The sequence below is a fragment of the Pleurodeles waltl genome, chromosome 11, assembly GCF_031143425.1.
Source record: "Pleurodeles waltl isolate 20211129_DDA chromosome 11, aPleWal1.hap1.20221129, whole genome shotgun sequence".
NCBI classification, from domain to species: domain Eukaryota; kingdom Metazoa; phylum Chordata; class Amphibia; order Caudata; family Salamandridae; genus Pleurodeles; species Pleurodeles waltl.
Window position 1 is genome coordinate 443,945,358 of NC_090450.1, and position 288,358 is coordinate 444,233,715.

Genomic DNA, 288,358 nt, shown 5'->3' on the forward strand with positions numbered 1-288,358 from the left:
GTGCTTGAGACAGTGGTGCACTGTGCAGCGGTGCTTGAGACAGCGGTGCCCTGTTCAGCGGTGCTTGAGTTGGCGGTGCCCTGTTAAGCGGTGCTTGAGACGGCGGTGCCCTGTTCAGCTGTGCTTGAGTTGGCGGTGCCCTCCTGTTAGGCGGTGCTTGAGACGGCAGTGCCCTGTGCAGCGGTGCTTGAGATGGCGGTGCCCTGTTCAGCGGGGCTTGAGATGGCGGTCTCCATTGCAGGGTCTCAGCTGCTGGCGGTCCTTCATGGCCCAGCGGGGCTTTTGCTAGCGGTCCTTCATGGCTCAGCGGGGCTTTTGCTGGCGGTCCTTCATGGCCCAGCGGGGTTTTTGTTGGCGGTCCTTCATGGCCCAGCTGGGCTTTTGCTGGCGGTCCTTCATGGCCCAGCGGGGCTTTTGCTGGCAGTCCTTCATGGTCTAGCGGGGCTAGTGCTGGCGGTCCTTCATGGCCCAGTGGGGCTTTTGCTGGCGGTCCTTCATGGCCCAGCGGGGCTAGTGCTGGCGGTGGCCTCCTGGGCAGGTGGGCTGGTGCTGGCCTCCTGGGCAGGTGGGCTGGTGCTGGCCTCCTGGGCAGGTGGGCTGGTGCTGGCGGTGGCCTCCTGGGCAGCTTGGCTGGTGCTGGCGGTGGCCTCCTGGGCAGGTGGGCTGGTGCTGGCGGGCCCCTCCTGGGCAGGTGGGCTAGTGCTGGCGGTCCTGTCCTGGGCAGCTGGGCTTGTGCTGGAAGTGGGCTCCTGGACATCGGGGATGATGGCGGTCTTCTCCGCCGTGCTGTTCTTCCCAGACTTGCTGGGTTTCTTGTGGCCCTTCCCCACCTTCGAAGGTGTCACAGCTGACTCCACACTCCCACTGGGACCCCTGGGAGCGGCTTTGGTGGCCGGAGTCTTCCCCCTCTCCCGCCGGGCACTTGCCAACTTCTGATGCTTCACAGGTGGGGGACTGCCTGTGCTGTGGCTCCATGCCACACTGGCTTCAAGGTGGCGGGTGCACCCCAGATTCCGGGGACTACAGGCACCACTGGTCCTGGAGATGTTGTGGCTGAGGTGCTAGTTCGGGACCTAGGAGACGGACGGGGTGGGGGAGGTGTGGGAAAGAGGTCAAGGGTGGACAGGAAACGTTTTTTGGACACACTGGGACGGGTAGCTGGAGGGGGTTTGGGAGTGGAGGAAGAGGTGGTGGTTGTAGGAGGTGTACGTTTGGTGACTTTGGGTAAAGGTGCATGCGCTGGAGGCTGTCGTGAGGTGGATGGCTGTTGGGTGGTGTGTGCCTGCATTTGTGTATCTTGGGAGGGGGCGTCACAGACACACTGGGAGAGGACACAGGGGACGTGTGAATGGTAGTGGGGGTGGTGACTGCACGTGAGCGGGGTGTGGTGGTGGGTGTGCTGGAGAGGGACGTAGTGGCTATAGAGGTAGTGCATGCAGGTGTCAGTGTAGACGAGACTGGGAGGGAGGAGGGAGACGAGGAGGAGGGGGACACAGTGGAGGCAGTGGATGTTGGTGTGTCTGCATGTGTGTGATGCTTGCGTGAGTGCCTGTGGGATGTGTGGTGCTTATGTTTGCCAGAGCTTCCCTTGTGTGTTGACGTGTGTGCATGCTGGTCTGTAGGTGTGCTTGGGATAGGCTGAGGTACAGGGGATTGGGTCTTGGTGGAGGAAGTTGGAGGGGGGAGGCTAGAGACAGGGACAATGGCTGCCATCAGTGCTGAGGCCAGAGTCTGAAAAGCTCGCTGAAGGGCCGCCTGACCAGAATGAATGCCCTCCAGGAATGCATTTGTTTGTTGCAACTGCCTCTCTACACCCTGGATGGCATTCAAAATGGTAGACTGCCCAACAGTGAGGGACCTGAGGAGGTCAATGGCCTCCTCACTGAGGGCAGCAGGGGTGACTGGGGCAGGGCCTGAGGTGCCTGGGGCGAAGGTGATGCCCACCCTCCTGGGTGAGCGGGCACGGAGCAAAGGCTGAGGGGCTGCTGGGAGGGCGGTGCTGGTAGGGGGGGTGGCGGCTGTACCTGTAGATGTGGGGGGCACAGATGTTGCCACCACCACAAGGGAGCTCCCATCAGAGGACGAGTCCGTGTCGCTGGTGTCAGCTCCTGTCTCCGCCGTGGAGCTCCCCTCGCTCTCCGTCACACTGGTGAACTCTGAGTCCGTAGTCTTGCCCTCCAGGGCCATGTTGGATGCAGCTCCCTCGTGCTCTGGTGCCACTGCTCCTCCGCCTGATGATGCTAATGTACACAAGAACAGGGAGACCACAAAAAGGGGGGGGATGACAGAAGAAAGACATGTTGAGTGCATGCATTACCGCTACCGCTGGCGGACACGACAGACACACAAGCCCCCTGCACTACGCCGCGCTCTTGGGCTCCACTGTTCAATTCCTGGGAAATGGCCTACAAGGCTATGGATGACATCTGCACACATAGATGACACAGGGGCATGACTAGTTGTACTTGGCACTCTACAGAGGTGGGGTGGGGTGCCACATGGCCTGCCTTACAGAGGGGCCTTGCCTACGGAACTCGCCCTGGCCTAGGGAAACCCACAGCCCACCTCCCCCACCCAGACACCTCCACTGCACGCAAAGTCAGCAGAATGAGAGTGTACTCACCCCCTTGTGTCTGCTGTGATGCCCTCAAGCTCCCATCCAACTCCGGGTAGGCCACCGCCAGGATCCTGAACATCAGGGGGTCATGGTGCAACGGGCACCCCTCCCACATTGGGAGGCCATCCCCAGCTGAGCCTCCGCCGTCTTCTTGCTCCAGCGGCAAATGTCCTCCCATCTTTTCCGGCAGTGGGTGCTCCGTCTGTGGTAGACCCCCAGGGTCCGGACGTCCTTGGCGATGGCACGACAAATTTCTTTTTTCGGGTGGGCGCTGACCTACATGAAATGTACAGGGGAAAAAGAGAAGTTATTACCAACTGCACCATCAAGCTGATTGGCCCCCATCCCTACCCTTGCCATGTGGCACATGCATTCACCGTCTTTAATGCACGCAGCACTCTCCCCCCTTCCTTCTTACATCCAGCCTTCTCCATACAGGCATAGCCCATACAACATTCTCCCTGTGTACTTACCTGTTTGTCTGGAGGACCGTAGAGTAGCATGTACTGGGGGAGGACCCCATCCACGAGCTTCTCCAATGTGAAGGCAGGGACCCTTTCCCCAGACGCTCGAGCCATTGTCTCTTCCAGACCTAGGTCACAGCAGCACTTGCAGTGTAGGTCCTCTCCTGTCGAAGATCAGGTATCGAGTGATTGAACAGATAGAAAATGGCAGTCACGTCCGAGGCGGTGCGTACCGTCACCGTCGGCGTACATCGTCATTGGCTCCTGGGACCCATAGGGTCCAATGTTAACCAATGCAGCATTGCGCCGCGGTCTTCGCCCGCCTACTGTGACGGTGTACAACGCCAGCGCATTTACCTCACATCCCATTGTCCCACTTTACAGGTCAGGCAGCCGCCATTTCAGAGGCCCACATGGCTTCATTTTCAACTGCGTCACACATACCTAGGCCTACACTCTACACACATATAGGCCATCTTTGGTGTATGAATGGTGTTCTGTGTAAACTGGTGGTACGTACCTCTGAGTTGTTTGACTCTGTGCACGCTGTTGTCCTTCATAGGCACAGTTCGCTGGGACATGTGAGGAGATGGCGGCATCCTCCGGTGTACCGACCGTTAGTGGACCTGTCGACAATGGAGGAGCGACTCTCACATACAGGCTTGACCGTGCCACAATCCAGGAACTGTGTACCCAGTTGGAGCCAGAACTGATGTCAGCAATCCGCCATCCCACAGGAATCCCCCCTCAAGTGCAGGTGCTGTCAGTGCTCCATTTCCTTGCAAGTGGGTTTTTTCAAACAACAGTGGCCATAGCATCAGGGATGTCCCAGCCTATGTTTTCCAACCTATTGTCCATAGTGTTGTTTGCCCTTCTGAAACACATGCGGAGCTACATCGTTTTTCCTCAGGTGGAGGATTTGCCTACAGTGTAAGGTGATTTCTATGCCCTGGGACACATCCCCAACATCATAGGTGCCATTGATGGGACCCATGTGGCTTTGGTCCCCCCCCCCAGGAGTGAAGAGGTGTACAGAAACCAGAAGAGTTATCATTTGATGAATGTACAGATGGTATGTTTGGCAGACCAGTACATCTCCCATGTGAATGCCATGTTCCCTGGCTCAGTGCATGATGCCTACATCCTGCAGAATAGCAGCATCCCTTATGTGATGGGTCAACTCCAGAGGCACTTTGTGTGGCTATTAGGTGAGCACCTGGAAGCAAGTCAGTGGGAATGGTTGTCTGGGTCTGGGGATATCCCTCCAGGTTAGTGCGTGTCTAACAGTTGTCCCTCACCATTTGCAGGTGACTCTGGTTACCCCAACCTGTCATGGCTACTGACCCCAGTGAGGAATCCCAGGAAAAGGGCAGAGGAACGCTACAATGAGGCCCATGGGCGAACTAGGAGGGTGATCGAGCAGACCTTCGGCTTCCTGAAGGCCAGGTTCAGGTGCCTCCATATGACAGGTGGACCCCTATTCTACTCACCAAAGAAGGTGTGCCAGATCATCGTAGCCTGCTGTATGCTTCACAACTTGGCTTTGTGACGACAGGTGCCTTTTCTGCAGGAGGATGGTCCAGATGGCGGTGCTGTGGCAGCTGTGGAGCCTGTGAACAGTGAAGACGAGGAAGCAGAGGAAGAAGACATGAACAACAGGGACTCAGTGATCCAGCAATATTTCCAGTGAGACACAGGTAAGAGTTCAGACTTGCCTACTACATGTACTTTAACACTACTACCTCTCTACTGTCTGTCGTTTTCACCCAGTGTATGGTCACTGAGTTGTCACTTTCCCTTACGATTTCACAGATGTGGGTCCCACTGTGCGACATCTGCTGAGATTCCTCATGGACTAGAGCTGTGTGACATAGGTATGTTGACATTACAATTGAAAGAGCATTTTGTCACTGTAATTGGTAATACACTATATTGAAATCACAGACAGACTCCAGATTGTTTTGTGCTTTAAGTGTGTTTATTTAAGTGCTCAATATTGGAGGGGGTAGTGGAATGGTGAGGGGTGATGGCGGTGGAATGTCCATGGCAGAGTCCAGTCTTTTAGTCTCACAGGTGCATTGCCCATATGGGCATAGGAAGTGGAGCTGGGGAAGTTTAAGTATGGACAAGTGGGATAGTAGGATTACAATCAGGGTGGTCTAATTTCTTGGCGGGGGTCTTGGCATCATGCTCTGTCTTTGTCCTGGATTTCAGGGACCATTTGCGGGATGGTTCTCCCTCTGAAGGGGGTGGGGTGCTGGTGTGGTGGTCCTGTGGCGGGGCGTCCTGTCCACTAGCGCCGGCGGAGGTGGTGGGCAGTTCATCGTACATGCTAGTGTCACGGGCCCCTTGTAGTGCCACAGTGTCCCTCCTGGTGTTGAGTACTTCCTTCAGCACCCCTACGATGGTGCCCAGGGTGGAGCTGATGGTTCTGATTTCCTCCCTGAAGCCCATATACTGTTCCTCCTGCAGGCGCTGGGTCTCCTGAAACTTGGCCAGTACCTTTGCCATCGTCTCCTGGGAGTGGCGGTAGGCTCCCATGATGGAGGAGAGGGCCTCGTGGAGAGTGGGTTCCCTTGGCCTGTCCGCCCCCTGTCGCACAGCAGCCCTCCCAGTTCCCCTGTGTTCCTGGGCCTCCGTCCCCTGGACCGTGTGCCCACTGCCACTGCCCCCAGGTCCCTGTTGGGGTGCTGGGTTATCCTGGGTTCCCTGTAGTGGTGGACACACAGCTGATTGACGTGTCCTGGGGACGGAGGTATGGGCCCGCTGGGTGGGTGCTGTGCTGGTGTTTTCAGAGGGGGGATGGTCTGTGGTGGCCTGTGACTGGTGAGGGGAACCGACTGTCCTGAGGTCCCCGATGGGCCGGGCTGGTCATCTAGATCCAGTTGGATAGAGCTGCTGTCATCACTGTGGGCCTCTTCTGTTGGTGGTGTGGACATGTGTGGACCCTCCTGTCCGGTGACGTTGGGAGGGGGTCCTGCAGGGGTATAAAAGGATGGTTATTACATGTGTGTGTGTCATGGTGTGCAATGGGTTGGTGGCCGTGCACCCCAGTGCTTGCATTCCTGTGTGGGACCTTGTGTGATGATGGTTTAGGGGGTTGTATGGGTATGTGCAGTGGGCATGCATTAGTGATGGGTGTCCATGCTTTGTTGTTGCATGCAGGGCTTGGTGTTGGGATGGGTGGTTTGTGATGTTGGGACATATGTGAGGAGTTGGGGTGCTGGGGGTGAGGGTGAGGGTGGGGGTATGTGCTGGCATGCAGGTAGGGTGGGGGATGTAATAATTAAGATTTGTCTTACCAGAGTCCATTCCTCCACCTACTCCTGCGAGGCCCTCAGGATGCAGAATCGCCAAGACCTGCTCCTCCCATGTTGTTAGTTGTGGGGGAGGAGGTGGGGGTCCACCGCCAGTCCGCTGAACCGCCTGGTGGTGTCTTGAGACCACGGAACGCACCTTCCCCCGTAGGCCGTTCCACCTCTTCCTGATGTCCTCCTGATTTCTTGGGTGCTGTCCCACTGCGTTGACCCTGTCCACTATTCTCCGCCATAGCTCCATTTTCCTTGCTATTGAGGTGTGCTGCACCTGTGCTCCGAATAGCTGTGGCTCTACCCGGATGATTTCCTCCACCATGACCCTGAGCTCCTCCTCCGAGAACCTGGGGTGTCTTTGCCTTGCTATGGGGTGGTGTAGGTGATGTGTGGGGTGGAGTGTGTGGTGATAAGTGTGCTGATATGTAGTGGTGTGTTGTGTGAGGTGCATGGAAGTTCTGTGGGTGATGATGTTCTGTGCCTGTGGATGCTGTTGTTCTTGCTGGTGCTGTCTCTCTCTGGCCTTCTTTCGGAATTTTTTTCGTAGGGGTTTGTGGGTGATGTGGGTATGTGTTTTATATTGTAATGGGTGTGTGGGAGTGGTGTGTGTATGTGTATCAGGTGTGTGTATTTCGAATTGTCCAATGTGGCTGTGTTTTGTAAGAGTGTGTGTATTTTGAACGCGGCAGTGTGTACCGCCAATGGAATACCGCGGTTGAAAGACCGCCGCGTGGATTCGTGTGTCGTGATAGTGTGGCCATTTTTCTGTTGGCGTGACGGTGGAGGTTTTGTTTTCACCAGTTTATCACTGACTTTTGGTGTGGCGGACTTGTGTGGGTGCCTGAATTTTGGCGGATTCCGAAATTGTGGGTCATAATAGCTGTATTGGAATTCCGCTGCCGCGGCGGTGTGTCGGTGGTCTTCTGCACGGCAGTAAGTGGCTTTTACTTCCAATGTTGTAATGAGGGCCTATGTTCCCTTAGGTTGCTCAATTCCTAGTTGTTGTACTGGATTTATCGGCAACATACTGCATCATTCAGTAACTTACAACCAAATATTAAGTTGAACAGCATCAAAATCAGAGCTGAAGTCAATGAAGCACGGTGCCTGGCTTGTTCCATTAGCAAAGCAAACATGGACTTTTTTTTATAGTATTACCTCTTTTCTTAATAAATCTGGTCTGGTTGATGGGCACTAGAGAATCAGCTTCTGCCTAGTCTATCAGGTCAGCAATAGGCTTTTTGCAAAGTATTTTGCCTCCTCTTCGATTAGGGCAATCAGCCGATTATTATCAGGGGACGTCACCTTCCCTGCTTTATGAATTGGAGCCAATATTGAGCAGCGCGAGCTATCCAGAATTACATTATTTTGTAGGACAGTGTTGTATGAACTGGCCAGGTTTATGCTTCAAAACTAAGGGTTCTGCCTGTAAATTGTTTGCGGAATTCCACTGGGGCCAGGAGCGCTATCCCTGCAACCACTGACAATAATTGTTTCCACATTCCTTTGGATAGAGATCTTAAAAGGTTAGATTTCTTCACACTTGTAGGATTTTTCTGAAGCCCATTGACTGGCCTTCATAGATGCTTTTGAAGATATGTGGCTGAGGAGGCTTCAGAAATATTCTAAGTGATGGCAGGCATCTGCAGACCTGTGGAATGGTTAACCAAGCGCCCAAATCCTCTGGCGTCATTTGGCCTAGAAGTCGCCAGAAGTTTACCCCGAACAAGTCCTTCTCAGTCTTTACAGACTCCCATGTAGCTTTTTTGTAGAGCAGTCTCAGCTTATTAAGGGTCTTAGCCTGTCGGGGCTCATTAGGACCCTTCCTCAGTAATTGAATAGCTCAATTCAGTTTGTTTTTTTTGCAGTAATTAATAGGGCAGAGACTTTTCCAGGCCAACTCCTACTGCACCCGATGCTCTAGAGACTCATGTACCTGCCATGCACAGTTATCTGATCAATAATTTTACGTCAGATTTTACAGTGAAATTATCAATGATATTATCAAACATGTCATGAGAGCAGTAATTTGTGGGTAATTAGTAGTGCATGGCGAGCGCACGAGTTATAGTTACCTTAGGATGTGGGTTATAGTTACTTGAAATAACTCTATAACAAGTTAATTTCTATGGCTTTGAACCTCTCAAATGTGAGCATAATTATAACATCCCATGAACCTTTGTTTTTTTAATTGAATTTCGATGTTTTTTAAAATTCTGTTTCCTAACTATAATGTCACTGTAACCTTTGTTTTTTTTAGTGAATTTCTACCTTTTTGTTAACTTAAAGTAATTTTTATTCGTATACGTTAATCCAACCACCACCGCACACGACCTTTGTCCGTGCATTGTGGCAGTTGGCTGCAGGGCCTGGCCTGCAAGCAGGCCCTGTGGCCAACCCCTATAACCACCCAACCCCAAGCAGTGCACGGCAGGGGGTTGGCTGCAATCACCCAACTCCACGCTGCACATGACCTTCGGCCCTGCACCCAACCCCTATAACCACCCAGCCCTGTGCTGCACATGGCCTTCATCTGTGGCCAAACCTTATAATTACCCAAGCCTGCGATGCCCATGGCCATGTATAGTGGGGGTTGGCTGCAAGGCCTGTGGCCAACCCCTATAACATCCAACCCTGTGCTGCACACACCTGGGGTTTCACCGCAAGGCCTGGCCTGTGACGAGGCCCTGAGGCCAACCCCTACAACCACCCAACCCAATGCTGCACTCGGCCTTCGGCCATTCGCAGTGGGAGTTGCTCTCAATACCTGATCTGCGGCCAGGCCCTGCAGCCAACCCCTATAATCACCTAACACCACGCTGCGCATGGCCTTCATCCATGCACAGCAGAGGGTTGGCCACATTAATTTACAGTGAATTTCTATGTTTTTTTTAACGTAAAGTAATTACTTAAACATAATTTTCATTACTATACTTTAATCCAACCACCACCCCACATGGCCTTTGGCCATGCATGGGTGTTGTTGGCCATAGGACCAGGCCTATGGCCAGGTCCTGCAGCCAACCCCTATAACCACCCCACTCCACGCTCGACACTGTTGGGGGTTGGCTGCGGCTGTGGCAAGGCCCTGCTGCCAAACCCTCTAACCACCAACCCCCGCACTGCGCACGGCCTTCAGCATTCACACCAGTGGTTGGCCACCCAACCCTGTGCTGCGCACCACCTTCGTCCATGTGGGGCAGAGGTTGGCCACTGGGCCTGGCTGCAGATCAGGCCCTGCAGCCAACCCTATAACCTCTCAAACCTGTGCTGTGCATGCTCCGGGATTGACTGCAGAGCCTGGACTGTGGCCAGGCCCTGCGGCCAACCCCTATAACCACCCAATCCCATGCTGCACATGGCTTTTGGCCATGTGCAGCAGAGGTTGCCCTCAAGTCCTGGCTACAGCCAACCCCTATACCTACCCAATCTCATGCTGCGCATGGCCTTCAGTTGTCAAAGCTCCTGCCAAGTCACAGGAAACAGCTATGACCCGGCAGTGGGCACCTCTGGACAGAGCAGGAGCTGGCCCTGGGGGGTAATGATCCCCAGGGCCATCAGTGCCTCCTCGAGGGGGGTGGTTCTGCCCCCTCCAATTAAAATAGCCCTGGGATGGTGGTCCCCATGGCCCGGGGGTCTGCAACAGACCTCTTATCTGTTTCAAACAATGTGCCCAAGGGAGGTGGCAGTCCTCGATGCTACAGAGGGGCAGGGCGGCACCCCGCAGTAGATTGAGAGATGTGCCACAGGGAGATGGTGGTACCTGGGGCTGCTGGGGTACTGCACTGCCCCCTGCAATAGATTGAGAGATGTGCCCCAGGAGGGTGGTGGTCCCTGGGGCTGCAGGAGGGCTATGTGGGCATTACATTTTAATTTCTGCCCTGGGAGGTAGCTGTCCCGGGGCTCCTGGGGGGGTGCATGGCCACCCCACTTTTAATTTTGCTTTGTACCCTGGGGAGGTGGCAGTCCCCTGGCCTGTGGGGGGCCACAGGGCCCCTGCATTCAGTTTCAGTTTCTGCCTCAGGGAGGTGGCTGTCCCCGAGGCTGCAGTGGCTGGGCGTTCCCCTACATTAAATTTTAGTTTGTGCCCCCGGGACACAACCTTTTGACACACCCTTTTCCTCAGCCCCCGCTTGACCGATCACCCCAAAGAATTTTGGGGGTTATTCTAACTTTGGAGGAGGTGTTAATCCGTCCCAAAAGTGACGGAAAAGTGACGGATTTACCACCAGCCGTATTACGAGTCCATTATATCCTATGGAACTCGTAATACGGCTGGTGGTATATCCGTCACTTTACCGTCACTTTTGGGACGGATTAACACTCCTCCAAAGTTAGAATAACCCCCTTTGTGTGCAACAAGAATCACTGGCACACTTTTATTTAGAAAATATCGTGAAGATTCATCAAACGGCACCAAAGATATAGGCAAGCCTCAAATTGTCTTTTTCTGTAGAAACATGGTATTAAAGCCGACTGCCAGTAGATATATATATAATAATATATATTCACTTAAAAAACTAGTTATCTCAAGTAACTATAACTCGTGCCCTAAGGTAACTATAACTCTCGCCCTGCCATGCAATTACCTGATCAATAATTTTACAGCAGATGAACAGTGACGTTATCAATGATATTATCAAAGATGTCATGAGTACTGTAATATGTGGGGTAATTAGCAGTAGAAGGCGAAGGTGCGAGCTATAGTTATATTAGGGCAGAAGATATAGTTACTTGAGATAACTCTAACTACAACAGGTGAATTACTATGGTTTGGTATGATTAAAATGTGAGCCTAACTATAATGTCCCCGTAACCTTTGGTTTTGTAAGTGCATTTCTGTTTTTTTAATTCCATTTCTTAACTACAACATCCCTGTAGCCTTTGTTTTTTTCAGTGAATTTCCATGTTTTAGTTAAACAAATAGTAATTTTCATTGATATACATAAATCTTAACCACCGCTGAGCTTTGCCTTTAGTTGTGCGTGGTGGCAGTTGGCTGCAGGGCCTGGTCTGCGGCCAGACCCTGCGCCAACCCCCTAACCACTCAACTCCATGCTGCACACAGCCCTTTGGCCATGCGCGGTGGGAGTTGGCCATGGCCTATCCCTCTCGGTGTGAGAATATGTGTGAGGGGGTATATCTGGGGGTGAGAGTGGCTGTGAGAGTGTCTGTCTGGGAATGAGAGTGGGTGCATCAGTGTCATAGTGGGAGCGTCAGTTACTGTGTGGTTCTGTGAGTGGGTGTGTGAAAGTTTCAGTGGGTCTGTGAGTGGGTGAGTGAGAGTCCGAGTGACCCTGTGAGTGGGTATGTGAGTGTCTGAGTGTGTCTGTGAGTGGGTGCATCAGGGTCTGAGTGGGGCTGTGAGTGAGTGCACAAGGGTCTGAGTAGGTCTGTGAGTGGGTGAAAGAGATTGAAAAAAATATGAGAGAGAAAGAGTGAGAGGGATAGAGAAAGAGTTTTTGTGGCTTTGGTGAATGATTTATTTAGAATTAGATATTTCTGGAAAACGTAAAAAAAAAATGTTGTCCATTAAAGAGTGAAATCACCATTCATTATGAACCTTCTTCTTTTGAAGTTTAAAACAAATGAAAGTAGGGAAACGACCACAGACACACGAGGACTAGAACCCTCAACTTTCAGTGTGAGGGTCTGTGACCTTAACTATTATGCCACAGATGACTTATTCTGTGAAAACATTGCACGGACAGATCACTATCTCTCTCTCTCGCTCTCTCTCGCTCTTCCATCTCAATATAGTGCCAGGGCTGTGCGGGTGCCTCCGCTTTCCTAGCGTGCTCCTCACCTCCTGTAGGAGCCGACTTTGCTCCCCTAAGCAGGGTGCTGCATTTCATAGCAGCTCCCTGCTTGTGGTAACAATGTGTTCATCTGTCTCCCCTGCGCACTTTTGTGTGCAGGGAAGGCAGATGGAAACTCCTCTTTCTGTTAGCTGTTTGACAAATCTCTCTTGCAGAAAGTGGACTTTATTTGCTTTTGCTTGGATGGGAGCTGTCGGCTCCCACCAAACAAAAGCAAACAGCTATGCCCTGAGGGTGGGCATCCCGAGACATTGCAGGAGCCGGGCTTGGGGGTGGCGGTCTCCAGGACAATCTGTGGCTCCTCGGGAGGGGGGTTGAACGGCCCCCCTTCAATTCTGCATTTAGCTGAAAGGAGGTGGTGGTCCCCAGGGCTGCAGAGATTCAAAATGGACCCGATTTCTTTTATTTCATATTTGCCCCAGGGATGTAGCAGTCCCAGGCCTACAGTAGGGCCGCGCCCCCCAACTGAAATAGAATGTGTGCCCATGTGTGGTGCAAGTACCTGGGGCTGCGGGGGTGGAGCGCCCTCCCCCCCACTTGACTGGAATGCATGCCCTGGGGAGGAGATTATGGAACGAAAAGTGAGAAAATTCATGAGGGACAGATTGGATTATCATTATGGTTGAATATCTACCTTTATAAAAAAAAATATGATGGATTGAGATCAAAAAATACATTGGAAACATTGAAAAGTCCCTTGTTGAGTGAAAGTGACATCAGCTCGGATCCTGGTTCCAGTGCTGATGAAAATGGACTTGTGCTCCCATATTGCTAAGTTGAACCAAAATGAGAACAATCTACTGTTCACAAGTACTTATAGTAGAACACATTGTGAATTTTTGGATGTTGAAATACTGGTCCTCAATAACCAATTAGTGACTATAATACATAGGAAACCAACTGCCACCAATGCTCTGTTACATGCCATTAGTGGTCATCCTGATACCCTTAAGTGGAGTATTCCATATGGTCAATTGTTGAGAGCCAAGAAAATCTGTTCCACCTATGATGAGTACAACAGGGAGTCATTAGATATGATGAACAGATTCTTTCACCGAGAATACCCTACAAGTGTGCTTAAGGATGCGAAGGGTGGATATGAAATCGAGGGAACAGTTGTTATATCCCTGAGAGGGAGGTCCAAATGGACATAGAGGCAATGCTAAAAGATTGTTTCTCAACTATGACTCAAACAGTCCAGTGCTAAAAAGATGTTACATACGAATTGTCATGTACTAAACAGAGATGAACAGTTGAGAACAATAGTGCTAGCAGGACCACAGCTAACTTTTAAGAAGTCTAGATTTTTAGGGGACATTTTAACATCTACCTTCCTGGACAGAAGTACAAGGGAGGAGAATTGGTTGACAAAAAGACCTTGGGTTTTCATGGATGTTGCTCTTGTAAAGCGTGTTAATATGGATTAGACTGCAAGAGTTATGAAACATTTGAGGTGCGGACTATATCTATTCAGGAGAGTGTTATTTGTAGTACCGATCATGTAGTCTATGCTCTGAGATGTGGAGGTAACAAATTGTACATAGGCAGCACTGCCAAGAAGTTAAAGGACAGGATCCTCCAACATATGAGAGCAATTGTGAACGGTGATAGAAGTTATCCTCTGGCAATTCACTTTGAAAGGAATCATGCTCGATCCCTGAATACCTTTGGATATTTTGGTATGAAACATATTAGGTTACATCCAAGGGAGGTGACAGGGAAAAACATTATGGAAGGAGGAATCCAGACTAATATTAATGCTGGGAACTGAAGCACCATATGGACACAACTTGGATGCTGAATTAAATGTACCTTTGCGATGATACATATTACTGCACTTTATGGTTCTCATGTTTGATTTGGATCTCTCAAACTGAGAGGATTAAAATATAAGAATAACAATGACATGAATGTAACTGAAATGTTAAATATTTTCTATCCTATATGTTATTATCAGGAGTAAAAATGGCGGACATGCAAGTACGGGATTTCAATGGAAGATTACAGCTCTAGTGTTTGAGCTAGGGAAATAGAACAAGGACTGTATAAATGAAGCCTATTGTAAGTTCTTGTGAGGCCCAGTTGAAGGCGTAGCCGAAATGCGTAGGCTGTTTACTTTTGTTTAATCCACTTCACACTTTATTTAGTTCAACATTATGATGCCAAAGGAGAAATAGCAATAGCTATCTTCCATACTCTTCTCCCAATGACACATATTCTAATGGGGGCATAGCCTCGAATAAATTACAAATGTACACCAATAAGCTCCCTTCCATCATTTCTTCCCTTGGAGAAGACCGAAATTTGGCTGGTAGCCATGGGCACCTAATTCCACTTCTTAATTCAGAGATACCTTTGGCAGAGCCTGGGCCTTCAAGGTCTACCAACTCTGCATTTATTTCGTGGCAAGTAGCTGGTATACGCAACAAGATCATTGACGAGGAGTGGGGGCAGTTTATAGAGAATTTTAACATCTGTCTATTTCAGGAAACTTGGGTCACTTCAAATGTCCATAGACAGGGATTTATATCATTTTGTAAGAAGGCTATTTCATCCCGGTCGGGGCGAGCAGGTGGGGTTCTCCTCTCCTGGATAAAAATTTCACTAGAGGGTGAAGTAAATAAAATATTTGTTGATTCACCTGACATTTTGGCAATTGCGGTTAAGCTCAAGCAAGGACCTAGGCTTTTATGTGTTAATATTTATAATAGAGCTGGCGTCCCGTGTCAATAGTCCAATACTGTTAGTGTGCTGAATGCCCTGGTTTCGGAATTTTCCCCCTCATATTTTATTATCATAGCAGATTTAAATATGTCTTTGGAACCCAATTCTCTTTTCTTTGAGTTAACCCAGATAGAAGATCTTGCGTGGGGAATTCCAAATTTTCTATCGCTAAGTAATCGACCCAAAGCAGGTACCAGGACCTTCTAAGTCATTGACCTTATGATATTGCATGGTCTTCGGTCAGGTAATGGCCGTTTCCCCTCAGATTCTCTGGCAAAACCTACGTTTTTTAGAGGGTCTTACAGTAGCTTTATTGATGACGTGCTTAATGATGTGAGAATCTGGTGCGAATTTAAAGATCTTAGAGTAGGTGAACAGCGTAATAGCGATCACTCCCCTATTTTGGTGGAGTGCTTTAGGTGATTTTCTACAGGAAATCATATCCAACGAGACCATGAGGATATGCCTTCCATTATGGTATCGAACAACAAACGTGATAGAAAATGGGAGTCTTTTATACATTCTAAAACCTTAGTGCATAAACTGGATAATCTTGTCTATTTTAATAATTTACTTGTTCCATCCTCTATGTGTAACCCTAACCAAATTATGGCTTCTTATGCAGATTTTTTTTCTTCTCTTATAGATCTATTTTTCAGAGCAATCAAGTAATGGGTACACCCAAGAGAAGGCAAATGTAAGTGGTATCACAAAGCATGTAGATTGGCAAATGGCAGGTTAATGGACACATTATGTTAAAAAAATAAAGAGAGGATAGTTCCTGCTAGGCATGAGTACACTCACATTATAAAGACCAGTAAAAACAACTGGGTAGAGTCAACCTGGCAGGAACTGCAATCTGCGGCAAACCAAAATAATTCAAAACAGTTTTGGTCTTTAATTGCCCATAAAGCCTGGAATTTAAATCCCAAAACAGACTGTCATATCCCTCCTGATGTATTGTTGCATTATTATTCCAACCTTTTTAAACAGGAGATTGTGCCTTCTCATAGTTTAACGGGTATAGCGAAAGTAGCCAATCAGGGCTTTGGAACATTTGTCCCGTTTACTTTAGAAGAGACTGTGGCAGCTATTAGAGCACAAAAGTCAGGTAAGGGCCTAGATGGAATTACTATAGACTTGTACAAGTCTTATAGAAGTTTTTGGGACCGTATATTAATAATGCGTCAAATGCAGTTGTGGCGGGTTGAACACCCCCTTGTTCCTGGAAGGGTGCGACATTTGTGCCAGTTTATAAAAAAGGAGATAGATCAGTCCCGGGAAACCACAAACCAAAAAGTCTTTTAGATAATCTGCAAAATATCCCATTACAGGTGGGGGTAAGACAGGGTTGTGTGCTGGCTCCCACACTATTTTTACGTTTTATAAATGCTTGCATTCCTTATCTCTATGACTGCAAAAACGATGCCCCTAAATTGAATGGTGATAAGTGCCCATGTCTCCTGTTTGCAGATGACACCCTCCTCCTTTCCCAAACTGACTCAGGTCTCAATATACTCCTTGTGAGGTTCTCAGGTTTTTGTGGGGATTTTGATATACAAATTAATGCCACTAAAACCAAATATATGGTTTTTGGTGACCCTAAATGAGAGAGAAGAAAAATATTTTACTGGATGGAAATATTTTAGAAAGAGTACCAGACTTTGATTATTTGGGAATAAGGATGGGGGACTCTCATAAGTGGGGGGCTCAATCTTTAAAAAGTACTATGTCCTTAAAGCATAAAGCAGGAGGCATTTTGAGATTTGCCGGCAGATCTCCCAGCTTTTCCATTACACCAGCAACAGAGATATATAAAAGCCAAGCCAGAGAGAGAGTACTTTATGGTGCAGAGTTGTGGGGCCATTGCAATTTACTAGCCTTAGAGAGAGCGGAAAATGATTTCCTCAAATCCTTGTTAAAAGTACCTTTGAGTTCTCCTACACTCCCATTTCGAATGGACTTGAACCTATATTCGATTGCAGATGTAGCAGCATTGAGACCATTACAGTAGTGGATAAGATTATGGTCAACAGTTCCCTTGGCCCCACATAGAGTATGGCTTTTAGTGGTGCTAGCTGTTCTGCAAAATGAAAATATTCCTTGGTGCAGATATGTGAAAAAAGCCTTGTATGGAATGCGGCTAGGATCCTTGTGGACAGACCGCCTGCACCCTCCTAAGAGCGCTACTTAAACTTTGAAGGACACCTATTGGATGAAACGGACAGGTGCTCAGTTGGCCGCAACCTCCTCCTTAAGCTTAATTTATAGCTTTTTATCAACCAAAAGCCACTATGAATTTGAGCCCTATCTTGATAGGATTTTGGTACCTCATGCATGTGCACTTTAAATTAGGTTTAGAATTGGCTCCGTACACCCCAGGGCTCTCACTTCTAGATGGAAGCAGTCTGAGTGTCGAGTAGAATCATGTCCGAAGGGATGTATGACCATAGAGAATATATCCCATGTCCTATTTTATTGTCCGGTGTACAGTAGGCAGAGGATATGCTGGATTAGACCTCTCTGTAAATCTTTGGGTTTTTGAGATCAGCACACAGCACTTAGAATTTGCAGAACAAACCTGCATTGGATTGTGGCATGAGCGGTGGCAAAATTTTTAGAGTCAATATGGTGTATTAGATCTACATTTTCAAATACAAAGGCATAGAAAATTGTCTATTAAGATGTCCATATTGGTGTTTTTTATATTTATTTTGTATATCATACACCTATTCTTTATGTCGGAAATTTTAAGCTTAACTTTTAGATTATATTTGTTTTATGTGTAGATTGTATTTATCGGCTGTTTGCCCCACTTATTGGCAAATAATCTTAAGTTTGCATATACCGCTTCTGGTAGTATAGGACCCAGTGTGATGGATTAATTTCAAGCCACTCTTCTTTGTGAATAACTGTATATGCAAATTCTATTTCATTTGTTTTAATTTGAGCTTTTCTGATTCATTTACTTTTGCTTTGAGTACAATTATTATAACCCAATCTACATTTTATATTTTTAGTTATTTTTAATGTTTGTAGACTAAAATGTATATGTATATATATATATAAATTATATATATATGTAAACATATATATGTGTGTGTGTGTATTTATATATATATATATATATATATATATATATATATATATATATATGTCAAAGAATCCTTCCTGCTGTTCACAGATGAGAAAAATGGCACCACAGGCTCCAAAAGTTCACTGTATTCTTTTTGTTGCAACACCATCAGTGCAAAATTAAAAAGGACGGTCAAAGCTTTTCAATAATATGTCTTCAACTGGACCACAGAGCCCACCATAAGGATAGTCCTATATCAAGTGCTCACATAGTGCAGTCTCTAATTCCTGTTTACTACAAAGAACAACTACAACTTACATATCTCTGTAATATTTGATACAAACCATGCACCATTGTGTTGTCATCGTCATTGTCAGGTACATCCATCATAAAAATGGAGTTCAAGAGGATGCATGCGTATGTGCCAAAACACAATTGTGTATGGGAAAGTTCATAACATATAATGACATTCCCAGATGAGAGACCAAATAAAAACATGTCATAATTGTGGACATTAAAAAATATGGAAGGGAAACAGATTATTATGCTTTTTATTGTTTGTTTCATGTTATTCCTAGGATGCTGCATAAAACTACTGATCTAGAATTCAAGTGTATCACAATTGCACATGTAACTCAGCATCTAGGTTATGTCAATAGGGGGTTTCAGTTTCTAACAATATTATCAAGCGAGATTCAATTTTTCTCAAAATTAGTTCTCTGTCACCACTCTGTTCTTCTGTTTTGATGTGTTTGATTCCAAAGTATCGGAGCTTCTTGCTGTTCCCATCATGTTTATCTCAAAAATGTTTGCCTATAGGGTAGGAGAAATCATGGTTCTTTATTGCTTGTAAATGCTGTAAAAATCCTACATTTCAGTTTACTGATGGTACTCCCCACATATTGCTTCCCACAGGGAAACGGAAGAACATAAACCACAAACTTTGACTCACATCTGATATGTTCTTTGATTTTTTCTGATTTTCCATCATAGAGCATGTAAGTGGTGGTATTCATGCCATGCTTATATGCTTCTAATTTTGCACATTGCTAAAAGCCTTGTTGATTGAGCCAATTTGCACTGGCCAGTTTCTTCCTGAGGAAATGGCTTTGTGTTAATAGATCTCCTATGGAAGCTACTTTCCTATATGTTATACTGGGGTGATCTGTGAGCACTTCTCTCAGTGTCTCATTCAATCAAAGTGCTTTTTGTGAAAGATTTCTTTAAGCAACTAGTGCCCACAATCGGAATCTGTGATTATACAGATTTTATCTTCTTTCACTGGAGTTTTTCTATGGGTGACAAGTAGTTCCTCTTTCAACTGGATCCTCACTCTTTCCATAGCATTATGGAGCACTTCCACTGGGTAGCCTCTAGAGAGGAATCTTGTTCAAATTTCCTATGTCTGCTCTTCCATATTCTCAGGTTCAGAGCAATTCTGTTTGGCTCTTAACATTTCCTCATGTGGGATGCTCCATTTGAGGTATTTCAGGTGGCCACTATTAGCATGAAGGATACTATTACACAAGGTGACTTTCCAATGGATCTTTGTACATAATTTCATGTCCTTTACAAATACGTCAATGATCAGTTCCGAACTAGTGACAAATGTCAAGCTTAGATTATGAGTGTTGATGTTTAAAGATAGGATGAACTCTTCAAGGCTTCTCATGTCACCTTCCCATATCAGGAAGAGATCATCAATGAATCTCATCCACAGTATGATGTCTTCCAGTATATTTTGGTACTTTTCTCTCCACACTCTTTCAGCTTTCCAGAACCTCATCAGAAGATTGGCATAAGTGGGAACCAATGAAGTCCCCATAGCCGTGCCTTGTTTTTGTAAATAGTAAGCTCCGTTAAGCATAAACACATTATGGGTCAGGCAAAAAGATAACAACTCTATGAGCATGTTGGAGTGTTCCATGTAGCCAATGGATCTTGCTCCTAAAAAATACCTAACAGCTGTTATGCCATCCACAAGTTGAATCGATTAAACAATGATGCTACGTCAATGATCGCCATTACGTAGCTTTCTTTCCAGGGGATGTCATGTACATTAGCTAGAAAGTCCATTGAATCACGCAAATAAGAGGGTATCAATTTGACATAGTTGACTAAGATGGTGTCTATAAATCTTAATGTATTCTCTAACAGTGACCCAATAGAACTAACAATGGGTCGGCCTAGTGGTTTCTGTAGACACTTACGTACCTTTGGAAAGCAGTAAATGGTGGTAACAACGGGATGCTACACTTTCAGATAATTGTGTTCTTCCAGATCAAGCCAAACCAAATTCCTCCATTCCTGTAGTTTCTGATGATATTTTAGAGGTATGGCTTTTGTTAGATTTTCCTTGGGTTTCTCATAGTGTTGATCATTCATCAGTTTCGTCAACTGACGCCAAAGATAAATATATATATAAATATATATATATATTTATACATATATATTTTTTTTATATAGATACATATATTATATACAAGTATTTTTTATTTATTTATTATTATTTTTTTGAAACAGGACCTTTACGGGCTATCTGGGACTGCAGGGGAATCCTCAATGCCTCCCCCGCGTACCCATTGCTTCAGCAACCGAGGAACTGCTTTAAGCACCAGCTCCATGGTTGCTGAAGCAAACCTGCTTGACAGGTCCCGCTGTCAAAAACTGAACTGTTTGCTATGGCTTGGCTGCTGCTGCAAAGAGGTAACATTTTTTTTTAATATGCTTTTTAGCCCTGGGGGTTCCCTTTGGGACTCCAGCACCTGGGCTAGGGGTCACGATGTCTGTACCCTGGCCCCTTTTGTGGTTTTGGACTCAACACAAGCAGAGTCCCAAGAGGGCTGCCAACACTTCCTGGTTTGAAGTGTTTGCAATCAATCAAATTTCAGCATGAGATCGGAAAGGGTCACAAATCCTTTTCTCCCCTATACATACAAATTTGGATTAACTTAAATTTCTAAAAAAACTACTGAAAAGATTTACACCAAATAATAAAAATGACGCTTTCTGGACCAAGAGCTACCTTTTTGCCAAATTTGGTGTAATTCCATCCAGTGTTTTTTTTCTGCTATTGCTTTTCAGTTTTTCCCACCGGAATTAACATTGGAAATGCTCTAAATGTCATCCCCCCTTTATCTCAGCATGACGTGATAAGCAATTAAAAAAAAAAAGTTTTGTGAAGATTCGTCAAGTGACGCCAAAGATATAGGCAAGCAAAGAACAGCTTTCTCTATGGAAACTAGGTTGTAACTATAACTACCCACTGGCGACCGCCAGTAAGTAATATATATGCTTTGACAAAGACTGAAAGGCCAAAATGCATCAGCCTTAATAAAAATTTGTTGAGGTGTTTCATCTTGGAGTGCCTCCGGATTATATTTAAGCAGGTCCAGCACCCACTGTTGTTCACCATCCTCTTGAGGTAGGAGTGGTCGGTTATGCAGGACTATAACTAGTGTGTATGTATATCTATATCTATATCTACATCTATATATTACCTAGTGGCAGTCGTAGTTATAGTTAGGGCCAAGTTTCTCTATAAAAGTGTTTGCTAATCACATCAGCTGCTGTCTGGAAAGTTTCGGGGTGATCCGTTCGGGGGGGCTGAGGAAACAGGTCCCACTTTCAAAAAGCGGAGTCTTCATCTCTATTCACTGCATGCAGATATGCATGCAGGGAACAGAGATAACCGCTTTACTTCATCAACCAGGGAGCTGCTACTTAAAGCAGATCCTTTGTTGCTGGAGCAATGGGACCTTGGGAGAGGCCTTGAGGCTTCCCCCACGGACCCAGATAGCCCAGAAAGGGCAAGAAAAACTCAATTAAAAAAAAGACGTAGAATGGTGGGGAAGGACACAGACCTTCACACTGAGAGCTGAGGGTTCGCCTCCATGTGTAACCAGAGTTGTTTCCCTCCTTTCATTTGTTTTCATTTGCAAATGCTTAAGGCCCATACTGAAAGGTGTTCTTACTATTTTTAAATGGCAAATACATTTTTCTTTTCAAATTGTACAGAAATATCTAATTCGAAGCATATCATACATCAAAACCTAAAACACTTCTAAAAAAACGACTAATCTATCTCCCTCTGACCCTCTTTCTCTCTCTCTCTTTCAATTTCTTTCTCCCACTCACTCACCTACTCAGACCTTACGCATCCACTCACAGACCCACTCAGACACTCATGCACACACTCACCAAGGAGCAAGTATAACCAAATTGTAATCCGAGAGACACGTCGGGTTTCTGGCAACTGGTCAGCAAACAGTTCCAAATTGTCATCCTGAGAACAGGTCAGAGTTCTGTGAAGAAGATCAGGAACTAAGTGAACCAAAAAGGGAAACAAGAAAGGTGAGGGACACAAAAAGTGGTGAACAAACCGAGGGAGAGCAAAGTAGCTGATAAACTAGCCAGGCACCATCCCAGACTGCACATGAAGCCCAGCTAACACTTATAACTGGTTGTCCCTCCCTGTGACCTCCACCAGTGATGACCCTGTAACCGCAGCCTCTAGAGACTGATTCTCCCCAACCTGGTCTATGGCAATCAGACCCAGAAGCCAAACCACATGTCTCTATGACTTCCTTATACTTGCAAATGTTGTCAGGGCATTGTGTAATTTTTAATGTGTGTACATTTTTAAATGCTACTATGAATATTCGGAATACTTTGGAATACGTTTTTCACTTCTAATTGTTTTTAGAAAAGTGTCATTTTTTTATATTCATATTTATACATATTTATTGTATTTGCTTCTCCTACTGTCTTTTTATGGTTTCAAAATGCAACCGAATAAAGAATTTGAAAAACTCCTTAATTCATGAAGATCCATTGCTCTGTCAGTTGGTCATTCACATTTTTGTTCCATCCACCACAGATTCCAGCATGGGGCACAGAGTCATCTCACTTTAGCCATTGACTTGCATCTCTTTGAGCGATAGTATTCTGTTCTTGCACAATGTGCACTTACACAGAAAAAGTATTCCTCTTGTACTGTTTTACAATAAACATTCACAGACATTGACAGAGCTAAAATTTGGCAGCCAACACCAGACCTAATGTTTTTGGTCCTTTGCTCAATTTAATTTTTGCTTGCTTTAGGACTCTAGGCACTTTACCACTGCTTACCAGTGCTAAAGTGCAAGTGTCCTCTGTCTATATTGGATTGGTAATTGGTTCATCCATAATAGGCATATGTGATTTACTAGTACGTTCCTAGTAAAGTGCACTAGAGGTGCCAGGGCCTGTAAATCAAATGCTACTAGTGGGCCTGCAGCACTGATTGTGTCACCAAAAAGAGTAGCCCTGTAAACATGTCTCAGATCTGCCATTGCAGTGTGCGGGCAGTTTGGAGCTGCTAGTTCAACCAAGTTTGGGTCTGGCAAGTATACCCACTTGCCAGACCCAAACTTTCCCTTCTACTACATGTAAGCTACCCTTAAGGTAGGCCCTAGACAGCTCCATGGGCAGGGTGCAGTGTATTTAAAAGGTAGGGCATTGACATAAAATGATGTGCTTTACCTGTCCTGGTAGTGAAATACTGCTAAATTCATGTTTCACTATTGCAAGACCAATCTCTCCCATAGATCAACATGGGAATTGCCTTGAAATATCTTTTAAGTGTAATTTCCCATTGGGAGCAGGTAGAGATATGGAGTTTGGGGTCTCTCAACTCACAAATTTAAAAATACATCTTTTGGTGAAGTTGGTTTTTCCATTTCAAGTTTGAAAATGCCACTTTTAGAGAGTGGTCATTTTCTTGCCTAACCATTCTGTGGCTCTGACTTATTGTGGAATAAACGTCTGGATCAGGATGACAGTTGGGCTGTTTATGAATTCACTCTAGACAGTCGCACAAAGGGAGCTGAGGTGTGCCCTGCATATCCTGATGGGTCTTCCTGGAGGCAGGAGCTGATACTTTCTCCTGAATAGGGCTGTGCCTGTCCTTGCACAAAGCAGTCTCCAACCCACTGGAGTGTGTCTAGGGCCAGGGCAGGAAAGGCAGGGTCTTGTGCACTACAAAAATGTTCCTTTGAGGTGTGCCTACTTCAAAGACAGAAATGAGTATAAGTATTGGGCTTCTGGGACCACAACTTCAGAACACTCCTGGACTGAGAACATTCTGACAGGAAGAAGAGCTGGATGCTGTAGGATGAACTCCCACTCTGCCTGCTGCTTTGTTGTGCTGGCTTGCTGCTTCTGTCCTGGGAGTGAAAGGACTGGACTTTACTTTCTACGTCCTGCTTCCAAGTTTTTGAACTGTGTTTGCCACCTGCTAGGAAGTCGCAGTGCCTGGACTCTTCTGCTGAGAGTCCTGACTTGCCAAGTGGTTTTCAAATGCACTCCCTGGTCCCTTGGAAGTGGAAACTGGTGTCCTCAGGGAAAAAAGAAAACAAATCCACACATCAGATCACTGCAGCTGAAAATTGATGCATAGCTGGGCCTGTGGCAGAAGAATCAATGCAGCGCCTGCCTTCCCCCTATACAATTAACATAGCACCTGCCTTGTGGTGGAAGGATCGACACAGCGCCTGTAGGACCGACGCTGTGCCTGTTCTACTCCGGGTCCCTCATCACTGTGCATCTGAATTTTCCCATGCATCATCCCTGGGTGTCATTGTTGCATCAACCCCGCACCACAGCTATGAATCAAGGTTGCATGACCGGAAATCGATGCTTCATCTCTCCTTCGGGAGAGAAAAATGCATAACTTTATGTGCCAGTAAGGAACTGACGCATCTCCTCCTCTGTCAGTAAGGAACTGACATATCACATCCCCTGTGCAGTAAGGAACCAATGCATAGCTTTAATTTCCAGTGCCTCACCTCATCTGCGCTCGCATCGTCAATGTATTTGACGCATCCCAGGTACCTTGTGTTAAAAGGAGACAACCATTGATTCTTCTGGATTAAGACTCTTTACAACTTTTAACATATGTTATCTTTGCTTGTGTATGTTGGATTTCTGTCATCTTAGTCTTGTTTTATTCAGATGAATATTGAAAAAATTTCTGAACTGGTGTGTAATAATTTTGTAGTGTTTTCACTGTGTTACTGTGTGTGTACAAATACTTTACACATTGCCTCTGAGATAAGCCAGACTGCTCGTGCTAGGCTACCAAGGGGGTGAGCAGGGGTTATCGTAGCTGTGTGGCTCCCTTACCCTGACTAAAGTGGGGGTCCCTACTTAGACAGGGTATAAACCACTGCCAACTAGAGACCCTTTTCTAACATTGGTGATCAGCGATGAAGATAGGACATGTATTTGCACTGAACTTACATTGCTTGGTGTACACTACTTCCATATCACAAACCATTACATGACCACATACTGGCTTTTCTTGTTTGGCCTTCTTTTCTTTTTTTTGGCTTCTTGGAACTTTTGAAGCTTTTGTTATCCACGATCATGTCTCAGACTGGGGAGCCATCAGCAATTGTTACAGAAGTAGAGGTTGAGGAGGAGAGGTTGGAGACCCACGCGGTGCCTCAGCTCAAGAAATTCTGTAGAGAGTTTAGGTGTCCTTTGAAAGGCCTCACTAAAAAGAAGGAGCTAGTAAAGGCGCTGAGGGTCTAGTTGGCAGCCTGGGAGCCTGGGGAACAGGAAGAGGTGAACAGTGTGGACCTTGAGAGAACTCCCTACAGAGCAGGCAGCAGTGTTCCTTGAAAGGGTCTGACCCCAGAGGAGCATGAGGACAGGCGGGAGAACGGGAGGCATCAAAAGTAAATGGAGAGGCTCAAACTGCAGCACAAGAGGGAACTTCAGCTGGAGCTGGAGCTGGCAGGGTTCAAAAAGGAGACAGAGAAAGAGAACATTGCAATGGAAAAGGAGAAAATCACCATAGAGGAAAAGAAAATGTTTTTAGCTCAAGAGCTGAACTTAAAGAAGCTAGAATTAAAGATCAGGCCCAGCACAGATGGTGGCAGGAGTTATTCAGTGCATTCAGAGGGAAAAGTGCATATACCTAAAGTTGTGACAAAAGATTTTGCTGTGGATGATGACACTGAGCAGTGGTTCAGGGGGTATGAGGTGATACTGAGGATGAACACAGTCCCTGAGAGAGATTTGGGGGGGGCGGCAGGCCTGTGGAAGTATTTCTCAGTGGAGGCGAAGGACACCTTGTTGACCTTAGAAGTAAAGGATTAGCTGAGGTACCCTGCCATGAAAGATGTCCTGACCAGGAGGTATGCTCTCACTCTAGAGCATTACAGGGTCATGTTAAGGGTCACAAACTTGGGAGGAGTATGCTCATTCTTTCTGCAGAGCACTGGATGGTTGGATGAAGGGCAGCGAGGCAACAGACTAGTAGGGGCTGGGCAATTTGATTGCATTGGAACACTTGTCTAGTCATTGTTTTCCAGAGCTGTGCCTGTAGGCACTTAATTGACAGCAAGGTTACTGACTCCAGGAAGCTTGCCAAGGAGATGGACCGCTGGCTCAGTATCCGGGTCCAAAAGAAGTTGTATGTGGGAGACTCGGCCGAGGGTGGGCAGAGTCCCCCACAGAAGAAGGAGGGGAAGGCCAAAGGAGACACAGACAGGGCCTAGGATAAGAGGGGGGAAAAGGTTCCCATGTCCCTTCTGACAGGAAAGTGGGAGGTTCTGGTGGGCTGTGGCCCAGGGCACTCCATTTTCAAGCCTGTTGCTTTGAGTGTTCCCAGCTAGGACACACTAAAGGAGACTCTATGTGTCCTAAGAAAACTCCCGCTGGTGGCCCCTGTACAGGGGTGGTTAATATGGCCATAGAGGGAGATAACCCCCAGGGGCAGGTCATAGACCATGCCATAATCCCCCTTAGTTGGGCGGTGAACTCAGAGGGCGAGTTGGTGATCCCAGAGGGTGGGATTCGTCAATTCCACCAGGTGATAGTAGAGGGGGTCCCATGCACTGCTCTGAGGGACACCGGGGCTAGCCAGACCATGGTTGTGGAAAGCTAGTTTCCCTAGAGCAGTACACCGGCTATGTGTGTAGAGTGACTCCAGACCATGGGCAGGATTTTTTCCACCCTATGGCTCTGTTTCCCTAGAGTAAGGTGGGAAGGAGACCAAGAGTAGGGTCATAGTTAGTTCCCAGATGCCCACAGACTGCATTCTGGGAATGAGTTGCCTCTGGTGTCAGGGGAACTAGGAAGGGTGACCACCAAAGGTGCTCTAACTGTTCAGTTTTCTGGGAGTACAACTACAAAGCGCAAGGTACGGAACCCCAGCAAGAGGTATAGGAGGAGGAAGAGCCCATCCCTGTCCTCTGCTCAGCTTGAGGGTACAGAATCTAATTTGAGTGAACAGTCTCAGGATACCACCCCTGAACTGGTGGGAGGTGAAGTGGGAAAAGGGTGCAAGGCACCTGGGGCTACTGCCCCACACTTTTTGAAACCACAGAGGATAGAGACCTTCGGATGACCTGGGGCCTGGCTCTTGACACTGACAGATGTCAGTGGCCTCTGTTGGTTGTTGTCCTTGTGGTCAGAGTTTTCCCTGGGTTGGGGAAAAAAGTCAGACCCAAGAGGTGGAATGGGCCACATCACCCTGTTGGCAATGGTGGTGCTGTCTGCCCTCTGGGATGCACCTGTGGGCAAAGTAAGATTAAGTGCTGCACAGATGTAGTCCACAGATGAGAAGAAGGGTTCCCCCTATGCTAGTTTAGTGGGCCCTGGGAGTGTAGCCTTAGGGATTCACCTCTGTTCAGAGAGGCATACAATTGGCAAGAGCCCCTGCAGTAAAGGGCCATTGTCCAGATTCTATTGCACTAAGCAGGAAAGTCCAGCAAGGTATTGATTTGCCTACCTTGGCTTTAGGCTGGGAGAGGGTTGTGTCAGAAATGACCCTTTCTGCAGGGTTTTCCCCTGTCTTTTTGCTTCTGACTTTCTGTTTTTGATCCTGTGCTGAAGTTAGTTTTTGCTGGCTTTAGAACTCTGTGGACTATGCCACTGCTGACCAGTGCTAAAGTGCCAGTGCTCTCTGTCTAAATTGGATTGGTAATTGGTTCATCCATAATTGGCATATTTGGTTTACTAGGAAGTCCCTTGTAAAGTGCACTAGAGGTATCCGGGGCCCATAAATCAAATGCTACTAGTGGGTCTGCAGCACTGATTGCACCACCCACATGACTAACCCTGTAAACATGTTGCAGACCTGCCACAGTGTCTGTGTGGGCAGTTTGTAACTGCTAATTCGACCTGGCAAGTGTACCCACTTGCCAGGCTCAAACCTTCCCTTTTACTACATGTACGTCACGCCTACTGTAGGCCCTAGGCAGCCCCATTGGCAGGGTGCAGTGTATTTAAAAGGTAGGAGATGTACTGGTGTGCTTTATATGCCCTGATAGTGAAATACTGCTAAATTCATTTTTCACTATTTGAAGGCCTATCTCTCCCATAGGTTAACATGGCTATTGCTTTGAAATATCTTTTAAGTGTAATTTCCCAATGGGAGCAGATGGAGATGTGGACCTTGGGGACACTGAACTCACAATTTAAAAAACATCTTTTGATGAAGTTGGTTTTTAAATTGTAAGTTTGAAAATACCACTTTTAGAAAGTGGTCATTTTTTTGCTTAACCATTTTGTGCCTTTGCCTGGTTGTGGAATTCACATCTGGGTCAGGACGACACTTGGGCTGTTTGTTAATTCACTTTATACAGTCACACAAAGGGAGCCCAGATGTGCCCTGCATATCCTGATGGGTATTCCTGGGCTAGAGAAGAGGGAAGAGCTGACACTTGCATCTTCATAGGGCTGTGCCTGTCATTGCACAAAGCAGATTCCAACCTCCTGGAGTGTGTCTGAGGCCTGGGCAGGAAAAGCAGGGTCTTGTGCACTACAAATACTTTCCTCTGATGTTTGCCTACTTCAAAGCAGAAATGAGTATAAGTATTGGGCTTCTGGGATCACAACTTCAGAACACTTCTGGACTGAGAACATTCTGCCAGGAAGAAGAGCTGGATGCTGTAGGAGAAACTGCCACTTTGCCTGTTGCTTTATTGTGCTGGTCTTCTGCTTGCTACTTTTGTCCTTGTAGTGAAAGGACTGGACTTTGATTTCTTTACCCTGCTTTCCAAGGTTCTCTAGGGGCTTGAAGTGAGCTTGCCTCCTGTTAAGAAGTCTCAGGGACATCAAAGACTTCACCTGCAAGTGCCTGGACCCTTCTGCTGAGAGTCCTAACTTACCAAGTGGTGTCAAATGCATGCTCTGGGCCCTTTGAAGTGGAAATGGGTGTCCTGATGAAGAAAATTCATGCATTGGATCATCACGGCTGAAAATTGATGCATCACTGGGCTTGTGGCAGAAGAACCAATGCAGCACCTGCCTTGCAGCTGAAGAATCACTGCCTACCTTGCAGTGGAAGGATCGACGCAGCGCCTATATGAACGATGCAGCCCTGTTCTACCGCAGATCAATCATCACCATGCATCTGGATTTTCCCATGGAATGGTCCTGGGTGTCATTTTCGCATCAACCCCGCACCACAGCAAGGAGCCAAGGCTGTGTGACCGGAAACCGAAGCTTCATTTCTCCTGTGGGAGAAAACCAACGCATCATCTCCCCTATCAGTAAGGATCCGACACATCACCTACCGTGTGCAGAAAGGAACTGATGCATCACTTTGTTTTCCAGTGCCGCACCTTCTCTGCACCCAGCATCGTCCTCGTATTTGATGCATTCCAGGCACTGTGTGTTAAAAAGAGGCAGCTAGTGATTCCTCTGGATTAAGACTCTCTACAACTTTTTGTTTTGGTCTTCTTTTATTCAGATAAACATTGGCTTTTTTTGTAAAATGTTGTGGAGTCCTTTTGGAGTTTAGTGTTGTGACAGATACAAAACATTTACCTACTATTTCTGCACTTTTGAAATAAGAATTTTTATTGAAATGTTTAATCAAAGGAACGTCTGAAAGAACGGAAGCATAATTCAAGAAATAATATTGAAAATATACTCAATAAAAAAATACAAGGAACTCCATATGTCAAAGGAATGTGATATTTGGCAATGCCTTGTGAACTGAAGAAGGTAATTGTGTACAAACGTAGCTATTCCTTCCATCCATAGTGATAATATATACTCATAAAACAACTTATAATAAACAGTTGATGAAAGATCAAGAAATATGTGTTTACGAGCACATCTTTCTCATTTAGTGAGAGCATTCCATGAGTATGAAATGGGATCTTAGGAACACTTGTAGAACTAATGTCCTATATACTAGACTGTAAAGGTAAGCTCAACCGTATAAGCGAAGAGATTATTATTTTAAATGTTACAAATAACACTCCTGTAAGTATGTATCTACGTCTCATAGTGTTATTGTTTCCAGGTTCCATGATTTGTCTAAATTCAAGCCTGTTTTAATAAAATGCAGTAGTAGCAGCAATGGTTCATTTAAGGTTCACTTTTGCAAAGCGGCAAAAGTCCATGTGCGAAATAGCAAAAGATTTATTTGCAAAGGTGTTTGTGAGTCTTCCTTAAAACTACTCAGTGTTCTTCTAAAGGACAACCCTCTCTTCTTCTGCAGACTTGGGTCTCAGAACCCTTCTTAATTTCCTAACAAGGTTAATGCAAAGTCTCTACATAAGATACGGTTCAAATTTGCTAGTAATCACATCCAGTGTGAAATGTCTCAGTATATCAAACAGCATGGAAAACTGAAAGTATAATTAAAGTACAATGTCCTGTTCAAGGAGGTTCAATTGGATCTGCTCTATTATCCCAAACCCCCCAAAACTTTCTTTCTTTATAATGTGCAGAACTCTTCTCCTTTTTTGTGTCCATTCAGGTGAAGAGTACATTCGACAGGACACTCTTCTCTTTTTAGACCTCCTCAGCACCAATCCTTCTTTTTCACTTTCACTAAGATCAGAGTTCTCAGTGTCCTCTGGAATTGCTTGAGGCACACGATCCTTAGGCCAATTCAGTTTCCCTTTTTCTTGCCTTCTTGGCCAGCGGTCTCCAGCTTCCATTCGATTTCCCATAGCACTAGGTTCTTTGTCAGGGTCTGAATCTGCAGTCGCCTCATTCATCACTGCAGGATGAGGCTCTTCCATCTCAGCTTCAACTTTGGATCTCTCCAGACCCTCTCTTTCTGATGCCAACATCTTGAGTAACCTGCTATCATTGTCTCTCGGTCACCACCGGTACTTCTGGGACAGGTGTAGTCACATCAAGGGGACACTCAAATCTGCAAGTATGTTAAGCATGAATCCAGTTAGGGAGACCTCCACATTTAACAGCTGTTGTTTTCACCAAGATGTCAAGATATGACCCAAGCCAACGAGGCTCCAAACACGTCTTCTTCCTTACGTGTTTCTTCACCAGGACCCAGTTACCAGGACAAGGGTCATGGCACTGTTCCTAATGCAGAGTGGCTATTGCTGCTCTGACCTGATGAGACACAGAATGCACCACATCAGGAGCCCTTTGCAGTAATCCAGGGTCATATAATCTGTGATGTTCACAAGTGCATTCACAGGTATAGCTGGCAATCTTATAGCTTTTCCCATGATTATCTTCTGGAGAAACAGTCCCATCTTCTGATCAGGTACACTGCGAAGACTAATCAGGGCAAAGCATCAGGTCTTTCATAGCTGTTGAATAACACACTTTTGCCCATCTGGACTTCACTATTCCCAAAAACATCTTGACTTCTCTCTGGTGTTAAACAAAGCCCAAAACCTCAGATCTACAGCTGCAATTAAGCCTCTGTTCCACTTGCAGCACTGTGCACAACAATCTCGGGACCTCATTGTTATAATGAGTCCCCTGGCCTGACTTTAGAGAAATTGGAAACCCAAACCTGGGAATCAGTTCTCTTAACAGTAATTTTGCTATAATTAGACTGCTGTTACATCTGGTTGGGTACGCTTCAATCCAATGTGAGAAGATGCACATGACCACCAGGACATATCTCAGCCTGTTACACACAGGCATCTTGATAAGGTCCAATTTAGTCCTGTTAAAAGGACCCCCTGATCTTCCTATGTGGCTTATTGTTACTGCAGTTCTCTTTCCAATATTGTTCTGCTACTAAACAACACATATGTCACTTAACCAACACACTGTTTGGCAACACAGATCTTCCATCTACTGAAACCCTAATGTCATCATTCTCTCTCATTACACAACCTGCTCGAACCCAACTCTGCTGTGACACCCCTTCCTGAAGCCTCTTTTCCTCTTCCACATGTCTGCAGTTGTTAACAAAAGTTGTAATTTGTCTCATCCATTCCCTCATTTGTATATTCTCTATTAAAGATGCAGACATTGTGAGCACAGTACTTTGCGACCTAAGCAACATATCTATTGCACAAAGTTACATGATCATCTCCACTATGGTGTGCAGGGCACTTGGCCACTGTAACCTGTTCAGACAACTGTAACACCTCAAGAAGATTCCTTACTTGTTCATCGTTCTGGATTGGGGATCCGGAAGAGATCATAACCCCCCTCTGGGATAATAACTTTCCGAAGTCATGAACAACACCAAAGCCATATTGACTATTAGTGAAAATCATCACTTCCAGCTGGTCTGAAACACATAGGCTCTATTTTAAGCAATCAATCCAGCCACTTGTGCAAAAAATATTCCTTAAAGCCAGGAAGCTTCAACAACTCCATAAATTGTGCAGACTGCATCGGCAGCTCTCAAACTTCCTCCATTGTCTCGTAAACATAAGCCATCCACATACAGCCCAAAATCAGACTCAGGTAGAGACTCATCTTGTTTATCTGGTCTCAACTTGCTCCATAGCTCAGTGACCGAGAAAGTCTTGCTATACTTCACAATCATCATTCTCATTGTTTAGTACAAGCAACAGTGTAACAGGATTTCGAACAGCGCTTGACAATCAAGTTTTTGGCCCCAAGTATGGTTTGTTCATATTTAGTAAGGCAGATACTGGTCAAATGCTAGGTTCTAGTCCTTGTCAACAATAACTCCACAGAATGAGGAATATTAATGGTTAGTGGGTGACCCATGACTATGTTTTCACACTTCTTTATGCTGACACTGACAGCTGCCACCACCTTAAGGCAACCTGGCAGCGCAGAATCTACAGGATCAAGAATAGCAAAGAAAAAGGCCACAGGCCTTTTGGCATTTCTGCGTAACTATGTAAGGACTGAGAGAGTGGAGCCTCCCGCTCACTGCAGAAAAGTACAAATGACTTATTGTAATCAGGCGTTCCCAGTGCCAGGGCAAGACAGAGACTTTCTCTAAGCTCTAGGTAGGCAATCAAGCAATTGCTGTTCCAGGGTGCTGGATGAGACATATCTTGTGTGTCAGCCTCTGCAAAGGCTTGGCCACTAGGGAATAGTTAGGTATCCACTGGCAACAGTAGCCCACTATTCCCAAAAACATCTTGACTTCTCTCTGGGTAGTTGGTGGGTTCATTTTCAGAATGGCCAAAATCTTCCCTTGTGACACTTCCCTTGCTCCTTTCTCAAACTGATGACCAACATACTGGACCTCTTTCTGACCATAACTTCTTTCGGGGCACTTTATGTCCCAGCCAGGTTGTTCACCAATGCAGTAGTATCTTGCTTACAGGCTTCTTTAGTATTCAACGCCACCAGTAGGTCATTGATACACTAGACCAGGACTGAATTGTAAGGCATGACCAAGGACTCCAGATTCTTTTTGAGAATGTTGTTGAAGCGCCAAATCAAACCATGACTGCCGAACCAAAATGTGAAGAGGAAGTGACTGTCCTCCTGCAAGGGCATAGAAAAGAAAGCCTGGCACAAATCAGTAATCGTGAACCACTTAGCCTCACATGGAATCTGAAACAAAATCACAGCTGGATTTGGTACCATGGGACAACAGGGAACAACAATGTTGTTCACTTTCCTCAAATCTTGAACAATGCAATGTTTCCCACTTGACTTCTGTAAGCCCACAATGGCTAAATTGCTTGTAATCCCCACAATCTCTTTCAGCTTGCCTTATTAAATCATAGATTCAATTACCGGAGTAATCCTAGCAGTCTTTTCAGGTGTCATATTATATTGTGGTGTTCTCGGATATTCAGCATTTGTCTTCACTGTGATCTGAACAGGTTCAACAACTTTGATCAACCTGATGTCTTTTCCTGTAAAATCCCAAACCTCAGACCTGACTGTCTTGATAGTCTGGCAGCAAGTCATCCATGGTCATTAAGGTAATCATTGCAGTGAAAGAACCATCATTGACCAGTTTGAAGGCAACATCCTCATCATGAGCTTGCATTTCTACACCTTTCAGGATGGAATAAATGACACAGTTGAGCTTGCAAAGGAGATCTTTCCCCAAGAGACTCAATGGACTATAATCACAGACCACAAATCGGTGATTCTCCTCAAATTACCCTATTTTCACAGGCACTTCCGTTGTTTCTGGAGTTGTCATTTGTTCACTCACAACTCCTATAACTTGGATGATTTTTCACAAGAGGGGTAGGTTTGGAACTTCTACTGTTCTCGGAGTACAAGGGGTAGCACTGTTGTCAACAGAAATGACACAGGGTGGCCATTCAGCTCACCATCTATGAATTAGAAACTTTGGTCTATTTCCAAGACCGTGCCAAGTATACAATCTTCCTCCCCCTCAAGCACTGTCAGGCTGACTCATCAGAGCCATAGCTTTCGGATGTTGCAAACAAGAGGTACCCTTCGAAGGGATTATTTTCTTGAAATTCATTAAAATTCACGTTTGGAACTTGATGGAATTCATTCTAGAACCATTTGCATTTCACTATGGCATTGGGGAATGTGCAACCTGCATCACTGATGCTTGTGGTACCTCAAAATTCTGCAATCTCTGTCTTTGCACATTTTGTATCTATACAGGTTTGTTGCCCTTGGGTTGTACAAACCCTGAATTCTAGAGATGATTAGCTGGATTAAGATGACATTCTCTCTTCCAATGCTTGACTTGTTGCAAAAAAGACAAAGGTTTGTCTTCTTTAGACTACCCACATCCATCCAGTGGGGCTTCTTTACCTAGACCTTGCATCGCAGTAGTTCCCTGCTGATACTCTCCTTGCATAGCCCCAACTTTCCCTTTAAAAGGCTGGATCTGACTACGTCTCTGAGTAGTCTTCTTCTGAGCAACCATTAACTTCTCCTTCAGTTTCTTCTGTTTTATCTCTATTTTGTCACTCCAGTACTTCGCAGGTCTCAAAATGTAATCAACTGATTTATTCTGCCAACAAAAATAATGCTGCTAGATAAGCATGCTAATTTGAGGTCTCAATCATGTTGCAAACCTCAACACAAAATGTACCATATCCTTTGGTTTGAGTGTCTACATTCCACTATACTGCTTGAACATCTGCAACAATCTCTCACAATAAGCATGAATTGACTCTTTAGGTTCTTGAGTCATTCTGTCAATTTTGATCCAATCAATATCTTTGGGTGACTCCTTAAAAATGTCACTACCTGCTGATACTTTTTCGTCACCAACAGTAAAGGGCCTTTCATCACTAGGCTCGTTGGTGGTTATAACTCAGGCCATTCAACAGCTATCTTACATTCTGCCGACTAATTACTCAGAACCACAATGTCAAACAGAGTATTCTAATTAACACACAACACTTGTTAAATTTTCATAAATCACTCAACTTGCTTGTACCACTCTATTGTCTTTTCCCTAAACTTTGGAAAGTCATAAGTGAATGATGCAAAAGCAAATCTACTCCAAGGCATATGAACGTAACCTCCATCTGGCAGTTCTCTCAGCAGGGAATTTGATGTGCTCGTCTCTCCTGCTACAGGAGGAGGTGGTTCCCCTGTCTGCTTCTTCGGATCTTTCTTTCTCGCCCATCCCATTTGTCCAACTCATTCAATTTCTGAATCTTCTGAATTAGCTCTATAATTTGTATTTTCATCCCTGAAGTTCTCATACAGGCTATGTCTTCTTCATTAAAGCAGACAAACTTTAGTCTTAGTTCAAGACTACCTCAATCTTTTGAGCCAAATCAGCTAGTTTGTCATACACTTGTCCTGCATGTCTGGTAACATCCTTACAGATGAACACAAGGTCCTTTTCTTGGTAAGAGTCTACACACGTCATTTTAAGATTCTCACTAATCATCATGTCCAATTCTAACTTTGGCTTCGCCACATCCACCAAGTTCTCTCTCACAGGTGACTGAATCATTCCTTGACACAACTCGGAACTCCTGCTATCCCTCGAAGTACTATTGATATTAAAAGCTTTCACCCACTCATCTATTTCCTTAGCACTGAGACTGGGTGACACTACAGGGACCTTAGACTTATTTCCATCTCTATGAAGTTGACATGCTCTGATACAAACCTATGGAACACCATCCTGTAAAATTCAACATCAAATCAGCACTCGCCACACACAGAGAACTTGTGTCTGTCAGGACTACAGGAACAAATCCTCTTGTATCAGGACTTGCTGCAGGATTTCCTGAAACACCTGCTGTGACAGGGCAGCCAAATTATAAGTTGTCTTTCTAGGGAAATCAAGCTTATACCTGGAGACCACATGCCCAAGAGTAACTGGAACAGAAAGAGGATCTGCAGTTTTTGAGACAGTAGGGTTAATAGGAACACAAATTCCTGAACCTTCTCCCACGGATTCAAGAAGCACATTCACCAGAGTAATCCCCACTGAACCAGAATTCACATTTATTGGGGCAGTAGATAATCTAAGATTCCCACTACCATTAGTGCCATCGCCACCCTTCATTTGGGTCTCATTTTACGCAGAGGGACGTTCTGACAATAATACATCAGAAAAGGCTATCATCAGAATCACTGTCACTCTTACCGTTTGCTTCCTTTCACTTTCATCCTTCACTTTATTGTACTTTTTCTTTTCCTTCCCTCTCTCGAATGCTTCACTCGATAATGCGAGGTAAAATCTACCTCCCTCGATCATGTCAGTTCTCCATCTCTTTTGTTGAGCATCCCATCTAACATTGACAAAAGCATGCACTACTTTTCGAGTTCTTCCATGATACTTCTCTTTTCCTCCTGCAGAAGCAGCACATTATTATGCATTTAGTACCTCATACTGTGCAGGTCTTGAAGGTGATTTCCCCTTGTACAATACCCTCAAGTTTTAAATAATTCTCAGATGAAATGTGCAATAACGTGGAAACCTTAATGCACCTTCCTTTTCTCTGATCCTGTGCCACTGACCAAGCTAAATACATGTTTGGAGGACTACATCTATTGCCCTACAATGACCTGGAGTATCTTCGGGAGGCGCCTCTTCTCCCTCTCCAAGAGACACAGGCACATCTCCTCTAAGCAAGTGACCTTAAAACAATTTATTTTCAATCAAATATCAATAATAGCAGATAAAATGTTGTTCCGGACCAGGAAGTAACTTTTTGTCTACAGTTCTATTCCAACAGCAACAACCAATTGCACCTGGACCCCTTGTGACGTAGACAAATAATATCAGTGTGGCACTACACCAACCGAACAATACCAGCACAGCACACTATGATCTCAATCTTGCACCTTGCAGTGGTTCTACCTCCATTACAAACTGCACACACGCTCTCTTCTCAGCATCAAATACATATAACAAAATACAATATAAATAACTTTTGTGTGCTCCACTAAAGAATTGATAGTATCCAATCACACAAGAGACAAAGTAATCAAGCACTTCAAATGAAACTTCAACCTACATGGTATCATTTAGATTGATACAGATTCATCCTGTGCATTAGGAGCCACTATACCACTCACATCTAACATTCACACAAATATAAATGTCCCTGCCTTAATTGTGCCATCAACGACGTCTCACAACAAGCACAACCAAACTTAGCAGACTATCACAATATAGTGTCTTCTACAGGTTTTAATACTATTCCCCGATCTTAGATCACGTTGGACCCAATATCAACTTCTGTCACTAAACACCACACTCACACATCATTCAAAACATCTCAGCAAAACACCATTGAAACTCCACAAAGCACCGCAAGCTAAGCATGAACCACTGCAACTCAAGACCTTATTGATACTCACTCTTCCGTTGACAAGACTCTCTCTCGAACCTCCAGAACTCTGACAGTCTTCCAAATGCTGGACATGGGCACTAGGGCCTGGGATCTAGGGACTAACTAATCTAGAATGAAGAGTTCTTCTAGACCCAAACCATCCTCATTCTGTTACGGTCTGATTACACTCGGCCCATCATTTTATTTTTCGTCTTCCAACTGACCATTTTAGGATGTTAGTGAAATAAAGGAGAGTTCAAATCAATCTTTTGATTTAATTGACAGTGTTACCTATTTGGTCACACAATAAATCCATGAGGTGGAGGATACAATTAAAAGATTTATTACAAATCAAGAGCCAAGCTAATACATATGAATCTCAAGAACATGCTATAGAAGTACAAAATCACGAAGGTGAAGTAAAGCGTCCAAAGAAGTTAAATTGTATACCTATAAGGCTTACCAGAATTTCAGTTGAAGCAATACAAGAGCTGAGAAACAGAATGTGGTGATCTATACATATGTTAAAGTCCTCTTGCCTAATCATTGAAGAATCTAAATTAATTTCCCTAAACTAAGCTAGAGGGAAAACCTAATTAAATCTCAGGAATTATAGCAAAGTGACAGCACAGCAGAAACCTCACTAGACGTTCTGATAGAGAGCTGTTGCCTAACATAAAGCCACACGAAGGAATAAAAAGAAGAGAGAGATCTTCAAGTCTCAAGGTAATATTCCCTCCTTTAACTAGATGAATACCAATTAAACGTACAGAACCTTTGAGAAGACTAAATCATCCATGCCAGTAGTTTTCCACCTTCCTTGCACAGTTGACATTGGGTGCTCCACTCAAATTCTCATCCCATGAATCGAACATCAGGATGACCTTGAATATATCTTGGTGTCTGGTACACAAACAGAAGTCTTTTCTTCTCAGTTTGTTAGCAGTCCTTTGTCCTTGCCAATGTATCCTCCCATACCCCACTATTTTCAATAGGCACATGGCTTTCATTCACTGTAGACTCACACAAACGTACCTGCAAAGAAAGAATATTGCAATGCAAGCAAAACTCCACGTTGAAGGTTAAACAAAAGAAATCAAATGTTTCAGGCCTTGGTTATGCTAACTTAATAAAGCATTCGATGCACATTCGAAATACATGATTATAAGTGCACCTCACAATTATAAATAGAATCAAGAATTCTAAATGAAAAGTGATTATATGCTGTTTCACCATAATACCATAATCAGAGTACACACATTTAAATGTGCATGAGTACTACATTTCAACATGTTAAAATCAAGCATTGGAACACACAGAGATAGACATTTTTAATTCTCTACTGTGAAATTACCTTTAGTACTATAAGTTAGATACTTCACTTTATATTAGCAACGTTAAAGCACACGATGTATGCATTGTGGATTACATTATTATGTCATCTCTGTATCGCATGTCACATGATGGTGCAACCAGAATTAGGAGGTACCATGGCCAAGATTCTAAGGTGGGGCAACATCACAATATATTAAATTAAATACAATTTTACATACAGCGCACATACTAAACTTGCATATTTCATTGTGTTCTCTTATTCGACAATTATAAAAAAGAAAGCTCAGAAAAATAAAATATTTGTCAGAGATCACACCATTTTTTGAGGCTGGGAAGCCAGGATTGACCCCAGGTTTTCTAGTGCCACTTTGTCCAGTTTTCAAGTTCCACACTGTTCAGTTCAGCCACTAAAATAGTATCTCTTTCTCTTGTCCGTTTTACATCACCAGTTGTTGCGTTGCTTGTAATTATTGACACATGAGGGTAGAGGTAGGTGGCAGACAGAAGACACATGAAAGCTTGGCCCTCTTTGGGCTCCAGGTTTCAAGAGGGCCTTTTGGAGCCATAGTGTGGCATCAGCCTCGAGCCTGGCTTAAGGTTTCAATGGCTTGCCCACCACTGCCATGTACTCATCTAAAACTTTAAACCATAGTTCAACTGAATTAAAATTATTCTTAATGTTTACATTTTGTGCAGCTTAGTTTGAGCAAGCATGTTGCTTCCACCAATGAAACACCTGCAATACAACCTAAGCATGTTAATTTCCACTCTTGTCACCTTGAGTTCAGTGACTCTCTTTCCTCAACAGGAGAACTAGACCTTAACCAAGTCGTCCTATTAGCAATCAGGTTCTCTTTTAGGTACGGGCCCTCGGGGGAAGTGTTAGCGCTCCCCCTGAGGGCCTTGCACCCCACTCCCCTGGGCAGGGATGGAAGGGCAATCACTTCCCCTTCCACCCTCGTCCCCCCCGACACCCGTGGTGTCTGATGATGTCAGTGTGCAATCGCGTGCTGGCCTCATCAGAGGCTTCCCCCCCCCAGGATCGAAGGAGAAATGCAAAAGCATTTCTCCTCCGATCATGTGGAGGGGTGAGAGAGAGGCATCAAAGGCCTTTCCTTTCCTTTGATGTCTTTCAAAAGCATTTCTGCTGCCCGATCGTAATGCTATCGGACAGCAGAAATGCCCACTAGACACCAGGGAGTTTTTTTTATTTTTTATTATTGAATAAGGGGAGCGGCCCCTTGAGCAAGGTCCGCTCCCCAGGGGGGCAATTTATTTTTAGGCCATCTCTGCCCCCCCGGGGGCAGATCGGCCTATTATAGTTAGGCCAATCTGCCCCTTGGGGGGCAGAAACCGCTAGACACCAGGGATTTTTTTTTTTTAGGTCAGTTTCACGTGAGAGGAGCGACCCCTTAGGCAAGGGTCCCTCCACTGGGGGAGCAAATTTGTTTTAGGCCATTTCTGCCCCCCTTGGGGGCAGATTGGCCTATTTTAATTAAGGTGATCTGCCCCCAAGGGGGGCAGAAACCACTAGGCACTAGGGATTTTTTTTGTTGCACCAATTTCACGCAAGGGGAGCGACCCCTTAAGCAAGGGTCGCTCCCCTGTGGGGGCAAATTTATTTTAGGCCATTTCAGCCTATTTCTATTAGGCTGATCTGCCCCCGGGAGGGAGGAAACCACTTAGGCACCAGGGATTGATGTATGTTTGTATGTGTGTGTTTTGTTTGGGGCGGCAGCCCCTTGGGCAAGAGTCACTCCCCATGGGGGCATATTACTGTTGGCAATACCCGCCCCCCCCATGGGGGCAGATATGGCCCATTTCTGGAAGGCCCATCTGCCCCCAAGGGGGACAGAAAGCCCACCAGAGATCAGGGAAGAGGTTTTTTTTCAAAAAAACAGGGTGGGGATATGGTCATACCCCCACCGCATATAAATGGGGACAAAGTTGTTCTGCCCACCAGTGGGCAGATGGGACAATTACCCCCGATCCACACCCAGAAAGGGGGAGAAAGTCTACTAGATGCAAGGGAATTGAAAACAAAACAATTGTGTGGTGGTGGCTACCAACCAGTATGGGCATGGTTATGCCCCCACCCCAACTGAAGGGGGTAACAGTCTTTCAGCTCTCCCCCCGTACACTAAAACATTTTATCCCATCGCAAGCAAGAGGACATTTGATTATTTTGGGTTTTGGTTTTACATTTGGAAAATGTGATTTTTTACCTAAATTTTAGGTTTGCCCAGGATTCTGGGTAAGAAAACAAAGGGGGATCCATGCAAGTCACACCTCACTGGACTCCCTCAGGAGCCTAGCTTTCAGAAATGTTTGGATTTGGTAGGTTTCCCTATATGGCTGCTGAGCCCAAGACCAAAAACGCAGGTGCCCCTATCTCCCCTCCCCCCACACAAAAACAGATAGTTTTGTATTTGATATTTTTGATGTGGCCACATAGTTTTTTGGGGCATTTCCTTTTGTAAGCAGTAGGCCTACCCACACAAGTGAGGTCCACTTCGCAAGATCTTCCGCTGGATCCCCAGCGACACCAGAAAAACCGTGACCCACGCACTTGTCACTAGCCGCCTGGACTACGGCAACACCCTTTATGCTGGGACCACCGCAAAACTCCAAAAACGTCTGCAACGTATCCAAAACGCCTCCGCCCGCCTCATCCTCGACGTACCCCGCAACAGCCACATCTCCGCCCACCTGAGACACCTACATTGGCTCCCAGTCAGCAAAAGGATCACCTTCCGATTTCTCACCCACGCACACAAAGCCCTCCACGACAAGGGACCTGAATACCTCAACCGACGCCTCAGCTTCCATGCCCCCACCCGTCTCCTCCGTTCCACCGGCCTCGCGCTCGCTGCCGTTCCTTGCATCCGCCGTTCCACAGCGGGTGGGAGGTCTTTCTCCTACCTGCCAGCCAAGACCTGGAACACCCTCCCCACCAGTCTCAGGACCACCCAGGACCACTCCGCATTCCGGAGACTCCTCAAGACCTGGCTCTTCGAGCAGCAGTAACCCCCTTCCCCCTAGTGCCTTGAGACCCGCACGGGTGAGTAGCGCGCTTTATAAATGTTAATGATTTGATTTGATTTGATTTGACTTGGGGGAATGCTGGATGGAAGGAAATTTGTGGCTCCTCCTTTGAGTCCAGAACTTTCTGTCACCGAAATGTGAGGAAAAAGTGTTTTTTGGCCACATTTTGAGGTTTGCAAAGGATTCTGTGTAACAGAACCTGGTGAGAGCCCCACAAGTCACCCCATCCTGGATTTCACTAGGTGTCTAGTTTTCAAAAATGCACAGGTTAGGAAGGTTTCCCTATGTGCCGGCTGAGCTAGAGGCCAAAATCCACAGATCGGCACTTTGCAAAAAACAACTCTGTTTTCTTTGGGAAAATGTGATGTGTCCACGATGTGTTTTGGAGCATTTCCTTTTGCAGGCACTAGGCCTGCCCACACAAGTGAGGTACTGTTTTTATCAGGAGACTTGGGGGAACACTGGGTGGAATGAAATGTGTTGCTCCTCTCAGATTCCAGAATTTTCTGTCACTGAAAGGTGTGGAAAAAGTTTTTTTGGGCCAAATTTTGAGGATTCCCCTAGGTGTCTAGTTTGAAAAAATGCACAGGTTTGGTTTTCCTAGGTGCCAGCTGAGCTAGAGGTCAAAATCAACAGCTAGGTACTTTCCAAAAAACACATACGTTTTCAATGTAAAAATGTGATGTGTCCATGTTGCGTTTCCTGTCACAGGCATTAGGCCTACCCACGCAAGTGAGGTACCATTTTTCTGGGAGACTTGGGGGAACACAGAATAGCAGAACAAGTGTTATTGTCCCTTGTCTTTCTCTACATTTTTTCCTTCCAAATGTAAGTGTGTAGAAAAGATGTCTATTTGAGAAATGCCCTGTAATTCACATGCTAGTAGGTGCACCCCGGAATTCAGAGATGTGCTAAAAACCACTGCTTCTCAACACCTTATCTTGTGCCCATTTTGGAAATACAAAGGTTTTCTTGATACCTATTTTTCACTCTTTATATTTCAGCAAATGAAGTGCTGTATACCCGGTATAGAATGAAAACCCATTGCAAGGTGCAGCTCATTTATTGGCTCTGCGTACCCAGGGTTCTTGATGAACCTAAAAGCCCTATATATCACTACAACCAGAAGGGTCCAGCAGACCTAACGATATATTGCTTTAAAAAATCGGACATCGCAGGAAAAAGTTACAGGGTAAAATGTGGAGAAAAATTTAGTTTTTTTCACCTCAATTTTCAATATTTCTTTTATTTCAGCTGATATTTTCCATAGGAAAACCTCGTAGGATCTACACAAATGACCCTTTGGTGAATTCAGAATTTTGTCTACTTTTCAGAAATGTTTGGCTTTCAGGATCCAGCATTGGTTTCATACCCATTTCTGTCACTAACTGGAAGGAGGCTAAAAGCACAAAAAATAGTAAAAATGGGGTATGTTCCAGTTAAATGCCAAAATTGAAAAATTGGGCTTTCTGATTCAAGTCTGCCTGTTCCTGAAAGCTAGGAATAAGGTGATTTTAGCACCGCAAAGCATTTGTTGATGCCTTTTTTTCCCATTTTTTTTTTAAAAAACCCTAAATGTTCGCTGTATTTTGGCTAATTTCTTGGTCTCCTTCAGGGGAACCCACAAACTCTGGGTATCTCTAGAATCCCTAGGCTGTTGGAAAAAAGGGTTGCAAATTTGGTGTAAGTAGTTTACGTGGACAAAATGTTAAGAGGGCCTAAGCGCGAACTGCCCCAAATAGCCCAAAAAAGGCCTGGCACCTGAGGGGAAAAGGCCTGGCAGCGAAGGGGTTAATAGATCACAAAGTTTCTAATTGGACAACGGTTCGCAGAAATGTGTGACTTTTACATTGAATGAAATGCTTTTAATTTAGCTACCTCAGAATGTCACACAATTCTGTTTTGCTGAAGACTGGTTCGACCAGAAAATGTCTCCAACGATCAGAAAATGTGTCACAGGAGGAGAAAATGTCTTGCGGGAGACGTTTTCTACTGAAAGCAGTCCTCTTGCCGGTATTTCCGATGATTTTTGCACATGAGGTGTGCCCTTCCATCCGATTTTCAAGTAAAATATCGAAATGGTTGCATAATCATAACCGTCTGAGCATAGTGATTTTTCGAACAAGTCAAATCAGGAAACAAGGGGGTGTTTTTATTAAGAGGGGAGGCAAAAGTGTGAACATTTTGCATTTACTGCCTCTCAAGACAAACAGCTTTAACCTGCCTTTGAGCATACTGCGTCGGTACCTGTGTGTGCCAGAGCTCTGCTGTGAACAGTGCGCACCAACTGGGTGTCAAACACGTTACAGTAAATGCGCTGTCATAATGGAATAAAGCCAGGCTGAAAGGCTTCAGTAATATGCAAACCAAGCTGTTTGTTTGCACAGTGCCTTTTGCTTTGAAGGATCTATCAGAGTGGAAGAAACACACTAAAAAGTCCGACATGGCTGATGGAACAGTCATTTATTAGCCTTTTGTTTGGGCGCAGGCCAGCATGCTGAGTGCACCTGCATGCCCTCTACTCACCGCCAGAGCACTCCTAGCACAAGAGTGTCATTACACATTAATTGTTACACTGCATGATGGAGCTGGGAGGAGGATGACGTCCCCGGAATAACATATCATGGCTGCCGTCAGCCAGAGCTCTGTCTCATCCTCTGCCCTCGCCAGGAAAGCCTTTTATAGTAGGAAGTGACAGCCTTTGCGGATCTAGGGCATGTTTGAGCTGCCTGAAACTGTTATGAAGTTGTGAGAAGCGAGATGAGTAGATCTGGTGCCTAGGAATGGGACATTTGGATGGATGTTAAATAATATGTTGACACTTCATGAAATTATCAGACAGTGACCTGTTATCTGATCTCTGTAAAGACTATCGGCCATACATATATAGGAAAGATTTCCCAACACTTTGCTATAGGGAGATCACCTAGGTGGCAGAGATCTCCCTGTGGTAAAGTATCAAAAAAAGTTCTTATCATAGGAGGATCTCCACCCCGGTGGCAGAGACATCCCCTTCCCCCATGGTAAAGTATAATGAAAATGTAAAAAGTAAGGTTTATTACATTTGAAAAAAGCTAGAAAGTTTTTTTTGTTAAATACTTTGTGAATTAATTTTATATATTTTATATATATATTTAACATTAAATTAATCTTATATATACATTTAAATAGTGAAACTAAGTTAATTTAATTGAAAATTATTTCCTATGGGGTTCTATTTTCCCACATTATTTTCTATGGGAAGATGTTGCAATAGCAGTGGTTTCGGATATGTGCTGTTGGACAACTGCTCTTTTTTTGGCAGTAGTAACTTTACAATCATACATTTGACTCCTTGCTGTGTTTCAGGGGGTGGAGGCATGTAAGTCTACGCATTTAATTAAACTAATACTTGTATATGGTTAATAGCCCAAAGTAGTCAAGTTACTCAAAAGAGTAAGAGTACATTTTTTACGTGGGTAGATTTACTCACATATAAGTTTACTTATGTGAACAGGCCTCTCAGATTCCACCTAACCTTCCACAGACACTGTAAGACAAAGGCTATGGCTTGGCCACTCTGGGAGGAATATACACAAGTCCTGCCAGAAATTGGTCCCAGGTCTGAACTTGTGTAATAAAGAAAATCTGTCTGCAATATATTCATAAGTATGGGGCTGAATCATCCAGATGAGGTTTCAAAATTTCTCTACTAAAGTCCAGGGCCCCACAGCAGTAAAGACCATAAAATTATTTTTTGTTCCTAGTTGGGGGTTGCAGGAGCCTAGAATGTCTGCAAACAACCAGGAAAGAGCTGCCTACATTGAAGGAAGGAGCAATGGCATAACAAAACTTAAGGGGGTACCCCTGCAAAGTACCTGTAAGGGCCCCCCTCATTCCTGGACCAATTCAGCGGCCTGCCACCCATGCACTGTGTACTGTGCTGAGGGGCACCCTGAGGCTCGGGGGACCCCTGCCCCAAAGGGGTTGGGGGGGCTTTGTTATGCCACTGGGAAGGAGCTGACTGGCTGTTGAGAAAGGGTGCTAAAAGTGCTGTTGCATGAGTAAAACTCTGCCTAGAAAATCATGACTGTGAGGATCTAAGGAAGGAGGAAATGGCAGCTAACTGCAGCAACCCAAGGAAAGGGTTACCCCTAGCTGCAGTGGGGCCTTCAGACCCTGGTGCCCCTGCAGCCTGCACAGAAATACAAGCGCCCATGACTGTGGGTGCTCAAGCAAAATGCAAAATCATCTGGCAGGTTTACCGCTAAAAGGACGACTGCTTTGACTACTCAGTGCTGAAAAAATCACAGCTGCATTCAACAACCTGAACAACCAAAGTGCCTTGAGAAACCTGGTGATAGGAATGATCACTAACTACAATCAGTGTTGGCTTCAACCTCTGTCTTCTGATTATCACTGTCAACTGGGGTGGATTCTTCACAATAAGTGGTGGCTTTTTGTTTTGGTCTCATGAAGATCCACCCAGTGAAGATCCGTTGGTCCATAATCAGTGCGATTGGAGTGCATCAGGTCTATTTCCCCTTCTGCTGCTGCCCTCATTCATCACAGAAGTACATGTAATCTGTTTGTGTGATTTAAATTGTGCTTAAAAACTGTCTGCCCCCATGTATTTTTGCCTTAAAAAAAGCCCGATTTTAGAGTGTGCGCCCAGCACTATTGCAGTGTTTGTCTCTTAAACAATCTCCCCCTTACCTGGAAAAGTAGACTCTGCTAGCTTGGAAGTGTGGATTCAGCCTGTCTGTATCCAAGGAGATACTGAATAGAGCAGCAGTTGCCTTTCCCCCTGCCCACAGGGACTGGACTTAGCTGATTGGCTCCCTAAGTCTCTGCTGCACCTGAGACCCGCTCCCCCCCCCCCCCACCTGCTCTGGCTCCTTAAGTTTGTGGAGGGAAGGCCAAAGACAGGCACCTCCATTTTGTGTTCCTCTGTGCATCTTCCCTGTGTCCTGATACAGCCCAGTGTTCAAGGATTGCAAAAAGACCTAGGTAAGGAGCCCAAAGATATTTCTGGCTAAATAGTATTATTTGTTCAAAAAGTGTTTGTTTTACTGTGGACTCTCTGTGTTTTCAGGCAGCCTGGCCTCTTTCAAGTGGTGTTTTTTTTTTTAATTGTTTTTGCCGTGACGGTGTGAATTCCCTTGCTAGTTTGTGGCACCCCCCCTCCCCCTCTGCCCCCCCTTTTTTTCCCCCCACTATTCTTAGTAAAAAGGCTACATACATCTTTCAGAGTGTGGTTTTAGGAGACTGTTTTAATCTGTTTGTGTGATTTAAATTGTGCTCAAAAACTGTCTGCCCCCCTGTATTTTTGCCTTAAAAAAAGCCCGATCTTAGAGTGTGCGCCCAGCACTATTGCAGTGTTTGTCTCTTAAACAATCTCCCCCTTACCTGGAAAAGTAGACTCTGCTAGCTTGGAAGTGTGGATTCAGCCTGTCTGTATCCAAGGAGATAGTGAATAGAGCAGCAGTTGCCTTTCCCCCTGCCCACAGGGACTGGACTTAGCTGATTGGCTCCCTGAGTCTCTGCTGCACCTGAGACCCGCCCCCCCCCACCTGCTCTGGCTCCTTAAGTTTGTGGAGGGAAGGCCAAAGACAGGCACCTCCATTTTGTGTTCCTCTGTGCATCTTCCCTGTGTCCTGATACAGCCCAGTGTTCAAGGATTGCAAAAAGACCTACGTAAGGAGCCCAAAGATATTTCTGGCTAAATAGTATTATTTGTTCAAAAAGTGTTTGTTTTACTGTGGACTCTCTGTGTTTTCAGGCAGCCTGGCCTCTTTTAAAGTGGTGTTTTTTTTTTATTGTTTTTGCCGTGACTGTGTGAATTCCCTTGCTAGTTTGTGGCATTCCCTCCCCCACTCCCCCCCCTCTCGGCCCCCCCTTTTTTGCCCCCCCTATTCTTAATAAAAAGGCTACATACATCTTTCAGAGTGTGGTTTTAGGAGACTGTTGTAATCTGTTTGTGTGATTTAAATTGTGCTTAAAAACTGTCTGCCCCCCTGTATTTTTGCCTTAAAAAAAGCCAGATTTTAGAGTGTGCGCCCAGCACTATTGCAGTGTTTGTCTCTTAAACAATCTCCCCCTTACCTGGAAAAGTAGACTCTGCTAGCTTGGAAGTGTGGATTCAGCCTGTCTGTATCCAAGGAGATACTGAATAGAGCAGCAGTTGCCTTTCCCCCTGCCCACAGGGACTGGACTTAGCGGATTGGCTCCCTGAGTCTCTGCTGCACCTGAGACACCCCCCCCACCTGCTCTGGCTCCTTAAGTTTGTGGAGGGAAGGCCAAAGACAGGCACCTCCATTTTGTGTTCCTCTGTGCATCTTCCCTGTGTCCTGATACAGCCCAGTGTTCAAGGATTGCAAAAAAGACCTAGGTAAGGAGCCCAAATATATTTCTGGTTAAATAGTATTATTTGTTCAAAAAGTGTTTGTTTTACTGTGGACTCTCTGTGTTTTCAGGCAGCCTGGCCTCTTTTAAAGTGGTGTTTTTTTTTTTTATTGTTTTTGCCGTAACTGTGTGAATTCCCTTGCTAGTTTGTGGCACCCCCCCCCCCCTCTCTGCCCCCCCTTCCCCCCCCCTATTCTTAGTAAAAAGGCTACATACATCTTTCAGAGTGTGGTTTTAGGAGACTGTTTTAATCTGTTTGTGTGATTTAAATTGTGCTTAAAAACTGTCTGCCCCCTGTATTTTTGCCTTAAAAAAAGCCCGATTTTAGCGTGTGCACCCAGCACTATTGCAGTGTTTGTCTCTTAAACAATCTCCCCCTTACCTGGAAAAGTAGACTCTGCTAGCTTGGAAGTGTGGATTCAGGCTGTCTGTATCCAAGGAGATACTGAATAGAGCAGCAGTTGCCTTTCCCCCTGCCCACAGGGTCTGGACTTAGCTGATTGGCTCCCTGAGTCTCTGCTGCACCTGAGACCCGCCCCCCCCCCCCCCCCCCCCACCTGCTCTGGCTCCTTAAGTTTGTGGAGGGAAGGCCAAAGACAGGCACCTCTATTTTGTGTTCCTCTGTGCATCTTCCCTGTGTCCTGATACAGCCCAGTGTTCAAGGATTGCAAAAAGACCTAGGTAAGGGGCCCAAAGATATTTCTGGCTAAATAGTATTATTTGTTCAAAAAGTGTTTGTTTTACTGTGGACTCTCTGTGTTTTCAGGCAGCCTGGCCTCTTTTAAAGTGGTGTTTTTTTTTATTGTTTTTGCCGTGACTGTGTGAAATCCCTTGCTAGTTTGTGGCCCCCCCCTCCCCCCTCTGCCCCCCTATCCCCCCCCCTATTCTTAGTAAAAAGGCTACATACGTCTTTCAGAGTGTGGTTTTAGGAGACTGTTTTAATCTGTTTGTGTGATTTAAATTGTGCTTAAAAACTGTCTGCCCCCCTGTATTGTTGCCTTAAAAAAAGCCCGATTTTAGAGTGTGCGCCCAGCACTATTGCAGTGTTTGTCTCTTAAACAATCTCCCCCTTACCTGGAAAAGTAGACTCTGCTAGCTTGGAAGTGTGGATTCAGCCTGTCTGTATCCAAGGAGATAGTGAATAGAGCAGCAGTTGCCTTTCCCCCTGCCCACAGGGACTGGACTTAGCTGATTGGCTCCCTGAGTCTCTGCTGCACCTGAGACCCGCCCCCCCCCACCTGCTCTGGCTCCTTAAGTTTGTGGAGGGAAGGCCAAAGACAGGCACCTCCATTTTGTGTTCCTCTGTGCATCTTCCCTGTGTCCTGATACAGCCCAGTGTTCAAGGATTGCAAAAAGACCTACGTAAGGAGCCCAAAGATATTTCTGGCTAAATAGTATTATTTGTTCAAAAAGTGTTTGTTTTACTGTGGACTCTCTGTGTTTTCAGGCAGCCTGGCCTCTTTTAAAGTGGTGTTTTTTTTTTTATTGTTTTTGCCGTGACTGTGTGAATTCCCTTGCTAGTTTGTGGCATTCCCTCCCCCACTCCCCCCCCTCTCGGCCCCCCCTTTTTTGCCCCCCCTATTCTTAATAAAAAGGCTACATACATCTTTCAGAGTGTGGTTTTAGGAGACTGTTGTAATCTGTTTGTGTGATTTAAATTGTGCTTAAAAACTGTCTGCCCCCCTGTATTTTTGCCTTAAAAAAAGCCAGATTTTAGAGTGTGCGCCCAGCACTATTGCAGTGTTTGTCTCTTAAACAATCTCCCCCTTACCTGGAAAAGTAGACTCTGCTAGCTTGGAAGTGTGGATTCAGCCTGTCTGTATCCAAGGAGATACTGAATAGAGCAGCAGTTGCCTTTCCCCCTGCCCACAGGGACTGGACTTAGCGGATTGGCTCCCTGAGTCTCTGCTGCACCTGAGACACCCCCCCCCACCTGCTCTGGCTCCTTAAGTTTGTGGAGGGAAGGCCAAAGACAGGCACCTCCATTTTGTGTTCCTCTGTGCATCTTCCCTGTGTCCTGATACAGCCCAGTGTTCAAGGATTGCAAAAAAGACCTAGGTAAGGAGCCCAAATATATTTCTGGTTAAATAGTATTATTTGTTCAAAAAGTGTTTGTTTTACTGTGGACTCTCTGTGTTTTCAGGCAGCCTGGCCTCTTTTAAAGTGGTGTTTTTTTTTTTTATTGTTTTTGCCGTAACTGTGTGAATTCCCTTGCTAGTTTGTGGCACCCCCCCCCCCCTCTCTGCCCCCCCTTCCCCCCCCCTATTCTTAGTAAAAAGGCTACATACATCTTTCAGAGTGTGGTTTTAGGAGACTGTTTTAATCTGTTTGTGTGATTTAAATTGTGCTTAAAAACTGTCTGCCCCCTGTATTTTTGCCTTAAAAAAAGCCCGATTTTAGCGTGTGCACCCAGCACTATTGCAGTGTTTGTCTCTTAAACAATCTCCCCCTTACCTGGAAAAGTAGACTCTGCTAGCTTGGAAGTGTGGATTCAGGCTGTCTGTATCCAAGGAGATACTGAATAGAGCAGCAGTTGCCTTTCCCCCTGCCCACAGGGTCTGGACTTAGCTGATTGGCTCCCTGAGTCTCTGCTGCACCTGAGACCCGCCCCCCCCCCCCCCCCCCCCCCACCTGCTCTGGCTCCTTAAGTTTGTGGAGGGAAGGCCAAAGACAGGCACCTCTATTTTGTGTTCCTCTGTGCATCTTCCCTGTGTCCTGATACAGCCCAGTGTTCAAGGATTGCAAAAAGACCTAGGTAAGGGGCCCAAAGATATTTCTGGCTAAATAGTATTATTTGTTCAAAAAGTGTTTGTTTTACTGTGGACTCTCTGTGTTTTCAGGCAGCCTGGCCTCTTTTAAAGTGGTGTTTTTTTTTATTGTTTTTGCCGTGACTGTGTGAAATCCCTTGCTAGTTTGTGGCCCCCCCTCCCCCCTCTGCCCCCCTATCCCCCCCCCTATTCTTAGTAAAAAGGCTACATACGTCTTTCAGAGTGTGGTTTTAGGAGACTGTTTTAATCTGTTTGTGTGATTTAAATTGTGCTTAAAAACTGTCTGCCCCCCTGTATTGTTGCCTTAAAAAAAGCCCGATTTTAGAGTGTGCGCCCAGCACTATTGCAGTGTTTGTCTCTTAAACAATCTCCCCCCTTACCTGGAAAAGTAGACTCTGCTAGCTTGGAAGTGTGGATTCAGCCTGTCTGTATCCAAGGAGATACTGAATAGAGCAGCAGTTGCCTTTCCCCCTGCCCACAGGGACTGGACTTAGCTGATTGGCTCCCTGAGTCTCTGCTGCACCTGAGACCCCCCCCCCCCCCCCAACCTGCTCTGGCTCCTTAAGTTTGTGGAGGGAAGGCCAAAGACAGGCACCTCCATTTTGTGTTCCTCTGTGCATCTTCCCTGTGTCCTGATACAGCCCAGTGTTCAAGGATTGCAAAAAGACCTAGGTAAGGAGCCCAAAGATATTTCTGGCTAAATAGTATTATTTGTTCAAAAAGTGTTTGTTTTACTGTGGACTCTCTGTGTTTTCAGGCAGCCTGGCCTCTTTTAAAGAGGTGTTTTTTTTTAAATTGTTTTTGCTGTGACTGTGTGAATTCCCTTGCTAGTTTGTGGCCCCCCCCTCCCCCCCTCTGCCCCCCCTTCCCTGCCCCTATTCTTAGTAAAAAGGCTACATACTTCTTTCAGAGTGTGGTTTTAGGAGACTGTTTTAATCTGTTTGTGTGATTTAAATTGTGCTTAAAAACTGTCTGCCCCCCTGTATTTTTGCCTTAAAAAAAGCCTGATTATAGAGTGTGCGCCCAGCACTATTGCAGTGTTTGTCTCTTAAACAATCTCCCCCTTACCTGGAAAAGTAGACTCTGCTAGCTTGGAAGTGTGGATTCAGCCTGTCTGTATCCAAGGAGATACTGAATAGATCAGCAGTTGCCTTTCCCCCTGCCCACAGGGACTGGACTTAGCTGATTGGCTCCCTGAGTCTCTGCTGCACCTGAGACCCGCCCCCCCCACCTGCTCTGGCTCCTTAAGTTTGTGGAGGGAAGGCCAAAGACAGGCACCTCAATTTTGTGTTCCTCTGTGCATCTTCCCTGTGTCCTGATACAGCCCAGTGTTCAAGGATTGCAAAAAGACCTAGGTAAGGAGCCCAAAGATATTTCTGGTTAAATAGTATTATTTGTTCAAAAAGTGTTTGTTTTACTGTGGACTCTCTGTGTTTTCAGGAAGCCTGGCCTCTTTTAAAGTGGTGTTCTTTTTTAAATTGTTTTTGCCGTGACTGTGTGAATTCCCTTGCTAGTTTGTGGCACCCCCCCCTCTGCCCCCCCTTCCCCCCCCCCTATTCTTAGTAAAAAGGCTACATACATCTTTCAGAGTGTGGTTTTAGGAGACTGTTTTAATCTGTTTGGGTGATTTAAATTGTGCTTAAAAACTGTCTGCCCCCCCTGTATTTTTGCCTTAAAAAAAGCCCGATTTTAGAGTGTGCGCCCAGCACTATTGCAGTGTTTGTCTCTTAAACAATCTCCCCATTACCTGGAAAAGTAGACTCTGCTAGCTTGGAAGTGTGGATTCAGCCTGTCTGTATCCAAGGAGATACTGAATAGAGCAGTAGTTCCCTTTCCCCTTGCCCACAGGGACTGGACTTAGCTGATTGGCTCCCTGAGTCTCTGCTGCACCTGAGACCCACCCCCCCACCTGCTCTGGCTCCTTAAGTTTCTGGAGGGAAGGCCAAAGACAGGCACCTCCATTTTGTGTTCCTCTGTGCATCTTCCCTGTGTCCTGATACAGCCCAGTGTTCAAGGATTGCAAAAAAGACCTAGGTAAGGAGCCCAAAGATATTTCTGGTTAAATAGTATTATTTGTTCAAAAAGTGTTTGTTTTACTGTGGACTCTCTGTGTTTTCAGGCAGCCTGGCCTCTTTTAAAGTGGTGTTTTTTTTTAAATTGTTTTTGCCGTGACTGTGTGAATTCCCTTGCTAGTTTGTGGCACCCCCCTTCCCTCCCCCCCCTCTGTCCCCCGTTTTTTTCCCTCCCTATTCTTAGTAAAAAGGCTACATACATCTTTCAGAGTGTGTTTTAATCTGTTTGTGTGATTTAAATTGTGCTTAAAAACTGTCTGCCCCCCTGTATTTTTGCCTTAAAAAAAGCCCGATTTTAGAGTGTGCGCCCAGCACTACTGCAGTGTTTGTCTCTTAAACAATCTCCCCCTTACCTGGAAAAGTAGACTCTGCTAGCTTGGAAGTGTGGATTCAGCCTGTCTGTATCCAAGGAGATACTGAATAGAGCAGCAGTTGCCTTTCCCCTGCCCACAGGGACTGGAGTTTAGTTAACTTGCTCCTTATATAAGTTCCTTGTGGTTGTTGCATATGCTGTTGTGATAGGTTGTTGGGAGATGGTGTTTCATTGGTTGGTAGCTCCAGGGATGCAGTTATGGTTGGTGGATAGGGCTGAGATTCTGATTGGCTGTTGGTTCTAGGGCTGTGATTGGTGGATAGGACAGGGATTCTGATTGGCTGTTGGTTCTAGGGCTGTGATTGGTGGATAGGGCTAGGATTCTGATTGGCTGTTGGTTCTAGGGCTGTGATTGGTGGATAGGACAGGGATTCTGATTGGCTGTTGGTTCTAGGGCTGTGATTGGTGGATAGGGCTAGGATTCTGATTGGCTGTTGGTTCTAGGGCTGGGGCTGTGATTGGTCATCAGGAATAGGGCTGTGACTGGTGATTAGGGCTGGGTCTCCTATTAGTTGGCTAAATCAGGGTTTAAAATCGGATTGGCTAGGGTTAGGCCAGCTTCCTATGGCCAGTAGGGCTATAAAAGGCCAGGATTCAGGGCGTCTGAGCCCGGGCGTCGAGTCAAAGGGCGAAGAGGACAAGGGCAGTTGTCTGTTTGGGCCTGTTCAGGACAGGTAGGGACTAGGGACTAGGGCCAGAAATGCTGCCCAATTCTCAATTGACCAGGAATGGTTCCAGCCCCTACACATCCCTCAACATGCAAACACATCATCTGCACAGATATCCAACTCATGCATCACAAACTGACCACAGACAGATTGCATTGCCCCACCAACCAACACAATACCCTACATACAACACATATACAAATACCCCCCACAACTACTACAGTCAAACACCTTCATTCTCACAGCAAACACTACTCTGTCCCCTCCCACTAACACTACCTGCCACCACCCACACAATACAAAACTACAACATACATTTCTCCCAGTTTCAGTTTCCCAGATACACACTCTCTGCTGATACTAACCAACAACACTATCCGCTGTTCGCTCCCCACAGACCACCTGACATCATAACAATGCCCAAACCATGCATTCAAACACATCATCTACAAACACTCTTCCCCTCTCATCACCAATTACACACAACCATACAATCCCCACATTTCACTCCACCACACATATTACCTCTTCCGGTCATCTCAACTAATACTTACTTCCCTGACACACACCCATCACCTCTTACACAGCTCATACATTCATCTCCAAAACACAGCAACACCCCATCTAACACTCAAATTCCACTTAGCAGCACTAACTCACATACAAATCCCTCACCAAAAACAACTACACCAATATCCCCTCTCATTATTCCACAAAAACAATACCGACCACAAACATCAACACATCAAAGCAACACATACTTACATTACACTCATCGTCATACCCACTCCCACCCCCAGGACTACACAAAGGATACAAATTCCATCCTATCCCCACCCCTACCCCCCCACTCTTCACAAACACCTACCACAAGCACCCTATCCCAGCAACATTCATTCACTCGCCTCTCCTCCATTGCACAATTTAGAGCCTTACATCATGATCCACATGCTCCTCCACCACCCCTAACCCATACTCCATCCACACTAAACAAACGCAAACAAAATAAAAAACATGCCACTCATAGCAACCTCGCATCCCCTTGTCTGTTACATAATAAAACTACACTACACTCCTCATGGCTCTCTCAGCCACCAAGTCCACCACCCACATACACAGACCCAACAAAATGCCTCCTTAACCTGCTGGAAGAGGAACACTATATTGAAAAGCAAGAGTATTGTGAGCCTCAAAAAGTTATCACAATTAGCAACACTCCTGCTTCAAGCTCACATTACACTACTTACCCTTCTACTAAACAAAACAACACTACCACTAACACACCTTATCTAAACTGCCAGCTCATAAATGCTCGATCACTCTAAAAAAACAAGCACCACATCTACGACCTGCTCACAGACACACAACCTGACTTACTATTCATTACGGAATCCTGATTGGGAGATGACATGGCACCAGTGTTGCACGAAGCCCTTCCTCCGGGCTATCTAACCATCACACAAAACCGTTTAGGCAAGAGAGGAGGTGGACTAGCTATTATATTCAAACAGGCAATAAACCTCAGTAAAACAGACAACATCTCCATACAAGGTTGTGAAGCCCTCCTTACCAGATACCACCCTACTCCAACTTCCTCCTGTAACTTTCTCCTCCTTTACAGGCCTCCACCTAACAACTCCACTTTCCCAGATGCTTTTCTTGACACAGTCTCAAACCTTATTACACTATACTCCAATCTATGCATTCTTGGGGATCTAAATCAATTTCAAATTGATAGAAAGAGCAGCATTCGCCCAGATGTCACAATTCATTGAAGACAATTCTATACTTTCAGACTTCCAAACTGGATTCCGCCCAGGAAGAAGCACTGAATCGGCACTCATGGCAATCTGGGACGATCTTAAAAACACAGTCGACCGAAATGGAGTTGCTGCACTACTTCTCTTGGACCTCTCAGCTGCCTTTGATACGGTTGACCATGACACCCTAACTCAAAGACTCCACGAAGCCGGCATACAAGGGATTGCTCTCGACTGGATTACTTCTTATCTCCAAAAAAGAGCGAATATCATCCGCTCGCCCCCCTTCTCGTCCGAACCTTACCTCACAAAAGCAGGGGTCACCCAAGGGTCAATCATCTCACCTTTGCTTTTCAACATCTACATGATATCTTTACCAGAACTGATCAATGATTTCCATCTCACATGCTACAACTATGCAGATGACACACAAATACTACTTAAATTAGAAGACCCCAAAAACATTGAAAACTCAGAAATCTTCAGTTGCCTCAGAGCCATTGATCAGTGGATGACCTGGAGCCATATCAAACTAAATACCTCCAAAACAGAAATACTCATATGTGGTGACTGGAAAAATTATGACCCTCTGACGATCTCGGACCACCTCCTCAATTATCCAAGGAAGTTAAAAACCTAGGAATCACCATGGATTCCAAGCTAACTATGAATGCCCAAGTAGACAAATTAGCACGCACAAGCTTCATCACCTTAAAGACTTTACGACGCATCTTCCCCCACCTCGGATTTCCACACAAGGTGCAAGCTACTATCTCACTTGTACTATCCAAACTGGATTATGCCAATAGCCTCTACCATGGATCATCTCTATCTGTTATGAAAAAACTACAACGTATCCAGAATTCCACAGCCAGGCTACTACTACATATAAAGCCGCAAGCCCACATCTCCCCTGCCTTGAGAGCACTACACTGGTTACCCGTTGCCAGAAGATGCACTTTCAAGCTGCTTTGTATCACCCACAAAGCTATACATGGAACAGGACCGCTTTTTATCAGAAAGACAATTACCAAATACATCCAACAAAGAACCCTCCGCTCAAGACTGGCACCCCGCCTTAGAACACAACCATACAAGAAAAAGACTGTAGGTGGTACATACTTCTCCGTCCAGGCAGCCAAACTATGGAATTCATTACCCCCAACTATAAGAGCCACAGATAACTTTCTTGTCTTCAGAAACTACTCAAGAGTTGGCTCTTTCCTTCATAACCACCTTTTTCAAACAACTATGAACTGCATATGCCTATGTGGATAAATATTTTTTTCAGATTATATGTATATTTCTATTTATTTATAGTTTCTTTGGAAAATATGTATTGCTACTGTCATAACAATAAAATACACACACACTCTTTAAACCTGTCTGACTATGTATTTTTTTACCCATGATTCTAATTATGTATTGTATGTGCATATGTGTGTGTATTCATGTCTGTGTGTGTGTATATATATATATATATATATATGTGTATGTATGGGTATATGTTGTTTCTGTGCTTGGCATGTTCGTGGATCATTGCATGGCTCCTGGTTTTTGGGTTGTTATACTAGATATCTATGAACTCCTGCTCTCATCTTATCACACTTATCTACTCATCACTCTTATGTCATGTCTCTATCAAACTATCCTCCATTCTCACTCTGACTCATCCCAAATCCCTTCTACCACTTTCATCTCCTAAATATCTCTGCCTAAGCTCTTCCCTCCACCTCCACATCTAACTCACCAAACCTCACTCTACCTCTGTGACCTCCCACACAACCCTACTAAATTCTCCTGCATTCATCTCACCCTGCTACTATGCTCTCCCTAACCCTTCCACATACTCTTCCCCCCCCACCCCCCTTTATTCATCCCAAGCCTTTGGGTTGAGTAAATGAAGGCTATACTCCCAATTAACACTTCTGGATTTCTTTCCTCCTCCACCCCTCCATTACTCCAGTCAATCTAACTAACAAACTCTCATATCCGCGGCTCAAATTAACTCATAATTATTACTAAAACTGTACTCATTATTAAACAATACTAATCCATCACTAATTCTTGTTGGGTTCCGGAGTAGCGTGCTACTCATCGAAAAGCGCTTTGACGCCTCGTCAGGGGTAGTAAGCGCTATATTAATACGATTACAATACAATACAATATATGCGCATAACAGACATTTAGGAGAAAAACTGCAACAACGTTGGCTTGGTCAGGATAGAGTGAGCACAAATCCCCTATTTGGGCAGCTCAACCCTTTTGCCTTCCACTGACATTAAGTAGGAGTAGGTAGGTCTCAGAAGAATAATCCAAGAAAATTACCCATTAGTTACCCCAGTAGGACTAATGCTCTAACTTGCATTGTATAACCAAACAATACCTTTCCCAGAGGAGCAGCCTAGTCTGTCAATCAGCTCTCAGTAATTACTGCATTCATAACTATAGCCCTCATTTTGACTTTGGCGGTCTTTTTTCAAAACTGCCAAAGCCGCAGGTGCCAGAAGACCGCCAGTGCTGGCAGTCTTCGACCACCATATTATGAGTACTGCAGGATTTCTGCCACATTTTGGGGGCAAATCCTGCAGTAGTCGTGCTGGCGGTCGGAGGAGCATGGGTGGCTCCACCACCGGCCCCACCCTACCAAAAGGACACCACCATCCGTATTATGAGCAGTAATATGGCCTGGTGGTGTCCTGATGGCAGGGCGCTGCCGGCGGTAGAAGGTGGGATGGGGGTGCTGTTCTCGTAGAAGGGGTGGGGGGTTCTGGTATGGAGGAGGGTGTCATCTGCCATTTACTGGAAAGACATTTCCTGTCACCGGTAGCCTTTCTGACAGGGTTTTCTTGGCTGTACTACTGCAGTGGAAACCCTGGTGGAAAGCCGTCTCCAAATGCCACCTGCGGTCTTCATTGGACTGCCAGATCGAAGATGCTGATCTTTGACCTGGCAGGTCCAACTTCCCTGGCAGTACAGGCGGGGATGTGGTGGGTTGGCAGAGGCCAGGCGGTGTCCTGATGGCGGGGCGCTGCCGGCGGTGGAAGCGCCCGTTCCCTGCAGGACGACCTCCTCGCCATACAAGGTAAGTTGATCGTCCGACAGGGGAGGAGGTGCAAGAGTGGGGGGTGTTGTGTGTGCCTGTGTGAGTGGGGGTTGTCTGCGTGTGTGAATGTAAGTGTGTATGAGTATGTGTATGCGTGTAGGAACGTTGAGGTGAGTGCGTGTATGAAAGTTGAGGTGAGTGCGTGTATGAATGTTGAGGTGGGTGCATCTATGCATGCTTGTGAGTGTATGCATGTATGGATGCTTGTGAGTTAATGCATGTATGTCAGTGTAGGTGTATGAGAGTATGCCAGGTGCATGTATGAGTGTATGCGGAGTGCGTGTGGGAGTCTGTGTGCGTACATGCGGGGGTGCTGCACTAGAAGGGGTGGGGGTGCTGCACTAGAAAGGGGGTAATGGGGTGGGGGTGCTGCACTAGAAGGTGGGGTGGGGGGTGCTGTTCTCGTAGAAGGGGTGGGGGTTTCTGGTATGGAGGAGGGTGTCATCTGCCATTTACACGAAAGACATTTCCTGTCACCGGTAGCCTTTCTGCCAGAGTTTTCTTGGCTGTGCTACTGCAGTGGAAACCCTGGTAGAAAGCCGACTCCAAATGCCACCTGCGGTCTTCATTAGACCACCGGATCGGAGATGCTGATCTTTGGCCTGGCAGGTCCAACTGCCCTGGCAGTACAGGCGGGGATGTGGTGGGTTGGAAGAGGCCAATCCACCACACTCATACTGTGGAAGTCTTCACCGCCATCCTATCGGCGGTGAAAGCGCCACCATGGCCCTGGTGGTCAGTAGACCAAAGGGCAGGCTGGCCCAGGTGTGAACTGCACTTGTCAGTGACAGGACAAATAGTATCAGAAGTCAGAAAGGGGGTAGGCACAGTCCTAGGGCTACCGTCTGAAGCTCAGTAAGGGCTGAGAACAATCCCCAGACCATCGTCCTCAGGAAATGACAACCTTTCCTACATCTGAGGCCCTTGTGTCTCCTGTCTGGAAGGAATACACATCACACCAAAGGAGTGATATTAACAGTCATGTGACCCTGTACAATGGAGGAAAGGCACATTTGGTTTAGGCTACAAAAGTGGCAACTTTCTAAAAGTTGCATTTTCAGAATAGCATTTAAAAATCTAACTTTATAATTAAAGAGAATTTTGAATTACAATTCAGACGAGTAAAGAAGTATTTCTCTGCTCACAAACTGAAGTTATAGCTTAGGTTGTCAATTATGTGTAATACAGTAACCCCATGGCTGCCTTTGGGAGAGCTAGCCTTGTTACAGTGTAAAACTACTTTGGGGGTTTCAGTGCTAGGACATGTAAAACCTAATTGCACATGTCCTACTTTTGAAAAACCATGCATTCTGCCCTAGTAGCCTTTAGGGCCCACCTTAATGGTGAATTATAAGTAATATAAAGGAAGTCTCAGGCCTGGTAAAAGGTTTATTTTGCCAGGTACGAATGACAGTCTAAAACTGCACTACAGGTTGCAATGGCAGGCCTTGAACATGGTACAATGAGTTTTGCAGCACACTTGTAGCATTTAAAATACAGCCCCTTGGTTCATGTAGGGCAGTATGCTAGGGACTTATAAGTAAATTAAGGCCCGTATTTATACTTTTTTTGCGCCGCATTTGCGTCATTTTTTGACGCAAAAGCGGCGCAAACTTGCAGAATACAATTGTATTTTGTAAATTTGCGCCGTTTTTGCTGCAAAAAACGGCGTAAATGCGGCGCTAAAAAGGTATAAATATGGGCCTAAATGTACCAATCATATGCATGCTAATTTTACCATGTTTGGAATTATAGCATGTGCACTAAAAACCACAAAAACAAGTTTAGCAAAGGAAAGCAAAAACTTAGGGTGACCCTGCAGAAAGGACCAGGTCCAAAACAGGCCAATTTCCAGGCCTTTTTACTGTGTTTGTACTACTGATTGACACAGTTGGTTGCACCTGCTCCCACGTTTAGGACTGGCTCTGTTGTGTAGCCATTTTAGTAATAGCTTCATGCACGTTATTTTAACATACTAAGCCTGCTGATGTGCACTCTAACCTAGATATATTGTATTTGGCTTTGCTTTATTATTTTTACAGTAGCCACTTTTACGGTCTTGTTTTATTTTCTCTCTATCTCACTGTTTTGCCTCTGTTTTCAAACAAGACATTCTTTCACACTCTGCTTTTTTTCCAAGACTGCAGCAAGATAGGTTGTCAGAGAACGTGGTATACATTTGGGCCCATATTTATACTTTTTGACGCACAACTGCGCCAACGCAGTTGTGCGTCAAAAATGTTAACGCCAGCTAACGCCATTTCAAAGCGCGATGCGGGCGCCTTATTTATTGGATGACGTTAGCCGGCGCTGCGGACTGGTGTGCGTCAAAAAAAATGACTCACACCAGGCAGCGCCGGCGTAGGGGAAAATGGAGCTTGGGCGTCAAGAAATGGGGCAAGTCAGGTATGAGGCAAAATTTTGGCCTCAACCCGATTTGCGCCATTTTTTTTTACGCCCAACCCCCATTGAAATGACTCCTGTCTTAGCAAAGACAGGAGTCATGCCCCCTTGCCCAATGGCCATGCCCAGGGGACATATGTCCCCTGGGCATGGTCATTGGGCATAGTGGCATGTAGGGGGGCACAAATCAGGCCCCCCTATGCCACAAAAAAAAATCGAAAAAATATACTTACCTGAACTTACCTTAACTTCCCTGGGATGGGTCCCTCCATCCTTTGGTGTCCTCCTGGGGTGGGCAATGGTGGCAAGGGGTGTTCCTGGGGGCATGGGAGGGCACCTCTGGGCTCCTTCTGAGCCCACAGGTCCCTTAACGCCTGCCCTGACCCAGGCGTTAAAAAACGGTGCCGTTTTTTAAGGCCTGCCCCCTCCTGTGCGTCAAAATGACGTCACAGTATAAATATGGGGCACAGGCCTTAAAGTCATTTTTTAGAAGGGAACGCCTACCTTGCATATAATTAACGCAAGGCTGGTTCACCCTTCTAAAAAATGACGCACATGGTGGAACTTTGATGCCCGCAGGGTCGGATGTCAAAGTATAAATATGGGGCAGTGTTTACGCCGAATGTGCGTCAAAAATTTTGACGCACATTCGGCGCAAACAGAGTATAAATATGCCCCTTAGTCTCTGACATTCATAAAAAAAACATATCCTCATGTAGGTTACATTTTCTTAGAACAGCAGCTGTTTTGTTATAAAAACACTTCCCTGTCCCTTACACTTTAGAGGGAGATTCCAGCCAGAGAACCACAAATGTATGCTGATTGACGAATGCTTTGCTACAGCTGTATTGCAGACTTCAGGCCTTTGCTCAATTATGGGGGATGATGTCTTCCCATGGGAACCTGAAGGGCAAAATTAGATCTTAACACGCTGTGCTCTATCATAGCCTAGGTAGGAATTAGTCTATGGACTCTAGTGACAATATGGTAGCATTATTTTTATGTTTTACTCTCCTTGTCACAATTTTAATCTTGTCATGCTGAATCGTCCTGGTTATTGCAGTCCACGCTTTGCTATCTATGATGCAGTCGCTTTATGAAAGCATTTTTAAAATATGTACTGCCTTTGCTTGTCATTGTGTATGTGAGACTAATGTAACCAAGAGAAACGGATGAAACCTGAGTGGCCACGGCTTAACTGAGAAAACCAGTTATGTCATGCGCTCGGCTACCCAATCATCCCTGCCCTTGGGTAGAGATGAGGCACTGCTAGATAGCTGGACAGAACCGGGATTGGAGCGACAGGTGTCACCTGTAGTGGGTCAGACTCAGTCTCCCACACCGCAGGCAATTCTGCCACTTGAAATCCAGCAGTCTCATTAGAATAATGAGAGCCACAGCTATATGAGTAACTTGTTTAATATTCCTTATTGATATTCACAGTATCAGAACACTGCATCATGACTCCCCTGTATCAACACATATAGAGCATTATAATTATATTAGTACATGGGAAATGAACATCTTCCCTAATCCCCCACCCCCCTTGTGCTGCTCATACTCTACTACAAGTATATCACTACTGCATGCATTTGTTCTACATAGAAGCAATTGGTCTAGTCACTAGTCTCAGTACCAGGCCTATACAGAGACCCTTTCCAATCTTAAACCTATTCTGGTGGTTAGCCTGGATTCCAGAATAATCACTCTTCTTCTTTGTCATCTCTCCTGTCCCACATCACTCTCTTGCATATTTCTCCTTCCCCTACTCTCCCGATTCCACATGCTTGCTGTATCACACCATTCAGTCAACATCTATGCCCATGCAGCCAAGTCCTCTACCAATCACTCGTCTCCCCTGACATGTGTCACCCTGGCTCCTTCATTAACTGCCCTTTCAGACATATCTCGGGGTCAGTCAGCGTAGTGGGGGGAGTGGCTGTGCACGCATCAATCTAATATCAATGTGCTGCTTTGCAAGCAGTAAGCCCAGCAACATGAACTTGCGGCTAAGTTTCTTCTTCACTAAAGTCGGTATCAGCCCAGCAACACAATCTGTAGAGTGTGCGGTACCTCCCAACCAGCCACCCTGCTTAGGTTCTCCAACACTTTTCTCCAAAAGGGCATTATCGAGGACCACCGCCATACCACAAGCAAAAAGAAAATTGTGCTGTGGAAGGTCCTAGGTGAGACATATGCCTGGTGCGTGTAATTATACTGTATTAATTTGAAGCACTCATTATAGCTCATGGTGCACACTCCCATAAGAACATTCTCCCAATCCTAGGTGGACAGGGCCTTACCCAGGGCTCCCTCCCATTTCTCACATGGTTTGGGCACTCTCTGTGGCACATCTTGCTTCAGCACACAGTATATGTGCAATATCATCCTGTAAATACCTTTCATCACGAGCAGTGTTGATAGTGTCTGGGAGGGTACTGGTTCTTCCGAACAACAAGTTCATATCTCTTGCGCCGTTGCAGATATCTTAGCGTACTGCAAATGCTGCCCTGTACCCAGTGCAACGGATTATATTGCATCTTCCTGCATAATAAATTAGCCTCCCAGATACAGTTCTCCTAGGAGCTCACAGCCTCCCTCCTTCCATTTCTGTTCTGACATCACCTTCACCACTTGCAAATGGTTTCAGTGGCCATAGCAGTATATCCCTTGTGTATGGCATGTGATGTAGTACTCTTGTGACCGCTCATTCCTACACCTGGCATAAATGACATAACAGGAATGGCATCGCTGGCATTATCCATGCAACATACATAAGCAGCTCAGGGAGCGCAAGGTTTCCATGGGAGCCTCTCCAATTGTTCCCCGCATCCAGCCAGTGGACTGCATGTTGCAAGTGAGCTGCAAGATAGTAGAGTTCTGTATTGGGGAGCTCAGTTCCTCCCTGCTTCCATGTCTGCTTAACCATGAGTAACCTTATACTTTTTATTGGCCCATAGCAGATCTATGATCAAACTATCTAACTCTGCAAAGTATCTTCTGGGGATCTCGTATAGCCTACCCTGCATGGTGTACAAACACCTGCAGAGCCCCACCATGTTTATGGTTGACACTCTGCCAATCAGGGATGGAGGAAGATCCTTCCAGAATCGAATCAAAGCTCTCAAGCGCTCTGGCACTCTGCCTATGTTGAGGTGTAGGAATCATTGTTTCATATGGGTGATCTTGACACCCAAATAGTGTATCCCCTCCGATCCCCATGGGAGCCCCACCACTAGGAGTGTCTCGGGCTGTACTTCAGCCATGTCTCCGATCGGAAACAGCTGGAATTTGTCAATGTTAACAAAGAGTCCTGACATGTCTCCAAAAACCCGCGAAATGCGCAGGAGCACAGGGACTGAGTCCTCTAGGTGTCACATGTATATTAAGGTGTCGTCTGCACACAAGGACAACACATGCATGGTTTCCTCCACTGGGATCCCCCAGGGCCTTAGTGTTCGATGCAGCAGTACCACCATGGACTCAATGGACAAGGCAAGCAGTAAGGGTGATAGGGGACAGCCTTGATGAGTACTCCAATGTAATTGGAACTGTTCTGACACCATACCGACTGTCCGTACCCTGACACCTGGTTCAGAGTATAACAGTTTAACCCATGCTATGTATCAGGGGCCAAGTCCCACTTTCGCCAACACCTGCCAGAGGTATTCCCAGTTGATGGAATCAAACACCTGTTCAATATCCAGGAATGCCAGTGTATATTGGTCCCTCATTCATATGCGGCACACGGAAGACATCTCCTAAGGTTTTACTCTGTACTTCTTTCTCTGTGGAATAAAGCTGCACTGATCAGTATGTATCAATGATCGCAGATGCGGGTGCAGTCGTGCCGCCAGTGTGCCACTCAGTATTTTAACATCCATGTTTAGAAGCGAAAGTGGCCTAAAGGACGATGCCTCCACCAGGTTCTTGCCAAGTTTTAGCACCAAGACTATGAGGGCCTCATGCATATCGGGCAATCGCCCCCGGTGAAGTGTCTCTTGATCAACCTCCAGCAATTTCTCAGCACCCACATCTGCATAGTTTTGGTAGAATTCAGCTGGGAGACTATCGCATCCTGGTGTTTTTGCAGTTTTCTGTTGCTGTAGTGCTGCTAGGAGTTACTCCTTCCTAATTGGCCCATCCATGGCTGCCCTATCCTCCACCCCCAGCTTAGGGAGTTCTATCTCTGCAAGGAAGGCTGCCCCGTAATCATCCGGTCTGTCACCATGATCCAAAAATGTCCGGCAAGGTGAGCTCAGAAGACCACATTAATCGCATGATGACTGTTAACTAGTGTCCCATTCACGTCCTGCAGTACCATCACCAGATTCCGGGACTCTTGCTGCTTCACCAAATGCGCCAGCAACACCCCCGTTGTATCCCCCTCAGCATGCAACCCCTGCCGATATGCCATGTAAGTATATTTCTCCATGCTGCACCAGCCATCTAATAAGTCCTTAAGAGTTTATTGCCATTCTCCAAGCTTCTGTGGCTGAGCAGGAAGTGCCCTTTCCAGTTCATGCAATCGGGACTCTCATCGGGCAGCTGTCTGAGTAACTTGTTATCAATTCTTTACACACATATAGAGAGGACTTTGGCTCCACCAATAGTAGTTACGCTCTCTCCCCTCGCCTCATTTTGTTGGCAGATTGGTGCATCATTTTACCTTCTATTATATGCTTACAGTACGATGCATGACTGAATATTCTACATCTAAAAAATACCTTGAATCATGAAGCGCGGTTTCGTGGCGGCAGGAGGCGGCACCCTTTACAGTCAGGGCAGGAGCCCTTTAAACTTTCTGCAGCGCTCCCGCCTCGCGGGAAGCGCGGTTTTGTGGTGGCAGGAGGCGGCACCCTTTACAGTCAGGGCAGGAGCCCTTTAAACTTTCTGCAGCGCTCCCGCCTCGCGGGAAGCGCGGTTTCGTTGCGGCAGGAGGCGGCACCCTTTACAGTCAGGGCAGGAGCCCTTTAAACTTTCTGCAGCGCTCCCGCCTCGCGGGACGCGCGCGGGCGAAGCCCAGGCCAAGGGCGGGCCCGTCCTGCGCCCGTCATCGTCCGAAAGAGGCTGGGCTGGGCCACCCCTCTTTCGTTTACAGTAAGGAGTGACTGCCCAAATCCATTTTATTTACCTGATACATATTTTGGAGTCTCTTTTTGCTTCTAGTGGACTTTTAAAAGCCTATTTAGTACCATCTTGTTTGTTGCCACGCTGCTGCATTGTTCTCAGTATTGTGAATATGGGCTGGAAAAAAGGAGCCCTATCTGGGCCTCAGGGGGGGGGGGAGCGGCAGTAGCAGACAGGGCTATGGCGCCACCACATTAGACTCCTTTCTTGCAAGAGCCGTTGGGGTTGTCACAAAAGAAATTGATTTGGCAGAGAGGAGGTTATCCATGGAAGATTGGCACCAGGCCCCAACAGAAAATGGCCCTTGTGAGGCTGCAGCTGTGGAGGTGGACTACCTGGGGATAGGGCAAGGTGCTGGTATGGCTGATGCTGAGCCTGTTCAGGCTGAGCCAACAGAGTCAACAGAGGATCTGGGGTCCCATGGCCCCTCTAGAAGAAGTAAAAGACTTCTATTGTCTCCCCCCCCCCGGCCTGTCCTGTGGAAAATTGTAGCCCTCCCCCGAGGAAAAGAAAAACCCTTAAAAAAACTGATACCAAAGACTAAAACATCTCTCCTGGAGCTCCCTAAGGGTGGGAGCAGTGATTTTTCACCTTGTCAGCACTTGGGGCACGACACAACTAATATACTGACTAAATTTCGGAGATTATTCAGGAGCTTTTGTCTCCCGTGGTGGCGAAACTGTCTGCCATAGAAAAAACAGTATCCCTGATTTGTGCGCAAGGAGGTCAAGGAAGCCAGGGTGTTGGTAGAAGTGGGGCTTTGACGAGGCATCCCTGTGCCAATAAGGAGTTGTCCTTCCCAGAGGTAGCCGCAGGACTATTGGGGCCCATGGAAAATGCATCTCACCTTTTGGTGAATCCTGTCAATAATGAGGGTCAGGGTGCCTGTGCTGCTACTGCTCCGACTGCACCAACCCCTTCATTGAGGTCAGAGAGGCCAGTCTATATGTCTAGCTGCAGTAGGCAGCCTGATACGGACTCTGTGGCAGCTGGGGTGGGGTGGCCAACTGCTGTCTGGAAATGACAATCTGAACCACCCAACGGCCAGGCCTTCCCTGGCTTGTTTGGATCTCCCCCCTGCATGTGCCCCCTATGTGGTAGTGTTGACGAATGTGCCTGCTCTTGTCTATGGGGCAACTGAGTCTACAAACCAACTCATAAATAAGGTTGGACATTGGCTGAGCAAAAATTTTGATTTTTCATGTAAGGACCTCAAGGATATCCTGTTTGCCAGAAGAATTGGGTGGGTCGGTCCTAAAAATAAGATGGGGAAGGGCAACTGTATTATTATAAATGTCAGATATCCCGCCCTGACTAAAAGGCTTCTCTCTAGCCATCGCTCTCCTGTCCCTAGTGCAGGTTCTATGGGTATGGTTCCCTTGGGCTATTTCTATGACCACATGCGAGCGTGTACTGGGGTCTCTTCTGGATCTGGTAGGAACCCCCCCATGGGTCAATTCAGCCTGCAGGCACATAGTAGAAGAACCAACAGCAACCTATCCCTGGAAGGGGTGGATTGACAATGCGCCAAGGCACTGGCTATACAAGAAGAGGTACCCCCACAGTGTAATCTTATCTCATGGAATATTGCGGGCTATGACGCTAAGCTATCTGATCAAGCATGGGTTGGGTGTGTGGCTAACTATGATGTTATCATGCTTCAGGAAACTTGGTCGGCGGGACTGGCTGTGTGTGATTGGTATGACAGATATGCAATTCCAGCTGTACAGTCTCTTGGTGGTCGCTCGAAAGGTGGCCTGATTACTCTAATTCGCCTCTCTAAGATAGTGGGTGCTTTCCAAATTAACTGTAACCATCAAGGTATATTGCTGGTATGGGTACTCTTCTCCAATCATTTTAATGTATTATTGGTCAACTTTTATAATGCTGTGTTGGATATGGGGTGCCAAATTGGGGCCCTGTTCGCCATTCTTAAGATTATGCAATATAGAATGGAGAAGGTGGGATTGGAATTTCGTGCCATCATCTCTGGGGACTTTAATGCCAAGCTGGGCCAGTCCAGTACTGTGGTTAATCCCTTCATCCGTGACTGCGAGGTCTATTCAGCGCTGGGTCCGCAGGGCTCCAGAGGCAGAGATCTACTAAAGGAACTCGGGGAGATGGGCCTCTTGAATTTCTATGATATTGAAGCAGTAGGCACTCATCAACTTCCAACCTATGTTGGAAGAGGGTCTGGATCCACCATCGACTATATTTTTGTGTCCCCTCCTATGAGAGACTTGGTGATTGGGGGTAAAGTGTTAGGCGAATGCTTTAGCGATCATAATCCCCTTATATTGTCCTTTAAACTCCCTGGGGCGTTTTGCTTACTAGGACGAGGCAGGCCTGTAACGGTGGTGACAAAGGACCAGAGTAGGCGGCTTGGGTGGAAGCAAGTAGACCACCAAAAAGTTGTGGGAAGGGTTGTGGGGGATAACCTACATCTATTTATGGAAATACTACTGACAGAAGCGCCAAATCTCATGACTGTTATAGATGCGATAACAGTAGTATATGCAGCAGTCAGAGACTGTCTCTTTGTAGTAGGCAACCACCCTAATAAACGTAAATGTGGTTGGTACGACAAAGCCTGCTATGATGCAAGGGCAAATCTAAAGATGGCTACCAAGACCCACCCTGGAGATTGGGCTCTCGTAAAAGAAGCGAGAATAAGGTATAAAAGGACCCTGAGGGATAGTAAGCTAAAATATAAAGATAAAGCCTGGGAAGAGTTAGAGTGTGCTACAGCTTTGAAAGACCCCGGCCTGTTTTGGAAGGTGGTGAATAGAGGTTCCTTTGAAACAGAAACCACGGAGGGCCTTGGATGTAATATAGCCCCGGAGGCCTGGGTAACTCATTTCTGTAATATATTTGAGGGAACCCCCCTAAGTAATACACGGGAGAGTGTGTATGATGTGGCTCCTAACCTAGCAATCAGATTCTCACTACAGGAGGTTATTGATGCGATACAGAGTTGTGCGCATAATAAAGCTCCGGGCCCGGACTCGATCCCGATGGATCTCTATAAAGCTAACCCTCAGTTATGGGCACCCATTCTCCTAAATGTTCTCAATGCAGCCGTAACTATGGGCATCCCTGCCTCTTGGAGATTGGCATGCATAGTCCCAGTGTTTAAAAAGGGTGATCGTAATGATCCTAAGTCTTATCGCCCTATCTCACTGTTGGATTCCTCTGTGAAGATTCTGGGACGGATTATCCTAAGGCGTCTGGAGGCCTGGATCATAGGAAATGATATTTTAAGTCGAGAACAGTATGGCTTCAGGGAAGGCCTCGGTACGCAAGAACAGTGTCTCAATTTACTGATGATAATCAACAAATACACGCTGGCCAGGAAAGGTACCCTTTATCTGGCTTTTATGGACCTCAGCTGTGCTTTTGATAAAGGGAACCGGTCTTTATTATGGGAGAGGCTAACTCAGTTAGGGTTGGGCCCTATTATTGTAGAGCTTCTCCGATATCTCCATTCAGGGACAGTAGCAAATGTGAAGGTGGGCCCAAATGGGGAATGCTCGGAGGCTTTCAAGCTTTCAAGGGGTGTGTGCCAGGGGTGTGTCTTGGCCCCTACCTTGTTCCTTCTATATACTAATGGACTGACAAATTTTCTGATGGAACACTGCAGGGATGTCCCGAAGGTGAAGGGTATTGATATCCCTGTGCTGACGTACGCGGATGACGCGGTCCTTATGGCCCGCACAATGAATGGTCTCCGAGAATTAGTTAGAGCTTATGTCGTCTTTATGTCAGCTTTAGGACTGTAGGTCAATTTTACGAAGTCGCACTTTATGGTTTGTGGAAAACCTATGAGTAGGGTAGGTGAGCTAAGGGTGGAGGGTCAAGTTATTAGCAGAGTCCACGAGTTCCCATACTTAGGGGTCATTTTTGATGAGAAAGGATCTTGGAAACCCTGTATTGCTAGAAGGATTGTGCTTTTTCATGCAACAGTTGGTGCAACCTTTGACTTTGCGGCTAGGGTAGGTAGCAAACCGATCAAACCCCTGCTTGAAATCTTTAGGCAGAAATGCCTACCTGTCCTTCTGTATGGTTCAGCACTTTGGGGGTTTAGGGATACCCGAGCCCTTATGGTGGAAGAAAATCGTTTCTGTAGAAGGCTTCTTGGTGTTTGTCAAAATATTCCTGGATTTTGCCTCCACCTGGAACTGGACCTTGAGTATGTACAGGACACTACCCAGCTGGCTCCCCTTTTGTTATGGATTTCAGTTTGGAGTAACGAACATGCCTCTCTTAATAAGGATATCCTAAGGGATTGTTTGGCTTGCAACAATGTAAAACATATTCCCTGGCTGTCGCACATAAGGAAGATGGCACATGACCTGGGGCGGCCTGAATTGTTTGATTATCCCGAGGACCTGACTAGCTACGATAAGAAATGGGTTAAGGATAACTTTCAGAGAATTCAGGAGACCAAGAGGGAGGGGGAGGCTCTAAGGAAAAAATCGATCAGGGAATTTACTATGCTAAAGATGTGGGTGGGTCCTGAGCGATATCTTTTAGAAATCAAGGATGTGAAGGAAAGATCTCTCATAACTCGATTTCGCTAGGGGATCATTAGAAGTAATTTGTGCTTCCCCCTAGGTCAGTATGGGGAGAAATGTATTAGACCCTGCCCCTGTGATGGGGTGTCCCATCAGACTTTGATCCATTTTACACTGTTCTGTGTCTTTTATGCACCATTTAGAACCCGATTCCTACTACCGCTTCTTAGGCCCAAGGGTTTTGTGCAACACCATCCTGCTTTCATGTGGCTGCAAATGGCCTCAGATGTACTGGTATGGAAGGGCCTGGGATCATTTCTGAAGGGAGCTACTACTTGGCGCAAAAAGGTAGAATGTTTAGAATGATCTCATTTATTTTTCTTCAGTTTTTATGAATGAGGTTTTTATCTTCTGTTTTTCAAAAAAAAAGTTTTTTTTTATATATATATATATATATATATATATATATATATATATATATATATATATATATATATATATATATTTATATGTACATGTTTTTATGATGGGTGCTTTTTATATATGGTTTTTATTGGTATTCTTATAATGTTTTGTTGATTATGTGTTGTAATGGCTGAATTTTTTTATACCGAATAAAGCTTCTTCTTCTACCTTGAATCATGACACATTAAAATCTTTATCTCATACAAGAATTGTATATGAAAAGCAAACATTTTTCTTTTACTTTTTTCACTGCAACATGCTTCTTTCTGTATTAGTCGGGACATACGTGGATGTTTTTCCTTTCTGTCTTAAACATTGTTTTTTCATCTCTGTGTTTTTTGTATTGACTTAGCAAACATTCATTTTGGGATGTTTTCCCTGAGTTGTTTGTTCTATTGTTTTCTCTAGCTTGTTCAATCGTCCTTCCTGTGTTTTCATATCAAAATATAATAAGTCTGGCTTTAAAGAGTTAACATGCGCAAAAACATACATACACAACTGTTGTTTCCATGCATTACCACAATGAAGCCAGGACAGTTGGGTTTACCAATATTTGGTTTGTTTCAGTTTCCTTTAGCCGGTAACTTCTCCTTTGAGATGTGAGACTGCTCCGTCATGATAAGTATACCAAAACATGCGCTTGGTGTGTTCTCTTCCTTCATCTGGAAAAATTCTTAGCGTGTCTGTATTCTGACATATTCAAAGAAGTCATTGCCTTAAAGTTCTGTGTAAGTGACATTTCTACAGATTGGCTTGGCAATCTGAATTGGAGTCATGGCTTTTAAAAGCATAGAACATTTGCCAAGTGCAGGCATAAATGAAGTTTCACGTCTGCCGTGCTCAGACAAGTCTTCTGTGGGTATCATTATTTCTCAGCACAACCATATGCAGTTGAAAAGATCACACTCAAAGCTATTCCATAAATCCCATTGAGCGTAGCACAGCCTTTCCCAGAGTAGTCACTGACTGCTTGGAGAGTAGGATGAAAACCTCAATCCAGGTCATTTCAAATACTGCCTCCAGTTCTGAACTTTTAGTTTACAAATCATTAATTATAGTTGTGTTGGTCCAATTAGTTTATCGTCAGCAAAATAACACAGCAACACCCAAACTATAATGGGTTATCACACAAAAGCCCAGAACTTAATAGTGTCCGTAACGACATGGAGGGAGGTGGTTACCGTACTGTTGATGTTAGACTACTTGCCTAAGCCCAGAAAACTGGATCTTAAGGCATGTCGATTGTATGTGCATAAGAATAATAAGCATCCTGCAAATAGGATTAGTGATTCAGTACTCCAAGGTAGTGTAGAGGAATTATTTATTTTTATTTATTGTATTATGGATTCAAAGTGTATTCTTTCTAGTAGTGTTTGTGAGCGTTCAAAGAAAAATGAGCATTAGCATAGCCAATGGGTCTCGCCTTATTGACCTATTGTCTTTGTCAGTGTTTTTTGCTGATGCTGTGCAGCATCGGCAAAAAGCAAATTCTTTTTGCCGATGATGTGAAGCATTACCAAAAAAGGAAACAAAAAGCAGACTGACACAGCTGCGGCTAGTACCACATCCATCCCTATGTGTGTGTATGCATTAAAGCACATGGCATGCATGCAAAATAACATTACTATGCATAGGCACACCTAGCAAATGACGCAGCGGGTGCCATTTATTCAATTACCATTCAAGGATGAAAGACACCAACTTTGATCAATACATTTTAGAAACAAATTTTAGTGTCCCAACAGAAAATAGTAAGAATAAAAATACAATTGAAAAAAAATATTGACCTTGATGGGTTTCGAAGAGCAACAAAGTAGCGGCTAGGAGAAGCAGGTAGGAGCAAGCAACTGAGAGCAGGTTGGGAGGCAATGGAGCAAAAGAGGTGCTTGATGCTGGACCTGGGATGTCATTTGAAAACAAACTTTGGCAAAGCCTATAGGTCCTGGCTGTTGGACCTATTGGCCATGCCAATGCTGTTAGCTGATATCAAGTAGCATCAACGAAAAGCATTTTGTTGGCCAATCCAGCACAGCACAAGACAAACTTTAAAAAATGACAGGACAATATGATTGCTTAGTGTGCCATTATATAGGCAGGCCCATGCGAGGTGACATATGTACGCACACAGGTCATTACACAAGAACTCGCAGGAGTCACCATACTTGTGCTCACCCACAAAATGAAGCGCACAGCATTTTGTATTAACGATCTGAGATCAGTCAATAAAGGGAAAAATACTAAATTTAACTAGCAGTAAAATACTTTTTAAGGCACAGGAGCCAATAGCAATGTGCTCCCTGCCCTTGCAAAAATATGTAAAAATAATTTTAAAAAAGGTGTGTGAGTTTGGAGGGGTGGTAGCAGAGGGGTGGGCCGGGGAGCTGGTTGAGGGGAAGGAACGGGAGTGGGCAGGGTATAAAGAAAAATAAAGCTGGGTGGGGAGAGGAGAAAAGCAGTGCATAAGAGAGAGAGCATGGGACTGGGGGCTTCAGTGGAGGAGAAGCACACAAGACAATGAGCAGCACACAAGGGAGAGAGCAAAACAAAGTGCAGGGAAAATATTTGGCAGGGGATGAGGACATGAGGGAGATGGTAAACACATGCACAATCTCACATTGTGTGCTTAAGAAAAAGTAAAAGGTAGTTCCCTTAAAGTAAAAAGAGAAAGGTTAGGACTTGCACTGCCTTGTACAAGAAACTTAAAGGAGGGGTGGTGAAGCAATGGACAAGCTTGAAGGGAGGATGAGGGAGAATCATGGAGTTGGGTAAGGAAGTAGCACATTAGGGAAATAACTAGAAAACACATGCACTCTTATGCAGTGCTCAAAGAAAAAGAATCAAGCATTGGTATAGTCAATTGATGTGGCATTGGCTAGATGCCTTTTGGCTTTGTCTATGCTTGAGTTGTTTTGTCACGGTTTTCATAAAACATAACCTCCTGTTTTTGTGGTTTACTGGACTTTGTTTTTGCTGGTTTAGTGTCTCTGCGCACTTTACCACTGCTGATCAGTCCTAAAGTGCAAGTGCTCCCTATGTAAATTGTACTGTTGATTGGTTATCCATGATTGACATATTTGATTTACTGGTAAGTCCTAAGTAAAGTGCACTAGAGGTGCCCTGGGCCTGTATATCAAACGCTACTAGTGGGGCTGCAGCACTGATTGTCCCACCCACATAAGTAGCCCTGTACACATGGTGCAGGCCTGCCACTGCAGTGTCTGTGTGTGCAGTTTTAAACTACCAATTCGACCTGAAAAGTGTACCCAATTGCCATGCCCAAACCTTCCCTTTTAGTACATGTAAGGCACTCCTGAGGTAGGCCCTAGGTAGCCCCATGGGCAGGGCGCAGTGTATTTAAAAGGTAGGACATGTACTGGTGTGTTTTACATGTCCTAACAGTGAAATACTACTAAATTCGTTTTTCACTGTTGCAACGCCTATCTCCCTCATAGCTTAACATGGGGGCTGCCTTTATATAACTTTAAAGCGCAGATTCCCTTTGAGGGCAGATAGAAATATGGAGTTTGGGGGTCTCTGAACTCACAATTTAAAAATACATCTTTTAGTGAAGTTTGTTTTCAGATTGTGAGTTTGAAAATGCCACTTTTAGAAAGTAGCCATTTTCTTGCTTAAACCATTCAGTGACTCTGCCTATTTGTGGATTCCCCGTTTGGGTCAGTTTGACAGTTGGGCTGTTTACACCACTCCTCTAGACAGTGACACAAAGGGAGCTGGGGTGTAGCCTGCATTTCCTGATGAACCATCTAAGCTAGAGTGGAGGGAGGAGTGGTCGCTCACACCTGAAAGGACTGTGCCTGCCCTCACACAATGCAGTCTCCAACCCCATGGTGTGTGTCTGGGGCCTGGCCTGGACAAGGAAGGATCTTGCAAACACTTGAGACTTTTCTTTGAAGTTTGACAACTTCAAAGGCAGAAAGGGGTAAAAGTATTGGACCCAAAACCCCAGACTTTTAGAACCTTTCTGGAATCAAGAGGAATCTCTGCCCAGGAAAAGAGCTGAACAGCTGAAGGAGGAGTACTGTCCCTTTGCTGTGTTGCTTTCCTAGACTGGCTTGCAATTGCTGCTTCTGCCTGAAAAGAGTGCAAAGGGTGAACTTTTATGTGTGTCCTGCTTAAGAAAGTTCTCCAGGGGCTTGGAGTAGAGCTTGCCTCCTATTCGAAGTCTCAGGGACACCCCCAAAGACTTCAGTTTCCTGGACCTGCAGCCCTGGAAACTGTGCGTTCTGTGCTGAAACCACTGTGACACAGGCAACGACACTGCTGAGCTGCACCATGACCTGCCAACGCTTCAAGGAGCCGCACTTTCCCGCTTTGCACCGCAACGCTGGTCTCACCGATGCCATCATCGGACGACTTCACTGAGCCGCTGCTCGCACTGCAACCTGTGGGCCCCACACTCCGGCATCTCCTGCTCACACTGCAGCATGAGCATCCCCGACGATGACGCTCCTGCTGACACCGGCGCTGCTGCTTGCACCATGGCCTGTGAACACCTCTAGTGAGGTACATGAAGCACTGTCCCGCAACGCTGCACCGGTCCACCGATGCTAGCACCATCAACTCCAGTGTCGTCACCAAGCATCCTTGCCTGCACCATGGCCAGTGGACACTGCTCGTGAGGTTCACGAAGCACCGTCCCATCCCACACCTCTGGCTTGTGCCTATCGACGACAGCGCTTCAGCAGCGATGACAATGCTGCCTGCACCATGACCTGGTGACACCACACGTCGCACCGCCCGCTTCACACCGCAGTCCTGGTCTCACCGCTGCCGCTGTACACCTTCACCAAGCCGCTGCCTGCACTGTGACCTGGGGGCACCGTACGTCGCATTGTCCCACTTCCCACCACAGCCCCGATGCCATCCATGCCAGTGCTCCTGACTTCATCAGCCTGGAGTTCGATTTGCAATGCATGTGACTTCAAGGGCCCGACAACTCCTGCACCGACTCCAGAACCGACACCGCGATGCCAGCGACACCACTCCCAGGAGCTCACTGTGAGGATCACGTTGCCCTGCAATTCTAAAGGTACTGTTTGCGGGTCTTCCCGACACCATAACTGCCCCGCGACACAGCGGCTGGCCTGAACTGTTGGTTTTGGTGATCACGATGCTGTGATAGCCCCAGGTGGAGCTATCAACTTCAAGGAAATGTATTTTTGAGTAAATCTTGCAGAATTCATCTATTTATTACTCTATGTTGGATTTTTATTTTATTTAGTCTTGTTTTATATAGATAAATATTGGCTATTTTTCTAAAACTGGTGTGGTGTCCTTCTGTAGTGTTTACACTGTGTTACTTTGTGTTATGTGCAAATGGCTTACACATTGCTTCTGAGATAAGCCTGACTGCTCGTGCCAAGCTACCAAGGGGGTGAGCAGGGGTTATCTGAGCAGGTATCTCTCTTATCCCGACTAGAGTGAGGGTCCCTACTTGGACAGGGTGCAAACCGACTGCCAACTAGAGACACCATTTCTAACAGGAGGTCATGGTAAGATTGCTATCTAGTGTTGGACACCCAGGCTTTTTACTTCTGGTTTGGGTGTGGGGGATCACCCAGGGATGAGGTTTAGTTGACTTGGTCCCAGAGTGATGGGTTGTTGCCAACCACCAAAACCTCTGTTTTGTGCCTGTTTAACTTTAGGCAGCTAGCCACCATCCAGTTGGTGACCTCCTCTAAACAAAAGTTTAGTTTTTGTGATATAGAGCATGAATTGGGAGTGAGAGAGACAATGATCCGTGTGTCATCTGCATATAACACCATAGTAAGGCCTAAGGACCAGATGATGTCTGACAAGGGACAGACAAACCGATTAAAAAGCAGAGGGCTAAAGGAGTTGCCCTGAGGCACCCCACATTTTAGGTGGTGAGTCGTAGAGAAAAGGCCACTCGCTGACTGGAAACTCCTGTTGTTTAGGAGCAATGATAACCATTTTGATGCACTACATGTAATTACGGCCTCTTCCAGTCTGCAGCTGATCTGCCTTGATCAAGGGCTTATTTAAGTTCCTCTATGGTCAACAAGAGTGCTGTTTCACTGCAGCCTGGTCGAAAACCCATTTGCGTGGGGTGTAGAATGTTGTTAGACCCCAAAAACTTTGAGAGGGGGATATGTATCACCTTTGTCACGATTTTACTGACATCATGGAGTAGAGAAAGTCAAACAAAGGGATGGTAAAGAGGCTACACTGCAAGGGAGGCACAAACACAAGAAGTGGAAGGAAAGCCATTCAATCAGAAGCAATCATATGAGAGTTATAAGAAACCCAACCAATGGTAAGCTTTAAGCCCACTGTAATTGTTTTTATGGTCCACAAAAGGCTTTTGCCTAAAGACAGTTAAAAGGTGTTTGGTAGGCGAGATTTAAAAACGCAAGTGTTTTCCTTTGATTACCACCAATTGCGAGTTGTGTCCTAAAAAATGTGGTATAACATACATATTTTTTGGGGTGGCCTACATTTGCATTTCCTGATATTTACCAGGTTTTTCTCCCTGGTATATTTCAGCAGGGTTTACCTGCTCAAAAGTTCCTGGGGAAAATTCCAAGGGTGCAGACGTTGCCTTGAAAGGTACAATTTCAGCTGCTGCACAAACAGGGCTTTGGCACTGGATCCAACATTATACAGCGTTCTTGTGTACATGGCCAAAGATTAATATAAATTTAATTTTAAAGATACAGGCTTCTAATGACTTCTGATCGAATAGTTACCACTGTGAGAGGTGTGCACATTTACAGGCCGATGCGGAAGCGTCATAAACCTGAAATCGAGAACCTTCCTTTTCAAAGTTGATGAGCTCAGAGCGATGACTGAGAGAAAGAACACCGTGCCTGGGAGTGTGGCAGCGTGGCTATAATCCGAGGAGCAGTAATGGAGCAGGTTAAGTTGATGGCATTTCCCCATATTCTCCTCGGAGCTTTTTTTATGTCTACAGCTCTGATTCATTTCTCCGCCGTTCGACGCTCTGGTTACAATCTCTGTCACCGGGCCCGAGCCTCCGGAGTTTTTAGTGCCTCATATATTCACCGCCTCGTCGGGGTGAGATGTCCGCATTTTGACATTTTCATATCCTGCATTTGATTGGTTGGCCATTCTGCTCCTGTCTCTTGTTTATGGCTTCGTCTTGGGGGAGACGGTTAAATCCAAGGTAAACTGCATTCTCTGCAGTGCCTTTACAGTTTAGGGCTCGATGGCAAAGTCTATGCATGCCTCCGGATCACACGTTTTATTCTTTTTTTGGCTGCATTAACACCCATTTCACCCTCGTTAGGCACTTCTGAACAAATAGGCCCATCGCATTAATCAACAGTGTTTATTTCACGCTTTTGCACTTTAGAATCTGAATGTTGTCACTAATTAGTCATAGGGTGTGCTCTAAGTGAAGTCCTTCCAGGGCAAGCTAGGCAAGGGCGACAAAACGCCAATACATCAAAACGAGTAGAAAATATGTTTTGTTTTATGCACCATGTATGTTTTTTAGGGGCGAGCGTAAAGTGCTCCGTCCCCTGCAGTAATTTCGCTTTGGGCTTCTAACCACGCCCATGTCATGTCAGTCACTTTCATTAGTTCGTGGGCTTGCCTTTTAAAATCCGCTTGCTTTCATTTGTGAAAGGCATGCATACGTCATGCCTTTTTTTTAGTGTGTTTAGCCCACCTACACAGTACAGCTTTAAACTACTGAAAACATACGAGGCTCCATGTTTTCAGCATGGTTTTCGGAATACTTTACCCTTTTATTTTCCACACAGCACGATCGCGCTAGGGTTTACATAGCGCAATCGCGCTCTGTCTTTCTGTTTTCAGTTTCAGCGCGATCGCGCTGCATTTTACATAGCAAGATCATGCTTAGTTTTTTTCTTTTAATTTGTGTGGCAAGAAATGTATGGTTAGCAGTTTGCAACGCTAATAGCTCTAACTCAAGCAAATGCGAGACCTGTTGCATTGCAAATGCTTGTTTGGTTTGTATTAAGTGCTCACACACCCAATAGGCTTCTTCAGAGAGCGTGTGCACAGGAAATTTGGGTCAGGATCAAGCCTTATTTAATCTACAAGCAATGGCAAAGCCAATAGGTTTCGCTTATGCGTGAGCTACTGCCTTTGGCAATTGGGTGGGATTAGTAAAGGGGAGGGCAGGTGATGGTGGTGAACGTGAGAGCAGGTTGATGTTGAATGGGAGGGCTGTAATGTCATAAGAGACACTAAAACAAAATACAAGTTTGCAAGAAGCAACTCTGAGGCAAAGGTTTAAAAATGGTGATTATTTTGGCATACTATCTCCTCACTTACATGAATAAGTGGCAGCTGTAAAGGGTGCCCACTGAAACATTCCCCAATACTTATGACTGTTCCGAAGCACTCTGCTTTTTATTTTAAAAAAAATCATCTGTAATAATATTTTGAAAGTACTTATTGTTTCAGTACACCACACCTGCATCCAGCGTGCTTTGTGGGTGCATTTACACACATATCTAAAAACAACTGAAATGTTGTCATATCTTGTCAAGCTCCTCCCACGTATCCATGGACGTCAATTCACCAAAATGCCAGGGGTAGCGATTGACATCACACGTCCCTTGACCTTCACTTTCAGCCACACACACAGACACATATTCACTCTTACTTACACTCTGTCTCACACAAACACGCTCTTACCTGCAAGCATGCACCCAACATACATTTAAAAGCATTTTCTATGTACCTCAGCTACCATGGACGGGCATATTCCAGCTAACTGTACTACATTTTTATTACACTAATAACGAAAAATATATAATTATTCACTATTAGTGTATTAACAAATTGACAGAAAACAAAGACAGTGGAGCCCCGACGGACATCCATAAGGAAGAGCTCCCTCTGTGTTCCTGGCACTAAATTTGCCAAGTCTGATGTGAGGGGTTGCAAAGACAGTGGCAGAGGTCACAAAGGGCAAGCAGGGTGTCACAGCTGCAACACCTGGCAACCCTTTAATGACGCCCAGGCACGTGTCCCTAAACAGAAACACTCATTAGACAGCAGGGGCCAGATCCTGGTCACGGTTTGGACTTCCCCTCCCTCTGCATGGTGTAGAGCTCGAGGTCATGCATGAAACATAGGAGCACAAGATGCAAGGGTGAAAGTGGGACAGTGCTACACCGAAAGCAGGACTGCATGTGAAGCATTGAGACTCAGGAAGCACAGCACATGTGGAAGAGGGTTACAGCTGGGGCAACATTCCATATGAAGCATGTGACACAGAATGCAGAGTAATTGTGGAGCAGGGGTATGCACAGTTACAATTACAAGTGAAGCACAGCATATTTGGAGGAGGATAACACCTGAGGTAGAACTCCATGTAAAGCATCAGCAAGAAGAAGCGAGGGTACTTGTGAAGAAGGGGTACATGCTCAGTAGAATTACAAGAGAAGTACAAAGACAAGGAAAGCAGGGTGGAGGTCAGTGAAGGTGGTGATGTTGACGTGCAGAGGTTTGATTGGTGCTATTCAAGAGGACAGGTGGGAAGAGATGTTTAGATGGTTTGTGCCCAGAAGTTGGAGCATTGTTTGATGAGGACCATCCTTGATTTGCAGTGCTAGTATTTGGTTAAAAAAAGTGTATGTTGCACTTGTTGGCAGAGGTTGCGCTTGTGGTGATGCGGAGAGGGTTGAGGTGGCTCTGTGGGGAGGGGCTGGGAGGGCCAGCCAGCTGCCCTATTGTGTGAATTCGTCCCATCCTGCTGGGCCGAGGTGTGAAGCGGCAGTCTGTGGGTTACTGCACTTACGATCATCACACACTTAACTCTGCTACCTTGGTGTGGCGAGGCGTTGCTGCTGTTATTTGGAATGGAATTTTTTATTGTATGTATTGACTTTCCTTGATGGAGGTTGTTTGTTCCTCAATCCACACAATGAGTCCAAAGCAAGCAGAGCAGTATCATATGGAGGGTGCTATCAAACAACTGTGAAAAAGATTGAAGAGAAAGTAGCCTCTTTCTAGCACGGTTACCCCCATTTTTGCCTGTTTGTCAGTGTTTGTCAGTGTGTTTTTACTGTGTTACTGGAATCCTGCTAGTCAGGACCCCAATACTCATATTCTATGGCCTACATGTCGATATGTTTTACTGTTTTGTCAGTATGCTTAACTATGTCACTGGAGTCCTGCTAACTAGAACTCCAATGTTTATGCTATCTCTGATTCCAAATTTGTACTTACATACTGGTAACCCAGTATTCCACTCCAAATTGGTATACTGTACCCCGCTTATGAGTCCCTAGTATATGGTACCTAGGTACCCAGGGTATTCGGGTTCCAGGAGATCCTTATGGGCTGCAGCATTTCTTTTGCCACCCATAAGGAGCTCATACAAACACTTCGTCAGGACTGCCATTGCAGCCTGAGTGAAATTGTGTAAGCACTATTTCACAGCCATTTCCACTGCACCAGGTCACTTATAAGTCACCTATATGTTGAACCTTCAGACCCAGAAGGTTAGGTGCATAGTACCTGTGTGTGAGGGCACCCCTGCACTAGCAGAGGTGCCCCCATGTCGTCCAGGCCCATTTTCCCAGACTTCGCGAGTGTGGGGACGCCATTATAAGTGTGCACTACATATAGGTCAATACATATATGTAGCTTCACAATGGTAACTCTGAATATGGCCATGTAAGGTGTCTAACAACTGGGATTTGTACCCCCATATTGATTCTAGTATTGGTGGGCCAATTCCATGCACCCTGGGGGCTCCACCGTGGACCCCCAGTACTGCCACACCAGCCTTCTGAGGTTTTCACTGCAGCCCCAGCTGCTGCCATCTCACAAAATTGAGCAGCTCAATCCCAGGAAGGCAGAACAATGCATTTCATTTAGGAGAGGGGTGTTACACCCTTTCCCTTTGGAAATAGGTGTTACAGGCATGGGAGGGGTATCCTCCGAGAGCTTCTTGAAATGCTTTGAAGGGCACAGATGGTGCCCTCCTTGCAAAATCTAGTCTACACCGGTTCAGGGACCCCATTACCCTGCTCTGGCACACAACTGGACAAAGGAAAGAGAGTGACCACTCCCTTGTCCATCACCACCCCAGGGGTGGTGCCCAGCGCTCCTCCAAAGTGTCCCTGGGTTTTTCCATCTTGGATTCCAAGGTGTTGGGATACTCTGGGGGCATCGGAGTGGCCAGTTCCAGCAGATGACATCAGATACCCCTCCTGATAGGTCCATACCTCTTTAGGTGACCAATCCCCCCTCTGAGGGCTAGTTAGGGTCTCTCCTGTGGGTGTTTCCTCAGATTCTGATTGCAAGACTCCAGCAGGAATCCTCTGCATCCTTTACTTCATCTTCTACCGATGGATCAATTGCTGACTGCTCCAGGAACTCTACAACCCTGCAACAAAGAAGCAAAGATGACTTCTGCAACCTTGTAACTTTAGCTCCTGCCAGCAACTGCAACAGTTTCCAGATTGTGCACGCTCTGAGGACAGCCTGTCTTCATCCTGCACCAGAAGAACTGAAGGAATCTCCTGTGGAGTGATGGAGTCACTTCCCTGCTTCAGCAGGTACCTCTCTGCAGCGACGACCGGTAATCTGGGTCCCCTCTCCTGGTGGTGAGCATGGATCCTGGAACACAGGTGGTGGACTGATGTGACCCTGACTGTCCAAAGGTCCAGCTGTCCAAATTTGGTGGAGGTAAGAGCTTGCCTCCCTGTGCCAGACAGTACCCCTGTACACTGTGTTTTTTGCAGCTCTGAGAGCTTTTCCAAGACTTCTGTCATGCATAGCCTAGCCCAGTTCCCCAGCACTCTATCCTGTGATGCTCAGCTCCCTGGGTTTTTCTCCGTCGGCGTGGGGTCCCTTTGTGTAGTGCTGCAACAACTGCCATTTGCAACTCCTTTGTCCCTGTGCTGTGGGACTCCTGTGCACACATCTTGGTCTTCTGAGGGGTCTCTGAGCTGCTGAGAGCCCCCTTTGTCTCCCCCTTCTGGGTAGAGTCAATCTGGTCCTTCCTGGGCCCAGCACCATTTTTTGCAAAATGTGAGTTTTGCATTCACCAAGGCTTGTTGGCAGAATCCATTGACGCAAACCAGACTCCATTCATCTATCCAGCATGGAACATCTTCTGCACCAACCAGGAATCTGCACCTATCTTCTTTGGTGCAATAGTGACTTTGTCTTCTCACCAGTGGTTCTCCTTTTGTACCTTCTTCCCGGTTAGCAGGGGCTCCTGTTCTCCCTGGACTCTTCAGTGCTTCTTGGAAGTGCTCCCCTTCTTCCACAGGTCTTCAGGTCCAGGAATCCATTGTTGTTGTATTGCAGTTTCTTCTGGTTCTTGCACTGTCTTCTACCACAACTTCTAGTGTGTTTTAGGAAACTTGCTGCGTTTTACTCCTGCTTTCCTGGGCTCTGGGTTGGGGTATTTTACTTATCTTTGGTATTTTTTTACACTCCCCACTCCCCTCTACACACTACACTTTCCTATGTGGGAAACTATTTTAGTATATGGTTTGTGTTTCCCCTAGGCCCATTGCACCCTATGGTGATTTTCACTATTTGCCCTATTTTCTGACTGTTTACTTACCTGTTTTTGGGTTACTAGTGTATATATTGTGTAATTTACTTACCTGCTAAGGGAGTATAGTCTCCAAAGTATTTTTGACCTTGTGTCACTAAAATAAAGTACCTTTATTTTTGGTAACACTGAGTATTGTCTTTCATGTTTGTAAATACTGTGTGACTACAGTGGTATTGCAAGAGCTTTGCATGTCTCTTAGTTCAGCCTTGGCTACTCTGCCTACAGCTACCTCTACACAGCCTGGCTTTTAGACACTGACTAAATTTCACTAATAAGGGATAACTGGACCTGGTATGAGGTGTAAGTACCTGTGGTACCCACTACAAACCAGGTCAGCCTCCTACATTGGTGGTGCAGCGGTGGGATAAGTACCTGCAATTGCCTTAGCACTCTGTCACTGGTTCTTTCCACAGGAAAGTGTACTCTATACTTAGAGCTATACATAAGTATGGCTAGCAGTCTCATTGCATTTTAAAAATTCTAAAACTTCTAGAAGTTAGATAAAGTACTTATTTTTCTTCTATCAACTTTACTCTAACTTTTCTATCACTAGGTCTTCCTCTGAGGCCACCCCTAGGGTTATCAAAGGTACTTATGAAAACCTAAACTTTAAAAGTTTGAGGGGGCTTTGCTTAGAGAGAAGCCTAGGGATTGGGAAGAACCCCAACAAATAATTCCTTTTAAATCTTCTCCTGCAGGATGACCAAGATCAATCTGGTTACCAAGTAGAGGAGGTAGAGGGGGATTCTGACCAGGTAGATTCAGGAGAGGCTCCTGAAGATGCAGGTGATGATCCTTCCCACAATCCTTCCACTAATAGACCATTTAGTGTAGCTGGTAGTGGGAAGGGGTCACACACAAGTAGAGCTCCCTTCAAACCTAGAGGCCAGGTCACTAGGGTTACACAAGTTAGGGAAAAATCTATTTCTGCTCATTCCCATATCACTTCAGTCCATGAAGGGTCTCACACATCCAATCCTGAGGATGTCGTAGTTTGGACTCTTGCTCTGAGCAAGACTGCTGGTTTAAGGATGACAGTACTTTTGTTTGTAGGTGACTGCGTCTTTCCTACAACAAGTCGCAACTGTTATCCCAACCCTACCGGTTCACTAGCAGCACCTCACCAGAAACACAATAGTAAAAGGTGATTTATGGCAGCCGTTTACGCATGAACTCAAAAATAAGATATCTCAGGGAGTGTCGTGGTTAAACGGAGATTACCCTTTTCTCACAGATATATTATGTCTCATACAAACACAGGCAATGACACAGATGCAGTAAAGTTATAATAGTTTTTATTTAACATAACTGCAATTTGCGATAAGTTGCATGGACTGCAATGATTAGGATAATGAATAAAGCAAGTAACAGTATTGTGAAGACGAGAGTCATTGTTTTACGAAGACTCCCACCATTTTGCAATACATGAAAAAGATATATGAGATGGAATATGCCCTAATACCCCAATGTGAATAGGCCTAACCTCCTACCTAAAGTAGAGCTGGGTTTGTTAATCCTAATCTGCCAAGGCCGTGTCCATGAGAGGAGCCCCCAACCCTTGTTACCTTGGAATGAGGTATCTATCTCAGACTCCGCAGGGACACGAAGACTGGGTCAGTGTCAAGATGACTGCAGCATCGGTATCAGCGATGGTGGCGATGCCCTCTGGTCGGAATCCCTCTGATTATCTGTCTATAGTATGATGTATTTATACAGATCTACAAGGTCCCCTGATGTAGGTGTATTCCTAAACAATAGATAACAGACATGCTTGGGACGGCAATTAATATCAACAATCCCTCGAAAGTATAGAGAGGGAAAATCCCTAAGTGTGAACACCTACTGTTTGTTTGTCTTTGGTGCTTGATCTTGACGCCTTGGCGCAGTGACACTGATAATGTAACTCATGACAAGTGGCCTAACTATAAACAAGGCAGCCATCTTAGAAGAAATAAATAATTAAATGGGCTAAGACAGAGCAAGCTAAGTAGGTTAAAAGTCACTAGGTGACGGGGGCACGAGTCTACAAGCCTAAGCTAACTCCTGCTATCCCATTAAAACGAACTAGCATTCACTACACCCTCCCCATTGCCATAACAGGTATGACGAAGGTACAGGAACCCAAATGCTAAAAATTGCTTCTGAACTAAAAGCTAAAAGCAAAACCAAGCTAAAAAAGCATTCGCATGTGTTAAAAAAATATGTGAAAACAAATCTGTTAAAATACATACAGAGATGTTAATGTCAACTATGACAAGTACAGCGTGCAACAGCAAATGTCAATTTAAATTAATAATTTGGAATCGGGAATGGCAAGTCAATTCATCAAATTATTTGTTATACGCATGATCTTGAAGATTGTAATCGAAGTCACCAATCAAGGATCTCAAAAATGAGTCAACATCGTCCGAAGTTAAGTCGAGTGCTGGGCGGACAAACGGATCCACAGAGCAGAAGTGGGCCGTATTTCCTGGTGTATCGTCATCCGTTGCAGTGTCCTCATCCATGGTAGATCTCACAACGGAAGGCTCATAGGTGGCGTCGCGGAGCAACCTCAGTCTCAAGGGGCATGACCGTGTATGAACCCTCATCGGGGACATCAGCAGTTAGTGGTCCACAGAAAATGTTGGTGCAACAGCAAGACAGACCATAGGCAGATGTTCAAAGAGACACCATATGCAACAGAAGACTGGTTGTACACACCACAGAAGTGGCCGAAATGACAACGACTAGTCAAGCTCCAGTTCCACCAGCAAAGGTGCACCGAAGATCCGAACCATGCACTCACGGCACAGTGGAGTTGGCGGGAGCGGCTCCATTGCTCTGCGTTGCTGGAAAGAAACAACCACTGCGAATCAAAAGAAATAGCAGTAGTAGTCCGCCAATCAAAGCCAAAATAATTGGAAAGCCACCAAACACACTTGAAAAGAGAGAATGGATGGCTGATGGGATGACTCCGAAGACAGTCTGGAAGATGGACACGAAACCAGACCCGACAGCCTTAAAGAAATGAACAATCCCAGTGGTGCTCGAAGCATTGAATATTCTGGATATCAGCTCTCCAAAGTGTTTGGGGAAATTGGTATTTAAAAGGGATTGTATCTCGGCTGATGATCTCGCAATCTGGAGAGCATACGTCTCCTTTGTGGATGTCAAGGCGACCTGTTTTTGAAACAATAGCGGCTTTAGCCTACTCAGCTTGTCATAGTTCACATTAATAGTATCTATGTGGGGCCACATGTCAGATACTTTTATCTCTCGTGTGGGGGGAAACAAAACATGTCCACAACACGTAACGACCTTTGTGACCGAGATTGCGTAGGCAATTCCAGGTCGCATGCCGCAACAGCTTTGATCGTTCAGTACCACATAACTTCCATTGGAAAGTACATGAAACACCGGACGAATCAAGGGGACAGGAGTACCCTTCAGAAAACAGGCCAAATTTGCGACCCCCGCATTGCAAAGACCATGAAGAGATACCTGTTTGCATATCATAGAATGACGAATAGCAGTCTCACATTCGCTTCCGCTAAGAAAGACCTCCCTTTCGCCATTCAGACATCTATAGTCAAAGGGCAACTCCCACTCTTCCTTAATAAAGCTATCTCCTAGTCGCTCATAACGTCCCACTGCAAGATGTTTCAGGCAGCCCGAGAAACGAAAGGTCGAAATCTGTAAATGAATAATGCCGTGTAAGAGCCAGATAGTTGAAGGACTCTCTGCTACCGTGAAGGGCAACGTATCTAATTTCTCTACTTGAAGCAGGGTGAAACTAGCCTCCCTTTTAGCCATTGTCGCCTGTTCCCTGGAAGAATTAAAAGCAGTGAAGAATTCACTCCCATTAATATACTTCCATGCAATGTGGTCACTTTTCAGTGTCTGCAACGTCCAACCTAGCTGCATGATGGAACGTAGCTGTGTTTGCCCATGATGTAACCGGGACAAGTCTGTCTGAGTGATATCAATAGCAGACAACACTATATTTGATAGTGAATAAATCCTGTTGGACAGTGTATTCATGCCATTGTCGACAACAGCTAATGTTTTTTCCAAGTTTTCCTTATCTAGTTGCCTTAAACGCGCAGCAGGCTCAATTTGGGAAAGTTTCCAAATTTCATTGCACATAGCATATAAAAACCTCTTCGAGCGTTGTTTTCTAGGACCCAGCAGAAAATCCTGCAAGTCTATACTGTCAGAAAGAGTGTTCAGGTGTTTCTTAACTGCAGCTAACGTGTTTGTTTGCACCCATTGCTGGCACAGTTTACCCACACTGTATGTTGTAACTATACCTGTTTGTTGACCCGATATAAAGCTAGGGTCTGGCCTGTTAATTGAAAAAACCCCTGAAGAGTTCAAGAAACGCCTTTGACACTCATTAGTGTCAGTGGGCCATACCAACTACCCGCTGGGAATGGAAAGTGAAGAATTATAGGTACCAGCCTTAACCATTGCATCTAGCCTGTCCTCAGTGACATTAAGGAAGTGGTACCAATCTTTAAACTTTGCCGGAGTAGGGATACTGGGTGTGTTCAGATCTTTAATTTTTGCTAACCCCAGACAGGATGTCTGCTCAATAGTGTCATTTAAGAAAATTATTTGCACAGGAATCAGGCATGCTCGAAACAAAGCCTCCCTAACCTGTATCTGCCAATCCTGTGTTCCCCATACACTTTTCAAGTCAATAGTGCTCTTCCAGTATTCGTAACCCTCAATCGAGAGCCGGGAAACAAAGGGATCTTAATAAATCAGTTTTGTATATGTTAGCAAAATTTTCCTAATTTGTGCCGGAGGTATTTTAAAATAATACGACTCTGCTTTTCTTGTATCATGCCCAGAAAAGTATGTAAATTATTTGCTATAATACTTTGGACTCCCCACCTGTGGTGTAGAACAGTGTTCCCAGTGTGTGTAGTTCAACACTGGCCTGTATCTAGTGGCACGATGTAGGTAGTGATGTCCCCAATTGTTATAGCAGAACATTTCCCCATAATTCATTGTATAATCATATACATCATCACTTTCAAAAGCGGAATAGTCCTTCATTTCAGTTAGCATGGAATCAACTGTTCGGACATCCCAATCATCAGAGACAACATCAGGTGTAATTACATCAGTCATTGAAATTTTGAACACCTATGTTATTTGAATAATTTCTGTAGGCCTGTATATATTGAATGGAACTTTGTCCCACACAATCCCATCAGTAATTGGTATTGCTGTAATATTTACAGGGGACAAACCTCTTCGGACCTTATGTGAAGAATGATGTGGTGTTAAAACTTCACCAACAGGCTCCACTGAGGAGCGAGCAGCAATATAGTGACCATTTATGAGGAAAAAGAAAACAGTCACAAAACCAATCCATAAAAATAATGCAATAAATGTCAAACAGAACCACAAGTAGTTCCATGGGTAGATCAAATAGTTCTTTTTAAGCCATTGATACAGCTTACTACTTTTTGAAATATTACTGTAGAGGATGAATCCGAAGAAAAATCATCAATGTCAATGAAATAGCCAGAGATAGTCTCTGCAAACACAGGAGCCGGTGTACTCTGATCCATTGTACGTGGAGGCTCTTGGTAGACAACGTCATTAGTCGTGGAAGTGTTAGTGTAAAATGCAGCCAAAATCTTTAAGCGGGGTAGTCACTGAAGATGTGACTGGAACTAACAAAAGTTCATTTTCCGCCCTCCCCATGGTCGAGGAAGTGTCTGGAACAGCAGTTGACATAGTTGCATAGTCTGTAGTAGTGATGTTCATCCTACTTTGTAGATGGATGTCCTGTTGGGTAGTGAGAGGGGATCAGGAACCACCCAAGAAACCTCCTGGTCTACTGTGAAGGATCAGCCACATGGTGTAATTTGATGTCATCAATGGAGATGAATCTGTTCGTCTTAGAACCAGACAGTGGTGGTAAGATGACAGTCCTGGTGCCTTGTATTCCCAAGACTGGTACAGGTGCTCTGTATGATGGACCGAACTCCTTTTTCACAGCGATCTTCTCATGAACCAGATCCCCAATTTTAGGAATCCAGCCAGTCGAAGTTTTCGCCAATTCCCTTATTCCTAAGGTGGCAGCACTTGCAGATGATTTATCATCACGAAATTGTTGAAGCTCCTGTAAAACAGTGAGACGTTCTTTTATGTCAAACGGTGTTTCTGCTGCCACCATACCAGGGGCATCAAGATCTGGGATATACATAGGTATCCCAAGGAGAACCTCATATGGAGAGCGCCCCCCCCAAGGACCGTCTTGGCAGATTATTCAGTGCCCTCTGGACCCCATATAGGTGATGCAACCAACTGCGGCCTGAACCTAATACTCAAGCTGTTAAGGACTGCTTTAGATCACGATTCCACCTCTCCATGACCGAATTTCCCTTGGGATGGTAGGGTGAGGAGTAATGGAGTTCAACACCCATCGTCCCCATGGTGTCCCTGAATGCCTTAGAGGCAAATGCAGGGCCCTGGTCCGAATGGAATGCTGCAACCGCATATGTACCGATAAAGATCAGCAAATCTTTTATAACAGTCCGGGCGTCAGCCGACCGCTGTGGCCATACCCACAGGAATATAGAACAGGAATCTACAGCCACTAAAATGTATTTGTATGCACCATCAGGCTGTAAGGGACCACAATGGTCTAGGTACACACACTGAAGTGGCTTGTCAGACACTAAGAGGGATGTCTGTGGAGGGCGTTTGATATTAGAGCCCTTAATCTGCTGGAAAATGTCACAGCAAAGGACATACTGCTTAGTTCGTCTGCATAGACCAGGCCACCAGTAGCGTTGCTGTAGAATTGTTATTGTGGCCTGTATACCAGCATGTGCAGACGCAACACCCTCATGTGCTGCTGTAATCCGCTGTAATCTCTGGTCTTCATTGGGGATCACTCGATCTCCAACCCCAGGAATCGTTGTATAAGCAACATTCTGTGCACTGATATGGTAAGTATAGTTTGTAGGGTATCCTTTTGGAAGGGGCTTTCCAGCAGCCGAAGCTTTAACGGCAATCTGTATTTCATTATCCAATCTCGTCCGAGAACGACTCACTGCAGCCACAGAAGCCGTAGCTACTGATGCTTTGGCCGCTTCATCAGCCAATGTCTTACCGGCAACGTGTACTCCTACACGTTGGTGTCTTAATGTATGAACTACATGGACACACGGTAGCTTATCCTTAAGATCAGCCACCCTCCCCCACAATGTTTTGTGTTTAATGGTGTTCCCCTTTGAATCTCTAAACCCGTTCAGTTTCCAATGATTGAGATATTCATTGTATGACTGGACGCAGTAATATGAGTCACAGACTATCAAAGTCTGGCTTCCTGTCTCAGTATGTTCGAGCGCTTTAATAAGAGCTTTAAGCTCAGCCAACTGTGCTGTGCAGTCCCCTAAGGTCTGCGTGTAGGTATTGTGAGGGTGGAAAACGCCATCTTCCATCACTCCGCTCACGGCTGCGCAAGCTGCCGAGTATTGATGTTTAGTACCTACAGCCAGTTGTGCTGATCCGTCAGTATATATGATAGTATTGTAACTGTCTAGTGGCAAGATATTTAGAGGAGCGGGGTACTCTTGTTCATACTGGAGAAATTCTTGTGTTTGAAGTCTTGGATCGAATATATAATTGACATCAATGGCGGTCAGAGACGTTGCCCATTGAATCCAATGTGGATGTAATGCCTTAGCATTCGGAACGCTCGCTTTAGTGACAGCTTCTAAGGCCGGCACCGGGGAGACAACAATAATGCGTTTCCCCTGGGCAAGTGGCCTCTCTTTTATGACACCCATATGAACTGCCATCAGAATCTTTTCTGTAGGTGCAAAACGTTGTTCAGCATTTGAGTATAAATGTGATTTATATGCTATCGATATCGTGTCATCCTCATTAAAGGTGACATAAGTAAATCCAAGGAAACCAGCAATTATTCTGATGACCAAATTTGTTTTATTGTCACGTGTGTGTAAGTGTTTAGCTTCTAGCATGTCCTGTTGCATGTCCCTAAGGATGTGTGTGTGTTCAATCGTCCAGCGTCTGCTAGAAAAATTGGGCTGAACTAGGTCATAAAGTGGCTTGATGTGTTCTGCATAATCTGGAATGTATGTTCTGCCAAAATTGAAGAAACCCAGTAATGACTGCAATTTCTTAAGTGTGTTTGGAGGCTGTAGTTGAGCACACTTCTCTAGAAAGTGTGGGGCCAGGCTCTTCCCCTCGTTTGATAGCTCATATCCCAGGAATAATACACTAAGAAAGGCTATCTTGCTTTTCTTAAAATTGAATTTATAACCGAGGTCTGCAAACTCCAAAATGATCCGATCGACCCTCGCAAGATGAATGTCGAGGACGTCGTCTGTGAGATATATGCCATCCACATAGGACAATGCCTCGGAATCAATATCATGTAATATTGATGTTACACGGGCTGAAAACAGGCCTGGGCTATTTTATAGCCTTGAGGTAAACAACAAAAGCGTTTCTGAGAGCCAAATGAAAATGCACTTAGGTCCCGACTTTCATGTGCTAAATTCTGGCAGAAGAATCCATTAGATATGTCTAATGTAGTTTTATATTTTTTACGCACTATATTGTTTATCAGTGCTGTGCTGTGTGAATGTTGTATAGCATACGTGCGTTTATGACTATTTAAGTGTCTATAATCAACGACTATTCTATATGAATGGTCTGGCTTTGCTGCGGGAAATAACGGATTATTCATTGCAGATGTACAGGGCTCAATTACTCCCTTGTACTCAAGTTGTGATAGGATCTCCTTCACCAGAGCTTTTGCTTCATGTTTAACAGGATATTGTGGCTGCGGTTGGGGTGTAGACCTAACAGGAATAACATGACAAGGAGACTCCTTGTCCCAACCTACATGATTGCGGTATAGTGCAGATGACTGCGCTAAAGCCCATTAAGCAGCATAGGTTTCTTTTGCTGCTTCCGGAACAAGATAGGAGAAAGAAGGCAAAATGACATCTTCCCCATTCGGGAGCTTGCGGACGTGTTCAGGTGGCCAGTCTCTCTTGGCCAATAGGATATCCCTAGTAAGTTCATCCCAAAATATTACACTAATAGTGTGCTTCACGTCTCCCTCTATCTGAATTTTTGAATCATAAACCCTATCGGTGGAAGAACGCGGCCATCCGCTGTTTCAACCGCAATGTAATCGCTAGTTGCTGTCGCACCCAGAGGATCTTTCAGACTCAGGCGACATATTGTGACTTCTGCCGCACTGTCTAACAGAGTCACTGCCCACATCTTGTTCCTCAACAGCGTTCTCAATTTTACTGGCATTTTTAACTGTCAAAGCTGCCACCTTTTTCTTTTTAAACTGTGGCTTTTGCTGAGGAATCTTTTCTTCTTTTTTAATGGTAGATTGTTGTGAGTCTTTCTTCTCTTTCACGTATTCCGGACGTCGATCTTGACGGCCCCCTCTCTCGCTACGTCTATCCGGTGTGTCCTGAAAGGAACGAGAGGGACGTGAATCAGTATATCTGTCTGGAGTTTTAATGTTCTCCCTGTTTGTGAGATTATATCTCCTTTCGGAGTTCTCTGGGTGTGGAGAATCTGCTCTCTTATTTCTTCTGATTTCCTTGAAATCTTTTTGTTTGTCCAAGCGCTTCTTAGAGCCCTCTTGTGCCTGCTTTGTACCCTCCTTATGGGCGGTACTTTGTAACTCCAATTGTTTAGGTTTGGCTCCCAAACTATCCCGTCCTATACTAGTATAGGTATCGGAAATTATTTTCGGTAGCTGTCTCTCTTGTTCCTGATTTGGAGTTTCCCGGAGATGCTGGCGTATTGCCAGTGCTACCGCTTCCCCTTTAATATTACTGAGTATTATTGAGGATACAGCGTCAAAGTTACGCATTAATTTCATCCCCAAATCCAGGGCTGGTGCAGCCCCATGCTCATGTTGTATTTGTTTTAACACTTCCGGTAAATTGGCAAGTGCGTGGTAGTATATATGGCAGCGAAGACAGTACCCCATGTGGCACAGTCATCCACCGAGGGAACCATCCCAAAAGGCAAGCACATAGTGAGCAATCTATGTTTTTCCTGTGGTCCCGTATGGGGAAACACAGCTTCCAGCTGATTCGTTTTCTGGGCAATCCAGAACGGTATTTTTTCCCGTTCCGTGGGCACTTTACCCATAATAGTATACACTGTTTGTGGATTAATCCCAGTAGCCAATTGATAACCACCAGCTACTGGCGGTGCTGGACGCGCTGGTGTTGTGTTCAATGTCCGCATTACGAACTGAACTAAGCGTCTATATAATGCCACTAATTCATTATATAAAACTCGTAAATCTGCTATCGGCATATTCTGTATGCCTGGGTGAGGTGTGTATGTGGCAAACATAGGCCAGGTAGGCCCATCATTACTTAAGGGACCTAACCTCACTCTTCGTAGTACATGTGGTAGGGCGCCTTCGAACCAGTTTTGATGCTCCTGGTAGGTGAGGGATATTTCATGATACTTGTATGCTTGGTACCGTAAAGGTACGTTTGCAACTTCATATGTGTGGAATGTTTCTATCTCAGACTCCGCAGGGACACGAAGACTGGGTCAGCGTCAAGACGACTGTAGCATCAGTATCAGCGATGGTGGCGATGCCCTCTGGTCGGAATCCCTCTGATTATCTGTCTAAAGTGTGATGTATTTATACAGATCTACAAGGTCCCCTGACGTAGGTGTATTCCTAAACAATAGATAACAGACATGCTTGGGACGGCAATTAATATCAACAATCCCTCGAAAGTATAGAGAGGGAAAATCCCTAAGTGTGAACACCTACTGTTTGTTTGTCTTTGGTGCTTGATCTTGACGCCTTGGCACGGTGACACTGATAATGTAACTCATAACAAGTGGCCTAACTATAAACAAGGCAGCCATCTTAGAAGAAATAAATAATTAAATGGGCTAAGACAGAGCAAGCTAAGTAGGTTAAAAGTCACTAGGTGACGGGGGCACGAGTCTACAAGCCAGAGGCTAAGCTAACTTCTGTTATCCCATTAAACGAACTAGGATTCACTACAAGGATAACTCCCTAGATAGGGAACTCAAAAAACTGAGATTGGAAGAGGCTAGACTGAGGGGGTCATTCTGACCCCCGCGGGCGGCGGAAGCCGCCTGCCTGGCGGGAACCGCCAGAAGACCGTACCGCGGTCAAAAGACCGCGGCGGTCATTCTGACTTTCCCGCTGGGCTGGCGGGCAACCGCCAAAAGGCCGCCCGCCCGCCCAGCGGGAAAGCACCAGCAACGAGGAAGCCGGCTCCGAATGGAGCCGGCGGAGTTGCTGGTGTGCGACGGGTGCAGTTGCACTCGTCGCGATTTTCAGTGTCTGCCAAGCAGACACTGAAAATCTTAATGGGGCCCTGTTAGGGGGCCCATGCCAGTGGCATGGGCACTGCAGGGGCCCCCAGGGGCCCCACGACACCCGTTCCCGCCATCCTATTTCTGGCGGTGAAAACCGCCAGAAACAGGATGGCGGGAAGGGGGTCGGAATCCCCATGGCGGCGCTGCTTGCAGCGCCGCCGTGGAGGATTCCCTGGGGCCGCGGGAAACCGGCGGCAAACCGCTGGTTCCCCTTTTCTGACCGCGGCTGTACTGCAGCGGTCAGAATGGCCCCAGAAGCACCGCCAGCCTGTTGGCGGTGCTTCCGCGGTCGTTGGCCTTGGCGGTCCATTACCGCCAGGGTCAGAATGACCCCCTGAGTCTGAAACAGCAACAGCTGGCCCTAGACAGGGAAGCCTTAGCTGTAGAAAGGGAAATACATGGATTGGGGCTAGTTCCCCATAGTGGCAGCAGAATTGAAAGTTGCAAAAGTTATGAGTTCAGGGAGGACAACATTAAATCCAGAAACTTACACAAGAATGTTCCCCCATACAAGGTGGGGGATGATATCCAAAAGTGGTTTGCTCCACTTCATAGGGCCTGTAAGGTTCAAAGGCTCCCTCAAAAGCAGTGGGCTGCTACACTTTGGTTGTCCTTCTCTGACAAAGAGAGGGACAGACTACTCACTGTTAGGAAGGAGGACTCAGGCAATTACAACATTCTCAAAAATGCACCCATTGATGGTTTTGGGCTTACCACAGAGCAATACAGAATTAAGTTCAGGGAAACCAAGAAAGAATGTTCACCAGATTGGGTTGACTTTATGGGCTGTTCTGTCAAAGCTTTAGAAGCTTGGTTACATGGCAGTGAAGTGAGAGAGTCTGGGTAAACAGAAACAATTCACTGCCAAAGCTGTGATAGCAGAGTTGAGACACACCACCTAGTACAGACCGGCTTCAACCTGATCTCACTGCTGTGTTGCTTGTGAAAGTTAGGAAACAGAACTTAGGTTGATCCTTAATGTTAATTTAGTGGACGACAAAATGCTCCTTCAAAAGAATTCATCTATTTTTCAGCTGATACATCCCTAAATTACATTTCTCCTACAACCCTCCAGAAGAGACATACCCTCTACTCTCCCTGTTGTGGGCTGATGCCCTGTGTTGCACTGCCAGGGTGCACCCATTCATACCTGATTGCTGGCCTTATGCACAAGTCTTGGCTCCAGTGGCTGGCTTGCTTCGGGTACCCCACTTTGCTGGGTGGGGAGCCTGGTATTTGAAAGTACAGAGCCTGGGCTACAGCTGCTGCAGGATTGAACAAAGCTGCACTTTCTATCCGTGGCTTTTCAGGCAATATACATAAATGTAGGACTACAAGCAAGTACACACAAAAGGGAGGGGGTGGTGGGTCGGCGGAAATAGCTAAGTGTGAGGGGGTTGTGGTACTGGGGAAATCATTTACTTTTATTGTGAAAAAAATTGAAATAAAGTGGACCCTCTTCTGATTCTATGTAAGGAGATAAGAACAAGGATTACAGCCCTGTTTAGACAACTGGAGCCACTGAAAACATCGGTAGCTTAGAGTCACTGAAAACATCAAGCGATTGTGTCTCGGAGTCACAGAATATATATCGAGGTTTGTGTGAAATGCTCTTAGAGAAACAGAAAAGTAGTCCCTAAACAGATGGTAATATTGGGCCAAGTGAAAGGCATCAAAAAATGCAGCGCTTCTCCAGGGAAGCAGGACAAGTTACAACAATCATTTGCAATGCAAAATGTCTTGCATTTTCTTGGGTTAGAGCTATTGGCATTGTGAATTCATAACTTGCCACATAAATTGGTCAACCCTGCCTCATAATTTCGTCTTTTCCTGCCATATAATTCCAGTGGCCTATCATTTAACTAAAGCAGAGCAGAGTTGAATGAGGTCCTTAGGGCTCTAGGCCCCAGTGCCACTGCACCAGTTGCACCATTGATAAATAGGCCTCAGGAAAGAAAGTGGATGGCTCAGAAAAAGAGAAGCAAAAACAACAGATAAAAGGAAGACAGAGAAGGGGTCGTAAAGAAATAATAGAAAGAAGGGAAAGAAAGCACAAGAAAATGAAAACACAACTAAGAAGAAATAGAGAAAACCTGTGAGACAAAAGAAAAAAGGGAAGGAAGCTAGCAAACGAAAGATAAAGAGGAAAAAATAATGAAAGAAGGGTGAAAAATAAGAGAAAAATGAATATTAGAGGAAAAAAAGAGGTGGTGAAGGAAACACGCAGCAAAACAACCAGAACATGTATGTACTGACACATTTCCCACAGAAACAGAATGGGAAAACCACTTTGACACTTCAGGTCAGTAACTTGTGGCTTCCACATAAAGACGGGAAAAAGAGAGATTTATAGTAAAACGTACATTGACAGATAAAGATTAAAAAAACACTACAGAAAGGAAGGAAGAAAGATCTTTAAAAAAATGAAAGGACGCATGCTGAGTCAAAGGAAAGAGCAAATTAAAAAGACAAAGAAAGAATGAAAGGAAGAGAAAAAATAGTGAAAGAATGAACGCCTGATGAAGAAAAAAGAGAGGAATAAACCAGAAAATAACCAAGTTTTTGTGAGTTTGAAAGAGGAGGTAGGTAGAGGAAGAGGGAAATTTAAAAAAAAGGGAGCGGGGTAGAAATAAACATTTGAAAGAGAGCAAAACTGTTAACAGGTGGATTTTAAGAGCTGGAAAGAGAAAAGTGGGGGAGGAAGAAAACATTGAGAGTAAAAATAGCAAAGGAAAAAACGGAGTGAGATAGGTGAAATAGACCGAAATAAATATGGCAGCTAAGTATAGATTTAATTGCCTCCCCAACGTCCTCAAACAGAAGTCAAAGTGTGGAACAGGAGGGGGCACTGCAGAATAGCAGGAGGTGGACTCAAAGAGGTGTATGTGAACCCCAATACAGCATTATTGGTGTCCTTCCGATCTGTATTGGGGGTATAGACAAAGCTGTTTCCCAGCCCACTGCTGGAATAACAGAAAGGCAGGGGGTGAGGAAGGAGAAACGGAGTGCAGTGTAATTCCTGGTATTGGAATAATGGGGCCCTGCAGGCTAGGGTTGAGGTGCACTGACGTAGTTGTGTGTGGGCTGCAGTACTGGAACAGTAATGGGCACACAAGGTCAACAGTGAAGTATGTTAATGGAGCTATGTGTGGAACCTAGCATTGGCGTGTCAGTGTTGCCGAGTGTTAGCCTGGAGGTGCCCTGGTGAAGCAGCGAGTGGGGCAGAGCGTGGGGGTGGCTTTGCCTCTGAACCACAGAAGTGACAAGAGGCAGGTGTGTGAGCCTTTACTGAGAAACAACATGCACTGAATGTTAGAATTGATGGATTCTGGCAGAACTGTGGTGGTTCCCATCAACAGTGGTGTTGGATGTTAGGCTTGAGGTGCACTGGCAGAGCTGTGTTTTGCTCTTTTGGTCTAGTATTGTGTAGGCAGTGGGACTGAATATTAGAATTGAGGTGCTGTAATAAAACTGTATGGGAGCGGGGTCCCAGTATAGGGAAGGAGGTGATCTCACCAGGCTACAACTGAGGTGCACTGATGGAGCTGCACCCGAGGTCCCAGTACTGCAACAGCAGAGTGTACTGACTGTGAGAACTGAGGTGCTCTGGCAGACAGCGTGTGTGGGGTTCTGGAATAGCTGAGGGGCTTGGAGAGTGTGAACTGAAGTGCACTGATGGAGCTGTACCCGAGGTCCCAGTACTGAAACAGCAGTATGTACTGACTGTAAGAACTGAGGTGCTCTGGCAGATTGCATGTGTGGGGTTCTGGCGTGGGCACAGCTAAGGGGCTTGGAGGGTGTGAACTGAGGTGCACTGATGGAGCTGCGCCTGAGGTCCCAGTACTGGAGCAGCAGAGTGTACTGACTGCAAGAGCCGAGGTGCTCTGGCAGACAGTGTATGTAGGGTTCTGGCACTGGCACAGTTGAGGGTTTGGAGTGTGTGAACTGAGGTACAATGATGGAGCAGCGTGTGGGATCCCAATATGGAGTAGACGTAGGCACTGTCTCTAAGGATTGCAGAGCTCTGGTAGAGCTGGGTGCCTTGTATATAAGCAATTAGAAGCGATCCTCCACCCTGGGGACCACAGGTAGGTGCAGTTGGTAAAGAAAATTCAAGCCAAGGGAGGGCAGGAGTCAGGCAGCTGAGAGAGGGTGCAGAGAGCCCACAAAGACCAAGGGCCATATTTATACTTTTTGACGCAAAACTGCGCTAACGCAGTTTTGCGTCAAAATAATTAGCGCCAGCTAACGCCATTTCGATGCCCCGTGCGGGAGTCAAATTTATACTTTGACGCACGGCGGCGCAACCAACAGGTGGGAGTCATTATTTCGTGACGCACACAGCGGCGTCAAGTCGTAAAGGAAACCAACGTTAACGCGACGCAAATGACTGTGGGTCGATTTACGACAGCGCAACCCGGAAAGCGCTGTTTATTTTGACGCAATTGCGTCAAATGTACCCGCGAAAACTGCCCTTTCAGCAGAGGAGAGCCAAAATGGATCCCAGATGCCACAACAGACCCCAGGAAGATGACAGTAGACCAGGAACCAGCCAGGATGATCCATACAGGAACCAGGACATTTTCAGAAAAAAAAGAAAGTGTCGCTTCAGTGCAGAGGAGCAGGAAATCCTGGTTAAAGAGGTGACGGAACACCAGCACCAATTGTTCATCACCTCTAAATTGCCTATCAGTAGGAGAGAGGCCATATGGAAACAAATTGTGGACAAGATCAACAGTGTGGCTGAAGAACGCAGAACAGTCACCGAGTGTAAGAAACGCTGGCATGACTGCAAACGTAGGACAAAAGAAAAAATGGCCAGGAACAGGAAGGCAGCACTGCAGACTGGAGGGGGGAGTCCAGCACACCAGGAGGCCCCGGACCACATGGAGGAGATGGTCGCAGCCGTCATCCCTGAGGAGATCGTCACAGGGATTCAAGGACAGGACAGCGCAGACTACCACGACACAACGCACATGCAGGGTAAGTCGCATGGGGAATCATAATACAATAATGATAACTGCAACCGGGGGGGGAATACCTACTACACAATGCATGTAACTCAGCATATATATGAAGTGGCATGGGTAAAGGGGCACGGCAGGGGGGCATGGCCAGCACAGACTGAAGCTGGGGCACGACAAAATACAGCATCAACAACAGTCCCATGGGGCCATCCTGTAATTACAACAATGGAGCCAAGGGAAGGCAGCTACAGGTGGGAAGGCCACTACGTCAAACTTAGATCCAGGCACTCGTCAGTCAAAATGTATCCTACATAAACTAGGTCCCCATCTGTAATCCAGTAGCCAAAAAAACAACTGCAATGTAACTGCGACAACAGTTGACAATAACACCTCTGATCTCTGTGCAGCTATAGTAGCAAATGGCAGGAACCTCGCCATGGAACATACATACCTAAATTAGGGGGTGAGGATGACATCTGCAACTATTTATAGAAATAAGCAAAGGCACCAGTACACTCAAATGCCAATGTCCATACTTGACACATACATCAGCCAAATTAAATAGCAATAGGAGCCACACAGCACTAAGGACACACACATGCTGCATACGTCAGGGTCCCTCACGTGCCTGGCTAACAAGGCAACATCACTAATGTCATACTGCTCAGACAACAACATTGAGGAGGGGACACATGCAACTGGTCACTGAAACACACCTGCACAGTCTGAGAACCAAATAGGACCTTGATACGATAAACAGGGCAATCCAATTAAACACACATTACCCAACATCATCTCGAAACATCAACAATGTTTACAGCCATACCACATCCTAACATTGCCATGCATAGGATATGCCACATAACATGTACATTTAGGTCAATGTGAATAAAAAGTGTTTGGGGCAGGTCCTGAGAGGCAAGTGTGCTGCCAGGGCATTCACAACACCCACAGCCAGTCAAAGTGTAGTGTGGTAAGTTTTACATATACTTTGCGCATTAGCTTCAGGCTTTATGCCTTTGTGCACCTTGCCCTGAATGTACTTTTACTCATTTGCTAACAGCTTAGAGCCTCTGTGCACTTTGCACTAAATGCTATTTATTAGGGTTCGTATCAGTAATTTTGTAAATAGCCAGTTCTACGGTGTTGTTTTTTAGTCATATCAGACTGTTTTGCCTACTTCAGCACTGCAGTTCTCCAGAACATATTCACTCTGTGCTCCAGTCAAGGATACAGTCTGGTACATTGCCGATAGACCTGGTAGGAGTTCAGATTTGGCGTTCCTGCATAGGGACACTTTGTCATCACGATGACATGTTAGTTATAAAATCACTTCCTTGTCCCAATACACTCAAGAGGGAGTTTCCGAACAGAGAACCACAACTAGACGCTGCCTGCCTTGCTGCAGATGCTGAACCAGATCACTGGCCATTGCTCAGATATGAGGGCTGATGTCTCCCCAGTGATTCAGACAGGCAAGCTCCAAGCTTAACATGCTGTGCTCTAAATAGAACAAGCAGAGGGAGAGTAGAAACAGTTAGGCACCATGATAGCTTTGTTCAAATGTTTTACACTCCTGGTGACTATTTCAATTCTACCATGTTGTATTGTTTGGGTTATTGTGGCTCACACCTAATTATCTAAAAGTCAGTTGTTTTATGAAATCATCATATAAAACCAATATGGTCTTTGTCATTTGTATATGAGATCATACTGGAAAAGAGAGAATTGGTTTGGATCTGAGTGACCACGACTTCCCGGAGAAGTTCCAAAGATGTCATGCGCTCGGCTGTCTAATCATTTCTTTGCCGTGGGAGACATGAGGCACTGCTAGTTAGCCAGAGCAAAAAGAAAGAATTAGGGTGACAGAGTTATTTACAAGTGGGTCAGACTCAGTCCCCCACACCATTAGCTATCCTGCTGCCTAGAAATCCAGTAATCTCATGTAGGATAATGAGAGCCCACGCAACAAAATGTCTCTCCATAAGAATAGATATACACGGAGGGACGAGTAGGACAAAAAGATGGCTATTCCCAAATTTGGACAAAGCAACACCTAGAGGCAATTAGGCAGACAAGTCTGATAACTCAATGTCATACATGTGACACACAGGTGGGCCATAGGCCTATAACAATGCCCATATGAAGGACAGCAGATACCAATACCAAACCAGAGCACAAAGTTAAGTCATCCAAAGGCTTGCATCTTATGGCAAAATTGTCACAACACAGAAACACTAATTGTACCCTCTTTCATTGCAGAGGAACATGGATCTCCTGCCGATATGCCTGTCCCTGATTTCCCTGACGACATGGATGAAGAGCCCATAAATTTTTCCCAGGAGACCATCCAAAAGGTCCTTGAAAGCCTCCAGAACCCACCTTCAGTCACAAGGAGGAGCACAGAAGAAGCAGCCATCACAGAAGAACCACCCACCACCCCAATTGTGAGACCTGCCAGCTCCAACACAGCTGAGGACTCTGACGACACTGGCACCAGCTTTGAAAGAACTGTAGTTGGGGTACAGCGGGAGCTGGCCAAGGAGGTGCGGGTGGGGATGCAAAACATGGCAGCCAGCCTTGAGGGGGTGCGTTCGTGCATGACGTCATTTGCAGATCAGGCAGCTGCTACGGAAGCCCGAACATCTCTCTTGCAGGAACTTGCCAAAACACTGAAGGAAATCAGCACAGCTGTCATCCAGTTGACACAACACCTACAACTGCAATCCAGTCAACGTGTGCAAGAATGCAACATTGAACCCTTCAGGGCCGACCTGGCTGCCTACCATCGTGATGTGGCTGCCATTCTCAAAAACCAACAGGCCCTCCTTGATGCAGTACTGCCCTTAATAACTCCACAGGGAGCAGCCCCCGGGATGTCTGCCTCCACGTCTTCTAACACTGAGGTGTGTGTTGCCCCTTCACAACCAATAACAACAAGGACAAACCAGGCAACACACACATCAGAAGAAGAAGACATGGAACAGATCACATTCTCACGGAAGAGTACCCGGAAGCACTAGTCCCTGCACCAGGCCTACTTTGATCAAGGTCCTACGTTTTGACAAATGCCAGTCTCACTACAACTACACTCAATGACTGTTCTGCAATCCACTGTATGACGTGTCAGCATTGCCAGTGAATGTCTTTCTCCTACTATTTGCCAATTCCTGTCCCTCTGCACTGTCTGTGACATCACCCCAGCATGTCAGGAGCATCATCCACACCCCTTCTGTAGGATCACTATGTAAGAATGCACCAGAACGGACCCAGCAATCATGGACAATGGACATTTTGCACTACAGCACCTATAAATAAATATCACTTGCACACCTAATATGTCTCTGTGTTATTTCACACTTCAACTGTACAGTACATAACTCCAAAGTGCCTGTGTGGCAACCATGTAGCTTGTCAATACAACTGTCCTGACATCATGTAGTCTGATACATCTGTGCAGTGTCCAGGATTGCATCATAGCCTTACCATACTGAGGAGAATAACTGATGAAGGGACTAACCACACACAATCATGCTGTGTTGGACAGAATGATGCACCATCTATAGCAATACTAGTCAACTAATGGTGGCTGAGATATGTAGGCACCATGCAATACTAAAACATGAAATTATGCTGCAAAATGTAAGCAAACATAAACAAATAACACTGCATCAATCACCCTTTCTGAGTATACTTCCATGAAGGAAAGTCATGCAGAATTAGCACACACATGATGTAGGTCAGCAATGAAGGCAACAAGACAAGAGTGTTAAGAACACCTCATCCACAATGATCTCCCTGAACATCACACTGCAGTCCGACCTATGAAATTACCCACAATAACAAGTCTGGAAGCACACTTTGTGAAGTAGAATACATACTCACCAACACAAAACCATGGTGATCAATGCAAACTAATAATGGTGGGTCTCCCAAATGGTGGATACTTACCAAGTTATCACAGGGGTAGCTGGCATGTTAAACCTCCATTTTCTGGGGATGGCTAGCATAGGACACTAATGTCATACAAAAACATTCACCTACACTGATGTCAAGGCCATGATAAAGTAGCACCTAACGCATCATGTAAAGTGTTAACTATATATTTATTACTATTTATTCACACAAGAGGCAACTAAGGGAAAAGTAATACCTACACTAATCTAACCTGACTACTACTAACCCACTACTGTCCCTAACTAACCTAAGCTAAACTTACTCTACACATATAACGAAACGATCTAAACATCAACCCCCCACCCACCATTATGAAACAGGACACATGCAGGACAACACTTACTAACCTACACACATACTATACTATCCTAAACAATCATATATTTTTTAGTATTTTTTTTTTTAAACAAACAGGAATCCCAACATTGACCCCCACCCACCCACCCAAAAAATAAAGATAGAAAGAATAAGGACCCCCCACCCTCTTCCCTAACACTAACTAAGCTAATTACCTATACTAACCTAATACTAATCCCCAAAACCCAACTATCAGTACAAAATAGGAAAGAGGAGAGAGGGGAGGGGTAAAAGTAAAACAAGGCAAATGTCCTAGAGGTTGGACCCCCGTAGGGTCCGCCTGATGGAGCTAACCCTTTTTTTGTATATACGCCACATCCTGGCTCAGCTTGTCCACCTTATTAAACACCTTGTCCAATTTACGGCTCAATGCCAGGAATGCGGCTGGGTCCACAGGAGGGGCTGATGCTGTCTGTGTGCCGGCCGAGGTGGACCTTGTGCCAGCAGTTGAATGCCCACTGGACTGTCCTGGTTGTTGAACATGGCTGGGTCCAGGTCTGGATGAGGAGCCAGGGTCACCTGTGCCCGACGTTGCTGGGGCCACTTGGGGAGACCTGGTGGATGTGGTGTTGGTGGCTGTTGTGGGCAATGTAGGCCCACCCTGTGGTGAGGCCCACCATGCCCCGGAGGCCCGATCTGATTGATATTTTCGGGCCATCCTCCGGTACCCCGACTGCACCTGCAGGATGTGCCTGTATCGCACGGCACGCCTCTCAAATTGGTGTCTATCTGCGACACTCATGTTTGCAGCTGTGAAGAGAAATGGCAAATATTTACCTTTGGAATTGCATTGGGTGGAGTAGCACAATGGGTTATTTGTACATTACTTGTAATGTATTTGTTGCAGCAATTGTCACAACATAGTTCAACTAAAGTCTCAGAGGAAGTACATGTGAAGCCTGCATACATAAGGGCATCTCACACCTAGCATATCCATGTCTCTACATGATGGATGACATCAGCCTAAACTACTCATCCAAATAATGCCTAATGCATCTGACATTATGGCTGAACCTCTTCCGCATACTGACTTCACTACATATGTCACTCTATGTGATAACTATCACAACCCTCACTCAATGCCATTTGTAATTTGTTGTTTGCTAATATTGAACCCATGGGCCATAACCAAATGTGTACACTAGGGGCCAGATGTAGGAAGACGGAAAATTGCGACTTTCAATTTGCTATGCAGAACGGTGTCTCCGACACCGTCTGCGAGTCGCTATGGGGTCGCAAAGACCCACCTCATTAATATCAATGAGGTGGGTCCCAATTTGCACCCCCTTAACGACTATGGGCACTCACGGGGATGGAGGCCTGCTGGGAACAGCAGACCTCCATGTCCGTGACTGCTTTTAAATAAAGCAGGTGTTTTTTTCCCCAAGTGTAGCCCGTTTTCCTTAAAGGAAAACGAGCTGCACTTAGAAAAATAAACCAAAACCTTTATTTTCAGATTTTTTCAGGGCAGGTAGTGGTCCCTTGGACCACTGCCTGCTCTGCAAAAATATTTTTGGGTCCACTCACAAAGGGGAAGGGGTCCTATGGGGACCCCTTCCAGTTTGCGAGTGGGTTACCATCCACTTCAAGTGGATGGTAACTGCCACTCCCTTCGCGACCACGTACTCGGTCGCAAATGGAATTGCATACCACTGCGAGTCGCAATTAGGAAGGGAGCACCCCTTCCTATTTGCGAGTCGGAAATGCATTTTGGGAGTCGGGTCCGACTCACAAAATGCATTTCTGCATAGCAAACAGACGTTTGCCACTCGCAAAGGGCGATATTTGCCGTTTGCAACTTGAAAACTGTTTGCTACATCTGGCCCTAGGTTCCAAACAAAGTTGCAAAAGGTCACAAGTACGTGTAACATACTGGTTGCTACAGTCCTAGGTACCCTATCCCCAATCACATGGCAGTCTTTGAGGGTGGGGTGGGAAGAACAACCAACAATCCCAGGTTCAATGCACACCCAGGAGTGTATAGAAAGGTCAACAAGTATGTGCCTTCACACACAACACCAATGAAGGGCTAGCAACACGTTGGAGTCAGCCAAACATTGTCATATCCAAAGTCCACACATGTCAAAATGCTCTGACTCAGGCCAACATCACATACTATCATTGAGGCATGTTTTACAACACACACAGAGGAGCAAGAACACCCATGATCATGAGTCGACTGAACACCTAGGCCATTGCACTCTAGTCACACACACTTCTAGTTCAACTAGTGGAAGTACATGCCCCCGGAAGATCCAACCGACAGTGTACACAGTGCATCCTCAACTAGGAAGCTGCACATTTCATACAAGCCATTTGCCAAAGCTATCTGGGAGAATGTCAGTCTGATATGCAGACTCAGTTCAAGCCAAGTCCCAGAGCAACTCTTACATTAACCAGTGTATTCCACATGACTCATCCCATTCCCCATAGCGGCCCAACTGGAATGACCTACAGCCCCTAAAACTGAGAGATGGCTAAGTATTGGTCTACAGAAACAGAAGTGATATTTGAAATCCCACTAAAGCAACAATGCCAATGAACGGCCAGCGCATCAAATCATGAATTCTGTTGAACACACAGTAGTCCATCATGCATCACTAGCAAACAATAAATATAGCACTCAGGCCACACTCACTGTAGGTATCGTGGTCCTCAAAATGTGCCACCTCTCCCACGGTGTACGGTTCTGGTCCACCTGTAAAGCATGAAAGGAAGAATATACTCAGACTCGGTGCACTGACAAATAATTGCAGTTACTATGACACTGTGTGAATATGACATGGTAATGATACACTTTCCCACATGCTCATACTGCATGGATGAATTTTTATTCAACATTAACATTGGATGAGTCTCCTGCTACAGTTACACACCCTACTACACACATGCAGTGGCCAGGACAGTCAGGTGTTGTCAAAGATACCCCTCCATTAGTATGCCCCAACAAAAATGGCTTGCATACATCTCATCATGCGCATCCCAGAGAGACACCCAAAAGCTGGTTACTTGAGGACTGCATGACCCCTCACAATCAAACAGGCTAGGTGGACATTTTCAAAACACAGCAACCAGACACACATGTGACATATGTGTGGACAACATAGCTAACTTCATGTGACGTGAAGGCACCACACATTTATAGCATCATCATGGGTTTACAATTTTCTGTCTAGCTATGGCGTCAACATATGTAGGTATGTTGTTTCTACATGACTTTCTCACTGGCCAATATGACCTGTAGAGTTCAAATAGAGGCATTAACGTGTCGCTTGTCTGACACAAAGGCAACACTACATTACATACAGCTACAGGCATCCGGTATGTGTTGAAAACATGAGCCATCTGACTGCTAGCATTGGTCTTCCTACACATTGTGCAACAAATACACATTAGGGCCCATATTTATACTTTTTTAGCGCCGCATTTGCGTCATTTTTTGATGCAGAAACGGCGCAAACTTGCAAAATACAATTGTATTTCGTAAGTTTGCGCCGTTTTTGCGTCAAAAAGCGGCGCAAACTCGGTGCTAAAAAAGTATAAATATGGGCCTAGGTTTCCCTAGCATTACACACAGTCAGCTACTTATCTAGCAGATTGGGTAACAATCATCACATGTCCCCACACAGATTTCTTTTATTCACATGTAATTGATTTGTACTCACCAACATGGCCACCAATCCTGATTCCCAGGTGGTCCAGCAGGTCCTGCTCCCTGGATATGAGATCAGCCCAGCGGTGCTTTAGTTGATGCTCATTCCTCATGCTCCCGTACACCCGGACCAGGTGATGGCGCACCTTCCCCCACCGGACTTTACGTGCCTCCGTGTGATACCCCTGTATCACACGGCCCCCAGCCTCCAGCATGAGTGGGAGGAAATGGCAAACGAGCCAAATGAACCCCCCAATTCCTCCTCACCCATCCTGGCAAGCCGAGGCCTACCTGACATATTAACTAATTTAAAGGAGAAAAATTAAATAAACAAGTAAAAGTGGGAAATGGGGAAAGGTAGAGTAGTGAAGGAAAAAGAAAACTTAAGAAAAATAGCCCAACTAACCCCAAAGTTAAACTACCCAGAACAGACTCCCACAGACAATACAAACAAAAACAGGATTGGACAAAAGTACACTAAACAGACTGAGACAATATTAGACAACAAGACTAGGATCACAAAAAGACAAAATACAAGGTACACAGGACACAAAAGCAGTTAAACACAGGACTACACTTTTCACACAACCACACAGTCTAGATAAATCTGAGACTGCAAAGTGAAAGTGAAAGTTAACTCCCAGTACAGATTTTGTAAACAGGATATCCTATTACATCACTTCCTGCATAAAATGGCCACCGTTTTTATTTTCCCGTTATGCGTCATATTTTCACGCATACACATTGTGCGTCATATTTTTTGACGCATAACATTGCACATAATGCAGAGTAAAAATTAATTTCTTCATTGTTCCCTTAGATTATTGTGTGGCTGAGTTTACAGTTCTAGTGTAGAATTAATAAATTAATAAGGTACATGACATGTCCACCATATTGTCCATATTGCGTCAAATTTCCACGCATACAGCATGGGCGTCATAATTTTTTCATGTACAGGAGTGCACAGAATGCAGAGTCAAAAAATATGATATGAAAATTAATAAATTAATAAGGTACATGACATGTCCACCATATTGTCCATGTTGCGTCAAATTTCCACGCATACAGCATGGGCGTCATAATTTTTTCACGTACAGGAGTGCACAGAATGCAGAGTCAAAAAATATGATATGAAAATTCATAAATTAATAAGGTACATGACATGTCCACCATATTGTCCATGTTGCGTCAAATTTCCACGCATACAGCATGGGCGTCATAATGTTTTCACGTACAGGAGTGCACAGAATGCAGAGTAAAAAAATATGATATGAAAATTTATAAATTGATAAGGTACATGACATGTCCACCATATTGTCCATGTTGCTTCACATTTCCACGCATACAGCATGGGCGTCATAATGTTTCCACGTACAGGAGTGCACAGGATGCAGAGTCAAAAATTATGATATGAAAATTATAATTTCATGGCAAAATATGAGAAACATTTATGAAAATTTATATTTGACTCTGCATTCTGTGCACTCCTGTATGTGAAGAAATTATGACGCCCATGCTGTATGCGTGGAAATGTGAAGCAACATGGACAATATGGTGGACATGTCATGTACCTTATTAATTTATTAATTTTCATAATATATTTTTTGACTCTGCATTCTGTGCACTCCTGTACGTGAAAAAATTATGACGCCCATGCTGTATGCGTGGAAATTTGACGCAACATGGACAATATGGTGGACATGTAGCTTATTAATTTATTAATTTTCATATCATATTTTTTGACTCTGCATTCTGTGCACTCCTGCACGTGAAAAAATGATGACGCCCATGCTGTATGCGTGGAAATTTGACGCAACATGGACAATATGGTGGACATGTACCTTATTCATTTATTAATTTTCATATCATATTTTTTGACTCTGCATTCTGTGCACTCCTGTACGTGAAAAAATTATGACGCCCATGCTGTATGCGTGGAATTTTGACGCATTTTTAAATTATGTCTTCATTTTTTTAAGTTGGGGAAGGAAATTTGTCATGGCCAAACAGTGCTATGTGATACACATTTGCGGTTAGCTATGACACATGTCCCTTATTGGATGTATAGAAGGCATTCACACTGTAATATTTATGATACCTTAAAAAAATGTATTAACCATATTTGTACACATATTTTGGGTAATTGCTGATGGCTATTTTGAAATGATGGATGGGATACCATGATGTATTCCTTCTCAAAAATGTGTCCACAATTATCATGGTAATGCATTTATCTATAGTCCAAACAGGGAGTGCAATAGTCACTTACAGTTTTTATGGGGCTAACCATGTCCTATTATGATTTTGTGTATCTGATTTGTGTTTGACTTTTGACATGTAGGCCACACATGCGCCTTATGCATGTGTTTAGTTCACAAGTACATGATTCTTGTATATTTGGGGGGCGGTAGAGGTGGACTTAGGCCCCCAGCACCCTAGGTTTTGCCCATCCAGATTTGCTAATGTATCCATGGCTTTTATTTATTCTGTTATGCAAAACCTGCAGCAGCAGGCTAATGTAAGGCCATAGGGTATGAATCACTGTTAGCCATTCATTCATCTCATTTGCCCATTTGACGTTTGCACTATTGATGATTTGGAGCAATCTGACATACCATTTTGCAATGACTATGTTTGCAAAATCTCAGCGTTCCTCATGTGCTGATGACAAATAGATTGTTGATGTATGTGGCCCTTTCTGCATTACCTTGTTTAGTGGCATGTTACATTCTTCCTGCTAGGTTCAAACTGGGACACTATTGTGATGGGCAGCTTGCAAATATTTGGTTGATTGGATGACATATGTTTATATGTGTGTGCGAATGTGGATCCACTATCACCTGTCTGGGTGTATGTTGTCACTGTAACTTCAAGGTCTCCTCATGAGTTAGTGGCAGCTAATGTTGTTCCAATTGGGTATTGTTCATATCAAAAACTTGAGAGAAGCCATTGAGGACATGGTCACGTACACATGGATGGTCCCACCCTGTCACTGAACACGTGTGATGAGACTTTCAAATGATCTACATTTTTGGGCTGAGTGAGAGACTGTCTCAGGTGTCTGGATCAGGCATGTGTAATTGCCACATTTGTACTCCTGTTGGCCTCTGTGGATGGTAATGTATCATGTAACATCCTACCCTCTGTGCATACATTTGTGATGTTTTTTTTTTGTGTCATGATTGTTATATCATTATTGCTCAATGAGACGACATTCTTCTTCAGCAATTTCGAACTAAAGGTGGGCAGAAATGAATAGGCCAAAGCATGATGTGGTGTTTGTTATCTGTGTTTATTTACAATTGTGCAATAAGTGTTGATATAAGAAATTATGAAAAAAAAATATTTACAAGCTGTTGGCGCCTACGCACTCCTGCTGCCGTGTTTGGTTGTTCCCCCTCCTGTTGCAGGCCAGCATCCTCCTCTTCGTCATCTTCAGGCATGTCTGGGTTTGGTTCAAGGAGGGGAATGTTCCTTTTTACACAAATGTTGTGCAATATGGCACAAGTGAGTATGATCTTACAGACCATCTCTGGGGAATAGAGTAGGCTACCGCCAGTGATGTCAAGGCAGCGGAACCTTGACTTTAGGATCCCAAAGGTCCGCTCAACAATGCTGCGTGTCCTCTTATTGGCGTCGTTGTATGCCCGCTCTGCAGCAGTAGTGGGGTTCCCAAATGGTGTCATTAACCAAGGCTGGATGCCATACCCCTGATCAGCTGAAATAGAAACACAGAATGGGATCAATTAGATGTAGAAAGCTCTCTTGTACAGACCTTTGATTGTAGTAGTTGTCTTGTGTTGTCTGTGACTCTTTTGTGTACTAATGTGACAACCTATACTTGTAGGGTAAAAGTTTTGCATTGAGTTTTTTCCTTGGCTGAGCAAGTGTTTGTTAGCTAGCCGTTTGTCAGCAGTCTGTATTTTGATTTTCAGAACAGTGTGCCCTCCCTTGACTTGTGACTTGTGATACAGGTGTCCGTGTGTCTTCACTGGGGGTGAGATGATAGTTCCATGCAGAGTTAACACATGAAAGTGTAGTTAAGACGTTCATATGAAAGTACCCTGGACATCCCATGCCTTAAGACTTATGCAATGTATTAATGTACAGGTTATTGTGACACTTCTAATTTGCAAGGTGACATTTAGGCAACCACACTCATTAATGTTTTCACATTAAGCTGTGGAGTACATTCCAATGTGCGACAGGTTCAATGGTGACTTCAGAAACATGGCTAGTGATGTCAGGACCTCAATGTGTTCCTGGCTAGGTGTTACTATTGTGGTGTATGTGTTGTGTGTCCTAGAGGGTTGCTGTGCAGTGTGTATATAAGTTGGATTTTTGTACTTACCAACAAGTAGTCCATTGTCATAAGATCCATCCTGGAAGTGTTGGTTGATGGTAGAGTGACGGAAGATGAATGCGTCATGTACACTCACAGGATATTTTGCCACAATGTTGCTGGTCAATCCTTGGTGATCGACTATGGCCTGCACATTGATTGAATGTGTGTGCTTCCTGTTGCGGTAGAGGTGTTCTGTTGCAGCAGGTGGCACAAGGCATACGTGTGTGCAGTCGATTGCACCAAGGACGTGTGGGAAGCCACTGATGGCGTAGAACCCCTGTTTTGTTTCCTGCTGCTTCTGCAGTGTGTTAAGGAAGCAGATGTGGAGGGGTGTCAGGCAAATTATGGCATCCAGTACTCTTGGCAGGAATGCGGAGAATGATGGTTGTGACCAACCAGGGCACCAGTTGTCTGAAACGAGCCACTTGCCAGCAGGTGAAGTACGGCAAGCAGCTTTGTTTCTGTTGGAATGGTGTGGGGTGTCACCAAAGTGGGGGCCAACTGCTGTTCAATATTTCTCAGCAGCTGCTGAATGGCCTGCCAGTTCAACCGGTACCTCTGGATGATGTCGTGTTCCCTGAGGCCATGCAGGGTTGTTCTTGGGCGGAATATCCTCTCCTGCCTTCTGCGCTGCCTTTGGGGTCCCTGCTGTTGTTGTTGTAGCTGCTGTTGTTGCTGCAGGGCTCTGCGTCGACGTGAACGCTGAATGAAAATCACCTCCATGTCTCCCTGTTGCTGCTCTGCTGCTCTGCTGCTCTGTTGTTTGTTCTGTGTGTTCTGATTAAATACAGGTGTGTTTGCCCCATTTTAACGCCTGCCCTGACCCAGGCGTTAAATTTTGACGCAAATCGGGCTTTGCGTCATTTTTTTGCGCCGCCTCCCGGCTGAGAGTCAGTTTTGCCCGGAAGCATAAATACGGCGCACAGCTGTGTGCGTCGTTTTTTGGAAGGGGAACGCCTACCCTGCATATCATTAACGCAGGGCGGGTTGCCGCATCCAGAAAATGGCGCACATTGCGGATTTTTCCCTTGCGCGGGCTCGGGCGTCAGGGTTTAAATATGGGGCAATGTTTGCGCTGATTGTGCGTCAAAATGTTTGACGCACATTCGGCGCAAACGGAGTATATAAATATGCCCCCAAATGAGACCAAGATAACAGCCTGATTTATAGCCTTGTTTAAAGCTAAGCGCAGAGCAAGAATGCTCTGCAAATGATAAGGGAATGATATGAGCTTCCCTCGACAGGAGCAGGAAACAAAGTTAAAAAAAGTCCCCTACAGACCAGATAAACAGGACAAAGCATAATTATACAGTAGCTGATCCCTGCTCCCATACAGAAGAAGGAGGGACAAAGAGGCATGACTGACCACTAGCAAGCAATGATTTTTTAAATGTCACTGAAACTGACATATGTACTAGCTGAAAGCCCACAGAAGTATACTTAAAAGTATACGAGATGTTGTACACTTACGCTCGACTTAAAAAGGAGGGACAAATAATACAGATCAACTACTAGCAAACAAGGATTTTCAAAGGAAACTGAAACAAACAACTGAACAGCAGGGGGACAGCCTTAAGCCCACAAGAGAAGTATCCTAAAGTATACACAATGTTGTGCGCTTACTCTCGACCTAATAAAAGACTACTGCTTTATTGTGCCACTAGAATAGGGCACTATATTGCATTAAAAGGCCTAAAAAGTACCTATGGGCCTCTTCACAAGCTGCATTTTGTAGTACATTTACAGGTAATAAGATAGTACTACTAAAGTACTACAAAATATCTTGTATTTTCTAAGGGGAGGTCCTCACACATATATGTTTACTACTAAGTATTAAATGTGGGATTGACCATGAGGAGTGGCTGGAAAGAGGGGTATACTTACTACTAAATGGAAGGGGTTTATAAAGGAGCAATAGGAGGGTGTTGGGAGGTCTACGGAGAACTTTTGCAAGGAATTAGCACCCAACCACAAAAGAGTAAGCCCATTGCTATTCACAGACTGCACTTCTAAGGTAAATGTTTTTGCAGTCAAAAGGGGCACTAAACTGTAGCAAATTATTCCAGCTCAGATCTGAAGTAAGCGTAGCACCACACATAACCATCCACTACTGCTGAATCATCCTTCCACATAAAATAAGGGAGCTAGGGATTTTAAGTAAAACCCTACAGGAAATTAATGTTAAATTGAATTAAATTCATTCAAATAGTTAAAAATGTAAGAAAATCTAATTTAATGTTTAAAAATATATAAGACATGAGCGCGCTATCCTAATTGATTCAGTCTTTGTTTATAGTGATGGGCTGAGGAACAAATGGGGTAAACAGTGGTCTCAAGTTCAGATAGAGCCATTTCACAGAAATGGTTGGTGTGCATGCCTGAGTACCCCCACTAGCCTGTTTGATTAATAATTGTCCTGAGATGTTGATGATGGCAGGGACGTAGCTATCAGTAATTCTGCAGGTGCAGTGGCCCATCTGTCTTGCACAAAAATTATGGTTGCATTTTACTGTCCAGGTAGTGCACATGGGATTGGGGGAGAGGGTGGTGGGATTTATCTTGCTTGCACCATGACCTATTGCACCTTTGCTACACTACTACATGGTGGTTGGTCTCTGGTTCAAATGTTGGAAATTCCAGAACCCTCTGTGCTTTACAACAACGGGGATGTTTGAGGAGTCTCAGTTAGACCTTTGGGTTGAAGCTTTTTGTTATTCATCACTACCATGCTGACCTGGGTTGTGCCTGCTTTTCAATGTTTTTGTCCAGAGATGTACTGGTCAGTGCTGGGTGGGCTAATCTGACACTGTATGATGCGTACAATTGTTAGTTGAATGTCATCAAAAATCTCAAAAATTGTATAGGTTTTGTAATTAACAATACACGTGCTCATTACTCCATCAAACTTACCTCTTTTGTCCTGACTTATCCTTGTGTAAAGTCTACTTACGTATGCTTAACGAAACCGTTTCTCTCCACTGAAAGAATGATGTGACCATTGCTTTCTTCTTTTCAAGTATGGACCTCAAGGATGTGAATGTGACTGATGCATACATTTGATGCACAGTCAGCATCGTCCAAGAAATTAAAGCAAAGATAACAGCAAAAGTAGGACATGCCAGTTACAGATAATACTCTTAGACCTGTCTAAAGATGCAAAAAGTTGTAAGTCAGAATATCATTTACAAAAATATCTTCTCATGTGGTGTAGTCTTTATAATATTAACTCCAATGCTGTGATTTGTAATATGTACCGCCTAGTATTTTTCGAAGACTATATATACTCCACAATATTCTTGAATCATGCTGATGCTAACTCTCCAGATTTGAAGATCTATTCTCAGAGTAATGAGATACCAGCCACTCTAGTAAAGGAAGTGAAACCTAGAGTGTTTTCATTTTCATTCTTGATTAACATGGACCTCAGACTACTTCAAAAAGTCCTGCAGGAATTAGACGTATTTGTATGTTACTGATTTAAAAGTGTCACAACAGCCAGACCGATGGCCACATCTGATACCCTAACAGATTACACATCTGCCTGAAAAAACGTATGCACTTTAGGTTAGAACTGCAAACATACAGATCTACTTCCTACGGAAGTGCCCCCATCATGTCTTCTAAAATCTGGCCTTGTGAAATTCCAGAAGAGCGTCACATCTCAACGGTTCCAACACACTGATCAACTGCATACTTGCTTACTGACTTGCAGACTGACTGAAGCTAAATAGATTTAATGTGAGCGTTAATTTTCATTCTAAATAGACGTGCTTAGAGGGTGGATACTGATGTTAGCATTTTTGGTTGTGTTTAAGTTGTCTTAACTGCATAGCCTGTGTCACAGAATTCAAAGCATTTTGGTGCTGAAGCATAAAGGAATCTATATAAAAGTGATGCAGATGTGTCCAATAGGATGAGGTTGATCCAGAGGCATATCAAGGTGCATTGGTTACTTTGAGTTGTAGTGGGAAGGATGACATTGGTTGCACCTGCACACATGACAATTTGACACTGATTGATAAGAGAATTATAAAGATAAAACAATGGAGCCGTCTTTATTTTGTTGGAGTCGCAAATTTGTGCATTTAGCAAGCAGAATTGCGAGGTATGTGTGTCCTGGATTCAGACTTTGGGCATCATTTACAGTTTGAAGGGAAGCTCTAAATACAGAGTAGAATTTAGAGGCTGAATTTCCTCCACAACCCTATTTCTACTGTGGGGGAAATACAGTTGGTAGATTGTGCTCCGTATTTGGATACTGAGCTCTCTACAACTCTAAATTAGCCTCTTAGTGATTCTATGCTGGTATACATTTGAAAGTGGAGGGCTTGTTCAGACTGTTTTTGGTTTAGTACCAAATTTGCACGGGACATTGAAGATGCACAAATGCAGGCGCGGGAAAACAGTTGAGGAGAGACATCTATCTTATCTGCTTTTGCACTGGCCAGAGGTCATAATATTTGACCTTCTCAAACATTCATTTGTTTTTGGTGTTGATTTGTTTTCGCAGAAACAATTTTAGATTGCTTCTAAACTAGGACAGTTATATGTAAAATACTTTAATATGTAAAGCAGGACGACTATCACAATGACCTAGTGGCAAAGTGGTAAATATGCTGGGTTTCCACCATCTAGATCAGCTAAGGCTGCACCAGTGGAAATCCTGCACTTTGCTCACCACTAAACGACGCAGGCAAACTACAGGATTTTCTGACCGGAAGCCCTGCTTACATACAATATATCTCTGGCTTTCTCTAACTGCAAGTGAGGACCTACGTCTTCTTTTCCATAGATATAAAGAAAAATGTACAGCAGAAGATAATCTAGTCATATTTATGTGAGTACATTACAACAAAACCAAGATGATAGATTGTGTTTTGCTATAATACTGGCACTTTAAGAATATAAGAATAGGACTTGCAAGTGTAGGAGGCTGGGCTGGCTTATAGTGGGTACCTTGTGGTACTTACACCTTGTGCCAGGTCCAGTTATCCCTTATTAGTAGAATAGAGGTGTTTCTAGCAGCTTAGGCTGTTAGAGGTAGCTATAGCTGAGCAGCTTAGGCTGAACTAGGAGACATGCAAAGCTCCTACTATACCACTTATATCATATAGCACAATATCATAAGAAAACACAATACTCAGAGTTACTAAAAATAAAGGTACTTTTTTTTAGTGACAATATGCCAAAAGTATCTCAGAGGATACCCTCGCTTAGCAGGTAAGTAATATACACAAATTATATTTACACAAACCCAAAACGGGTAAGTAACAGTAAGAAAAGCAGTGCAAACAATGTAGAATCACAATAGGATGCAATTGGTAGACATAGGCCTAGGGGCAACACAAACCATATACTCCAAAAGAGGAATGTGAATCACAAATGGACCCCAGGCCTATGGGAAGTTGTAGAGGGTCGCTGGGACTGTGAGAAAACAGTAAGGGTGTCCAAAATACCCCACCCCAAGACCCTGAAAAGTAGGAGTAAAGTTACCCTACTACCCCAGAAAGACAGAATAGTCGTGATAGGGGATTCTGCAAGAATCACAAGCATCAGCAAAACACTGAAGATGGATTCCTGGACCTGAGGACCTGTAAAGGAAGGGGACCATGTCCAAGAGTCACAAAAGTGTCTGGGAGGGGCAGGTGCCCACTAAACCCCCAATGAAGGTGCAAAAGGGCTGCCTCCGGGTGGAAGAAGCCAAAGATTCTGCAACAACTAAAAGGTCTAGGAACTTCTCCTTTGGATGGAAGATGTCACATGGCGTGCTGGATGTTGCAGAAGTGTTTCCAGGCGGAAATACCGCAAACAAGCCTTGCTAGCTGCAAGAGTTGCGATTGAGGATTTTGGGTGCTGTGGGTGACCAGGAAGGACCAGGATGTTCCCCCTTGGAGGAGGAGACAGGAGGGATGTTCAGCAAGTCAGAGAGCCCCCGCAGAAGCAGGCAGCACCCACAGAAATACTGCAACAGGCACTTAGAAGATCTGTGAACTCAGAGTCACAAAAGGAGGGTCCCACAACGTCGAAGTCCAACTCAGCGAGTTGGGCAATGCAGAACGGAGTGCTGGGGACCCAGGCTAGGCTGTGCACAAAGGAATCCTTGGAGAAGTGCACAGAAGCCGGAGCAGCTGCAAATCACGCAGTACACAGGTTTGCTGTCTGGCGTGAGGAGGCAAGGACTTACCTCCACCAAATTTGGACAGAAGGGCCTCTGGACTGTGGGAGACACTTGGACCCAGCTCCTGTGTTCCAGGGACCACGCTCGTCAGGATGAGCGGGGACCCAGAAGACCGGTGATGCAGAAGTTTGGTGCCTGCGTTAGCAGGGGGAAGATTCATTTGACCCACAGGATATTTCTTCTTGGCTTCCAGTGCAGGGTGAAGGCAGACAGCCCTCAGAGCATGCACCACCAGGAAACAGTCGAGAAAGCCGGCAGGATGAGGCGCTACAATGTTGCTGGTAGTCGTCTTGCTACTTTGTTGCAGTTTTGCAGGCGTCCTGGAGCAGTCAGCGGTCGATCCTTGGCAGAAGTCGAAGAGGGAATTTTGCAGAGGAACTCTGGTGAGCTCTTGCATTCGTTATCTGAGGACTAGCCCCGAGGAGAGACCCTAAATAGCCCAAAAAGGAGGATTGGCTACTGAGAAAGGTAAGCACCTATAAGGGGGGTCTCTGACGTCACCTGCTGGCACTGGCCACTCAGAGCTGTCCATTGTGCCCCAACACCTCTGTATCCAAGATGGCAGAGGTCTGGGACACACTGGAGGAGCTCTGGGCATCTCCCCTGGGAGGTGCTGGTCAGGGGAGTGGTCACTCCCCTTTCCTTTGCCCAGTTTCGTGCCAGAGCAGGGCTGGGGGATTCCTGAACCGGTGTAGACTGGCTTATGCAGAGAGGGCACCATCTGTGCCCATCAAAGCATTTCCAGAGGCTGGGGGAGGCTATTCCTCCCCAGCCCTTCACACCTATTTCCAAAGGGAGAGGGTGTAACACCCTCTCTAAGAGAAAATCCTTTGTTCTGCCTTCCTGGGACCAGGCTGCCCAGGCCCCAGGGGGGCAGAAACCTGTCTGAGGGGTTTGCAGCAGCAGTAACTGCAGTGGAGACCCCAGAAAGGCAGTTTGGCAGTACTCGGGTTCTGTGCATGGAATTGTCACCCCAATACCAGAATGGTATTGGGGTGACAATTCCATGATCCTAGACATGTTACATGGCCATGTTCGGAGTTACCATTGTGACGCTACATATAGGTAGTGACCTATATGTAGTGCACATGTGTAATGGTGTCCCCACACTCACAAAGTTCGGGGAATTTGCCCTGAACAATGTGGGGGCACCTTGGCTAGTGCCAGGGTGCCCACACACTAAGTAACTTTACACCTAACCTTCACCAAGTGAGGGTTTGACATATAGGTGACTTCCAAGTTACTTATGTGCAGTGAATAATGGCTGTGAAATAACGTGGACGTTATTTCACTCAGGCTGCAGTGGCAGTCCTGTGTAAGAATTGTCTGAGCTCCCTAAGGGTTGCAAAAGAAATGCTGCAGCCCATAGGGATCTCCTTGAACCCCAATACCCTGGGTACCTAGGTACCACATACAAGGGAATTATAAGGGTGTTCCAGTGTGCCAATGAGAATTGGTAAAATGAGTCACTAGCCTGCAGTGACAATTTTAAAAGCAGAGAGAGCATAAACACTGAGGTTCTGGTTAGCAGAGCCTCAGTGATACAGTTAGGCACCACAGAGGGAACACATACAGGCCACAAACTTATGAGCACTGGGGTCCTGGCTAGCAGGATCCCAGTGACACATATCAAACACACTGACAACATAGGGTTTTCACTATGAGCACTGGGCCCTGGCTAACAGGATCCCAGTGAGACAGTAAAAACACCCTGACATATACTCACAAGCAGGCCAAAAGTGGGGGTAACAAGGTTAGAAAGAGGCTACCTTCCTACAGCAAGCATCTCTCTTCTTAGAGCTGACTTTAACCCCTCGTGGCATCACCCCCCCAGTCAACTTCCTATCATGTTTTTTTCCCCAATATTATTATTTGGGTCAATTTTTATGCTTGTCATATGAATGCATGCATAGGTGTTTTTGAGCCATAAACATCATGAAATTATTGTGCCTCTGTTGATTTATCAAACTTATCAATCCTTCTGAACTGTTTGAGTATATGATTTTACTGCACACGATGCTTGGAGTGGGAGACAGACCTTGCCAGACCTGGTTTCAGCCACAATAATTTCAGATAAGTTGTTGTCCGAAAACAGCTTCTTTTTAAGTAGATGCATCAAGCAAATAATGCTCACTGAACGGATGAGACGTGGCCCATGTAATGCCTTGCGATTCCCTAATGTCAGTACGTGTCTTAGAAAAGATGTTGATGCTTTTGCGCTGGTGGAAGGAGTATAAAGTTTCAAACGAAGCTGCACTTCTCTAATGTCTCTAATGTGGGATCCGAACTGTCCATATACCTAGCTATTAAAGTTTTAGCCTTCTAGTCCTTTGGGTGCGTCTACCATAAGCAAGGAGTGGATGGTCTCAATTTCTGAATGAACCCATTCCCTCGATATTAAATTTTAGTTGCCTGGAATCAATCAGGGTTGTGCAGAGTCTCCTCGACCAAGGAGGCGCACTAGGTTTGGGTGGAAAACTAGAATTATAGGCCCTCATTTACAACCCTGGCGGTCGGTGATAAAGCGGCGGCAATACCACCAACAGGCTGGCGGTAACAAAAATGGAATTATGACCACTGCAGAAACCTCTCAGACAGACAGCCACTTTAACACACCGACCACCAGGGCGGAAGCACCAAGCACCACGGCAGTAACCACCAACAGCCAGGCGGAAGACAATGTTCTGCCCACTGTATTATGACATGCCTATCCGCCACCTTTTCCGGGGCGGTTCCAACGACATCAAAAGCCTGCCGGAAACAGACCTCAGAAGGGAAACGATTCACCTCTGGAGACTCAGGGAACAACCACGACGCTATGGAGCCCGAGCTGCATGTCTTTCCCATGCTCGTCTACCTTCTGGTTCATAATGAACACCAACGCTAGCAATGACAACCACAGTGATTACTACTGCCTAGCACACAGGGGAGGAGGGGGAGAAAAAAGAGAGTGACACACACATGCAACACACACACCCCCAACACCATACACACAAGCAGATGCAGTAACATTACATGTTCATCCCATACAATTATTTGAAAAAAGTGAGTGTAATACGTAAAATACTATGAATAAGTGCATCAAAATCCAATATACATATTTACAAATGTAGGGACACTGCCCAGTCCTCAATGTCTGTGGGCGACAGGGCCACAAGACATAGGCCAAGGCCCCACCTCACTCCTGCAACAACACAGAGAGAACACTGCAGGAGCATCAGGGCGAAAAAAAACAGGCACCTCAGGGGGAACGGGGAATGGGGGTGCACCTCAGCCGGAAGATGCTACAACGCCACTGGTCCTGGATGGGGCTACATGCCCTGTGCACTGTCCTGGGGAGTGCAAAGCCACAGTCTCTCAGGTGGGTGGTTTGCCCACTGCTTGGTCCTGGGGAGTGCAAGGCCACAGTCTCTCAAGTGGGTGGTTTGCCCACTGCTTGGTCCTGGGGAGTGCAAAGCCACAGTCTCTCAAGTGGGTGGTTTGCCCACTGCTTGGTCCTGGGAGTGCAAAGCTGCAGTCTCTCAAATGGGTGACTACTTCCACTGGTTCTGGAGGGGGCATTGTGCCCAGTGAGCTTCGTTCTGTGGAGGATGGGGTGAGTAGATGGCTTCTTCCACTGGTTCTGGAGGGGGTATTGTGCCCAGTGTTCTTCATCCTGTGGAGGATGAGGTGAGAGGATAGCTTCTCCACTGGTTCTGGAGGGGTGCATTGGGCCCAGTGAACTTCATCCTGTGGAGGATGGGGTGAGTGGATGGCAACTTCCACTGGTTCTGGAGGGGGCATTGTGCCCAGTGTTCTTAATCCTGTGGAGGATGGGGTGAGTGGATGGCTTCTCCACTGGTTCTGGAGGGGGCATTTTGCCCAGTGAGCTTCATCTTGTGGAGGATGGGGTGAGTGGATGGCTTCTTCCACTGGTTCTGGAGGGGGCATTGTGCCTAGTGAGCTTCATCCTGTGGAGGATGGGGTGAGTGGATGGCTTCTTCCACTGGTTCTGGAGGGGGCATTGTCCCCAGTGATGCAGATCTTGGGGAGTGTAAGGTCACAGTCTCTCACCTAAGTGTCACACCCAGAGGATTTGCTGGTGAAAGGCCGCCCAATACACATTGTCCGCCAGCAGTGATGGCTGCTCAGTGGTGGCAGCGGTGGTGCTGCTGGTTGAGCTGGCAGTGGTAGGGGGAGGCTCCAGCCCATCCCTTGCAGATTCGGATGGCTGCCCACTGGGGCTGCTGCTGCTGCTGGCAGTGGTGCTGGTTGCGGTGCTGGTGGCATTGGGGGGACCTCCAGCCCATCCCCTGCAGTCTCGGACGGATGCCCACTGGGGCTGCTGCTGCTATCAGTGGTGCTGGTGGCAGTGCTGGTGGCCGCGGGGGGTAGGCTCTAGCCCATCCCCTGCAGCCTCAAATGGCTGCCCACTGGGGCTGCTGCTGCTGGCAGTGCTGCTGGTGGCGGTGCTGGCAGTGGTGGGGGGAGGCTCCAGCCCATCCCCTGAAGCCTTGGACAGCTGCCCACTGGGGCTGCTGCTGCTGGCAGTGGTGCTGGTGGCGGTGCTGGCGGCAGTGCTGGTGGCAATGCTGGCAGTGGTGGGAGGGAGGCTCCAGCCCTTCCCATGCAGCCTTGGATGGCTGAACCACCATGGTTGGTGGTGGGGGCTCCGAATGAGTCCCAGCACCAGGCCTCCTGTCCTTCCTGCTTCCAGGTGCAGGCCCCTTGCTCTTCCTGTCAGCAGCCAGGGATTGCTCTTTACCCTTCCCTGCAGTAGCTGGGGGTGCCTCCTTGCCCTTCTTTAAGCAGCCGGGGGTTCCTCCTTGCCCTTCCTTGAGGTAGCTGGGGGTTCGTCCTTGCCCTTCCCTGTAGCAGCTTGGAGTGCCTCCTTGCCCTTCCTCATGGCAGCTGGTGGTGCCTCCTTGGCCTTCCTTGCAGCACCTGGTGCAGGCACCCTTTCAGTGCTGCTGGCTGGTGCCCAGTATCCTCTCCCACCTGGAGTAGCTGTCGACACTACAGTGGCCATGGACTGGGTGGCTGAGATGCTCGCCTTGGTTCTGACCACCCTGACCCGACGTGAAGGACGGGAGGGGGAGTGGTAGGGAAGAGGTCAACGGTGGAGAGGAAAAACTTCTTAGGGACATTGGGGCAGGAAGAGGGTGAACATTTGGGAGTGGAGGAAGAGGAAGTGGTTGTAGGAGGTGTTTGTCTGCTCTGTTTGGGTTCAGGTGCATGGGCTGGATGCTGTTGTGAGGTGGATGGCTGTTGGGTGTCTGATTGCTTGCGTTTGTGTACTTTGGGAGGAGGGGGCACAGACACAGTGGGAGAGGACACAGGGGACGTGTGCATGGATGTGGGCGTGGTGACTGCCAGTGAGGGGTGTGTAGTGATATGCGTGCTGGTAATGGTGTTAGAGGATGAGGATGTAGTGCATGCAGGTATGAGTGGAGATGCAACTGGGAGAGAGGTGGACAAGGAGGAGGAGGGGGGCACAGTGGAGTCAGTGGATGTTGGTATGTCTGATTCTAGATGGTGTTTGTGTGAGTGCCTTTGGGGTGATGTGTGGTGCTTGTGTTTGCCTGAGCCACTCCTGTGTGTTGGCTTGTGTGCATGCTGGTCTGCTTGTGTGCTTGGGATAGTTTTGGGTTAAGTGGAATGGTGTGGAGTAGAGGAAGTTGGATGGGGAAAGCTAGAGACAGGGATAATGGTTGGCATCAGGGAGGAGGCCAGAGCCTGGATTGATCTATGTTGGGCCACCATGCCAGTGTGAATGCCCTCCAGGAATGCATTTATCTGTTGCATTTGGGCTGCCAGCCCCTGGATGGCATTCACAATGGTTGACTGCCCAACAGAGATTGAACGCAGGAGGTCAATAGCCTCCTCACTCAGGGCAGCAGGGATAACTGGGCCAGGGCCTGAGCTGCCTGGGGGGAAGGAGATGCCCACCGTCCTGGGTGAGCAGGCACGGGAAACTCGCTGAGGGCCTGCTGGGAGGGAGGTGCTGGTACGGGGGTGGCGGCTGTACCTGTAGTTGGGGTGGGCACAGAGTTGTCCGCCACAACCAGCGAGATTCCATTGGAAGAGGTATTACTGTCAGAACTGTCTCCTCCAGTCTCCGCCGTGGTGCTCCCCTCGCCCTCTATCCCACTGGTGCCCTCACTGTCAGTGGATTCAGCATCAGGTCCTCCCACCGTTTCTGACAGTGGGTGCTCCGTATGCTGTAGACCCCCAGGGTCCACACGTCCTTGGTGATAGCATGCCATGTACCCTTTTTCTGATGGGCGCTGACCTGCAGAGAAATGCACATAGGAAAAGGTATCAGTCAGACCGTCCTGCATGTTACACTCATGGCCCACCAGGCCCCTTCACATCCCCTTACGCACAGACATGGCCCAACATACATGCTACACGCTGCCCATGGCCCATCCACCAACACCCCCTACACGAGACCTTCACACACACTACTCCATGCATTCATGCTCCATGCATCGTGCTCACAGTTTACTCACATGTTGGTCTGGAGGCCCATACAGCATTCAGTACTGGGGTAGGACCCCATCCACCAGTCTCTCCAACTCTGCTGAGGTGAAGGCAGGGGCCCTTTCCCCAGTCACACGAGCCATGGTCGGTTCCAGACACAGGTCACAGCAGCACACATGCAGTGTAGGGGCTCTCCTGTTGAAGGTCAGGTAGCAAGTGAGTGAACAGATAGAAAATGGCGGTCATGTCCGCGGCGGTGAATACCGACACCGCCGGCGTACATCACCATTGGCCACTGTACCCCATAGGGGCCAATAATAACCAATGAGGAGTTGCACAGCGGTTCTCGACCGCCTCTCGCAACGGCGCACAACGTCAGTGGAATTACCTAATTTCCAAATGTCCCTCCATACAGGACAGGCGGACGCCATTTCAAGGGGAGTGCAGGCCATGGATCCTAACTGCGTCACAGTACACATAAGCACCATTTGGACCTCTCCAACAATATACTGTTACAGTCACAGCATGCAATGAAGTGTAGTAGTTGGAAATATGAGATACTGACCAGCTGCTCACTGGTTAACCCCATAGATTGCAACCGCTGCGGATGAATAGGAGATGGAGACATCACCTGTGTACAGACCCCTGGTGGACTTGGCAACAATGGAGGACAGGCACATCATCCTCACCTATAGACTTGACAGGGCCACAATCACAGAGCTGTGTGACCAATTGGAGCTTGGCCTGATATCTGCTATCCGTCACCCCACTGGGATCCCCCCTCTTGTGCAAATCCTATATGTGCTCCATTTCCTGACAACTGGCTCCTTCCAAGTGACAGTGGGTTTGCCAGCAAGAATGTCTCAGCCAATGTTCTCAATAGTGCTGACTAGAGTGTTGGCTGCCCTGATTAAACACATGCACAGCTACATCGTTTTCCCTCAGGTGGAGGATTTGGCTACAGTGAAAGCTGATTTTTATGCAATGGGTCATATCCCCAACATCATTGGTGCAATTGATGGTACACATATTGCATTTGTCCTCCCCCAGAGAAATGAACAGGTGTTCAGAAATCGAAAGAGCTTTCACTCAATTAATGTGCAGATAGTGTGCCTAGCGGACCAATACCTCTGTCATGTCAATGCAATGTATTCTGGGTCTGTACATGATGCCTTTATCCTGAGGAATATCAGCATCCCATATGTGATGGCTCAACTCCAGAGGCACAGGGTGTGGCTAATAGGTGAGCCCTGGTTCCTATCCAGTGGATGTTGGTGTATGGGTATGGTGTGGGCCCTAAGGGTTAGTGTGTGTCTAACAGTTGTCCATCGATATTTGCAGGTGACTCTGGTTACACCAACCTCTCATGGCTACTGACCCCTGTGAGGAATCCCAGGAATAGTGCAGAGGAACGTTACAATGAGGCACATGGGCGAACAAGAAAAATTATAGAGAGGACATTCGGCCTCCTGATGGCTAGGTTTTGTTGCCTCCATCTAACAGGTGGATCCCTGTGCTACTCACCCAAGAAGGTCTGCCAGATCATCGTGGCATGCTGTATGTTGCACAACCTTGCCTTACGTCGCCAGGTGCCTTTTCTGCAGAAGGATGAGGCTGGAGATGGCCGTGTGGCAGCAGTTGACCCTGTGGACAATGAAGAAGAGGGGGCAGAGAGTGAGGACAAAAGAAGTGTAATCATACGTCAATATTTCCAATGACACACAGGTAAGACAGTGTAACTTAATATTTAATTGACAGATTTGTGTTTGACATTGTCACTGGCAGGCTGATTTTCCCACTTCTATGGCCACTCACTGTACCCTCTGGCATCTCTTTTTGCAGATATCTGTGCCCCACTCTCACTCCTGGTGTGTTGACTGCAACCAACTACAAGTCTTTCCTATGTATACATAAATGTACAGTTGAATTGCAATGTTTAAACCTTGTTAAACAAATACATAGTTAAATTATTTGACATGCTGCATACTTATATGTTTACAAGGGTGTTTATTTAAGTGCTATGAAGTAGAGGGTGATGTGCAATGGGCTGGGTTGATGGTGGAGGAAAGTCCAGGATAGAGTCCAGTCTATTTGTATCACAGGTGCATTGTCCAAGAGGGCATAGGAAGGGGAGCAATGGCAGTTCAAGGTGGACAGGGTGACAGAGTGGGACACAAGGGTGACAATCAGGAGAGTCTTATTTCCTAGCGGGGGTCTTGGTAATAGTCTCTAGCTTCCGCCTGAATCACAGGGAACGTTTGCAGGGTGGTTCTCCTTCTGCAGGGGGAGGGGTGCTGGTGGCCTGTTGGTCCTGTGGCAGGGCCTCCTGTGTACTAGTGGCAGCGTCGGTGGAGGGCTGTTCATCGGTTTGGCTAGTGGTAGGGACCCGGTGGTGTGCCACTGCCTCCCTCATCGTATTGGTCATGTCTACCGGCACCCCTGCAATGGTGACCAGGGTGGTGTTGATGTCCTTAAAGTCCTCTCTGATCCCCAGGTACTGTCCCTCCTGCAGCCGCTGGTTCTCCTGCATCTTGTCCAGTATCTGACCCAGGGTATCCTAGGAATGTTGATATGCGGTGAGTGCCTCCTGGAGATTCGGTTCCCTGGGATTGTCCTCCCCCTGTCGCAAAGCAGTCCTCTCAGCTTCCCTGTTGCCCTGTGCCTCTGTCCCCTGGACTGTGTGCCCACTGCCACTGACCCCAGGTCCCTGATCGTCCTGTGTTTGTGGTGTTGCCTAGCTTTCCTATAGTGGTGGACACACTGCTGATTGACGTGTCCTGGGGACAGAGGTATGGGCCCGCTTGGTGGTGCTGGTGTTTCCTGACGGGGTAGGCTCTATGGTGGTATGAGACTGTGCCTGGGTAACCGACTGTCCAGAGATCCCTGATGGGCGAGGTTGGTCATCCAAATCTAGGTGACCAGAGCTGCTGTCATCACTGTGGGCCTCTTCTGGGGGGACTGGATGTTGCTGGCACCTCTTCTCTGGAGACGTGGGCTGGGGGACCTGTGGGGATGTAAAATCAGTGTTATTGTTTCTGCGTTTGACATCTTGTGCATGGGTGTGTTGCCCTCTATGGTTGTTATTGCCCTGGCAGCTTTGCCTTGTGTGATTTGTTATTTGGTGGGCTAGGTGATTCTCTCTAGTGTGCATGCAGTGGTGATAGTTGTCCATGCAGGTCTGTGATGGGTGTCCATGCATTGGTGTTGCATGCAGGGCTTGGTATTGGGATGAGTGGGTTGTGATGGTGGGGTGTGTGGGAGGTGGTGAAGTGATGGGAGTGAGTGTGGGGGTATGTGATGGCATGCAGGTAGGGGGGAAAGTAGTAAAGAGTTGACTTACCAGAGTCCAGTCCTCCTCCTACTTCTGCCAGGCCCTCAGGATGTATGATTGCCAAGACTTGCTCCTCCCATGTTGTTAGTTGTGGGGGAGGAGGTGGGAGACCACCACCAGTCCTCTGTACAGCTATTTGGTGTCTTGCTGCCACAAAACCCACCTTCCACTGTAGGTCGTTCCACCTCTTCCTGATGTCATCCCTTGTTCCGGAGTGCTGTCCCACGGCATTGCCCCTGTCCACGATTCTCCACCATAGCTCCATCTTCCTAGTGTTGGATGTCTGCTGCACCTGTGATCCGAATAGCTGTGGCTCTACCTGGATGATTTTCTCCACCATGATCCTTAGCTCCTCCTCTGAGAACCCTGGGTGTTGTTGTTTTGCCATGGGTGTAGTGTGAGGGAAGTTACCACCAATGTCATAATGAGGGCCATAGTCTCTTGGTTTAAATAAGATTCATCCAAGACCTCTGGAAAGGAATGTTCTAAGCAGCACAATTTTGTCTTAATGGAAGACAATAAACTTGTCTTTACAGAGGTCCTAAATCTAATAAGGTAAAGTCGATAGGATTCTTGTTTGACTCCCAGCTGCCCTGGGACAGCAAATATCTGCCGTCATTAAAACTGTAGTTATTACATTAATGTAATCAGCAAGTCGTATCCGTTTCTGGATGAACAAACAATAGCTCAGTTGCTAGTGATAGTTTGGTTTATATCTGCTGTTGGTCTAAAGCAGCTACTTTCTAGTCTGAGGATTACTTGGATCTGTGTATTTGCACTGTATAACTGAACCCTCCTGTGTGAACGCTGAATTTTTACTAATAAATACTCATGTATTCCAAATGTTGAATCTACATAGAAAATGAATTAATATAGAAAATAATGCACAATTTGGAAAATGTGCCTACTTGGGTGGCCTTCAGAAATCATGAAGTCCTTCTTAACTGCTTATTAAAATGAAATGACATGCTCATGGTTAGATTAATGTAGTAGTATGTTATATTAATGATTACTTATTATGTATTTGCTTTATTAAATTGTAGGCCTTAAGTTAGTGAGGTCTTGGGCCTAGTTCCACAGCCTCATGTTAAGTTACACTATTTAAATAATTCATATAAAATGGCTGTTTAGAAAAATCACTACTTGCATAGTTTTACTGAGTTGGCAAAACACAAGCAAATGTTTTTCTTTTCCCATGAGAACTGCTGGTTAGAAAATCGTGTAATAGTTATTGATCCAGAGTAAAGTTTAGTGTGTGAGAAAGCAATGTTCCCAGGAGCTAACAAAGGATGCACTGACTGAAGGACAGAGAGATACAAAATTTTTACCTGATGAGTCTGACGATGGGAACAAGAGAAGAGGAACCAATCATCGACATGTGAAAGACAGTTTAGTTATATCTTAGATTTGAAATTCTACTTTCATTGGATTAAATGTAAACATACGATTCTTTGACCAATAGCAACATGGGAAGAGTTTTAGATGAGTTTTAACTTAGCCTGACTGCACAGAGAGAAGAGAGGCTTATTCCCATTTTGCTTCTCCACCACTGAGGTGTACTCGCCTTGATTTCCTTTACTTAGAGAATTCTATCTTTAACTTTATTGCTTAGACTTTTGATGCTGAATGCTGATTGTTAGACTTTGCTTTACAAATGTTTCGGGTAGTTAGAGTCCCCTGTTCTGAACCATTCCTTTTGTGGTCCATTGCTGATGCTATCCAAAGAGATGTCCAACTGACCAAGGCAGTCGCAGTTTGCTCATCCATACTGAGGAGAGGTATTAATCAAATGTTATTGTTCAATGTAATTTGTCTGTTGTTTCTAGGTACCAACCGCTAATTTTGATAGAACCATAGCTAGATGTTTTTCCCAAATTTGTGACTAATTTGTTTTGCATGAAGCCCAAACATTCTGTTCTAATCAGAAGATTAGCTAGGGGACCCACAGAAGGTGTTTGCTAATTATTAACAACAGTTGATATTTTTTCTTTGCTGAATCTAAATGTATGCTATTTCTATTGCACAGTTATTCTTGCTATTGATTTGTACTGTAACTCTAGAATGCATAGTGATCCATGCTTTGATTAAATTGAGATTCTTTAGAAGATTTGGTCAACCACTGTTGTTTTTGTATGTATACCATTTGACTTTGAGTTTCGTGATATTAGCATTGTTAATATAGGGAAATAAACATTTTAACTTTTACAAGAAAGGTGTGGTAATTCATGGTCAAAGGGGTCATGTTGTATGGAATTACTGACTTTAAAGATTATTGATACTATTGGTTGATATTGTTTATGATTTGTAATTGAAATGGAATCCTATGGTGGGATTTACTCTAAATACAGTCAGAAGGTCCATCGAACCTTTACCGCGTCCCCTTATTAATTAAAGATAAGAAACCAAATAAGGTCAGATGCGGTCACAGAGATGGTAGCAGAGTTCGGTGCTTTGCCTCCTTAAGAGCCCATCATAAAGGCCTGGTACTCGGTTTGTCTCCTTAAGAGCCCATCATCATAAAGCCAAATTGCATTTGCCCTCTAGAGAAGGTAAGAGAGTAGCATGGTTATGTCTCCTTAGGAGGCCACCACAAAAGTTTCCCCTTGAGAAATAGCTGGTACCCAGAGATGGTAGTGTGGTAATGGTTAGAGAAAAGAGTTTGCGGATTGGGTAAGAGAAACTGGTGACAGTTCAGATTTTCAGATTTGATGATACAGAGTGGAGAGAAAATGTTTCCCTAAGAACTTAGAATGACTTTCCCAGAATCGTAGAGCTTGACAATGATTGTTTGAGGATATCCTCAGCGTTCTAGTACAAGGGAGAATGAAATAGGTTTTACGCTTGCACAGCTTATGCAAATCGTTGGTGAATTGTGATGATTGTGAGGGTTTAGGGGATTTGCGCATTTCAAATAAAGGTGTAGAAGAAGTTTGCGCACTCCAAATAAAGGTGTTGAAGGAGTTTGCGTACTCCGAAGTGTGAGAGTAGGGAAATTGTCGAACTTCACATGTGTGTGGTGCTTTATGCTCAAAAATTGTCCACATGGTTGTTGTTTTACAGACCCTGTGAGGTCTAAGACTCTGGAGTATATTGAAAAGAGTGTGAAACACTTGGTTTTCGTTGTAATTTTTCTGGTTCAATAGGTCAATCGGGCATAGTTGACAAACTCAAGAGTGCTTGTTAAAGTGAGTGAAAGGTTTTTTAACTGAGATCTGGCGAGCCCTAAGTGCACCAGGACAGACCCACTGATCAGTTGAGATTGAATTTGCGGGTCTGAATCAGGGAAACTGAGAAAGAAAGAGTAGCTGCTAGAGCAAAAGGCCATCAGTGAAAAATCTGTAAGGTTTCTGAAGTGATTGTGTTACCCTACCTGTAGTAAACAGACAAATTGTGTTTTGATTTTGTTTAGTGCTCGCAATAATTTTGCATTAGTTTGTGTGAGACTGAGTTTGGGAGGACAAGCTGAAAGACTTTGTCAGCCGTTGTTCATGTGCGTGTGACGTCATTAGAGCCGCCCTGGGCCTAGGTCGGTTCGTGAGAAGGGTCGCGCACGGATTGGCGGACAACCGTGAAGCGTCATTGGTTGAGAAGTTCTGCGAAAAGGACTTTGGGATTGAAAGTCACTTCCTGGAGAAATTACACTGCCAGAAGGTACACCGGCCTATATTGTATTCGAAGAGCAGGGTGCTGCGCCATGTCTTTGGCTGAAACAATGGTGCAAAGTGACAGAGAAAGATAGGAGTTTAGCGTTTCCTGCCCATGGAACATTTAATTTGAGGAGCCTAGAGAATTTGAGGAGGGTGCTATATGATTTCAAACCTCCTCTGAGACCAGCACAGTTCGAAGCATCAGCTGTTTGGGAACTAGTAGACACACAGCAACAGCAACTGAAATTCGAGAGAAGAATGAGAAAGGCTAAGAAGCCACTAATGGGATAGTGATCAGAAATTTTGAAGAACAGAGACTTTACAAGGAATTAAGTTGTTTTCTACAATTACACAGGAGAATGATATCAAAGTCAGAAAGAGCACTAGAAAGAGGTATTTGTATCATTCTAATGACACAGAGCAATAATCTATAGGATCTAGTCAGTCTTTGACACATGATGAAGAGTCAGTTGATGATGAATTAATTTTACAGTTATTGAGAAATCGTCCCCCGCCATATGCACCGCATGAAAGAAGTTCAAGCACCAGTGTAGATCCTACAGCCCCTATATGAGTTGAATAAACTAAGAGCCAGATACAGGTTATCCATTATTCTCCTGTTACTTCGGCAGTTAAGAGGCCCATGCAGCAAATGGATATTCCAGGAATTTACCCAGATGTACCCTTCTTAGATACCGCAACAAACTTGATAGTGCCGACAGGAAAAGTTTACCAGAAACCAACATTGGTCCAGAGAGAGTCCACCCCAAATTTGATGTCCCCGATACAGTCACAGACAGTTCCAAGATATACCCCCATTACAGTATCATAGTTAGAGATGTTCAATTTGACAAATCAGAATACAGTAATAATGTACATCCGAAGGCCAAATGTCAGACCAAGCCCAGATGCAGTGTCAGTACCAGTTACCATAGGTTCAGTCATACCATTGTTTGCCCAGGGAAATAACGAGAACAGTGAGCAGAAATCTCTGAACCCAAGTGTAGAAAGGGAGAGATACAACGTGAATGCGAGAATGACAACTATCATGAGGCTAACATTTGATGGAACAGATCCGTTAATTGACTTAAGTCCTTTCAGGACTCCTTCAAATGATGAGGTGAGATCATTCATAGGTCCAAATCCAAGCATGGTGACTCCAGAAACCCTGAAACTGACATTACAGCAAGTGCCAGGTGTGAGCCACAATAATGTTACGATACAGGGTTTGACAGATCAGCAGTTAACCGAATGGTTAGAGAGGATGAGTAGCACTCAAGGAGATCCTAACAGAGGAAGTGCTCTGAATTTGACCAGACTTAGACTAGAGGCAGAAGACCTTATCGAGGGAACCGTGGGGTTACACAGGATTGATACATTCAATGAAGCCAAGTTGTGTTACCTTTGCATGCTGATTACTAACAAAGCAGGAATAGTGGATCAGAAATTAGCAGAAATATGACAAAGAGGTTGAGAAAACAAAGCATTTTAAGAGGAGTTACACATTAGAGTTTGATTCAAAAGATTTTGAGAACATGAGAATACCAGGAATGAAAATTCACCTTAAAGAATTAATACAGAACATTCAAACATGGGGAGCATTAGACAAATGGGAAGGCAGATGAGTGAAGAAAAGAGACAAGAAGAAAAGGGAGTCTACAAACCTTACTGCAAATGTGCAGCAGGTTGAGGACCCAGTAAAAATTCTACCAATGAGAGAGATTCCTGGAGGGAACTTTGTCCATGTCCCTTGGAGCAGAAGCGACATTCTGTCATGACCTACGACTGACCCAGGACCTTCTGACCTTCAGGAAACCACTCAAGAGCTGGCTATTCGAGCAGTAGCAACCCTCATCCCCTCACTTGAGGCCTTGAGACCCTAACGGGTGAGTGGTGCGCTTAACAAGTGTTTTGGTTGATTTGATTGATTGATTTACAAATGAATATCCAAGGTTGAGAGAAAATGGTACCAGCAGACAGACAGGTTTGTGAAACTCACAAAATACCTGTGGGAGGATTTGAACACCCTGTTAGAGATAGTAGTTCCAGCAGACTTATGGGTTGCATGCAAGAGGAGCATAGATTGGCTGACAAGAGAACCTCATAGAGATCCAACAACAGGTGCACTGCCCCCTGACGTAATGAAATATTACTATAAGGTGATTGAATTTTTGAAAACAAGAATTTCGCCCAAGAACATTGACTGGTAGAGAACAGACAGGACAGCCCAGGAAGCAAAAGAGTCAATACATGCACACTACAAAAGATTGTTGCAGGCATTCAAACATTATAGCGGTACAGAAACAGTTGAGCCGAAAGACGTGATTCATTTTGTGTTCAGATTTGTTGAAGGATTGAGACCTGAGATTAGTCAGATGATTAAGAGTCATTTGATTTGCTGGCAAGCAAAGCCAACTGATGAGGCATTGCAGTATGCAAAGTACTGTAGTGACGAGACTGAGTTTAAGCAGAAAAAGTTGAAAGAAAAGGCAATGGTGATTTTTATTAAAGCGGCACAAACAGGAATGCAGGGAAATTTTTCGCAACAGCAGCAGTACGGAAACTTGGTGTTCCAGAATCAAACCAGAGGTAGAGGTTGTGGTGGAATAGGAAATGTGAATCGTAGTCCTGATTTGAATACTGTGGTAGTTCAGAATGATGTGCAGGGAATGAAGAGATTGTTGCCATGTCACGCTTGCAGAGGGCTCCGACATTGGAAGCTGGAGTGTCCGATGTTGGTACAGGAAGGTGTTGTTCAGCAAACAAGTGACATCAATGCTTTTCAAAATATGAGAGGACCAAGAATGAAAGGTCATAATCCAAATTTTCAAAGCAATGTGAATCAGACACAAGGCTTTCAGCCCATGCAACAGGTGCAAGTAACATGTTTGCAGACGCCTCAGTCGCAGAAAATGCAACAGCAAGTTCAAATGGTACCTAGACAGCAAATTCAGATTCCTCAAGCCCCAATGGAGCAGCAACATGTGATGTTTCCTCAGCAGGTCACAGGTCGAAGGTTTAATCAGAGTAATAACAGAGTGCACCAATTCCTGTTACACAGTGAAAATGAACAAGCGATGATTGGGTGAGGGAGAGTTCAGATGAAGATGGATGCGTGCTTGCAGCTTACCTAGAAGTAGATCTGTAAGGTTCATATGTAAAGGGAAAGGTTATGGGTCACAAAGTTTCATTCTTGTTTGACACAGGAGCTACATGCTCTACAGTAAGAACTGCAGAAGTTCCAAATTTGCCCCTTTCAGGGAAAAGAGTCCAGATTGTAGGAGTCACAAATCAATATTCGACCAATACAATTACAGAACCTGTTCAGGTTAAAACTGGTAACTTTAAATGTAAAGGATTACACAAATTCGTAGTTTGTGACTCGTGTCCAGTATCCTTACTAGGAAGGGACTTGTTGTGTAAAACGAGATGCTGAAATGCTTGCTCAAATGATGAAATTTAAATTCAGACTATCACTGATGATGAAGATGACCCGGATCCAGAGACAGATTGTGAGACAGTGAATGAGGAATACTCTTTGATTAGCTTCTTTCTGGTTTTCACAGTGGGGGATCATCCTTCGGACTTACAGGGAACAGTTAAAATGAAAGTGTGGGATTTTACAGGAAAAGACATTGGTCTAATAAAAGGAGTTGAGCCAGTTAAGGTTCCAGTCAAGCCAAATGCTATTTTTTCCCCAGATTCCTCAATATCACATGACGCAGGACACAATTGAAAGGATTACACCCATAATTGCAGGATTTGTAAACCAAGGAGTTTTGAAAGAAGTGTTGAGCAGTCCATGTAATTCAGCAAAAATGGGATTGCAAAAGCTCTTTGGGAAATTTAGGATTTTCCAGGATTTGAGAAAAGTGAATTACCTTGTGATTAAATGTTGCCCCGTAGTGCCAAATCCAGCAGTGATTTTGTTTCAGATCCCATGCAACGCTAAATGGTTCACCCTTAATAGACCTGTCACAAGCATTCTTTTCTGTATCTCTTCATGAGGATAGTCCATTTCTTTTCTGTTTCAAATTTTTGGATCGTGTCTTCTGTCGGTGTAGAATTCCTGAAGGATTTTCAGAGTCACCTTCCATTTTCAACCAGATCCTGAAAAAGAACTTGGAGTCATTTGAAATGCCTTTCCAATCGACATTGGTACAGTACATTGATGATTTGTTAGTCGCATCAAAGACAAGAGAAGCATGCAAGTATGATATGATTGCCTTACTGAGTCATTTAGGGAAGAATGGTCATAAAGTGTCCCCAGCAAATTTACAGTACTGTCAGAAAGAAGTGAAATATTTGAGTCACCTAATTGAGAAAAGAATTAGGAAAATATCCAGAGAAAGGGTCACAGCCATATTGCAGATGAATCCCCCAGCCTCACAGAAAGATGCCAGGATCTTCTTGGGAATGGTAAGGTATTGTCGCCAGTGGAGTCACAACTTTTCAGTGATTTCAAAGCCATTGCAGAAGCTGACTCACAAAGAAATTACTGATCCCTTAGTGTTAGATCAAGCCTGTATGAAAGCATTTTCGGAGTTGAGCAAAAGTCTGTGCAAAGCCCCGGCTTTGGGTATGCATGATTACACAAAACCCTTTATAGTTTTTTGCCATAACAATGATGCATGTTCATTGTCTGTCTTGACTCAAGTCCATGGTGGTGTAAACCCCCCAGTAGCATATTTTTCAGTGACTTTGGACCCACTTGCTGCAGCTTTACCAGGCTGTCTGCGTTCAGTAGCTGCAGTTGGCTTAAGCCTTATTCAGAGTGAGAGCATTGTGATGGGACACCCTATAACGGTAATGGTCCTTCACTCAATTGAAGTTTTACTTACACAAACCAAAACACAGTACCTTACAGGTGCCAGGCTTACTCACAATGAAGTGAGGTCCCCAAATGTGTCATTGAAAAGGTGTACAGCAACTTTACTCCCGAAAGAGAACGTCAAAATTGACAAAATGGAAGAAGTTGAACATGATTGTCTCGAAGTAACTGATCTGTGCACAAACCGAGACCTGATATTAGAAATACCCGATTGAAGGAAAATGACCAAATTATTTTTGTTGATGGTTCCTGTTTAGGAGACAACACAGGAACACTAAGAGCAGGATATGCTGTGTGCACAATTTTTGGTATACTTAAAGTGTCCTGGCTTCGAGGAGTGTATTCTGCACAAGTGGTGGAACTAGAGCATGCCATGTTTCTGCACAACTTAAATTACCATGTATACGGACAGCCAGTATGGATTTGGAATAGTCCATGATTTTGGCCAGCTGTGCTCACAGACAGGTTTCCTGACCTCTTCTAGTTCACCAGTCAGAAATGGTGAGAGAATTCACAAATTGTTACAAGCTATCGAATTGCCTGAGAAGATTGCCATGGGAAAATGCAGTGCACACCTGAAGTCACAAGATTTTGTGTCAATGGGAAATGGATATGCGGATCAAGTCGTGAGATTTTGCAAATTGAACTGCACATCATTTAAAGATAAATGGAAACTGTTATCGGATGAATACGAGATGTGCTCAAGTTATGCATTGCATGTCATAGATACTTTAGAAGAATTGAAAACAATGCAGGATAATGTTGAAAGGGATGAAAAAAAACATGGATTAAATTGAAATGTGTCCAGCGTGAAGATGGACAGTGGGTTTCAGAAGAAGGACAGTTAGGGTTGCCAAAAAGTTTTTTGACTCAAATGTCGAGGTTTTACCGTAGTCGAGCACATATTGGGAGGGATGCTATGATTCAAGTGTTAAAAAAAACTGGGTTCAATCCAAAGTTTAGACAGGTTGCCGAAGTAGTTTGCCATTGTTGCGTCCTTTGGCAGCAAATGAACGTGGGCAAGGGCACAGTGGTCAATTTCATTGAGATGCCTGCATGTGGAGGATTGAGAGATGTGTTGGTGATTGTCTGCACCTTTAGCCATTGGATTGAAGCTTGCCCTACATGAAGAAATTACAGCCTTACAGTAGCAAAGTTACTGCTTATGGAACTGATACCACGTTTTGGGTTTCCGGTCTCTTTAGAATCAGATAGAGGAAGTCACTTCACCAATGAAGCAATTAAACTACTATGTTTAGCTTTAAACATTGAGCAGAAGTTGCATTCTAGCTACCGCCCTGAAGCATCAGGACTTGTGGAACAGATGAATGGTACTTTGAACTCAAGAATGGCAAAAATGTGTGCGTCCACGAATCTCAAATGTCCGATGCACTACCGTTAGTTACTAAGGAGGAACACACCTGACAGGAAGAAAGGACTATCACTGCATGAGATCCTTATGAGCAGAGCAATGAGGTTGCCAGCAGTTCCTGCAAATGCTCTTGTGCATATAACAGATGATATGGCGTTTGACTACTGCAAAGGTCTGGTTGATGAAGTTCGCTCTTTCTCTCATCAGGTGGAAGCTACCACATTACAACCGTCTCAAGATCAAGGACACAACCTGAGAGCAGGTGATTGGGTTGTGATGAGAAAGCACGTGAGGAAGACATGTTTGGAGCCTCAGTGGAAGGTTCCCTACCAGGTAGTGTTGATCACTACTACAGCTGTGAAATGCACTGGAGCTCCGAACCAGATCCATGCATGCCATATGAGAAAAGTACCATGTCTGTTGGACAATGAAGAGGAGTTGTTGAGAGTAGCAACAACGTCTAGACAAACTACAGAATTGGAGAGAGGAAGAGAGGAGAAGGAGAATCAGAGACTGAATCTGAGCAGACTGCATCCAGTACAAACACTCCTGTGAGAGACGAAAGTGAAGACCTACAGGAGAGTGAAAGTGAACCAACCTCAAGTGAGGTAGCAGGAGAGTCTAGTCAGAGGAGGGCTCTCCCAGAAGCAGACGATCTTGAGAGACAAACAGAGAAAACTACAGGCCCCAAGGCAAAAGGATTTGAGGCAGATCAAAGCCAATATGGTCTGACTCCTCCTGAACCAGTTGCAGGTCCGTCAAGAGAAAGTCCTGCAGAACAAAGAGAAACTACAAGTCAGACACTGAAAAGAGTATTAACGAAAAGTCCACTTAAAGGAGATAAGGGGCCAAAGTCACAAGCAAAGAGAAAAGAAGCAATTACAGTGACAACAACTGAGGAAGAAGTAGACACCCAAGAAAATACGTTTTGAGTGATGGAGAATTAAATGGAGATCGTAGATTGAAAAGAAAGAGAATTGCAAGCCGAAGGTACGCTGGACCTGAATGGGCGTATGCAACAACAAGTGAATGGCAGAGTGAGTTTTTGTCTTTTTGTTTGAGCGAGACGTTCTAGGTCAATATTTTGGCACTTGAAGGAAATCAATTAACTGAACTGTTGAGAACTGTACAGCTGAGAAATGTGCAAAGAAAGAGACTATTGAAAGCAACCGGAAAATAGTTTTTTTGATAATCTGATTTTGACAAGTTGCTAAACTGATTTTGACAAACTTACCGATTTTTTCCAAAAAGGGTCCTGGAAGAAAGACTTAAAACTGTAAATAATTGCGAAAGAAGATTGAGGATTTGTTTCAGATTTTTGCTGTATAGTTATAATTTTTTTTCTACTTTCTGATCCTTTACCGATCATGAGTAACCTTAGCCAGCAGGGTAGGAAGTGTGGGTGCTGTAAATATACGAGCATTTGTTTGGCGATTGTGTGCATAATATTATGCCTGGTATTGATTGTGAGTATGACTGTTCTTGACAAGAGTAAAGCCAACCATACCTTATCTTTAGAGACAACTAATACACTCACAGAAATAGAAAAGTTTAGGTTAGATGAGAAATATCTGCACGTAAGCAGCACACAAGGAGAACTTTCTTTTGTTTCCTACCGCCTACTGAATATGTTGAGATGATGGATGCAAGAGATTGTTATGTTTGCACCCAGATTCCTTTATCAGTTGAGGGAGGAGTTTCTTATCTTAGTTTGCCCCTTACTTACGGGATATGTTGTAGTCTGTTACTAACAAGATTCAATAACCAGGAGTACATTCAGTATTTCTATTCCAATTACGACGTTGTATTTTTGTTTGTCCCTATAATAAAGTACCTGAGTAGGGTTGCCAAGGAGAACACTATGGAATTAGTGAGAGCACACCGCAACAATTTAACATGCTTGCTTACACCCATAGCAAAGAGCTTCTTAGATCAGACAGATGATAAGAGAAAGAGATTAAAGGATACATTAGAAAAGGGCTTAGAGAAAAGGACATTTAGAAATGATAATGCAGTTAGTGAGATAAAGACACAAGGAAGATTAGCTTTAGAAGCCAACACGTAGGAAAGCTTTATGTATATAGACCTAAATCTAGAACTGATACATTGTTTGTGGGAATGAGTGAATGCAGACGTGTTTTTGTTTCAGAGTAAGTGGATGTTCATGTTGAATGGACAGGACCTGGCAATTCCAGGAGTTTATTACATCTGTGGACCAAATGCATATTACCTTCTTCCAAGATGATGGTATGGCACATGTTTCTTGGCGATAGTTTTCCCAAAGATATTTCAGATAGAGAACTTAAGTAAATTACCTAAAATTACTGAATTACATCATGTCAGACAAAAGTGATAATCATATCCTGGCATAGTTGGAGACATACTTGGAGCAATCATTCCTTCATTAGGAGTTGTTCTGAATTCATTGAAAATTTGAAAGTTGTCTACTATAGTAGATAAAATGGTGACAAATTTTTCAGGAGCCATGATCCTAATGGATACAGAAATGGCTGCAGTAAAATCTATGACTCTTCAGAACCACCTTGCATTAGACATTCTTTTAGCAAAGGATGGCGGAGTTTGCAAAATGTTGAACTCGAGGCATTGTTGCTCATATATTCCTGATAATAGTAAAGAAATTAGAAGCTTGATTAATATCTGACTAATGATAGTGCTGATTTGAAAGAGCTGAGAGAACCAAGAGAGATTTGCTTGTATGGGAAGTTGACTTGGCAACCTGAAAAAAATGGATAATGTTGAAAATAATACAAGGGGTATTGATTATTGTGATTTTCATAATTGGAGCATGGGGAGTATGTACATTGTATCATGTGATTAGATTAAGGATATTTAGGCCCTCATTACGATCCTGGCGGTGGGTGATAAGGTGGCGGTAATACGCCAACAGGCTGGCGGTAAGTACCGCCAAATTATGACCATGGTGGTGATAGCTCCCATAGACAGCCAATGTACCACTCCAACCGCCAGGGTGGAAACAACAGCCACCACGGCGGTAGCCGTCAACAGCCAGGCGGGAGACAAAGTACCACCCACCATATTAAGACGCAGGAAACCTCCACCTTTTCTGGGGCAGTACCAATGCCAACAAAAGCCTTGCGGAAACAGAGCTCTGAAGTGAAAGGACTCACTATTGGAGGTAGAGGGAAGCACCACGCTGCCATGGAACCCGACCTGCATGTTTTCCCGATGATCTTCTACATTATGCTCCACCTGAAACACCAACACCGATGAAGACAACAACGGTGAGTACAGCTGCCTAGCACACAAGGGAGGGTGGGAGGAAAACAAGAGTGACACACACACACACACAACACACACCTGACACACACATACCATACACACAACCAGCTGCACACGAAAAACAATTTGTCCCTGAGAAATGGCAGAATAATGCAAGGACAACAGGAATTGATGAAAGTGAATGTAATCAGATAAACATCAAAATTAATAATTTGATTTGTCAATGAAACAGATAAGTACATATGTGCACAAAGGGACACTGCCCAGTCCAATGTTCAAAGGGCCCACATGACCACAGGGCACAGTCTAAGGCCCAACTCGAGTCCTGACCACATCCGGATAGTACTCTGCAGGGGCATCAGTTTGCAAATAGGAATGCACCTCGGGGGGGGGCACCTCAGCTGGATGCGGAAACAAGCCCAATGGTTCTGGAGGGGGCAACATGCCCATTGCTTTTCCCTGGGGAGTGCAAGGCCACAGTCTCTCGAGTGAGTGTCTTTCCCACTGGTTCAGGAGGGGGCAACATGTCCATTGCTTTGTCCTGGGGAGTACAAGGCCACAGTCTCTCGAGTGGGTGACTTGCCCACTGGTTCTGGAGGGGCAACATGCCCATTGCTTTGTCCTTGGGAGTGCAAGGCCACAGTCTCACGAGTGGGTGTCTTTCCCACTGGTTATGGAGGGGGCAATATGCCCATTGCTTTGTCCTGGGGAGTGCAAGGCCACAGTGTCTGGAGTGGGTGTCTTTCCCAGTGGTTCCAGAGGGGGCAACATGCCCATTGCTTTGTCCTGGGGAGTGCAAGGCCACAGTCCCTTGAGTGGGTGACTTGCCCACTGGTTCTGGAGGGGGCAGCACATACAACAGCCCCTGGAGTGTGGTCTACATGGCGTCCGCCGGTGTTGATGGCTGCACTGTGGTGGTGGTTGGAGCAGCTCCTGGGCAGTCCCTGCACTCACTGATGGATGCATGGTGGTGGTTGTTGGAGGAGGCTCCTGGGCAGCCCCTGCACTCACTGATGGCTGCACATCCACAGCTGGTGGTTGGGGCCCTGTGACAGCTGGTGGTGGCGGTGTTTGCCTGACTGTTTTCACTGGCGTAGAGTGCCCTGTTTCCTCCTGTTCATGGGTCAGGGATCCCTTACCCTTCCTGGCAGGGGTGGATGGGCTCTTCCCCTCTCTGCCTGTTGGTGCAGGCTCCTTCCCTTCCTCACAGCTGGTGCAGACTCCTTCCACTTCCTCACAGCTGATGCTGGCTCCTTCCCCTTCCTCACAGCTGGTGCAGGCCCCTTCCCCTTTCTCACAGCTGGTGCAGGACTCTTCCCTTTCATCCCTGGTGGTGCTGGCTCCTTCCCCTACAGTTTGTTTCGTAGGTCTGGTATCCTTACCAGCACAAGTAGGTGGTGCTACCACTGTCCTTGTGGACTGTTTGGCTGAGGTGCTGGGCTGTGTCCTAGGAACCCTACCCATACGTGCAGGACGGGGGTAGGGGTAGGGAAGAGGTCAAGTTGGACAAGGAAAAGATTTTTAGGGACATTGGGGTGAGAGGAGGAAGTGTATGTCTGCTGGATTTGGGTGCAGGTACATGGGCTGTATGCTGATGTGAGGTGCATGGCTGTTGTGTGTCTGAGTGCTTGCGTTTGTGTCCTTTAGGAGGGGAACAGACACAGTGGGAGAGGACACAGGGGATGCATGCATGGGTGTTGTGGAGGTGTCTGCCAATGTAGTGTATGTTCTGTTTGGTGTGGTGGTGCTGATAGTGGATGTAGAAGTAGTGCATGCAGGTGTGAGTGCGGACATAACTGGGCGGGAGGTGGATGAAGAGGAGGAGGGGGAGACAGTGGAGGCTGTGGATGTTGTGTCTCCAATGGTTTGTTATTTGTGTGAGTGCCTGTGGGATGAAGTGTTATGCTTGTGTTTGCCTGTGCCACTCTTGGGTGTTGCCTTGTGTGCATGCTCATCTATCTGTGTGCTTGGGATGGGTTGGGCTTGAGGATAAAGAGACTGGCAAGTGGAAGTTGGAGGGGAGATGGTAGAAACAGGGACAATTGCTGCCATCAGAGAGGAGGCCAGAGCCTGAATCGATCTCTGTTGGGCTGCAAAGCCACCATGAATGCTCTCCAGGAATGCATTGCATTGCTGCATCTGGGATGCCAGCCCCTGCATGGAATTCACAATGGCTGACTGCCCTACAGAGATGGATCTCAGGAGGTCAATAGCATCCTCACTCAGGGCAGCAGGGCTGACTGGGGCAGGGCCAGTGGTGCCTGGGGCAAAGGAGATGCCCACCCTCCTGGGTGAGTGGGCATGGGCAACTTGCTGAGGGGCTACTGGGAGGGCGGTGCTGGTATGGGGGTGGCAGCTGTACCTGCAACTGGGATAGTCTCTGAGGTGTCAACCACCACCAGGGAGCTCCCATCGGAGGAGGTATCAGAGTCTGTGTTGTCCCCTCCAGTCTCCGCCGTGGTGCTCCCCTCGCCCTCCATCCCACATGTTCCCTTGGTGTCAGTGGACTCTGCCTCCAGGGTCCTGTGGGATGCAGCTTCCTCTGTCGCTGGTGCCTCTGCTCCTCTGTCAGATGATGCTAATGCACACAAGGACAGGATGACAAAACAGGAAAGGGGGGAGAGAGACAAAGGATACACTGAGTCAATGACTGCACCAACACCACCGTTGGCGTACACAGCACCCTCACACACAGGGAACAGGCCTACGCACTATGCATTGCACTACCAGTGAAATGGCTAGTCACCAAGGAATGAGGAGGAGCACACACTGCCAACTGCAGCATATCTGGAACCCACGCAGACCTGCCTAGAAGTGAATACTAACAAGCTAGGTTACCTGCATTTGCCGTGCAACCATTACCCTGCTGAGGTCCTACGCTGCTATGTCCAGCCTGGCCTTAGAGACAACCACTAACACACAACCACCACCCGGATACCACCCCACCAGCAATAAGTTGTAATGATACCCACTGTACTCACCCCCTTGTGGCTGCTGAGATTTTCTCAAGCGCCCATCAAGCTCAGGGTATGGCACCGCCAGTATGCGGGCCATCTCCGACAATGGATGCACCGCCTTCCATGGACCCCCGAGGTCTGCACGTCCTTGGTGATGGCACACCATAATCCCTTCTTTTGATGAGCGCTGACCTGCAGAGGTAATATACACAGGAGAACTCTATTAAACATACAGTCCAGCGTGTCAAACACATGGCCCACCATACCCGATCCCATCACCATTGCAACACACATAGGCCAGCTCACAATATGTACACCGCCAACAGACATTCCCCCACCCCTCACTCACCCTTACACAATGCCTTCCATCACATCTCCATGCATCCATGCCACGTGCATCATGCCCACAGTGTACTCACCTGTTGGTCTGGATGCGCATATAGCAGTCCATACTGGGGTAGTACCCCATCCACCAGTCGTTCAGACTCTTCCGAAGTGAAGTCTGGGGCACTTTCCCCGGTCACACAGGCCATGGTAGGTTCCAGACACAGGTCACAGCAGCACATGCAGTGTAGGTCTTCTCCTGTGGAAGGTCAGGAAACAAGTGAGGATTGAGAGAGAAAATGGCGGTAACGTCCACGGTGGTGTACACCGTCAACGCCGGCGTCGATCCCCATTGGCTACTGTACTCCATAGGGCTCAATGTAATCCAATGAGGAATTGCAGAATTACCTCACTTCCACCTGTCCCTCCACACAGGACAGGTGGTTGCCATTTCATGGGGGGTGAACAGGCCTATCGATAATTTCTGCATCACAGGATAAATAGGCACATACTTTTAAATTACACTGTCCCAAAACATTATTGCACGATGTGGACTGCTGTTGTGACATAGTTGTTCAAATTGTGACAGCCTACTCACTCTTATGCCCCTTAGATTCCTACCGCTGCGGATGAATAGGAGATGGAGACATAAGCCTGTGTATACACTTCTGGTGTACTTAGCTACACTGGAGGACATGCACATTATACTCACCTATAGACTGGACAGGGCCACAGTCACAGAGCTGTGTGCCTAGTTGGAGCCTGACCTGATCTCAGGAATCCTTCATCCCACTGGGATCCCCCCCTTGTGCACGTTCTATCAGTGCTCCATTTCCTGGCAACAGGTTCTTTCCAAGTGACAGTGGGCTTGGCAGCAGGAATGTCACTGCCAGTGTTTTCAATCGTGTTTTTGCCCTGGTAAATCACATGTGCAGCTACATTTCTTTCCCCCAAGTGGAAGATTTGGCCACAGTGAAGGCCGGATTTTTTGCAATGGGACATATCCCCAATATTATTGGGGCAATTGACAGTACACATATTGCGCTTGTTCCCCCACCCCCCGGCAGAATGAACAGATGTACAGGAATAATAAGAGTTTCCACTCCATGAATGTGAAGATGGTGTGCCTGGCGGACCAGTACATCTCCCACGTCAATGCTAAATATCCAGGGTGGGGGCATGATGCTTTTGTCCTGAGGAATAGCAGCATCCCAAACTTGATGTCCCAACTACAAAGGCACAGGGTGTGGCTTATAGGTGAGCCTTGGTCCCCACCCAGTATATGTTGGTGTATGCCTCTTCTGTTAGCAAAATAGGATAGTGTGTGGCTAAATGTTGTCCCTCAATACTTGCAGGTGACTCTGGCTACCCAAACCTATTGTGGCTGTTGACCCCTGTGAGGAATGCTAGGACAAGGGCTGAAGAACGTTATAATGAGGCACATGGGCAAACCAGTCAGATAATTGAGAGGACCTTCGGCCTCCTGAAGGCCAGGTTCAGGTGCCTCTATCTGACAGGTGGATCCCTGTGCTACTCACCTGAGAAGGTCTGCCAGTACCGGCATGCTGCATGTTGCACAACCTGGCCCTCTTTCCCCCCTCAGGTCCCTGGCCTTTTTTGGGCTATTTGGGGCAGTTCACGCTTAAGCCCTCATAACGTTTTGTCCACATAAGCTACCCATGCCAAATTTGCGTCCTTTTTTACCAACATCCTAGGGACTTTAGAGGTACCCAAAGTTTGTGTGCGTTCCCCTGAAGGAGACCAAGACATTAGCCAAAACACAGCGAAAATTCAGTTTTTAAAAAACAAATGGGAAAAAAGGGCTGCAGATGAATGCTTGTGATTTTTACCCTGAAAATGGCATGAACAAAGGGCTTGCAGTGCTAAAATCATCATCTTCCCAGTTTTCAGGAACAGACAGACTTGAGTCAGAAAACCACATTTTTCAACACAATTTTGCCATTTTACTGGGACATACCTCATTTTTACTATGTTGTATGCATGTTTTAGCCTCCTTCCAGTTAGTGACAGAAATGGGTGTGAAACAAATGCTGGATCCCGGAAAGCTAAACATTTCCGAACAGTAGAAAAAATATTGAATTCAGCAAGGGGTCATTTGTGTAGATCCTTCAAGTTTTTCCTACAGAAAATAACAGCTGAAATAAAATAAAAAAATGAAATTGAGGAAAAAAATATAGAGAGAGACAAGGGGCAATAACACTAGTCTGTGTTCCCCCAACTCTCCTAATAAAACTGGTACCTCACTTGCCTGGGTAGGCTTAATGCCTGCAACATGAAAGGTAACATGGACACATCACATTTTTACATTTAAATCTGATGTGTTTTTTGGAAAGTGACTAGCTGTGGATTTTGGTCTTTAGTTCGACCGGCACCTAGCGAAACATAGAAACCTATACATTTTTTAAAACTAGACACCTAAAGGAATTCGGAATGAGGTGACTTGTGGGGCACTCACCAGGTTCTGTTACCCAGACTCCTTTGCAAACCTTAAAATTTGGCAAAAAAAACGAATTTTCCTCACATTTCGGTGACAGAAAGTTCAGGAATCTGAGAGGAGCAACAAATTTCCTTCCACCCAGCGCTCCTCCAAGTCTCCCGATAAAAATTGTACTTCACTTGTGTGGGTAGACCTAGTGCCCGCGACAGGAAATGCCCCAAAACACAATGGGGACATATCACATTTTCCCAAAGGAAACAGAGCTGTTTTTTGCAAAGTGCCTAGCTGTGGATTTTAGCCTCTAGCTCATCTGGCACCTAGGGAAACCTACCAAACCTGTGCATTTTTGAAAACTAGACACCTAGGGGAATCCAGGATGGGGTGACTTGCGGGGCTCTTACCAGGTTCTGTTACTTTGAAAACCTAAAAATTTGGCCAAACAAAACACATTTTCCTCACATTTCGGTGACAGAAATGTTCTGGACTCTGAGAAGAGTCACAAATTTTCTTCCACCCAGCATTCCCCCAAGTCTCCTGATAAAAATGGTACCTCACTTGTGTGAGTGGGCCTATTGCCCATTAAAGGAAATGCCCCAAAACACCATTTGGACACATCAAAATTATCAAACACAAAACTACCTGTATTTGGTGGGGGGTGCACCTGCGTTTTTGGTCCTGGGCTCAGCCATATAGGGAAACCTACCAATCCCAAACATCCAGGGAGGTGTGACTTGCATGGATCCCCCAGTGTATTTTTGCCCAGAATCCTCAGCAAACCTCAATTTTTGCTCAAAAATCACATTTTTCCCACATTTCTGTGTGGGATCATTGCACTGAGACAAATTTCCTACCACCCAATGTTCCCGTCAGTCTCCCGGTAAAATGATACCTCAATTGTGTAGGTGGGCCAAGTGCCTGTGACAGGGAAGAGTGAAAAACATGTCGAAATTTAGGGGGAACCAAAGTGGGTCCAAAAGGGCAGTTTGAAAAAAAACATTTCTAGGCTGACAAGTGGGGCAGAATTTTTATTGGTATAGATGCAACAATGCTGGGTGGTAGATATTTTGTGGATTCCTGCAGATTCCGGAATGTTCTATCACAAAAATGAGGGAAAATGGGTGATTTCCAGAAAAGTTGGAGGTTTGCAGGGCATTTTGGGGTGCATGTGAAGCACACCATCCTGAACTCACCCAGATGTTTAGTTTTCAGATGTGTCTAGGTCTTGTGGATTTTTCTACATGGCAGCGTCCCAAATTCCAAAAAGTGGAGCCCTCACCATTCCAAGTGGGATGATTTTGAGAGTTAGACAAGCTCTCATGGCCCAAATGTAAAACCAAAACCCAGAATAATCAAATGTCCTCTTGCTTGCTGTGGGATAAGGTGTTTTAGTGTGTGGAGGAGAACTGAAAGACTGTTACCCCCTTCAGTTAGGGTGGGGGCATAACCATGCCCCTACTGGTTGGTAGCCACCACCCCACTATTTTTTTTTAATTCTCTGGCATTAAAAATAGGCCGATCTGCCCCCAAGGGGGGCAGAAATGGCCTAAAAACAATTTGCCCCTAGGGAAGCGCCTCTTGCCTAAGGGTTCGCTCCCCACATATAAAAAAATACAATAAAAAATATCCCTGGTGTCTAGGGATTAGTGCCCCACCTGGGGGCAGATCAGCCCAATTACAATAGGTTGATCTGCCCAAAGAGGGTCAGAAATGGCCTTAAACAAACTTTCCCCCCACCCCCCCCCAGGGGAGCAACCCTTGCCTAAGGGGTCGCTTACCACATATAAAAAAATAAAATAAACAAAAGAAAATATTCCTGGTGTCTAAGGGTTTCAGCCTCCCATGGGGGCAGATTGACCTAATTACAATGGGCTGATATTGCCTAAAACAAATTTGCCCACCCAGGAGAGAGACCCTTGCCTAAGGGGTCACTCCCCTCACATGAAACTGACCTAAAACAAATCCCTGGTGTTTAGTGGTTTCTGCCCCTTGTCCTAATACAAAATAAGCTGATCTGCCCCCAAGGGGAGCAAAATGGCCTAAAGACAATTTGCCCCCTATGGTAGTGACCCTTGCCTAATGGGTCGCTCACAACAAATAAAAAAAAATAAACAAACAAAAAAATATCCCTGGTGTCTAATTACAATAGGCCGATCTGCCCCCAAGAGGGTCAGAAATGGCCTAAAACAAATTTGATTGCATGCTGACGTCATCAGATGCCAGGGGGGATCCAGGAGGGTGAGGGTGGAAGTGGAACCGATTCCCCTTACATCCCTGCCCATGAGAGGAGGGGTGCGAGGCCCCCAGAGGCCCCATACCAGCATGTAATGGTTACGTCCTTGGCACCCAAGTGGTGCAAACGAGGACGCAACCGGTACGTCCCGGGCACCCGAGGGGTTAAAATGAAATGACATGCTCATGGTTAGATTAATGTAGTAGTATGTTATATTAATGATTACTTATTATGTATTTGCTTTATTAAATAGTAGGCTTTAAGTTAGCGAGGTCTTGGGCCTAGTTCCATAGCCTCATATTAAGTTACACTCTACAAGTAATTCATATAAAATGGCTGTTTAGAGAAATCACTACTTTCATTGTTTCACTGAGTTGACCAAATGCAAGTAAATGTCTTTCTTTTCCCATGAGAACCGCTTGTTAGGAAATCATGTAATAGTTATTGATACAATGTAAAGCTTAGTGTGTGAGAAAGCGATGTTCCCAGGAGCTAATAATGGATGCACTGACTGAAGGACAGAGAGATAAAACAATTGTTACCTGATGAGTCCGATGAAGGGAACAGGAGAAGAGGAACCAATCATCGACATGTGAAAGACAGTTTAGTTATATCTTAGATTTGAAATTCTACTTTAATTGGATTAAATGTAAATGTACAATTCTTTGACCAATAGCAACGTAGGAAGAGTTTTACATGATTTTAACTTAGCCTGACCGCACCGAGAGAAGAGAGGCTTATTCCCGTTTTCCTTCTCCACCGATGAGGTGTACTCGCCTTGATTTCCTTTACTTAGAGAATTCTGCAATGTACCAATGGACAGGAGATGATGAAGACAATTTGATATGATTATGTGTAGTGTAGGCTAAATGTCCTTTCCTGGGACTTGAACAATAGACGCACTGACTAGAGACTCGTATGCAACAATTTAATTACCCGAAGAGCCGGATGATGTTTTCATCGCAAGAAGAACCAATCAGTTTTATGGGACATAAAGCATATGCAAAATTAGAGATTTGGTAAACAAAAACTATGGTTTAGAGTCATAACTTCCGACTGATTGACCAATTAGCAATTAGTGTGATAGACTGGGAGACCCTAATAAAAAGTCATGGCAAGGTGTGCAAAATCAGAAAGTTGATGACGTCAGGAGATGCTGTCCGAGGTGCTGACAATTGGGCTTATACTCTGTGAGCCTGATCCATAGCTGACCATTGATGGCCTGGGGACGAAGACTGACTTGTTGCTGATCCATCCTGGATAGGTAGCTATGAAAATGTGACTGACAAATGTTGTGCCTTTTGCTCTAGATACCAACTGCACTGTTTTTATAGAAATTCTCTTTTCTGTAGATTTTTCCAAATTAATGTTTTCACTAATTTTTTTTTGCATGAAGACCCACATGCTAATGCTAATCTTGGTTAGGTAGGCTGAAAGGGGAGACGTTGACAGGGAAAATTGACTGACAAATTAATTTGCTGAATTACATCATTAATGCTGATATTCACTGACTTATGATTTGCATTGTTGCTCATGTTTTCTTTGGAGAAAAATGTTTTCTTTGATTCACTAATAAAGTTTGATTAATAAAGGCATAATTAACATTTGATTAGAATTGTAACCAATAGGGAATACAAATTGTTAACCTTTCCATGAGTGATGGTTATCTTTGATTAGTATGGTTTTTCTTTGTGGTTTCTTAAGAGTTCTGATCTTGATAAATTGATGTTGATTCTGATTAGTCATCACTGCATGACTAGGAGACTCCATGCAATTCAAAAGGTTCAACGACCTATACGTGCCCCCTTGTAAGTTTACTTATTAAGGACCGGGCGCGCTGGCAGTTTTTTGGTAGCAGCTTGATGGTTAGTTTCCTTGGGGAACTAATTATGTGGTGATCACTGGTTATGGTAGTAGTTTAAGTTAGGGTTAGTTGTTTGCATTTTATGAAGTTTGAATTTTGTTTTTCTGAAATGGCAATGGTAGCAAAGATGATGTCCCCTTAAGCCAAGAAATGACTTTCCCAGATCCTGGATCCTGCTAGTAAAGTTGGGTATGTTCTCGGCTTGTTTTTGAGATAGTACGAAAGTGGTAGGTTGCGCTTACACAGGCTTAAGCAAATGCAGGTGATTTGTGAGGTATGTGAGGTATAGTAGGGAGTCTGCGTACTCCAGTTGAGGTTAGAAGGAGTGTGCGTACTCCGTAGTATGGGAGTAGGGAAGTCGTTGAACTTCACATGTGTGTGGTGCTTTGTGCTAAAACATTATCCACGTGGTTGTTGGTAATGTGCGGACCCTGCGTGGTATAAGACTCTGGAGTAAATTGACAAGTGTAGGAGACACTTGGTTATATGTTGTAATCTGTCTAGTTTAGTAGGTTGATTGGGCGTGGTCAACAAGTCGGTGTGTGTGATAATTGGGTAAAAGAGATTTCGACTGAGATTTGGCGAGTTCTATGTGCACCAGAACAGACCCATTGATCAGTTGAGAGTAAAATTTGTGGGTCGAATTTTGCTTGCGAATGTGGGAGGCTGAGAAAGAGGAATAGCTATATGAGCCAAGAGAGCCATTAGTGAAAATCCGTAAGATCTCTGAATGGATTGTGTCCCTTCCTATAGTAAACCATCAGGTTTGTTTTAATTACTGTCTTTTGGTAAGTGCTCGCAATAATTTGCAGCGATGGGATAGGTTGGTTAGTGAGAAGAGCCGGGCCCGGATTGGCAGCCGTCCGTAAGAGGCAATTGGTTGAGTAAGCGGGTGAAGGGAATCTTGGGAGTAAAAGTAATTTCATATTTTGAATCAAAGGTAAACAAAGCAGGTAAAATGAAGTTTTTCAAGGCATTCAAGAGTGCGATGAACGGTGATACTTACATTAAGGCATCAGTGGGGGAGCTGACCCCACTAGAGGATTCTCCGGCCTATATTGTGATGGCTGAGCGAGGTGTAGCACCGTGTTTATGGTTAAAGCAATGGTGCAAGTTAACCAAAAACAAGGGTCTTTAGCGTTTCCGGAACATGGAACATTTAATTTGAGAATTGTGGATCAATTGCGAATGTCATTGTACGATATGAAGCCATTATCGAGACCAGCACAGTTTGAAGCTTTAGCGGTTTGGGAGGTAGTGGCCAGACAGCAACAGAAGAGGAAGTTCAAGAGCAGGATGAAATGAGTAGAAAAGTGTTTGGATGAAGCTAGATGGGAATGGGAGCAAAAGAGATGGAGGATGGCGACGTTACAGTAGATTAAATTGTTTCCTGCTATTGCAGAGGGAGATGAGGCAGAGAAAGAAGATAGTGCTAAAGAGGATGAGAGTGGAGGGAGAAAGAAAAGGAGAAAGTCTTATGTGGATGAAGACGATTCTGATGTTGAGGATCTCATTACACAGTTATTAAGAGATCGACCTCCACCTTCAACAACTTATGCAGGGGGTCCAGGCGTTAGTGCTACTGCCCCTACAGCTGCTCCGGCACAAGCCCAGGGAGCCGAGGGGGCTGTACAGACAGAGGGGGGACAATTACCGTGGGTAGTACAGAGTACACCCAATGCAGGAACTACTAATGTAGTTCATGTGCAGATACATTCACCTTCAGTGCAGAGAATTTATCCAGAAGTGCCAATTTTTGAGACAGTCTCGAACATAATGGTGCCAAGGGAGTAGGTGCTTCCGAAGCCAATGCTGATTCAGACAGATCTGACACCAATGTTGTTGCTTTCAGCTCAAGCAAAGGGTCTACCGAAGTTTACAGCACTGACAGGAACACAGTCAGATATCACACCAGTTATGAATCAGGTAATGGGGGTAACATTCCCGCAAGGTGCAGGTGCTAGGGCAGCTCCAGATGCAATATCGCTACCAATTACTGTTGGCCAGCGGTACCCTTATTTGCACAGAAGAAGTCAGATGCAGGGGAACAGAATGAAGTGTCACAGAGCCTCGTAAGGAGGGGAATGAGTGAGCCTGCACAGCTAATACCATCTGTAGGACAAACGTTCAATGGATCTAGACCTTTAATGGATCTTAGTCCACTTGTAGCACTTCCAGATGCAGTAAATGGTCGAATGAGAGTCAGAGTTTGAGACTTCTGACACTGCAAGCTTCAGGTGAAGTGGTACAACAGCTACCAGTGCTGAATACAAGTAACATTTAATTACAGGGATTATCAGCACAGCAATTAAGTGAATGGTTAGACAGTCTAAATACACCTCAGAATGCATCCAAGGGCGAGGATCAGATGAATCGAGTAAGGTTGAGTATAGAGGCTACCGAATTAGTCAAAGGAACAATAGGTGTGAATAGATTAGAATCCTACACAGAAGGAGAGCTGAGGTACTTATGCCCAAAGATTACAAGAGAAGTGAGTAAAATACATCAGAAATTAGTTAGCAGAAAAACATGACATTGACATTGAGAAAACAAAGCATTTGAAACGCAGCTATAGATTAGATTTTGAGGCAAAGGATTTTGAACACATGAGATCAGCAGGAATGAAGGCACACTTGAGAGAATTATTGCAGAGTGCACAGATTTGGGGAGCATTAGAGAAGTGGGAAGGTAAATGGACAAAGAAAAAAGATAAACGAAAAAGGGATTCACAAGATGGGGCTGAATGTGGCGACAAGGGGGAATCAGTCAAGATGCTTCCAATGAGAGAAATCCCAGGAGGGCAGTTCATTCATGTTCCACGGCACAAAAGTGACATATTGTAATTTACAAATGATTATCCAATATTAAGAGAGAAGCCGGTTGAGTGGTATCAACAGACAGAGAGATTTGTGAAGCTTTCCAAATGTTTGTGGGAAGACTTGAACACACTATTGGAGATAGTGGTGCTGGCAGATTTGTGGGTCGAGTGTAAGAGGGCTGTGGATTGGCCAACAAGTGAGCCGGAAAGGGATAAAGTAACAGGTGTACCTTCACCTGAGGTGATGACAAATTATTATAAAGTGATTGAGTTCTTGAAGACAGGGATTTCTCCCAAAAACATTGATTGGCAGCGGATTGATAGAACGGTCCAAGAGTCTAAAGAATCAATACATACCTTCTATGAAAGATTGTTGAAAGCATTCAAGGAGTACAGTGGTAAGGAAGCAATTGAGCCAAAAGATATGTTGCATTTTGTGTTCAGGTTTGTCGAAGGCCCAGATGTAGGGCAGATGATTAAGAGTAATTTGATTTGCTGGCAAGCACAGCCGATTGATGAGGTGTTGCAATATGCGAAGTACTTTAGTGACGACATTGAAAAATTGAAAGAGAAAGCGATGGTGATGCAAATAAAGGCAGCTCAAACAGGAGTGCAGGGAGCTATAGTACCGCCTATGCCACCAAAGCAGAGAGCTATTATGTTCCAGCCTCAAGTGAGAGGTAGAGAGTGTGGAATGGACATGATGTGTGGTCTGGACTTAGGGACTGTAGTGGTTCAGAATGACATGCAAAGTATGAAAAAAGATGTTACTGTGTCATTTGTGCGGAAACGTGGGACACTGGAAGCGGAAGTGTCCATTGATGGCGCAGGATGGTGTGGTTCAGCAAGGTGACACCAGTACATTTCAAACTGTGAAAGTTCCAAGAATGAAAGGATTTATTCCTAATACTCAGAATCGAGGACAGAATTTCCTACTGGTCCAGCAAATGCAGGTGCCGCGTGCACAATTTGCTCAATTACAGCCAGCACAGCAGCAAGTCCCCATGGTACCTAGACAGCAAATGCAAATACCTCAAGCCCCGATGGAGCAGCAACAGGTGATGCTTACTCAGCAGGTCACAGGTCAAAGACAAGACAGTAGTAATAACACAGTGCAGTTTCCATTTTACAGTGAGGATGAAATAAACGAAGAATGGATGAGTGACAGTTCGGATGAAGGAGCCTGTATGCTTGCCGCTTCTCTAGAAGTAGATAAGAGAGGACCATTTCTAAAAAGGTAAAGTGATGGGTTACAAGGTCTTATTCTTGGTTGATACAAGAGCTACACGCTCTACAGTAAGAAGCATAGAAGTCCCTAATTTACCTCTTTCAGGTAGAACAGTACAAGTTGCGGGAGTGGAGAAAAGACAGTTGACAAATCCAATCACAAAACCAGTGCAGGTCTAAATAGGAAATTACCAGGGAATGCATAGGTTTGTGGTGTGTGATTCAAGTCCCGTATCCCTATTGGGTAGAGACTTACTGTGCAAGACTAAATGTTCCAACAATTGTTCAGACACAGGAATAGAAGTCCAGACAAATAGTGATGATAAAGAAGAGCAGGCAACTGCAATGATAGTTAACAATGCCTATGAAGAATACCCATTGACTGAATTTTTCCCAGTGTTCACAGTGAAATAATTGTATGTAGATTTACAGGGAACTGTGAAGGAAGAAGTCTGGGATCTGACAGGAAAGGAAGTAGGTCTGATTAAGGGAGTGGAGACGATTAAAATCACTTTGAAGCCAAATGCAGTGTTCCCGCAGCTTCCACAGTATAACATGCCACAAGTTGTTTTAATGAAAGTGACACAAATAATTGGAGACTTTTTAAAAGAAGGAGTTCTGAAAGAAGTGCTGAGTAGCCCATGTAATTCACCGATAATGGGTTTGAAAAAGCCATGTGGGAAAGTACGAGTTGTGCAGGACTTGCGAAAAGTGAATGACATGGTCGTTAAGTGTTGTCCGATAGTGCCCAATCCAGCAGTGATACTGTTTCAGATTCCCTGCGATGCAGAGTGGTTTACAGTGGTAGATCTGTCACAAGCTTTCTTTTCTGTGCCTCTTCACGAGGATAGTCAGTTTCTTTTTAGTTTCAAATTCTTAGACAGAATCTACAGCTGGTGCAGGCTTCCACAAGGTTATACGGAGTCACCATCACTGTTTAATCAGGTCCTGAAAAAGAACCTGGAGTTGTTGGAATTGCCATGCCAATCAACTCTGGTGCAGTACATTGATGACTTGCTAATCGCATCCAGAACAAGGGGCGAGTGTAAACATGACTCGATTGCCCTGTTGAATCATTTGGGAGAGTTTGGACACAAAGGGGGTCATTCAGACCCCGGCGGGCGGCGGGAGCCGCCCGTCTGGAGGGAACCGCCATATGGCCGGAGGCCATTCTGGCTTTCCCGCTGGGCTGGCGGGCGACCGCCAGAAGGCCGCCCGCCAGCCCAGCGGGAAACCCCTTCGCACGAGGAAGCCGGCTCCGAATGGAGCCGGCGGAGTGGGAAGGTGCGACGGGTGCAGTTGCACGCGTCGCGAATTTCAGTGTCTGCTGAGCAGACACTGAAATTCTTTGTGGGGCCCTCTTACGGGGGCCCCACAACACCCCATACCGCCATCCTGTTCCTGGCGGGCGAACCGCAAGCTGCGCCGCCATGGAGGATTCCTGAGGGCATCGGAAAACCGGCGGGAGACCGCCGGTTTTCCTGTTCTGACCACGGCCAAACCGCCGCAGTCAGAATGCCCTGCGGGGCACCGCCAGCCTGTTGGCGGTGCTCCCGCATCCCCGGCCCCCGCGGTCCTTGACCGCCGGGGTCGGAATGACCCCCAAAGTCTCACCTGTGAAATTACAATATTGCCAAAAGTCAGTGAAATATCTGGGACACCAGATTGAGAAGGAATTGAGGAGAATTTCCAGGGAAAGAATTGTCATGATTCTGCAGAGAAATCCCCCGACTTCACAGAGAGATGTCAGAATGTTTCTGGGAATGGTTGGGTATTATAGACAGTGGATTCCAAATTTTGCTGAAATTGCCAAACCCTTACAGCAATTGACACATAAGAGAGTTACAGATCCTATTACCTTAGATGAGGACCAGATGAAAGCATTCACTGAATTGAGAGAGAGTTTGTGCAGAGCTCCAGCGTTGGGAATGCCTGATTACACAAAGCCTTTTACATTGTTTTGTCATAAACGTGATGCTTATTCTTTGTCTGTCTTGACACAGGTCCATGGAGGTGCTTATCGCCCAGTAGCTTATTTTTCAGCTACCTTGGACCCGGTTGCAGCAGCTTTACCAGGTTGTCTGCGCGCAGTAGCCACAGTTGGTCAAAGTCTTTCCCAATGTGAGGGGGTACTCATGGGATACCCTTTGACGGTAATGGTACCACATTCTGTTGAGATTTTACTGACAAGGACGAAAACTCAATATTTGACGGGTAAAAGACCGACGAGGTATGAGACAAGCATCTTGGGTGCTCCAAATGTAACCTTGAAAAGATGTACAGTGCTAAACCCAACAGCATTACTTCCAAGTGATACTGTTGAAATTGAAAAAGAGGAATATATTGAGCATGATTGTCTTGAAGTAACTGAGCTATGTACAAAACCAAGGCCTGATATTAGAGACATGCGTTTAGAAGAAAATGACCACATTGTCTTTGTTGATGTTTCGTGTCTCAGGGATAGAACAGGAACATTGAGAGCAGGATATGCTGTGTGCACAATTACAGGCACATTAGAAGCTTCATGGCTTCCACGTGTATACTCTGCACAAGTGGCAGAGCTAGGTAGCTCTTACTAGAGCCTGCTATGGCTCTGCAAGGTTAAGAGTCACAATCTACACCAATAGTCAATATGGATTTGAAATTGATCATTATTTTGGCCAGTTGTGGTTGCGGCGAATTTTTATGACCTCCAGTGGAACTCCGGTAAGAAATGGCGACCGAATAAAAGAGTTGTACGCAAATCAGTTACCTGAAGAAATTGCTGTGGTAAAATTCAATGCACACCAAAAGACACAGGATTACATTTCCTTGGGAAATGGATATGCGGATCAAGTCTCAAGATTTTGCACATTGAACTGTATATCGTTTAAAGACAAGTAGGAACTAATTCCTGAAGAAGAAATTAATTGTGCAAGTTTTGCTTTGAAAATAATTGACACGTTAGAGTAATTGAAAATCTTGCAGGAAATGCAGACAAGGAAGAGAAAAAACTTTGGATGAAGTTGAAATGTATTCAAAGATCAGATGAGATTTTGGTTTCTGAGGAGGGTCAGATGGTACTGCCAAAAAGTTTGTTGACTCAGATGGCGAGGTATTATCATGGCCAAGCACATATTGGAAGGGATGCCATGGTTAGATTGTTCAAGGTTGATTGGTTTAATCCGAAGTTCAGACAAGTAGCAGAGGCAGACTGTCATAGATGTGTAATCTGTCAGCAACTAAATATGGGAAAAGGCACAGTGGTTAACTTGAGCCACATTGGAAGAGCAGGAGGACCATTCAGCAGAATGCAGTTGGATTTCATTGAGATGCCTGCATGTGGTGGATTGAGGTACGTGTCAGTGCTTTTGTGTGTGTTTAGTCAATGGATTGAAGCATACCCCACACATAGAAATTATAGTGTCACAGTTGCAAAGCTGTTGCTTAGACAATTAATACCACGGTTCGGATTTCCGATCTCTTTATAATCAGATAGGGGAACACACTTCAATAACGAAGTGATCAAACTTTTATGTGCAGCATTACACATTGAGCAGAAGCTGCATGCAGTCATCGCCCAGAAGCATCAGGACTTGTAGAACAAATGAATGGTACACTGAAATCAAGAATTGCCAAAATGTGTGCCACAACAAATCTGAAATGGCCAGATGTATTACCTTTGGTGTTGATGTCAATGTGAAATGTACCTGACAGAAAGACAGGACTGTCACCCCACGACATTCTCATGGGCAGAGCAATGAGGTTGCCAGCAATTCCAGCAAATGTTCTTGTCAATATTACAGATGATATGGTGTTGGACTACTGCAAAGGTCTGGCTGATGTGGTTTGATCTTTCACTCAGCAGGTGCAGGTGGCTAACCTGCCACCCATCCATGACCTAGGTCACAATCTGAGAGCTGGAGATTGGGTTGTCCTAAAAAAGCATGTTTGAAAGACTTGCCTAGAGCCGCGTTGGAAGGGCCCATATCAGGTGGTGCTGACAACTACGACAGCTGTAAAGTGTGCAGGACTACCTAACTGGATACATGCGAGCCATACCAAGAGAGTAGTGAGTCCGCAAGATCATGAAGAAGTGTTGTTGAGACCGCCAACAGCAGTGAAACAAGTGGCTCTTCCTGAGCCAGAACCGGAACAAGCTGAACCTGAAATTGACCCAGAGCTGGTGGAAGAAGGATCAATCACACCAGTAAGAGACGAAGGTGTGGAAATACAAGAGGGTGAGCAAGAGTCTAACTCAACGGAGACAACTGGAGAACCAAGCACAGAAGGGGTTCTCCCAGAAGTAGACGGTGCTGAAGCACAGGCAGAGCAAGGGCCAGATCAAGAGGGGGAAAGAGTTGAGACGGATCAAAGCCAAAGTGGTTTGACTCCTCCTGAGCCCGTTGGAGGTTCATCAAGAGAAAGCACCATAGAAAGAGGAAAAGAGAAGAGTCCAATTTTGAAAAGAATATTGACAGAAGGATCACGGAAAGGAGACAATTGGCCTGAATCACAAGTTGGAAAGAAGAAAGAACTGGTCATAAATGAGCCAATACGAAAATACGAATTAAGTGAAGGAGAAACAGCTGGAGAACAAAGGTTGAAAAGGAAAAGAGTAGCAAGTCGAAGATACGCAAGTCCTGAGTGGGCATATGCAGCAACAAGTGAATGGCAAAACGAGTTTATGTCCTTTTGCTTTGACAGAGAAGTTCTGAATCAGTACTTTGATGCAACCTGAAGGGAATCAATAGACTGAGTTGTTGAGCTAATCTGAAGAAGAATAAATAGAGACTGTTGAAATAAACCCAGAAAAGACATTGATAACCTGATATGACATTTGAAAACCTGGATGTGACAAGCCGCTAACCGATTTTGACAAAAGGAGAAAAGGGTTCCTTTGTGTGAAATTAAACTGTGAGAAACAAGCATATTTGTGATTTTTCAATTTTTGATTTTTCCTGTTGCACCTTATCTAAGAGTTTTTTCTGCTTTCTGTGTTTCTGTGTTTACAGATCATGGCTGAATTAAATAATCACGTTAGAAATATTAGATATTGCAGATATTTGAGTGTTGGAGTGGCAATCATGTGTGGAATAATGTTTATAGTGATGATTGTGGGAATGTCTATTCATGAGATGAAAGAAGCTGCTACTACTCCTGTCCTTGGGACTACTACACTAACAGCTTTAGAAAGGTTCAAGCTAGATGAAAATATTTGCATGACTATAATAATGCACGAGGAGAGCTTTCTTCTAATGTTTTCTATCGGATGTTGAGTGAGTATGTGGAAACAATGGATGCAAAGGATTGTCTTGTGTGTACGCAAATTCCTTCCTCTGTGGAGGAAGGGGTTACGTACCATAGTCTACCTTTGACGTATGGCATAACTTGTAGTTTGCAATTAACCAGATTCTATAACCAAGAGTATAATCAATATTTCTACTCCAAACATGATCTAGTATTTTCTTTTTTACCCATCATTAGATATTTGAGTAAAATAGCTAAGGAGCATGACATGGTATTAGTTAGGGGATTCTTTGAACCAACACTAACATTTGGAACTGCTTATGCTCACCGTAACAATTTAACCTGTTTATTAACTCTATTCGAAAAGAGCTAAATAGGTCATACTGATGATAGAAGGAAAGCACTGAAGGAGAAATTAGTGAAAGGAGTGGAGAAAAGGACTTATAAAAATGATTATGCTTACACCACTATTAAAACACAAGGGAGATTAGCCTTAGATGCATTACACGTAGACAAGCTTTGTATATATAGGCCAAACTTGCGCACTGACACTCTGTTTGTGGGAATGAGTGAATGTAAGCATGTGTTTTTGTTTCAGAGTAAATGGACTTTTATGCTGAATGGTGCAGACCCTGTGATTCCTGGAATTTATTATATCTGTGGACTTAATGCTTATTACTGTCTTTCTAGAGGATGGTATGGGACATGCTATTTAGGAATAGTTTTCCCTAAGATATATCAGATAGTTGACCTAAAGAAGATACTGAAAGTGACTGAGTTACATCATAAACGACAGAGGAGGTAAACCTCTTCTGCAATTGTAGGGGATATTTTTGGTGCAATAATTCCTTCTGTAGGAGTTATTTTGAATGCAAATAAGATACGAAAATTGTCTACTATTGTGCATAATATGCTGACAAACTTTACAGGGGCAATACTCCTGTTGAATACTGAATTGGCTGCAGATAGAGCTATGATGCTTCAAAATAGGCTGGCTTTAGACATAGGCCCTCATTACAACCCTGGTGGATGGTGGTAAAGCAGCGGTAATACCGGCAAGAGGCCGGCGGAAAAAAAAATGGAATCATGACCATGGCGGAAACAGCCAACATAGACAGCCACTTTAACACTCCATCCTCCATGGTGGTAGAAACAAACACCGCTGTGGTACCCGCCAACAGACAGGCGGAGGACAAAGTACCGCCCACCGTATAACAACAGGCCTATCCGCCACCTTTTCCGGGGCGGAACCAACGCTATCAAAGGCACGGCGAAAACAGTACACAGAAGGGAAACCACGCACCTCTCGACACCCAACGAGGAACCAGGTCGCCATGGAGCCCGAACTACAGGTCCTGTCCATGCTGGTCTTCCCCTGCTCTATCAGGAGCAGGACAGACGCTGTCGACGACCACGGAGAGTTCTGCACCTACAACTCAGGGGAGGGGGGGAGGGAACAGAGAGTGACACACACACTCAACACGCAATACCCCCGCCCCCACCCTCACCCACAACACCATACACACAAATACATGCCGCAACATTACATATACACCCCCCACCTCCTGGAAGAATGCAAGGACACAATTAAATGATTGTAACAATAGTGAAAGTTCAAAATTCAGTATATGCAAATATGTACACCAACTACACAAGTCTGGATAGTGTACCAACCATTGTCCGTGGACCAGTGGTCCCAAAATGCATGGGCGAAGCCCACACAAGATACCTGACTCGAAACGGAGAGAACACTGCAGGGGCATCAGATCTAAAATAAACAGGCACCTCAGGGGGAAGGGAAGGGGGGGCACCTCAGCTGGATTAACGCACAACGCCACTGCTGCACGAGGGGACTCCATGCCCATTGCTGTATCCTGGGGAGTGCAAAGCCACAGTCTCTCAAGTCTTTCCATTGGGTGGTTTGCCCACTGCTTTATCCTGGGGAGTGCAAAGCCACAGTCTCTCAAGTCTTTCCAGTGGGTGGTTTGCCCACTGCTGTATCCTGGGGAGTGCAAAGCCACACTCTCTCAAGTCTTTCCAGTGGGTGGTTTTCCCACTGATTTATCGTGGGGAGTGCAAAGCCACAGTCTCTAAAGTCTTTCCAGTGGGTTGTTTGCCCACTGCTTTATCCTGGGAAGTGCAAAGCCACAGTCTCTCAAGTCTTTCCAGTGGGTGGTTTGACCACTGTTTTATCCTGGGGAGTACAAAGCCACAGTCTCTTAAGTGGATAACAGTCTCCACTGTTTCTGGAGGGGGCCTTGTGCCCAGAGTGCTTCATCCTGCCAAGGACTGAAATAGTGGGTGTGATTCTCCACTGGTTCTGGAGGGGGCATTGTGCCCAGAGTGCTTCATCCTGCCAAGGACTGAGGTAGTGGGTGTGATTCTCCACTGGTTCTGGAGGGGGCATTGTGCCCAGAGTGCTTGATCCTGCCAAGGACTGAGGTAGTGGATGCCTTTCTCCACTGGTTCTGGAGGGGGCATTGTGCCCAGAGTGCTTCATCCTGCCAAGGACTGAGGTAGTGGATGCCTTTCTCCACTGGTTCTGGGGGGGGCATTGTGCCCAGAGTGTTTGATCCTGCCATGGACTGAGGTAGTGGATGCCTTTCTCCACTGGTTCTGGGGGGGGGGCATTGTGCCCAGAGTGCTTCATCCTGCCAAAGACTGAGGTAGTGGATGCCTTTCTCCACTGGTTCTGGAGGGGGCCTTGTGCCCAGAGTGCTCCACATGCAGTGTGGCCGGTCCTATTCCCTCACCTGGGTGTGTGTGCCACGAGATTGCGTAGGAACAGGTAGCATGATACGCTGTGGAGGCAGAGACATACCCCACACTGCTGTGGCTTTGCCTTCCACCTGCAGGTGCAAACAGTGATTGAAGTCATGCCTAATGGAAGCTGGGCAGGGTCCAGGAAGTCTCCTCCAGCCTCGGACTGGTGACCACTGGGGATGGTAGCCATGTCAGCAGTGGTGCCACTATCCGAGCAAGTTGCAGGGCTGGTGGCGGTGCTTGCGGCGGTGTCTGTGGCGGCGGTGCTGGCGGTGGTGCATGTGTCAGCACCTGTTGAGGGACACAGCAGAATGTCTCCTGCAGCCTCGGATGGCTGCCCACTTGGGAAGATGCTGGGGACTGTTGCTGAGGCTGCAGACGTGGCAGTGGCGGTGCAGGTGGCGGTGGCGGTGCTGGTGGCGGTGCAGGTGGCGGGGCAGGTTGTGGTGTTTGCCGCCGTACAGGTTGGTGTAGTCGTGGACAGAAGGGGTGACACTAGTCCCTCATTCGGTGCCATCGTGCCCTGTCCTGACCTGCTCTTCTGATTTTGTCCCTTCCCCACCTTTGATGGTGCCACAGGTGTCTTGCCACCGTCCTCTTTTTTTTTGGTGGAGCCCTTGGTGGCTGATACGTGCGGCTTCTCCCTCCGGGATGTGGGCACCTTCTTCACCTTGACAGGTGACGGAATGTCCTTGCCCTCACTACATGGCACACTGGCAGCCCTGGCAGTTGCTGTCACCACTGTGCCTGGGGATTTGGTGGCTGAGGTGCTGGGCTGGGACCTGGAAAGCCTGGCCCTAGGGGAAGGACCCGGGGGAGGTGAAGGGAAGAGGTCAAAGTTTGCCAGGAAAAGTTTTTTAGACACACTGGGACGGGACGGGATGATGGAGGGGTTTGGAAGTGGAGGAAGAGGTAGTGGTTGTAGGAGGTGTACGTTTGCTGAATTTGGATGAAGGTGCATGGGCCGGAGGCTGTTGTGAGGTGGATGGCTGTTGGGTGGGTGTGTGCCAGCGTTTGTGTACTTTGGGAGGAGGGCTCACAGACACACTGGGAGAGGACACAGGGGATGTGTGAATGGTAGTGGGCGTGGTGTGTGCACGTGAGCGGTGTGTGGTGATGGGCGTGCTGGTGATGGAGGTAGTGGCAGAGGATGTAGTGCATGCAGGTGTGAGTGGAGACGAGGCAGGGAGGGAGGAGGAGGACGTGGAGGAGGGGGGCACAGTGGAGGCAGTGGATGTTGCTGTGTCTACATGGGTATGGTGCTTGTGTGAGTGCTTGTGGGATGTGTGGTGCTTATGTTTGCCATGTCCACTCTTGTGTGTTGATAAGTGTGCATGCTGATCTGTTGGTGTGCTTGGGATAGGCTGAGGTACAGGGGATTGGGTCTGGGTGGAGGAAGTTGGAGGGGTGCGGCTGGACACAGGGACAATGGCTGCCATCAGTGCTGAGGCCAGAGCCTGAAATGCTATCTGTTGGGCCGCCTGCCCAGAATGAATGCCCTCCAGGTATGCATTTGTTTGTTGCAAATGCCTCTCAACATCCTGGATGGCATTCAAAATGGTAGATTGCCCAACAGTGAGGGATCTCAGGAGGTCAATAGCCTCCTCACTGAGGGCAGCAGGGCTGACTGGGGCAGGGGCTGAGGTACCTGGGGTGAAGGAGAGTGCTTGTGGGAGAGTGCTCCTGGGTGAGCGGGCACGGGACATACGCTGAGGGGCTGCTGGGAGGCCCGTGCTGGTGGGGGGGTGGTGGCTGTACCTGTTGATGCGGTGGGCACAGAGGTGCCCGCCACCACAAGGGAGCTCCCATTGGAGGAGGATTCGCTGTCACTGGTGTATGCTCCTGTCCCCGTCGTCGAGCTCCCCTCGCCCTCTGTCCCACTGGTGGCTTCAGACTCCGTTGCTTCACCCTCCAGGGCCAAGTGGGTTGCAGCTCCCTCCTGCTCTGGTGCCACTGCTCCTCCGCCAGATGATGCTATTGCACACAAGAACAGGGAGACAAAACAAAAAGGGGGGAGAAGACAGAAGAAAAACATGTTCAGTGCATACAACACCACTACCGTTGGTGGACACAACACACAGGGAGCAGCCCTCTGCACTAATCCATGCACTAACAGTTCCTAGCAAATTCACATGCCCATGGGGTATGAGGCCTAATCCCAATTGCTGCACACCTGGAAGTCACAGGAGCCTGAGGTGTAGATGGCTATTACCACTAATGGGCTTGGGGTGCCACAGAGCCTGCCTAACAAGGGACCTTGCCTATCAAGTTCGCCCTGGCCTAAGGGAACCCACAGCCCACCTCCCCCACCCAGACACCTCGTAATGCGCGCAGAGTCAGCTGAATGAGAGTGTACTCACCGCCCTGTGGCTGCTGTGATGCCCTCAAGTGCCCATCCAACTCCGGATAGGCCACCGCCAGGATCCGGTACATCAGAGGGATCATGGTGCGACGGGCACCCCTTCCACGTTGGGAGGTAATCCCCAGCTGGGCCTCGGCCATCTTCTTGCTCCAGCGGCGCAGGTTCTCCCATCTTTTATGGCAGTCCTTGGCGATGGCACAGCAAATACCCTTCTTCTGGTGGGCGCTGACCTAGAGGTAAAGTGAAGTAAAAATTGATATTTCTAGCCCGTACATTTCATCTCACGCTGGCCCTGCCATATATGCACACACAATCCTGACATGCTGGCCTGTCCCCCTCCCCACCCTCTTCCATCCACAACACTCCATACACTCTGGTGCCATCCACCATGCTCACAGTGTACTCACCTGTTTGTCTGGAGGACCGCACAGTTGCATGTACTGGGGGAGGACCCCATCCACCAGTTTCTCCAACTCCTCCAAAGTGAAGGCAGGGGCCCTTTCCCCAGACACTGTAGCCATTGTCGCTTCCAGACACAGGTCACAGCAGCACTTGCAGTGTAGGTCATCTCCTGTTGAAGGTCAGGTATCAGTTGAGTGAACAGTAAGAAAATGGCGGTCACGTCCGAGGCAGTGCGTACCGTCACCACCGGCGTACATCGTCATTGGCTCCTGGGACCCCTAGGGCCCAATGTTAACCAATGCTGAATTGCGCCACGGTCTTCGACCGCTCACCGCGACGGTGGTCAACGCCAGCGCAGTTACCTCATTTCCCCTTGTCCCACCTTACAGGTCAGGCAGCCGCCATTTCAGGGGGCCACATGGGATTGATAAAAACTGTGTCACACCTATCTAGGCCAGTAATACAGACAGATACCGGCACATTGCGATTTACCAATGTTTCAGCAAATAACACATTGTGATACCTCAGTGTTGGATGACCTTCTGCTCATTGTTCTCCTCCATAGGGCACGCCTGCTGGGGCAGGTGATGAGATGTCGGTGTACAGACCCCTGGTGGACCTGTCGACAATGGAAGAGAGACACATCATAATCACATACAGACTTGATCGTGCAACAATCATGGAACTGTGTGCCCAGTTGGAGCCAGACCTGATTTCAGCTATCCGCCATCCCACAGGAATCCCCCCTCTAGTGCAGTTTCTGTCTGTACTCCATTTCCTGGCCAGTGGGTCTTTTCAAACAACAGTGGCCATGGCATCAGGGATGTCCCAGCCAATGTTCTCTAACGTGTTGTCCAGAGTGTTATCTGCCCTGCTGAAACACATGCGCAGCTACATCGTTTTCCCTCAAGTGGAGGATTTGCCCACAGTGAAAGGTGACTTCTATGCCCTGGGACATATCCCCAACATCATTTGTGCCATTGATGGTACACATGTGGCATTTGTACCCCCCCACCCGCAGGAATGAACAGGTGTACAAAACCGGAAAAGCTACCATTCGATGAATGTGAAGATGGTGTGTTTGGCAGACCAGTACATCTCCCATGTGAATGCCAAGTATCCTGGCTCAGTGCATTACGCTTACATTTTGAGGAATAGCAGCATCCCTTATGTGATGGGGCAACTCCTGAAGCACCGTGTGTGGCTAGTAGGTGAGGCCAAGGTCCCAACACAGTTGACATAGGTGTCTGGGTATGTGGTTGTCCCTAAGGGTTAGTGTGTGTCTAACAGTTGTCCCTCGACATTCACAGGTGACTCTGGTTACCCCAACCTGTCATGGCTACTGACCCCAGTGAGGAATCCCAGGACAAGGGCAGAGGAACACCACAATGAGGCACATGGGCGTACTAGGAGGATTATAGAACGCACATTCGGCCTCCTGAAGGCCAGATTTCGGTGCCTCCATCTGACAGGTGGCTCCCCATACTACTCACCGAAGAAGGTGTGCCAGATAATCGTGGCCTGCTGTATGCTGCACAACCTGGCTTTGTGACGCCAGGTGCCTTTTCTGCAGGAGGATGGGCCAGATGGTGGTCTTGTGGCAGCTGTGGAGCCTGTGGACAGTGAAGAAGAGGAGGCAGAAGAAGAAGATGTTGACAACCGAAACAACATCATTGTGCAATACTTCCAGTGAGACACAGGTAAGAAGATGTAACTGCTTCCCACATCTCATACTATTGTTGGAGCTAACATAAGTCTGTCATTTTTGTTGGGAAAAATATATATTCACATGTATGTACCTATAGATATTATACTTTAGTTCCAACTCTCTTTACCCTTATCTGAATCCCAGTAAGACTTCCCTACTGACCTCTCTGACACCTATGCCAGTTGTACAAACAAACCTCTCCAGGCCATGTTGTTAAGTTTAGCTCAGTCTCACACTTTAAGTTCAGCCAGCAACCCAGCCCCCATTTCTTTAGGGACCACCTGTTGTCTGTTCACGTGCTCATGCTCACACTGCATTCTGTATATTTTTACACTATGGACTTCTAGTTTTGTATGTGCAGCATTTCTTTTGTATGTGCGTGCCCATGTTTGGACTGTGTCCCCTTTTTAGGTTGTGCAGTGACAGCACTTATCAACATATATAAATGCCTGACTTATATGCTTCAGGGCAGAAGATGCCAGCTTGTAAGACGTTACACTGGGATGTGCGTCTGCCTTCTGCCTTGGCCTGCCAATAAACCTTGGTACCTCATAAAAGCATTTTATCTGTTCCGGAGCCTTGCCTGGTGTTTGTGTTTTCTTTGCGTCACTCTGAGGAGGGTTGAAGAATAGTTTCCTAACAATTTTCACTCAGTGTATGGACCCTGACTTGTTACTTTGCCTTTCCATTTCACAGATCTGGGTCCCACTTTGTGCCCTCTGCTATGTTTACTGCTGGCCTACAGATGTGTTACATTGGGATGTGAACAAGTACATTGACATTGCTATATTCCAGAGGTTTTGCAATTACAAATTTGTGAAAGCACAGGCAGACTCCAGATTGTTTTGTGATTGAAGTATGTTTATTTCTGTGTACATAAGTGGAGGGGTGTGTGAAATGGGCTGGGGTGATGGTGGAGGAATTTCCATGGCAGAGTCCAGTCTATTTGTTTCACAGGTGCATTTTCCAATGGGGCATAGGAAGTGGAGCAATGGCAATTTAAGGTGGACAGGGTGACAAAGTGGGACAGAAGGGTGACATTCAGGGGGGTCTTATTTCCTGGTGGAGGTCTTGGCAATGTTCTCTGTCTTGTTCCTGGATCTCAGAAACTGTTTGCGGGGTGGTTCTCCATCTGCAGAGGATGGGGTGCTGGTGGCCTGTTGTTCCTGTGCCGGTACCAGCTGTCAATCGTCCAGGCTAGTGTCAGGGGCCCGTTGGTGTGCCACTTTGTCCCTCCTGGTGTTGAGAAGGTCTGCCAGCACCCCTGCAATGGTGACCAGGGTGGTGTTGATGGACTTCAGGTCCTCCCTGATTCCCAGGTAGTGTTCCTCCTGCAGCCACTGGGTCTCCTGAAACTTGGCCAGTACCGTGCCCATGGTCTCCTGGGAATGGTGGTAAGCTCCCATGATGTTGGAGAGTGCCTTGTGGAGTGTGGGTTCCCTGGGCCTATCCCCCCCCCCTGTCACACAGCAGTCCTCCCAGCTTCCCTGTTATCCTGTGCCTCTGTCCCCTGAACCGTGTGCCCACTGCCACTGCCACTGCCTCCAGGCCCCTGATTGTCCTGTGTTAGTAGGGTTGCCTGGGTTCCCTGTAGTGGTGGACACACTGCTGATAGACGTGTCCTGGGGACAGAGGGATGGGCCCGCTGGGTGGGTGCTGTGGTGGTGTTTCCTGAGGGGGGAGGTTCAGTGGTGGTTTGTGACTGTGTCAGGGGAACCGACTGTGCCGAGGTCCCTGATGGGCCGGGCTGGTCATCTTGATCCAGGCGTGCAGAGCTGCTGTTGCCACTGTGGGGGACTGGATATGTCTAGAACCTCCTGTCCGGTGACGTTGGGTAGGGGTCATGTTGGGGTGTAAATGCATAGTTATTGTATCTATGTGTGCCATCTCGTGCAATGGGTGAGTGACCCTCTACTCCTGTGCTTGCATTATTGCCATGGCCCTTACGTAATTGATGATTTTGGGGCATGAGTGAGTCTCTCTACTCAACATGCTTTGGTGATGGGTGTCCATGCATTGGTGTTACATGCAGGGCTTGATTTTGGGATGTGTGGGTTGTGTTAGTGGAGTATCTGTGGGTTGTTGGGGTGATGGGTGTGAGGGTGGGAGTATGTGATGGCGTGCAGGTGGGGTGGGGGGGATAAAGTAGTAACGATTTGCCTTACCAGAGTCCAGTCCTCCTGCTACTCCTGCGAGGCCCTCAGGATGCATGATCGCCAAGACTTACTCCTCCCATGTTGTTAGTTGTGGGGGAGGAGGTGGGGGTCCACTGCCAGTCCTCTGTACAGCAATCTGGTGTCTGGATACCACTGAACGTACCTTCCCCCGTAGGTCGTTCCACCTCTTCCTGATGTCATCCCGTGTTCTTGGATGCTGTCCCACTACGTTTACCCTGTCGACAATTCTGCGCCATAGCTCCATCTTCCTTGCAATGTCTGCTGCACCTGTGATCCGAATAGCTGTGGTTCTACCCGGACGATTTCCTTCACCATGACCCTGAGCTTCTCCTCAGAGAACCTGGGGTGTCTTTGAGGTGCCATGATGTAGTGTGGGTGATGTGTGAGGTGGTGTCTGTTGTGATGTGTAAGGGGATGTGTTGGTGTGTGTTGTTTGAGGTGCGTGGATGTTGTATGAGTGATGGTGTTGTGTGTCTGTGGATGCTGGTGTTGTGTTAGGTAGTCTCTCTCTCTGGCCTTCTTTCTGAATTTTGGTTGTAAGGGTTTGTGGGGGTGTGTTTTATATTGGATTGGGTGTGTGGGTGTGGTGTGTGTTTGTGTATCATGTGTGTGTATTATGAATTGTCCAATGTGGTTGTGTTTTGTAAATGTGTGTGTATTTTGAGTGCAGCGGTGAGTACCGCCAATGGAATACCGTGGTTGAAAGACCGCCACGTTGATTCGTGGGTCGTGATAGTGTGGGCATATTCCTGTTGGCGTAACGGTGTAGGTTTTGGTATAGCCAGTTTATCACTGACCTTTAGTGTGGCGGACTTGTGTGGGTGTCTGTATTGTGGCGGATTCCGAGCTGTGAGTCATAATACCTGTAGCGGAATTCCACTGCCGCAACGGTATGTTGGCGGTCTTCTGCACGGCGGAAAGCGGGATTTACCACCAGGGTTGTAATGAGGGCCATAATGTTGCCGAAAGACGGCAGAGTGTGTAAAATGATGAATGCCAGGCATTGTTGTTCATACATACCATAGAATGATAAAGAGATAAGAGACTTACTTACTAATTTAACTAATTCAAGCAAGGATTTGAAAGAATTGAAGGAACCAGGGGTTTGGGAAAAGGTTGGAAATGGATTTGCCTCTGTGGGAAATTGGTTTAGTCAAATTTGGAATGGGGTACTATGGAAGATTGTCCAGGGATTATTAATTGTGATTGTTTCCATATTAGGATTATGGGGTACATGCAAATTATGGCAGAAAATAAGATTAAGAAAATCGAAGAATGATCAGAGGAGGGAAGAACCACCTAGGAGACAAATTTATAGGGAAACTTCAAGAAGAAGACAAAATACATCTGAAACAAATTTGTAAAGTATTGACACGAAAGGTGTGATGACACATTTAGTCATCAGAGGAGGGACTGATGGAGCAGATATGTTAATTAAAGAAATTGCTAATGATTAATGTGTGTTTATTAATGAGAAAAATGCATAGAACAATTAATTTTAGAAAATAATGTGCTCATTTGAAATTGTGCCCTCGGCGAGTGGTCACTATGTGTATTAACAGATGCAAAATGATGAACAATGAATAACAAACTGTACTAATATGTCATAACGAAGTGTATAACCTATGTTTTATGTTAATTCATATTCTTAAATTAGCCGGACTAAAAGGCCTGGTTTCGCTGGGCCTTGCTTGCTCATAACGTGGAGACTTCAGAAAGCTTTACAAGGACTGGTAACTGGAAGGAGAAACCTTGAACTGGTCAGTGTTCAGACGGCTTAGCTGGAACATTCTGCAATGTACCAATGGACAGGAGATGATGAAGGAAATTTGATACAATTATGTGTAGTGTAGGATAAATGTCCTTTCCCAGGACTTGGACAATAGAGGCACTGACTAGAGACTCGTATGCAACAATTTCGTTACCTGAAGAGCCGGATGATGTTCTCATCGCAAGTCAACCAATCAGTTTTATGGGACATAAAGCATATGCAAAATTAGAGATTTAGTAAACAAAAACTATAGGTTAGAGTCATAACTTCCGACGGATTGACCAATTAGCAATTAGTGGGATGGACTGGGAGTCATGACAAGGGAAATCAGAACTGTGAGTGGAAAGTTGATGACGTTAGTAGACGCTGTCCGAGGTGCTGACAATTGGGCTTATTCTCTGTGAGCCTGATCTGTAGCTGACCATTGATGACCTGGGGATGAAGACTGACTTGTTGCTGATCCATCCTGGATAGGTAGCTATGAAAATGTGTCTGACAAATTTTGTGCCTTTTCTTCTATGTACCAACTGGGCTGTTTTTACAGAAATTCTCTTTTAGTTAGATTTTTCCAAATTAATGTTTTCACTAAATTGTTTTCGCATAAAGACCCACATGCTAATGCTAATCTTGGTTAGGTAGGCTGATAGGGGAGACGTTGCCAGTGAAAATTGACTGACAAATTAATTTTCTGAATTGCATCATTAATGCTGATATTCACTGACTTATGATTTGCATTGTTGCTCATGTTTTCTTTGGAGAAAAATGTTTTCTTTGATGAACTAATAAAGTTTGATTAATAAAGGCATAATTAACATTTGATTAGAATTATAACCATAACAAAAATTGTTAATCTTTCCATGAGTGATGGTTATCTTTGATTGGTATGGTTTTTCTTTGTGGTTTCTTAAGTGTTCTGATTTTGATAAGTTGATGTTGATTCTGATTAGTGATCACTGCATGACTAGGATACTCCATGCGATTCAGAAGGTTAATCGACCTATACGCGTCCCCTTGTAAGTTTACTTATTAAGGACTGGGCGCGCTAGCAGCATCCTCGATAACAGACAGTTGCAGTGATTTGCTTTAACTGTACTTAATGGTCACAGCTTGCATTAAAGCTGCTATGTTCTCAAGCAACTACTTTCTAGTCTGAGGACTGCTTGACGGGTGTATTTGCACTGTACAACTTAACCCTCCTGTGGCAATAGAATACATTGCAGAGGTCTTACTCAGGACGAACATGTATTGGTATTTCAAATGTAGAAAGATCTCACTCCAATGAGTGAGCACTAAATAACAATGGCATGTTCGATAACAGACAGTGGCAGTCATTTTCTTTAAATATACTTCATGGACACTCCTTGCATTATGCTTTCACTTGTAGCAGTGGCGAAGTTAGAGCAAGTGAAAGATACAGATCTTTCCAGTATCATGAATGACCTGTTAGTCTCAGATCCCACTTCTAAAGACTTTCTAAGGCACTTAAAATAAGAATAGCTTCTTAAATGGCCAGCTAAGATGGCTGGCTATACCTGGGTGCTAGTGACTTCAGTAGAGTAACCCCCCCCCATGGTGACCAGAGGTGGTATGGAGGAAACGCTGACCAGAGATATAGTCGCCCCCGACCTAGCCGATCTTGTCAATATTTTTAGTGGAAAAGACCTTCTTTGCCTTCTTATGGAACTTCTTATGTGACAAATAACCTTTTGCCTTGGTTTTCTAAGAGAGAGGTTGTGCAGACAGAGTGGGGGGGCCATAACACTCTTTTAGGTTTAGGGCAACTGCCGATGAGTATATGTCAACATCCCACTAAAGTAATCCCCATCACACAATATCCCTCTGATGGCCTTATTCTTATTTGGCACCTTAAAGACCCAGGAGACACTTGGGCTTCACTACTGAAGTCACTCCAAGGTTTTGCTCCTCAGTTGTCTGGCAGATGTAATCAGGGGTGACCTGTTGGCCCATTATGACAGCTTAAGCCAGGACATTAGATACTCTCTTCTTAAGCCCTCCTGGTCTGACAAGGGGAGGGGGCAGATGGTTTGACGAGCATTGCTGGGCAGCCAATTGAAGATTGAGGAAGGTGCTAACTGCCATCTCTAGAGTCTGGTCCAAGATACAGGCTGCTCCCTTGTCTTATAAATTCACAGTGAAATCTAGGAAGGAAGTTCTACATTAGAGTGATTGGGAACATTTGGAGTCTGCCACATCGGGGAAAAATAGTAAGATCTTTTGAAAAACAGTAAATCAGGTTAAGAAATGCACTGGAAAGCCCTCTCGTCCATTGTAACATATTGGGGTCTGATTAAGCTTTGCATTTCAGCACCATATACCGCATTGAGGAGAACATAGGTCTGGTCTATTCTCTGAAAAGTAGATGACAGCATTTGCTGCCTCTTCTTGTGTTTATACCAGAAATAGAATCGGCTATATATTGGAGCTTGGGTGGCAAAGCTCCAGGGCCAGGCGAGGTCCCTATTGACCTCATAAAATGTAGAATCGACATGTGGGCTCCTTTTATCACTAACATCTTCAATCACTCTCTGAACACAAATATCTTACGCTCTTGGGCTTTATCCACCATCATGCCATTTTTAAAAAGGTAGACTGTATGTCCCAAAAATGTTACAGACCAATCTCACTCATCAACAGCACAGTTAAAATTATAGGAAGGGTGTTTTTCAATTGTTTTGATACATTGGCACAAGAAAACAACATTCTCTCTCCCTTCTAGTTTGGTTTTCGTCCAGGGCTGGATATGGTGGAGCAATGCTTACATTTGAGCCTGATCATTAACAAATATATCTTTGTTAGGCGTTGCCCACTGTACCTGGCATTTAGAGACCTATCCCCAGCCTTTGACTGTGTGAATAGGCCCAAGCTGCAGTTGATTCTATAGGACATAGGGGTGAGGTTATCTCTAGTGAATTTTCTGCACTTTCTGCATTTCAACCTTGCAGTGAGAGTGCACTTGGGCACTACCGAGGAAATGACCCCTGAATTCTCCCTTGAGTGAGGAGTGCGCCAATGTTGTATCTTGGCTCTGTTACAATTATCTACATGAACAGTCTATGTTCTCATATGACCTTGACTCCTGTAGACACTCCTAGGATTGCCCCCACCCAAGTTGTCTTCACTGCTATACGCTGAAAATGCGGTCCTACTAGTGCATACTCCTAACGCCCTGCGGGCACCGGTGGACCGTTTTGTCTTCTTTATGAGCTGCCTTGACTTGGCACAATCTTTGGAAAGTCTCACATTATAGCTTGTGCGCCTAGTAAAATTAACACTGTCAGGCTTTCTATCCGGGGTCAGTCACTCAGAAGTATGAACGACTTCAGCTATCTAGGAGTAATTTTCAATTCCACGGGTTTCTGGCAGTCACAATGTAACAGCTCATGGCTTAAGCTCAGTAGAGTGGCCTGTGCAGTTTTAAATTTACCAAGAGCCAAGGGGAAAGGGACCATCACCCCTTTTTTAAACATCTACAACACACTATGTGCACCTCCCACTGTATATGGGGATGGGATTTTGGACTATTATAACATTTCCCCCATCCAAGTTACGAAAAACCGCATTTGCTACACTTGCAGTATATAACGGATAAGGTCAGCTTGGCCCCTTTGTTGTTGTGAGTTAGTATGTGGACTAACCCGGAAACATCTATTTGCAGAGATATTATTTCAGATTACCTCAGTTTGGACAAGAGACGTACAATCCTATGGCTAGACTATGGGCCATATTTATACTTTTTGACGCAAAACTGCGCTAACGCAGTTTTGCGTCAAAAAAATTAGCGCCGGCTAACGCCATTCTGAAGCGCCATGCGGGCACCGTATTTAATCAATGACGTTAGCCGGCGTTAGCCGCCGGCGCTGCCTGGTGTGCGTGGAAAAAAACGACGTACACCAGGCACCGCCGGCATAGGGGGATATGGAGCTTGGGCGCCAAAAATTGGGGCAAGTCAGGCTGAGGCAAATTTTTCGCCTCAACCCGATTTGCGCCATTTTTTCCGACTCCCAACCCCCATAGAAATGACTCCTGTCTTAGCAAAGACAGGAGTCATGCCCCCTTGCCCAATGGCCACCCAAACAAAACTAGGAGCCCATCGCTGGTCACAGTGAAAATAGGCAGCAATCAAAGTCCTTAAAATGTGACAGGAGACATCATCCTTCTAAGTATAGGACATTTGGATGCAACTGATGAATACAGTTTTGAGATGGTCACCATCTCAAAGGTTCTAGTTTCTGTCCAGTGAAAAGACCATAAGCCATTCAGTTATTATTCCTATAGTTGTGGGCACTTCCACGGTGCTGCAGGGTCTCCTGAGTCACCAGAGCACTCCCATAGGACTGAGCAATGTGGGTTTTTCCTGAGTTGCAGTGGGATTCTTTGCTCATTTCTGCCTCTGCTCCTTCACTGTCATCCTCTTTTACAAAGCACCTTACTAATGCAACAGCACTTCTAATGCCCTTCTTAGCAGGTGGTAGTCTCCTCCTTCTTTCAAGGTAGGCCTCAGTCAGATTTCTTTGGCAGGCTATTGAACTTCCCAGATTTCTGGGCCCAGACCTGCAATAGGCAGTTGAAAGTCTATTCCACAACCATGAAGCAAAAAATTGTTTCTGGGTAATTTCTGGCACACAGTCACATCTTTATGCTAAAGTTGCAGAGGTTGTTTTGTATTCTAACAGTCAGCTCTGGGACTAAACTTGGACAGTTCCTGTCTTTCACTCATTCCTTTAAACCAGTCAACCCACTGCTTGTGTTTCCAAATGCCAGCTGGAAGTTAGGTAGGAACTGGGAGTCTTCCCTGAACGAGACAAAAAAAAAGGCGAAAAAAGAGGGAGTGGCTGTCCACTAAACTACCTGTTAACCTGTGGAAAGTGAGCAGTGGAGACGGAAAGAGCAAAGGTTTTTTCTGAGCTTCAAACAAACCCTTAGTTTCATGTTAACCACATCCTAGAGTTTGACACAGTACAATGGATTTCAGGAATGCCATGGAGGAACTCTGCAGCTCACATTGCTCTCTGGGGATATCTTCACCTTTCATCTTATGTACCTCTTAATTTTATAAACTCAAAATTGATTCCTTTGTGCCACATGTAACAACTTCACTCCATGCAAAACCCCTACTCACAGAAGAAACTCATACACATGTCATGCCTCATTCGGGGGTCCACAGGCAAGGAGAAGCAAAATAGAAGTATTCTAATCATACCATAACTAGATTCTACACATGAGAAATGTTATTCACCACAAGCTTGTGAACTACGAATGCTATGTGGGTTATCTACACAGAAATGAACAGACTAGAATAAAGAGCATGTGGAGGTTCTCTGCTTTCTGTGACACGTAGGTCACTCTGTATTTACTTTACCACACAGTAATCTTTAAGTTGGGCTATTGATAAACAGTCGATCCCACAGAAATCTGTAGTAAAGGTTGCAGTTAATCTTCCGTTCAGGGAGTGGTTTTACCTGAGATGTCAGGTGCTTGTTAGCCTTAAGTTTATGAATGCGAGCCACTGCTGCACAAACAAATGCACATGTAGGTGCAGCAACTGCAGCAGGAACTGCGTCAGGCAACACCTCCTACTTCACTTCTCTTTGGACGGGGCCTGGGCATGGGCAGTGACTTTGGGGAAGTTGGCTCCAATCGGACAGGTCCCAGCAATCTGGAAGGTTGTCTACCATGCTGACGCCCGTAGTGCAAATCCCCAGTCCTAGTGCAGAGAGTAGGCACAAGACTGTTGTCCTCATCTTTTTGGGAGTCATGAGTGGGATGCTAAGGGGCATATTTACAAGACCCTTGTGCTACACTAGCACAATGTTTTACACTAATGTGGCATTAAGGAGGCAATTTCTCCATGTCATATTTACAAAGTGGAGCAATGCATGCATTGAGTCACTTTGGGAACCCTTGTGCCACATTATGCCTGCACCGGGCATAACATGTTCATGGGGACGTTTCGGCACAGGGAGGCATGAAAAAATGTCACAGTGAAGTTTACAGCATTTCACTGTGACATTTTTCCGTTATTTCTAACGCCTTCTGAGAGCAGGCATAAAAATGACACACCTGTTCTATTCAATGGGCCTCCCTGTGCTTTTGACGAAAACACAAAGCGTCAAAAATGTTGACATTATTGTGCAAAACAACTCCATGGTGTGCCATATTGTAAATATGGTGCAACCATGGTGTCGATAGGTGCCAGTAGGAGGGCACAAGAATAGTGGCGCAATACCTATGATTCGCCACTTTCTTGTAAATATGCCCCTGAATGGGGGTGGTCAGCTCGCATGGCTTGAACTTAGAAACAATTGGAGAGGCAAAGAGACCTTCAAGCAAACTCAGGTCAACTCCAGTTACTCTCCTGCAAAATGTCTGCTCTTCAGGACCACCCTTCCTCTGGGCTCGGCAGCTGGACTTCTGCCATAAGCAAGTGATTTTAGCAGAATAAGACACACATCTACTTCTCAGAAGGCTCGGTAGACTCCAAGGTATGGGCACACACATTCCACGTTAATAGCGGGAAGCTTTTTCATGCCTATACCCAGTAAAACAATGCACTGCATAAGACTATTGTATCTGAAACGTTCTAGCTGCCTCTCAGATTTCTTCTTTTATTACTGTATTTGAGTAATTTTCAGTGTACCAACTATATTGGTGCCACAAAACCATCCTTGCAGCAAGTAGCGATGATGATGATGACTAGGGGTGAACAGAAAATGAAGCCACTATTCAAGGATAAATTCTTTACAAATTGCAAGATACTGTGGAACGAAATTGTTCTAACATGGCCACTCACAACCTTCATGTTGGCAGATTGTTTGATTAGCACTAGTTGTGTGCTGTTCGATCATAATATCAATCATTTTGGAACCCTGGTAAATTGGCCCTAGTTGTGTGCTATTTGCTCTTAATATAAGGCATGTTGGAATCCTGGTAAATTGTCTTCAGTTGTCAGCTGTTTGTGATTAGCATGAAGAATGTTGGAACCCAGAGCAGTTAAGTCCAAGAAGCTTGAATCAGCGTGTGCCTGTTCAGCACTTTATAATGGTGGAACCCAAAGCGTTTAAGTCCAAAAAGCTCCTCTCAGCTTGTGCAGGTATAGAACTTTATTATGAGGCGGCCTAAAGCCTGATGCCCCAAATTGAGAAAAATAACAACATCATGATCACATTTGAGCTTCAACAAGAACTGGAGATTTTGCACCAATGTAAGCTGGTTTTGGATTCGGTATATGAACAGACATAGATTTAGTAGAACCACCAAAGGGAATGTTGAGACTCCTAATAAAGGGTGACTTTAAGAAAATAACTGCTTAAATTATGAGTCTGAAAGTTTTTTTTTTTAAATCAGGCATTATTTAATTCCTGCTTTTGTTGGTGAATTTCAGCACATTGTTCAATGGTTCAACCACAGTGCCATAGTCTCACCCTCGTTTTTCCATTTACACCCAGGGACACTGATATAGGTCACCAGCGGAGATTAAATTTGGGGGCAGCTGATTAGTGTGAACTGTATGATATGAATTAAAGAGGGAATAGCTCACCTAACTCTACATTAATGCAGATAGTCTTTACTGGTAGGAAAATGGAAGTGTTTAGATTTAAAGACATGTACTTCGAACTAAAGATTGGGGGCCATATGTACGAACACTTTTTCCCATAGACACAGAATGGGTAAAAACCTTTGCTACATCTGGCCCTGGGTCTCTTAAATCAAGGAAGCACCGGGACAGAAGTTAGGCCCTCATTCAAACTTGTTTGTAAATACCAGAAATGAACACACTGTTTGCACCAGATCCCAGTATTCTGAGTTGTGAAGGAATACCCCACATTCCAATTTTATTCTATGCAAATTTCGATCTCTGATTCCGACCTCCAAAACATGTAATCAGGTGGTAATTTCGCCTTAAGGAAAAAATTCAAGGTGTGGTATTAATATTTCCCCCTCAAAGGTATTACAGCTTTGTGAGTCCTTCTTGCTCTGAATTATGTCCCTACTGTTTGATCTAAGAAAGCATACAGTCCACTGATTTCATCAATAGCAGTTCAGCCTTGATAACCAGGATTCAGTATTCACCACCCAGTTGCAAATGTTTAGGAGGGCTCTGAGCAGTTAAATGTTGCACCATTTCGTAGTTACCACTTTTTCTAAACTTCTGAGTAAATGGTTTAGGGGAGTCTGTAAGAGCGTGCAGGAGTGGTTTACAATTTCTCATCTGGTGGATCTTTTTAAGTTGACTGAGACAATAAAGGAGTTAACAAAAATCAAACAATTCAATTTCGTGTGAGAACCATTTGGCCCAACAATAAGGTCCAGGACTAACTGATTCAAATTAAGAGATTTTATTGCCAATCAGTAATCAATATATGATATATGTATGTCATAAGATTATGAAAAATATACAAAAGTGCAGCTGGCAAGCTGAAATATCACAATTGGTTCAGTCTCAATATATTAAGATACAAAGCAACAACAGCCACTGCAATACAGAAACTAGGAATTAGAAATAGTTGTTCCATAAAGAAACTCCAGTTCTTTCACCTAACATAAAGCATTCTAAAATTATCTAATCAGAATTCTAAGTAAAAGCAAGGATGGTTTTGAATGAAACATTTGGGAAATTTGGAAATGCACGAAGGCATCAGCATAGCAAAGACTTCAATAGAAGTCTTCCAGAATGAGGAATCAGTGATTAGCATAAAGCTTCACACCTGCAAGAATAAAGGAAGTAGTGGGGTAAGTGCCCCTCAAAGTCTAAGAGAATCTGTCTTAGCTTCTTACAGTATGAGAAGTAATTAAACAAGTAAAACCTTCAGCAACAATCTTATTTCTCCCCATGCCACTAGAAACCAATCATCTTCCTGTCCATACTATACATTTGCAACATCACCTGTATTTCTCATACCACAGAACTTGGATAGTTGCTGCAACATTGAGCATCCCTCTGTTCCTGATATGGATGAATAAACGGCTTCAGCTGCTCATTACGATTCTTTGAAAAGATTTCTCTTCTCTGGCCTTACTATCAAGAACTAGCACAGACAACAATTACCCCTTTCTCTACCTAATTAAACGTTGAAAATGCACCTGCAAAGGAAAAGAACACACTGGCAAAGCAAATACATTTCAGAATGGAGGCCTTTAGTCAGTTAAAGTTAGCCTGACTAATGTGTACTTCGAATACATGGTTACAAATGCACACGTATAACTTTTAAAATAAATGCAAAACAAGAATGAAAGAATGCCTGTCACTTCTGCAAAGCAAAAATGTAAAATGTGAATAATGAATATATGAAAGCAATTTAAATGGATATTATTGCATACATTTATAAACTTTCAGTTTCTCAGTAGTAACATTTCATTAATATATCTAAAAATTCACACACATTAATATTATTGAGACACAGTAAATATAATGTGAAATGTAAATGTGCATTTGTGCAACTATGACGTGTAAAGGATCGGGGCTAAATTGGGCTGCTCCATCAGCATGGTCCATTGTCTTAAAAATGTGATTACTCTCCCTTTGGTAAAGTTGTATTCTTGAAGACTTAGAAGTGCAAGGATTTGTCCTTTCTGACTGCATAGTTTTGTAGCTGTGCACCACATGAGAAGCTTATCGTGGATCACAATCATACAAGTCATGTGTTTCACTTTAGTGTTGTTCCATTGTGAGATACTAATTCATTCTTTGAAATAGCAATGGCAAGTTATGTTAATAAATACACAAATGCAACTGGACACCTGGTCTACCTCTTATATGTTGAATTTTGTCTTACCTTTCTGCTGGTTTTCCCATGCCATTTCATTACAGCCAAACTTGTGTTTTGTTCATGAATGCATTTGTAAATGAGTCACCACAATATTTGTTTATTACTTTTTTGATTTATATCAGTGTTTTTATAACAGTGATATGAAGCCTGGATGTCCCTTTGAGCACTTCAATGAACAAACGAATGAATAGATTAGAACGCATATAGGGCACGATGCAGGAACCCATCTCTTGCCATTGTGTTCGTTGCTAATCGGCTGAAGAGCTTTGAAACAAGCACCCTTAACAGGACCTTTGAAAAATATAGCTTTTCTGTTGAATGCAAAAACTCCATTCCTGCCAAGTAAAGACCAGCAATGCATTTCTGAGAAAAGCTTTGTCTGAAGACCGAACAGTACTCCACTGACATTTTATTTGTTTCTAGAGGTCGATCGTCTTCAGGGACTTCTGCATCAAGAAGAGGTATTTGATATGACCTGGTCTTCACCACTAAGCCAGTAAACGTCAAGTCTAATTTTTAGGTGTTGCCTACGGATAACTTTTAGCTGTCTGTTGTTGAAGACCTATTGTGGCAAATACCAACACTTACAGTGGGCTTTGATCTATCCATTGATCATGGCTGGCTTTCTTGCCACTTTCATGTGTTTGCTTTGTATTCTATGGGTTTCTTTTCTCTTTTTGTGTTAGCGCCTTCCCTTGACTACAGCTTCTTTCCCTGCCTTTTGGTTGGATGACTTCTATAATTCGACTGTTCTCATTGTTTTTATTTTGCTTTCAGTACCTAATTGGAGTACACCTTCTCCCTCATATTCTGCCTCTCCTACCCCACACTCTGTTGGCTGATAGCTCCAAACCCCAGCTCTTCCATTTCCTTCACCACCCCTCCCTGTCTTGCTTTATAAATGGACTTTTAAATGTATTTCACCCCAAACATGATGCTCCTCATCAAAGTGTCATTTTGTAAACATGTTTCGGTAGTGGGAGGAGGTCGAGACAGCTTCAATTTGCTATCAGGCCTCTTCTATCTCAAAATGCGTTTTTGTGCACGTTTAATTTATTTGTTTATTTTCTGCTGAAAGACGAGAGTCTGCCATCTTCAATCTGTAAATAAAAAAAAAAACAACAGACTGGCAATCACATCTTATCATATGTGTGCATATGTGGTAACACATGCAAGCGTATCTGTCATCTTTACAGGCCGCCATAACTTTATGACCCATATGTTGGAATGTCTGATGAGATATGCAAACTTACACGTCATTGTGCTTCTTTTAATTTTTGTTGGCAAAAACCTATTGCCTTTAATATTGCTCATTTGAGAGGTTTGCAGTTAGTTGGGCCAATTGTGCTCCTTGCAGTTTATGGATTTATTTCTAAATCTAGAGAGCACCATGTATGTAGTCCAGCCACCATTTAGCCACAAAGCCTTATTATAAATTGTTGGGCTTGCTTTGGATTGTCAAAAACAACTCGCTTAAGTAAATCCAACTTCAAAAAAGATTACAAGCTGGGACACAATTTAGAAGCAGGCAAGTGAGAGTGACAAGGAAAGTCAACAAATGGTAAGCGATAGGCAGTCTCCCAGCCCATCTATGTTCTTTTAAGCCACAATATGCCTTATAACAGACAATGCATGTTCTGTCTAGTAGGTTTGATCTAAAAAGTATTTACCTGAATGTAAGTGGTAGAATACAAGTCATCTAATAAAAATAATGCTAAAGAAGCAATGCTCCAGGGGAGGGCAAACTCAAAAAGTAGAAGACAAGCCATCAAATAAGAAGCAAGCAAATGAATTTGACGAGGAAGCCAACCAATGACCTGCATTGGCTGATCTAAGGCGATTATAAGTATTGGTCTTATAATCAAAATGTATTTCATATTGTGGTGCAGTTTGCTTGTTGAACAGAAGTGTAATAATTTCTATTCCTCGACAAGGATGACTTGTGCACTATATTCCTGTATTTGCAATCAATTTCAGGGTGGGTAGGGTTGACCCAAAGACCTTTTGTCTTATTGGTTAGGGCGTGCCCAGAGGTCATTCCCAGCCACTAGCTAGTTACAGACGTAAATGTAGCTCTTCCACGCATCCACCTCTGAACACTTTCTGGCCTGGCAGAAGATCAAAAGAGGACTGGACCTTCTGCCTGTGACTGAAAAGGAGCCCCAAAGGACTGGATATGCTCCTCTCATATCCAGGATAAGCAAGTAGAAGGGTCATACGGCTGACCTTCAGTTCAAGCTACAGGTATACAAGAAGCTACAAGGGGATTTGTCCTGGAAGACTTCAGGTGACTATTGTCAACTGGATCTAGACTACACCCTGCTATTGGCCTCTGCCTGTCACCCTGTGAGTCTCTATATGCCTCCCTGGAGGTCCTGAGGAGCTTTTGAAGTGTACGCCTGTGGTGGATTGTGACTTAAGGGACTAAGGGCCTGATTTAGATATTGGTGGACAAGTTGCTCCATCACAACAGTGACTGATATCCGTCTGTCGAAATCTAAATCCCATTAAACCAAATGGGATTTAGATTTTGGCAGACAGGATATCTGTCACCATTGTGACGGGGTAACTCATCCACCATATCTAAACCAAGCCCTAAGTCAGAGAATAAAAAGTTTGCCTAGGACGAACCTGTTTAGTGTATTCGACCCGTGCTCCATCATAGTCAGCCTAAAATTGCACCAAGGACCCAAGGATCCACTCTACTGCTACCATTGACTATCATAGACACTTTGTGACTTTATTTTCCTAATTCATTTTGGATTTGCATTGTTTTGTATTTAGACTTTATACAGTTTTGTTAGTGCACAAATATTTTCCACATTGTCCACATTGTCCTACCTTAAGCCTGTCTGCTCCATGTCATAGCCTCCTTGGTGCTGAGCACTTGTTAGTGTCTTTAAGGGTTCACAAATGGAACACATTCGTGCTTTGGAGTGATATTCACCAATGCCTGTTTCAGTGCTGACAGACACACACAGACTTTACCACAACTGACTCTGGGTAGCTGCATCTAACCACTGAGCCAAAAATGCACTTTGAGGGGGTAACCCCCACATGCCTAAATAGACCCATAAGAGAGTGGCGGTATAGAGTACAAAGCTGTAATGTAAATAGAAAAGCTCTAACTTAACCCATAGAATATACCTGTACATTTGTGCAATTTGCTGGACAAAGTCTGGTGGAATTTTGCACGTTTCTATACAGTGGGCTGCAGAGAGCATCTTGCATGTGCAATTACAACATACAGGAAATAGAGAACCCAAAAACATTCTTTACCCTTTGTATACTTGTCATATACATTATCAGAACAAATTGTAATATGTTAAAATATCAGCTGGTTTGACTAAAAGTGACATTGGGCAGATTTGTACTCGTGGGTCTGTCATTTCGAGACAGTTAGTGTGTTTGTGGCTTTAATAAAGCAGCTTATTAGGTTTCTTTCAACTAACTAATTTTTACCTCTGCTGGCATAATTATTCAGTCTTTGTAAAAGTCCTATTCAGTGGTGCCTCTAGAAGGGGTTTTAAGTGGGCACACATAGAGCCCCAGATAAAACTGGTGGAGCCACCTGCACGGGCAAATCGAGTATGTGTCTTAGCATGTGTGAACGTATTTATATACATACATATATACATACATATATGTATGTATGTGCATATAATTATATACTTATATTTATATACGTACATGCATATATATAAATATTCTAAAAAACAAAAGTTACAGGGACTTTATAGTTAGGCTCACATTTCAAACATACAAAACTGTCGAAATTAAGCTGTTATAGGTAGAGTTATTTCAAGTAACTATAACTCTTGCCCTAAGATTGCTAAAACTCGCACCCTCACCATGCATAGTTGTCTCATCAACAAAGTTACTGCAGATGTTACAGAGATATTATAAAAGATGTAATGAGTGCTGTTATATATGGGGCAATACGCCGTGCATGGAGAAAGTGCAAGTTATAGTTACCTTAGGGCAGGATTTATAGTTACTTGAAATAACTCTAACTGTAATAGTGGAATATCTATGGTTTTGTATGTTCGATATGTGAGCCTAACTATAACGTCCCTGTAACCTTTTGTTTTTTTAAGTGAGTTTCTATGTTTTTTAATTCTCTTTCCTAACAATGAGGCCCCTGCAACCTTTGTTTTTTTCAGAGAATTACTATGTTTTTTTAAACTTAAAGGCCCTGGGGCCAGCCTCCTATAACCACCAAACCCAGCGCTGTGCACGGGTTGGCTTCCGCCATGTGCAGTCGGGTTGTCTGCAGGGCCTGGCCTACCCCCTATAACCACCCAACCCTTTAGGTGTGCAGTGTGAGGGTTGGCCAGGGATGGCCGTGCATGGGGGAGTTGACTTTGGCTGAGCATAGTGGGGGTTGGCCACAGGGCCTGGCCTGAATTGGTCTGTGAGTGGTTGCATGCGTATCTCAGTGAGTCTGTGAGTGGATGCATGGGTATCTCAGTGGGTCTGTGAGTGGGTGCCAGAGTGTCTGAGTGGGTCTGTGAGTGGTTGCATGAGAGTCTGACTGGGTTTATGAGGAATGCATGAGTGTCTGAGTGGGTCTGTGAGTGGGTGTGACAGTGTCTGAGTCGGTCTGTCACTAGGTGCATGACTCTCTGAGTCGGTCTTTGAGAGGGTGCATGAATGCGAGTGGGTTTGTGAGTGGGAGCATGAGTGTCTGAGTGGGTGTGTGAGTGGCTCAATGAGTGTTTGATTGGGTCTATGAGTGGGTGTGAGAGTGTCTGAGTAGGTCTTTTCAGTCGGTGCATGAGTATCTGAGTGGGTTTTTGAGTAGGTGCATGAGTGTCTGAGTGGGTCTTTGAGTGGGTGTGAGAGTGTCTGATTCTGTCTGTGAGTGGGGGCATGGGTGTCTGAGTGGGTCTGTGAGTGGGTAAATAAGTATCTAAGTGGATCTTTGAGTGGGTGCGCACGTGTCTGACAGGGTCTGTGACTGGGTGTATGGATGTCTGAGTGGGTCTGTGAGTGGATGTGTGAATGTCTGAGTAGGTCTTTGAGTGGGTGCATGGGTTTCTGAGTGGGTTTGTGAGTGGGTGCAGGGTTTTTGAGTGGCTCTGTGAGTGGGTGCATTAGTGTCTAACTGGGCCTGTGAGTGGGTGTATGGGTGTCTTAGTGGGTCTGTGAGTGGAAGTGTGAGTGTCTGACTGGGTCTGAGAGTGGGTGAATGAGTGACTGAGTGGGTCTGTGAATCGGTGTGAGTGGATCTGTGAGTGGGTATATGAGTGTCAAAGTAGGTCTGTGAGTGGGTGTATTAGTGTCTCAGTGGGTGTCTAAGCGGGTGTGTGACTGTCTGAGGAGGTCAGTGAGTATGTGCACGAGCCTCTCAGTGGATCTGTGAGTGGGTGCCTAAGTGGGTGGGTTCAAGAGTGTCTGAGTGGGTTTGTGAGTGGGTGAATCTCTTTTTTTGTTTTTCTTGTGATATTCGCGAATTTGCCTAACGTTACACAAGCAGCAGCTGCAACACTTTAAAAATAAAAAGATAATAAACAATGTTTATTATCATTTTATTTTTGTAGGGGCGGGGCCATGGGGTATGACAGGCAGTCTACCCAGTGCACATGTGTGTTTGGCCAGCCGCCTCAGGACAGCCAAACACATTTGCAGACTGAGCTGCCTTCAACCCGAGTTGCATTGCCGGGTTAGAGAGAGAAGGCTCAGGCTCCCAGTCTGCCTGGGAGCGCAAAGCCAGGGTGCTTAGGCCAATCCTGACACTACTGTCATGTTGCCAGCATTAGGATTGGCTGTGGGGCAGGCTGGGAGCCTGTGCCTGCTTATAGTAGATACCTGAAGAGCAGTGGTGTGGCGATGTGGCGAGGATTGAGGTACGTTTATTTTTTAAATATATTTTTTTTTGTCTTGTTCACCCCTCGTCCCTGCCGCGACTGGCGATGAATTCATGAATAATGCACATGGTGAAACATTTTTTTGACCCTCAAATATCCTACCACTGGGGTCAAGGTACCTCCACCCTAAGCCCTTAAGCCACATCTATTATTTATTTGCAGCCCCAGGGACCGTGTTCCCTTACAAAAAATGGCAGCTGCAACTTTCTTCTCAGGTTGCAGCCAGCCAATATGGGCTTTGCTGTGGCGCAAGGGTTCGCAAATCTGCCTCAAGTGGCTTTGCAAAGGTTTCGCGCCTCTAGATATACAAATTAGATTTTCCTTTAATTTCACAAAAACTACTGAATGGATTTACACCAAATAACAACAACTCTGGACCAAAATGTATCTTTCTGGTAAGTTTAGTGTAATTCCGTCCAGCGGTTTGGGCTGCAGGCATGTCTAAGTGGTCTATGGCAGTGGTTCTCAACCTTTTGACTTCAGTGGACCCCCACTTTATCATTACTGGAATCCGGGATCCCCCACTGAACCATTATTGGAATCCCCCTGAGTCATTACTGAAAGCCAGGGACCTAATCTGCTAATATTTTTTAATTTTCTAAGCAGTCGCGGAGTCCCCCGAGAAGGCTTTGCAGACCCCCAGGGTTTTGACCCTCCCCTTTTTCTTGATCTCTGCTTGACAGATCCCCCTGAAATTTTCCATGCACAACAGGACCCATGAGGGCAACTTTGTTTTGAAAATGTTGTGAAGATTTATCAAGCTGTCCCAAAAATATAGGGACATACACACACACACACACACACACACACACACACACATACACATATATATATATATATATATATATATATATATATATATACACATAGATATATATACACACATATACATATATATATATATTCACTGAAAAAAACAAAGGTTATAGTGACACTTTAGTTAGATCAAAATGTCAGTTCAAACGTAGCAGTTTAAACGAATAAAAACACTGAATTTCACCAGTGAAATTACTTGGAGTAATTATAACTTGCGGCTCTGACATGCACAATATTGTCATCAATGATATCATTTTACAAGTTATTAGTGATGTTATCAATGATGTCATAGAGCATGTGATTCATGTAAAATGTGAAGTTATAAACTAGTTACTTGAAATAACTAGAACAGGTGAACTTCAGTTTTTTTCAGTTTAAAAAGTAATGTTTAAACTGACATTTTCACCTAACTATACCTAAGCCAAGCACTGTGCCAACCCCACTAAGGAGCCAGTCTCCCACTTTCAATACCTTCAGCTGTGTGTATTTATTACCTAGCTAGGACCATGTTTCCATTGGAAAAGCGTTTTATGACTTGCCTATATCTTCATGAAATTTTCCCTAAAAAGTTTCCAGTCAATCTTGTTGTGCATGGGAAGTTTCGGGGTGATCCGTCAAGCGGGGCCCGAAAATAAGGAGGGGTCAAAAAATGTGCAGGCAGGGAAACAGAGGTAACAAATGCTTTTGCAGACAGGGAGATGCATCTTTAGCAACTCCCTGTGTGCGAAACCAGTGTTGGCTGCCGCAGGAGGTTGGGAGCTGACTGGGACAACTGGGGCCTTGAGGCTTCCCCCGTGGTCCCTAACGCACACTGGGTTTCCTGCAGGGCACAAAGGATTGATGGCCAGGCCCCGGAGGATGGGGTCCCCAGGGCTGAAATCGGCCAGGGGAGTGGACCTGCATGGCCCCCCTCCTCCAAAAAACAAAAAATAGTTAGAGGCCGTGCCTCGGGATGGGGTCCCTGGGGCTGGAATCAAGTAAGATAGAGGGACCACACGGCTCCTCCTCCCCAAAAAATGTATAAGAGGCGAGGATTGGATCCCACAAAATATAAAAATTATTAAAAGGCTAGGTCGTTCTGGCCTAGATGCTAATTTCACAGAAATTAAACCTCAACAGGGATCACTTACAAATATAAACGTAGCATGTGCCCCATTTGAAGCTCCAGTTCTGGAAAGGACAAAGGTCTTGCACAGCGTGGGGTTAGGTAGCTTGGGGAATTGACCAAAGGGATGTGCCACAGGCCAGGCCCTGTGGCCAACCCCCACTGCCCATGCGAGATGCGGGTTTGGGTGGTTATAGGTGGTTGGCTGCAGGGACTAGCCACAGGCCAACCCCCGCCACACACGGCCAAAAGCTGTGTGCAGTCTTGGTTGTATTAATGTATAGTAATTAAAATTACTTTGCGTTAAAAAAGCATAGGAATTCACTTAAAAACAAAGGTTACAGGGCTATTATAGTTAGGTTCTGAATTTATTCGTACAAAACCTTAGAAATTCACCAGTTATAGTTATTTCTAGTAACTATAACCTGTGCCCTAAGGTAACTATAACTCGCACCCTTGCCATGCACTGCTTATCATCCCAGATGTTACAGCACTCATGACATATTTTATAACATCTTTGATAATATCACTGTAACATTTGTTGTAAAATTATTCATTAAAAACTGTGCATGGTGAGGGTGTGAGTTATGGTATATGTATAAGTGTATATGTGTATGTTTGTACGCATGTATGTATGTATACAAACACGTTCACACATGCAAAGGCAGAAACACACCATAAGTGCCTTTGCAGGTGTCTCCACCAGTTTTATCTGGGGATCATTGTGTTTCCCCTTAAAACCCCTTCTAGAGACACCACTGACAAACTGTTACACACACTGAATAATTTTTGTTGTACGAGTAATTTCAGATCCTAACTATAACGTTCCTGTAACCTTTGGATTTTTTAAGTGACCAAATTTTTTTTAATTATTATTTATATATATATATATATATATATATATATATATATATATATATATATATATATATATATATATATATATATATACATATATATCAACTTGGTTGATGTGTTTGATCAGCGCACTCTACTGCCGGTGCTGGTGACACAGGTGACCAACCCAGGAATATCCAGTAGTCAAAAAAGATTCACCGCACTCCAGGAAGCTTGTTTTATTGCCTTTCTTGTTGAATGGCAACCACCAACACGTTTCAACTCTTACGAGTCTTGTTCATGGTTAGTGAGTCCATTCACAGTTTTTAAATATACACAATCGATCCATCCTGCCATTTAAGAGGCATTATGGATCTTGTAGTTTTACACTTGTAACAACAACTAAAACAACACACAATACCATTGTGTTTCATATCATACTTTTCTTGGGGCATTCTTAGAAACATTGTTGTCTCATACATGTCACATGTCTTATAGTTATGGTTGATCGGTCTATAAGTCACACAGGCCCATTATGAGTGGCAATGCTGCTTTACTGATTTCTTTTGATCATATTAGTGAATTCATGATAGATAAGTCAGAGTAATCATAATTATTGTCTGGTGCGGCTGAGTACCTCATGGCAACATATATATAGTCTTCACCCGTATGTACTATGTGCTTTTATCAGTGTGAATTTCACTATACTTTCTTGAGCATGTATATATTGTATTCTTAATATAGTGTATGTTAGGCTATATCATACTGTATACCCACGCCATAGCATACCCGCATTTGCATATGCTATGGCTGGGTGACGTTTCATTATCACAGTATGGCTGGACCTTACTGAAGCATTCATTATTCCCCTGTAGTCTATCCTAATCCACCTTCCAAATGCTCCATATCAACACAACGAGTCAAATCAATATTCTTAAAACCCCAAAGTATGTTTGTATAGACTGGATTTATCCGAGGCAAACTGAGGAATAGTTCATAACACTGCATCTCCTTATCTGATGTCAGCAGTTCTAGAATTAAATCACAGTTATTATAGGTGAACATGAAACTCTAAATCAGTGTTCAATCCTGAGGGTGACTTAGTACATTACTCAGTGCTTAATTTGTAAATAAAAACGTGCAGGTGCCCAAAACCCTGCTCTGAAACATGTGGCTGCTGCAATTAAATGTGCGAACACGGAACACGGAAGCAGTGTAATCCTGAAGCAATCTCTGGCCTCTTTAATCCATTTACAGCCACTCCCTGCCCCTCAGCTTACTCTTGTAGCTTTCTGCTGTCTACCTTTGGAAAGCTATTTCATTTTTTTCTCCCTTTATCTTTCCCCTATGAGTCTTTTGCTTGCAGTAAATGCTTGAGGCAGAAAAATAAGTGCCGGCCCCCAGAAATAAGTGCCAGTGCCCTGTGCCGGAAAACACCAGCTCAAATTAAGCACTGGCATAACTAAACAATATATTTGCTTTGAAGATGTCATAGTTTCAAAGTTCTGTCCCCATTGCATTCATCTTTGGTGACCTGAGCTATACGAAAGAATTTCATAGTTCTCCAGTCATTGGAATGTTCCTTCATATAATGTTTAGCAACTGCGTGGCTCTGATCTTGGGGTTGTTTTGCTCTTATATGTTCAAGAATTCTCTTCTCTAAAGAGCATGTAGAACTCCCTATATACTGTAGTCCGCATTCACATTCTATAGGGTAGACCAGATATTGACTAGTGCATGTTATTCTCTGCATGATGCTGATCTCTTTCCCCTTGCCATGTTTACATTTGTGTTCATTTTTGGCCACTTTGCAAGCTTTACAATTTTTGCACTTGTAGAAACCCCTGTTCTCCTGTGTCAACCATGTCTGCGCTGTCAATGGTTTGTAGTGCTTTTGACAAACATGTCCCTTAGGGACCTTGATCTTGTGTATGTCTCTTGTGGGTTGGGGGCCAATATTTGTGCAATATTTGCATTACTATTTAAGAAATTCCAGTATTTCTTAAAGTTATTTACAATTTCTCTGCTCTTCTTACTGTATGTTAAAATCAGACTTGGACAATTGGTGTCCAATGTGTTTATTTTCAAAGTCTTTGTCTACCAACGTCTATTGTCAAGTTGTACACCTTGGTCTCGAGGCGCCTAATACAGTATGGGCTTTCGGGTAGCCTCTCTGTAAAATCCTTTGTTTGACATTTTCAAATTGTACTTCCATATCTGTGTCAATTGAATAGTTTTGTCTTGAGTGTAAAAATTCGCCATAGGGGACACGTTTCAGTAGTGGTTTTGGATGAAAACTGGTGCCGTGCAAGATGCTATTTGTTGCTGTTTCTTTTCTGAACATTGTTGTCTGTAGCTGATTATTTTCAATATATTCCCGGATAGCAAGGAACTCCACCTCTTTGCCACTACAGATGCTTAATTCAACTTTGGTTCCATTCCATATCACAAGTAAATCATCTAGGTATCTTAACCACAGAACAATTTTGGAATTCTGTTCTTCATAGCCGTCTTGCCAAGCAATCTCCCTCTCTCACCAGCCCACAGTGAGATTGGGGCAGCTGGGTGGGGATGAACCCTTTGCAGTCCTACATATCTGTTGGTGAAACTGTTGGTAAAATGTGAAGATGTTATTATATAGACAGAGTTCAATCATTTCTAAGAGCATTTCTGAGTGCCTTGTTTCCCCAATATTCCTCTGTTTGAGGAAATATTGCACTGCATGCAGACCAATTTCATGACGGATGGAAGTATAAGGTGACACTACATCTATGGTTATTAACAAATAGTTTGCTTGCCAAGTGTTGTTATCAATAATTCTCAGAAAACCTCCAGTGCCCTTGATATATGATGTTGGTGATATAATTAGAGGGGCAATGAAAAAATATACATATTTGGACATATTTTCAAAAAGAGAACCACATCCAGAGATAATTGACCTCTCTGGAGGGTTAATAAGCGTTTTGTGATTTTTTTTTTACTTTTGTTTTACTTTTTGGGAGGAAGTCAATAGTAAGGCTGGGCGGAGCTCACAGAGCTTCACTAGGTGGAATTCTGCAGAGTCATCAAAATAATTTGTGGAATTCTGCGGAGTTCTGCGTGCAGGTGGAGTTGTTAAGATTATTTTAACTACACAGCCAAAGGCTGTATGGCATCTTCTTTGCTTATACTAGGGTTCATTGCCAGCTTGCCACAATGCTGGTGCTCAAAGGTTCAATGTTGTCTTTTCAGTTCACTGGCAACCTGCAAATACAGCCTAACGTAACAGCCCACCCCCCAAGCTCTCCAAATCCAGCTGAACACAAAGTACAACCTGCAGTACCACAATGGGCACAGCTTTAAAACCATAGAAAAAGAGAGACCCTGCCATTGTGATGTTAAACTGAAGAGACAAACTGAGAAAAAATGCTGAATTGAGACTTACACAGTGATGCACCTCAAATCCAGACTAGGGGCCAGATGTACAACGCGTTTTGCATGGTGCAAACTGCGAAATTCGCAGTTTGCGCCATGCAAAACGTGCATCGCGAAGTACATTCCCATTCTGCGAGACGGTAGTGACTCACAAAATGGGAATGTGACTCACAAATAGGAAGGGGTATTCCCGTTCCTATTTGCGATTCGCACCGCAATGCAGAATTGCTTTGTGACCGCGAACGCGGTCGCAAAGCAATTTGCAGTTAACACCCATGTGAAGTGGATGCTAACTCATTTGCAAAAGGGAAGGGGTCCCTTCCACTTTGTGAATGCGCCAAAAATATTTTTTCAGAGCAGGCATTGGTCCAATGGACCACTGCCTACTCTCAAAAAATGAAACCAAATGGTTTCATTTTCCAGAGTGTATTGCAACTCGTTTCCTTTAGGGAAAACGGGCTGCAATAGAAAAAAAAAATGCTTTATTAAAAAAGCATTCACAGACATGGAGGTCTGCTGTCTCCAGCAGGCCACCAACCCTGTGAGTGCAGGGAATCACAAGGGGGTCGCAAATTGCGACCCACCTCATTAATATTAATGAGGGGGGTCTTTGCGACCCCCTTGCGATTCGCAGATGGTGTCAGGGACACCATTCTGCATATGGTTTTGCGACTCGCAATTTGCCATTTCTACCTACATCTGGCCCTTGATCCCCTTCCGCCTCTCCTGCTCCAATGCAGAGCTCACAGCGCACAGCGCTCAGGCCCATATTTATACTTTTTGACGCTAAACTGCGCTAACGCAGTTTAGCGTCAAAATATTTTGCGCCGTCTAACGCCATTCTGAAGCGCCATGCGGGCGCCGTATTTATGGAATGGCGTTAGACGGCGCAATCAGACCGGCGCTGCCTGGTGTGCGTGGAAAAAAACCACGTAGACCAGGCAGCGCCGGCGTTGGGAAAAAATGACGTTAGGGCGTCTTAAAATGGCGCAAGTCCGGTTGACGCTAAAAAATCGTCTTAACCCGACTTGCGCCATTTTTTTTCGACGCCCATCCCCCATCAACATGACTCCTATCATTGTAAAGATAGGAGTCATGCCCCCTTGCCCAATGGCCATGCCCAGGGGACTTATGTCCCCTGGGCATGGTCATTGGGCATAGTGGCATGTAGGGGGGCACAAATCAGGCCCCCCTATGCCACAAAAATTTAAAAAAAAAATACTTACCTGAACTTACCTTAATGTCCATGGGATGGGTCCCTCCGTCCTTGGGTGTCCTCCTGGGGTGGGCAAGGGTGGCAGGGGGGGTCCCTGGGGGCAGGGGAGGGCACTCTGGGCTCATTTTGAGCCCACTTGTCCCTTAACGCCATCCCTGACCCAGGCGTTAAAAAGCGGCGCAAATGCGCCGTTTTTGGCCACGCCCACTCCCGGGCGTCTCTTTTGCCCGGGAGTATAAATACCACGTAAAGGCCTGGGAGTCATTTTTTAAGACGGGAACGCCTCCCTTGCATATCATTAACGCAAGGAAGGGGTTCACGCTAAAAAATGACGCACACTCCGGGCACTTTGGCGCCCGAAGCGTCTAACGCCAGAGTATAAATATGGCGTTAGTTGGCGTTAGTTCTGCGTCGAATTTGCGTCGAAAAAAACTACGCAAATTCGGCGCAACCAGAGTATAAATATGGCCCTCAGTGAGGGTGACAAACTAATAGTGTCTAGTATGCCGTTCCAACCCGCGGTCCACAGTCAAGGTCCTAGCAAGGATTCCTGGAGACAAGCAGAGTCCTCGAGCTCTTCTCACAGTGGGAGAGCGATCGCTCAGCTCCTGCCTCCCAGAGCCATTGCATCAATGAGGCAAAAAGCCCACAAGTGCCCACTTTCCGTCCACACCAGAGTACAGAAAGGAAAACACAGATTAAACACAACTCCGGCAGGTGAGGGGGCTACAGACACGGGCTGAGAGGACATAATGTGGAGCCCTTACCTCACTTGACCATCCTGGCTCCTGCCACCTCAGGCAGAAGTAGACATCGGACCGACATGCCAGCATCTCTGCCAAGTACACTCCAGGATGGCTCAGTCACTGTGAGGCTGTGACAGAAGTGGGAAGAGCAGAAAAGGGGGACAGAGCAAGGGAGGGCAGGCAGAGAGAGCATCTGTATGTGTACTTTCAGACCCTTCTCTAAAACAGAAGGGCTTAATTATCTCTCTTCCATTTGGACCACAATGTAGTACCCCACAAAACACAGATGCTACTATCTTTACATTATTTTCAGAGGCCGTGACCCGATAACTCACCTGGAGAAATGCTTCCCCCAAGTCTATGATGGCAGCGGGCTTTTCGCCTCCACTTTCCAGACTCTCGTACAGAGGCATCTTTGCTGCTGTCAGAAGAAACTTTTTTCTTCATGTGCACGTGCAGATAGGAAGCTTTCTGCTTGGGGTGGTGAATCACTTCCTGCTTCCTCTGTACCTGCGCACTGACTGAACACCTCTGTCTCAAGATGCCTGGCTGAAAATGCCTAAAGGAAGTTCCTGTATTTCGATTCTTTCTTTGAATCTCACATGAGAGGCTTATAAATATCCGTACCGCAATTTGTTTTAGGAAAGTATAATTTCATATTCAAATGGTGGTCCTTAAATAATTGGGAAACTTTGTTTTTGGATGTAACACGATTTCCGGGGTTGAACTGTTCAAGTGTGGCACACTCTGTTCAGCTAAAGGTAGGCGGATATTTTTGTGCCGAACTCCGTGCTCCAAGCATAGCGCGGACTAGCAAAAATGCTGAGAACTTTGCTGGTGGAGCAGAGTTTGCCCCCCACCCCTAGTCAATATTAGGCATTTTGGGGAGATCATTCCCAAAAAAGTGATATTCTTCATCACTAACTAAGAGCTCTAGGCGCTATAGTTGAAGTTTATTGTTGAAAGTGATTTTATTGATTGAGTTATTGTCCATTTGTAGGAAGATGTTTCTATCTTGTAGTTGTCTCATCGCTTCTTTCAGGTAATCCTGATGGCTCAGGATTACAATGTTGGCCCCTCCTTATCCGCCGTTTTCATAAAGATGTTTTCAATTTAAATCAGTTGTTGTAGATCTTTCCTCTTTGCCTGGGCCAGGTTTTCTCCCTTCTGACGATGATATATGTTATTTAGCTTGATCAGATCTGCTGTTACATGATCATAAAATAAGTCAATCTTATTGCCTGGTGTTTAGTTGGGGCAAAACTTGGACTTAGGTTTAGAGTGGCTGTACATGTGATAATTGATTGATATACCTAACTGTTCCAGAGCCTGTGTTGTGGTATATTCCTCCTCAGTGAGATTAGGCATTAGCTTATAACATCTTGAATGTGTATGGTAGTCTATCTAGTATCAATTGGTGATTTTGAACCAGTATCAGATTTGGCAACTCATTTCACAAGTATTTTGCCAACTTGATTTTTCTGGGGACTTTGTGTGTATCTATCTTAGTTTCAACTTTATCAAAGTGATATTCTGGGCAGAATGCTACACCTTTATTCAAAACTGTATTTTTCTCTTCTGTTATAATCAGATAAATTGACAATTAGATTATCATCTCTTGTTTGTAAAACACTCATTACCATTGTATGTTCCTTTGAGAGTAATTTATTCTTCCCACCCCCCCCCGATCTTTTTCTGCCTGATTGAATGTTGCTTGATTGTCCTCCAATATACATTTACCCAGTGGCAGTCATCAATGGGTAGTTATAGTTAGGTCTACATTTCTATATGTGATGTCACTATGTGTGCTGGCTGGGGAGCCAGCTGGGAAAGGTGGGCCTCTAGGCTCCTCTTCAGTCTCCAAATACACACCAAGATGTGTGGGCACCAGGGCACTCACAAAAATGTTTTAAAAAATAATAATTGAGCAGCAGGAGCTGCTCATTTATCATTCACTGTTCCGCGAAGGAGGGCCCCATATTGCCCTGTTCAAGGTATTTAATTTTTTTTTTTACCTTGGTGATGTCCAGGGGCACCACCAAGCATTGCTTTAATGCTATGATGGGCAGCAAGAAGTGTAGCAGCCCCTCAACAACATAAAAAATCCAGTAAGGGGCATATTTAAGAAAAGTGGCATCCCTTAGCGCCTCCCTAACACTACCATGTGTGCGCCGTATTTAAAATATGGCACACCATGGCGGTAGTTAGGGGACTAGCATTAGAATTCTTGATGCCAGTCCAGAGCTTTGCAGGATTAGCGTCTCGATGCTAACCCTGCTAAGCTTATTGAGGCCCATTGTAATGAATGGTGTGCCTCCTTCTAATGCCTGCTCTGAGCAGGTGTTAAAAGTGCCGAAAAAAATGACGCAAAGAAATCTCTTGGACTTCTTTGCGCCATTTATTTGGACTCCCTAATGGGGGAATGCCCCTTTTGCATACATTATGCCTGGAGCAGGCATATTGTAGTGCAAAGGATTACAAAGTGGCACTGTGCATGCATTGCGCCACTTTGTAAATATGGCGTGGCTTTTTTGGCCATTTAACACCACATTAGCATCCAAAAATGACACTAATGTGTTGTTAGAATGGCGCTAGGCCCTCTTAAATCTGGGCCGATATTTTTTTAAGCACTCGTATCAGGAACTCAATGCTCTTCATCTGGAATGTCAGTTTATCTTGTGGTTGTGTTTATAATTGCATTTTGTGTGCTGTAGAATGTTAACAGAAAGGCTCAGAGACATGTTGTTTTTATTTTTTTTTAAAACAGTATGACTCTGAATTTTAATTTTTACATTTTTCAGGCCACAAAATGTAATATTAAAAATGATGTTAAATAAAGACTCACAGGCATGTTTTTGTTAAACCTTTATTAAACATTTTTGTAATAATCACTATGTTTAAACTTTTGCATTGTGTGAATTACTTAAATACTCAATAGATTAAAAATATGGGTGATATTTGGAGAAAGATGATAGCTCTGCTATAAATACATTGCTGTGCTCCTTCCTTTAGAAAATCGGCTTACATTTTAAATATTGGTTTTGTGATTCTTTGAGAAAGTCAATACGTCTGCCTGTGTGTGACAAGTGCCTGAAAGACTGATGCAAACTATCCATGCATAAGGCTGTGTGTAGCATGTGGTTGGCCGCCAATGGGGTCTACAGGTAGGGCCTGGCTACAACCTCATGCCTCGCACTGCCAAAGGGAGTGGGGCTAATTACAAGTTGGGGGGATCAGTATCCCCAGGTGGGAAACCACCCCACCCAATAATAAGTGGCCAACGTGTTCCCTTACTTGGACTTCCTAAGTGCGGGAACATTGGACCCAACTTTAATAGTCGGAAAATCCAGCCAATAAAATACTTTCAGGCTTGATATGTATGTGCAGCCCATCCACGTCTGTCAGGCTGTACCACCCCTGCTCTTCATAAGGCATGAGGGAAGCATCTAGTGCTTCCATCTGCCAGAGCACTTCATCTAATTTCCCAATTCCTTTCCTGCACAGTCCTTCTTTCTCACCTTTAGTATGTGTTAATTCCCATGTAATTGAGAATTTTGTGTGGAAAACTACCCAGAAAAGCCAGGCCCATCCACTCATTCTAACAAACGTTGATACACTGTTCCAAAGAGAGGGAAATATAAGAGAACACAGGGCACTCCTGTTGCTAGAAGCAAATGCCTTCACACATCCTATTGGATGTCATGCTTAATCATTGGGCCTGCTCCTCATCAGACAGGCACTGCAATGTCTGACGGGCACCCCATAAAGGAGGCTCTTTGCCGGAGATCTTTTCTCAATATTTCTGTGCCATGGTATATAGAAAACAGTGCCAACCCAGAGGCACACAAAGGCTAGGAGAGCAAAAGAAAAAAGTTTAAAATTGGCTCAAAACCCAGCACAAAACCACTATTTATTGATCAAGGAGTGGTCTTTGCAAACATAGAGGAGAGTGAGAAATGAGGTAATGCTCATTCACTCTCTCAATCACAATAAAGAAAGAGGGGAGGGACCTACCTTCACCCCCTTTAATGGGTCAACATGTTTCGGGTCTCAGGGGTCCATACGGATCCAGTGACGCTTCATCAGGACCAGATTACTCAACACTTCTCCTTAACTATACACGAAGACCACAATAAGTCTTGAACTGTCAAACTAGAAATCTCCGGTCTCTTACTCAAATAAACTGCACGGCAGGCTAGTCATTTATAAAGATCGACCGTCCCACATTATGGATCCAGCCCCATAGGAATCAATAAAGGCTTCCAGACCTCCGCATGGGGACTGCACTTGTTAGTATTCACCATTCCATGAGGATTAACTCAGAATATGTGGAATATGTGCAGATATGTAGCAAAAATGTTAAAATACAGCCACCCGGCACCCTGGTACCCAAATCCGCACTACTTGTAACTGGCTTTTATTTAAGTGAATATTATGCATAGTGTGATTTACACCAGGCACTTGCGTGAGTGCATTTAAACTAACAAAAAAAGCAGAATTTACGGATAACAAAAAAATTAAAACATGGCCATCATTTAGGGTGGCCTGACTTGCTCCTTACGGCCCTTGGCACTGCCTTTGAGACCCCCGACTCCACAGTTGGCAAAATCAGTGCCTGGAAAATAGGGGCAGCTGTTGAAGCTTCATGTTTCTGGATTTCTGTAAAAAAAAAATATTACGCAAACAGTGAGCAATATAATTCACTGCCAATGTATGAAAATGTTTAGAAGGCATATGACCCTATCTGCAGCTAAGGTCAGTAAAAATGCTTTAAAATGTATATTGTATGCATGCTTGCAGGTGAGTGTGTTTGTGTGAGAGAGAGTGCGAATGTATGTACTTGTGAACATATATGTGAATGAGTCAAAGTAAAGGTCAAATGGTGTGTGCTGTCACTTCTGCTACCCCTGGCATTTTAGTGAATTTACGGCCATGCACAAGCCCTTGAACTCACTGCTCTTGTGGCGTCCTTCATAACAATTCTACTGTAGGCCCAGATCCACGGTTGATTTTGTTGGTGGCTAGGGAAGAAGCAAAGTGGGCGGTGAGAAGTGGGAAACTGTGCAGCAGAAGGGTGTGGGAAACTGGAAAAAAGGAGAAATGAGAGAAAGCAAAAAAAAAAACTAATGAAGCAAATCATATTAATCATGCCTATTTTTCCCTTTGACTCGATAAATCGTATCTTTAAACCCGTGGCAGAGATTGCATCATGCCTCTTCTCTGCCCTGGAACAGCCCAGATTAAGATGAAGTGATAGCAGTGTGTCAAAGAGTGTTCCTCTTGCCGCACCCGAGATGGAAGCAGAGCGGTTAATTTATCATCACTGGGGAGAAGTGACAGCAGAAAGATATACTGGCAAAGGGGGATTTAGCGCTGGGCCAAAAAACTTCACACTATTTTTACCAGCTGTCGCATGCTCCAATAAAGCAGGACAAAATATGAAGGAAGGAAAAATGAACTCTCAAACCCTGATGTAATGCAGCTCATAAATCTAATTTAATTACTTTGCATGGAGACAGGTCCTCAAGTCCGTGTGAATATAGTAGATTTTCTTGGCAACTTAACGACTAAGTGTTTTAATAACGTCACGTTATAATTTATTCTGCCCGAAACACAAAACCTCTTTTGTGTGTTTCATTTTGAAAACTGTTAATTTTTTCCCAGCTAATGTCAAAACTGGCATAAATTCGCATTTGAACTTCGTTCCTGACTGTGAAAAAATAGGCTTTGCTCGCCGCCATGCCTTTTTCTTTTGCAGTTCTTGCGTTCGCTTACTTTGTTACCTCAGTTTTTTATTTTTTTGCATGCATTAAAAATAATTAGGCTTGTTGATGACTTAGGTGAACAGGGACATGTCTTTGTAATTAGGTTTTTAATAAAACGGCAATGGCTGTGGGGAGGCCCGGCACAAATTGTGTAGGGGAAGAATTCAAGAAGGTAAGGCGAGCATGGGGAACCAATGCATCAAAAGCCCAATTTTCTGTGCTGTGTGGCAGGAGGAGCGAAGAGGTACTTGGTGAATGGTTATATAGCGCCTGAGAGGGCTGTGAAAGCCGTGAAATCAGAGGGTAGGAGGCCTGAGAAACTGGAATCATGACCCACCAGAGGCAGGCATAAAGAGGACGGAGATGTCTGCGAACCTAAACTGGAATTAATATTCACTGCGTGTCGTCTAGATGCATTTTACGGAAATTATTTTAAATAATGAAAGTCATATATCACTAGATAAACTGCCTCACCCAGGCTGCTTCATTGCTGTGGATGGATACAGATGGCAAACCGCTGTTAGATAAAGTGCAGCCTGGTTGACTGTGAAGTGCACAAAGCCTCTGATTTTTTTGGATCTAGCTGAAGACTGCGATAATTGATGCCAGAGCTCATGTAATTGTTGTAAAAAAAGCTTTGAGGAAGCAGTATTGATGATATTCTTCTGTACAGGGTTTTGATTGGTCAACAGTTGTGATATTCCGCTTCATACAGTGCGTAGTTTGTAAAATAAAAGGTGTTTGGTCCAAAGGCTGCAAACCGGCGCTGCAGATGGCCGTGGTGCCAAAATACCAAAGCTGAATAGTCTTGATTCTCCCGCATGCATTTTTTAATCCATTACCCGACACTCCTTGCCCCCTCACTCCTGCAGTTACTTTTTTCTCAATCTGTCACTGTTTTTCCATCTTTTCTTTCTCCTTTCTCCCATTTGTGTGTTTCTCTCTATTGTCCTGGGACAAAGTCTGATGAGGAAAAATAAGACGTAAGAAGGAGTTTCTTTCTGCACAAAAAAAATTCTGCATACAATGAAGGCACTCTTGCAACTTGACACAAGGGTACCTCTGCTGGCGTTAGGCAGCCAAAAGTGCACTAGCACTAGGAAAAGACAGGAACGCGCTGCATGATGGTAAATATGGCGCATTCCTGTCCTTTCCCTTTCACGGGGTGCAGCACCTCAAAGTGGCTTGCTGCACTGCATGAAAGAATGATAAACCCGCCCCTCAGACTTTACCCCTTTATCTCTGCTCCGTGGACTTATGACTCCTGAGGTGACTTTATAAATGTATCTGAGATAAGACCTCTTCAATATCGGATAACTTTTACTAATTTGATATTCAAGTGTATGGACACTGGGCACTTTCAGGGAACTGTTGTGTGTCAGCGCAAAGTGCATAAACCACACAACACATGCTCATCACAGGAAAATAAATGCAGTATCTCAGTTCAGCTTGGAATGAGCACTGAAGGCAAATTAAAATGCAATGCATGCACTGGTTCATTACCTCCCGTCCGTCCCTCGCTTCCTTAACCAATGAGGCTCCCTTGCCTCACCCAGACCCCTCCCTTCTCTTCTTAAAAGAACACCCCCATCCCCACCCACTCCTGTTTTCTTTTGTCTCCTTACCTGTGAGACTTACCTCTTCTCTCCTCCTTAGCGTGGCTGAGGGGGCATCGTTTTTCTTCCTCAGCGCTGGTCGCGGGCCTCCGGTTCCATCTTCCCCTCGCTCGGCTTCCGGCGTGTTGGAGGCGTGTGAGGCTGCCTCTCACTGGTTTCCTGCTGAGTCGTCTGACACGGTCGGACGGCTCTGCTGTGGCTGGGGCTGTGCTTTCGGGTTGGAAGTGTCGCAGAGCCCTTCGGTCGCCCGGCAGCATCTTTCCTGCGTTTTCTGGGGTAAGGCTGGCATTTGGACCCGTGTTTTTTTTAATATTTTCATTGTTTCGCCTGATTGGGGGGCATTTAGGTTGTCATGCTCTGATTGGTGATTGGTATAGCCATTTTTGGCCTTTTTAAACCCAGGATTGTGGTTTTTGGTCATTTGGTTGGTTTCATCATGTCGAAGAAGAGTGCCTAATGCAGGAGAGTGATTTCTTCCGAGGATGAGGGAGTTCCGGTGCCATTGCAGTCTGACAGGGTGGGCAGGACTGAGGTGGCTAGTTCTGCTCCTCTTATGTCTCGTGAGGAAGTTCAGGACATGATTGAAGTGGCAGTTTCCAGAGCTCTCCAGGCTGGAGCTGTCCGTGCAGGTCGTCCCTCGGCTGCCCCCACCTCCGTGGATGCTGCTGGCTCTTCTTCTTCCGAAGGAGATGGTCCTTCTAGTCTTCTGGGGACAAATATGTGTCTCATGAGGATATGTGGAATATTCTGGCTCACGTCCGGGACAATTGGGGTTTTCCTGCTTTTCAACCTGCAGGGGAGGATTCTTCCCTGTTTCCTCAATATGTGACTCCTTCTCGGTTTGCTATGCCTTTCCTGGGGCTGGTTAAGGACATGGTTTTCAGGGAATGGAAGGAGATGGACAAGGCCCAGGTTCCCCATTTTCTGCGGTGGCTGTGCAGGATGGGTCAGAATGCTCTGAATTACTGCCCATGATGGAACAACAGGCCCGTTTATTGGCTGCTTTTTCCTTGGATATTATCCGCTTTTCGGCTCTGGCGTCTGGGGCTGTGATTGAGGCACGCAGATCTCTTTGGTTGCGTCAGTGGGAGGCTGATCCTGGGAAGAAAGCGGCTCTTCTTTGGCTTCCCTTTGAGGGTCAGGCTCTATTTGGGGATCAATTGCCTGCAATGATCTCTAAGGCCTTTAAGGACCGCAAGCATTCTTTGCCTTATAAAGGTGGTTCCGCGTCTGGCAAAGGGTGGAAGTCGCACTCCAAGTCCTCTCCGAAGTTTGTTCCTCGGTCCTCGTCTTCCAGGAAGCGTAGGTTTCAGCCTAGGTTTTCTCCTAAGAAGTCTGTTCCTTTTCGGCAAAAGGGTCTGCTAAGAAGGGTTCCTGACCATCAAGGTGTCGGGGAGTGGCCAGTGGGAGGAAGGCTGAGATGTTTTCTGTCCGTCTGGAAGGAGGATGTCACGGATCAGTGGGTCCTGAACATTGTCGAAAATGGATACACAATAAAGTTTGATCTTGTTCCTCCAAACAGTGGGGTTCATCCGACTCCTTTACATGTGGAGAGAGGCAGGCAGGAGGCATTGGTGGAGGGAGTCCGGTCCTTGCTGTCAAGAGGTGTAGGAGGCTGGACTGGCTTGTAGTGAGTACCAAGGGGTACTTACACCTTGCACCAGGCCCAGTTATCCCTTATTAGTGTATAGGGTGTCTAGCAGCATAGGCTGATAGATAATGGTAGCTTAGCAGAGCAGCTTAGGCTGAACTAGGAGACGAGTGAAGCTCCTACAGTACCACTTAGTGTCATATGCACAATATCATAAGAAAACACAATGCACAGATATACTAAAAATAAAGGTACTTTATTTTTATGACAATATGCCAAAAGTATCTCAGTGAGTACCCTCAGTATGAGGATAGCAAATATACACAAGATATATGTACACAATACCAAAATATGCAGTAATAGTATTAGAAAACAGTGCAAACAATGTATAGTTACAATAGGATGCAATGGGGACACATAGGGATAGGGGCAACACAAACCATATACTCCAAAAGTGGAATGCGAACCACGAATGGACCCCAAACCTATGTGACCTTGTAGAGGGTCGCTGGGACTATTAGAAAATAGTAAGGGTTAGAAAAATAGCCCACCCCAAGACCCTGAAAAGTGAGTGCAAAGTGCACTAAAGTTCCCCAAAGGACATAGAAGTCGTGATAGGGGAATTCTGCAGGAAAGACACAAACCAGCAATGCAACAACGATGGATTTCCAGTTGAGGGTATCTGTGGAACAAGGGGACCAAGTCCAAAAGTCAGAAGCAAGTCGGAGATAGGCAGATGCCCAGGAAATGCCAGCTGTGGGTGCAAAGAAGCTGCTACTGGACAGTAGAAGCTTAGGTTTCTGCAGGAACGACAAGGGCTAGAGACTTCCCCTTTAGAGGACGAATCCCTCACGCCATGGAGAGTCATGCAGAAGTATTTTCCCGCCAAAAGACCGCCAACAAGCCTTGCTAGCTGCAAATCGTGCGGTTAGTGTTTTTGGATGCTGCTGTGGCTCAGGAGGGACCAGGATGTCGCAAATTGCGTCAGGAGACAGAGGGGACGTCGAGCAAGACAAGAAGCCCTCTCAGCAGCAGGCAGCACCCGGAGAAGTGCCAGAAACAGGCACTACGAGGATGCGTGAAACGTGCTCACCCGAAGTTGCACAAAGGAGTCCCACGTCGCCGGAGACCAACTTAGAAAATCGTGCAATGCAGGTTAGAGTGCCGTGGACCCAGGCTTGGCTGTGCACAAAGGATTTCCACCGGAAGTGCACAGAGGCGGGAGTAGCTGCAAAAGTCACGGTTCCCAGCAATGCAGTCTGGCGTGGGGAGGCAAGGACTTACCTCCCCAAACTTGGACTGAAGAGTCACTGGACTGTGGGGGTCACTTGGACACAGTTGCTGGATTCGAGGGAACTCGCTCGTCGTGCTGAGAGGAGACCCAAGGGACCGGTAATGCAGTTCTTTGGTGCCTGCGGTTGCAGGGGGAAGATTCCGTCGACCCACGGGAGATTTCTTCGGAGCTTCTAGTGCAGAGGGGAGGCAGACTACCCCCACAGCATGCACCACCAGGAAAACAGTCGAGAAGGCGGCAGGATCAGCGTTACAGAGTTGCAGTAGTCGTCTTTGCTACTATGTTGCAGTTTTGCAGGCTTCCAGCGCGGTCAGCAGTCGATTCCTTGGCAGAAGGTGAAGAGAGAGATGCAGAGGAACTCGGATGAGCTCTTGCATTCGTTATCTAAGGAATCCCAAGAGACAGAGACCCTAAATAGCCAGAAAAGAGGGTTTGGCTACCTAGGAGAGAGGATAGGTTAGCAACACCTGAAGGAGCCTATCAGAAGGAGTCTCTGACGTCACCTGGTGGCACTGGCCACTCAGAGCAGTCCATTGTGCCAGCAGCACCTCTGTTTCCAAGATGGCAGAGGTCTGGAGCACACTGGAGGAGCTCTGGACACCTCCCAGGGGAGGTGCAGGTCATGGGAGTGGTCACTCCCCTTTCCTTTGTCCAGTTTCGCGCCAGAGCAGGGCTAAGGGGTCCCTGAACCGGTGTAGACTGGCTTATGCAGAAATGGGCACCAAATGTGCCCATGAAAGCATTTCCAGAGGCTGGGGGAGGCTACTCCTCCCCTGCCTTCACACCATTTTCCTCTCTCAGAGGAAGTCCTTTGTTCTGCCATCCTGGGCCAGGCCTGGCTTGACCCCAGGAGGGCAGAAACCTGTCTGAGGGGTTGGCAGCAGCAGCAGCTGCAGTGAAACCCCAGGAAAGGCAGTTTGGCAGTACCAGGGTCTGTGCTACAGACCACTGGGAGCATGGGATTGTGCCAACTATGCCAGGATGGCATAGAGGGGGCAATTCCATGATCATAGACATGTTACATGGCCATATTCGGAGTTACCATTGTGAAGCTACCTATAGGTAGTGACCTATATGTAGTGCACGCGTGTAATGGTGTCCCCGCACTCACAAAGTCCGGGGAATTGGCCCTGAACAATGTGGGGGCACATTGGCTAGTGCCAGGGTGCCCTCACACTAAGTAACTTTGCACCTAACCTTTACCAGGTAAAGGTTAGACATATAGGTGACTTATAAGTTACTTAAGTGCAGTGTAAAATGGCTGTGAAATAACGTGGACGTTATTTCACTCAGGCTGCAGTGGCAGGCCTGTGTAAGAATTGTCAGAGCTCCCTATGGGTGGCAAAAGAAATGCTGCAACCCATAGGGATCTCCTGGAACCCCAATACCCTGGGTACCTCAGTACCATATACTAGGGAATTATAAGGGTGTTCCAGTAAGCCAATGTAAATTGGTAAAAATGGTCACTAGCCTGTTAGTGACAATTTGAAAGAAATGAGAGAGCATAACCACTGAGGTTCTGATTAGCAGAGCCTCAGTGAGACAGTTAGGCACCACACAGGGAACACATACATATAGGCCACAAACTTATGAACACTGGGGTCCTGACTAGCAGGGTCCCAGTGACACATAACAAACATACTGGAAACATAGTGTTTTCCCTATGAGCACTGGGCCCTGGCTAGCAGGATCCCAGTGAGACAGTGAAAACACCCTGACATACACTCACAAACAGGCCAAAAGTGGGGGTAACAAGGCTAGAAAGAGGCTACTTTCTCACAAGAGGGGCCATTTGCATGGTGCCTGTGGAGGGATGAGGAATGGGAGCTTATTCTGTTCTGTTTCATGTTCCAAAACTGACAGGGGGTTTCCATCCTGTTTTGAATCTGAAATGGGTGAACTCTTGGATCAAGACAGTGCACTTCTGAATGTTGCCCATTCAAGATATTCTTCCTCTCATTTTGCCAGGGGAATTTTTTGGATCTCTGGATCTTCTGGATGCTTACCTCTACGTGCCTGTTGCAGTGTCTTCTCAAAGGTTTCTGCACTTTGCAATAGGTCCCGACCATTTTCAGTTTTGTGTTCTTCCCTTTGGCCTAAAGTCAGCTCCCAGGGTCTTCACGAAAGTACTGGCTACTCTTGTGGTGCTTCTGCATGGGGAAGGGGTGTTTGTACATCCTTATCTGGATGATCTGTTGATTCAGGCTTCAGACAAAGCTCTCATGAGGTTTCTGAGGTCTTGGGGGTCCTCCATGGTCATGGTTTCTTGATCAATTGGGGAAAATCAGGTTTGGTGCCTTCCCAGGACCTGGTATTTATCGGGGCTCGATTTCTGACTCTAAGGGGGTTGGTGACGGTGTCAGACAGGAGATGGGGGGCCTTCAGGCTCAGGTGACAGCTGTGCTCTCTCAAGTGGCTCCCAGTGCTCTCCAGTGGTTGCAACTGCAGGGTCACTTGGCTTCGGTGATCTTCCTGGTTCCTTGGGCACGGTTTCATCTTCTTTGTCTGGTGAATTGGTTCCTATCTTGATGGTCTCCGGATCCTTGCACTCTACAAACTTGCTTTCCCGTGTCGGCTTGCATTCGCAGGGAGTTGGGTTGGTGGATGGTGCCGGCACCTCTACAGATTGCAGTGCCTTTGTCTCCGCCGCTGCCTGTATTATTAACGACGGATGCCAGTCTGCCGGGATGGGGGGGCCTGGCTGGGGTCGGGACAGGTTCAGAGGTTATGGTCCTTGGGAGAATCGGAGAGGTCCTCGAATTGGCAGGAGTTGACTGCGGTCCGGCTAGCTCTGGTGCATTTTCAGATGCTCTTGCAAGGGAGGGTGGTGTTAGTGCAGACGGACAACTTGGTGGCCAAGGCCTACATCAACAGACAGGGGGACCAGATCCCATTTTCTGAATCTAGTTGCTCAGTGATTTTTTTGTGGGCCCAGCATTCCGTTCTTTCTCTTTGGGACTCATACATTCAGGGGTCAGACAATGTTCTGGCGGATTGGTTGAGCAGGGTCATTCCTTCCTCCCAGGTGTTCTCCCTTCGTGTGTCTCTCTTCCGTTGTCTGGTTCGGAAATGGGGTCGTCCGGCTGTGGACTTGTTTGCCTCTCTGGAAAACGCGAAGGTGGGGATGTCCTGCTCCCAGTATCGATGTCCTCAGGCCTGGGCTGTGGACGGTCCGAAGTGTCAGTGGCCACAGGGTCTTCTTTATGCATTCCCTCCTTTTAAGTTGATCCGATCCTTTTTTGTCAGGGTGCACCAGGTAGGAGCTCAGGTGATTTTGATCGCTCCCCGGTGGCCACGTGCAAATTGGTTTCCTCTGCTTCAGCGGTTGGCTTTCGGGTCGGAGTGGGTGCTTCCTCTCCATCCCTCTACGCTGGTGTTTTCTTGTCTCTCCAGAGGATCATTGCTGAGACTGCACTTGATGGCTTGGAGGTTGAACGGTGGGGTTTGACGGGGCTAGAGGTTCCTGGTCCTTTGGCTGTGACTTTGCAGGCTGCTAGGCGTCAGTTCACGTTGCGTTCCTATGGACGTCAGTGGAAGGTTTTTTCCTCCTGGTGTTTGCGACAGCATATTGACTTACGGTTGCTTCTCTGTTTGTGATCATGCAGTTTTTGCAGGATAGGGCTCATATGGTGTTGTCTGTGGCTACGCTGCATGTTCAATGGGCGGTGATCCAAGCTTTTCGTAGTTCTTAGCTTAATCTGGCGGATGAGGGTCATTTGATGCTCCAATTTTTTCAAGGTCTGGTGAATTTCTTTCCAAGGCCGGTGTGTTCTTTCCCTGGTTGGAATCTGCAGTTGGTGTTGGATGTGTTGATGGACCCTCCTTTTGAGACTTTGGGGGATATTGATTTAAAACATTTGACCCTGAAAACTTGTTTTTTGGTGGCTATTACTTGGGTGCTTTGTCATGCTCTTCTCCTTTTTGCAAGGTCTTTCCTGATCGGGTTGTGCTGGTTCCTGTTCCCTCTTTTGTGCCTAAAGTTAATTCAGCTTTTCATGGTCGTCAAGAGGTTAGTCTTCCTGCTTTTTGTCCTGACCCTTCCTCAGTGGAGGAGGTTCGATTACATGCTTTGGATGTTTGACGGGCCTTGTGTTATTTCCAGGTGGTTACTGACTTCCTTAAGGCGTATTCTTTGTTTGTGAATTTTTTTGTCCGGCTAGGAAAGGGGAAAAGCCTTCTACTGCTTCCCTGAGTCGCTGGATATGGGCAATGGTTTGGTTGGCCTATGATTTGAAAGGGGTGGTACCTCCTGCTGGGATTCATGGGCGTTCTAAGTGGGGTATGGCTACTACTGTGGCTGAGTTGCAGGGCGCTTCTGTGGTGGAGATTTGTAGGGCCGCTACTTGGGCGTCTCCGTCAACTTTTGTGAAACACTACCGTATTGGTGAATTGGGGTGTTTGGAGGTGGTTTTGGGGCACAGGGTTTTGTCCTTGTGACGGGCTGGCCAGAACCCGCCCGCACACCCTGCTGACTTGTGCTGTCGCTGCCTGTGGTGTGCAGGAACACCACGGACTCTCAGCCAATGAGAGAAGTGCGACCTGGATGACGCTGGATGGCAGGGAAATAAGGAGATCGGCGTCAGGACCTAATGGGGAGAAGGAGTCGGGGAAGAAGGAGTCGTGAGAGAAGGAGTCGGGAGAAAAGGCGGACCAAGGAGAGGAGGAGCGGGAAGAAGGAACGGGAAGCCAAGAGGACTCCGAGGCGAGAACCCCAGATCGGAGGATCTGGGGTCCAGGAGAGAGATTTCACTGCGACCGGCGGAATCCGGACAAGGAGGACCGTGAAGGAGACCGGCACAACACAGCGACCTGGGAGGCAGAGCGCAGCAGCCCGCCACGCTTCTGGAGAAGCATGGCAGACCCCGGTGTGTGAAGCATCGTAGTCCGGGGAAGGGAGGACGGGTGGAGCGGTCATAAGAAACCAGGGAGGATGGGTGGAGCAGACACAAGAAACCAGGGAGGACGGGTAGAGAAGACATAAGAATCAAGGGAGGACGGGTGGAGCAGGCACAAGAAACAAGGAAGCACGGGTGAGGTGAGGGGAATCACAGAACAATATATAGGAATTAAGAAGGGAACCAGGTCATACTGTTATAAAAAGGGAAAATCCGGTAAACAACAGTTGCCAGTACCCTAGCAAAAAAAACGCAGAAAGAGAACAGAAATCAGGGAAAAAACTAAGGAAAAACCCTTGACAAGAAGGGAAAGAAAAGAGGAGGCTAAAACAGAGAAAGAGAGTGCAGGAAATGGAGAGAGAGAGAGAAAAGAAAGACAAGACAGAAGAAGAGGGACAGCAAGGAACAGTTAGGAAGAGAGAATACAATCAAATCACTTACCGCTATATTCCTTCTTTTTCCCACATGCGCTTCCTGGGAGACCTATGAAAACGGAGAGAAGCAAAGAAACGGTTAAAGAACCAGGAACCGAAGTAGACCCACAGAGAAAGACGGAGGGACAAAGAGAGAAAACCAACAAAAACAAAACCACATTCTTAAACAATAAACATCACTAACCTATTGGATTACCGACTCCTGTGTCGTTCTTTGCACTGCGGTTTGCCACAATTGGTGTCAGAAGTGGGATTTAGAGAAACACGCCACAATGGAGGAGAAACCATCCATGGCGGACATGATCGCCCAAATGGCGGAAGGGCAGCACCACTTAACGTGTGGGAACAGCAGATGAGAGAAGCCAAGGAAGAACGTGAAGCATTGCAGACCGCTCTTAAAAGTCAAGCAACGCTAATAGCGAATAATCAGCTGGTTCACGAAAATGCCCTGGGGAAACTTACAGGTACTATTGCCCATACCAAGGTTCATCCAAATATACCCAGTAGTGTGCTGCAGAGGTGCCAGGAACAGGAAGATCCGGACTCCTTCTTTACGAATTTCGAAAGAGTTGCCAGCACTGTGAATTGGCCAGAAGAAAAATGGGGCCAATATATAGTGCCCTTACTCACCGGACATTTACAAGCCACCTACCAATCTATTAACCCCGGTGGCACTCTTCCCTATAAAGACCTAAAGAAAACTATTTTGGAACGTGTCGGGTTGGACAGTGAAAGTTATCGCACCAGGTTCCGCCAAACCAAGTGGCAGCAGCAAGAGAACCCTCGCACCTTATTCTACAGGGTTCAGCATGCAGCAGGGCGATGGTTACATCTGACCGAGAAAACCAGGGAGGAAATGTTTGACACTATAGTATTGGAACAATATCTGGACGCACTACCTTGTAACACTCGCAACTGGGTCAGACAACACCTGGGTTTGACTAATGAGACCGCGGTAGACCTCGCCTGTGCGTATCATAGGGCCCCAGATTTTCGGGCTACATCTAGCAGACATCCTCTCCCTTCCCCTGTCCGCCCGACCATCGCAAAAGTTACCACCCAACGACCAGTGATGTTACATGGGCCTGAGCGTTCCCTACCTGCAACCCCATCAACTTCCAACTATCCGACCACAGGTCCACAGTGCTATCACTGCTCCGAATGGGGCCATATCGCTAAGCACTGTCCCCATAAAAAGGAGTCTGCGGAACCCATGGAGACTGGGTTAACGAGGGGTTGAGTATTCTGGTCCGGAGGGGAAAAACCCACTTATACCCTGCCTATCCTCATCAATGATATTAAGAGAATCGCACTGATAGACGCTGGGTGTAGTCAGAGCGTAATCAGACAGCAGTTAGTATTACCAGGTCAAGAGGAACCCCAAGCCTAAGTCTCAATTGCCTGTGTACATGGGGATCAAAGATATTATCCGGTGGCCACTGTACGCATGGACTGGAGAGAGAGAAATTAGACTATAAGAGTGGGAGTACTTCCCCATCTGGGTGAGGATATTATCCTAGGAACTGACTATGAGTATTTTCCCTCCCTATTAACCAAAGCAAGTCAGGAACACACCCTTAGATCTTGGTGGGAGGAAGTACCTTTTGGGATAGGTGAGGAGAAAGGTCGACAACCCAGAGAGACCCTCAGTAGAAAGCAAACAAGGGAACAGTGACAATGATATACCCAGAATCGGCCAATCCCAACGGTCGACAGTCCGGGAGTGGCCAGTAGGGTGTGTACCATTCAGGGGGAGTTCCGGCAAAGTCAACGAGATGATCCCTCCCTGAAACATGCGTGGCATCAAGCCTTGAATCCAGAAGAGCATGTGGTAGGTCCTAGATTCATAATACAAAACAACTTACTGTATAGAAGGCCCAACATAGCAGGAGAGAAAACCTTATAATTGGTTGTACCCGTAAGTCATAGACAGCAGGTCTTACATCTAGCACATGGGGACAATGGGGAAGGGCATCTTGGAAGGGAGAAGACGGAGGAAGCAGTGCTCCGTCGCTTCTATTGGCCTGGAGTGTTTGGAGAGATACGTAAACATTGCTCAGAATGCCCAAAATGTCAAATCTTTAACCCTTCTCCACACACCAGCTCCCCTACAGCCCCTTCCTATCATAGACACCCCAGTTTCAAGAGTGGGCATGGATATTATCGGTCCCCTCACCCCCTCCCTAATAGGATGTCAATACGTGTTGGTAATAGTAGACTATGCCACACGGTATCCGAAAGCAATCCCCATTCCCAGCATGCACACCAAAGCCATCGCACAAGCAATGATAGAATTCTTCTCCAGGGTTGGATTTCCCAGAGAAATCCTTACCGACCAAGGGACCCCATTCTTGTCCAGACTCATGTCGGAGGTGAGCAAAGCATTAGGGGTGAAACAAATTAGAACATCGGTATACCACCCACAAACTGATGGTTTGGGGGAGCGGTATAATCGGACTATAAAATCGCTCCTCAAGAAAAGTATTTCCGAAGCGGGTAAAGATTGGGAGAAAAAACTGCCTCTAGTTTTATACGCTATACGCACACATGTTCAGGCCTCCTTAGGACATAGCCCCTTCAAGTTATTGTTCGGCCAACAACCTAGGACCCTGCTAGAAATGCTGGCTGAACAATGGGAAGAAACAGAGGAAGAAGTGAAAGACCTATTGACATATACCCGTGAATTAAGAGAGAATCTCCATACAGTGTGGGAAGAGGCCCACACCACCCTACGAGATGCTCAGAACAAACAGAAACAATGGTGCGATGCTAAAAGTGTGCTCCACAGTCTGAAGGTAGGAGACAAGGTGTTAGTTCTACTCCCTAGTTGTGAAAACAAACTATTGGCCAAGTGTCAGGGACCGTGTGATGTTATTGAGCAAATCAATCCCACTACATATAAATTAGCCATTCCACAAGGACCGGGTAGAGAGCAGATATACCACATAAATCTCCTTAAGAAATGGCAGGAACCCACATGTGAGCAACCTGTTAGGTATATCACATATGATAACCCGGAGGAGATTCCCTACCCTTCTTGTCACTCAAGTATTCCCTATGGGTCTCCTCCCCCCCAGATGAACCCTACCCTAACAGAACCATATCGCAGGCAACTCACCCAGTTGATATGGAGAAGAACCGAGATGTCTTCTCTAAAAGTCCTGGCCGAACCAATCTAGTAAACCACCCAATCCGGTTAAAAATAGACAAAGGGGGTCATTCTGACCCTGGCAGTCATGGACCGCCAGGGCCAACGACCGCGGGAGCACCGCCAACAGGCTGGCGGTGCTCCCATGGGCATTCTGACCGCGGCGGTACAGCCGCGGTCAGAAACGGAAAACCGGCGGTGTACCGCCGGTTTTCCGCTGCCCTGGGGAATCCTCCATGGCGGCGCTGCAGGCAGCGCCGCCATGGGGATTCCGACCCCCTTACCGCCAGCCTGGTTCTGGCGGTTTTGACCGCCAGAACCTGGCTGGCGGTAACAGGTGTCGTGGGGCCCCTGGGGGCCCCTGCAGTGCCCATGCCAATGGCATGGGCACTGCAGGGTCCCCCTAACAGGGCCCCACTAAGATTTTCAGTGTCTGTATAGCAGACACTGAAAATCGCTACGGGTGCAACTGCACCCGTCGCACCCTTCCCACTCCGCCGGCTCCATTCGAATCCAGCTTCCTCGTGGGAAGGGGTTTCCCGCTGGGCGGGCGGGCGGCCTTCTGGCGGTCACCCACCCGCCCAGCGGGAAACTCAGAATAACCGCGGCGGTCTTTTGACCGCGCAGCGGTATTCTGGCGGTTCCCGTTTGGCTGGCGGCGCCCGCCGCCAGCCAAACTCAGAATGACCCCCAAAGTCTCCAGACAGCGACCGTACCACATCCCAGAAGCCAAGACGACAATAATAGAAAAGGAAGTCCAATCCAAGCTGGTATTGTTGAACCATCAGCCAGCCCCTGGTGTTCCCCGGTTGTACTAGTACCCAAACCAGATGGGAGTACCCGTTTTTGTGTGGATTATAGACGGGTCAATGAGTTGACATACTTTGATGCCTATCCCATGCCGCGTATTGATGAACTACTTGAGAGACTAGACCAAGCCCAATATATGTCCACCTTAGACTTGACAAAAGGGTATGGGCAAATACCCTTGAGAATAGAAGACAAAGAAAAGACTGCTTTCGCAACACCATCAGGACTCTATCAATTCACGGTCCTTCCGTTTGGGCTCCATGGGGCACCAGCAACCTTTCAGAGGCTCATGGATAGGATCCTACATCCATATCATCGATATGCAGCAGCATATCTTGATGACATAGTGATATATAGTATGACCTGGGAAGAACACCTGTCACATTTAAGTGACATTTTGCAGGCATTGAGAACAGCTAAACTAACAGTGAATCCAGAAAATTGCAGATTGGGTTATACCAATATCAAATACTTGTGATACGTGTTGGGCGAAGGTCAGGTCAGGCCACAGGTAGAAAAAATAGAAGCCATCATGAAAATACCTTTGCCACGGAAAAAGAAAGATGTTAGAGCCTTCCTCGGTCTGGTGGGGTAATATAGACGTTTCATTCCACAGTTTTCCATGCTAGCGGAACCCCTCACAAACCTGCTAAGGAATTCCTGTCCCAACACCCTTCCACCTCTCTCTCAGGCTGAATGTCAGAGCTTTGAGCAACTAAAAACCGCACTGACATCTGGTCCAGTATTGTGTTGTCCAGATTTTCAGAAGCCCTTTATTTTGCAAACAGACGCCTCTGATGTAGGTCTTGGGGCCGTCCTTTCCCAGATTCAAAGTGATGGGACCCAACACCCCATATTGTACATTAGCCTGAAACTTCTCCCAAGGGAAACTCATTATCCCACAATAGAAAAAGAATGCTTTGCCATTAAATGGGCTGTGGAGTCTCTAAGGTACTATCTCACAGGCAGGACTTTCAAACTGGTGATGGATCACGCTCCCGTCACATGGCTTGCTCATAACAAGGATACAAATTCCCGTATCCTACGGTGGTTCCTCTCATTACAGCCTTTCTCCTTTCAGATTATACACTTACCAGGCAGCCAAATGACGAATGCTGACTTTCTGTCCCGCTACCCACCTACTGAGCGTCTCCTACAGCCGCTTTCTAGGGGGAGTGTATGTGACGGGCTGGCCGGAACCCGCCCGCACACCCTGCCGACTTGTGCTGTCACTGCCTGTGGTGTGCCGGAACACCACGGACTCTCAGACAATGAGAGAGGTACGACCTGGATGATGCAGGAAGGTGGGGAAATAAGGAGATCGGTGTCAGGACCTAATGGGGAGAAGGAGTCGGGGAAGAAGGAGTCGAGAGAGAAGGAGTCGGGAGAAAAGAGGGACCAAGGAGAGGAGGAGCGGGAAGAAGGAACGAGAGGCCAAGAGGACACCGAGGCGAGAACCCCAGATCGGAGGATCTGGGGTCCAGGAGAGAGATTTCACCGAGACTGGCGGAATCTGGACAAGGAGGACAGCGAAGGAGACTGGCATAACGCGGCAACCTGGGAGGCAGAGCGCAGCAGCCTGCCATGCTTCTGGAGAAGCGTGGCAGACCCAGGTGTGTGAAGCGTCGTATTTCGGGGAAGGGAGGACAGGTGGAGCAGTCATAAGAAACCAGGGAGGACGGGTGGAGCAGACACTAGAAACCAGGGAGGACGGGTGGAGGAGACATAAGAAACAAGGGAGGATGGGTGGAGCAGGCACAAGAAACAAGGAAGCACGGGTGAGGTGAGGGGAATCACAGAACAATATATAGGAATTAAGAAGGGCACCAGGTCATACTGTTATAAAAAGGGAAAATCCGGTAAACAACAGTCGCCAGTACCCCAGCAAAAAAAGCTCAGAAAGAGAACAGAAATCAGGGAAAAAAATAAGGAAATACCCTTGACAAGAAGGGAAAGAAAAGAGGAGGCTAAAACAGAGAAAGAGAGCGCAGGAAACGGAGAGAGAGAGAAAAGAAAGACGAGACAGAAGAAGAGGGACAGCAAGGAACAGTTAGGAAGAGAGAAAACAATCAAATTACTTACCGCTATATTCCTTCTTTTTCCCACACGCGCTTCCTGGGAGACCTATGAAAACGGAGAGAAGCAAAGAAACGGTTAAAGAACCAGGAACCGAAGTAGACCCACAGAGACAGACGGAGGGACAAAGAGAGAAAACCAACAAAAACAAAACCACATTCTTAAACAATAAACATCACTAACCTATTGGATTACCGACTCCCGCGTCGTTCTTTGCACTGCGGTTTGCCACAGTCCTCTATGAAGCAATAAGGGTTTTCTCTGTGTATGACCTAGTTGTGATTAAATATGTTTTTTTCTGCATTGCAACTCAGTTGTCTGTATCCTGTTTTTCTTGCTATGTCTCATTGGTTAAGGAAGGTCGAGGGAGGGACGGGAGGTAATGTGTCCATTACTTACCGTTCATGGCTTTACTCCTAATCCTACTCCCTCCCCTTCCTTCAAGTTCCCGCCCTCCAACCCGGTACAGGACAACTGAGTTTTTTGTTGGCTTGTTTCTGTACAGGAGTGGCTGGGGGTGGCGGGCGCTCTTTTAAGAAGAGAGGGGAGGGGACTGGGTGACGCAAGGGAGCATCATTGGTTAAGGAAGCCGAGGGAGTAGGACTAGGAGTAATGCCATTAACAGTAAGTAATGGGCGCATCAATGGTCCATAATGCCTCAAGTTTACAAGTTTTACATAAACACTTTATGTTAATTAAGACGCATCTTTTTTCAAAAGCAGGGCTGCCGTGCATCAACTTTGAAAGGCTGAAGTGACCCATTTGATTTTATGATCTGCAGGAGTCCCCAAATGCCAGTAGTGAGCTGTTAGCTCACAAAGCTATTTTACCAGCTAATGACCAAAGTCATCTTCCATTATGTTCTACTCAAACAGCAATAGGCACCACCCCAAACCAGAGCATACAGTGTGGAGAATGCAGAGTAGATAAGGCAGGATTCTGAGGGGCATATTTATACTCCGTTTGCGCCGGAATTGCGTCGTTTTTTTGACGCAATTCCGACGCAAAACTAACTCCATATTTATACTCTGGCGTTAGACGCGTCTAGCGCCAAAGTCCATGGAGTTTGCGTCATTTTTTAGCGTGGACACCTACTTTGCGTTAATGATATGCAAGGTAGGCGTTCACGTCTAAAAAATTGACTCCGAGGCATGTGCGCCGTATTTACACTCCCGGGCAAAATTCACGCCCGGGAGTGGGCGGGTCAAAAAAAATTACGTACGACCGCTTTTGAACTGTTTTTTTGCGCCTGGAAAAGGCAGGCGTTAAGGGACCTGTGGGCTTTGAAGGAGCCCAGAGGTGCCCTCCCATGCCCCCAGGGACACCCCCTGTCACCCTTGCCCACCCCAGGAGGACACCCAAGGCTGGAGGGACCCTTCCCAGGGACATTAAGGTAAGTTCAGGTAAGTCATTTTTTTTTTTTTTTTGTGGCATAGGGGGGCCTGGTTTGTGCCCCCCTACATGCCACTATGCCCAATGACCATGCCCAGGGGACAGAAGTCCCCTGGGCATGGCCATTGGGCAAGGGGGCATGACTCCTGTCTTTGCTAATCGGGTTGATGTGAAAAATTTGCCTCAACCTGACTTGCCCCATTTTTTGACGCCCAAGCCCCATATCCCCCTACGCCGGCGCTGCCTAGTGTACGTCGTTTTTTTCCACGCACACCAGGCAGCGCCGGCGGCTAACGTCATTGATTAAATATGGCGCCCGCATGGCGCTTCAGAATGGCGTTAGCCGGTGCTAATTTTTTTGACGCAAAACTGCGTTAGCGCAGTTTTGCGTCAAAAAGTATAAATATGGCCCTTAGTATTCTGTATCACATCTTGGATTCTTTGGTTGGTTGAAGCATCTGTGCCAGTAACAGTCACAATTCCATGTTGTTCCTTACAGTAAGTGTACCTTGCAGATGGAAGCCTCTTACACTGCTTCTAACACATTATATCAGGGAACACTTTTGATGCAACGGCAAGTAAAAGACTGCCTTGAGTGCATTGGAAAAATTAAATACTAACACACATCCGAAGTATATGTATTCACATGGGAAAGACATTATAAAAGCCATCTCCCAGGAGCATAAGCTTTCACACACATTCACACCAGAAAGATCATGTACACACATCTACCCATACGCAATATCCTATAATAGGGTTGATCATGTGGGTGTGTATGCATGAAAATATTTGTGTGTGTGAGTACACAGAATGTTAAGCAAAACATACCAATTATGTATTGGAATAATTGAGGGATCTGAACAGTGGATTTGAAGTACAAAATAAGTTACAACAGTTAAGTTTGATCACAGGGGGCATAGTTATATGGATGCACCAAATAACATCCATCACTTTTTCACAACCCGGAGGATTACCTGAATATCTTCCAGATTCGGAAAGGGTCCTGAGGCTGGGCTTATTTAGTGCCTTTTTTAAGTTTGGTGAATTTTGATCAAGCCATTTTTGAGAACCCCCACCCACAAAAATGATGCTCTCTACTACGCATGTGTGTGTTACAGCCGCATGAGTAAGCCTGAACAACAACCACAGAAGAATAAATAAAAATGCAACAAAGACTTCTGATTGGCTACATTTACTTAGTGTTCTGAAGCAGGGCTGCATTAGAATTTTTTAAAGGGCCGCTATCCTGTTTTCAATGGATTTCTTTGTGAACATCAAGATGTCAAAGGCGGGATAAAGAAAATAAGCAGGTTTCTTAACCAGTATATCAATATGCTACAACAGGGAAAATAGGGCACAACAAATTTCTTGTTGTTTTTTTAGATAAAAAGGCCCTATTACAAAAACTCTTCCAATGCACACGAACACTAAGAGGTATAACAAAAGTAGCAGCACAGCACAACCAATGCTGCATAATGCATAAGTGGTCGATCCTTGCGCCTGCTCACTTATGCATGATTTCCCACAAACCTGCAATAAAGGCCAAGGAGAGGTGACAAATAAAAGGCACAGACTGCCCCCCAAACACTGCTTCCTTATGTGCCCTATGAACTCCTGTCCCTGTGGTATGTTTAGGCACTTTCAAGCGAGTGTGTAAAAAAACTAAAAGTGCAGTTATATTTGCCTTGTTCCGCTTTATAACCTACCTCAGTATCAAAGCGAGTGTAGAGTTAGAGTAGTGAATACACACTTCATTACACTCAATGGTTGGTTCTGTCTGTGTGTGTGAGAGAGAGAGAGAGAGAGAGAGAGAGAGAAAGAGAAAGTCAGAGGCAGTGCAGTTAATTAGATTAAGGGACATATTTATGAGAAGCTTGCGCTGCCATTGTGCCACTTATTGTGACGCATTGGCAGCAGAAGCAGTAAGTCATTTTTATTAAATGACACATTTGCAATAATGCGTAATTTTTTAAGTATGCATGCGGCAAAATCTATGCTGAAAGTAGCTGCATCACGCAACATTTAATATATACAATGTACGTGTTCCCCCACAAAATCTGATGTATATGTAACACAGTGGTATTTATGGGTGTTCCACTGTGCCACACAACTTTGGGTAGCGCACATCAGCAAATCAGGTGTAGGAAATGACGCAATGGCTGTAGTGTAAAAACATAAACATCACAAAAAACTTTGCCAAGCTCACCTATTCCACAGAGGTCATCAAACTGCAACTTTGAGTAGCTAGGAGACCACCACCACTACATATGGAATGAAGGAGGAGGGCGTGTGTTCTCCAGCCATGCATATCTCTCATTGACCTCAGGGAGATGGAGTTCATACAGTTCTACAGACTCAAGAGGGAGTCCATCATGGGATTGCTGGAGAAGAGTGCACCAACTCTCCAGCCACCAACTGCAAGGCTCACAAACCTCCCACCACATGTAAAACCTATGTCTGTGCTTCACAGTCTGGCATTGGGTTCCTTCCAAGTCACAACAGCCAGATTGGGAGGAATCTGTTTTGGATGGATGCCATAAATAAATACAATAACACTCCATTACCTTCTCCTCCCCAAAACTTCACAACAACAACTGGATACCAAGGAAGGATTCAACGCCATAGCTAGATGTCCTTGGTGCAATTGATTGCATATGTGCAATTGGTGCCCCCTGCTGCAACAACCCACCTGCATAGAAACAACAAGCACACATTCTCCATCAATGACCAAGCCATGGTGGACCATCAAGAACTCTTCATAAATGTGCTGACTAAATATCCTGGGACTACACATGATCCCTTCATTTTCCGCCACAGTTCCATCAATGAGCGGTTTCATAATGGCACATATGGGAATGGCCTACTCATTGGTAAGGAAACCACAGATGTACTTAATACCATCTAATGGGTTGTAATGTATGACATAATAGCCATCTCTGTGTTTGTGTATGGCTCTTGTGCCATATGCACATAGAGGGAATAATTTACTCCAACATGTAAACAATGATGTCCCATTGTATCATTCCCTCACTAATCCTGTAATGGAAGTAGGAAAAAATCAGCTGTGAGAAGTATTGAGTCATCTCACACTGTGTGAGTGGACAGACTCACATTTTGTGCACTGGTTAACAAAACAGCACAAAAATAATGTGGTACACAAGTAACACAAGTAAAGTCAATATGAGTAGAAAGGGTACTTAATAGCTAAGTGTGAGATGAGTGTATGTTCAGTGGTGTATCTAGTCTGAGTAACTAGTGAAAGTTCCACTAAAATAATGCGTGTCAAACAAATCATGTGTACCTAAGTAAATGTGTCCCACGTGGAAGAATATTCGAATGTTGACCAAAGTACCGGTAGCACTAATGGAAGAAGTTCTAAATTCCATTGATGTCAGGCACTGCAATTGTATCTTCAAATTAGGTGTAAATGTCAAATGGAAGTACATATGTGACACAAAAAGTAAAAAGTACACATATGTCTAAGCCATTCCTACAGTCTCGGTCTCAAACATACACATAGATAACACACACTGACATACTTCGTCAATGTGATAGATTACCGGTTTGGTTGCTCAAGTTGGCTACATTTCCTGCACCTCAGTCCATCAATGTAAAACTGACACAGACAATTAAAATGCTGTCAAGCATGTCATACATCAGAAAATAGCATAGAATGAAATGCAACCAAGGTAAGGGATCACAGTGTACTCAGGATCCTAAACCGAACACTCTCTTGCCACATTGATGATGTCATAATCAAGACATATAAGTACTGAGGGCCTGATGTAGATCTTGATGGTGTTACTGCCATGCCCCCTCTGTGGCAAACCTGAAAAGACTGTCAACTCAACAAATTTAGATGAACTGCAGCTGGGCGAAGACCACCACAATGGATTGTACTCTATTACACCAGCTGCATCCCTCAGCCAATGCAGTGGACTCCAGTGTTGATAAGTAGCCCACTGTCACCGACTTTACAGCGGGATCCCACCAAGCCTATTTCGATAACACATTCATGCTGGTGGTGTATCAGTAGCAGTCTATTGACGGTGGGAGTCCATTGCAGAACACGTTCAGTATAGTACCATGGCTGTGGCTTTTGGATGGATGCTATCTCCCACACCTGTTGTATATTAGAAAATTGTGAACACCTGCAAAACACACTATAAAGCACACACCATTTCATTCCATTATCCTTTGCCATCACACTGCAGCAGACCATTTTTCCAGGAGAACCTGCCACACAGGAGACAGTTTTTTTCTGTGTTTCTCTCCCTCCGGGTTTTTTGTTAATAATATATATTTTTTTGTTATCCTACATGTTTTTGGGCACTATTTTGTTTTAACAAATAATCACCATGGCAGAGAGGAGAATCCATGTTTCACAGAGAGAGCTTTGTCTGTCATGGTGGATGAAATCATTAGAGGGTAGCCACAATTGTTTGGAGCACGGGTACAAAACACAACCATATCTCAGAAAAGGCATATGTGGGCCAGAAAAGTTGACAGATTGAATGATGTAGCAAACACCCTGTGCACATAGGAGAAGATTAGGACGAGGTGGAACGAACTGCGGGGCAGAGTGCGTTCCCTGGCCTCTAAGCGTCACCTGGAAGCCCACAGGACTGGTGGTGGTTCTCTCAGCCCCCCTTTCCAACTCTTTCCCTAGGAGGAGAAGGTCTTTCAGATCAAACATCCTGAAGGCTTGACTGGAACACCTGGTGGATTGGAGAGGGGTCAGTTGCACTTAGCAATATCTCAACAATAACATATGGAGTTCTGCCCTCAAGTTAGATGTTTAGAATGTTTCAACATCCTTATCAATACAGATATATCTAAACTTGGCTCCACAAAATATCTTGCTTCATACCAACTACTAGCATCATGCTTCTATCTCTTTTTTTAACAATGTGCAATTTGTTTAGTCAGCTTGTGTGCTTCCAATGGATCACCCCTAGCATTTGCTTAGCTCTCTACTTTGTGTCAATCTTTGTTGTTGTTCTTCCAAAAACAGGTCCAAAACTCGATCCATTTGCACATGAAGGTATAGTGCTTGTAAGTGGTATTTTCACTAGTTCACTTCATAGCCATATGTGTGTACATGTTGTAAATGTGTGTGCATTTCTACTATAATTATTGAAATAGAAATGTGTAACTCACGTTTTAACAGCTATTGTCCATGGTGTCAACAGATGACTAGAACTACCATGATGCCCAGTTTTTGTATCTGCAAAACAATTCTGCAATGTAATGTTGCTTTACCGTCCTGTACTTCCATATGTGCACACATCTCATAAACCTGTGCATTTGACAGTCACAATGTCATGCTATGGATGAAAAGGCAGGTTGTTGTGTAACTGAAGTGTTTTGACATCTTCTCGTAGCTACATTGAAGCGACGTAAATGCGCACATAATTCATCGTCTGTTGAATCCAAGATTTCCTACCATATGATGTGGGATCTTGAATGGAAGTAGTATCCACGCACAATTTACTTTGCACTGTCCATATGATGACCAATGACAGTTTTACTATTAAGTTGAACCACAGTTTGTCTAATGTTTTGCAGCCTGCTAGGCCTTAGAATGGTCAAGTACTCTAATCTATTCACCACTATGTTAGGTTGAATGTATTGTACATGTAATGTACAATTCAGAAATAACATTTTGCAAATCAGGACATCTCTACAACATCATCACTTGTGTTTGCATCTGTGTAAATCATCTGTATTTGTAAAACAGTGAAAATCACACAAAGATCAAGGAGGTGAAATGGGAGCTCATGATGGAAATACGCAATCACAATGACAAAATTAGCTCCCTGACCTAGGTGCTTTTCAACATGTATCACCACATGTACAGGGCTTTTCCCATACCATCTTCCCCTGTCCATGGTCCTCTACATCTGTACCAAGTACACTACTGCCAGCCACCGACAGGGAGGTCCTGCCACATGATGATCATGCTGTTCCCACTCCAGTCCCTGCACCTGTGCCACCCCAGAAGTGATGGTCATCTGGGCCACCAGCAGAGGATGGCAAGACCTTCACCACCACCTCCTCCAGTGTTTGTCTACCATTCAGTCTGTGGACTATGTCAGGGGGACATTTAACTTTTGGAGAACAGTTGAATTTTGTACATTGGAATCAAAAACTGTTTTCTCTCTACTACTATACTTTCATCCATCAAGATAGACTTTTTTTTTAGTACATCTTCTCATTGTTTGAATCACCTTTCTGTTCCTTTGTGTCATGCAAATGGGCTAGATACACAACACATTTTACCAGCTGCAAATTGCCCTTCGCGCCATTGCTACCGTAAAAATGCATTTCCCTATGTACCAACCCTATTGTGTGAATCAGTAGCTATTACCGACTCACAAAATAGGGTTTGTGAGTTGCTATTAGGAAGGGGGCATGCAAAGGGCATCCCTTCCTTATAACAAGTCACACTGGTATATATGAATGTTTTGTGACTGGGAATGCGGTCTCAAAATATTCATACTTTACTGACTCCTTGAAGGAGGTGTTAGCCCATTTGCAAATGTGGGGGGGTCCTCAAGGGTCCCCTTCCCTTTTGTGAATGGTGGCGCCAACATTTTTTCAGAGCAGGCAGTGGTCCCACGAACCACTGCGCACTCTAGAAAAAGGAAAAGAAAACTTTTAATTTTTATTTTTGAAATGCATCCTGTTTTCTGTTTCTGTTAAGGAAAATGGGCTGCAGTAAAAACAAACTGCTTTATTTAACAAGCAGTCATACACGTGGTGGGCTACTCACTCCAGCAGGCAACCATTCCTGTGAGTGCCGGCCATTCCCAATGGGTCGCAAATTGTGACCTGCCTCATGAATATTAATGAGGCATTTCCCTGGTGCCAATATTTTTTCAGAGCAGGCAGTGGTCCCATGAACCACTGCCCACTCTAGGGAAATGAAAAGAAAACTTTTCATTTCTATTTTTGAAACGCATCCTGTTTTCTGTTAAGGAAAATGAAATTGCAGTAAAAAACTGCTTTATTTAACAAGCAGTCATAGACATGGTGGGCTACTCACTCCAGCAGGTAACCATTCCTGTGAGTGCCTGCCTTTCCCTATGGGTCGCAAATTGTGACCTGCCTCATGAATATTAATGAGGCATTTCCCTTGCAACCCATTTAGGAATTGCAAACAGTGTCTCGGATACTGTTGTACATGAGTGTTTGTGACTCACAATTTGCGAGTCACAGAAAAATGCTAATTGCGAGTCCCAAACACAGAGGGTCGTACATCTGGCCCATGGACACAAACTACAAGACAGTTGTTGCATTCATTGTGGCATTTAATTTGTCAGGTATGTCTTCCACAATCATTTTGTCAAATATTTGAACATTTATTTGCAAAGAAAAATGAGAAATGACAAAAAGGTAATGTTACTCATCAAAACAAATCAAAATCCCAATGCATTGGTAACATACATATGTAGTTAACAAGGGTCTCACAAACCATGCATAACCCCAATAGTCTGTGCCATTTAGAGGTGGACTCTCCACAAGCTTGACACAATGGAAGAAAGGGAATATTGTATGGGAGAAAATTAAACAAGCAAACTATCATTTATGCATGACCTATGCTAGAGCTGGGCACCCCTTTACTCACAATAGGAATCCTTCATCAACAACACCAATTGTCTGCATCATGGCAGTAAAACAATTTGAAGCCAAATGCCCATCACAGGACACTGTGGCAGTATCTGGTGCAATGTTACAACCACCTTACATTGGTGTGCAAAAATATGTTCTATCAACTATGAGAAAACACATCAACAGCTACCTCCACTGAACATAATTTGAAGATTTAGCCAACGTGATGGAAGAACAGTATGCCGTGGCGTGACATACACATGTGATTTGAGCAAGCTAAGTGGCACATATTGCCTTGATGGCAACATCACACAGAAAACAGGCCTGATACAATCTCCTGCACTTCCATTCATCACAGTGCAAGTTGTCTCTGTACAAGATCTTTCCTTCCAAGTGTGTCGTCCCAGGATCAACACAAGTTCACTTTGTACTTTCCAAAAGTAACATATCACTGCAAATGTCACAACTTTGAAATGTCCAAAGAAGATGACGTGATGAAGGACACCAAAACAGAATAACAAGGGGTGATTAATGATTTCACATATTAAATTTGACTCAAATGACAAGTTAGGAGGACACATATGGGTAACACAAGCAAAGGTAATCAGTATCAATAAACGCAGTAGTCAATGTAGGGAAACTCTGATCCACTAACATCTTTGCCTTGGACTTTCCTGAACTGACTATTCCTACCAAATTACCACTGCAGACTGATATGTTCCCTATGTACCAAGTTGGTCTGACATTGGAGGTTACAATATGTAAACGTGAAGTTACACTCAGGTGAAGATGGGGTCAATAACATTATGATGTTGGTCCATTTCTTCTTCACCACTGTCATCTTGTTGGAGCATTTCAACATCCTCACCCGGTGGTCCTTCATGGTCTCCATTCTCCAAGATGATTGGGATGTTCCGTCACAAGGCGATGTAGTGTAGCATGCAGCAGGCCACCATGATTTGGCACACCATATTGGGGGAGTGGAGGAAGGCTCCACCGGTTTTGTCCAGGCACTTAAACCGGGACTTGAGGAGTCCAAAAGCCCCTCCAGTGACTGCTGTGTTCTTCCATGGGCCTCACTGAAGCAGACTTCCCCTGGCATTGTTAGATTCCTCCGCGGTCATGACAACCATGGTCTGTTAGGATAATCTGAGTCTCCTACATTTAAGCAATATAACAATAGATTAATATCATATTAATCCATTGGACCTTCCTAAATTAGGATTCAAGCAAACTATCCTCACGTCATATTGTACTTACCAACAAGCCAAGCCCTCTCAAGTCCAAGTTCTGACATTTTCAGGGGAATGGTCATTTCCGAAGTACAAATGAATCATGTGCTGACGCAGGAAAGCAGGCAGACACACTTGAGATGTATCAATCTGGTAAGCAGACAACTTGCACATTGAGGTAATCAAAGTTCTTCCGATTGCGGTAGACCGGCATTTTGTCTACGTCACGAGTGACAGTTGGACCATTTCATACGCTAGCGATGACAAGCACTTAAACTGAGACCAGTGGGTTCATCCACTGTTTAATGCACACATGCACTTTACTCTTCAAATGGAATAGTTCAGCTGTTTATTATAATGATCATCAAAGTGTAACTTTCAGTTCAACCTTTAATCAATCAATCAATATCAATCAATGGTGAATTCTGTGCATAATAGATGTTGATTAATTCATGACGTCATAGATTCAATGGACCCAATGCATTTCGGGTCACATGACCCTTCATCAGGAGCATCTGCAAATCAACATACTCAGGCCCAGATTCTGAAAGGTATTATGTAGCACAGTGCAGCAGCCAAAAAAGCTGCACTGCACTCCCCTGCATGACAAGGTGAGAGCAGGAGAGCAGCATATTCACATAGATACGGCTCCCTCCCCCCCACTTCCTAGCGCCAGCACTGATTTCAGCTGCCGTGCGCCACACACACACCTTAGTGCCATAGTGCTACGGTGTGTCTGTAAGTCTAGCATAGATTTTGTATAGGAAGGGTACACTTCCTGTACAAAATACTATGCCTAGACAATTTGAAATACTTTGCCTACTTTGTATGTGTGCTGTACAGTGCAGCACACATGCAAAGTCGAAAAAGCAGAAAGAAAGAAAAACATTTTTCTGTTTAGCGCCTGCTTAGGGGCTTGTACTCTCGGATACACTTGGATAAATAACCAGGTCACATTTGACAGCAGATCTCCCAGAAACACAAGCAATTTTATGCATGGACATGTTCTAGGAAGTAAGTGAATATGGGTAACACCATTGCAGGAGCACATTGGGGTCATTATGGACATCAACCCTCCACAAATGAGCATTTATTGGATAGACGCCCGAGTCAGTTTCTGCACCACTAGGAATATCATGTTGTTGGGTCAGGGTTCTAATCCATTACTGACGGAGCACAGTTTGCAAGCTTCACACATCTGACGGCTAGTGCTGCCTGCATTCTATTCTTGAGCACCTTGTGCCACAAGGCATTGTTTGAAGCACACATCTGCAAGCATGATTATATGATTACGCGACAAACTTGGATATCTAGGTTTTCTTTAAGTTGGTTTACTCATTTTACTGCAGTGTTAGGATCGTGTTTTTGTCTTACTTGTGTTGATTCACAAAAATATATATTTTTTGCAAAAAATGTATATATTTTTGGTTCAGGAATAATTGCAGGACAATGATATATGGACACTTGGTGCGTTCATGCTAGTTTGTGTTCTAACGGTTGCTACAGACAATCACAATGGTTCGAAGATGGGAGCTTATATTAAAGGTATTTTGATTCATGTACACTATTTTATGGTATTTGAACAACACTAACCTCATAGCAATCTTTCAGCTCAAGTGCTAATTTCTTTTTTACTTTTTCTTGTGATCAAATGCAGTTCATAGCACTGCATGCCATATAGCGGTCTGATGTTAAAAATGTTCTTTTGTGAAGTCCTACAGTACACTTGGGAGTCTGTTTTCCATGTCTATTAACTGCATGAAGCGGAGAGGAGGGAGGAGCTTGTTCTCTCAGATACACTTGGGTAAATATCCAGGTCACATTGGGCAGCAGTTCTCACAGAAGCATGTGCCATTTTAGGCATGGCCATGTTACTACGAGCAACGTGAATATTGGTAACACCGTTGCAGGAGCACATTAGGGTCATTATGGGCATCGACCCGCCACAAATTAGGGTTCATCAGATAGAAGCATGAGTCACCCTCAGCACCACTAGGAATAGCGAGCTGTTAGGTCTGGATTATAATCCATTAATGACAGAGCATAGCTTGCAAGCTTTGCGCTACTGTTTCTAGTGCTTCATGCATTCTATTCTTGAGAGACTCATGCCACAAGGCATTGTTGAAGCACATGTCTTCGAGCATGATTATATGATTACATCCACGCAGAGAGCACTGATGAGGTGCAACACACGGTTTATGGGTGTATTTGGTTGATGATGATTGTTGGCACTCGCTCGAGGCAATGCGCAGTTTAATGCATGGCATCAGACATATTCACTTTGTTGGTCACACAATTGTGATTCTCTGGTTTACCATTGAGTCTTGAGTTTGTCGTTTCTCATTAATCCACTTAGCAGGCACTTGTTTTGTGGACACAATAAGCATGAAGGTGGCTGTCATGTCGCCAGAGAATGAGATGGCTTTTGCCATTTAAAAACTTTTAAGTCATGTGGGTCATGAAGTGGAGTTCCTTCAGGTGACAATGAGCTTATTGATTTGCAGATACCCCTGATGAAGGGTCATGTGACCTGAAATGCACTGAGCCCATTGAACGTATGGCGTCATGAAGTAATCAACATGTAATATGTACAGAATTCACCATTGAATGACATTGATGAGATGATTAAAGATTGAACTGAACGTTACACATTGATGATCACTATAATAAATAATTGATCTATTCTATTTGAAGAGTAGAGTACATTTGTGCATTAAACAGCGGATGAACCCACTCCTCTCAGTTTAAGTGCTTCAGGCAGCTGGCGAGTGATTGTCATTGCCACCTTATGAAACGGTCTATTGGGGAAGTGCGGTCGGAGACACTGCACATAGCTTGACAGCACACATGCATTAGATTGACTATATTGTTTTAGAAAAGGAGTTGACAATTAGAATACAGTGGGTTTATGGACAGTTGGACCAAACATGCCCCATTTGTGGACTGGATCAGGTGTGATGCTCCATCAGAAATGTGAGTGCATTACATAAGTCCTAATACTGGTGAAATGGCAAAATGCACACTTATGTATCAGACTTGACATTGGTAAGTTGGTGCTATGACAACTTGATAATGAGCATCTGCTTCAAAAGGACTGGAAACATGTGTACAATGGCATCACCCCTTATCTGAAACTTGTTTGAAACGTATTCTCACAGCAAAATTCTAGTCAGTTAATGTACGCAGTACCAGATTGTCATGAAGCCCTAGTCCTTCTCAAATGTGCATGTAAGCCCGTCTGTGTCACACAACATGAATTTGTATGCCAAACTGTATTGATTGCAACAGACAGGAAGGTGTCCACATTGGTGAGAGAGTTACAGGTACCCCAAACAACATTTTGGTGTCCTTAGTTCTGTTTAGATGGGAAGTCAACGACAGTGAGAAATGTGACACTTAAAGGGACATTTGCAGATGGAAGGTTACGTCACATAGATGTTGTGATGTCCCATCGTGAGAAGTCAATATCCGTCTGAAAACATGATAGTAAGGGGCCATTCCTGTCCTCACACACTGAATCAGTGCAGTACAGCATAACAAGCTGTCTTACTGTGTTCTGCAGCATCAAAGTGTGTTTCATATGGTACTCAGTTTATGATGGACCACAAATTTCCCACAAAGTTAGCCCCTGAGGCAAACTCCTAATTGTAGTGTGTCTCACATAAGGACTAACATGCAGAATGGCAGCACTTTGCAGAAGCAAATGTTGCAGCAATTACGATCACAGATGCTGGGTGACAGTTGTCATGGACCAAAGCCTAATCTCAGGTGTCATTTGTAAATTATGCATTCATGCATGTGTGGGAATCCACAAACCAGCACATCTAACTCATCTCCTGGGCTGATTGATGTAAATACAACATCTGGCCACAGTTGACAAAATACACATTTACTATGCTTTGCACAACAATGGAAGAGGGCTCAAAGGCCTGTAACAAAACACAATCAACTGAGGAAGTAGCAATATGTGGCATTAACCCGAGAAGTAAGACAAGGGAAATGTTTGCCAGTCATCACTTCATGTGAGGAAGACTGAGATGTGTGAAGTGTCCATGTCAAAATTCAAGCACTCATGTATGTGTACATACACAATGTCATTGAACACGGTGCAATGGAGGAATCGGGTAGGATTTTCCCCGGCATGGTAAGAGTAGTATTCCTCTCCCCTGAGTTCCCAAATGTATAGTTGTGTGGGTCACTAATACTGGTATAATCCCAAAGGGGAACATGGAATATGAGTGTGTGCCACTACATAGGCCTGTGTCATGGATTGCAGTCTGCTTGGACAAGTAGAGCCACACAAATACCTGCCCTCATAGTAGATGTATGCTTCTGCCTTTGTGAGAAGTAAGACAGAGCTAATGTGGGCTGGCAGCATGCTGTGCAGTGAACAATAGTAGTGAACATGCCCATTTAACCCGGGTTCACTGTAGTGAGGCTTACTGGCTCACTCACTTCTTCAATAGTTTTGTTGCTGTGCGTTACACTCACCCCTGCCCAATATCAGATTGTTCAGGAAACGTGAGCATGATAAGACCATGTGCAGAATGCATGTGCCTATGCAAGACATATAAAACACATAGGTTGAAATGTGTAACAAAGTGCACATGGTTAATGTGTGTGTGCTGGTAGTTTGTGTTCAGTGGGACACACTCTAGCATAGTACAAAAGGGAGTGTAGAACTAAATTAGTGTGCTCAGACTGAGAGTGTGTGCTGCATTTCAGGATGCTGGGCACGTTCCTGCACAAACACAATCCTGAGAGGCATAGTCCTCTATCTCCCTGTACTGCAGAATGCAGCACACATTGAAAGAGGCAGTAACAAGGAGAAATAAAGATATTACTCTTTGTTACACCTCTCCCGGGAAGCCTATCTTTTTTGCCCATCCTCAGGTTTGCTAGTTCTGGTAAGTCTGGGTCTGCTTTAAAAACCATGAGATTTGTGTGGGAACACCCATGAAACACCCATGGAACACCTTCCTAGAACAGAGTAGGGCAATCACTCGAGATTTATGAAGCTGCTCAGGGCTTTGCAAGTAGGACTTGTCTGGCTTCATAAATCAACTTTTTTAGTTGTGTTGCGTGTGACCACGTTGCATGATGCAAGCTTCACGCAATTTGGGTCATACATATACTCCTGAGTGGACAACTGGGTGCCCTGCTACATTACATTGAGGACCTTGGCTTCCGTGTGTAGTACATGGCTGCCTGGTCAAGACATGATGATTATTAGTACTAGACCATATAAAGTCAGTCAGTCCAGCAAATCAGTGAACTGGAGTATGTAGGAGCCAGCCTTTCTCTGTACTTTCCTAAGTGTGTGTTGCATTTGTGATGCATCACAAGGAAGGGGTCTCAACACAGTGCAGGAAGAGAAATATTGGGCTGATAAGGGAATCAGAAAGAGTGGGGTATAGGCCCCAGGATCAATCTTTACATGCACGTATGACTTTGGGGACATCCAGGTGGGTACCCTGGTAACCCATGTGAAAATTGATGTGTGAGCATTTCGATTCCTGCATTGTTGTAATGTCATTTAGCCTGCTGTTCCCCTGGCTGGGTGATAAGGATGGCACATGCATTCCTTGAATGTAGAGGGACTCCAACGGCAATCTCCTGTCATGAAGTCTCAGGGACATGAAAGACTTCAAACCACTCTGCTTCAGCACCTGAACACTGCCATCTGTCACTCTGACCTGGCAAGTGGCGCCACCGCAGTCCTGGACCAATGAAAGAGAACCTAGGGTGTTTGACCCAGCAGAAGCCATGCTTCTGTTATAGATCCTGCGCATCTCCCCTGTTGTGTGGATCTGAACCCGCAAATCGCACCAGTTGCGCTGGTTGAAACCCGCGCATCACCGCCATTGTGTGGAAGTTACTGTAGCTGCAGATGTGCTGCTGCACAGTGCATTCATCATGCAATGTCTATTTGCGTAGCAATGTGTAATCAAAATCAACACAAATGTTGGAAATGTGCTGGACACACAGAGCAAATGACTCATAGGGTTAGCAGGTTGCATACTAGTAAGTGTGACATTTTATTTCACTTTCTTTCACAGTCTGTTAGCTTGAACTGGTTGTTGGTGGAGTTTGGAGAGTGTCTGTTAGACTTTTGCTGTTTTTGGTCTAGTTGGTGTCTGCCCTGTCCCTGTCTTGTCTCAACTGTGTACCTTTTGTGTGTTTTGTAGTAAGTTGTATAATTATTTGTCTTTGTATTGTTGAATGCTTGTCAATTTAGGAGTTTTAGATAGTAGGTGAAGGTATTAGTTTAAGGGGTGTTTGGGGTGTAGTACGTTAAGGAAGGATAGGGTCATGTCAGGGAAGGGGTAAGAATTACACCAAGGGAGAGGTCCCACATGGTGTCCTCTTAGGGTAAGGTAGGGTCAGCCAGGGCTACCCACGAAAGGACAGGAAGGATTGCTGGAAGTGGGTGAGTTCGCACATATGTAAGGTCTGTGGTGGTGATTGCACCATCTCCCAGGTCAAACATCGATGGGTGATGTTGTGGCACATGAGGATGATCTGGTGGACCTGATGGGATTGGAGATAGGAAGCCCTGTAGGTCCATTTGTTATGTATTATTATATCAACTGTTTATAGTAATGTTGCTATATCAGTTATGGCAAACTTAAACATTAAAGGAGCTTATTTTTTAATATAGTGGTTTGACTTGGCACCATGCAACTTGCTTCAAGTGCAATGCAAATATTAAAGTGCAAATAATTAAGCAACACAGGGCCACTTTGTGTGCCACGGAGTAGCTTCATAAATCCAGTGTAAAGCAACACAGGGACCATTGCAGCAGTGCTTTACCCTGACCCAGGGGGTTGTTCTATGGGTTGTGCGTGGTTGTTCACATTGAACACGCATGGATTCAGGAGCATTCCCTGATTTAATATAGATGATTGACCAGGGAGCAGCACACGTAGACAGATGAAAGTGTGGCAGGCAATTGTTTTTGTCCAGGAAGATGCCTCTTTCCAGTACAAAACAATACAAACCTGCTTACAAGACATGCACACTTGCAAAATGCTGCAAGGGTGCATGCAATGCCGCTAGTCAGCTCTTAGTGCATCCTTAACATGAAAAGTCAGATATGGTCCTTACAATGTTGCATGCAGTGTACACCTGTCCTTTCCCATCACAGGGCTACTTTGGTCAGCCAGGGGTCAAAGATTTCACTCTTGTGTCATGGTTCAAGGGGGCCTGAGATGATGCTGGCCAGCAGTACACAAAACATCACATGCTTGAGGCACGCTTCAGGCATGTGATGTTATATACCTCTGACCTTCAAAATCCAGCCAGCTCAGCTCTGCAAGGTGCCTAGCTCCATCGCATATTCATGCAATGTATACATATGTGTGTCAAGAGTGTTGAATTTTTGAAACTAGATGCTGTGTAGCTGCACTATTAACAGTGCAATGTTCATATCATTGTCTTGTAGGTGGGCGTGTCCTGTTCACCCGGGGTAAGTCAACAGCTTCCGGCATCCTAATGCAATCAATAAGTGTAATCAGTACATGTTTGTAGCTCTGTGACCTCTGTGTGTGATTCATGATAGTTGTAACATTGTAATGTGTATGAGGAGGTATCAATCACATGCAACCAAATTACTGTCTGCGCCAACACAGCAGAACTTGTCCACAGATTCGTTTAGAATTGACAAGGAGGCATATTATTGTGAATGTAGAGGCAATGTAAGCAGGCCCGCAGTATTCATGCATGTTTCCATCTGTGGTGATGTTTGCATATCTATAGACTTGATGCATTTGGCATATGAGCCGTCATCTGGTGCTTAATCTGCAGATGTTCAACACAATCAAATCTGATTTTACTACAAATGGCACAAACATAACAAACAATGTTTTAACAGATGTAGAAGCAAAGTGGAACGGCCTTGGCTAAGCTTGACTGGGCATGTTTCTGTTGCCTACGTCTATACTTAAGTATGAACAGGTGCTGATGAGGTGCCAGAAATTAACCAGACAGTGGACCAAGTGTTAACATGAAAATATTATGAAATCAAATGATTACAAATTGTATACCATTACACCACATATTGTGCTTCATCTTGCAGTAAACTGTGCTCATACATGCTGCATATGTTTATCCTCTCCTGCTACATAATTCCAATGTGAGTGACCATAGGTGTGGGTAAAGATTTCTGTTGATCAAAAATTAAAATGTTTGGTGACATATACCTCTCCCTGTGTGTCAATTCAAAAGCCAAATTGTATAAACATGGAGGACAGAGTCAGCTGGGTAGCTATTACATTCAAACCATTTTTCCAAAGATAGGTGTTGTGAATGTGGTAGTGACATGCAAAAGTGTATCCACATCAAGATTTTGACCCATGAAAGAGAACAAATGACATCTCAACACGTGTTTCTGTAACAGTGTTTGTACATTTTTATAACTATGGATAAATCATAAATTAGCTAACTTAACCTGATATATGGATATTGAAAAGCAAGCCTCAGTGGTGCCTGAGCATCCGTCAGAGTAATCCATGTCATACCTATGTGAAATGGAGTGACAGAGGAACACTTTCACTGATGCGCTGGAGGCTGCTGGGATGTAGGCTTGCTACTCTATTGATCCATGGTGTGGTATTTTACCAGACTACCTGACCGTTGCACATTGTGAGTGTAGATGTCCACATGGCAGGGTTCTGGTCAGATGGCTTTTCAGGTGTAAGCTGGATGTCAGACTTCATATCCCAGTGCAGTGTGCATTTGTAGAGCACAGTCGTTGTTAAACCTATGGATCGCCAGTAGGCCTTGATGCATGGAAACAGTGTCATTGGCAAGATGTGGCCAGCTGGACAAATGCACTAGTCTGCACATGGTTTGGCATTGAAATGCCAGACTCATGCCCTGTAATCTGTGCCATTGTGGTGAGGCACTCATACAATGCAAGGTATAAAGTCATGTTGCAGCATGGTCTAAAAGTTCACATGCATGAACGCATAATGTTAGCAGCATACTGCGCATTACACTGCTCACCTACTAGTGGAGTAAGTTAGATTGGATAGCACCAATGTAGGCACCCTTGTATCATGGTGCTAAGGGTCCGGCATTATACCCAAAAAAGTTCTTGTACAGGTGAATATTACTGCATGCATACACACATTCCTGAGATCTATTTACGTATTCTGTATATATATGCGCTGATAATTGCAGCCCAGGGAGAATGAGTGTACCTAAAAGTAATTATGCAACAGTCATCATGGTATTGGTGCAACTATATACCAGATGCTTAATGTCAGATTTCAATATTTTCACTTGAGAAAAAACTGATGAAGTGCTCCACATCAAAATCTTGCAGGAGTTAGCCATCCACACTCCATGTATGGCACAGAGTAAATCAAGTCCGCAATGTGGGCTGCCTTGTGTAACTCCACATGTGTTATGCAGTGCAGAGGCACACTAGATTTACTTGCTTGCCTTATCACTGCTCACCTATGTTTGTGACCAACTTTGCCACCCCTTGCATGATGCTAGACCAACACTAAAAGGCTACATTTCTGGACCATGTCTAAAATTACCTATTGACAGATCATCATAATTGAGAATCATTGTTATTAGTGATATTCTTGTTACCATATTGTGACTAAATTTACATATTGTTGGCCTCAATTACAAGCAGCCTACCCCTCCAGGGCGTCATTTTTTTTTACACACCGGTGGCACAGATTGCAGGGCCATATCTACAATGCCACTCAAAGCCGCTTTGCATAGCTTTACATGGCCTTGTAGATATGTCCCTCTTTCATGCATTACTCTGCATGAACGGGTATTCTATGGGTGTTGCTGTGGGTGTTCCCATACAACACCAATGAAATCTGATGTATTCTGAGACTTACAAGGTTTAGTAACCCTGCGAATACGTCAGTTTGTTTAGCTACAACAGGGGTGCGGTAAGGATGGCGCAACTGGGAGAAATATTATTTGTCCCTGTTTTTTCCTCTTTCTATGTGTGCCGCATTTTGCTGCACACATAGAAGGAGGAAAACGCCTATCATGATTGTTTTTGTGCAGGAAAATGTACCTTCCTGCAAAAAAATAATCATCCCCATATCGCAGGCAACCTTGCACTATGGTGCAAGGGTGCCTGCATTGCGCATGGCAGCAACTTGTCCGCCAGAGCAGGGAACGAGGACAGGAATGTGCTGTATCTTGTAGATAAGGCACAATCCTGCCCTTTCATTTTGACGCAGGGCAGCACAGCCAAAAGGCTTCCAATGCTACTGTGCACCAAAACTTTGTAAATGAGGCCCTGTACACCTTCTCTGACTTCATTTGAGTCAGTTTCACATGTTATATTAGGAGATGTATTTGAACTGATGGTGTATTGTCCATATCTCTATCAAAATTTGGTGTAGGACTGGATTTGCATTTATGATAGCATGACAATGTGAGCCAATTTTGGGAAATATCATGCACATTTGCATCTTGATGTACTATGTGTTTACTTCTACTTGCTAGATAACATGACAGCAGACATGGCTAGAACCTTTAAGGGCAGACGTGGCAGATATAGGTACATCAAGAAAATATCAAAGGCCTATAGGAAGATGGCTGCCATTTACCAACAGGCAAAGCCAAGTGGAGCTTGGAAAAGTGGGAGCAGGTCCCACATGAAGACACAAGCAGCACAACCAGGATCTGAGGGTGCCAGACAGCAGCTGCACACTAGTGCACACGCCAAAGCAGGACCCTCAATTGTGTCACACATGCCACAGACTACCACACAGGCCACAGCAGGACCCTCAACTGTACACCCACAGCCTAGGAGGCCCGGCCATGCTGTACAATTACCATACAATGCCCAGATGGTCAGACAAATGAGGTTGAACCACAGGATGGCTACCATTGAAAGGGAGCAGGCCAGCATTCGAGAAATAATGTTGGCAATCCAGAAGGCCATGTAACAGAGAGCAGGCCAAATTTGACACTCTCCTCTTGGCATGGACTGTCTCCATTTTATTTTTTCTATAATTTGTTATAGTTAAATAGCGTAGTATTAGGGTTTAGTATAGGTGGAGGTATAGTGTAGTTAAGTGTTAGTTGATCAATATTACAGTAGGTAGTAGCTTTTAAGTCTGTTTTTATGATGTTAGGCATTTAACTGGATGGGGTGGTTGATGTTTTGTGATTATAAAATATTTTTAAAAAACAATTAGAAAACAAACAAAAAAAACATATTTTTTTGTTTAGGATCACCTGTACAGGTAGTATATGCTGAGGATGTTTTTACTGTTTGCATTATACTGTATGTGTATGAAGGTCGGTAGGGGGATTGATGTTTAACTTCTCATGTGTGTATAGTGCTTAAGCTTAGTTTAGATAAGTTGTTACTGTAGAATAGTGTTAAGGTCAGTTATGGAGGGTAAGTAGGCTTAGGTAGGTTTAATAGGTAAATGTTTATCATAGCTCTCTAGTTGGTTGTGATTTACTTTAGATGAGGTGGTATCATTGTGTTAAGGGATTTGGAAACAGGATGTACCAATTGAGCTGATATGTTAGTAGGTATATGTTGCTTTCACAGAGGCCTATTGGCAACTGTAGTTTGTCTTCAAATTTTATATTTGTAGGAAACCATTTCTTTCCTTGAGACACAATACGTATGACTCAGAAATTAATCTGACACACTGCACAGCACACGTATTCACCTACTGAGGCACCCTTTGAGAAAGTAAGTGGGTATGTAAGTGTTGGATTAGACTTTTTGACAAGGAATGGTGATCCCTGCCTGCATATGGACATAAAGTGCTGAACTGCAGTGACAGTACACCCCCATTGCACCATTGTGCAAGTAGGTCTAAACTGTTGTGTGTATTTTAAATGTGCAGGATGTGGCACCTGTTTAGCCAATGCCCATTATTATTTGAATATTTATTATTGCTTAGTGTGCCACATCATGCATCTCACTCAGGAGGAGACAACAATACTGTTTTAACATATGTCTCCCATTTACATCTCCCCTGGGCAGGTGTAGCATTCATACAGTTTCACTGGTTCTCCACCTATTATGAACTTATAAGTGAAAAGCATTTTATATGTGCATGCACTCACAAGCACCACTTTAGGCCTCTCTGTGCAGAGTAACGCAAGTTGTCTATTTTGGACTGTTTTGAGATACTGAATACTTATCAGTATACACAGTGGGAGGCAAGGTGCACTTGCATGCTTTGTTCACTGTCATTTACAGTATTGGATTGCCCTTGTGCATCATTCTGTGGCACAAGTAAAAGGCAAATCCATGAGGACTATGGGCATGGCTATCTACCTAATATTGGAACAACCATCCAAGGAATTTTGTTTTTGAGTATGTATGTTGTGAGAGCAGTGATTTAGTCACATTTGGAAATTATGCTGCAATCTATACAATAAAACAATGATGTTGACATTTGTTACAGTCTTTTGACCTCTCAGGCCTCACGCATCCCATTTATAAGTGGTAAATGTGTGTGTGCATTGTCAAAACATTCTCACTGTGTGTCTATCAAGAAAACCCATCTGGTTGATGGCATTGATAAGGTACACATTGCTCATCATACCATTGCAACGGGTGTATTTGGTGTAGGTGCACAGACAAAGACAGCCTGTGCAATTTACTTTAGCTCAACCTTCTTCTGCTGCAAACAAGTGCTTTAGGATATTACAGAGACCACATTCCATATGTCGTGCTTCCAGAAACAAACAAACAAAACTATTCATTATTTTCGCAAATAAAAAGATTATTTTTAAATCCAAAATAATGGATCGTTACATTCATCCATGTGAGTAGTAAATTCCACCACATTTGAGCAAGAAAGATAGTCATTGGGCACAATCTGATGACCAGACAAAGTCCTTTAGGGACACATCAGATGACATTTAGAGGAGAAGAGTATTTCATTGAGGGGGAACAAATTGCCAATAGAAAAGGTTGGTGTCTTTCAAAGTACACAAGTGAATAAGATAAACAGCACAAACAAAAAGAAATGTACTGGGTGACAGCGAAAGAGGCATGATGTTCGACACAGGACCAGTAAAAGACTTGGCAGTGGGCACTCAGAAATGTTCATCTGGGAGTTCTTCGGTATAAGCTGGTGAAGTCCACATCTTCCTCCTCGGATGCATGTCAGGCCTCCCCTGCAATTGGTAGTGTTTGAATGGCAAGCAGTTTAGGCACACATACATCAAAGAGAGAAGAAGCGGCTCTCCTGTTACCACAAGCATTTTTGAGTGCCAGTAAGCCAGCAGGGTAATTCCTTACAAGGCTCTGCTGGTTTGCCAACAAAGCAACAACATTGCTATTGAGGGCACCCATTGATGCAAGGAAGGAGTCAATCTTGTGTTCCAGTCACTGCATGGTATTATGCATGGCCCCCAGCTTCCTGACAACTTCACTGGTCTTGATTGTAGAGGGCTGTGGTTGTTTCCTCTGCTTCATGACACCAGCAATGTCAGCTATTTACTTGTCAATCCTGTGGAGCCAAGAGTAGGTGTCTGTGATGGCCTTGATCAAACCTTAATTAGGGCTAAAACACCTACAGACTTCAAGAGTACCTACTATGGTCTTCATCCCAGACCGCATCTCATCAGCAATTCACTACTGGACTCCTCCCCCTCGCGGTTGAAAGACAACTTGGGGGACCTCAGAGTCCTCAGCTGTGATGGAACAGGTGAATGGGCCATGTCCAGTGGGAGACAGTTAAACAGGAGACCCTGCAACATTGTTTTCCCTTGCCAAAGAGGATAATTTCCAAAAGAGACCAGGAGTTGTTGGAAGGTGTCTTCATCCATGAGGGGCCAGGATGGTATCACCAAGAGGCTGGGCATCATGGACAGGCACATCTACAGGGGGTGTTGCTGATCCCTCTGGTAAGAGATAGAAATTTGTTACAATTCAGCCATGACAGAATTTGACTTAAGTGATTCATTTAACATTCAGATAGTTTTTACAATTTCTTTCTATTACAGAGGGAACTGTGGAACATATGGCTCTACGAGTAAATAAGGCCATGTTACAATATTGTTGCTTTCCATGGGGCTATTTCTGTACATTTTTCACACAACCTCAATATTGACATGGGGGCCTATTGTGTCATTCCACACAAGGCAATGCAGCTGGACAGTTTGCTGGGCTACCTTGCCTGAAAAAGTGGGTGCAGGAACAGACCACATTCAACATATTGTGATACATTTTTGCTTCCTGCCTAAACAGTTGCTTCTTAACACCATACTAAGACCATTGTACTATGCCACAAGGGTGTCTGCATTTGCTGTAGCCATCAATTTGTACCAAAAGCAAAAAGAAGAGATGATGCATACATGCGGAACAAATCAAACATTTACCCCCAGTCACCGATCTGGGTTTAATCCATCATTTTTTCTGCTCACCATGCCACCTCAGTTTGGGCCCAGCCATATGAAAATCAGTCTGGACTGGCAAGGCAAGGTCCTCCCTGGACCGGAAACAAGCATTCTGGGAACCTCAATTCTGAACCTCAATGTCTCACTCATGTGTTGGAAGGGAACATCCTCCAAATGGCAACAACTTCCTCTGGTGAGGATCCCTGTGCCAAATCCCATCAGGTAGCCTAATGTACTTCACATCCATTTTAATCCTCCAAATCAGGCTAGAGAACTCCTACCGATAGCTCAAATGCAATGTGTTGCAGTTATTATGCTCTACCCACCTCAGGCAGTAAGTAAAGGGTAATATTGATCCTCAACTGCATGTGTGCTCACTTCATCGACAGTCAGGTTCAGGATAAGGCTTCTGGGCTACTGGAAGGTGTTTCATGTCCATGAAAGATGCCAAAGGATCGGAGGGTAGGCATATGCAAGTTTCATGGGATGTGATGGCCAGTAATCCTGAGACCCAAATAGGGGCTGAAGGCAGGCCAGGCAGTCAAAGAGTCTCATGATTTGTAGAGTTTGGGAAAATTGCATTTTGGGCTGGCAGAAGCAATATGACGGCAAGAAAAGAGGGATTTGGGGTCTCTTAAAGCTATAGGTGTTTATTATTTAAGTAGCAGAGTAGTTGGTGTATGTCTGATTGTCAGGAGAGATTATTTGAATTCCGGCTGAGGTGCTAAAAGCCGGTGGAAGTGGACTAGTAAGGGGCTTCAAAGGCAGGCCGTTCACATCTTAGATACAAAAATAGAGTTTATTGGAAATTCAGAACAAGCAGAGGGACTCTAAGAGATTTACGAGCGACTCTAAAGGATATTTAAGGAAATTGTAGGGTCTTTCAGGGAGAGTTGAGAGACAATGAGACACAACCAAAGGGATCTGAATGGCTCTAAAGATCAGCAGGAAACTTTAAATGTGGACTGAAATGATTCCATGATAATCAGAGGGCCATTGGGCTTGGCTTGCAGAGGATGACAATTTCTCATGGCCAGCAGCTGAAAGGTTGTGAGGGCCAGCTGAGGGTCTCTGATGTCTAACTGAGGGCATGGGAGAGGCAGCTCAGGCCTTCTGGAAGATGGAAAAGGGTCAATTGAAGTGGTCGTGGTATTCACAGATGGCCAGCAGAAGGCCTCTGGAGATGGGCTGAGGATGGTTATGGTGTCTTCAAGGATAATTGCAAATAGAATTCACTTGAAAGGCTCTGAGCACTGACAAAACGGTCTGAGCATAACTGAAGTCCAGTTAAGTATCACTAATTGTATTATTTTAGCTGCTACTAAACTTCTAATATTTAGGGAAACCATTAGCGGTTGCAATCATTTTGGACTATGCACGGTTTCCACTGTGGAGTCATAAAAGTAGTGTTTTTGGTTTGCTAATAATGTTGGTGTCATTTGGTGAACCTGCACAAAACTTTCCAAAAAACATTTATCTACCTCAGTGCTGGGTGATGGAAGATGAGGAGAAATGTTGCGACTGCCATTTCAGGACACAGGGAATTGGTTCACATGCCCTGAAAATAAAAATAAAATAACTTATAAGAGGTCAATGTAGGAGAACCCTGACCTCCTGGACCTTGCAGGGAGGGGGACCCCAGAGGGACTACCTGATGCAAAATGTTTTGAAAAAAAATGGGGTTGTGTGATCTTGTGGGACTTGTAGAACATGCCCTGCTCCAGCAAGAGTCATATGGAGCACAGGCCCCTTGCTGTCTCCCGCAATAGTCCCATGGGATCAGAAAGTCCTTTATAAAATAAGGGGGGGGCATGAGTGCCTGAGATGGATTGGCTGCGTGTGGGCGGTTTACCCTATGGCGAACCCACACCATGTACAACCAAAGGAAGGGCACGGTTTGGGGTGGCCGCCAATGGGTTGTTGGCTGCCAGGTCTGGTCTGGGCTTTTGCCAGGACCAGAGGCCAAACCAGGCTGTTACAACCAAAGTGTGACTGCCCACGGAGGAAGAATAGGGCCAAGCACCACAACCAACCCTATATTGTGCATGTCCTTTTGATCTGTGCGCTGGAGGGGGCTGGATGTCCACTGGGGTCGGGCGCAGTGCCTGGCCAGACTCAAGGCCCTGTGGCAAACCTCGCTCCAACCACGGCCAAAGGCTGTTTGTGGTGGGAGCCCCCTGCAGGGGTTTGGCCGGGCCTTGTCGCCAACCTCACACAACACACAGCTGAAGGTCATGCAAAGTGGGAGATTGACTGCCCATAGCGAGGTTGGCACAGTACTTGGCCTAGTTATAGTTTGGTAAAGAAATGTCAGTTTAAACATAACATTCTAAACTGAAAAAAACTGAAATTCCTCAGTTATAGTTATGTCAAGTAACCATAACTCATGCCCTCGCCATGCACTGTTTAGCACTTCACATATTACATCAATCATCACATATTCTATGACATAAATGATTACATCACCGATAACATCTGAACTTATATCAGTGATGAAAATACTGTGCATGTCAGAGACGCCAGTTATAGTTACTTCAATTAACTTTAACTGGTGAATTTCAGTGTTCTGTTTAGTTTAAAGTGCTATGTTTAAACTGACATTTTGATCTAACTATAGCGTCACTACAAGCTTTGTTCTTTTCAGTGAAATAAAAAAAATCTATATATCTATATATACATATCTATATATCTATAGCAAAACTCCCGGAACTACACCAAATTGAGTTTTGCTATGGAGCATGTTATACGTCTTGACTGTGAGCCCTGAAGAAGTCCGCTAGGAAGAAACGCGTTGGCTATGGATTATTAATCTTCAACATGAATGAATAAAGAACAATAATTTTAACAAGACTTGATTGTGGAAATATGTGACACATGATTCAACTTGAGAATATGGGAAAAAACTAATTTGTATATATAGGGATGGAAAGCCTCTGCGCACCCTCCCGATCTCATGCTGAGATCTGATCGGCTGCCAATACTTCAGCAAGGAAGTGTTGGCAGCTATGTCTCAGCTGTGTTTCAGAAAAAAAGATGAAAAAAAAGAAAAGGGGCCAGGGTAGGAACAACCTGACCCCTTATTTCTGGTGCTGGGGTCCCAGAAGCACATAACCCCGAGCAAAAAAGTAGTTTTTTATTTATTTTCAGCAGTTGCAAATCTGTCGAAAATAAACACGCATTGGCTCCCGCTCTTCTTTAAATGCTGCCCTGGGCGGGCCAGGTCCTGGGAGCCTTGCAATTATCAAATGTTTATTATACATCATAAATATAACGAAACATAAAACATTTTTGTCAGCCCAGAGGACCAACACCTCCCCGGGGCATTTTTGTTTATGCAGGCCCCCCTGCACAGCCCCGGTGTCTGCCACCTCCCCGGGGCACATATTTCTAATTGAGTGCTGGGGGCTGCCCTGCAGCCCCAGTGACTGCCACCTCCCCGGGTCACATATTTAAAATCAATGCGGGGGGCCAGGCATCCTCCCACAGCCCCCTAGGACACCACCTCGCCAGGGCACATATTCAAAATCAATGTGGGGGCCACCCAGCTCCTGCTGCAACCCTGGGGCACGCCAACTCCCAAGGGCATATATTCATAGTACACTGAAGAGAGGCTACCCAGCACCCTGAAACCCCAGGGACCGCCACCTCCATGGGGCACATATTCAAAATCAGTGCAGGGTGGCCCATCCCCCCATTGCCCCAGCGACCACAACCTTAATTTGGCTAATTTTAAAACAGATAGGGGGTTGATTGTGGACCCCCAGGCCCTGGGGACCACTGATGCCCCAGGTCTATTGATGTTGGAGAAGGGCTGCGTGGCCCCCATTGTGGAGATACTCATGGCTCTGGAGACCTCCACCTACCAGGGCTGGCTCCTGCTATGTCCCGGGGTGCACAACCCCAGGGCATAGCTGTTTATTCTGACTTGACAGAAGCTTTGACAGCTCCCAAGTCAGAGAAAACTCACTGCAAGCAGAGGTTTCCTCTGTTTCCCTGTCTGACTTGGTTTGTCTGTCCTTTCTCTCTGTCCCTTTTTATAGTAACATGGTGCAATGACCAGTGCAATGCACTGTGGACATTGTGGTACACTATAAACAATGAACAATTACTTTATATTTTCCAATAGATCTAATTCACATAACACATCAATTATAATCAAATAAATGTATATGTCTGATCACATTATTATTATATTCAACTTAGATCAAGGGATTCATTGTTTATAGTGTACCACAATGTCCACAATGCATTGCACTGGTCATTGCACCATGTTACTATAAAAAGGGACAGAGAGAAAGGACTGACAAACCAGGAAGAAGACTGTTTAGTCGAAACGCATTGTTTTCTTTGCACTGAATAAACTCGAAAATGAAGAACTAATCCTTAACGGAGTGCGTCGCCACAATTTTTTGATTAACACACACACATATATATATATATATATATATATATATATATATATATATATATATATAACACACATATAGTTGTGGGTTAGAGAACACATACCCTGAAGACCCCTGAGCTTTAGTGTTATGTTTTGCATTTTACAAAATATTTCACTCTGCCTAACTTGTTTTGCCCTTTATAGTCAGTTTTTTCCTGTGCCATTGACAAAGTTGTATATTAAGCATGGAGGGCAACATGATTTATGGGGGGGTGCATTGTGTACCATAATTGGAGAATTTCATGTTTTTGTGGGCTTGCATTCACTTAACCATGACTTAGCTTTAACTGTTTTTTTCATGGAATTTCATTGTTTTTTTACATGATGCACATTGCTCACTTGTCATTTGCTTGTTCATCACCGCGCAGCTATATTAAGCAGTGTGCAGTTAGAGTTGTCCCCATGATCTGGCCTTCTTCCAGGCTCTGTGCCCACATCATCAAGAGTATTCAACACTCACTGTGCACAGCCTTTGCCATTTATTTTCCTTTCAGTGGGGTCCTGTGGGGCAACCTCACGTGACTCTGGGGAGTCACAGTCGGCTCATTTTGCTCCTTCATGGCGATACTGATTTTATATTTCCAACATAGTCCTCAATGCATTATGTTTAGTAATTGCAGCTGCAAAATAAATTCTTCTCTGATGACCAAACAATCAGTGCACTGTGGGTTCACAAGTCCACATCTCGATTTGTGAATCTGCAATGGACAACCGGTGTAAAGTGTCCGTTGCCAACAGCCTGCCTTTGTTTCTTTATTTGCATTTACAAATCTCTGTGAATTCATAAATTCATGGAGGATCCACAAATTATTGGTCCAGAAATCTCTTTCAACCATTTTAAGCCTTTGTAAAAAAATGTTTTACACACTAACTTCTCGAAAACTACTGAACAGATTTACAGTAAACAAGGCAAAGATATTTCCTCAAGTAAAGTTCAGCAAGAGCAACATATCACAGGGGAGTTAAAAGGGGAAACTGCCAGTTTTATACTCTCAAATCCCCTTTTCGCACCCCTGTTACTTCCCCATTTTTTGGCCCGGTGTTGACATAGCTGAACAAAATGTGGCAAACTCAAATCGAATTAACTTTATTAGAAAGTTTTGTGAAAATGTATCAAATGGTGCAAATGTTTTTTAAGAAAATAAACAACGTGTTTTCAATGTAAAGTCAGCCCCAACCACAATTAAAAAGACCTTGTCAATACTATCTATCTATCTATCTATCTATCTATCTATCTATCTATCTATCTATCTATCTATCTATCTATCTATCTATCTATCTACATGTCAAAACTGACTTCAGTGAGCAGTCACTCATGGGTGCATCTGAAGTATTGACTCTGACATCTCTACTACATGCATTTCTGGCACTATCACCTTCCATTTCGGGTCTCTTGGTCTCTTATTATATGGAGGAGAAAAAAAAGTACACGCAACTGAAATAGAGATGCGAACTTGGCTTTTAACATTGTGCCTAGTCAGAACATGCTGATGGAATCCAGATATACAGCATGAGCGTGATGTACCAGATAGAAATCTCTCTGGTAGGGCGGAGAGGAGTGTATTGGATTTCTTTCATAAGTGTAAAAAGCCCATAACTCACGGTTGTCACAGGTGCAGGCCAGTTTGAAGGCTTTTTCTCACCACTGAAAGAAACAATATCCGTTTCATGGGGAGGCCATCTTGCGCACGTCTTGGAGGATCCATTTCAAGTTATTTTTAAATGAAACAGCTTTAAAGTATGAAGGCCAGCACACACGTAAAATAAAACTATAGTTTAAAGGGTCGAGCCAAAGAATGCTTCGAAGTCACGACACCGCCATTTTGCATCCTGTCAACATAGAAACCAACCTTTCAGTGCCCTCACTTTTTCAGGTTGACAAATCTAGTTGGATATGATTGACAGGTCAGGTCGGATGAGCGTCTTCTACCCTCATAGAGCGTGTTGGAAAGGGCAAATCTACAGTGTCACCAGCTGCCAAGAGGACCTTTTGTTGTGGCCGTAAACTGTAGGGGCCAGGATATGTTAATTATTTCGTGTTGGATAATGCTAGAATTATCGCTGTGGCTTTCAAAAGCCAGAATTGTCCCTGGTCTTTTTGCACCTTTGAGTAGACCTCGCTATCACAACCATGATTAATCTTTAAACATGACATACATGCTTTCATATTATTTTAATAGTTAACTTCACAGAACGTATGCTTAGAACAGACCTGTCCACTCACAGGGTGCCACTGTGTGTCACATGATATCAGCACCCTCACATGGTCACACCGTTAGGAGCTGAAATCATAGAGTGAGCACCAAATGAGCATGAATCCCTTGCACAGAATAGGTTTCCAGCTTACGTGTCTAGGCTCAGCACCAATAAATTCCACTTTGGGAGGTGGAACCACCACAGGACATGAGGCAGCTTCAGAAGCCTTTATTTGTGTATTTGCTAGATGGTAAGAGAGGCTGCTTAGGGAAGGACAGGCACAAGGCCTAATCCATGTCCCTATGGCCTAGTGTCTTCAAGACCTCACTTCCTCTCTCACATGACAAACATTTTCCAAGGTTTGCCGCCTGTTAGTGTGTAGGCCAAACATTATCTGGCATGATGTAGATAGGTTATTCCTTCCCTAGCTCCCTAAACAAGAATAGAAGCTCTGTTACAGCATTGTGCTGTATTTGGTGACCCAACTGGCTTTTTCTATCATGTCTAGGCTTTCACTTTAATGATGGCTGTACATCTGTCATGTGCCAAGGACACCAAGAGGAGTGACTAGCTGTGCTACTCAAACAAGGCAATCACGAAGAGCAGAAAAAGATCACATACAGCCTTTGTTTTCTACGTCAGAATTTGCATTTTATAATTTGATGTATCCTTGTTGAATGTTACATGGCTAAACCACAAACATCTTGTATCAAAAAATGTTAATGTTCTGTACTAGCACATGTCCTGATTACAACGTCAGATTTTTGGGGATAAAACTGCCATTTCCCATTTTAACTCCCCTATGAGTGTTTCTGATTACAACTAAGCAGCTATTTCCACTTGGGGTGCCCAATGCCATTTGATTCCAAAGCAGGAATGAACATACATACAGTAGAGTGCAATTTGCTTTCTCCTTTCTTATCTTCACCAGATACAACTTGGCAATAATTGAAGAGGAACACATTGCCCAAAATGCTTATTTGACTGATTCAGAAGGGATGAATTCTTGCCCAATCTGAAGTTTGAAGCTCAGAGGAAAATTGTGCTCCCACTAATTATAGTACTATTTCCTAATGTTAATTAGTGGGTGTGCAATTTGGACATTCTGGGCCAATCGCAACTGGGCCCTTAGTACTTTCAATTTGCACCATTGTCTGCATACTTAAAAATAAATGTTGTCTGTTTTTTCTTATTATCTTTACAAATTGTACATCTCTCTGACGCCCCTCTGGGGGTGAGGGGAAAGGGTAAGTGAACTATTATAAAATCTGAATAAATAAATTCAAATATAAATAAAAATAGAATGTAAATATGCAGTAAATATATAACCTCCTGGTAATATCCATTGCATCTTTTGAGTGCTGTTTGTCAAAATCTTCTACATTTGTGTTCAATGCTTTAAAAACCCATTCCGGGTGGTATGAGCCATGTAGATACTGACATTCTCTAGAGTGTTGTGCTTGAACTGCATAGGGTAGAAGGCAACAAGTCTGTAGGCTACATCATGCCACAGTGACCCTTATGAGAAAATCCGATCCAAGGATTTTCTGAAGAGGGGAGTGTGCTTTTTATTATATTTTGAGCTGTGCACTTGAATTTGTGTATCATTAGATACAATCTACCTCATGGCAGTAACTTCAGGGCATAGAAGGATTACATATTGCAAACCCTTACTGCCTGGCTGGGAGGTAAAACGGTCCTAGTAAATATGAACGGCGTGCAGAAATGTGCTTATTTCAAACAGGAGATAGTGAGAAGTAGCCCCAGCCTCACACAGTGGGCCTCTCAGACCTCCTCTCCAAGGCACACCGGGCCTTTTGGAACCCTTATTCTATGAATCTCTGTACCACCACTCATAATAAGACCATTAAAATAATCGTCTGAGTTTGGGTGGTGTTCTTCTCCCACTACTAGTAGTTCAATAACATACTTGCCTTAACAATAAATATGAAAATGCCAAATTATCTCTCAAACACCTATAAGCTCCAAATGGGTGTTCTCCAAGAGTCCATCCTCTCATCTGACCCTTTTTAGTCTGTAGAGGGGACCCCTTGCCTCCCAGCTTAAGCACTCCAACATTTTGTACCACTTTTACTCTGATGATACTCCACTATATATGAAAATATCCTTTCTTGTGTAGTGATTCTCGGTACATGAAACTGCTTGTTATCAGCTGCCATCTTTACTGGACACAGCAGCACTTGCTAATGGGATTTTGCTGCATTACTAAATTCTTTCCCATTTGAGCATTTAGGATTTTAGATTAGGGGCTACGCGAAGGACCAGTGTTTTGGGAAGCAGCTAGGAACTATGTAATCAAAATGGACACTTTATATACTTCTTTTGTGGACTTTAAGGCTACATTTCATTGGAATAATCATCTTTTGGGGCCCTCTTGATTACCTGTGATATCACTCGGGGGACCATCTACCATAATATAAGCTTGGGAATTATCCAACCATTCCCTAAAACTCTTCCAGCTTTTGGTGCAAACAAAAGATGCAGATTGGATCAGAGAAAATTCAAATGAAGTCTCAAAAATCCAAGGAGAAAGTTTTAAACAATGGTCTTTGAAAAACACACTTTTCCTAATCAAATAATTTTCAAGAACTTCGAATCCGGAATACTGATGCACAAGTAGAGTATCCAGACAGTAAGTCCTCCATTCAACATTTACATTTTGCACCTTAACACCTTTTAGCATCAGTCCTTTGATGGTAAGAGCTTTTTTGAATTCTTGTTTTGCAGAACCTGGCATCCTCAAGAAGAGGTGTGATGCAGGCAAGATAGCAGGGAGCAGATGAAAATAGCAGGCACCGGGACTCGGAGGGGATGTCACTAAGAAGAGCTGCAGTGAGGACTCAGGTACGTGAAAACAATTTAGCAGGTAAGTACAGGTCCAAGTAAGATTAATAACAGGCATTGATTGGCTCTGTGCAGGGGAGTAGCTTGGTCAGTAAGATGTTGTGTGTGTGGGGTGAGCTTCAGATTTCCCAACGCCGGAATTTCTAGTAAAAACACGTTATTTGAGAAGTGGGACATGAGGGGAGCTTAAGGGGCAGTGGATAGACAGATGAAGGTGCATTCTTGGAGTACTTAAAACACAAGGAATTTCAAAATAACCAACATTTTTGAGGCCTTCAAAGCAGAAGGTGAGAGAGAAAACCTACTGTGTGTGTGTGTTTTTGTCAATGAGGGTGCGTAAAAATCCAGGGTGAGAGCATTACTTGGCTGTGCCATTATGCATTATAGAGGAGACATTAAAATATGATCAATGATGTGTAATTTGTGCTCTAATGTATTCATGTAAACGTGGTTCATCGAAAATCATATTATTCAAGGTGCACTTGCAAATAGAAATGTAGAAACAGTTATATGCATGTTTCTGGACATTTCTGACTGGAAAAAAATACATGTACGCATTTATATTCAATGTACTGGAATTATGGCATTAAAGTTAAACGTTAAGTGCTATGGTGGTCATTTTGACCCTGGCGGAACATGACTGCCAGGGCTAAAATGATGGAAGCACCGCCAACAGGATGGCGGTGCTTCCTGGGTCATTACGACCACGGCGGAAGCACCGCGGTCGCACCGCCGGGGCCGGCGTTTTTCTGCCACAATGGCCCCGGCGGTAGTAATCCGCCAGGGCAGCGCTGCCCTGGGGATTACGAGTCCCCGACCGCCAGCCTTTTCCTGGCGGTTTGAACCGCCAGGAAAAGGCTGGCGGTACGGGGAGTCGCGGGGCCCCCTGACAGGGTCCCATGCGGATTTTCACTGTCTGCTATGCAGACAGTGAAAAGCGCGACGGGTCCAATGCACCCGTCGTACGGCTGCAACACCGCTAGCTCCATTTGGAGCCGGCTCCCATGTTGCGGCCCACATCCCCGCGAGTTTCCGCCCGCCGGCCCAGCGGGGATGTCAAAATGGGCACCGCAGGAGTGCGGCCGCATTGGCGGGCGCATGGCGGTTACAACTTGGCGGGCGGCGCTTGCCGTGCACCAATGTTGTAATGAGGCCCTATATCTTTACAGTTATTCATCATTTATTGTAGTTTTGAGGTTTGAGGAGAAATACACATTTTGGCCCTCATTACGACCCTGGCGGTCGGTGATAAAGTGGTGGTAATACCGCCAACAGGCTATCAGTAAGTACCGCCAAATTATGACCATGGCAGTGATATCTCCGATAGACAGCCAATGTTCCATATCGACCGCCAGGGCAGAAACAACAGTGACCACAGCGGTAGCCGCCTACAGCCAGGCAGAAAACAAAGTTCTCTTCACCATATTTTGACACACGATTCCACCACCTTTTCTGGGGCAGTACCAACGAAATCAAAAGCCTGGCGGAAACACATCACAGAAGAGAAAGGACTCACCATTGGAGACACAGGGAAGAACCACGCAGCCATGGAACCCGAACTGCAAGTCTTTCCGATGATCTTCTACGTTATGCTCCACCTGGAGCATCAACGCCGGCGAAGACGATGTCGGTGAGTACAGATGCCTAGCACTCAAGGGAGGGTGGGAGGAAAATGAGAGTTACACACACACCCGGCATACAAACGCCATACACACAACCATATGCATTACAAAAACAACTTGAACACGAAACTCTGCAGAATAATGCAAAGGCAACATGAATTTTTGAAAATGATTGTAATCAGTCCAACAATAAAATGAAAAAATCCTATTTGGCCATGAAACAGATCTGTACACTTGCATAGAAAAGGGACACTGCCCAGTTCATAGTTCAAAGGGCCCACATGGCCACAGGGCACAGTCCAAGGCCCCACTCTAATCCTGCATCAATCCGGATAGAATAGAGCAGGGGCATCAGTTGTCAAATAGGCAGGCACCTCAGGGAGAGGGGGAACCTCAGCCGGATGTGTGAACAAGCCCACTGGTTCTGGGGGGGGGCAACATGCCCTTTGCTTTTTCCTGGGGAGTGCAAGGCCACAGTCTCTCAAGTGGGTGTCTTGCCCACTGGTCCCTGAGGGGGCATCATGCCCTGTGCTTTGTCCTGGGGAGTGCAAGGCCACAGTCTCTCAAGTGGTTGTCTTGCCCACTGGTCCCGGGGGGGGGCAACATGCCCATTTCTCTTTGTCCTGGGGAGTGCAAAGCCACAGTCGCTCAAGTGGGTGTCTTGCCCACTGGTTCTGGAGGGGGAAACATGCCCTGTGCTTTGTCCTGGGGAGTGTAAGGCCACAGTCCCTCAAGTGGGTGTCTTGCCCACTCGTTCTGGAGGGGGCAACATGCCCTGTGCTTTGTCCTAGGGAGTGCAAGGCCACAATCTCTCAAGTGGGTGTCTTGCCCACTGGTTTTGGTGGGGGCAGGAGCACAGCAGTCCTTGGAGGCTGGACTATATGGCGTCTGCCGGTGGTGATGGCTGCACTTTGGTGGTGGTTGTGGGAGGCTCCTGTTCAGCCCCTCACCCTCTGATGGCTGCACTGTGGTGGTGGTTGTGGGTGGCTCCTGCACCCTCTGATGGCTGTACTGTAGTGATGGTTGTGGGAGGCTCCTGCGCAGCCCCTGCACCCTCTGATGGCTGTACTGTAGTGGTGGTTGTGGGAGGCTCCTGCTCAGCCCCTGTACTCTCTGATGGCTGCCCAACCATGGCTGGCATTGGTGGCCCGGTGACAGCTGGTGGTGGTGGCAGTGTTTGGCTGACAGCTACCGCTGGCATCAATTGCCTCCTCTCCTCCTGCTCATGGGTTGGGGATCCCTTACCCTTTCTGGCACTGGTGGATGGGCTCTTCCCCCTCTGCCTGCTGGTGCAGGCTCCTTTCCCTTCTTTGCAGCTGGTGCTGGCTCCTTCCCCTTCTTTCCAGCTGGTGCAGGCTCCTTCCCCTTCTTAGAAGCTGGTGCAGGCTCCTTCCCCTTCAGTATTGTTGGCCTGGAATCCTTACCACCACGAGTAGGTGGTGCTACCACTGGGCCTGTGGACTGTTTGGCTGAGGTGCTTGACTGGGTCCTAGCTACCCTTCCCATACGCGCAGGACAAGGGGAGGGGTAGGGAAGAGGTCAATCTGGGAAAGGAAAAGCTTTTTAGGGACGTTGGGGCAGGAAGAGGGAGGAGTAATGGGTGTGGAGGATGAGGGAGTGGTTGTTAGAGGGTTTGTCTGCTGGATTTGGGTGCAGGTGCATGGGCTGTAAGCTGTTGTGCGGTGGATGACTGTTTGGTGCCTGAGTGCTTGCGTTTGTGTACCTTAGGAGGGGGGGCAGACACAGTGGGAGAGGACACAGGGGATGCGTGCATGGATGTTGTGGAGGTGTCTGCCAGTGAGGCGTGTGTTCTGCTTTGTGTGGTGATGATGCTGGTAGTGGATATTGATGTACTGCATGCAGGTGTGAGTGTAGACGCAACTGGGTGGGAGGTGGTGGAGGAAGAAGAGGGGGAGACAGTGGAGATAGTGGATGTTGTCGTGTCTGCAACTGAATGGTATATGTGTAAGTGCCTGTGGGATAAAGTGTGGTGCTTGCGTTTGCCTGTGACACTCTTGGGTGTTGTCTTGTGTGCATGCTTGTCTGCCTGTGTGCTTGGGATGGGTTGGAGTTGAGGAGAAGGGACTTGAAAGTGGAAGTTGGAGGGGAGATGGCTCAAACAGGGACAATGGCTGTCATCAGAGAGGAGTACAGAGCCTGAATCGATCTCTGTTGGGCCGCCAATTCATAGTGAATGCCCTCCAGGAATGCATTTCATTGCTGCATCTGGGCTGCCAGCCCCTGGACGGCATTCACAATGGTTGTTTGCTTTACAGAGATGGATCTCAGGGGGTCAATAGCCTCCTCACTCAGGGAAGCAGGGCTCACTTGGGCAGGGCCTCTGGTGCCTGGGGCGAATGAGATGCCCACCCTCCTGGGTGAGCGGGCACAGCCAACTCGCCGAGGGGCTACTCGGAGGGCGGTGCTGGTATGGGGGTGGCGACTGTACATGTAGCTGGGGTAGTCACAGAGGTGTCCGCCACCACCAGGGAGTCCCCATCGAAGGAGGTATCAGAGCCTGTATTGTCCCCTCCATTCTCTGCTGTGGTGCTCCCCTCGCCCTCTGTCCCACTGGTGCTCTCAGCGTTGGTGGACTCTGCCTCCAGGGTCCTGTGGGATGCAGCTCCCTCTGTCACTGATGCCTCTGTTCCTCTGCCAAATGATGGTAATGTACATAAGGACAGGATGACAAAACAAGAAAGGGGGGACAGAGACAAAGGATACACAGGGTCAATGACTGAACCAACACCACCATTGGCGTACACAGCACCCTCACACACAGGGAACAGGCCTACGCACTATGCATGGTACTATCAGTGAAATGGCTAGTCACCAAGGAATGAGGAGGGCCACACACGCCACCTGCAGCACACCTGGGACCCATGCAGCCCTGCCCAGGAGTGAATACTAACAAGCTAGTTAAGCAGTATTTCCCATTCAAACCCTTAGCCACCAGAGGACCTACGCTGCTATGTCTGGCCTGGCCTAGGGGCACCCAAGGACACACAACCACCACCCGGATACCACCCCACCAGCAGTAAGTTGTAATGATAGCAACTGTACTCACCCCCTTGTGGCTGCTGTGATGCCCTAAAGCGCCCATCCAGCTCAGAGTAGGCCACCGTCAGTATGCAGGCCATCAGAGGTGTCAGGGTCTGCTGGGCACCCCTTCCTCTTTGGGAGGCCATCCCCGGTTGAGCCTCCACGGTCTTTCGTGCCCAGCGTCTCAGGTCCTCCCAACGTTTGCGACAATGGGTGCTCCGCCTGCCATAGGCTGCCAGGGTTCGCACGTCCTTGGCGATGGCATGCCATATTCCCTTCTTTTGATGGGCGCTAACCTGCAGAGGCAATACAGACAGAAGAACACCAGTAGACAAACAGTCCAGTCTGTCAAACAAATGGCCCACCATACCCATTTGCATCACCATTGGCACACACATAGCCCAGCCCACAACATGTACACTGCCAAGAGGACACCCACCCAACCCCTTACATGAGGCCTTCACACACAACTCCATGCAGTCATGCCACATGCATCGTGCACAAGGTGTACTCACCTGTTGGTCTGGAGGCCCATACAGCAGTCCGTACTGGGGTAGGACCCCATCCACAAGTCGCTCCAAGTCCTCAGAAGTGAAGGCTGGGGCCCTTTCCCCACTCACAGGGGCCATGGTAGGTTCCAGACACAGGTCACAGCAGCACATGCAGTGTAGGTCCTCTCCTATGGAAGGTCAGGAAACAAGTGAGAAATCAGATAGAAAAGGGCGGTCACGTCCACGGCGGTGCATATCGTCACCGTCGGCGTAGATCGCCATTGGCTCTGTACCCCATAGGGCCCAATATTAACCAATGAGGAATTGCACTGCGGTTCACGACCGGTTACTGCCACGGTGCACAACGTCAGCGGTATTACCTCACTTCCACCGGCCCCTACAAACAGGGCAGCCGGTGGCCATTTCAGGGGGGGTGAACAGGCCTATCAATTATTGCTGCATCACAGGATAAATAGGCACATACTTCACTAATTACACTGTCCCATAACATGTTTACACTTTGCGGACTGCTGTTGTGGCTCCATTGTTCAGTTTGTGACAGCCTACTCACTCTTGTGTCCCTTAGATACCTACCGCTGCGGATGAACAGGAGATGGAGACATACCCCTGTGTACAGACCCCTGGTGGACTTGGCTACACTGGAGGACAGGCACATAATACTCACCTCTAGACTGGACATGGCCACAACCACAGAGCTGTGTGCCCAATTGGCCCCTGACCTGATATCTGCTATCCATCACCCCACTGGGATCCCCCCTCTTGTGCAAGTGCTATCAGTGCTCCATTTCCTGGCAACAGGTTCTTTCCAAGTGACAGTGGGCTTGGCAGCAGGAATGTCACAACCAATGTTCTCAAACGTGCTAACAAGAGTGATGTCTGGCCTGATAAAACACATGTGCAGCTACATTGCTTTCCCCCAGGTTGAGGATTTGGCCACTGTGAAGGCCGGATTTTATGCAATGGGACATATCCCCAATATAGTAGGTGTGACTGACGGAACATATATTGCATTTGTCCCCCCCGCCAGAATGAACAGGTATGCAGGAATCGTAAGAATTTCCACTCCATGAATGTGCAGATGGTGTGCTTGGCAGACCAGCACATCCCCCACATCAATGCTAAGTATCCTGGGTTGGTGCATGATGTCTTTGTCCTGAGGAATAGCAGCATCCCAAATTGGATGGCCCAACTACAGAGGCACGGGGTGACTAATAGGTGACCCCTGGTTCCCACCCAGTATATGTTGATGTATGCCTATGGTGTTGGCCATATAGGATAGTGTGTTGCTAAATGATGTTCCTCAATATTTGCAGGTGACCCTGGTTACCCAAACCTATCATGGCTGCTGACCCCTGTGAGGAATGCCAGGACAAGGGCAGAAGAATGTTATAATGAAGCACATGGGTGAACCAGAAGGATCATTGAAAGGACCTTTGGCTGCCTGAAGGCCAGGTTCCGGTGCCTCCATCTAACAGGTGGATCCCTGTGCAACTCACCCAAGAAGGTCTGCCAGATAGTAGTGGCATGCTGCATGTTGCACAACCTGGCCCTCAGACAGCATGTACCTTTTATGCAGGAGGAGGAGACTGGAGATGCCCCTGTGGCAGCAGTGGACCCTGAGGGCAGTGAGGATGAGGAGGCAGAGGATATGGACAACAGAACATCTGTGATATGTCAGTACTTCCAATGACACACAAGTGAGGCAGTGCAACTTTACATTTCTATGACTATTGTTGTATTCTGTGTGGCATTGCCATGCTGGCATTACCCACTTCTTTGCCCTACTTACTGTTACCTCTGGATATTCATTTTGCAGATGTTGATGATATGATACATTCTCCTGGTGTGATCACAACAGCCAGCTACAGGTCATTAATTATATGCTCATTCTATGTACAGTTGATTTGCAATGGTTGTAGCTGTTTCAATCAGTACAAATTTGCAATACATGAAATACTAGTAGTCAAGTTTTGTCCAAGGGTGTTTATTGTAGTGCTAAAATATAGAGGTGCAAGTGCAATGGGAAGGGGTGATGATGGAGGAAAGTCCAGGGTATTGTTCCAGTCTGTTTGTAGCACAGGTGCATTGTCCATGGGGACATAGGAAGGGGAGCAATGGCAGTTCAAGGTGGACAAGGTGACTGAGTGGGACACAAGGGGGACAATCAGGGGAGTCTCATTTCCTGGTGGTGGTCTTGGCAAGTGTCTCTGGCTTCTGTCTGGTTCGCAGGGAACGTTTGCGGAGTGGTTCACCTTCTGCAGAGGGAGGGGTGCTGGTGGCCTGTTGGTCTTGTGGTGGGGACTCCTGGCCACTAGCGGAAGTGGAGGGCTGTTCAGATGACTGGATAGTGGTAGGGGCCAGCTGGTGTGACACTGCCTCCCTCATGATGTTGGCCATGTCTGCCAGCACCCCTACTATGGAGACCAGGGTGGTGTTGATGGCCTGCAGGTTCTCTCTGATCCCCTGATACTGTCCCTCCTGCAGCCGCCTGTTCTCCTGCACGTTTTCTAGGATCTGGCCCATTGTGTTCTGGGAATGTTGGTAGGCTCCCAGGATCTCGGAGAGTGCTCCTGGAGAGTCAGTTTCCTGGGCCTATCCTCCCCCTGGTGCACAGCAGTCCTCCTGGTGTACATGTTGGCATGTGCCTCTGTCCCCTGAACGGTGTGCCCACTGCCACTGACCCCAGGTCCCTGATTGTCTTGTGTACGAGGTGTGGCCTTGGGTCTCTGTACAGGTGGGCACACTGCTGATTGACGTGTCCTGGGGTCAGAGGTGTGGGTACACTGGGTGGGTGCTGTGGTTTTGGTTCCTGATGGAGGAGGCTCTGTGGTGGTCTGTGACTGGGCTTGGGTGACCGACTGTCCAGTGGTCCCTGATTGGCCAGGTAGATTGTCCACATCCTGAAGTCCAGAGTTACTATCATCACTGTGGGCCTCCTCTGTTGGGGGACTGGATAGTGGTGGCACCTCCTCTCCTGTGACATTGGCTGGGGTACCTGTGGGGATGAAAATTATGTATCATGCTTCAGGTGTCTGAAATTTGTACTTCTGTAGCTTCCCCTCTATGGTTGTTCCCCTTCAAGCTTTTGCTTGTGTATGTTGGTGTATAGTGGTTATGATAGTTTCCCTATGCTGTTCATGCTTTGGTGATGAGTGTCCATGCAGGGCTGGGAGGGTTGCCCATGCATTGGTACAGCATGTAGGGCTTGGCATTGGGATTAGTGTGATGTGATGGTGGAGTGTGTGGGATGGAGTGGAGTGATGGAAGTGAGGGTGTGGGTGTGTGATGGCATGCAGGTATGGGGGGTGATAATTGTTAAAAGTAGACTTACCAGTGTCCAGTCCTCCTCCAACTCCGATGAGTCCTTCAGGATGCAGTATTGCCAAGACTTGCTCCTCCCATGCTGGTAGCTGTTGGGGAGGAGTTGGTGGTCCACCGCCAATCCTATGTATAGCGAGCTGTTATCTTGTTGCTATGGAACGTACCTTCCCCCGTAGGTCGTTCCACCTCTTCCTGATGTTGTCCCTTGTTCTTGGGTGCTGTTCCGTGGCGTTGACCCTGTCCACGATTCTCCGCCATAGTTCCATCTTCCTTGCTATTGATATCTGCTGCACCTGTGCTCCAAGTAGCTGTGGCTCTACCCTGACGATTTCCTCCACCATGACCCTTAAATTCTCTTCAGTGAAACAGGGGTGCCTTTGTGATGCCATGGGAGTTATGTGATGTGTATTGGTGAGGGTGTGTTGGGTAATGTGTTGGGGTGTGTGATGTGGAGTGCGTGAGGGGTGTGTGTGTCTAGTTGTCACAGTGGTATTGGTGTCAGTCTTGTGACAATAAATTGTATCTGTAAAGGGTTGTGGGTAATGTGGGTGTGTGTTTTATAGTGGTGTGGGTGTGGTGTGTGTATGGGTGTCAGGTGTGTGTTGTTTGAATTGGCCAATGTGGTGTTGTTTTGTCCATGGATGTCCATTGTGAGCGCCGTGGTATTTACCACCAATGGTTTACCACTGTTGAATGTCTGCTGTGGTGATTCGTGGGTCATAATGTGACAGCCGTTGTTCTATTGGCGTAACAGTGTGGGTTTTGGGACTGCCACTTTTCCACTGACCTTTGGCCTGGCGGATTTGTGTATGTGGCTGTATTCTGTCGGATTGGTGTGTGTGTGTCATAATATGGTGAACGGATATTCGCCAGCGTGGTGGTAATTTGGCAGCCGTCAGCACGGCAGTAAGCAGCATTTACCGCCAATGTCATAATGAGGGCCATAGCCATATATCTAAATGTACATTGAATTCTATGTTAAATTGACTTGAGTTAAGACCCGAAATGTTTGTCTATGCTTAACCTTCAACATGGAGTTTTGCTTGCACTACATTTTCTTTATTTGCAGGTGCATCTGTACAAGTCTACAGTTAATGAAAAGCCTGTTGTGAGTTTAAGGTAAAAGGGTATGGAGATTATGTTGGCAAGGACGAGGAGAGCTAACTAAAGCATGAGATAGAAGAACTCCCCTCCAAGCTCCTGGACACAGGATGTATCCAAGGTCATCCTGATGTTTCATTCATGGGATGAAAGTCTGATGGGAGTTGCAAATTCCAAACTATGGCCCTGATTTATACTTTTTGATGTAAACCTGCGCTAATGCAAAAAGTATAGCGCCGGTTTGCATATTTATGGGAATGAGCAATACGGCGCAAAGGGTGGGCTAGCGTAAAAAAAATTGACGTTAGCCAGATGGGGGGGGGATGGGTGTTTAGCACCACAAAATTACGCTAGGCTGGTTAGAGTAAAAAAAGATGACTCTAACCAGATTAGCGTCATTTTATGGCACTAAACCTACCATTCCACATGACTCCTGCCTTAGAAAAGGCAGGAGTCATGCCCGCCACCCCAATGGCCAGCACAGGGTACAAGAGTCCCATGGGCAAGGCCATTGCACCCTGTGCCATGTATGGGGGCTCATATCTGGGTCTCCTATGGCATTTTACATAAAAAGGGTAAATACTTACTTTATTTACCTGTACTTACCTGGGATGGGGTCCCCCATCCTCCGTTGTCCCTCTGGTGTGGGTGAGCGTGTCCCTGGGGCCTGGGGAGGGCACCTGTGGACTCATTCCATGGTGTTCCACCATGGAAATGAGCCCACAGGTCCCCTAAAGCCTGCCCTAACCCAGGTGTTAAATAATGGTGCTAAGCAAGCTTAGCGCCATTATCTAGGCCTGCCTCTCTCCCTTGCACAATTTTTGCACGGGAGGATAAATAAGGCGCAAGGGCATTTGAGTCATTTTTTGCCCAGGAACTCCTACCTTGCATCTCATTGACGCAAGGTAGTTTTCTGCAGGCAAAAGTGACCTTAACTCCAATATGTTACCGCTAGACGAGACTAACGTCAAAATATAAATATGGAGTTAAGTTTGTGCTAAAATAGCGTTAAAAAAATGACACTATTTCAGCGCAAACAGAGTATAAATATGCCACTATGTACGGAAGATGGAAAACTACTGGGTATGATTATGTGGACTCTCAAAAGTTCTGCAAGAGCTAAAGTGGTGTTGAGTTAGTTAAGTGAGGCAGACCATTTTTACCTTTTGTCTAGAGCAGATCTCAGAAACCTAGAGGGGTAAAGATCTCTTTACTTTATTTTGGCTGAAGTGGCTTCATGCTATGCATATATCTTTTGTAGAACTTCTACTGAGTTTTCTGTCATGCTGACACTTTTAATTATTTCCCCATTTCCTACATTTGCTTAGAAATCTTTACGTTTTCCTTTAGCTTAGTTAGAATATTTAGATTTATTTAGTTTTCAAATGGTTAGACAGGAAGATTGCAATTTAGACGCTGAAACCCAACTGTTGTTTCTCACCTTTAGTATTGTTGCAAATGAAATATTGGTAGGCCTTACGCTTGTATGATTTAATCTCATTAGATGCTTTAATTCACCTTTGGTGATTCTGTACTTATATAGACTGTTTATGAAACTCATTTACATAATTTTGGCATTACATTTGTAATAAAACATTTGAACTTGAACTTCTGCCTCCGAAATTGAATATGTTATCAAATGGGTTACACTGTAAATTGATCGAAAGGTGTTGGTTTGTTTCTCCTACCTCTCATAACTCCTAAAAAGATTCACCAGAACCAGAAAAAACAGAAAATGGAGCAGATGCGTTCTCAGGTGGCGGCAGAGTAGGATGGTTAGGATCCTGAAGTAAGGAGAGCTGTTTTCCCAATTAGGTAGTCCCCAGAGCCCAGTCCCTAGTGCCCATGCCCAGCCTTTGGAGGATCGGCAGAGTTTGGAGATTCGGAAGAGAGTCGTAAACACAATGGAGAAGTGAGTATCAATAGGGTCGCAAATTGCAGTGGTTCATGTTTAGTTTATAACATTTATGGATTTGGATGATGTTTTGCCCATGCCCAGCTTTTGTAGGATCAGCAGAGTTTGGAGAGTCGGAAGAGAGTCCTAACACAATGGAGGAGTGAGTATCAATAGGGTTGCAAATTGCAGTGGTTCATGTTTAGTTTGCAACATTTATGGATTTGGATGATGTTTTGTGGAGCAAAATGTTTAGTAAAGAAGTTGAAGCTGTTATTGGGTTTGATGTGGCCAAAGATCCCGGGACAGTACTAAAAGGTGTAGAAGATACCTTATTGTAATTGTCTGCTAAGTTTGGTGGTGCTCGTTGTGAGACGTCGTGGATGGCACAATTGAGATAGGGAATTTATCTTTGTGTGAATGTGAGGTGATTGGTAGAGTGGATCTTAATGCGCAAAGTGAACCTATACTAATATGAACGATACCCCACTGAACAACGTTTCATTTGAAGTGTTTGATATTCTTATGTAAATGGAAACTGAAGATTCTTTATAGTCGAGCACTGTATATTGTAGTGTGCGTGTGTGATGCTGAAGAGACTACATGCGTTCAGATTGTAAAGGAGGGTGAACCGCTGTGAGGAGCAAGATTGACATCAAAGTGTGCATGCTGGTATATTTTGGTTGGTGTATTGCTGTGCTGCTATTGGTTGTGGACATCATAAGGGGCCACTCTGCAATTGGCTGGTATTAATGAACAAGGGATTGTTGTCACAGTGTAATTTCCTAATTCACAACTAAATTTTACTGTGATTATTGATGTTTGATGGTGAAAATGAAATGATTCAAGGTTATATGAGACTTGTTTAGAGGAGATGTGCTTATACCTAGTAGAGAGGGAGAGGAGGCACCTCCCGAAGATACCCCAGGTCATTATATGGTGATAAATATAGGGCCCGTAAACATGTCTGGCTTGGTCAATGACACAAGAATATAGAAAAGGGAAAAGGAAGGTGCATTGAGGTTTCCACAATATGGCAAATTTAGTTTGAGAATTATCAAAAATCTGAGGAGGTTATTGTACAAGATGAAACCATCTCCCAGACCTGCACACCATGAGGCACTAAATGCTTGGGATGTGCTGCCCATGCCACAGAGTAAGAAAAATATCAGGGTAGAGCCGAAGAGCTGTCTGCACCCATGCAGATGGTAGATAGGATGCTGAACAGAAAAGGTAGAGAACTGACATGATAGAGGGAGTTAGATTGTATCCAACATTGACAAGCAAAATATTTGAGGGTGAGAAGGAAAAGAAAAAGACAAAAAATTAAAAGAAGAAAAGCAAAAGGAACCAGGTGATGTGAGTGAGGTCAGTGACAGTGATTCTGGAGACAGCCTTCCAGTTGTGCTATTGTCTGAAAATCTACCCCTATATAATGAGACCCGGGAAAACGGTGGAAACAGCTTAGATGGTGGTAGAAAGGTTATGTTCACTGCTGCCCCCACAAATGTGACTCCTAATCCTGTGGGGGCCACTCTGGCTATTGTACATTTTGAACCAAGAGGAGAAGGCTCAGTCATTCGTGCTCCAGCTGATTCTGTCCCAAACAATGTTGATGCCCTTACTGTCCCAGTTGCTATTGGTCCTCTGGTCCCTCTGTATAAACCTGAAGGCTCAGGAAATATGCCTTATAATTTGGCTGCCCCGAGTGCAGTTAGTGGATCAAGTACAGTTGCAGCAAGTCCTGATACTATAGAATTTGTCTCTTTGATTCCAACCCACATGAGTACTCCATGTGAGGCAAGTGCAGATTCAGCTTTTAATCTTTCAGGTTGTACTTCTGTAGGTACTTACCAGAAAATGCCCACTACTTGAAAACCCACATGGGAACCACCTTTAAATCTGTGGACATGGAGATGGAAATGTGCCTAAAATTCCTGCAGTAACATGGACTCTTAATGCCAAAGAAATAGATGTGTGGAGGAAGGATTTCCAAGTCGATACCCCTTCAAGGTAAAGTGTGAGCATGGAGATGAGTCAGGGTACAATTCAGTCACCGCCAAGACAGAATTCGGTAGATGTGGCGAAATCTCATCGTAGGTTTTTAGACACCAACCATGAGAATGAACTTGTGTATAAGGACATTAATAAACATGCAGGACAGGTTCATGACAAGCTAGCAGAACTAGCCCAAAGTATGAGACAGATTTGAACCAAACCAAAGCATTACAGAGAAGCTATTAGGTGTGTTTTAATGAAAAGGACATAATAGGTATGAGAATTCCAGGGATGAAAACACAAATTAAAGAACTGAGTCATAAAATTTGGAAATGGAATGAACTGGACAAGTGGGAAGCTTGATGGGCAAGAAAAAAAGATTCAAAGAAACCCCCAGGGAAACCACCTCCTGTAGTGGGAGGGGGGGGACACAACCAACTTCCCATTAAGAGAAGTGTCTGGTGGGGGTTACGTACATGTGCCATGGAATAGAAATGATCTTGCATCATTCGCTAATGATTTCTCAAAACTGAGAGAAAAACCAGTGGAGTGACATAAGCAGGTTGAGAGGTTTTATGGTTTGATTTGATTACTCTCTTTGACATTGTGGTTCCAAGTGATTTGTGGGTGGACTGTAAGGTGTATGTTTAGTGGCCTGAATTTGAGTCATCAAGAAGCCTGGTGATGAATGGTCCTTCACCGTTGGTGATAAAAAAAACTATCAGCAGCTCATGAATTTTTTTTTGCCAAAAGTACCACCTCAAGGTATGGATTGGGTTAAGAGTAATAGAACGACTCAAGAACCCAAAGAATCGATTCATGCTTACTATGAGAGATTGTTGCAGACATTGAAGCAGCATCTTGGAATGGAGATGCTTGAGACAAAGGATATGGGGCATTTTGTGTTGAGGTTTGTGAAAGGATTGAGACCTGATATTAGCATGATGATTTAGCAACATTTGGTCTGTTGGCAGAATTAATCAGTTGAGATATGTAAAATACTGCAGTAATGAACTTGAGATGAAGCAGAAAAAACTGAAAGAAAAGTTGATGATTACTAGGATGAAAGCGGCTCAGAGAAGTAGTCATATTCAGCCATTTGTAAGGAATGTTGGTGCAATGCAAGGCGTATATCAACAGGGGCGCATCCAAAGGAGGGTAGAGGTTGAGGAGTCCCAATAGATTCCAGTACTGGGATGGATGTCAATAGTTTGAAATCCAGCTAATCAGATTCAAAATTCAGGCTTCGTGCCATCTCAGAATAATAACCGCACACAAATGCAAAATGTATAAAGCCAGACGGGGCAAATTTACAATGTGCCCTAAACTCTAGTAATGCAGGTTCCACAATCCCCAATGCCACAGCGGAATGTTAATGGGCCTTTGCTAAACTTCGAACTAAGTCCCTGATATGAATATGTATGTGTTTCAAGACAACAATCCTTTCCAATAGTTTCTCATGTTTGAGACACTTGAGAGCTATGGCTCCAATCAGTCAACCTGACTGTGCCTGAGAGGGGATGAAGATTACGTACTTGGCACAGTCTTTGAAGTAGACCAGTGTGGTCAATTCATAGACGGTGAAGTAAATGACTATCCTGTGTCATTTCTAATTGACACTGGTGCTACCTGTTCTACTTTGAGAACAGTAGAAGTCCCGAACCTACCCCTGTCAGGAAAATGGTCCAAGTTGTAGAAGTAGTAAATAAACAGGTGACTACTCAAGAGAATATACAGGTGAAAATAGAGTCTTTTTAAAAGAATCACTGATTGGTGGCATGTGATTCCAGCCCAGTGAGTCTTCTGAGAAAAGACCTTCTCAGTATGTTGAACTGCATCATCTATTTTATGCCAACAGGCATAGAAATGCAGATTCACAATGAGGATTTCACCTTTAAACTGGCAAATGATGGTTCTTACAGTACATTGTTTACTCTGCTGACCATTGATGACTTACCACCTGATCTTAAAAGCACAGTTAAACTTGAAGTGGGGGATTTCTCAGGAAAATATATTGGACTGGTTAAAGGTGTTCAGCCTGTCCGAATTACTGCTAAGCCAAATGCTAAGTACCCAAGAATGTCTCAATACAGTATGACACCTTGAAACAATTGCTGGGATAACCCCAGTGATCAAGTCCATGATTCAACAGGGGATCCTGAAGGAAATTATGGGAACTCCTTGCAATTCAACTGTTATAGAAGCTGAGTGGGAAATACAAGATTGTACAGGATCTGCGTAGGGTAAACAACATTGTTGTTCCTGGTTGCTCCGTGGTAATAAATCCAGCTGTGATATTGTTTCAGATTCTATGTGAGGCTGAGTGGTTCACTGTCATTGATTTGACCCAGCCTTTTTCTTGACGCTGTTGCATGAGGACAGCCAATTCCTCTTCACATTTCATTTTGGAAATAGTGTTTTGGCATGGTGCCGATTCCCACAGGGGTATACTGAGAGCCCCTTCATTTTTAACTTGATTCTTACTAAAAATCTGGAGCCCCTGGTCATGACTTGTAACTCAGTCCTGATACAATACATCAACAACCTACTGGTGGCGTCAAACACTTAAGAAGCTTGCAGACAAGATACAATTGCACTGCTGAACCAACTACTGTAGATGAGAATATACATAAGGTATCCCCAGGAAAAGTGCAGTATTGTCAGCAAGAGGTTCAACATCGTGGATATCACATTGAGAAAGATGCAAAAAAAGTGTTGCAAGAGAGAATTTCAGCCCTTGTGGAAATTAATCTGCCAACTACACAAAGAGAAATCAGGATGTTCTTGGGAATGGTGGGCTACTATTGCCAGTGGATAACCAACTTTTTACTAGTGGCCAAGCCTTTAAAGAGGCTGACACAGAAGGATTTGTCTGATCCAGTACTCTGGGATAATGATTGCTTAATTGCCTTCCTACAGCTGACAGAAAGTCTCTGTCGTGCCCCAGCACTGGGAATGTCTGATTACAATAAGTCATGTGCACTTTTCAGCAGTGAGAAAAGAGAGTTGCACTCTTTCAGTGCTCACACAAACACATGGAAATGCCAGAAGGCCTGTAGCTTTCTTCTCAGGTACATTAGATCCTGCAGCTTCTGCGCTGCCTGGTTATCTTACATCGGTGTCAGCGGTCAGCATAGAGAGGTGTGAAAATATAGTTATGGGTCACCCGTTAACTCTGTATGTTCCCCAATCAATGGAGATTTTGTTGAAAAGGACTAGAATCCAGCACCTAACAAGGAGCCACCTTTTCAAGTTTGAACAAGTCATTCTTGTGGCAAAAAATGTGACTGTCAAGTGCTGTGGTATTCTAAATCATTCCACTTTGTTACCTGTACCTGATCATGAAAATGATGATTAATGTGAAGTGGAAAATAATTGTCTGAATTGTGCATCAAACTGAGTCCAGACATATGAGATGAGCCACTTCCTGAATATGATTTTGTGCTTTGTGTTGATGGCTCATGTTTAAGAGACAGTGGAGGAAGTCTGAGAGCTGCTTATGCTGTTTGCACAATTTCAGGAGTTGTTGATGCTTCTTGGCTTCAAGGAGTATTCTCTGCACAAGTAGCTGAATTGATTGCTCTTACTAGGGCATGCTGTGTTTCTGACCAGCTGAAAGTGACAATTTTTACTGATAGCCATTACGGATTTGGTATCATTCACGATTTTGGACAGTTATGGTTCCAGAGGGGGTTTATGATGTCTTCTCGATCCCCAATCCGGAATGGAGAGCAAGTGAGAAACCTCCTTGAGGCGCTACAGCTACCTGAACAGGTTCCAGTGGTTAAATGCCCTGCACATCGTATTGGGTCTGATCATGTGACATTAGGAAATAATTATGCAGATGAGTTTGCAAAGTTCTGTGCTCACAAAATTTGTACTTTAAACAATGAATATACAAATGAGGGAATATATGAGACCAATGATAACCTTCTGTTGACAACAGCAGGTATTTGGGAAGAAGTAAATAGGGTTCAGAATAAGTGTCAGTGGAAGAGCAGCAGAGTTGGATTAGAACAGGTTGTGTCAAAAGAGATGATGACATTTGGGTTTCAATGGAAGTAGGACCAGTGTTGCCGAACATTTTTGTTACCCGCAATGGCTAGGTATTTTCACGGTCCAGCTCATATTGGTGAGGAAGCCATGGTAAAGTTATTCAACCGAATGTGGTTTAATCCCAATTTCAGATTAATGGCTGAATCGTTGTGTCACAGATGTGTTGTGTGTCAACAGCACAATGCTGGATAGAAGACTGCAGTAACGCTAAGCACATAGGGAGATCAAGAGGACCTTTTAACAGAATCCAGTTGGACTTCATTGAGATGCCTATGTGTAACTGGCTGAGATATGCCCTGGTGACTGTGTACATCTTCTTGTGTTTGGTCGAAGACCAGGAAAATGACAGCCTCACTCTAGCAAAATTGCTGTTACGGGATCTTACACCTAGGTTCGGCTTCCTGAATTATCTCAGAATCAGATCGCGGGACTCATTTAAATAATGATGTCCTAAGACTGTTGTGCGCAGCATTGCAAGTAGTACAGAGATTACACTGCAGCTATAGATCTGAGGCTTCGGTCTTGTTGAGCTAGTGAATGGGATGCTGAAATACTGATTGGTAAAGGTGTGTGCTTAGACATCTCTGAATTGGTCTAATGCTTTGCCTCTTGTGATGAAGAGTCTTCACAGTGTACCTGATCAGAGGACATGACTCTCTCTCCATGAGATTATCATGGACAGGGCGATGACATTCCTATCAATTTCTGCAAATACACTGGTGAACATTACAGATGATAAGGTCCTTGACTACTGAAAAGGGCTAGCTGATGAGGTGCACTGTGAGTCTCATCAGGTTGGAGCAGCTACAGCCGTTCCGCATCAGAAGCAATGCCATAACCTCAGTCCTGGCGAATTAGTCTTGGTGAAGAAACATGTAAGAAAGATGTGTTTATCATGGGGAGGGCGATGAGATTGCTATCAATTCCTGCAAATGCACTGGTGAATATTACAGATGATAAGGTCCTTGACTCCTGTAAAGGGCTAGCTGATGAGGTACATTCTGTGTCTCATCAGTTTGGAACAGCTACAGCCCTTCCGCATCTTGAGCAATGACAGAACTTCAGTCCCGGCGAATTGGTCTTGGTGAAGAAACATGTAAGAAAGATTTGTTTGGAACTTCATTGGCATGGGTCACATCAAAGCATCTTGGTCACAACTACTACTGTGAAGTGCGGAGGTCTCGCCAACTGGATTCATGCTTCTCATACTCACGGACTTGAATGTCCCCTAGATGCGACAGCACCTGTTTCAGAAGTGCTGATGGGTTGATTAATGGAGAAGTGTGGCACAATGGTTAGCATGGCAGACTCTGATGCAGAGATCTGGCCTGGGACCAGGGTTCAATTCCCACCTTGGTGGGTTGTTGACTCAATTTTCTTGGACCAGAAAAATTCTCGCCTCGGTGCCTAATCTAATTAATGGGTCCCACTCTGTAACTCTGGGCAGTAGCTTGCTTAACCTCCACAACGGCCCTGACAGCGCTTGGATGCTTGGCCTCACCCTGGGGGTTGCCCAGGAGTGGGTCCCTCACAGGGAAAAGCGAGGAGGGGTTCCACAGTTGTATGCGTACAGTGCCTTCAGACCCTAACGGGTGAGTAGTGCGCTATACAAGTGCGAAGTTTACAGCTTTTACAGAGAGACGACAGGAGCAGGTTAGTCAAGTAGTCAAGCTGTTGAGGGTAAAACAGAACCTGAAACAACACATGATCGGTCTGAGGGGGGTCTTGAGGAAGGCGCAGTTGAAACTGAAACAATTGAATCCCTTTCTGTGGTGGTGAATGAGTCAAACTCAGGTTCGGACCCTGACAAAGGACCAAGTGCTGTGAAAAGGCAAATGGAAGCTGGAGACCGATGGCCCTGAAATCAAGAAAAAGAGAAATTGAGTTAAATGTGTGTCACAGACAATCCCGGAGGATACTGAGAACGCTGATATAAGTGAAAGTGAGAATGAGGGAGGTGCACTTAGGAGATCTAAGAGAAAAATATTGCCCTGTCTGAGGTACTCTTCACCTGAATGGACATATTTTGCTGTGGATGCTGAAGCAAGAATGTTTTGGGAGTTTTGGGCTAACACTGCGGATTCAACTGGACCTCCGTGAACTGAGTGTTGTGTTTGAATTCTATTTTGAGGTTACTGTGCTGTTGGATAGACTGAGACATTTCACTCTGGATGTGATTATTAGTGACTTTGAACTGTATATATTTTTAAGACTTTTTCATAAACTTTTAAGAAGATTACCTAAACCCAAGTACATGAAGAAAAAGATTTGCCTGTAGAAGAACACAGTGTAGGGCTAGGGAAGTCTAATGAAGAATTTGTGCACATATATATATCTGTTATTCATCGTTTGCACTTTGTTTTGCTGCTTTGCGCAGGTGGAATTAACGGAAAATACTCTTTTTTTGCTGCATTCCATCATAAACATCTGATTTCAGAGAAATCGTGGAAGCCAACCAGAAAAGTAGACACAAGTACATAATAGGTGTAGTATTGCTTATTTCCCTTATAGTATTAGTAGTGCTGTTAAAAAGAATTGTTAGACCTATCAGCTCCTGATGTGGTTTCCCTTGTCTTTTGGCTTCTGACCTCCTGTTTTCTGATACTGTGCTGAATTTCATTTTTGCTGCCTTTAGGACTCTGGGCACTTCTCTACTGCTGACCAGTGCCAAAGTGCAAGTGCTCTCTGTCTAAATTGTATTGGTGACTGGTTTACCCATGATTGGCATATTTTGATTTACTAGTTAGGCCCTAGTCAAGTGCACTATGTGTGCCCAGAGCTTATAAATCAAACACTACTAGTGGGCCTACAGCACTGATTGTGCCACCCACATGAGTAGCCTTATAAACATGTCTCAGACCTGCCACTGTAGTATCTTTTGGGCAGTTTCAAACTGCCATTTCAACCTGACATTTGCCACGCCCAAACCTTCCCTTTTTACTACATGTAAATCATCCCTAAGGTAGATCCAAGGCAGCCCCAGAGGCAAGGTGCAGTGTTTTTAAAAGATAGGACATGTACTGTTGTGTTTTACATTTCCTAATAGTGAAACATTGCTAAATTTGGTTTTCACTATTGCAAGGAACATCTCTCCCATAGGGTAACATGGGGATTGCCTTGAAATATCTTTTAAGTGCAATTTCCCATTGGGAGCAGATATAGATTTTGAGGTTGGGGTCTCTGAACTCACAATTTAAATATACATCTTTTGGTGAAGTTGGTTTTTGTTGGTTTTTGAAGTGTGTATGAAAATGCCACTTTTAGAAAGTGGGTATTTTCTTTCACAACCACTCTCTGCCTGTCTGTGGAGTACATGTCTGGGTCATGATGACAGTTGGGTGGTTTGTGAATTCACTCTAGACAGTCACACAAAGGGAACTGAGGTGTGACCTGCATATCCTTATGGGTACGCTAGAGTGAAGGGAAGAGCTGACACTTGCACCTGAATGGGCTGTGTCTGTCCTTACACAAAGCAGTCTCCTAACCCCTGGAGTGTCTCTAGGGCCAAGGCAGGAAAGGCAGGGTCTTGTGCACTACAAAGACTTCTATTTGAAGTTTGCCTACTTCAAAGGCAGACTTGGGTATAAGTACAGGACCTCTGACCCCACAAAGTTGAACTCTTGTGAACTGAGGACATTCTGCCAGGAAGAAGAGCTAGATGATGTGAGAGGGACTGCCACTCTGCCTGTTGCTTTGTTGCACTGGCCTGCTGCTTGCTGCTTCTGTCCTCGGGGTGAAAGGACTGGACTTTGCTTTATACACCCTACTTTCCAAGGTTCTCCAAGGGCTTGAATTGAGCTTGCCTCCTGTTAAGAAGTCTCAGGGACATCAAAGACTTTATCTGCCAGTGCCTGGGCTCTTTTGCTGAGCGCCCTGACTTGCCAAGTGGTGCCAACGTCAGTCCCTGGGCACTTAGAAGTGTAAACTAGTGACCCGAAGGAGAAAATCCATGAACTGATGTGCAGGGGCAGAAAAATCAATGCAGCTCTTGTCTTGTGCCTGCAGAATCAACGCAGCACTTGTTTCCGTGTGGCTTTATCAACACAGTGTGTCTGGATTTTTCACTCATCGTTCCCAGGAGTTCACTTTTCCTTGGACCCGCAACGCTATAAGAAACCGAAGCTGTGTGTCCAGAAATCAACACATTGCTTATTCTGTGAGGAAAGAATCGACGCATCACTTCCCCTGCCATTAATGAGCTGACACATCGCCTCTCTTGTGAGGAAAGAATCAATGAATCACCTACCCTGGGCAGTAAGGAACCAACGCATCATTTTGCTTTTAGGTGCCTCACCTCCCCTGTGGCCTGCATCGTCTTTGTTTTTTTATGCATCCCAGGCATTTTGTGCTAAAAAGATACAACCATTAATTCCTATGGATTAAAACTAACTGAAACCTTGTGTATGTTGGATCTTTGGTATTTTGGTCTTGTTTTACTCAGATAAGTATTGGCTATGTTTCTAAACTGTTGTGGTGTACTTTTGTGGTGTTTTCACTGTGTTACTGTGTGTGTGTGTGTGTACAAATACTTTACACAACACCTGTGACTTAAGCCTGACTGCTGGAGCCGAGCTACCAAGGGGATAAGCAGGGGTTTTATTAGCTGTGTGGCTCCCTTACCCTGACTAGAGTCAAGGTCCCTTCTCAAGGTCCCTTCTAGGACAGAGTGCAAACCACTACCAACTTGAGAGCCCATCTCTAACACAAACATTTGCCTTACACCTCCTGTAGAGAAAGAGTTATCCTCTAGTGTTCCTCTGCAAACATTGAGTCCTAGAGATAATAATCTTTATAGGCAAGATGAAAAGTCTTTGCATATAGATGATTCTAGAAAATATTATTCTGCAAATTGCTTTATGAGTACAATGGCACTATGGATGCAAGGGGTTGCTACATGTGTATTCAATTACCTGCCTCTGTTTCTGAGACCATCTCTTACCATCACATTACTTTGACTTATCAAGTTTCTTGTATTCTTATATTGAGTATATTTTATAACGAGGGAAGTTTCCAATATTATTTTTTGAACTATGATTTAGTTCTTCCAGAAGTTCCTTTGCTTAACCATTTGAACATGAATTCTTACTTTCAGGAGGGAAGAAATAGGAAGGACATGTTTCATATCCCTAAAGCCTTTAGACACTGCATACGCACACAAACATAATTTGACCTGTTCAACGACAGATGTAGAAAATACGTTTCAAAATTTATTGGAGGACAGGAGAAGGGATTTAGGGGCATATTTACAAGAAAGTGGTGCATCATAGATGGTGCCTGATACAGCCATAATGCGGCACCAGGATTTACAAAGTGGGGCACTGCAAGCATTGCCCCACTTTGTGTATGCAATTACCTGCCTCTGTTTCTGGGACCATCACTTACCATCACATTACTTTGACTTATCAAGTTTCTTGTAGTCTTATATTGAGTATATTTTATAATGAGGGAAGTTTCCAATATTATTTTTTTAACTATGATTTAGTACTTCCAGAAGTTCCTTTGCTTAACCATTTCAACATGAATTCTTGTTTTCAGGAGGGAAGAAATAGGAAGGACATGTTTCTTATCCCTGAAGCCTTTAGACGCTGCATACACACACAAACATAATTTGACCTGTTCAACAACAGATGTAGAAAATAAGTTTCTAAATTTATTGGAGGACAGGAGAAGGGATTTAGGGGCATATTTACAAGAAAGTGGTGCATCATAGATGGTGCCTGATACAGCCATAATGTGGCACCAGGATTTACAAAGTGGGGCACTGCAAGCATTGCCCCACTTTGTGTATGCAATTACCTGCCTCTGTTTCTGAGACCATCACTTACCATCACATTACTTTGACTTATTGAGTTTCTTGTAGTCTTATATTGAGTATATTTTATAATGAGGGAAGTTTCCAATATTATTTTTTGAACTATGATTTAGTACTTCCAGAAGTTCCTTTGCTTAACCATTTCAACATGAATTCTTGTTTTCAGGAGGGAAGAAATAGGAAGGACATGTTTCATATCACTGAAGCCTTTAGACACTGCATACGCACACAAACATAATTTGACCTGTTCAACAACAGATGTAGAAAATAAGTTTCTAAATTTATTGGAGGACAGGAGAAGGGATTTAGAGGCATATTTACAAGAAAGTAGTGCATCATAGATGGTGCCTGATACAGCCATAATGTGGCACCAGGGTTTACAAAGTGGGGCACTGCAAGCATTGCCCCACTTTGTAAATATGGTGCTGCATAAAAGCCACCTTAGTGCCACCTTAGCATAAAAAAGGACACTATGGTGGTAAGGTTTGCCAAGGGGCTTGTAAATGTCCCTAGAGTCTAGATCACAAACAGACTAAGGGGGTGATTCTGACTATGGCGGACGGCGGAGGCCGTCCGCCATAGTACCGCCGCCAAATGACCGCACCGCGGTCAAAAGACCGCGGCGGCCATTCAGACATTTCCTCTGGGCCGGCGGGCGCTCTCCAAAAGAGCGCCCGCCGGCCCAGAGGAAATGCCCCTGCAACGAGGACGCCGGCTCAGAATTGAGCCGGCGTACTTGCAGGGGTGCGACGGGTGCAGTTGCACCCGTCACGTATTTCAGTGTCTGCAAGGCAGACACTGAAATACTTTGCGGGGCCCTCTTACGGGGGCCCCGCGGCACCCCCTACCGCCATCCTGTTCATGGCGGGTTTCCCGCCATGAACAGGATGGCCGTAGGGGCTGTCAGAATCCTCATGGCGGCGGAGCGCGCTCCGCCGCCATGAAGGATTCCCCCGAGCAGCGGTAAGTCGGCGGGAGCCCGCCGACTTGCCGCTTCTGACCGCGGCTGAACCGCTGCGGTCAGAATGCTCGTGGGAGCACCGCCAGCCTGTTGGCGGTGCTCCCGTGGTCGGTGGCCCTGGCGGCCACCGGCCGCCAGGGTCAGAATGACCCCCTAAGATCCTAAAGCACAAGACAGGTAGAATAAAGAAGAGACTGAAATCTACCAGTTTTAACTTTGGATTGGCAACACAAAGGGAAGTTGTGCATACACGCTGACCAGAGTTCTATAGACCCATTGTTTATAGGGAAGAGTGATTGCGGGCACGTTTTTGATGTTAAAGGAAAGAGTGAATTCTTTCTAAATGAGAAGGATTCTGTGATTCCCAGGTGTGTATTTTATTTGTGGACAATATGCCTATTATAAAATTGCCCAAGGGATGGCATAGAACTAGAAGAGGTGTTAGTGTTGCAGAGGTGGTGGGTGACATATTTGGTGCATTGATTCCATCTGTAGGTTTGATTTTTTGTGACATTGGCCCTGATTCACAAAGGTAAACTTAGACTTTTGATCTAAGTTTAGACCAAAAGTCTACGTTTGTGACTTTTCGGTATTCACAAAGGTAAGTTATAAGTAGTATCTTTACGTCCTCACTCAGGGTGGAATCTCCACACTTAGGGTGCAGAGTACACTCTGAATGCAGAGAGTACACTCTGGGTGTGGAGTGGAATCTCCACACTCATGGTGGAGACTCTGCCCAGAGTGCATAGATTCCATCCCGAGTGCGTACATAAAGATACTACTTGTAGCTTACCTTTGTGAATATTGACAAGTCTAAGTTTACCTTTGTGAATTGGGCCCCTGAAGATTAGAAAGTTGTCTACAATAGTGGATAAGCTAGCTACTAGCACAGCAAATTACTTATTGGTTGTAAACACAGAGATTGTAGTGATGAGATCTACAGTGTTGCAGAACAGACTTGCATTAGACCTATTGCTCTCAAAAGAGGGTGGAGTCTGTCAGATGCTGAAAGTTCAGACAAAAGTTTCAGGTCCTGAGCTCGCCCCCCACGACCGCAGCACCAACCTGCTGCCTCCTGCCTCTGTCCCCCGACCACGCTGCTGTTTGCGTGTTCGAGGCCCTCCTCCACCCGCAGGCATCCTCCTGCGCCTCATCCCTGGGGTCTAGTGGGCTCTGACTAGCTTCACTTGACCCGTGTGCCGCTTTCCGCCATCCCGTAAGTTGTTTTTCTCATTTTTCTGCGCCTCGCCTCCGGCGCTTCCGCCCCCGTTGTGCCCCTCTGATTGCTGTTTCCCCGATCGTGTACTGTGCCATTACTGTATTTCATACTGTGTGTTTTCATATTGTGACTGCCTTTAATTTCGCTCGTTTTTTGTGCCTTTTGCCCCTTGTGCGCTCCCCCTGCTCTCCGATCCCTGCCGCTGCCTCCCTGCGGCCCCGCCCCCCTTGCGCCCCCATTCGCCGCTCCCTCCCGCCTCCCAGCTGCTCCTCCCTCCCCCCTCCCTTCTTAATGGCTGGCGCTGCGCGTCGCGAGTGAGCGACCTCTGACCTGTTTCAGGTCCTGAGCTCGCCCCCCACGACCGCAGCACCAACCTGCTGCCTCCTGCCTCTGTCCCCCGACCACGCTGCTGTTTGCGTGTTCGAGGCCCTCCTCCACCAGCAGGCATCCTCCTGCGCCTCATCCCTGGGGTCTAGTGGGCTCTGACTAGCTTCACTTGACCCGTGTGCCGCTTTCCGCCGTCCCGTAAGTTGTTTTTCTCATTTTTCTGCGCCTCGCCTCCGGCGCTTCTGCCCCCGTTGTGCCCCTCTGATTGCTGTTTCCCCGATCGTGTACTGTGCCATTACTGTATTTCATACTGTGTGTTTTCATATTGTGACTGCCTTTAATTTCGCTCGTTTTTTGTGCCTTTTGCCCCTTGTGCGCTCCCCCTGCTCTTCGATCCCTGCCGCTGACTCCCTGCGGCCCCGCCCCCCTCGCGCCCCCATTCGCCGCTCCCTCCCGCCTCCCGCCTCCCAGCTGCTCCTCCCTCCCCCCTCCCTTCTTAATGGCTGGCGCTGCGCGTCGCGAGTGAGCGACCTCTGACCTGTTTCAGGTCCTGAGCTCGCCCCCCACGACCGCAGCACCAACCTGCTGCCTCCTGCCTCTGTCCCCCGACCACGCTGCTGTTTGCGTGTTCGAGGCCCTCCTCCACCCGCAGGCATCCTCCTGCGCCTCATCCCTGGGGTCTAGTGGGCTCTGACTAGCTTCACTTGACCTGTGTGCGGCTTTCCGCCGTCCCGTAAGTTGTTTTTCTCATTTTTCTGCGCCTCGCCTCCGGCGCTTCTGCCCCCGTTGTGCCCCTCTGATTGTTGTTTCCCCGATCGTGTACTGTGCCATTACTGTATTTCATACTGTGTGTTTTCATATTGTGACTGCCTTTAATTTCGCTCGTTTTTTGTGCCTTTTGCCCCTTGTGCGCTCCCCCTGCTCTCCGATCCCTGCCGCTGCCTCCCTGCGGCCCGCCCCCCTCGTGCCCCCATTCGCCGCTCCCTCCCGCCTCCCGCCTCCCGCCTCCCAGCTGCTCCTCCCTCCCCCCTCCCTTCTTAATGGCTGGCGCTGCGCGTCGCGAGTGAGCGACCTCTGACCTGTTTCAGGTCCTGAGCTCGCCCCCCACGACCGCAGCACCAACCTGCTGCCTCCTGCCTCTGTCCCCCGACCACGCTGCTGTTTGCGTGTTCGAGGCCCTCCTCCACCCGCAGGCATCCTCCTGCGCCTCATCCCTGGGGTCTAGTGGGCTCTGACTAGCTTCACTTGACCCGTGTGCCGCTTTCCGCCGTCCCGTAAGTTGTTTTTCTCATTTTTCTGCGCCTCGCCTCTGGCGCTTCTGCCCCCGTTGTGCCCCTCTGATTGCTGTTTCCCCGATCGTGTACTGTGCCATTACTGTATTTCATACTGTGTGTTTTCATATTGTGACTGCCTTTAATTTCGCTCGTTTTTTGTGCCTTTTGCCCCTTGTGCGCTCCCCCTGCTCTCCGATCCCTGCCGCTGCCTCCCTGCGACCCGCCCCCCTCGCGCCCCCATTCGCCGCTCCCTCCCGCCTCCCGCCTCCCAGCTGCTCCTCCCTCCCCCCCTCCCTTCTTAATGTCTGGTGCTGCGCGTCGCGAGTGAGCGACCTCTGACCTGTTTCAGGTCCTGAGCTCGCCCCCCACGACCGCAGCACCAACCTGCTGCCTCCTGCCTCTGTCCCCCGACCACGCTGCTGTTTGCGTGTTCGAGGCCCTCCTCCACCCACAGGCATCCTCCTGCGCCTCATCCCTGGGGTCTAGTGGGCTCTGACTAGCTTCACTTGACCCGTGTGCCGCTTTCCGCCGTCCCGTAAGTTGTTTTTCTCATTTTTCTGCGCCTCGCCTCCGGCGCTTCTGCCCCCGTTGTGCCCCTCTGATTGCTGTTTCCCCGATCGTGTACTGTGCCATTACTGTATTTCATACTGTGTGTTTTCATATTGTGACTGCCTTTAATTTCGCTCGTTTTTTGTGCCTTTTGCCCCTTGTGCGCTCCCCCTGCTCTCCGATCCCTGCCGCTGCCTCCCTGCAGCCCGCCCCCCTCGTGCCCCCATTCGCCGCTCCCTCCCGCCTCCCGCCTCCCAGCTGCTCCTCCCTCCCCCCTTCCTTGTTAATGACTGGCGCTGCGCGTCGCGAGTGAGCGACCTCTGACCTGTTTCAGGTCCTGAGCTCGTCCCCCACGACCGCAGCACCAACTTGCTGCCTCCTGCCTCTGTCCCCCGACCACGCTGCTGTTTACGTGTTCGAGGCCCTCCTCCACCCGCAGGCATCCTACTGCGCCTCATCCCTGGGGTCTAGTGGGCTCTGACTAGCTTCACTTGACCCGTGTGCCGCTTTCCGCCGTCCCGTAAGTTGTTTTTCTCATTTTTCTGCACCTCGCCTCTGGTGCTTCTGCCCCCGTTGTGCCCCTCTGATTGCTGTTTCCCCGATCGTGTACTGTGCCATTACTGTATTTCATACTGTGTGTTTTCATATTGTGACTGCCTTTAATTTCGCTCGTTTTTTGTGCCTTTTGCCCCTTGTGCGCTCCCCCTGCTCTCCGATCCCTGCCGCTGCCTCCCTGCAGCCCCGCCCCCCTCGCGCCCCCATTCGCCGCTCCCTCCCGCCTCCCGCCTCCCAGTTGCTCCTCCCTCCCCCCTCCCTTCTTAATGGCTGGCGCTGCGCGTCGCGAGTGAGCGACCTCTGACCTGTTTCAGGTCCTGAGCTCGCCCCCCACGACCGCAGCACCAACCTGCTGCCTCCTGCCTCTGTCCCCCGACCACGCTGCTGTTTGCGTGTTCGAGGCCCTCCTCCACCCGCAGGCATCCTCCTGCGCCTCATCCCTGGGGTCTAGTGGGCTCTGACTAGCTTCACTTGACCCGTGTGCCGCTTTCCGCCATCCCGTAAGTTGTTTTTCTCATTTTTCTGCGCCTCGCCTCCGGCGCTTCTGCCCCCGTTGTGCCCCTCTGATTGCTTTTTCCCCGATCGTGTACTGTGACATTACTGTATTTCATACTGTGTGTTTTCATATTGTGACTGCCTTTAATTTCGCTCGTTTTTTGTGCCTTTTGCCCCTTGTGCGCTCCCCCTGCTCTCCGATCCCTGCCGCTGCCTCCCTGCGGCCCCGCCCCCCTCGCGCCCCCATTCGCCGCTCCCTCCCGCCTCCCAGCTGCTCCCCCCTCCCTTCTTAATGGCTGGCGCTGCGCGTCGCGAGTGAGTGACCTCTGACCTGTTTCAGGTCCTGAGCTCGCCCCCCACGACCGCAGCACCAACCTGCTGCCTCCTGCCTCTGTCCCCCGACCACGCTGCTGTTTGCGTGTTCGAGGCCCTCCTTCACCTGCAGGCATCCTCCTGCGCCTCATCCCTGGGGTCTAGTGGGCTCTGACTAGCTTCACTTGACCCGTGTGCCGCTTTCCGCCGTCCCGTAAGTTGTTTTTCTCATTTTTCTGCGCCTCGCCTCCGGCGCTTCTGCCCCCGTTGTGCCCCTCTGATTGCTGTTTCCCCGATCGTGTACTGTGCCATTACTGTATTTCATACTGTGTGTTTTCATATTGTGACTGCCTTTAATTTCGCTCGTTTTTTGTGCCTTTTGCCCCTTGTGCGCTCCCCCTGCTCTCCGATCCCTGCCGCTGCCTCCCTGCGACCCGCCCCCCTCGCGCCCCCATTCGCCGCTCCCTCCCGCCTCCCGCCTCCCGCCTCCCAGCTGCTCCTCCCTCCCCCCTCCCTTCTTAATGTCTGGTGCTGCGCGTCGCGAGTGAGCGTTTTCTGACCTGTTTCAGGTCCTGAGCTCGCCCCCCACGACCGCAGCACCAACCTGCTGCCTCCTGCCTCTGTCCCCCGACCACGCTGCTGTTTGCGTGTTCGAGGCCCTCCTCCACCCGCAGGCATCCTCCTGCGCCTCATCCCTGGGGTCTAGTGGGCTCTGACTAGCTTCACTTGACCCGTGTGCCGCTTTCCGCCGTCCCGTAAGTTGTTTTTCTCATTTTTCTGCGCCTCGCCTCTGGCGCTTCTGCCCCCGTTGTGCCCCTCTGATTGCTGTTTCCCCGATCGTGTACTGTGCCATTACTGTATTTCATACTGTGTGTTTTCATATTGTGACTGCCTTTAATTTCGCTCGTTTTTTGTGCCTTTTGCCCCTTGTGCGCTCCCCCTGCTCTCCGATCCCTGCCGCTGCCTCCCTGCGACCCGCCCCCCTCGCGCCCCCATTCGCCGCTCCCTCCCGCCTCCCGCCTCCCAGCTGCTCCTCCCTCCCCCCTCCCTTCTTAATGTCTGGTGCTGCGCGTCGCGAGTGAGCGACCTCTGACCTGTTTCAGGTCCTGAGCTCGCCCCCCACGACCGCAGCACCAACCTGCTGCCTCCTGCCTCTGTCCCCCGACCACGCTGCTGTTTGCGTGTTCGAGGCCCTCCTCCACCCACAGGCATCCTCCTGCGCCTCATCCCTGGGGTCTAGTGGGCTCTGACTAGCTTCACTTGACCCGTGTGCCGCTTTCCGCCGTCCCGTAAGTTGTTTTTCTCATTTTTCTGCGCCTCGCCTCCGGCGCTTCTGCCCCCGTTGTGCCCCTCTGATTGCTGTTTCCCCGATCGTGTACTGTGCCATCTCTGTATTTCATACTGTGTGTTTTCATATTGTGACTGCCTTTAATTTCGCTCGTTTTTTGTGCCTTTTGCCCCTTGTGCGCTCCCCCTGCTCTCCGATCCCTGCCGCTGCCTCCCTGCGGCCCCGCCCCCCTCGCGCCCCCATTCGCCGCTCCCTCCCGCCTCCCAGCTGCTCCTCCCTCCCCCTCCCTTCTTAATGGCTGGCGCTGCGCGTCGCGAGTGAGCGACCTCTGACCTGTTTCAGGTCCTGAGCTCGCCCCCCACGACCGCAGCACCAACCTCCTGCCTCTGTCCCCCGACCACGCTGCTGTTTGCGTGTTCGAGGCCCTCCTCCACCCGCAGGCATCCTCCTGCGCCTCATCCCTGGGGTCTAGTGGGCTCTGACTAGCTTCACTTGACCCGTGTGCCGCTTTCCGCCGTCCCGTAAGTTGTTTTTCTCATTTTTCTGCACCTCGCCTCCGGCGCTTCTGCCCCCGTTGTGCCCCTCTGATTGCTGTTTCCCCGATCGTGTACTGTGCCATTACTGTATTTCATACTGTGTGTTTTCATATTGTGACTGCCTTTAATTTCGCTCGTTTTTTGTGCCTTTTGCCCCTTGTGCGCTCCCCCTGCTCTCCGATCCCTGCCGCTGCCTCCCTGCGGCCCGCCCCCCTCGCGCCCCCATTCGCCGCTCCCTCCCGCCTCCCGCCTTCCAGCTGCTCCTCCCTCACCCCTCCCTTCTTAATGGCTGGCGCTGCGCGTCCGCGCCACTGGCGCGCCGGAGGCGCACCAGAGGCAAGCCCGTCTGCGCCTGGACCACGCCCAGCACCACCCCCCCTGGTCCCCGCGCACCCCGCAGCCCCTGCGTCCGCTACTCAACCAACGAACTCTGCGCACTCAACCCTGGCCCCTCCGCAGAGTGCTTCCTTGCAACCCTGAAGCACACAAAAGGACCCTTCTCCTGCCGCACCTGCAACTTCTCCTGCGACAGAACGGCGAAGCCAACAACAAGAACTTCCAACACCAACCACCTGAACTGCATCCTCATCAACACACGCTCCGCACGAAAACACGCCATCGAACTCTGGGACTTACTCGACACCACCGCCCCTGACGTGGCCTTCCTGACCGAAACCTGGTGGAACGACTCCTCGGCCCCGGACATCGCAATCGCCATACCGGAGGGATACAAAATCACCAGAAGAGATCGAACCAACGGAATCGGCGGCGGAATAGCCATCGCACAAAACAAATCTACCCTCAAAATCCACACCCACACGGACGACACCCTCAAGACAGCCGAACACCTCCACTTCCAGATCCACACGGACCCCAACACGACCCTCAGAGGAACTCTCATATACCGCCCTCCAGGACCAAGAGCCCCCTTCAGCGACACCGTCGCCGACCTCGCGAGCACCCACGCCCTCGCTTCCCCAGACTACATCCTCCTGGGAGATCTAACCTACCATCTGGAAAATAACAACGACGTCAACACCGCATCACTGACCTCCAACCTCCTCAACCTCGGACTCCGTCAACTGGTCAACACTCCCACCCACATCGCCGGACACACTCTTGACCCCCTCTTCACCTCAAGCAACCACATCTCTTTCAGCCACACCTCCGAACTCCACTGGACCGACCATCACTGCGTCCACTTTTCCTATACGAAAATCACCGAACACCACCGCATCCCCCTACCTCCTCACCGCCGCTGGGGAAAAATCACCCAAGACCAACTAACCAGCACCCTCGTCAAAAACCCACCACCCGACTCAACCGACCCGAGCACTGCCGCCATCAACCTCCATCAATGGATCCTCGACTGCGCCAACACCTTAGCCCCACTCAAGAAACCCACCGCCAACCAAGGAAAGAAAAAACCAACCTGGTTCACAGACGAACTGACCGCCTCCAAAAGCCGCTGCCAGAAGCTCAAGAAGAAGTGGATCTTAGAGCGCACACCCGACAACCTTGCCTCCCTCAAAGACGCCAACCGTGAACACCACCAACGGATCCGAGTCGCCAAGCGCGCCCACTTCACTGAACGCATCAACAACAACGCCCACGACTGCAAAGAACTCTTCGGCATCGTAAAGGAACTCTCAAACCCCAAAGCCAACTCCAACGACATCCCGCCCTCCCAGAAACTCTGCGACGACCTCTCCACCTTCTTCCACCAGAAAATCACAACCATCCACGACAGCTTCAACACCACTCCGCCGCCAGACCCCACCCCTGACATCTCCACAGACGCCTGCCGCCTCAACCGCCTGGACCCACGTGGACGACACCGAAACAATGACAACCATGAACACCATCCACTCAGGCTCCCCCACAGACCCATGCCCACATCACGTGTTCAACAAAGCCAACGCCATCATCGCCCCCAAACTCCGCAAGATCATCAACTTCTCCTTCAACTCCGCCACCTTCCCAGACAGCTGGAAACACGCAGAAATCCAATCCCTTCTCAAGAAACCCAAGGCTGACCCCAACGACCTCAAAACTTCCGACCGATCTCTCTCCTCCCTTTTCCAGCAAAAGTCATTGAGAAGATCGTCAACACCCAGCTCGCCCTCTTCCTCGAACACAACTCCATCCTAGACCCCTCTCAATCCGGTTTCAGACGAAACCACAGCACCGAGACTGCACTCCTCGCCGCCACAGATGACATCAGAACTCAAATGGACAACGGCGAAACCTCGGCCCTCATCCTCCTCGACCTATCTGCCGCTTTTGACACAGTCTGCCACCGCACCCTACTGACCCGCCTCCATGAAGCCGACATCCAAGATAAAGCCCTCAACTGGATCTCATCCTTCCTCTCCGACAGAACCCAGAGAGTACGGCTCTCCCCTTTCCGCTCCAAAGCCACCAACCTCATCTGCGGCGTCCCCCAAGGCTCCTCCCTCAGCCCTACGTTGTTCAACGTCTACATGGCCCCCCTCGCTAAACTGGCCCGCCAACATCACCTCAGCATCATCTCCTACGCCGACGACACCCAGCTCGTCCTCTCCCTGACCAAAGACCCACTCACCGCCAAAACCAACCTCCACGAGGGACTAAAAGCCACCGCCGAGTGGATGAACGACAGCCGCCTGAAGCTCAACTCCGACAAGACGGAAGTCCTCATCCTCGGGTGCACCCCTTCGGCCTGGAACGACTCCTGGTGGCCCACCGACTTCGGTCCCCCACCCACCCCAGCCAGCCATGCAAGAAACCTCGGCTTCATCCTGGACTCCGCCCTCACCATGTCCAAACAGGTCAGCGCCGTCTCCTCTTCCTGCTTCAACACCCTTCGAATGCTCTGCAGAATTTTCAAGTGGATCCCAACAGGAACCAGAAAGACGGTGACCCAAGCCCTCGTCAGTAGCAGACTTGACTACAGCAACGCACTCCACACAGGCATCCCAACAAAAGACATCAAACGACTCCAGCGTATCCAAAATGCATCCGCCCGCCTGATCCTCGACATACCCCGCCGATGTCACATCTCCCTCACCTGAAGGACCTCCACTGGCTCCCCGTGGACAAGAGGATCACCTTTAAACTCCTCACCCACGCTCACAAGGCTCTTCACAACACCGGACCTACCTACCTCAACTCCAGACTCAACTTTTACACCCCCACTCATCAACTCCGCTCTGCCAATCTCGCCCTCGCCATCGTCCCCAGGATCCAGCGCAAGACCTCCGGCGACAGATCCTTCTCCTTCCTCGCCGCCAAGACCTGGAACTCTCTCCCCACCTCACTACGACAGACCCAGGACCTCCTCACCTTCAGGAGACTCCTCAAGACCTGGCTTTTCGACCGCTAACAGCTCACCCCCCCCCCCCCCCCCCCCCAGCGCCTCGAAACCCTGACGGGTACATAGTGTGCTTTATAAATGTAATGATTGATTGATTGATTGAAAAGTAAGGACTTCAAAAATATATTCAGAACATTTCTGGGTTGACAAAGGATTTGAAGAAATTAGAAGCGACAGGTGCTTGGGAAGCAATTGGAGATGGGTTTGCTGCTGTAAGCAGATGGTTTGGAAACTTAGGAAGTGGAGTTGTAGGTTTTGTTTTGAAGCCATTGTTGATTATTGCTGTATGTGCAATAGGTCTGATGGTGGGATTTAAAATAGTTCAGAGGCAAGGTTGAAAACGCAAAGAAGAAAAAGAGACTGAATGTTGAGCTGGAAGACAGACAGAGTAAATATTATGATGATATGAAGCATCTGGAAGAATCTAGAAGAAAGCTGATGAAAAAACGACAATGTTTTAGTCTGCCTCATTTGATAAAGAAATAAGATTGTGATGACTTAAAGTTCTTAGTTGGTCTCGTTCAAGAAAGGAATAAGATTGTGATGACCCCTGAGAGAGTTCTGGGAGAGCATATCTTGGCTGTATAATTATGTACTATAGAGGTGACAATAAAATAATCAATGGCATGTAACTTGTGCTTGAATGTATTCATGTTAACATGGTGCATCGAAAACCTTATTAAGCAAGGTGCACTCATAAGTAGAAATGTAGAATAAGTTATATGCATGTATCTGTAATGACATTTAGAGACTGGAAAATACTACATGTACACATTTCTATTCATTGCATTGGGTTCTGACATTACAATTAAATGTTATATCATTACAGTTATTCATCATTTATTGTACTTGTGAGGAGAAATGCACATATAGCCATGTACTTGAATGTGCATTGAATTCTGTGTTAAAGTAATTTGAATTAAGGCCTGAAATATTTTTCTATGCTGAACCTTAAATGTGGAGTTTTGCTCGTGTTACATTTTCTTCATTTGCAGGTGCGTCTGCACAAGTCTACAGTGAAAGACCCGTTGTGAGCTTGAGATAAACAGGTATGGGAGGTTATGTTGGCAAGGACTAGGAGCGCTAATTAAAGTATGAGAGAGAAGAACTCCCCTTCGAACTCCTGTACATAGGAAGTACTTAAGGTCATCCTGATATTTGGTTCATGGGATGAAAGTCTGATAGGAGTTGCATATGCCAAACTGTGTATGGAAGATGGAAAATTACTGACAATAATGACGTAGACTCTCAAACCTTCTACAAGATCTGAAGTGGTGTTCAGTCAGTTAAGTGAGGGGGACTCTTTTTACATTTTGACTAGAGCGGATCTCAGAGACCCAGAAGGGAATAGATCTCTCTACTTTATTTTGGCAGAAGTGGATTCAGGCTACATACATCTCTCATGCAAAATGTCTACTGAGGTTTCTGTAATGCTGACACTTCTGATTATTTTCCTATTTCCTACATTTGCATAGAAATCTTTAGGTATTCCCTTAGCCTAATTAGAATATTTAGATTTATTCAGTTTTCAAATGGTTAGACAGGAAAATCGCACATTAGACTCTGAAATCCAGCTATTGTTTCTCATATTCTGTATTGCTGTGACTGATCTACTAGTAAGTCTTATGCTTGCACAATTTAATCTGATTGGACGCTTCAATTCACCTTTGGTGATTCTGTACTTTAGACCCTCTCGGGTAAGTAGTTGTGCTATGTAAGACCCTGCTTGATTGATTGATTGATTAATTGTGCAGAATGTTTCTGAGACTCATTCACCTCTGCCTTGCCATACATTTGTAATAAAACTTTTGAACCTGAACTTTTGCCTCCGAGCTTTAACGTGTGTCTAAATGCATTACATAGTAACTTGACTGAAAGGTGTTGGTTTGTTTCTCCTTACCTCTCAAACTCCAAAAAAGATTAATTGGAACCAGAAAAACTGGAAAATGGGCCAGATGCGTTTTCAGTTTGTACTCTGCTGCATTCAAGAACCATGTTGC